Below are 230,885 nucleotides of genomic sequence, written 5' to 3'. Positions count from 1 at the left end.
TGTCTTTTTCAGTTTCTTGGCTATTTGCACCAACCTGATGACCGGTTCTGTTGCTTTGAAGCAGAACACTAATCATTGATGTAAGTAGCAAAGGTAGCATGGAGCCTGGGGACCTGTCTGCCTGGAAGGGGAGAGGAGCCATGCTCTGTGGCTGCAGAGCAGGCTGCCCAGGCAGTGCTCCCACTTGTTTGATGGACAGGTTAATTTGAGTGTGTCTTTGTTAATTTTGAGTTATTGTTTTTGAGATTTAACTTCCAAAGTGTGTAACAGTCAGGTTCCCATAATGAACTACACTTTTAGCAACAGAGAAAAGAGAATATAATTGTACTTCCCTTGTGGTTTGTGGTTTTTTTTTTTCTTTTTGCAAGGTTGTAACAGGGAGAAGTAATATCTCTTTTATTAGACCCGCAAAATAGGTGAGCAAGAAACAAGCCTTTGGGGACACAATCCCTGTGTTAGATGTGAAACAGAAGCAGCAAATTTTCAGCTAAATACAGGTTGAGGTGTTCAGAATTCAACTCCATGATAGGAATCAATTGCACACTTTGAGGGAAAAGGGAAGCTGGCACATAGGAAGCAAGTTGGATGTTTGCAAGGGGAGGGTTATAAATTTTGGGAGGGAAGAGAGTGCTGTTATTCCCGTTGAAGTCAGCAGGGAGGAGGGTATAAAAGGAAAGTGGTAACATGTAATGGAATATTTTCTTGGCCTTACCTAGCCTTAGCCCGGCTATGGCTACGATAACACTACTTCTTCCAGCTAAGATGAATATAATGATCTGAAAGCAGAAGAGAGATTGTGTGTGTATGTAAATATACATTACTGCAGGCTAATGAAGGGTGGTGTGGGATGTGTCTGCAACGCTGATTCAGCAATGAATTGGGGTCAGGACAAGCAGCTTTCGGTGCGTTGTGAAGTGGCACTGAAGCATGAGGTACGTCAGCCTCCTGCTTATGTGGAGAGTTGTCCAGCTGCCAGAGTTGTGCAAGGGAGGCAAACTGGCATCGTTCCTGTCCTGTGACACGCTTTCACTGCAAATTCTGGTGGAGCACAGGCCCTGCCTAGCTCTGGGTGAGGCTAATTGCTTGCGGATCAGCGGTGGCATGGTATCCACCACTGGATATCCCCAAGATGCACTGCATGCTGCATTTACAACGCAAAGCCCAGTGTGAGTGTATCCAACCCTGAGAGCTGCTATTCCTTTTCTTTTTTTTTTTTTTTTTTTTCCCACTTTCCCCATGGGCTCAGAAACATTAGCCAAACCTGAGTCTTGAGACTCAGTGACATTTATCCTGTATGGGGCCTCCGTGTTGTCCTGCATCGCATCAAAGAGAGTTGCTTCTTGTTTCATCGACCCTGCAAATTTGAAGACGTAGAATGTGCCTCCTGAGGCTGTAGAAAGCTGCCTTCCTGTCCCACTGCTGTAGTACACCCTTTTTTATTTTTTAATTGGGAAGAGAAATGTCACATTTTGCTCTGCGAGTTCATGCAGCTTCCTTTGCAATTTCCACCACCTCCTCCCCAGCTGCCAAAAAAGCAGACAGACCACTTCTGTCTCTTTTAGGTGGATTGCTGCCAATGACTTCGGCACGTCGCTGCTGAACATCCACAGTGTAGTTTTGCAGTTCAAATTGGTTTTGTGTGGCAGCCGTCTCAGCAATGCTTTAACTCCTGTGACAGTAATGCCTGCAGACCTTGAGCAGCACCAGCTTCGTATAGTGTTAGATGTTACCCAGACACATGAGGTGTTCTTGTCCCGCAGCCCTTGTCCTCTAAATGCACACTAAAGATGAAAGGGAGCAGGTGGGAAAGCTGTAGGAAGCAAGCAGTGACTCTGTGTAGCTTGTTAGTGCTGTGGCTTTAAATCTGAGGTGAGCTCAGGGCTAACTATTATTTGAACCAGCAACTCTTCCTCAGTGCTTTCACTTTTACTGTGTAATGGTAGGTTGAATTTTTGGTTATTTGCTTGATGTTTTCTTACAGTAACCCTACCCTCTTTGTGGGCATCTTGTTTCAGTTCAAGTCTTTTTCTGTTTTTATTAGACTTGTCTAGTCTTTGTTAGTATTGTACCCTTATTTTTCTAATCCAGAAGTCACAAATGATAGATACCCATTTGCCATTTGTGCCTCTAACAACTAATAGGAGTGGGAGATTTTTCAGGGTCTCTTAGACATACACCACCTTTGTTTGGAGCAACGTTTATTTCTGCTGCTGCGTTGACAGCTGGACATGGACTATGCCAGCTGCTGCAGATGGAGCGGCTGGCACTGAGCTCCTGGAATATGGAAAAAGATGAAATGGAACATCTTGATGCCTTTCTCTGAAAAAGGAAATAACCTTCCCCTGATACTGCTGTTCATTGTCCAACCAAGCTATGACAGTGGCTTCTTCTGCAGCCCCGTTACTATAAAAGGGATGTGCTGTGAATGGTCATTCCTTCCCGATGCGGTCAGCTATTTCACAGCTATTTCTGCTCCCCCCTCCCCGAGAACGTGCCCCTCCTGTCCCACGGTGGGCGATGGGGCTGCAGTCTGCAGGGCAGACCCCAGGAGCCCGTTCCACGGAGACAAGTGGTGTACAAACCACAGAGTGGAGCTGGATCATGGGTGGGAGGGTGCTCTGTAAAGCACGGGCTGTGCTGGAGCCTGTAATTAATGCACAGAAGGCATCGACTCTGCAGGGGCCTCATTAAGAGAGCGTAAATGAGCTGCAAGGCAGCCTTACTACAAATAAACAAACTCCAAATGGGTTAATCAATAGGAGGAAAAATCCATATACACAGACTGCTGCTTTGGATGTGTTGGTCCTGCCTCCGTGGGTCTGTTCCAGCTTGCTCGGAGGGCTTCGTGTTTTCATGAGGAAGGAGCCGCTGTCGGGGCGCAGCAGAAATGGGTCACGCAGCTGCAGCCTGACCGGTGAGGTGCCAGGTCTGCGCCTTGCCCGCTTCCAGCAGAGCTGAGCTGGTGCTCCAGCAGCACTCGGACCCCCCAAGCTGAGGAGGACACGGCTTTGAGACAAAAAGGCTGCGCTCACGCTCGGCGTGGCGTGGTTGCAAGCTGAGGCAGCCCCTGCCAGGTCCCACCTTTGGGCAGGCAAGAAGCGAGGGGGTTAACTCCTCATCTTGAGGGGGTTAACTCCTCATCTCGTTGGCTGCATCAGTGGCCTGGCTGGCAGGAGGTAACTCCTGTGTCCTGCGTGGGACCGAACGGGATGCCTAGATGAGGTGCGGAGGAGTTCCCCAGACTTCACATCCCTGAAGTTGTGACACTTGGATGTTTTCCCCCTCTGTGAGGGAATTCGCAGCTCAGTCGCTATCTCGCCGACGCCATGCAAGGCTGGCCTGGGGAGAGGAAGTGCTCCTGCAGTGCCCCTTGGCAATTTACTGACCATCTCTTTGCCTGTTAAAATTGTGTCTCTTCCCACCATAATCGTTAAATCATTCAGGAAATCAGCTGGTATTTGGAAAGGAAGAGCAGTGGAAAATGCAGGCGTGAGCGGAAGGGCGAGCGGCTCCTGGCTGCGCTAGCCCCCAGAGCTGCTCAAAGCCCCAGGGTTGGGCTGGTGGCCGGGGGCCAGTGTTTGCCTGGGGCATGTGCAGGACTCACCAAAAGGGGAGTTAGTTCTGTCCTGTGCTGCAGGTTTCAGCACTTTTTTTTTTTTTCCCCTCCCAAAGGCAGGTTTAGACACATTTATTTTGGAAGAAGTTGATTTTTAAAGGCAAAAGTTGCTTCTCCTCCCCAGCTCTGCCTGAATTCATTAGGATGAGAGAGCAGCACAAAGGTAATTAAATTTACTTAATGTACAAAAATCATAGTAAACTGTAATACAGATGGCAAGTTTCAAGTTTAAAGGTATTTCTAAAAAAAAAAAAAAAGGGAAGTGGTCATTGTTTTGTATTCAAAAATCCCTGATTTCTCCCGCAGCTGGGGAGCAGCTGGAAGAAGTGTGAGGAGGAGCAGGTGGCATCTGGGAAGGCTTAACCAGGTGGAGCTGTGAGCTCACAGGAGGCTGCTGAGGTTTAGAAATGAGGGACATCAGGGATGATATTACTGAAAAAGCCTGGTGTGGAAAAGACGTTCCCTCTCAGTGTTGAAGTGGGCACAGTTTTGTCGTCGCTTTGGAGGTATCAGATGTTGCATGAAACAAGAGCTGCTTCTTTTGTCTGGACAGAATTTGGAATTCTTTTTGCACTTGAGCAAGAAAAGAGACAGCCATGTCTGTTGGGAGGGGATCTCCATAAATTTCCTTGAGAATCTGACCTGTTTCATCCTGTGGGTGGGTTGGTTGGTTTGTTTGTTTGTTTTTAAATGAAGCTATAATTGTTTAAATAGTGGGAGATCCTGCTAATTGTTTTTCAGTAGCCTATGTTGGATACTCCAAGCTAATTCTGTAGCTGGAAGATTAGCGGTGGCACAAGTTACCTGTGGGACTCTCCCCTTGCTGTGAAAGTTGCTCGTAACTTTACTGAACTGGTAAGAAGTTTCTGAGTTAATGTTGCAGGAGCAGTCCTTTAAAAACTCACATCATTAACAGCTTCCCCCAAAAAATATCTTTACTTGTGCTCTGGGAGGCAGGGGCCACTTGCTCTGCCTTTTCCGTGAAGGTTTCTGTGAGGAGAGCATGACTGGCAGGAGCACGGCCTTCCTCCTGGGTTTTAAAACAAACGTTACCGTTAAAATTTGTCTGGATCAAGAAAGCTGCTCCTTTCCAGAGAAGGGGTTGTCAGTGAAGGAGAAGGACCTCTGGGTGGCTCCATCTTCACAGGTTTGGCATTGCATAGTGTTCATGTAGTACGTATGCAGAAATTACAACTTGATTTTCCTGATCCAGCCTTATGTTTTAAGTAGTCGGCAGCAGAGCATGTTCATGCCTGGCCAATGCAGCTAGCTGGAGACAGTCGAACTCCAGTCAGGCCAAAGAATCGTTTATAGCAGGCAGTTATCCATCCCTGGGAGCGCTGCCTCATCACTGGACACTGGTGACGTATCCTGAGTCCATACTGGACATCCCGGCTGGGAAAGCGATGCTTCACACGCGTGCTGGGGCCCTGCAGCCACGCGTTGGTCTGGAAAGGGGCTGGCGGGGCCTGGCGGGGATGGTGAGGGGCCTGGAGCATCTATCGTATGAGGAAAGGCTGAGAGAGCTGGGGCTGGTTAGTCTGGAGGAGAGAAGCCTGAGAGGGGATCTGATCAACGCTTATCAATATCTAAAGGGTGGGTGTCTAGAGGAAGGGGCCAGACTCTTCTCAGTGGTGCCCAGTGACAGGACAAGGGGCAACGGGCACAAACTGGAACACGGGAAGTTCCATCTGAACACGAGGAAAAACTTCTTCCCTCTGAGGGTGACCGAGCCCTGGGACAGGCTGCCCAGAGAGGTTGTGGAGTCTCCTTCTCTGGAGAGATTCCAAACCCGCCTGGACACGATCCTGTGCGACCTGCTCTGGGTGATCCTGCTTTGGCAGGGGGCTGGACTAGATGGTCTCCAGAGGTCCCTTCCAACCATGACCAATCTGGGATTCTGCAGCTGCTCCAGCACCCAGTATTGCCTGCTCCACAGAGCAACAGAACAGGCTTCGCACCATGCGGTTCTGCAATAACCTGCATTTCAGGGACAGCTGTTCCCTCCAAGCAGAGGTCAACTGTTCCCGGTAACAGGAAGGCAAATTTTTCTTTTAATAAGATTTGCTAGAGGACTGTATGTAGCTGCGTTAGTATTCGCTCAATGGTGCTTGTTCCTTCTCTGTGTAAGTTCTTGTGCCCTTCAAACTGCTGTGAGCTGGTGAACCAGGTTAAATGGCAGGTGAGCTGAACCCACGTGTGCAGCAAGGGGACCCTGAGTTGGCCCCTCTGCTAGGGGGGTTGCTCTCTCCAGGGAGCCCTGCGGTCAGCAGGTCCAGAGCAGGGCAGGATCGCGGGGTACAGCCTAGCTCCTGCCGCCTGTTCACACCATGCACGCCTGACTGCATCTGAGAGATTCACAAGTCTTGCTGAAGTGAATTCTGGCATCTGGGCAGGAGGTGATGGAGCAGGGATGAGCTGGAAAGACCTCGCAGCAACCGGGGAGAGGAGACAATTCAGGCAGCAGAAGTTCTGGGTGGCCTGTGGGCTCAATTCTTCCATCGGTGCTAAGCATGGCCTCTTGCCTGGTGGTATTTTTGTTTTGTTTTTCAAAGAGCCACTTCAGGATGCAAAAGAAGCATCGCTTGAGAGTCTGCTGATTGCTGGTGTGAGCTTTACAGGCTTCTGAGGGACGTTCCATGTGCAATCCAGCAGGGACCTGTTAAACACATCACCCAGCTGTGGTGTGTGGTCACGCAGGTCCTCTAATGGCTTTATTTCATTAGCAAGAGTTCACTGGGGAGGCCTGTGCACGTTCATCGTTGCTGGAAGTTCACACTGCCCAAGTGTGTTCATTTAATGGACTGACTTTCTTAACAAGACAGATAACCAGTGTGATCTAATGTTCCTTCTGGGGCTCCCATTCACTTTATTCCTCAGCAGAAGCAGGCAGGTCAAGAGCTCTCCTGCATTAGCAAGAAGATGTTCCACCTTCCTTATTATCCACCATTCCCTGCAAAGATTCTTTTAAACTCCCAAAGAAAATGTTACCTTTGATTTTAATTTTTTTTCTCCCTCTTTCTTTGCTTCTTCAGTTACAAAACATTTATTGTTGCTTCAAAAGGCCAGACAACTCTTGTCATGTCAGGGGTCCTAGTCCAATTCTAAGTGACTTAACTCCACCAGCCTTCCCATGCTTCAGTACTGAAAGGAAACAGCAGGTTTTGTTTTGTGGCAGCAGTAAACCAATTTTTTTTATTTTTTTTCCATGTTCCTCTCAGGTCACCACTCAGTAAAAACATCTTTCACCTGGTTTTACCAGTGCCACCAGGTAGGGTCCCTCAGAGCTGGCTGACCAGTATGGGAAGTTGTAGGTGGAAGCTGAGCTACCACCACGTGCATCACGTGGCTGAAGTTACCGAGCAGCTGGGTGGGTTTGGACCCTCGAGTAACAGCCCTGGTTACTGCCAGTGCCTCTCAGAACCTCCTCTCTCCCACTTGGCGCATGGTGGGTGATGGGGGGGCTTGAGCCCATGTTTCTGCTCATGCAGTGCAGCACAGGAGGTGCTGGAGAGAGACAAGCCCAGGAAGGGTCCTCTGAAAGCACACCAAACGTGCCGAGCGTGCACTGGTGCAAAGCAGGTGTAAAGTGCTCCGTGGAGTAAGGAGCAAGTGAGACTGTGGATGTCTTGGTAATCAAAGCGCTGTTGCAAGGCAACGTATTCGGTTTTCTTGGCATGGGAGCAGAGGGTCGCTGCATCCAACCTGGCTGCTGGGACAGGACCTGTGGTGCCCTTGTCAAAGGCTTGTGTCCGTGAAATTAAGCCAACAGCATCTGTGCTTGTTCTGCAGTTAGTGGAGGTGAGGGAGCAGCTGGGGAACAGGATCTCTGCTCAGCTGCTGCCTGCCAACTGCTGTTCACCAACAGACGTGTGTGTGCGCCCTGGGTTTCAAAGCTGTTTCTCCTCACCACCCCACTGATTTTTCCCCTTTGCTATTTATCCTGGCCTCTCCTGATTCTACTGCGAATTGATGGGAAAATGCAGTGGAGGAGAGCTCTGCATGCCTTCCCTGCCTCCCTGACCTGGTTGCTTCCCGGAGGGAATGGGGATGAGTAGGCGGATGAGTGCCCAAGGCACTCGCCCTTGACCATGGCTGCCTGCACCAGCAGCAGGGCAGCCCTTCCTCTGGCTGTGAGCTGGCTCCTGCTTGATGTGGTGGCTGTCCAGACCTGTAACATGCGATTTGACAGAAACCAGTCCTATATGACTGGACATCAGGTGTGTAGGCAAAGTGCCCAGGATGGTGGGGCTGGTCCTACAATGACACAGCGTATGGTGGAAGAGCTCTTTGCCTGAAGAACCAGCAGGGTGAAAGGCAGGAATGGAAACTGTGCTGGAGCTGTTTTGCTAGTGATGAGGGCACCAATTAGATCTGGCAAGACATGGGTCAATGGAGGTGTGAAAAGGTGTGCAGATGCTGAGCAGGCTGCTGGTCAAGCGAGGTGTGTGGGGCTGAGGACTGGAGGGACCACGGGCTGGGCTGAGATGAGATGGTGCTGGAAGTATCACGCTCCCTCCCAGCTTTGGAGTCCCTGTGGCACCAGCAGCCCTGTTGGGTCCAAGAAAAACACGGTGGGATCTCCATGAGAGCTCTGTGTTGGTTGAATCCCTGCAGATTTAGGGAGGGGAGCAGTGGTTTTCTCTGAAGACCTTCCCTTGTGTGGATGGTAGCCTGTGTCATCAGGAGATGAGTCAGCATCACAGAATCCCAGACTGGTTTGGGTGGGAAGGGACCTCACAGCCCATCCAGTCCCACCCCCTGCCATGGGCAGGGACACCCTCCACCAGCCCAGCTTGCCCAAAGCCCCATCCAACCTGGCCTTGAACACTGCCAGGGAGCCAGCGGCAGCCACAGCTTCTCTGGGCAACCTGTGCCAGGGCCTCACCACCCACTAAAACCCAGTAGTGGGTTTTAGGAGATGGAAATGTGAATGCTTGCTTGGATTTGGCAGGAAGACACGTTAGGAACAGTTTTGGGAGACATTTGAATAGGATGAGGGGTGCTGCAGGTAGGATGGCTAGCTGACCGCGTGATTTGGGGGAAGTGAAACAGATTGTGTCTGGTATGATAAGGACAGCAAAATCTGATGGTTGGGGACACGGGACAGAGGAAGAACACCTCTGCCTCCCCCCGCACAGCTCTTCCTCCCTGTGATGTGCTGGGCCAGGGATTCAGGCAGCGAAGAGCTCAGCCCCAGGGCTGCATGCGTGGCGGTGCAGGCAGGCTGCCGAGCAGTGCAGGCAGATGGCAGCACACCCCTCCGGCGGGCAGCATCCCTGGGAGCTGGGGGCTGCAGGACTTCCCCGGGGGACCTCAGTGGTGTCCAGCCTCAGGGAGTGGATGGTCTCTGCAGCTCACGGCAGGGATGGTGCCCATGGGAGGTCCCAGTTCTACAGCAAGTGACCCAACCATCATCTGGCAGTCACTACTTGACATGGGTTGGGAAGGCCACTTGGAGTAGCAGGATTTCCCCCGAAGGACAGCAGGATGAGGGGTGGCTGGGAACCCGTGCTGCTGTGTGTGCAGCCCTGCCTAGAGCTGGGGCAGAGCTGCAGGGACATCCCTCTTCCAGCCCCTGCAGCTTGATGTGCTCCTGAGCTGCCTGGCTGGAGACTAACACGTGCGTAAAGGAGTGACCTGCCCGAGGGGCAGCACCCGGTTCCTCAGCATTGTCCTGAACTCCATTATATACCATGGAGGAGATGGAAGCAAAAGCAAGAACCCCCCATCTGTCCTGCAGGCTGGTGGCTGTGCTGGGTCTGAGGCGTGCAGTCTTCCATGGGATAAGCACCTCCTGGTAGCATATGGGGGGCATCCATGCTTCCCTATGCCCTTCTGTCAGTTGAATCACCCTTTGCTGGGTAGCAAAGTCCCCCCGGGCAGCGCCCAGCCCATCAGCTCCCCACACAGCTGACGTGCGCTATGAAGGCTTCAGGAAATAATCCTTCTCCCTGTGTCCTTGCAAGCAAGGAGACAGAGTGTGGAGGACAACAGGAGGAGCTTTTCCTTGAGGTCACCTTTCCTGGAACAGTTCTGCTTTCCTTCTGATCCTGCCTGGCCAACATCTGTCAGATTTTCTGTTCTCTCGCAGCAGAGATGCTCGCTGGAGGAGAGCCGCACTCCCTTGTTGTGATGCTGATTGAAGCCAGCTCTAATATTTTAGGCCAGTGTTAAGGCACAACGTGAGCTGGGTGCTGTCCTCAGCCTGGTCCCCTTCCCAAAGGACAGCACAGCTTGTGAGCAGCGCCGCTTCCAACAGCCCTTTCAGCAAGCGCCTTCACAGCGTGTTCCTTTATCTGTGCCTGAACGCCGGTACCAGGCAAGGCAGCACCGAGTTGGGACAACGCTGGTACCCGGCTGTCTGCCGCAGCCGGCGTGGCAGTTGATAGAGCTGAGATGCGCAGCACAGGCAGGTGAGAGCACCCATGTACACTCAGGACTGTGGTGGCATTTGGGGTGTGGATGGGAGCGGCTTGTGGCCGAGGGGTGAGGCTGGGTGGTCAAGCCCTGGCCCCTCAGTGTCCCGTCGGTCCCAGGAGGAGCTCCTGGCCCTGGCTGCATGTTGTGCTGCCGTCCGTGCCTGCCTAGCACGGCGGGAGGAAGGGTGAGTGTCCCCTTCCCACGCGTAGCAGCCCCAGGTGCGGAGGAGTTGAGGAGCAGCTAATTGCTGTGCTCCATAAGAAGAAATAAATAAAAAGGACTTCTGCAAATAATATAATCTCCTGGGGAAGAAATTGCTGCTCTGCTCCACCCACACCGTGCATGAGTGGCCTTCCTGCACTGACTCATCCCTTTTCCCAGCGGCCGTGGGCAGGGCTGCCTGAGCCTGCTGCCGGGGTGCTCCGCTGGCCTTTCCCCATGTGCCCCACGGGGCCAGGGCGCTCTGCCTCTCTTAGCCCTGTGCCGGGCTGCCAGGGCCGAGCAGCTGGGCCAGCTGTCCTCCATGGGGCCTCCAAGGGACCTCGGTGCTCGGAGGATTTCAGCTCTGCATGACTGTGGTCCTCCAGGAGCTCTTGTGACCGCACCTGGCCATGCATCTCACACGGCCCTGCCAACGCTTCCCCCTCACTCCGTGCTGTCGGTCTACCTGTCTCCTCAGCCAGCACGTCCTTGTGATCCCGCGGGACCCAATGGGTGTAGTGTCCGTGTACCCGCTCTGCAGTGATGGGGCTGCGGGTGGTGATGGGATGGTGTTTGGGGATGGTGGGGGGGTGCCTGTGTCTCAGGTACAACAGCCACTGCCTGAACACCCTCTCTGAGAAACCAGAGAAGTGTGGAGGAGTGGTGGGACCTGGGGCAGCTTCCACAGAGCTGCTGGGAAGTGCCTGATGGCCTTGAAAGCGTCCTTCCACCCAGCACCCGATTTGCTTGTGAAGCGGTGTCTCAGAGGGTGTGTAACGGCAGGGTGGCCCCATGTGGTCAGGGGGTCGGTTTGACACCCCCACGGTGTTTTGCTCTCCATACAGCATGTCCTAGTTCTGGTCCTTTGCAGGTGCCCCTCTGATACGCAACCACAGCCGTGATGGGAAGGGGAAGGGGAAGGAGAAGGAGCGGGGTTCCCGCTGCTGCTCCCAGTTGCTCGGCAAGCTCAGCGGCACAGCCCTGGTAGCTGGGCTGAGGCTCTGCAGTGGGGTGTGAGGAGCAGCCCCAGCAGCTCTCCCAGAGCTCTGAACTGCAGCAAATCTGTGTTTGTGGCTGGAGAGCGAAGGCCCGAAGTGGCCAGTCCAGCCACCCGTCTGCACGCGTGCGCGGTGCTGTGCAGGGTGTTGGAAGGGACGTGGCAAATGACAGACAAGAATTAGTGTTGCTTTGCTCATTGCAACACAATTTGTCTGGCTTGTACCGAACGAAGCGCTGAGCTGCAAGGAGCTACCTCTTGATGAGGACACAGTGTACCAGAAAATCAGGTGCACAGCTCGATAATGATATGGAGATACAATTTGGGCTCGTACAAGCAGTAACGAGAGACACGAGCAGAATTCAAGGAGCCGAGTATGGCGTGAGAAAAGAACTAGAGAGAGTGAGTTGTGGGAAGGAGATAGGGAAGGCCAGATCTAGGCTGTGATAGGATTGTTGCCTCTAGCTTGGAGCTATGGATCTGTCCATCCTGGGGAGAGTATGGGTGAGCAGAAGATGGCCCTTTCCTTTACCCTCCACCTGGTAGAGGGATCCTACCTTTGGCTACTCTGTCTTATGTGCAGGAAGGTGATGATGTTGGGTTGCCCCTCTCGTCTGCCGTCCACTCTCTGCAGGCAGGAAGGGGCCAGCTCCCCATGCCAGACGGTTTGCATTTTTGCTTTGAGTTTTGTTTTCTTAATAGAAAACAACATTTCGACATGCAGCCACCAATTCTGTGAGCAGGCTGCGGGTGCTCAGGGGAAGCTGGCTAACAATGCAGGAAGCATCACTGGGGGATGCTTCATGCTAATGCATAATATGCATAATTTACTGAGACATTAATATTAATGATCAACCTAGCCTAACCCCTTGTAAAAACAATCAGCAACAAAACTGCTCCTGCAGCTGTGTGGAGGTCTCGTTTTTCCACCCGCAGCAATGGGGTTTTCTTCCTGCTTCCGTCTGCCGCCCGCTCGGTTCCCAGCTCCTCCCTCAGCGCTGGGTGAGGTGATACAGGCAGCTTGGAACAGCCCCTCGCTGCCCTCCAGGGCCATGCAGGAGCTTGTCCTGCACCTCTGAAGCCCTGTGCAGCCTCGGGACTCCTTGCCCTGCCTTTTCTTCCAGACACAGGGTAGATTTTCACAGAAGTGGCTTTGTGACTAAGTTGGTTTCTTCCCCCTCTCTGTCCATCTCGGGCCCGGCCTCTTTTCCACCCTGCTGCTGTGTGACAGCAGTATATACCTTTATAGTCACCGTTCACATTGTCTCTGCTGGCACAATACAGTGTACGAGTCAATGCTGTGGCACTAAGAGCAGGTTGATGTCTTCTGCAATGAACCTCCATTCCCATGTTCAGCTCCATTCAGACCTTCATGGGTTGCTGCCCTGAGTCCATCCCAAAGGAGCTGGTTCCAAGGAAGTGGAGCCCAGGTCTGAGCCGAGAGCCAGTGGCTGTGCCACCAAGGAGGCAGTACTCTTGGAAGTTGCTTCAAATTGTGGCCACTTCTGGAGGCAAAAGCATCTGAGAACTTCTCTGAGAACATCTGTAGGGACCCTGGTCCACTGAATAGCCACAGCCTCGTGGGCCAACCTCCCTGCCTGTGCCTGTTGTTTTGGGAACATTCCCCCAGCTCTGGCTCCCTCATCCCCGGTGACGTGGGCTCCCAGCAGCCTGGGAGAAGATGTCTCGAGTTGTGGTACCATCAAAGTTTAGGAGAGGTTGGCAGTGTGGAGGGAGGGATTGAGGGAAGGATAATGCTCCAGCTTTTTCCAGCTTCACACCAAGAAGGCAGGAGGCCAGTACACACTGATGCTGAGATGCCTCTTCCAATGTATTTACGTACCTGCACAGCGGCTGGTAGGAAGGCACAGAGAGGGCTCTGCAGTGCATGAGGTTGGGTGTTAGCAGGTCCCTGTGCACAGAGCAACGTTTTCCCTCCGTCAGAGGGATTAAAGGCGAAGCAATCCTGTTCCGTCGGCACTCATGCTCTGACCTTCCCCGTCCTTTCCTCTCTGCAGACACCTTGGCCTTTCTTTCTAGAAACTCTGGAATTGTTTAAACCTGAATAAGCCTTCCAGTTTGGGGGTTGGAATGCAGGAACTGCCGCCTTCTTTAATGGCTGCACTTGAGCAATCTTTCCTCCCAGAAAATGGGAGACTGAATGGAGAGCATCAACCCATAATGCAGCATCCTTTCTTCTCCTAATGCTCGGCTGCCAGTGAGGAGGGAAGCTCTCAGCTCCTGCCAACCAAGTGATGCAATATCATTAAAGCTCTGAAGCAGCAAAATGCTTAAGAGTATCTTTGAAGTGCTTTCCAGAGCCTGGAGTGAAGTCTCACAGCTGCAGCCCAAGGCTGACCCCCACCAGATGCTTGGAGGAGCTCTCCTTCCCTGCTAGCAGATGGGACATCCAGGACTCCTCCTCTCCCGGCCCCGGACAGCCACAGCCAAAGTCCAGCCCCTTCCCTGGGGCTCGCAGGGACAGGAGATGTCCCTGGAGGACCCTTGGGAAGTGAGTGGGGAGGTGACTGTTGCAGTCAGGTTTGTGTTTCCCTGGCAGAGCTGACCACGCGCTTGGGTTTCTCTGTTCATCTCCTGACGTTTTGAACTAGGGTGGGGGATGCATTTGGACTGTGCTTGTCTAACTCGGTGATCTTGCAGAGAAATTCTTACCTTTCGTTGAGAAAATAAGGACTGCCGCATGCAGGCTGTGCATGGGATGTGCTGGGGTCCTGCTTCACACTTCTGCTGGTGTTTGAAACTCCCTAGGTGTCCGAGACATGGCGCAGGGCTGGCAGACTGGCACAGGACCTGCGGGAGCTGTGGCTGCCAGCAGCCTGGCGGGACGTGCCGGAGTGCCGGGGGGCTGCACTGAGCCCTGGCTCGAGCACCTCAGGGACCGTTTGCAACCCAGAGCCGTGGGTCTCTGCACAAACCCCCCCTGCTCTGCCCCTTTGGGCACAGCCCTGCTGCCCTTCTCCCTGCACCCCACAGCTCCCGTTCCCCACACATCCTTTGCTGTCACGGGGCAGGGCAGGAGGGGGAGCAGAGATGGGGTGAGCAGGGCACCCCCTTTCTAGTCACGGCTCTGCCGGGGAGGGGGGAGAGGGTTGCTGAGCGCGGAGGCATCGCCTCTGCCTCGCGGCCGCATTGCATTGCTCGTCTCTCCTCCTCCCTGCTGCTGCCCTCATTTGGCTGCTTTTTGTAGATGAAAAGTGGCCTTTAAAATATAGGACAAGGTCACCCTTCCCTCCCCACGCAGCAAGCGCAGCCCCGTGCGGCTGTGCCGTGGCGCTTGGTGACAGTGGCTTTGCAGAGGCACTGCCTGCAGGTGCTGAGGGCTGTCCCATGGGGACGCAGCGCCTGCGATGACTTGTGTGCCCCCTGGATGGGCTAAGTGGCGGTAAGGGGGCAAGTTGGTGCCCTGCTCCAGTGCCACCTCCGTGCCCAGGCAGGGCAGCACTGGATTCATGGCCAGAGGTCTGGAGCCGGCATCCAGCCATGCCACCACAGCTCTGGAGCAGGCTTCTTTGTGTTGCGTGTCTCCTACACCCTTTCCTTCGGCCATACCGCGGCTGTCCCTTCATGCCCTGCTGAAGTCCTGCTGCTCACCTTGCAGGAGAGATGCCCAGCCCTGCCTGGGTGTCTCCAGAGCAATGGGATGGTTGGGTTTGCAGTCACTCCTGGCCCAGCGTGAGCCACTGCAGGTGGAAGTTTGTTTCCACAGGAGCAGGAAATTTTCCTCTTGCTTGCTCCTGTCTCCTGGCACTGCCAGGGCTACTGAGAGCTTTATTCCACTGTGGGGTGAACTGGAGGGGGAACCGACATGCCAGCCGCCCAGTGGGTGTTTGTAGAGTTGATGCCTTGCAGACCAGTGTCAGGTGGGCATGCTCGAGTGTTCTTGCAAGGTACCAGTGTGGGACGCAGGAGGAGGTCTGGAAGGGGTCATCCACGTCAGGATGGCCTGTGTCCATTTTATTGCACCATTCTGCTCCTTTCATTGCCACTAGACATTGTCCTCTGAGCGCCTAAGCCCTCTGCAGTCCGGACTGTCACTGCTCCAGCCTGACCGAGCCAAGGAGAAGTGTGCAAATGAACTTCCCTGGGAGTCCTCTGCCCTCCTTCCAAGCATAAAGATATTGAATATAAACAGGCTTGTTATTTCAAGGGGAATCAGGGGTCTAAGGCAAAGCCTCCCAGAAGCAAATGCTGAGCAGCAGCAGCCCTTCTTGATGAGAAGTTTCCTCATGCCTGTCCCTGATGGCTTTCCAGGTGGATGCCAGCACTCCCATAGTGCTTTTAGTTAATGGAGAAAGATAATCCTGATGTCCTGGCCAGCACCGTGTCGGTGCAGCGCCCAAGGCTGTCCAAACTGCTGATGACTGTTCTGTTTCTTTGCACTGCTGTGTGCTGCCAGGATCTAGCTCACTGGCTGGAGTTCCTGGTGCCCCCAGGAGAGGACAAGCTGCTGCCCCAGGCCTGGGGACCATCCTGTCCTCAGGGGTGCTGCAGCGTGCAGGTGGGGCTGAGCCAGATGTGGAGGGGTGGGAGGCCAACGGCAGCACTGGCCTGGGCACCGAGCGTACTCCTCCACCGAGGTGTTGGCTGGGTGCCGTCTGTCTGCAGCCCTCCCCTTGCAATGTCTTGGCAAAGAGATGCTGTTACTGAAGAGAGGAGGCAGGTGGTCAACCCAAAATAACCAGATGGTGCTGTGCCTCTGAATGTAGGGCAGGGTGGACCTGTAGCTCCCAGTGGTCTTGAACAGTGTCTGAAGGTCTCCGTTCAGATCTCTGAATAGAAATGCAAGGCTCGGACGGATGCTGCCAGCTCTTGCCCCAGGAGAGGATCCAAAGGACCGCAGGAGCCACGTGCGTCCGCAGTCAGGCCTGCGGGTGCCATGCTGGGGGTATGCTGGTGCTGCCGCAAGGCTGAACTTGGCCCCTGCAGTCAAGGAGCTATTCCTGTCACAGCAGCACAGCAGACAATGGTTTTGCTCTCTGGGCTGAGATTATTTCCGACCTGATTTCTGAGAGATGGAGTTAGCGGTGCAGCAGACCCTAGTGCCCTGCCTGCACATCCCAGAGCTCAGGGAGGAGGGGGAGGTGGGATCCAGCAGTGCTGCTGCTGTGCAAGCAGCGCGTGTGTGCTGATGGCAGTGCACACCTGTGGACAGGGTCCTTCTGCCCATGCTGTAACAAAAGCACTGGCTCTGCACACCCAGCGTGGATGTCCCTATCATGCACCTGGGCCTCCGAGTGGTACCAGGCGCAGTTCTTCAGCAGGAACCTCCTCTGTCTGTCTCTGGCTGAGACTGGGAGATACACCCTTTGAGAAGAGTCTGTCTGGGAGATAATGGAAATGTCCTAGGGGTGACGGCCCTTGAGCAAGAGGTGTCTAGCTGGTTCTTTGCCTTGTGCATTTCTCAAGGATGCCTTTTGGTCCTGCGGCCCAGAGGAACTCACTATTTCATAACTTTCAAAGCCAAGAACTCTGGATTCAAGATTTATAACTCCATTAGGATATTTTGGTTATTCATTTACTATATGACACTGAGATGTGACAGGCATCCTTCCACCTTTCCTCTGAGCAGATAAGCCCATTATTAACTGCTAGTCTGTTCACTCCCTTGATAGTGCCTAAGCTGACTCCTACTCCTTTGCATCCTGATGGGTACTGACAAGAAAGGCAGTGGTCCTGGGTTTGTCCCCCAGTTTGGGCTGTGATTCTAGCTGTGGAAAGGAAATGATTGCTTTGACCCTTCCCCACCCTCCTGCTATCTGGCTTGATCCATCTGAACTTGAAAATAACAAGCTTGGTGTCATACCAGAGCTCTGGGTGGTATTTGTTATCCCAGTGGCTTCCAATCTCCTGAACGTGCAAGGTCTGAGGTCCCATTTCACTCTCAGATCTCAGACTGGTGGCTCTCAGATCTCAAACTTGTGGTGCCCGGAAAGGCTTGTCTCCTTAGATCCTATCAAACTGTGAGTCTTCCGTGCATTAGTCAAAAGCCCTTCGGACTGGGTTTGGGGTAGTCTCCGAAAGCATTATGGATATGCTAGGAACAACCTTCGGGTGCTTATAGAGTGTTACGTATGGGTAGTCTGACACAGAGTTGATGTGAACTGGCTCTCTCAAAGGCTTAAGCCCCTCTTAAAGACTTAAGCAGCTTGTTGATGTGTTCGGCTCCAGGCTGGAGCACAAAACTGCAGGCAAGGTGCAGACTGGGGTCCTGCCATCACTGTGCTGGAAGGTCTACTCAGGCAGTCCCAAGGGTGCTGAACAAATCTGTAATGGAGGTGCAATTGTTTGGTCTCTCAGGCGTGCACTGACAGAGGCTGTTGCAAGATCACACTGGGTCTGTGTCCTCTCCAGTAATATTGGCCTTACCCATATCTGCTTGGACCAGCCGCCTTCAGGTGTCTTCTCTGATAATAAGAGCATTTTGCTGGCTGAACTCTCTAACCCAGACTATCTTGGTTCAGCATAAAACCCAATGGTATTTGGTTTTAATACCTAGAAAGTGTATATTGACTATGCTGACTCATGTACACAAAATATCCACAACTGCATAATGTTTTCTCTGCTGTCTCATAAGCACATGGCTCACAATAGCTTGTTCTTCATGCTGATGAGTCAAGTGAAGAAGACACAGTGGGGACGAGCTCTTCCATACTCCCTCCACCAGGGAGTCTGCGAAAGAACTCCGCTGTGAAGTTCAGGCACCATCAGCCTTTATTAAACAGAACTAAACTTGTCCCAGCAGACTGGCAACATGAAAATTTCATGTGGCTTTTAGTAAGGCTGGGCGGAGCTTTTTAAACATCTACATCTTGAGGAAGATGTAGGAAGAAATCTGTGCCAGGCTAAGGCAATCGGGAAGACGTACACTGGAACTACTCCAGTATGATTTCAGGATGGGAGGTGACCTGTAGTGGACCTCTGATGACTCTGTCAAAACCACCCTTATTTTTTAAGCATCTACTTGATTTTGGGGCAGAGATTATAGGAGGTAGCTGCTTGTTGCAGAAGATCTTAGAAACTCTGACCCAAGATCACACTTTTGTTCCTGTACCTTTGAGGGTGGGGGATGAATGGAAAGAGTTTAAAGGAGACTTGATGTCCTGGTCCCACTGCTGCTCACAACAGCAGTTGGAAATAGGAACAAGCCCATGGCAGATGTTTGGTTACTGTGGGCAGCATCAAAGAAACTGGTCCCTCTGCATCGGTCTGTTGATAACTGTCAGTTCAGTGAGACTGGAAAGACCAAAATTTGCAGCAGAACAGTTTTTGTTACACAGGCCAACCATGGTCTGTAAGACTTGCTTCTGTAAGGTCAAGAGCTGAGAGGGTGCAGGATTTCCCAAACTCCACTTCTGGTTCCATAGCACTGCCAACCCTACACTCTGTCTTGGAGAAACAGCCAAAAGCTGCCATCCCTCACAAGCATTAGCCTCGTGCAAAATGCCTGAATACAGGGATGTTCTCAGTGCTCCTTGGGTAGGAAGGGTTTACATCCAGAAAGTCTGGCCCACGGTCAGTGATGCAATGTCGTATGGCAACAGGACCGTCATGGTACAAGTGGGAACACAGTGAACTAAACCCAATAGTCATGGTGGAGCCGGATGGGCTTAACTACAGCCTGAGAGGAGGGTGGACCTGCATGGTGTGGACACAGGCAGGGAAACCTGGCACAGGCTGTGTCTAGGACCACCTTGGTCCTGGCAGCCTGGATGAAGGCAGTTCTGCAGCTGCCCCATCTCACCACCACCTCCTGCTCTCCATGGCCTCCCTAATTTTGGGAGGGCGTGCTGGGCTGGCATTTGCCACGGTCGTGCTGATCCTGAGGCCCAGGTCTGTGGGGTTAGTTCCCCCACACCATTGGCACCATGCTTTTTGGCCTTGTGTCCTACCAGAGCTGTGTTGTACCAGGGTCCCTCCCAGGACTTGGTGGGGATGGGACAGAGGCACCTGGAGAAGAGAAGCTGTCTGGCCCCAGTGGCCTGCGGCAAATGGCCCAAGTGTCAGGTGCCCCAGGCAGGGGGGCTGCTCTCAGTCCTGCTCCAGGGGCTGCTTTGTGCTGGTGCTGCCAGACCCCCGCACAGCTGGGGACACTGTCCATGCTGCCCATACGTTCCCAACGGAACGTGAAGGCTTTGGGAAGTTCCCAGAAGCAGGAGCCAACTCAAGTGTGAGTTTTGCCAAGTGACAGACCTGGAGGTTGAACTGCAACCCAGCAATAATTAATGTAGCACTTATTTTAATGACTGTCACTAATTGCAAAAGCAGACAACTCAGCACCTGTGTGTCACTGCAACCCTGCAGGTGATCCATGACTCCTCATTTCAAGAAGCGAGGACGGCTGTTTTCTCCTGCTCCCAAGGTGACACAGGGTCATGCTCCCCTGTAACAGCGAGGTTTTATACAAAGGACCCCCCTGCAGATTACTCCCCCTGCAATGGAGGGGCAGCAGGACTTCCCTGCAGTCCAGCTCTTCAGATGCCACGGGAAGGTCATTCCACATTGTGGGCAGTTGCGCTTGTGGAAGGCAGCCCAGTGGCAATGTCTCCAATGTGACCTGGACCCTCCGAGCTTGCACCATCCCTTACCCACAGCCAGTCCCCGGCCCTGACACCATTTCAAGTCTCCCACCCCACCGGGCTGCCCCCTGCTTGGAGCACCAGGCCAAAATCATGGGCTGTGAAACAAATGTTCTCACGGGGAGGGGGACTCAGAGGGATTTAGCATTTCCCATGCAGAGACGAGCTCTCCTTTAGAGCACACAAAGCAAGGGGTGAGACCTGCTGAGCACAGCATGGTCACCAAGGCCTGAGGTAGGAGCCTTGAAGCTGGAGAAACACGGAAGAGCCTGGGAAGTGGGGAGGAGATCTCTTGCAGCTGGTCCTTCCTTTCACTCCCTCTGACCTCCGTCTCTCCTTGTCTGTGGGAAGCTCCCCAGAAGGCAAAATCACCATTATTTTGTTTTCCCAACCTGAGCTTTAAGTAAAAAATAGCTAACTAAATATTCCTGATGCAGCAGTGGTTTTCAGCAAAGGCAGCAACATGACTGTCTAGGTCTTGCCATGGGGTGGGATGGGGATGCATGGAGGGCAAGAAGCCATCCTGGAGCCCTCCCAGGATCCTTGCATGCAGGATTCATGTCTAACCAGCCCAGGCTGCCAGCCTTGCCACCCGAACTAGGCTTGCAAACCCAGGCGTGCTTAGGGCGTCAGGCATGCCGAAGGCTTGTGCATGCTGAGCCGTGGGTCCCCGTGTGCTGGGAAACCTGGCTAGCTCTGTTGTTGCTGGGGAGGGGAACAGGGCTTGCATTTGTTAATGATCTTGGCTTTTGCTTTGTGTAAATCCAACCAGTACTTGCTGAGGCTCATGGGCTTGGATGGGATGCTAGAGCAGCGAGTGTGATACAGGTCTGCACTCCTACCAAACCCTGCTGCTGTCTCTTGCTCTCAGACTGAACCCAGCCTCTTATGGCAGAACAAGGCCGGCTTGCTTGCCTGAGCTGGCTACAGTCCTGGGAGTTCGAATCACTCTTTCTCGTAGGGCTAAAACTGGACATTGCTGTAAACTGTCATTTGCCTAACCCAGACCTTGGTCTGCTTTGTGTGACCCATCCTGCAGCGATCCTTCAGCAAACCTGTTCCTCTCTCGCTGGCACTGATGCGATGGGCAGCATTGTCTCAAGGAGGCTGGTGGAGAGCCCCTGGGGTAATCTGGTGGTGGGCACAGCAGCTCTGACTGAATTGCAGGCTGGCAGTTTGGTTCGTTGGGTGAGAGGGAAAGCAGGGATGCTCCAAGCGAGGCGAGTAGGGGGTGAGGGCTGCGCTCCCCCACCTCTCTGTGGTAGCACCCCTTGCTGTGTGGGTCAGGTTGACAGGAGAGGCTGCGCGTTCCTTCCTGCCCGTGTCGGAGCCACACCTGCCTGTCCGCATGCCTTCTGAGGGGCTGCACCCCACAGCCCTTACTCCAGTTTCCATGCAAGTGGCCATCTCCTTTTGCAAGCCCCTTTCTCAAAATCCTGGCTTGAATGTGGGGGCCTTTGCCAGCGCCCACTGCTGCTGCCTCCTCCCGCTCCCTCCTGGCATAGCTTTTTCATATCGTAGGGCAGAGATGTTGCAATAAACACCCTCTCAGGTGGATGCGGGAAGAGGACAGAGAGGGAATTGCATAGCCCCTAGTCATCAGGCTCCTCAGCTGAGGACAGAAAGGGTGGGAGAGGAAAGCCATTCCCCCAGTCCTTCTGCCGTGGCTGGTGCCAGTCTGAGCCCTGGTGCCATGGATGGGGCTCCTGTTCCCCTCTGCATCACCTCCTCCTCTGCTGCTGGCGCTGTGGTGGTGGACGCAGGTTGCTCCTCGCTGAGCCGGCGCTCTGCTGCCTGTCCGCCTGCCCCCCTGCACGGGAGCCCACCGCCCTCCCTAGCCCCAGGGACAAGCGCTGGGTTTCTGAGCCCTTTAGAGACTTTGCACAAGTACGGCTGGGGGTGTGTGCGGGGGATTTATTTATAACCTCCCCGGTTTCACCTGTCTGCTCAGTCATAACAGTCCCAGACACGCTGCCTTTCCTCCCCCGTTTTCCATATGCTAATGCTTTCCTCTCACCTGCCAGGGGCTGCTAATAGACTTGTTCGTGTCAGCCTGATAGACAGCCCTTTAATTTTCTCCTCCCGCAAACCGTGTGGCTGCAGGAGAAGGAGGCCACCTGCCAGGGGAAGCATCGTGGTCCGGCGGGTTTCCGAACTGCTGGGGTCCCTGGGAGGTGGGTGTCTGGATCCAAGCTCTGGGCGGTTTGGGACAAGTGGCTTCTGCCCCAAGCTGCTGTGCCCAGTCTGGCCCTAGTGAGAGCCTGGGACCTCTCGCCAGCTGGTGGCAGGGAAGGCCAGGTGGAGACCGCAGCAAGCTCGGCAAGGTCCTTCACCTCCCCAGCACGCTGGTCCCTGCGGGACCTTTTCCCATCCTCTTGCCAGCCTGGCAGAGGGCTGAACCCGTCCCCAAAGGAGCAGAGCGCTGCCTGCCTGTCCTGCTTGCCCAGCACACACACGGCGAGACGCGAGGACAGAGGGAACCGGTCCCTCAGGTCAGGTCCCCTGCAGGGACCCTCGGAGGTGACAGCGGAGCCTGGCTCACCACCGGTGAAGGGAGGTGGAAACCTTGCCCATGCCTGAGAGCTGGGTGCCCGGCTGGGCGGCTGGTGTCTGCTCTCTGGCAGCCTTTGGGCAGGTTGCTCTGCCAGCTCCCTACCTCAGTTTCCCCAGGGCAGGGCCACAGCCCGTTTTGCCTCGGTGCCTTTGTTCCCACTGATCTCTAAGCCAAGGCAGTTGTGCTGTCCCTGGCTTTGCTTTAGGGGCCTGCAACAACCTGCATCTTTCCAAAACTGGGAGCAGATGTGGCACGAGCCTCCGTTCCTCACCTCAGTTTCCTGCAAGCTCTCCAGTTCTTTGCTCCCGTGGCAAACCCAAATGCTTCCCCCTCCTCACCCTTCTCCCAGCTGCCAAAAGAGCCCAGTGCCCTGATCCAGGACCTGCAGCAGGCTGGAGATGTGCCGGGCATCAGCACATCGCGGTGCTGGGGCTGGTGCTGTGCTGGCCCTGCAACTCCTCAAGCGGGTGGTGGGGCTGAGGACTTGGCAGCCTCCCCTGCCTGCCTGCCCTGCCTGGGCCTCCCCTAATGTGAGGTTATTTTTCTCACTACATATTACTTGTGTTGAGCACCTCCCTCTATTCTTGGACCTTTTGAGCATCTTTCGTTTCCCAGGCATTCTCCCCCCCCCCCCTTTTATTTTTAAATTAAAAAGAAAAAAAGAGATGTTTCCATAGGAACTTGGTGAGAGGCTGATCCTGACCTCATTATTTGCTCAGTGAAAGGAACTTTATTTTCGTCTGTTTGTGTACATTGTCAGATTTTGGCTAAACCTACTTTCCTGACTTTGTACAGTGCGTTCTTTTAATCTTCATTTCAAATGCATTCATCCCGTGGCTTAATTTATCCCGTATTGTGATCAAATTTAGCTGAAAGCGATCTGCTTTGCCAATTCTGAATATTCATCAGCTGCCTCATTCATTCACTGAAGCAAGCCCTGCTCAGAGCGGGCGGCCGCGGCCGGAGCAGCCTCCGCCGGGTGCTGCCGACCGGGGCGTTTGCTCAGGGTGCTGCCTCTCTGCATGCCCTTACCTGCCGCAGAGGTGCTGCCTGCACCCGCTGCCCGCGCCCGCTGCCCGTGCCCGCTGCCCATGCCTGCTGCGAGGCAGCGCCACGTGCTCAGCGGGCTGGCAGTGCTGGCAGCCTCGCACCATGCTGGCTGACTCACCGGCAACAGCCGGCCCTGCAGCCAGTGGGAACGGGCTCCCCGGCACTGTCATCTTTGGACCTGTCTGAAGAGAGAGGAAAGGAGGCTGCCGTGTCTGCGGGGAATCACGGGCGATTAAGGGGTGGATGTCTTTGCCAGGATCACCTGAGGGACTTGGAGATGGTTGAGGACATCTCCACCTCCCTGCCCTCCGTACCTGTTTGGGACTCGTGCACACACAGGACCTTTCTGATCTCTCCTTGTGACCCAGTTGGCCCCTTCTTTGTCCAGAACCAGCTCATTTCAGCCTCCATCCTCCTGGAAGTGGATGAATGCAATGAGGGGAACAGGAGGAGAAACACCCAGAGCCCAGAGGAAAATTCACGAGACCTTTGGGGAAACACTGCCAGCACGGGGTATAGTCTGTGTTTCCCAGTAGTCCCCAGCTGGAAGCGGAGCACGAGCTGGGAAGGTGCTGCCACCATTCCCCCTGTTCTCAGCCTGTCTTGCCTGTGACTCGATGTCTGCACAAAGCACAGAACAAGGGTCCCTGGTCTCAGCCAGGTATTACAGTAGCAAAGGTGATTGGTCGTGGTGTGAGAAGTTACACATCCTCTTTCCCAAAAATGCGGTGACTTGTTCTTTTTAGGGAGACATTGCACCCATTTCAGCAAGTAAGTGCGGCCGTGAGAGGCAGCGCTGGGGTGAGTGACCCCCCCTCTGCGGCTCGGGGGCTCAAGCCGGGTGCTGCTCCGTGAGGATGCAGTGTGCAGGAGGGGGGACAGGAATCCCGCAGGCTCCACGATCCAAGCCGCTGTTCTGTGGGAAGGATTTTGGTTTTGCTTTTTTTTTCAGACAAGTAAATGTGACAAAGTGGGAAGAAAGTGACTTGACTTTGGTGCCGATGTTGAGGTTTTCGAAGGAGTTTTGGCAGAGAATGAATTGAAAAGATGTGGGATTGCCCCATTCCTTGCTTTACCTTTGTCTCTATGATTCAGGAGTGTCTTAAAGAGGTGAAAAAGTTTGCTTGAAAACTGCAATGAAACAGCACTGTTCACTAAATATTTGTGGAAAAAAAATTAAATAAAGTTGAGAGGTGGATTGTTTTGATGAGTGAGTGCCTCTTCCCTCTCCCCCAGGTCAGCCTCACGGGTCCCAAGGGCTGAGGAGCAGCCAGCAAGGCAGCGCCTTTGTAAGTCTGCGCCTTACAAAGCCACGTTCCCACCATCCCCACTGTGGTGACCCTGTTGCTGGTTTGCAGATCGAGGGGTGAACACGTGTGGGGAAGTGGTGCACCCTCAGCCCTACAGCAAAGCAGTGTTAGGTTCAGGGCACGATGCTGTTACATGGTGCTGTTCCACCAGACCATGGCGTGTCCTGGATAAAATATACCTTCAGCCTCCGTTTCTTCATCCATAAGAGGCAAAGTCTGACAAGATTTGGATAATGGATCAAACTGGTCCTCTTGGTATATTCAGCTGGAAGATGGGGGTACCTGAGGTGCCAGGTCAGGGGCCAGTCTGAAGGCTGGATGGTGGGCTTCTCTAAGGCAGTGCTCAGTGCCTTCGGTCAGACAGTGCAGTGCTTCCTATGTCCTGTTCTCCTCCTGGGGGAAATGAAATTAGTTAATTCATAGATAAATGAGGTTTGAGAAGTGGTTCATAAGTCAGATGGGAAGCTGTGGGAGTCCTGTGGCTGAAGAGCCAGCTGCGTGAGGGACAGAGCAATTGAGCTTGCTTTTCAGCGTGACAGAAAGTTTGGGCTGAGTTTGCTCTATAGGCTTGGGAAGGGGGAGAGAGGATATGTTTGCAAGGTCTCAGGAATCTCCCTCAGGGCTCTCCCTGATTTCCCTTATCGCCTTGTTGTGCAGAGCAAGAACCCCTCAGCTGCAGAGCTGCATCCAGGCTTGGGCACCAGGGATGTGAACAGCCCCAAGCAAACATCATGGCCAAAGGGACTCCGCAAAGTCAGAGGCAGCGTTTGTAAAAGGGATCGAGCACTTTGTGCATCACCTTTCCCTGCAGAAGGGCAGTGTGAGATGCCCGGAGTGAGACAAAGCAGAAATTAATGCAGAATACTACCTCCAAACCTGCCGTTTAATCCATCCCTCTGTATTAATGTCACTTTACAGCTCTTGCACTAGCGTTGTGCTGCCCCTAGAGACTAGAGAGATTACTGGGAAGGAAACATGCTGGTGCTTTGTCATGGGCTCCCACAGCACTGTGCCACCTTACGCTGGCTGAGCATCTGCCCCTAATCTGGTTTAGCCGCATACAGCTCAACAAAACCACTAAGTGGATTGTCTTATCTCTCCTCCACTAACCCAATCTGCGAATTAGATCTGGCTGGGTTTTGCACGGTGTACAAGTCTGTCCCTGAATCATTCAGGAAATCTGTACAGACGGGCTGCCTCGGAGGCTCAGCGCCATCCCCGGACTGGCTGGCTCCAGCCACCCGATGATGTCCCCTGCCAAGCCGTTGGGAGCACGCCATGGTGTGCCACAGCCCCACAGCCCTGGGCTGCTGGGCACGGCAAAACGCACGTTACCCCACCTCCCGTGTGTCCTTTGCAGAGCCACATCACCTCCCATCTCCCTTCGGCTGCTGGACAAGGGGAGCAGCCCCTGGGCTGATTCATTCCCTTCTCTGCAGTCTTGTCCAGACTGACGAGACTTCAAAGGTGGGGAGCGCTGCAGGGACAACTATTACTGCGCTCTGGCACACTCAGTGGGACAGGGGAAGAGGAAGGGATGAGCAGGGGCATGGCCATTGGAAGGTGGCTGGAGACACTGGTCTCATATATCTGTCCTTCCTTTGACTTCAGTGAGCCTCTCAAACCCTTCAGGCCACTGGGCTGGCCGTGCAGCACACAGGGTTGTGTGTAGCACAACCACTAATGCTCACAGTCCATGTGCAACGTTCTGCCCCGCTTGCACCACAGATAGCAGCTCCCAGTCCTGGAGCATGAACATCCAGCCCTGCTGGGACACCACACTGCTTGCCTGCCTCTCCCAGGTCAAGAGCGCTGGGATGAAGGGCAGGTGAGCAAGGGCTCCATTTGGGCCAGGGATCTCAGGCTGAGCCCCCTCCAGAGGCATCAGCAGATCATAGCATGATGCAATCAGGAGCCATCAGCTCACATCTGCACCGCCCTGGGGAAGAGTGGCGGTGTGACCACAGAGCAACCCTGCCAGCACAGCTCCAGGTACACTGTCCCAAAGCCAAGACTGAGACAAAATATCCTGGGCAAAACCCCCCTGTGTATGTAAAAAGGTACGTGCCGCTCAAAACATCTTCTTCCGAAGGAAAATGGGGACGGAGGGCAGTCTAGCCCCTGAAGTGCCATCTTACCCCATCATCGTTTGGTCAGGGAGCAAGAGGGTGCCTTGGTAGAAATGAGCAGATTAATTTTCTGCCTGCTGCTTGCCAAGGACAGGCTGTGTCTGCGACCAGCAGCACTGCAAGATGCACAGTCCTGGCTGGAGCCACGTTACACCAGAGACACACTTGGCCTCCTGCAACCAGCTTGGTGGCTCCCCGGCCTTTCTGATTATTGGGCTTGTTCCTATCAATTCTTGTCCACGGCTGGTGCTGGCTTTTTAATTTCCCAAGCTGCTTGCTAGGCAAGAGCAAATTGCCTGCTGGAATCAAGTGAGATTGGATATGTGTTCTACCGGGACAGCCACTTTCTTGGGGTTTTTTAAAAGAAAAAGAAAATCCCCAAAGCTTTCAGAGACAGGTTAAAGGTTGCTGAACTTCTCAAGGCTCCAATTTAGATCAAGATCAGCTTTTTCCCATTGTGAAGGTAAGGGACAGAAGGGGAATAATAATCCAGACTCAGCTGCAAGCGTAGCACCTCGTGCTCAGCTGATCCTCAGCATCAGTTGCAAAAAGGGATGCAGCAGAGGTGAGCGTTAGACTTGCTTTTATTTCCAGGCTTTGTGAGGCTAAAACACATTGAGAGAGTGGCTGCTCTGAGGGTTTATGCTTTGAGCTGGGCATTCAAGTCTAACCCTGCTCCCCCTCTGAGACCACCACTCCCCTCTACTCCACCTGCAAAATGGTGATGATCCTTCTGCCAGTGGTGCTCGTCTCTCTCCAGTGAAGCCTGAAAATGGGACTGACAGAACTGGGACCCGCAATTCTCTTCTTTAGCAATCAAGGTACGGAAAAGCAGCAGAGCTCCAAAACCCCAGGCCACCTGGGACCTTTACACCTCTTACAGGGCGCCGTGCTTTCCCTCGTCTCTTGCTTCCTTTGTGCGGACGCACATGCAGTGCCCTGTGCAGCAAGCTCTGCTCTCGTGTGTCGTCCTGCCGCACCAGGATTCAGCACTAATAACAGCTAATCGCTGGGCTGACTTGATTTTTAATGGCAGAATGAGGCAAGTGCTGTGCCTTGGCAGGACCTCACCTTCCTTCCTCAGCAGGGCTGAGAGGAGGAGGAGGAGGCAGAGGAGGAGGAGAAGGAAGTGGAGGAGGAGGAGGAGGAGGAGGTATGCTCCAGGCTGTGCATCATCCCTTGCTCTTCTGGGGGCAAGGAAGAGTGGAAGGGAGCTTGTGGGATGCTGGTAGTAACACTTGGGCATTTGATGCATCATGGGACAACCAATCTGAACAATTCACAATATTTAGAGATTTTTTAGTGACTTTTATGACCTTGCATAAGCAAAAGGTGGGGCATAGCTCTGGCATACCTAGGGAGGATTCGGGATTCTCTGTGTACAAGCCGTGGGCAGAGGAGGGTTGCCGGGTTCAGCCTTATCTGTGGTAGCTTGGAGTTGGCGCCAGCTCTCGTGCTGTGATGCCCTCGCTATGGGTAGGACTGGGGAAGCCAGTGCCAGGCAAGGCTGTAGGTCTGCAGTGGCTGCAGCGATGGTGGCTCTGAGTGCTCCTACACCTGTCCATCGTTAGTCACAGCACAACGACTGCTGTGCGTCCTGTCCAGCCTGCTGTGGCCCCCTCTCACCAGGGCACCAGGTGACAATGTGAGATGGTGACACATCTCCTCACCGCAGGTCTCAGATCACCTCCAGTCACACGTCGTGCAATGTCTCCGTACCACTCTCTGCCTCAGCTGGCTCTGAGGGGACTAGCATCTCTAAGTCTCCGTGCTCTGGGCTGGTGGAGGATATGAAGGCTTTGGGACAGACGTCATCAATCCCAAGAGCAAGGTGATCACCTCAGCACCTCAGTAATTTGAGTCCTGTGGTATGGGACATTCGTGTCATTATTCTGTCCACAGAATAATGGTCCTGGTCCTCAGAGCGCCCCATGACCACACAAGCTGAGGTGATTGGCTGTTTTGAGGGAGACAGATGATGGAGGAGGCTCAGAGCAGCCCCTGACTAAGGCTGCAAGTGATGGTCCCAGCCATGCTGCCATTTATGCCTGGTGTAAAGGCTTTGCTGGTCTGTGCCCTCCATCCTGTGGGGCCATTGCCTGGCTGGCAAGAAGGGATTCAGGTATATGGGGTGAGTCTTCAGAGGCTCTGGAAAGGCATCTTTCTGGTGCACCATGCCCCAGGTTGCCTTCCCTCAGCCCATCCTAAACCCTGCTGCACGTGGTACCTGCACGGCACCACCACTCCTGCCGCGGGCAGACCTCCAGGGCACGGGGCCCCTAATCATGGGGCTGCCCCATATGACCAAAACAGAGGGGGGGGGTGACACCATCTCTAGGCAAAGGATGAAGCATCCCTTCGCCTCTGCTGGGCAAGATGAAGACTTCATGGGTCCTCACAGGAGACAGACTGCTCTTTGGTGACCAAGCATGGTGTTAGGAGGTGATCTCAGGTAACCACAGGCTGGAGAGAACCTGAAGGCAAGCACTAAAAGCCCTGTGCAAGGTACAGCTTCTTGGGAAGGTGGCAGGGTGGGAGGGATAGCTTAGATGGTGCTTTCCAATTTCTCTGCAAATAGTGGGTGAACTGGAGAGGGAAGACTGTGAGAAGGCAGCTTCATTTCTTACAATAGCCTGCTCTGAAGCACATGATGTTTTTAATACTTTCAATTAAGTCAGGCAGAGGAAGCTAACTATCACAGGGTATTACGGAAAATTGAGGAGTTCCGCCCTCTGCACAAAACCTGAGCAGCTGAGCAGTGCCTTTGAATGAAGTGCAGAAATCAACGGCGAGCACAGAAGAGTTTGTGGCTCTTGTAAATCTAAAGAGGCAATATTGCCAGGGCTAATGGATCCCTGATATGAGATGAGATCTTTTAGCAATTCAGAGATGGGGAAAAAAGCTCAGAAAGCCACCAGAAGGACACAGAATTAACCCCAAACCAATTAGGATTCACTCACCAAAGGAAGACGTGCAAGCTGGCTTGTGGAGCATGAGTTGCCTTGACATTCTTGACCTGATAGAGGATCTGCTCGTTACGGGAGAGGACACTAGCTCAGAGTTTGCAAACAGCAGTGCACAGGTCTGCAGGCGCTCGAGTCCAAGTGATGGGTGGGAAATGGCTGTGAAGGGTCCCAGGTGACCTGCATGGAGTTGCCCAGGGTGGGGAGGAAGGAGCTGGTTCAGCCTTCGCTTGCAGGAGGTTCACTTGCAGGAAGAGTGCTCTCGAGGGGCGACGTGCACCGCAGCAGCAGCAGGGAAGTGTGAGAAGCATTTTTGCAAACAGAGGGATGAGATAAAGCCAGTCTCCCTTCCCTGGTCACTGCTGAGGTCAAGGAGAGCTGAAGGAATACTGTCACTTTGTCTGCAAGAAAGCATGTTCTGCTGCCTCTGCCAGCTCCCTCCCCGCAAATAAATCCCTGCCCCAGTTGTATCTGCGGTGCCCGGGAGATGCCCTTAGGGAAAGCAAGCACATATTTTTGAGGATTCAGAACCTCCAGCAAGAGGTGATTTCTTCAGTGCCCACTGACATTGTCTTCAGCTCTGAGGTGCTTCACAGAAAATGGTCCATTCAGGAGAATATGGCAGGGCCCAGGTTCTCCACTGATGACCTTTTGATCTAAAAGAAACCATCAAAAACTGCAACTGGCCTGTAAGAAGTTTTGGGAAGAGTCAGGACTGATGAGCTACAGTAATGAAAAGGATGTTCTCGGTAAATAACATGTCTGGGACAGCGATGGACAGAGGTGCCAGACTTGGCTCTGAGCGATCACTGGAAAACACCAATTATACCAGCGGGAGGAAGATCTGGCTCAATTAGCAGCTGTGGGAAATTGCCTAATGTCATCCAGACCATCAGGAACCCCAAATCGTGCTGAGCAGTGGGGCTGTGCTCTCTGTTGCTGCTGCTGAAGGGTCTCCTGTGGCTCTGGGGAGCGGGGCAGCCTTACCCCAGGGCTGCGAGGCTGGGGGACCTGGCCGAGGAAGCTGTGTTTCCTGGACCTCTCCTGGCTGGTGCTCGACTAAGGGCTGAATTCAGTGGCAGCAAAGGAGTCAGAGAGGTCAGGATGGAGCCGGAGCCACCAATCCTAGGCCCTGCGCATTGCCAACATGTGACACCCACTGCCTGAGGTGCTGGTCTGTATCACGAGGCATCCTTCCAAACACCCTTTTGGGGTTCCAGAGCTGAGATTAACCCCTGTGGTTACCAAGGGGCTGTCGGTTTGCTGAGGCGGTTTCAGATAAAGTGTCTGTCAGCTTCCAAGGCAGCCTGGCAGCAGGGTGGCCATGTGCTCTGCCAGAAGCTGCTGCTATCAGAAAGGGGAGAATGGGAAATGCAACTGCCTCAAAACCAGCAGACAAACCCACCAATTTTGCTTCTTCTCATGCTCTGAGAAAGACCAGGGTCCCATCCTGGAAGAGTCAGAGTCTCCTCAGGCTCATGCATGGCATTCTTGTAACACAGAGAGGTGAGAATCAGTTGGGGAGAGGGGGGCGTAGGAGTAACGGCACGGACATCCTACCCCAAGGGACAGTGTTGGATGGACTTTGAGGACTCAGAGGATCCCAACCTCAACCCGGCTCTGGCATTTGGGAGATGAGCCGCAACTTGTGCTGCAGCCAACCTGGTCCAGCTGCCTCCCACTCTGCTGCGAGTGCTCCTTCCACGTGTTCCTCTGGTTTTGCTTTTATCACCAACATGCTTCCTGGGCAACAGTTATTTGGAAGCAAAACAATTATTAGCTAACAAACATTGGGGCAATATTTGTCTTCTGTAGGAGTTAAACATTCCATGCGCCTCATCCTTACGTTGCTGCTGGCTGCTAAGCCTGGGTGGGCTGCAGAGTCCCATCCCTGCCTGGTAAGAGTCCAAAAGAGCCTTGAACTGGCAGGATGGGGGTGAGAAGGGGGATGTCCCCTCTGCCTTAGCAGGCTCTCCTGATGGACCCTTGTTACATGTCAGACACTGGGAGTTACCTGTGTGGACCAGAGTCACATTCCTTGGTGTCCCACATGAGGACAGCCAGGCTCCTTGGAGGAGTAGTTCTTGATTTGTGTACCTGCGTTGATGCATGGGGGTGGGCAGCTTCGCCCCATCCCACCGAGGCTGCCCAAGGCAGTTGTCTGACCCCTAAGCAGAGGGACATTGCTTTCTGGGTGCTTGTCACACGCAGCTGGCAGTGCCAGTGCCATCTCCTCTGCCAGGCTCGTGGGCTGTGTTTTGCCATCCCAGCATCCGCTCTGGCGAGCCCGGAGAGCGTGCCCCCGCGGGGAGGCTTGGCTGGCAAGACCCAAGGGTGGCCCCCGTCTTTTGGGGCCCTTTGACGGCACGGTCCCTGAGGGTGCTCAGAGGCTCGGCGAGGGCTGACCCCGGCCCCTTTGCGGCCATGCCCACACCCAGCAGGGCCCCGCTGCCCTGGGCCCCGACCCAAGGACTGACTCTGTGGCTCAAGCCCTGACCTGCTTCGCTGCCATGGGTCTGCTGGGTGGTCGCTGCGCTGTGTCTGACCCCGGTTACCATCGCCACACCTGATCCTCACCCCTGCTGACTCGCCTTCCCGGCTTGGCCTTGGACCTGTCACCATACCAGCGACTTGCCTGGTGATCGTGACTCTTGGCTGACCCACGCCTGCCCTGCTCGGGAGCCGTGGCGCAGACCCCCGCTATGAAGCCCCTGCCCCGCCAGCCACGTCACCCTGCCCTTGCTGTGCCCTGGCAGGCACTGCCGTATAGCGCAACACAGAAAGGATTTTCCTTTGACCTGTGATGCAAAATGAATGTAGAAATGAGCCAAAAACTTGCTTTACAGAATATACCAGGTGAATAAAATACAGCTTTGTGCATCTGACTAGGAATTCCTGCTCTGCTTCTGGCTGTGTTTTGCAGCCGGGGGGAGGCACGCTTGGGCAAGCGTGGCTTTCTCTTGCAGCTCGCTATCAAAGATTGGGGATAGGGAGTCACACGGTGACCTCTTGCATGCATTGCACAATACCCAGTCCCTTCCTAGACCATAGGCTAGGCGCTAGGCACTGTACATTTAGAATCATAGAATGCCGCGTGGAGCTCCATCCCCTGCCTCCACTGAGAAGGCAGGCTGAAGGACCTCGCTGGCACACCATCCCTCAAACACTGGCGTGCCATCCCCGGGCTTCTCTCTAGTGAGCCTGGTTTTATCCCTTTCCCCCTTCAAATCCAGTTTAAAGCTCTTTCAGTGAGCCCTGCTAACTACGCTAACATAACGTATTGCTATGAAAAGATCAGTTACCACTCCGAGGGGTGGAGGTAAGAATACCTGTGTTAGAGGTATTGAGGAAAGGAACTTAAAAGCTCAAGGCTTTGCTGCCAGAAGAGTCTGAGGCTTGTGGAGGATTCTCCGGGAGAAGTGTGAGAAACATGACAAGCCCCAACCGCCTTCTCCAGCTGCCTCACTGAGGTGTCGCCACTTGTTCAGAGACTTCTGAGATTGTGTGCAGACCATCATCTCAGATGTTGGACTTATCCCATCTTGAATCCCTTTATTCTCTTTGCCAACATGATGCCCAGTGGCAAGGAGGTCTACAATTTCCTCGCACATTTGTATGAACAGATCATTCCCTTTGCATGTTTTAAACCTTCTGTGTGACAGCGTCTTTGCTGGCTTAGCTCCTGCGCTGCGAGGCAGAGTGAATAACTATTGCTGACTTGTGTTCCCGTCCTCCTTGTCTCCCCATCTGTGCCCAAGGACCCTGCAGGAGCAGGTCCCAGCCACCAAAAGAAAGCATTTCACTTTTCTGATGACACAGTTCCTATCAAACTTTTTTTTTCCCCCAGTCCTGAACTGTGAAGATAAACAAGAGCGCAGGACGGTCTGCAGTCTGGTTAATGTGCACACCAGGCAAGCTGCACGCCAGCTTTCCACGGAAGGCCGGGGGCTGTGGCAGAGCTGATGCCAGGAGGTGTCCTGCCCTTCCCTGCCCATCGCCCTGTGCTGGCCGACCCCTTCTCCCCGGTCTGCCCCCACGCTGGCTCCAGGAAGTCCAGCCCGGCATTGTATGGTGGCTCGCTAGACAAAACCATTCTGAACTGGCTGGGATGAGCAGCTGTTTCGAAGAGCAGGCTGTGGGTGAGACAAGGAGCCTGGACTGAGCATGAAATGGCTCCGTCCCTCCCCAGCAGCTAATTTCTAGATTGTCAGAGCCACTTACAGATGCCTTCCCGCTGCAGTCTTCTTGTCCTGCAATATGATAGTAGCCAAAAAAATGACAAATAATAATAAAATTGTTTTAATCCATTAACTCTGTCTCTCAGACACATGCTCACACACCGAGTACAACAATCTCACGGTACTTGGTAGTCAAGAGGCTGCAGCACCAGCAGATCTCCGGGTACGTTGACAGGAAGGTGAATCACTAGCTAGACGGATTCAGGCAGAGAACTGCCAGGCGAGCACATGGCTGGATAAACAGGTACAGGAGCTGATCAGTAGGTGGAAGAGCATTAAAGATCCTTTCACGGTTCATCTGTAGTGCAATAAATAAAGACTCTCACCAAGAGCAGAGAGCACATCTCTCCGCAGTCTGCAGGAGTGTGAGTGATGTACCTTTGGCATGATCTATGTGGAGGGACGATACGGTCCCTGATTAATAAAGCCAAAGACTTCTGTCTCCTGTGCTTCCAAAGCAGGTCATACTGAACTGTGAGCTGAGATGTGCAGAAAAAGGGAGGATCTCAGCTCTGCAGAGCCAAAATGTCTGGTACACTGCTACACTGTTTTTCCACTTCTGAGATTTTTGTTCTTAAAATCGAGCCTTTTCTCTGAGAGTCACAAAATGGATATTTTCATGCTAAGAACAATCCACATACAACATTTTTTAATTTTTCTTTTTATACTTTCCCCAGTGATTAGAGAAACGGGCCATTTTTCATGAAAATATTTGCAACATGTTGCAAATCTGTTGTGAAAACAGGACAATTCTTGCATTCATAGTGAAGAGCGAGGAGACTGACAGAGACCATTTCCCTGTTTCATTGCGTGTATTAGTCACTCTCTGAGTGGGAAAGAGAGACATACACAGATGTAAAGGCAAGCAGAGAAATAATTCTATAGGAAAAGAGCACTTTGTGAGTGGACAGTTGAGGGACAGAAAAGGGGAGAAATAGGGTGGAATTTGGGCAAAGTGTGTGTAAAAACAGTGGTGAACCCGGATAGAAAAATGCACGGAGGGGTGGCAAACTGAGCACAGGACCAGTGCTATCCATTGAACATCTTCCTTGCACCTGAGCACTTCGTCTGGTCCCTTCCAGGGCAGATCATGGTTTGCCTGCAGCGCCCGACTGCCCCAACGCCGGGCATCTCTGCGAGGAGCAGCGGGTTATAGATTGCAGGATTTACTCCACAGAGAGCGAGGAGTACGTGCTGTCCTGCGCGGGGCATCGGCCGCCCCAGCAGAGCTGACCACGATCATCAGACATGGCAGCAGCTGCTCTAGAGTTGATACAACGGTCTTGGGCAGGGTGCAGGGCTGAAGGACCTGAAGGCCACCACATCATTCGTCTGAAGGGTCTTGCAGGGTGCGAGGAGAGCCCAGCCACTTGTCCCAGTGCGCTGGGGCTGCACGAGCACTTCACCTGAAATGCTCTTAATCCGAGTTCAGAGATGGATAGGAGACAGGTTGAGTCCTGACACCTTTTTCATTTTTCAAAATTCCACTTGGGAAACAACAATTCCACTCAAAGTTAATTTTAATTTCAAGACTCTAATTTTCAGGTTTGCGTCGCTGTTATTATTATTTTGATATAGTCGTCCAGTGTACACATCATATCAAAAGACACATCGCGGTGTGTACAACCACCGCTGACATATCCTAATAGAATTGTTTAGTAGTGAAATGTTTTGACACTTTGAACAAGATAGGAAGAAAAGCACACAGCGTACTAATTAGAGGACCAGCAGTTTTCAATATATTAAATAATGATTTTAAGCTAACACAAAGCTATTGTGTCAAAGTGTTTTCATTAAAACACAAAGAAACACTTTGATCTAGAAAATAAGATGTTTCAATCAATGCTAACTAAAAGCTATTCAGAATGATGTAAAACAAATACAGTAATGTGAATAAAATAATGGAAGAGCTGGAATCCTCTGCCCCAGTGTGTGCCTGATGCATGTTACACAGTACTGCTGCTGCCACATCTTGAGTGACAGAAATGTAAAGAAATACAATTTGTATCCCTGGGAAAATGATGAAATGAATATTTTTCTTTTAAATTTTGTGTATTTTATTTTAAAACAGTATTTGCACTTTTGTTTTCCAAACTATATTTGTTCCAGCATTGCTCATTTTATAGGACAGTTTTTTCTCTGAGTTAGAATTAATGCGGGTTTCAAGATGTGGCAGTTTCCTACTCAATGCAGTTTCCAAGTTTCAGCCGCTGGTGGGTACGGCTTGTTGCTGCCTGTCTGGCTGTCCCTCGCCTGCCCGTGGCTGGGTGAGGCAGGGACAGACCTTCCTGCCTGCACCGGTGTCACACCATGAGCTGTGATGCTGGCATGGCACTTCCCCCTTGGGCTCGCAAAGCCCGGCATCTGTGCCCGGGCTGCCACCACCTCGCCCTCAGCTGTTGCAGAGGGGCCAGAACTCGGTGCCTCCTCCTCTCCCTTGAAGCTGATGCTCTTTGCAAGGACGGCAGACCCACGGAGCCGGAGCAGATGCTGCCGTCATCCCTCCCCAGGCTCCTGTCCCGGTGTGGGAGCAGGTTCCCACAGCCAGAGGCTGCTGGGAGTGCTGGGATCCCCCCCGGACTGATGGCGTCGTTAGAGGAAACAGCATCTCAGGGAGCCACAATCAGCCTCTGGCTTTCCCTTTGGGCCCCAGTTCTGCTCCGCATTCACAGGTGCCAAGCCCAGCTCCGTCGGGAGGCTGCGGTGTTATCCCGATGCCCCCTGAGCTCCCTGGGAGCAGAGCTGAACTGTGCGGTCCGTCACGCCGTGCAGCAGCTCCGTTACTCTTCCCATCCTGAGCAATGCTGTGGCCGCTGACTCTCATCCAAACAGCTGCAGCACCATCGGGACAGAAGTCTCGCTGGTGGGCTTTGCACCAAGGTGTCCCCAGTGAGCTCCCCATGGCGGACGGGCTATCCTGCTGCTCAGCATCTCTGGCCAGGAGGCAAGCCTGGCATTTTCTGTTCCACTGGGTTTTTCATATATATGCTAAGCAGGTAACCCTGGCTGGTAGACACAACCCATTCATCTTAACGTGGCTGGGGATCCATCCGTTTCTCTCTCCTGTTTTGCAGGGTTGTGCCAGAACTTGCTGGCGGTACCTGGAGTTGGAAAAGTGCCGAGATGCTACAAATCTGTCAGGGGGACAGCACCAATGGTCCCGACTATGCACACAGGTAGGCAGCGCTGCATTTCTTGGACACACGCCCAGCCAGCCTCTTTCACCTCTCAGGCACTCTGGCCTTGGTAGGGTGGACGGACCAGTTGACTGCACCACCTCTGCCCCTCCTCTCTCCCACGGACACCCACCAGGCAGTTGCACCCAGCAAACCGACCCCGCAGAGATGTCAGACCAGAGCACCCAGCCTCCACAACCCATCTCCACCCGGCACAAGACAGGGAGCTCCCGAAGAGGCAGATGAGTGCAGCGGTACAAAGTGCATGCTCTGCACAGCCACTTCTGATCGCTGCATTTGAAATAGTGCTAAAATAATGTTTTCCATCCTGGCGAGAGTTTCTGCAGGATCCACTGTCATGGTGTGCAGACACTTGCCCCCATGAAGGGCAGGAGCAATTTCTGTGCCCATGAAACGATGCCTGCAGGATCGTTTCTGACTCCATCTGCAGCAGCGCAGGAGGGCTGCAGCAGGCAAGCTCCAGCTACACAGTCCAGTTAGAGCGACTGCATCCCAGCTCGGTGGTCGCACAGAGAAGTCCCATGTAGTCACCTTGGTGCCCTTGGAGGACCGAGAAGACTGCGGGCTGTGCCTGAAGCACCAAGGATGGTGCCTCCTTGGGTGCCTCAGTGCCAAGTGCTGTTTGGCTCAGCCAGTCCCCAAGTCACTCCTGCCTTGCTGCTCACCTAGGGGCCACCCAATGGCACCTCTGCGAGTTTGCATGGGCTTTAGACCAGGTGCTGCTTCTCCATAAGAGGCTCAGGAGGGATGCTGGGCTCTGCTGGAGCTGCTACCTCTAATGCACCCAATCCTGCACAGGTAGCAGCAGCCATCAGGAAATGTATAGATTGTCAGTAAATGAGAATCATCAAATCCCAGACTGGTTTGGGTGGGAAGGGACCCCACAGCCCATCCAGTTCCACCCCCTGCCATGGGCAGGGACACCCTCCACTAGCCCAGGTTGCCCAAAGCCCCATCCAACCTGGCCTTGAACACTGCCAGGGAGCCAGGGGCAGCCACAGCTTCTCTGGGCAACCTGTGCCAGGGCCTCAGCACCCTCACCGGGAAGAATTCCTTCCTCAGATCTCATCTAAATCTCCCCTCCTTCACCTTAAGGCTATTACCCCTCATCTTATCTCTAGGTTGTTCAGCCTGGAGAAGAGAAGGCTCCGGGGAGACCTTAGAGCACCTTCAAGTCCCTGAAGGGGCTCCAGGAAAGCTGGAGAGGGGCTGGTGACAAGGGCAGGGAGTGACAGGACAAGGGGTAAATGCTTTTGATGCAGCCCAGGACACAGGTGGCTTTCTGGGCTGCAAGCGCACATTGCCAGCTCATGTTGAGCTTCTGGTCCACCAACATCCCCAAGTCCTTCTCCTCAGGGCTGCTCTCAATCAAAAAAAAATGGCTGTCAGTGAAAAAAATGTATATGTCACTAAAAATGGCAAGATAATTTAGCAAAATCTGCTTTTTTTCCCTTGGCTTTACTCTCTCGTCGGTGTCAATGCCTGGAACGAAGAATGTGGAATTAAGGGTTTCTGTGTTTTCTGAAGATCCAAAATGATGGATTTGGTATAAAGAGGAGCACAGCTCTCACGGTGCATGCCTGGACTGGTCTGTCACTGCCATGAGTCTGTCCCACACCTCCCTGGTCACAGGCAGGGCTGTCCCTCTGCATTTCAGGACAAGGCGATGTCCCTGGACTACCCCGGTGGTGGCCCAGGCAGGACTGGGAGCTGCCCGAATTGCTCCTACGCAACTGCTCTCTGCTGACCATGCAGGTTCCCACCTGCCAAGTGTGCTGGAGACTCTCTAACTTCTCCTCTCCAAACTGCACCAGGGAGTCAGCCGTCAGACCTGTGGTTCATGGTTCAGTGTTTTCAGCTCAGGGACTTCACAAGCCAGATCTGGTTTCTGGATATTTAATTTATTTCCATTTATTTATTTTTCATACTTGTTATTGTTGAACCCTCATGAATTTCTTTTCCAAGCAGTTTTCTGTGATAAGGAGCACCATGGCTCTGCCTCCACTTCATCGCAGCACTTTGGGTTGGTTTGAACCTCGTTGCTCTCAGCTTCATCTGGAGTAAGATGTCACGAGCTCTTTCCAGGTCTAATTCCTGTGTACACAGAGAGGAACAGAACAGCAGTCGGTGTTCACTTTGCACGGTGGCTCTGCTGTCTCCTTTCTTCTGCTTGTGTTGCAGGGTCCTGGCTGCGTTGCTGGGAAGGACACAGCTTCCCGGCTGCATGGCCACCTCGGGCTTCACTCTGCGCCGGGGGTGAGACCAAGCTGCATCACAGCCGTTGGGAGCACTTAAAGCTAAACCCAGCTCCAGGCCCTTGACCTGCAGGAGCTCCAGGGCGTGAACACCCACAGCTGCTGCACTGCCCAGGATGCTGAAGTCAGAAGGGCAGCAGTGAGCTGCGCACCCGGGCCGTGTGTCATCTGGAGGGGCTGGGAGGCCTCCGGCTCCCGAGACATCACAGCCTTCCCTGCCTTTTACAATGGCCTTTCTATTTCATCTCTAAAATGTGCCTTGTGTGCTTTCTGTGTCTGAAAAATAATAAAAAAATAAATACGTGGTATCTCCACACTGCGGGGAGATAATTAAGACTAATAATGATCCATGTTGTAAGTGATTTTAAAAACAAAGCACAGCTATTTCTATTTCTATTAGGCTTTTATAAAGCTTTTATAGGCTTTTATGAAGCTTATAGTTGGCTTTTTTAGATAATTAACTGTAGGCCCTGGCCTACAGGATGCTGATGTTGCACCTTCAAACCAACCACACTCTCCCACCCTGCACCAAGCTCCTCTGGTCAGGGGACACCTCTCCAGCCATTTAACAAAATACCTCGTAACGTTTCTAGATTTTCCTCCACATTGGTGTTAAGTTAAACGCTCTGTGATGCTCAGTGATCCCACATGTTGTGTTTTATCCTTCTCAGTCCCTGAAAACCCTACTTTTCTTGAGGGAACTCAAGCCTGACACTTACCTGGAAGCTGCATTTCTCTTGCCTCCAGCTCAAAACTGGTTCTTTCCCCAGCTGCAGTTTCCCAAAGAAGTACCCTGCAAAAGGGGAAAGAAAACCTGATTTATTTATTTATTTGTCTTTGCTTTGCCCAGGAATGGTATCTGGAGGTGGGATCTGATGGGATCTGGGGATTTTAGAAAGGCCAAAAGATGCTGAACGATGAGAGCGGAGCACGCCCAGGACATGCCACACGAGCTTGCTGGGGGCATGGAGCAGCAGCACGTTGCCGGCTCAGAGCGCAGCCCAGCAGCCACGGCACCGCCTGCCCAGCGCGGCACGGTGCCGGCAGCGTCAGCACGTCTTACTGGCTTGGGGCTGCACTGTGCCACTGCTGCTGGTGGCAGGGATTTGCGTTAGCAGCTTAGCTTGGAGGAGCACACATCTCCTGGTGACGACCACTTGCCATGCCTTCACCTGTTGGGCCACCACTTGTTAACGAGATGGAGCCAATGAAAGAGATTTCTGCTGATATGCATCCGATATATATTTATAAAGCAGTCGTGTATTTGAACCAGGAAAAGGGGATTTTAATTATTCTGTAGTAACTAATTAGGTTTGACCATTATGCACATGAGAGAAAAAAGGGTCCCACTGTTAACCATTGAGCATTTTTGCCTCATTAGTTAAAGGATGATTTTATGTCATCCATGATGTAAGACCCTTCATCCTCTCAGGAAAACAAAAGAAATGTGATTCTCGATGTATCTATGATAAGAAACATCTCACATCCCATCTCAGGGTTGCATGCTCCATCTGGGGAAGGTATCAATGTCCTTTTTATAAGACTGTCTTTTACAAGGTAGCTGGAAAAGTTACAAGAAAATGTGTTAGGTATGACCCGCCAATCAAACGTCTTCTGAGATCAGCTGAATATAGCATGAAGGGAGGCAGGCAACATGATGGAAAAGATTAGCCTAGTATCGAGGCCTCTTTGCCCTGGTAAACCATCACCCCATGATGAAACATGCCCCAGGGTGCGTGCCGAGGCCGGTGTCTCAGCGGGGCAGCCCCTGGCTGGGCAGGCTGAGCGGGGTGGGCTGCGGCTGGGCTGCCTGCCGGCCAGCGGCCACCTCTGCGAGGGTTTCTGCAGTCCGAACTGGGCAAATAGAACCCCGCAGCCATAAACCGGGTCTGTAGATGCCTGCCCACCTCTGCTTTTCTCCGCAGATGACAGTTGCATCATTTCTAAGCGTTTTGGGTTGAATTCAGTCAGGTTGTAAAAATATTCATTTTATCCCTAGCTCAGATGTTGAAATTGAATGTCAGTTAGAAGCAGAAACCCAGAATTATTCTGTGAGAAAATGCTAAAAAGAGGTTCTTCAAACTTTTGTCCAAAAATAAAATAAATTTTCCAGTGAGGCGGCTTGCTCCTGCAAGCACCGCTACTCTCCGCAGCCCGGCGGCGGGGCCGGCTCTGCCCATGGCGGGTTCTGGTGCCGCTGCCCACCCAGCAGCACGTCAGCTCAGGATTTCACTGGGCATTTCACGGTATCTGCAAATATTTATAACCTCCAGGTTATATTTGTAACCTGCCAGGAGCTGCACTGCCCGGGGAGTCTCCACACCTTTCCCCTCCTTTCCTCTCTCCATGCCCTTAGCATTATTCTCATGTAGCGGGAGCTTAGAAATACAAACTCTAAAGGTTTATATACCAGAAAGCAAATACAACTGCCAACAATTATTATTTTTAACCTCTCCAAATCTGTAATCCAATGACATGGATTTAAAAAAATAGTAATTTATCTTGTTCTACTTTTCAATAAGGCTGATTTTTTTTTTTTTATGCTTAGACTTCACCATGGAGTTACCTCCTGCTTCAGCCAGGGGATCTGGGGGTCTGGGTTTATCGTGTCTCCTGCTCAAGCAGAGCCAGTGGGTGAGAGCCACACTACCTCAGACATATCAGCTCACCCTTAGACGATTAGACTGGTGTTGCAAACACCAGTTCTGATAAGGAAACCCCGTTTTCAGCAAGCACTGATCAGTCACCGGCGCAGGATCCTGGCCTCGGGAGAAGACACGGGTACCCAGGGGAGATGGGTGCTGCCTGGCTGGCACCGGGTGCAGACGCTGCCCTGGCAGAGCGAGGCTGTCCGCTCCTCTGTGCAGCCTGTCCCCAGGTCCAGGCCCCAGCATTTTATCTCACATGGGAAAGTAACGTTACGCTGCCATCATTTTGGGGGTTAGCACGCTGGCTTTGCTGTGCCCGTTGTGTGCTCCAGTGAAGCCTTCCTCATTTCTATTTCTGGGTCACATCCTCAATCTCCCTTCTTATCAGGTTGCATCTATTTCTTTAATTGAACGCACTTCTGCTTTGCTGGTGCGTATCTCTCACCTGCATCCTCCTCCCTGGCAGAAACATGGCTTGTTCCTGGATATTCGCATGCTGAGAGCTATCACCATGCCCACTGCAGCTGAGAGCAGTGTATAAAAATACTGGGTTTTGGGGAGGGTGTGTAGATTTTGGGTGCATGGTTTTAATTAGAAATTGACATTTCTAAGCCTTTGGCTGCCAAGCAACAAGCATCTAGAAAATTATCTCAGTTGTGATATGTAGGTACCCAGTGTCCATGCTCACTGCTGCATTTAAAGCCTCAGAAAGGGCCACCACCCCGTTCGTGGCACAGGCACTCGTCGGTGGTTAAGTCAGCAGTTAAGCTAGATGGAAACCAAGGCAGAGTGGCTGACCTAGGATCCCATCATCCCCCAGCACTGCTGGAGGAGAAGAGACTGAATGTAAAATGATGTAGGAATGAAATTTGGTATCAGAGTCAGTAGGATGCTCTGAAACTGCAGTCTGATCCCTGGCTGAATGCAGCCCTGGCTACTCTCTGTGGGTCAGACCCAGGACTTCCCACAGCCTGAGGACTTGGCCCCTTGTTCAGTGGGCAAAGGGGAGCGTGCAGTCGCAGCCCAGAGCCCGTGCAAACAAAATGCAGCAGGAGGCAGGGAGCAGACAGACGCTTGCGCGGCTCTGCAGGCGCTGCCATACACCCTCCCTGGCCTCATCCTTACAGAACAAGCAGCTTCCTCCTTATCTTTCCTTTCTGGAAGAGATTCTTGCCTCGAATTAGCCGACTGACTCACTGCACTCTTCGCAAAACAGTGTTTTGTCCTTTCTTGCTTGCAGCACCTCCCCTAGAGCTCTTCAGCCAGGCTGGCAGCAGAGGAGAGCAGCAAGAGACAGTCTCTAGGTGCAAAACCCTGCAAAGCTTTGGCACCTCTGGGCCATCCTGCAGGTTGGAGGTGCTGAAGGATACAGCACGCTCCCCCCTGCACAGGTACAAGCCTCTGGTCTGGCAGGAGAAGCGGCTGTAGCTGCAGTTGCTCAGCAGCCGCCGGGTGAAGCTGCTCCCCTGCTCAGCAGATGCAGAACTGCCCGTCGGCTGTGGTCAGAGTGTGGCAGCAAGATCAGCTCCTGAGTAATGGGAGGAAGGGTGAAGCTGCCTTTATTCATTTCCCTCTTCCTTTCCTGGTACAGACTCATTTCTCATAGAATATTACCCAGAGCTTTGCAGGTACTAAACATACCAGTATCTCTCAAGGAGCAGCTGGACAGAATCGTAAGCTGTTTCCTAGTGCCCGAGCCATGGTCTCCCGCAGTAAAAACATGCAGACGGTCACACTGGAGCAGACGGATGGCCTGGCTGGTCTAACACTGTACGTCCAACAGTGGCTCATGGCAAACGCTCCCAAGGAAGTCATTATACACTTAATGCAGCTAACTGTGCAGCCCTGGCCAGCAGCTCTTGGTCTGTAGCGGGAGGTCTGCTGTCCCTTGCCTGCTTCCCTGTCTGGTCTCTTCTCCATAAGTGCCTAAGCTTCTTTCTGAATCTTACTAAGCTCTTCCCTTCAGTTTTATCCCATTACTCCTCAGCCTTCCTCCTGGCATCCCTTCAGATAACTAGATATGGCCTTACACTCTCGGCCCTACTGTGCTCATTACGGGGCTCATCATGTATTGAATTGAATTTGGTGCATTGTAAATAAGAGAGTGAGAGTCTGACTGAGGTTAGTCCGCTTAGTTCACCCTTCTGGGTATTCAGTTCTTGGTGTGCCCTCTTTTGCATGCTCTCTGATGTCGGGCACGGGATATTTTTTATTTCAAGATATCATCAACTATAGGTCATACTTCTTGTCTATGTGGAACATGTCTCTCCCCAGATGTGCTGATGGTCTCCAGCTTGTTCTGGCAGGGTAAGGAGGAATTTTATGACAAAGGACAGCAGGACCATTCCTCCTTGGTGAAACAGGCTTTGTAAGAGCTGCCACCCAAGACTGAGGCAGGGGCAGAGGGAGACATTTTCTGTGAGCAGGGCACAGGGAGCAAGGGAAGACTGGGGCCAAGGTTTTGAGCATGTGGCTAAGTTAACAGGCTGTTACTCACCAGTGTTTGATATCAGCAAGGAGCAGCAAGAAGAGTTGACTTCTGAGTGATTCATTGATAGAAGATCAAAGCAAACCAGGCCTGCCCTCTGCCTGCTGGGAGGTGCTGAGGTCTGAACGGCACTGTGCACACACCTCTCATCTTTTACAGCCCACTGCAGATTTTCTGGCCTTTCACCCCTCAGTGGTCTCCAGAGGTATCTGCAGCACCCCGAATGTGCAGGGGCGTGTAGGATCTCACTGGAAGAGCCACATCAGCTCAGAGCTTTGTGAGCTTGGGGGATGCCAATCCATCCTGTGTTCAGTCCCTCCATGTGTCTGACGGCACTGGGGTCTGGACCCTGCATATGAACGGCTGCTTCCCTGCAAAGCCCTCACCTGGGTTCACTGCGTCTCCTCCTTATTCCTCCATCTCCTAAGTCAGTCATGGTTGTTTGTCTCAGGGTCCTATAGACTCAACAGCCCCAACATTGCTTTGTGCATGCTTAGCACTGCATCCATCACTCTACACTGCCACCTCACTTACTGCTTCTCCTCTGACCTCCCTCTCCATAGCTTGTCCTCCGGTCCCTCCCCAGCTTTGCTTGCTCCCTGTGCAGAGCCAAGTTGGGTCATTTCTCCTGTTGGCAGTAAATGTTTGGTCCAGTATGACTGAAATGTTCAGTGGCGTCTTTGACAAATTATGTCACCTGTGGAGACTGAAGCAATCCAGTGCCAGAGGAATTGTTTCTGCTTAACAGCGGAGAGTTCCAAACTACGTTCAGAGATTGTCCTGTGGGCTGCAAAGCCATTCACTAGCTAAACTTCCAGGCAGATAAAATTTGAAATAGAAGGGCCTTTGTGTGACCAGGGTGACTTTTGTTCTCACACACTCCAAGTGGCCATCGCTCACACAGTGCCACAGTGCAAGTCCCAAATTCAAGACAACTCCTCGACTCAAAACAGTTCCTTTTGGATTTGGTTCTGCTCTTTTCTCCCTAAATGACTCTGTTCCTCTCAGGGAATTGAGCTCCCACACAGTATCCTGCCACTGTCTTCATGAGGGATGTAAGAGATCCTGACTTGTCAACCCTCATCCTCTTTCTGCTGCTCTGTAGAGACAAATCTCCCCTGCCACCTCAGTGGGACTCTTCTGGATCCTTCTGTTTCTCCTGGAAACCTCATCCCCTCCCTCCCACGGGGACAGACCCCTGACATCCTCCCTCTGCTCTGCTCTGCTCTCTCCCGAACCTGTGCTATGGCCCCTCAAGTTTGCAGCACAAGTATCTCTAAGCCTGGAGAAATCCCCTCAGATTGCTGCCCCATCTCCCCCAGCCCTTCCCCTCCTCCACCTCCACACTCACACTGCCTCTGCCTTCTGTCCCACTTGCTTAGCACAGAGCCTGTGTCCAGGTTTCTCATGATGGTTTCAAAGCTATGCTCAATCTTCATCTTTGATCTTTCTCCTGGTCTCCACGCAGTCAGCCACACTGGTTTAGAAAGCTGGTCCTTTTGAGCTTCTCTGATGTCCTTCCCTGGTTTTCCGCCTGCCTTTCTCATCTCTGCTTCTCTGCCTCTTCCGTATGCCCACGTCCCTCTTCTGCTGGATGCCCACAGCATCCTGTCCTTCAGCCCTTTCTGTTCTCCTTTCACACATTATCTCTGGGTAATCTCCACCACCCACTAACTCCAACCGCTATCTCTATGGTGACTCTCAGATCCACCGTGCTGTGCCAGACTTGTCTCTTTCTTTCCAAAAAAAATCATCCAGCCTGGCTGACATTTCCTGGTGGGGGTCTAGCTCATCAGCCCAATCTCAACACAGTGAGAGCAGAGTTCATCATCTCTCACCAAAGCCTTTCCCCATCTCTCCCAAGCAGACAAGACCTCTGTGCTCCACTGCTTTGCACCCTCGTCCCAGCTACGCCTGCATCCCACACGTTCTCTCCATACACTGCTTCCACATGAAGCCTTTCATATTAATTCCTCCAGCTAACGTACTTGTTTGGGCTTGAGTATGTTGCCATTTGGCTACTGCTACTCTCTTTTCTCTGGCCTGACAACAGCAGCCATGTTAGCTCATCACACTGGTCCCCGGAAGGATTATTTCCTCTTTACCTTGACTATCTCACCTCTTCCTATGCCCCCTTGATGTTCCCTCCTTTATCACCAGGAATGGGAGCCATTTGTCTTCACTTGGAAAAGCCTCTATGGCTGCCTGCGGCTTTTCTGCTAGTGTCCAAGTCCCCTCTTGACTCCTGTACACCTGAGAAATATTTGGGCTGTTTTGCAGATAAACCTCCCCAGTTGCCCTTCATTCCCGATATCCCTCCTTATCCCACCATCTTATTCCTCCACATGAATTTTGCTGGGTTGCTAACTAAAAACACAACAGGGGAGCGTGCCAGCCTGCCGGGGCTGCTCTCCATCCCCCTGGGCACTGCACCTGGCTGTAGACTTCTTAGGACACCGAGTTGCTTTTCTAAGGAGCACGCATACACCTTGGTAAAATCAGCACTAAATATAATTTTTTATGCCTTCATCTTCACTTCCTCTCAGACAGTTGGGGCTGACATAAGGCTCGGGAGGGCTGCAGAATAGGCAGGATGATGGAAAAGGCATTGCCCCTCAAAGCCAAAGGATTCAAGACTGACTGGTCCTGCCACTGGGATCTGGAAGCCTTCTTGCCTTTGACAGATGAAATGCAGCGGCGTGGTGCCTTTCCAAGTAAGCCATTCACTCAGCTTCTGCTCTCTTTTGTCCCCACGCCTCCGGGCCCTAGTCTCCATCATTGACAAATAAACTGCCCGGTTTCAATTTGAGAAGGAAACCCATTTTGAAGCTGATAAGCATTTAGAGAGGGATTTTGGCAGCGTGCGGGTAGCCTTCATTGCCTTGCAAAGGAAGCCAAGGCACCCTTGAAACTTGGGAGAGGAAAATGCCTGGGTTGAGAAAGAGTATAGAGGGTGCAGAGAGCACTGTGGGGCTCGTTGTTCCTCTCTACTTGGTCATTTCCCCTTAGGGATGAACTGAATGGTCAATTCGGTATTCAAGGCTGTGAAGGCAGCTGCACTTTTGCTGAATCTGCTACAGGAAGGAAAAAAAAATCTGTATATTTCCATTTTCCTTAGAGAATGAAGCCTCTTCCCCAGAAAGCCAAGCCATCCATTTGCAAAAGCACTAGGGCAAAGTGATGAGAAAATAACCATGATAGCTGCTCATAGCATCTTGTACTCATCCCTCAGACTGACTCTGAAGCCTTGAGGTAGGGAAACGGCAGTGCACAGTGGCTGTGGCATTAGTTTTTAGAAATGACCACTGCTTGGCTCTCTGAACACCTCACTTTCTCATGGGGCAACCCTGGTCAAGCCTCCCAAAGCAGCAAGGTCTGTGAATTAGCAATGAACCACCTCTGAAACCTCAGATACCTGAATTGCCTGAGGCTGGGCCGTGAATCCATGGCAGGTGGAAGTCCAAGAGCTCTTGCTCATCATCCTGCATGGACCCATCTGCTCGATATACTTAAAAGCTCTTGCTTGTCCTGTGCACACCTCGAAGGGGCATGTGAAGAGAGGGGCTGTTCTCCTAGACAGGTTCTTCAGCTCTCCCCAGGAGAGGATGACGGGGGTCAGGGAGGCTGGGCAGGGGCAATACCTTCCACCCAATTAGGAGCAAAGCTTCCTAAGAAGATCAGAGAAGGGTGAGGAGCAAGCATACTCCAACCCATGGCAAGCTGGTGCCTAGGAAGGGATCCATGCAACAGAGTGGCTAAAATCCACAGGCAAAAGAGGAGAAGTGAACAGTTGAGCCTAATTTGCACAAGGTTGTAAATGAAAATCACTGTGGCAGATGGTCAGTGGATTATTTTCCAAAGGGTTAAGCAAGACCCAGATTAGGAAAAGCTGAGAAACTTTGATGTCGTGTGCAGGACATTATCCTGGGGCTCCGGACACGTGGACCCCAGTGCCTTTTGAGGGGGTCCTGGCTGTGCTGGGCGGGGGGGGGGGGGTGGAGGAAACCCGTCTGAGGATGGCAAAGCGGGTGGGCTGCAAGGGCAGGTGTGGGGCCAAGCGCACAGGCTTTGCACGCTGGGCCGGCATCACGGGCAAAAGGTGTCCCCCGAGCTTTACATGTCTTTAAAGCCAAGCTCCTGGCTAGGGTGGCTGGTGACCCCCCCGGCTGGTGTCAGCCCTGACTCAGCGGAGGAGGACATTTCGGTTTTGCAGGGGCGCCCTGACACCTCTCTGGCCCTGCGCGGGGCTGTGCCCACCGCCCGCACCCCCCCGGCTTTTGCTTGCCCTCGCCGCCCTCGCAGCATCCCCGGGTGCCCTGCTGGGTGCTGTGCCGGGCTGGATGGAGGGTGCCGTGCCGGCCCCGCTCCGCTCCCTGCCCTGATTTACTTGTGGCAATCCCAGAGTCTTCTCCAGATCCAGCTCTGGTTTTGGGGGCAGCCATCTCCCTCTCCCTCTCTCTCTCTTTCCTCTTCCCTCCTTCTGCTCTCCTTCCTCCTCCTCTCCCTCCCTCCTCTCCGCACTGTACTCTCCGGGGGCTCTGGGTACCGCTGCAGCATCACTAGCCACCTCCATCCAGGAGGCTGGGAGCGCGGGGCGGAAGGGGAGGGCTGCGGGGGACAAGCTGAATGAATGGGCATCGCCTCGGTGCTGCTGGAGCCTCCGCATAGGGGCGAGGCGGCCGGACCGCGCCGCGGGCAGGGGGGCAGCGGCGGCCGGCCAGCGGCGGGGGCCGAGGCCGGGGCTGGGCCGGGCCGGGGCGAGCCGAGCCGGGCCCCCCGCCGAGCCCGCCGCCGCCGGGGCGCTGCGAGGAGCGGGCGCTGCCCCGCCGCGGGACCGCCGCGGATCGAGGTGAGCGGGCGGGCCGGGGGGGGCGCGGGGGGGCTGCGGCGGGGCCGGCCCGACGGGGCGGGCTGCGGGGCTGCGGGGCTGGGGAGGGGGGGACGCCGCGGCGGCCGGGCCGACGCAGAGGGGAGAAACGGGAGCGGGGCGGGGGGCGCAGCCCCGGGGGGCGAAGGGGGGGGAGCGGTGTGGAGCCGGGCCGGGCCGGACGGTGCGGGGCTGGGCTGGACAGTGCGGGGGAACGGCTCCGTGGTGTTGGGGCCGGGCTCGGGGACGCTGGGGCCGGGCTGGACGGCGCGGAGCTGGGCTGGATGGTGCGGGGCTGGGCTGGATGGTGCTAGGGCCGGGCACCGAGGAGTTAAGTGGCTGCGGAGCAATCTCGTGTGTTGTGTGTGTGTGTGTGTGATCAGCACCCACGGGGGGGCGTGGCCCGTCACACCCCACGGGTGTTTGTGCGCAGGGCGAGCACAGGGCCGTGGGAGGCCGAGGTGTGCAGGTGCTGGGTGCAGCGTGCCGAGGCTCCATGGCTGCGCAGGCTGGGTGCGAGAGCCACAGCACAGCCCGTCCCCACCGCTGTCTCTCTGGGAGCCCACTGCGCTGATGTGCGTGTGCAAGAACCCTGGGCTCAGTGTTTGTGCGTGTGTGTGTGGGATCCTCTGCGGAGCCGGTGTGTGCGTTGCTGCCTGGGTGTGAGATCCACAACACGCCTGTCCGTGTTAGGGATGCGGAGCTGAGCGTGTCCCCGTTTCCGTGTGCGTGCCAACCGCATTGAGCCTGTGTGTGGGAGCAACCCCAGCCTGAGCGTGCATGTGTGTGCATCCTGCTGCATGCGTGTGCGCTGCTCCGGGTGTGCGTGGCGCGTGCACGCGTGTGTATCGGCAGGTGATGTGTGCCTACGTGTGTGCCATCTGCGGGGGGGGTGTTTGTGTGTGTGTGTTGGGGGCTGTGGGTGTGTGCCAGGGAACACACAAGTGTGATGGAGGGAGCAGGCACGTGTGGGGGAAGTGGGGAGGTGCATGGCGACTGTAAGCACCCGCGTGCCAGGGCAGGGGGATGGTGTCCCATGGGAGCACCTGGCCCCAGCCTGGCTCCTGGCACCTCTGAGGGCGAGGGGCTGCCGGCTGCCCCGGCCCGCTGCCGAGCGTCACCCCCGGTCTCAGCAGGCAGCCCCGGCCGTGTGCGTCCCGTGGAGGGGGAAGGCAGAGCTCAGCCCTCCCTTCCCTTGGGCCCTGACTGTCCCCCTCTCCTTTCCCGGGGACATGTGCAGTGCCATGCCGTGCCCGCTGGCAGAGCTGGCAGCCTGAACCTCACCCCCTGCTGCCCACTGGGTTTTGGCGGTGTAAAGGTGCTCCTGCTTTGCACCGGCTCACACAAAGCCAGAGGGCAATGGAGCCGCCTGGCAGCGTGCGGCAGCGCCTGGCTGCGCCCTCCGTTCCCATCGATGCGGCTGGTGGGCAGGGGCAGTGTGTCCCTCCAGCTGTAGCAATGGCGTGGATCAGCCCCGAGGCGGTGGTTGGGTCATTACGCTCATCTTAGACTTTTGGAGGGGCCGACAAGTGTCCCCCACATGCTAGTCCGCCCCCAGAAGAGAGATGCCATAGAACAAACTCTCCTACAGGCCTTTGCCGTGACGCAGTTAGGAAGCCCCGGTCCAGGATGAGGCCCAGGCAGGAGCAGGATTTAGAGCCTCCTCACCATCATTTCGATCGGAGTGTGGCATCAACGTGCCTTTGAGGATCCGAGCATTGGTGACCTTCTTGACACTGTGCCACCACCCTGGTGTAGGGCTGGCACCTGCTGCAGCGTGAGCAGAGGTGTCCGTGCAGATGCGCGGGGGCTGGCAGCCCACAGGACCTGGGCATCTTGGAGCGCTTCCTGCAAAATGGACTCTCGGAGCCTCGCGAATCCGCCTCCAACTGCTTCTCCTCTGAGGAAGCACAAAGCAGAGCCAGCCCAGAGGCCTCCTGCAGGAAGCTAACGCCTGGTCGGAGCTGCCACTCCTGCTCCTGAGACATGGGGCTGCTTCTCACACCAGTGGGAAAATGGGGCTTTTCCAAATCTGGGCTCGGCAGCTGGTGTGTGCAAGGCCAGTTCTGATCTCCGCAGCAGCTCAGCTGCCTCGCTCCTCTCGGTGTACATGACGTACCGGTACAGTTTGAAGCACGGCTGCAAGTGGTGAAGGAATAGAGCAGCTCGAGGGAAATGTGCCACTCCGCAGCAGGAGACTTTTGCACCTTCTTACACCCTCACGCCAGTCCAATGGTGCCGGGCTGAATTTTACCCTGGGAACATAAATATCTGGCAAGCCAGAAAAAAATGTAAATCAAATAAACATCAGTAGTAATTGGAGACCCGTTTTGAAATTGGTTTGATACCTGCATGCCTCCCAGGCAAGCTTTTCTCATGTTAACCATTGTGCATCTTTGCATAAAAAATGAGGCTTTATTTTCAGTCTGGGTAATAGCAGCGCAGCATGGAGAGAGATGAACACGCTGCGTCCCCTCTATAATCTGTCCACAATCAGGCTTCTCCCAAGCACTGAGCCGCTGCTGCCGTCGTCAGAGATGAATAGTCCTGGATCCAGATGGCAGCCTGCTTTCCTCGGTGCCCACATCATCCCTTCGCCATCCGCAGAGGAGGGGAGCGACCCGCCAAAAAGTGTCCCTGGGAGGACACCCGTGTCACAGCAGCCACTTGCGTCCCCGGTTTTGCTTCCCGTGGCTCGGGCCGAAGTCGTCAGCTTGTGCTTAGCGGCGTCAGCCACAGGCGAGGCAGCACCTGGTTGCCAGAAGCTGCGCTGACTTCCGATTTGCTTTTGGACAGGGTTCAAGGTGCTGATTTTGAGCTCGGAGCTCAGCATGCTTTTTCTTCTCACCGTCTTCCAGCCTGGATCCGTGGCAGCTGGCCGAGCGCTCTGGCCAGCCGTGCCTGGGGCTGGAGGCAACGGGCAGCCCCTTGCTGCAGCTCTGCAGCCCTGGGCAGCTTCTTTGTCCTCCTGGACCGTGGTGAGGTGTGCTGAGTCACCCTGGGTCGGGCTGAGACACCACCCACCCTCCGCACGAGCAGGCTGTGGTTGAGGAGAGGACTCTGGTCCTGCTTACAGAAAGCAACAGGGCTGCAGGCAGATCAAAGGCTGTAGCTGGGATGACCAGAGGGGGTTGTCTTGAGCAAGGAGTCTGCTTGATTATTCTTCATTTGGGGGGTGTTTTTAGGTGTATGCAGAATAAATGGAAGCGAAGATTCAGCTCCTCTGCTAGGGGATGTGCAGGAAGCCCTTGGCACCAGCCGTTGTTTGAGGTGCCGTGTCTTGCCGACAGCTGGCTACGTGATGGCAAAGCTTTGTTGAAATGACACTGCTGGAGATTTGCACCAACCTCTCGCAGCTTGGACTCGGTGTGTCCTGCTGTCTATGGCATAAAAATGGTGGAGCTTTGCACAAGATATCTGTATTTCACACTTCGTATCTGCTTGCACGTCTTGTTTGGGAGCCTAGCTCGGTTCCTCTGTGGGTAGTGTCTTTGGCTACAAGAACCATGCAGCTATTAGCAGAGTTTCCAGTGGGCTCCTTGTGTGACCTCGTATTACTGTTTTGTGTGTGCAAGAGAAAGGGAGTCCTGAGCCCCTTCTTGCTTGCAGAGACATTGCAGAGGGAAAGTTCCCCTGAGGCTGCACCCCAACATGCCAGCTCTGGTTCTGCTCAGGCAGGCTCTCACGGATGTCAGCCTTTCCCAGTTGGCTGGTGGGTTTGGACCATGGGCTGTCAGGAAAACTACCTTTCCTGAGAGCTTTCCCTGAACGAGGCCTGGCTCGCTGCAGCTCTTTGCAAAGCTTTCCAGCTGCCTGAAGGAAGTGCTGTACAACTTCTAGGAGCTTTTACAGCCATCTTGGTGGTTTTATGCCCCCTGGGGATGGGCAGCAGGGTTGTGACAAGCAGCCACAAACCTACGCTCTGCTGGCTGCAGGATGGTTTAGATGTCCCCTGGGGCTCCTGCATTCTCCGGGGAGCGTGGGACCCTTCTGCACATCCCTTGGGTGACTCTCACACTGAGGGACCCTGTTCCCTCAGGCCTCCAGCAGCTGCCTTTGGGTTTGGTGTCCCCATCTATCTCCTGTGCTGCCCATAGACCTGTTGGGGAGGATTTGGAGGAGCTCTCTCTGCAGGAGGGACCCAGGAGCTTTGAAGAACAGTGTTGACACTTGTAGGTGGGCAGAGGTCCGGCCCGCGAGCAGGGAAGGTGGGTGTCAGCTCGGTGCGTGCATAGAATATGTACAAGGCAGGAGCATTAAAACTACTCAGCACTGGCTTAACTCTGTGCTCAGGAGGAGCCGTATGAGACCCATGACAAGTGTCATGAAAGTCCCCTTACATCAAGTATTTAATATCCAAATCCCTCAGCCATTTGTCTCAATGTATCTTCGCAGGACAGGGGCCACCCACACAATTTCCCTTGCAAGATGACAAATGCGTGACAGCACTGCGGCTCCAGCCATTCCCCTCGCTGCGTAGTGCTGCAATGGTGGCTGGCCGGTGCGACTGCGGGGCTGGAACCCTCTCCCCACCTCTTCGCCTCCATTTGCTGTCCCTCTCAGATGTGGCAGAGTATTTTCTTCATCCGCATTATCTCAGGGCCTTGGTAGAGGAGCGTGCACTGGAGGTGGGTCATTGATTTCTCACGTTTGGTGCCCAGGATGGCCCAGCTGATGGCCAGGGCTTCGCAGGGAGCAGCTTCCCTCTGTGCCATGTGGGCTGGGAAGAACGTGCGGTGAATGTCCCCGGGATGTTTCAGGGCATTGGCTTGTGCCCTGAGGAGCCTCAGTTGCTACCTCCTCTCGTGTGAGACCCCCCTCTGCTCCATGAGGACAGAGACGGGCTGATTGTGCGTCAGGCTGGTTTGAGTCCAAAGTCCTCGGCTGCAGCCACAGGGAGACTCACAGTTTGCTTTGGAAACGTCCTCGGGGTGCTAACGCTTTCCACCATCCTCTTACGTCTGTCCTCCCCCTGGCCCAGCTCTGTCCCCTCTGGTGTCTCCAGGGCTCACACAGCTCTTGCCCCATTCCCATTGACCATTATTGTCTCCCAGCCCCCAGCTCTCCTCTGGGGCTGCCCTGGGACAGCCCTGCCCTAACGTGTCCGTACGTCCTTCACCTCAGGGCAGGGCCTGGCAGGTGTCCGTACGTCCTTCACCCCAGGGCAGGGCCTGGCAGGTGTCCGTACGTCCTTCACCTCAGGGCAGGGCCCGGCAGGTGTCTGTACGTCCTTCACCCCAGGGCAGGGCCAGGCAGGTGTCTGTACGTCCTTCACCCCAGGGCAGGGCCTGGCAGGTGTCCCTACGTCCTTCACCCCAGGGCAGGGCCCGGCAGCTGCCGGCTCCAGTGATGGTGATGGCAGTACCTTCCCCAGGAGGCTGCCAGGGCCAGCACCAGCGTGGGCACGGGCCACGTCCTACTGCTCCATCAGCAGAGCAGCACCCCATGAGGTATTTATAGGCTCCGTAATGCAATTCCCCTGCCAAACTATTACTGAAATAGGCTCAGTGTGTGTCATAGGAGAGAGGATTTTAATGGCACAGTTTCTTCGCTGCGGGAATGAAGTTGACACTCCCTCACCGGTTCCCTTGTCCGATTAATCCTTCCCATGGTGGAGAGGCAGGAGAAGATGGCTGCTCTGGCAGCTCGGCTGGGGGTTCATGGACTTGGACAAGTCCTTGAGATGGGCACCTCAGCCAGGCATTCATGGCCCGTGCCCGCTGGGACCTGCCACCTTGCACCCGTGCTCAGCTGGACCTAACCTGCAGGGTTAGGCTCCTGACGAGACCCCGGGCAGCACCGAGCCTGGCGGGAGCAGCGGGGACCCCAAGGACCCTCCTCTTGGGGCAGACCTGTGGAGGCACCCAGGACTAGGGGCTGGCATTGGGACCAAGCAGACACAGTTTAAGGGACAAGGTCCCTTTTCCAGCAATTTTCGTGCTCTGAATAGTAAGGTAATTTTCCAAATGATCAGAAAGGGTCAGTTTGGCATTTTCTAAATAACCCACCCTCCTTTTGTCTCAGCTGGACACTGCTGCTGGTTTGGGAAGAGGTTGAAGTCCAGTGAATCCTCTTAGCAATGTCTCGGGGAGGCGTTTCAGCTGACTGAAAGGAAAGGGTCTCTCAGCCTGTCAGTTCATGAACACTGGTGTCACTCCCTGTCTGGCCCCTGCTTGCTGGGGGTGAAAGTCTCTGGGGTGGGAAAACCATTTCCATGCCAGGCGTAGGTTTGGGTTGTGCTTTCCAGGCAGCATGCTGGGTGTCCTGGAGGTGCACGGATGGACAGACCCACCACAGCCTGATGGCTGGTGTCCTCTCCTCCAGCTCAGCATGAGAGGGTGGTGCTCGGTGAAGGTGTGTGTGCCCTCCACGATGGGATGTGGGGCAGCAGGGCTGGGCAGGAATTTGGACACCGAAGTTCCTGATGAGCTCCTAGTCATTTCCTGGGTGTGGGAGTCCTGGCCCCAGCAGGTCGGATGGGTCTGCCTGTGGGATTTGAGGCCTGAAGGACATAAGCAGAGGAGAGCAGCCCTCCCGCTGCCCTGCACAAGAGCAGTGGAGGCCAAGGTCATGGGCTCTGAGCCACAGGGAGCCGTCTCCTATGTGACATGGGGATGGGAGGCTGCTGCAGACCAGGGCTCCCTAGGTTTGGAAACAGTTGCTGCTGGGGACCCCAGGAATGATGTGAGGCTTCGGAGCCGGAGGAGCAGCTGTCATGGAGCTGCTGAGTGTGCAGCCCCTGCCCCTGCCACCCTGATGTCGCCACTCCTCGGCTTGGAGCTGCGAGCTGGGGAGGGAAGCCTTCCCCCTGCCATTGCTCCCTGGCAGCCTCCGGCGCTCCCCACATCCGAAGCAGACAGACCCGCTCCTGGGGCCTCCATGTCCTCTGCCCCAGGGTGAGCCGGCCAGGGGCTGGTGGCCAGGGGCCAGTGGCCAGGAGGAGCCCAGCGCCTGCTCCCCCCAGTTTCCCTGCAGTGCTCCCCACAAGTGCAGCAGCCAGGCCCTTCCAGAGACAGCTTGGAAACTGGGAACCAACGTGCTAAAGAAAAATATCCTTCCCACACAGTCCAGCCTGTCCTCCTCCCTCCGCCAGTGCTGCTGCTGCTGGTGAGCTGCAGGCTTACTGCCGCACCAGGGCACTGGGAGCCGGCAAAATGGTGGTACCTCACAGGATGGAGAGACCTGAGGTCCAGGGCAGGGAGTGCAGATGGAGCAGACAGCCTTGGGAAGGCTTCTCCTGTCATGCCATGGGTATCTCTCAGCACCCAGCCGTCCTGCCCATGGCTCTGCAGGCCTCCCTTTGCCTCCTGCCAGCTCAGCGCTCCCTTTTGGTGGAGGTCGCTGTGGATGGGGTGCTGGTGGTGTCTGTGTGGCTCTGGAGGCAGCATCCCTGCCCTGTTCTCCTCCTGCCCACACCTCTTTGTCTTCCATCGTTGCTGGCAGCCCCCTCGGGCAGGCTGCCCAGCCAGCTGGACCCCTTGTCCTTTCCAGCCCCAGTTATTTTCCGGACAGTCGTTCGTGTCCCTCTGGTAGCTGCGTATCCCGAGATCAATGCTGAGTGCTCTCCTCCTCCTCCTTGCTGTACTGTCCCTTAGGACAGACCATTCAGCTTGCTCCTCCTCCTCCTTTTCCACTTCATTAATGAGTCTCTTTGCACTAAGAAGTCGTGATAGCTGCCGGGGGACCTGGGAGGACTGTGCAGAGCAGTGGGGAGGCCACTAGCCCAGCTCCTGGGGTTTGGGATGCTGGGCGCTGGGTTTGGGATGCTGCTGTGGTTGTCTCGGTGCCGGCTGAGCCCTGGCATGGGGTGTGTGGGGCGGGAGGGACGTGACAGGCAGTGGGTGTTTTGCACTTGCTCCCCTGCAGTGGCAGGAGGTGGAGAAGTCAGTTTTGGGCACTTCCCAGCTTTGTCCCCTTTCTGCCACGCGTGGTGCTCCTTACCCTGCTGCAGAGCTTCTCCTTCCGAGCAGTCGTGGGCAGAGGGTGGGCAGCCCCCGGGGTGGCCTCCCAGCTCCATCCCCACAGCAAAGCTCCATGTGGCCACTGAAGCTCCCACAAAGGCCTGCGCATCTCACAGATTTCCACTGGCACTGGTGGGCTTCAGATCCGGTGGGCTGTGTGTGGGAGGGGATGCGGGTCCCGGGCAGCCTCCAGCCCCTCGCCCAGCAGCTGGCCCCCCCCGGCTCAGCGCGTGCCGGTTGGCAGCAGAGGCGTCTGTCCGGCAGCTACGTGTGGTTCAGAGCCTTACTAATGAAAACTGGACTTTCTGAACACATTTTGTGGGCAGTGCTTTAATCTCCCAGTGTCTCAACACTCTCCAAAACCTGAGAAACTGAGATGGTTTCTTCTCGGCGGGGAGGGAAGCTCCTGTTGCCGCTCTCTCACATATGCATGTATGCACACACATACAGAGGCTCTTCTTTCTCTCCCTTCCCACTTTCCTTCTCCAAAAGACTTCAAACGCTTTATGAAAATGTTATTTTCTCCCAAACTGTTGCCTTTCTGCCTTGCTCTCCCTAAGCAGCCTGCTAGCTTTCCCTGGGCTCTGCTCCTGAAGCGCGTGGTCGCAGCCGCTCTGCGTGTGCAACGTTAGCGACATCCCTGTGGCGGGTGCAGCCGAGCCTGCGGAAGGGGGAAGGTGCTTGGGTGGCTGCGCTGAGGGTGCTGGGCTGTCCTGGGGGGACAAACTTCCCTTTGCTTTTCATGGGGCTCATCTGGTCCCTCAAAGTTGTTCTAGATGCAGTAAAGCAAAACCCTCCAGCGAGGTGGTGCAGTGAGGACACAGCTGCCCAGCTGTACTTTCCAGGATGCCACGGAGGTCCTGTTCCCCAGAAACACGGTGGAAGATGCCCACACCCCTGTGGCACCTGCCTCTGGCAGCTGCCCTGCCCCGGGGTGCTGGGCTGTGGTGCCGGGCAGGATCCCCGCTCCCCCTGTGCAGCGGCAGGCTCTGCTGTCTGAGTGTCCTCCAGGCATGGACGGACCCGGGGACAGGTTGGAGGTGGGCTGGAGTTGAAAAACCCTTTGTTGTCTTGTACGAAGGGGACTGACTCACTGCTCTCCCGTGCTGTCATAAGCAGATGGATGATTTAATCACCTAGCAACCAAAATAACGTCAGGTGAGGAGCGCTTCCCGAGCTGCTCTCGGCCCACAGCCCCTCCAACAGTCTGGTGGCAGGGGCCAGGCAACCCCCAGCCATTCCCCAGCCCTTGGGCTGAGCCCTCTCCTGCCAGCCCCACCAGAGCGGGGTGCAGGGCTGTGCTGTCCATCACGCCTGCCACCAGCAGCCCAACAGAAGGGCTCCCAGAGCCATGGCTGAGGTGAAGCGCACAGGAGTGAGGGGTTCCCCCGAGGCCAGGGAAAGTCAAAGGGGCATCTCCAAACATGCACAGAGGGGCTGAGTCCCTAGCACCACTTGGGCAGGTTGCTGGCTAGCTGGAGCGTCCAGAGGTCACACAGGAGGAGAGGGAGGCTGTGCCCAGGACCTCCAGAGCACAGTGAAGTTTCTGGGAGGTGAACCCAGAGGACTTTGCATGGGATCCACCAACCCCTTGGCACCCCCTCCCCGTATGCACTGCTACGGCACCAGCTCTGAGTGCCCTTGGCTCCTGCCCAGTCCCCTTGCCTGGCACCCTCACAGCGGGACAATAACCACGGCACTGGTGTGTTGGTTCCAGTTCTCCCATCATGGGCAGGGAAGGTGTTTGCCTGCCCTGCCCGTGCTCATAGCGTAGCCCTGATGCTTTCAATCCTGTGTTGCCTGAGATGGCAATTCCTCCCAATGGCTCCAGCCACCCCAAAGGCTCTCGGCACGGGGCTACTACAGCCCTGCAGGATGGGTTCACTACAACCCACCCCACAGGTGATGAGACCTCCTGGAGTAGGGTCTGAGCTGAGAAGGAAAGCGAGTGCTGGCCAGGGAGAGGGCTGCCCCGGGCTGGCCGGAAGGACATGGAGGTGTGAGGATGCTGTCAGTCTTGGGGTGTCCATGCCAGCCATTCGGTGCTAGCTGGAGTCCCTTTGCTGCAGACCCCTTCATGACTGCTGGCATGGGGATGTGTGCGAGGTGGTGTGGTGAGGACAGATCTTCCCAGGCCAGAAGCTCCAGCACCCTTGTGGGACTGCACTGCTGGGCTGCCCAGGGCAGGCTTCTTCCCCAGGAGTGCCTGATCTGATGCTCAGCCCTCAGGGCAGCCCAGTATTCACCAGTCCAGGGGCTGGAGGGTGGGATGGACAGAGGCCACTGGTCCATCAGACACTGACCCAGACCCATGCAACCATCTTTTTCCTCCCGAGAAGCAAACATCCAGCCAGGCAGCAGTTGCACCCAGCAAGCCTCGCCAGGTGTGGAGGTGCAGGCAGTGGGGAGCTGGTGCTCTCCTCCTCCAGCTGATTAGGCTGAAGGACACGGGGCCATCGCAGCACCCAGGCAAGGAGCATGCTGGCACCAGTGCTGTGGCTGCGGGGACCAGAGGAGGGCGTGTAAATAGGGCACCCCATCTCCCAGCTCCGCTTTGTGGGACAGAGCTGATATAATTAGACGATACGCCCTGTTCTGTGCAGCGCGCCAGGGAAGTCTCTGTGCTGCCATGGCCCCAGGGAGCCCGGCAGCCCTACTTTGGTGTCACCGCTCGTCCCAGTGAAGGTGAGCCACTTGCAGGCCATGAGCCCTGACTGGTTTTCTCCCTCCTTCCATTTGCTACTCCAAAAAGCACTGCCAGATCTCCTTGCTAGATGACCATGTCTCCTCTCCTCTGCTGTGGGGTTTGGTAGCTTTGGTGGACCCTGCTGACCTATAAGAGAGGGGTCAGTGAGGAGATGCTGGCAGGAGCTGAGCACAGACTCTGCACACCTGTGGGACAAAGTGACGAAATTCACTGCGTGGCACAGTAGGACAAGCTGCAGGACACGAGGCTGGCCTCTGTGAGCCAAAGCCCCACGGGCAAACTGGGGGTGGAGAGGTCCCTCCAAGTCAGGCTGGCAACAGGGTGACCAGAGCCGGGGTGGGAGCAGGGCTGGATGCTGCTGGTGGCTCCCATGGTAGATGGCATCTCCTGCCCTTGGCAATGCTGCTGGAGGATAGGTTGGGCTGGAGGGAAAGGCATTTTTAGTTGGAAAGCCAAAATGGTGGGAGACCAAGCCATTGCTGTAGCTGGCGAGGACTCGCCTCTGCTCTGAACCCAGCCCGGGCGCCCCTTAAAGGGGGTCCCCCTGCTCCACAGCACAGGCTGTTGCTGTGTGAAGGCCAGCCAGGGAGACCCCCAGGTCCACCCCTCCCCTACCTCTCCCCAATGCTCAGAGCAGCTGCTGGCCCAGCACAAAAGCCCTCCGAGACCCAGCCTGCCTCGCCCCGGGGGGGAAAGACTGTCACTTTCCTTGACACGTTTTAATTTCCAGTGCTGTTCCTGCTCTTTCCTCTCTCTGCAGATGTGACAGGATGTCTTTCTGGTCAGCTTGACGTTTTTGTGCAGGGTGGCTCTGTTTGTCCTTTCCTCCAGGCAAGGAGGACCAGCCTGTGCAAGGCACTGCTCCCCTGGGAGCCCCTGTGTCCTCTGGCACCTGGACCTCAGCTCGTGTTGCTCAGAAAGGGGAATTTCACAGGATTCACAAGGAGGAGGGAGGAGAAAGCCCAAACCTGTGGATTTGAGGAGGTCATCCCAGGTCTGAAGCAGGCTCTGACTCTCCTGCTTTCCCCAGCCATGGGAAAGGCCAAGCCTGGGAAGAAGCCAGTGAATCAAACCCAGGCCACCCACACCCTGCTCCACAAGTAACTGGAGGCATCAGGAAAATGAACCTCTGCTGGGCAAAGCAGGCAAGGGTCTGCTGGAGGCTGGGGACGGGCTCCAGCGTGGCTCCTTCTGCAAGAGCCTGGCCAGCAGGCTGGCCTTTCCACTCAAGATGGGAACAGGGGGAGGACAGGGAGACCCCGGCAGCCCTGGGTGCTCTAATGCTTGTCATCATGTCCATGAGCTCTTTGTTCTGCATGCACCATCTTCTCCCCAGTGGAGAAAAGATAATGCATATTTTTCCATTGAAATTCACAGTTTTTTCTAACTTTTATCACAATGAGAGCATGAAATCTTGCCTCCCCTAGAAGTTCATGCAACTCGAGCAAGAGGTTGCTCCACATTTAACCAGCACGGTGCAGGGAGCTGCGGTTTGGACAGTGGGTGCTTTTCTCCCAGCTGTTGTGTTGTCATCGCTGTTAAATAGGTGTCTACAAAAAATATGCTGAAATGGTGTAAAAATGTGGCTGAAAGCGCTGTTCTCTCTCAGATCATATGTTTATGGGCATAAAGAGCTTTTATAGGTAGATTAACTTAATTAAAATTGAAAGCACTCATTAATACCACTGCAACTGAATCTAATAATACCTTAAGCGGGCCAGGTTCATCTCTGTGATGAAGCTGCTCCTCTGTGGGGCCTGTGTCCCTGAGGTTTCCTGTCTCCTCCCTCTGCCTTCACATCGTGTTTGCATTTCTGTGTTGGATGATGTTGTGCTCACTCAGCACCAAGGGTCGGCGGGGAGCACCCAGGGCCAGGCGGGGTGGGAGACCATCCAGGGTGGGTCTTGCAGATGTTGAGTCCCAGCAGGGTCATACCAGGGGTGGAGGGTATGTCTGCCTTTGTGCCCTGAAGATGTGGCTCATGCTTTCAATCTCTGGCTCTTTGCTCTCTCTCTCCTATGGAAAGCCTTTGCATGCAGCATGGAGCACTTCTGGAGGTAGCTGAGCTGCTTGGGCTTGTGTCGGTGGGTTGGGGAATGGGGGTCAGCACTAGGATGACTTTTCATAGAATCATAGAGTTCCAGACTGGTTTGGGTGGGAAGGGACCTCACAGCCCATCCAGTCCCACCCCCTGCCATGGACAGGGACACCCTCCAGCAGCCCAGCTTGCCCAAAGCCCCATCCAACCTGGCCTTGAACACTGCCAGGGAGCCAGGGGCAGCCACAGCTTCTCTGGGCACCCTGTGCCAGGGCCTCAGCACCCTCACAGGGAAGAATTTCTTTCTAACATCTAATCGAAATCTACTCTTTTGGGAAGGGCCAAAGCTGTAGAGCAGTTCCTGAGATGGTCTTAGACCCGCCTGATCTCCTGTTTGATCTGGAGCAAATTTCTCACCCAGGAGAGAGGAGCCCAGTCCTGTAAGGAGCTACATGGGAAACAGGGGCCCTGCTAGAGACAGCACGGGTTCAGAAGGGGCCGAGGCCAGCTCTGCTGCCCTCCTGGGCTGGGAGCAGTGTCTTGTCTCTGGGCACTGTCTGGAGGAGGTGTTCAGACCAGTCTCCACACACTTGCGGAGACTTGTGGATATGGGCGTCATCCAAAACGCACAGGCATGGGGCTGCCTCCATCCTGCCCTGTGGGTGGCCGCGGGGCTGGGATGGTCCTCTCAGAGGTACGGCCATGCCTGTCTGCACATGCAGGGACCGTGGCGCCCGTGGCGCTCAACGAGTCCCATCACAGCACGGGGCTTTCCTCTTGGAGTCCTTCCCCAGCCAGAGCAGCTCTGCCACGAGGGGAAGGAGACAAGGGGGGGGCCCATGAGTAGTCGGGGTGCTTGCTGTGCTGCTGCCTGCCGATGCCCAGTCCTCCGGCGTGACTTGCCAGTGGGCGGGCGGGAGGGAGGGTCCGTGTCCCCCTGGAGATAGCGCAGGTGGCCTCCAGCCCGGCGCCAGGCTGCCCTTCCCTGGCAGCAGCATGAAGATCCGATTTGTCTCCCCTGCCTTCAATTGGCCCCACTAAGCAGGTTTTAATTTTGTTAAATAAATATGAAGTAATGGCAGTGGGGCTAGGAGCCAAATGGCCTGGGGACATCCTTGAGAGCCAGATGAGCTCTGCAGAAGGGCAAGACTCGCTGCAGGAGCCGTGCGAGCTGGGGATGGCGTCGGGCAGAGCCTCCCAGGGCGAGAGGGAGCTGCTGGCAGCGGGGCCGGCGGGGTGGTCCTGGGCTTGCTGGCGTGGAGCAGATGCGGCTCCACGCTGCGGTGTGCTCACAGAGCCTCGCTGCCTTCAGAGCAATCTCTAAATGGCTGCTAAACATTACTGTCAGAAGCACACTCATCTTCCCTTCCTAATTAGTGGATCAGACAGTAATTTGTAATCCTTTTGAATAGGAAGATCTTAGTGTCTAGCCCTGGAGCCTGGGCAGGACACAGGGAATGGCAGCACGGAGCAGAGCTTGCCCGGCCGACAAGGTGTTCGGGCAGGGAAAAGGCAGAAGATCTTTCTGCAGGGTCCTCTCAATCTCTGCAAGAATTGCTCTCCCCTGTCTCTTTGGTCCAACGCACCTTCCTCTTCCTTCTCCAGAGTTTTGGCATTTTCTTTTCTCTCTGATATACCAAGTGTAAAATAATCAGCATGGCAGCCCCAGCAGCAGGCTGGCTCACAAGTCAGCTCCTGCCTGTCTACAGGGTGGTGGAGGTGGCAGGGTGGCAGAGCTGGCAGGAGCCCCAGCCCTTTGCGCCGCTGGCGAGCTGGCTGGGCACGGGCATGCTGGAGTTGGGATGGGCTGGGGTTGGCGAATCCCCCCCAGAGCAAACCCATCCTCGTGTGAGTCTGGTCTTAGGTGCACTGGTAAGCGTTTACATTTTCAAGGCTAAGGATAAAATGAGACCTGGGAGTAGAGGGGGAAAAAAAAGCCAAGCAGCTGAAAAATAAGATGCAAGGGAAGCAGGAATGAGGGCGAGAGGTGCACAGAGGGTGAGGCGGTGAGCAGAGCAAGCAGGAGCGGACCCAGGTTAGATGGACAGGGGGAGGAGGACGATGGGCTGGACTAGTGTCCATCAAGAGCAACATGTGAAGCAGAAGTTTGGTGTGATGGCCACAGCCTATCCCAAGCGTCAGCATTTCCGTGTGGCCCTCGGACAGACCAAGCCGTGCTCTAGGGAGCAAGGCAGAGGTTGGGGATGGAGGCAAGGCTCACAGAGGGGTCATAGCAGCTTCCCTGCACATGCAGGAGCAGTGGAGGGGAGAGTGGTTGTGGGGTGGGCTGAGCCAGAAGGGCAGCAGGCAGACCTGCAGGCATAGGGTGCCGATGGGTGTTGAGGCTCATAGGAAGCTCTGGGTTTTTTAACACTGGTAACAGGCAGGAGTGGTGCTTTGGGCAGACTGAGGGGACCAAGGAGCAGTAGCATGCTGGGACAGGGTCATGCAGCCCTCACCGCGTTACGTATGGCACTGAGCAACTCCTTGCTGCTGGTGTCTTTAGCATCAATTAATCTGGGAAAAGCATATCTGTCCTGCATGCATTAACCTTTATAAATGGCTTAATATGAGGTGCAGCCGCAAAGCATGGGAAGGGTTGTGGGAGTGGTGCAGACGCGGCTCATGTTGTCACTCCGGGCATGAAGAGCCTGGCCCCAGGGCATGCAGCCTTGGGGGGCAGGTGCCCATGGGGCAGGCAGGGGGACGGAGCCGACCCAGGTCGCAGAACAGAGATCTTGATGGAAGGAAACAGCTACAACCAGTGACTTCAAGGAACACCACTTTCCTACTGCGTTTCTACAGTCTTTAGAAGAAAGTGTTTATAATAGCATCGGTGACTCACTGAGCACGCTTTACTCACCAGTTAATGACTGAGCAGAGTTCCAGGGCTCTTAGCGATTCTGGCTTAGATAAACTCAACCTTTTGCCCAGATTCCCATTAATAGGGGAGAGTGGTCTGGGGCAAGTGAGCAGCACAGGCAAGTACAGCATCTTCTTACCCCAGCCCCAGCCCCCCCCAGCTCCCCGGATGCTGAGAGTCTGCATCAGAGCCAGGAAGAAAGGTGAAAGTAAGCGACTTCACAGGAAGGCTGGAGAGTCACACATGTAGAGGCTTCAGAAGCCACATGCTCCATTTTTGGAGCAAACCCCCACACAGCTGCACCCCGAGAAGCTGCCCACACGTCCATGGAAAGGGTGGTGAGAGCCACCGAGCTCCTGGAGGAGCAGGAGGAGGTGTCAGTGGGATGGAAGGGGCACCATGGATGGAGCAGGGAGCTGGGGAGCCTCAGGAGCTGCACTTGCTGTGGTCCCTGGTCTTACATAAAGTTATGAGTCTGCAGGGGAGAGGCTGCTTTGGGGGGGAACAAGAGGTTCCTGGAAGACAAGCTTCAAGCCAGGCCTGGCTACGAGTGGCTTGCAAGGAACAAAGCACGGGAACGGGGCCACCGTGCAGTGCAGGACCTTTGTGCACTCTTAGAGCCTGCATCCGGAGAGGGACAGGCTCTAGCTTTCTGGAAGAGAGCGCGTCCCACCAACATGCCCAAGCTTGCTGCCCTGGTCATGCTCCAAGTGAAACACGCCATTTGGTGCGTGCTGACCATGGGAAGTCCCAGCCTGGCCATGGCTGGAGCTGTTGACACCAGGTCGGCGGAGCGCGCGGGAGCCCATCTGCTGCATCCTGGTCCTCTTGCTAAGGATGAACTTCCCCTGGCTCTCGCCCCGGTGGGCCGCACTGTGCTACCCAAGCAGTGAATCATGCAGCCAGGGTGAGTGGGTGCTTGCAGGTCATCACCAGCCTGTCATCACTGCCATGGGCTTTGCCCTCCAACCTGCCACGCTTGTCATGCTCTCTGGGGAGGTTTTGGTGGCCCCAGGCACTCGCCGGCTGGTTTGGGCAAACCAGAGGCCAACCCTCCACAGGTCCTCCCCTCCTGGAGCGGCTCTGGATCAAGCCACTCCACATGAAGTATGAGCCTTGACACCAGCATTGGCACTGGTTTAAATAAACTGTGGGATCGGTGAGATCAAAACTCCTTCCTTTTGTGTGCTGGGAGCACACACAGGTCTGGCTTGTGTGCGGGGATCCTGTGATGGCTGTGAAGGCTCCTCTCCTTGGCCAGGCACATGCCGGGTCGGTTGTGAAGCTATTGCAGAAGCAGGATGTGAAGACAAAAATTAAAATGATGCTTGAGTGTGTGGGGTGGGGAGGGGACCCGCAGGAAAGGAAGTTGAGCTCTGCCGGCTTTACTGTCCGTGCTGCCTGCACCACCCTGCTGCAGCCCGTGGCCGTGCACAGGGGGGCTGGAGGCTGCTGGGCTTCCTTGGCCAAGGTGGGATGGACCCCTGGGGCCTTCCCCGGCAGGCAGGCAGGCTCTGTTCAGCCCGGCATGTTCAGACCAACGTGTCCCTGCTGGCACCAAGGCCAAGAGCCACGGAAAGACCCATGTGTCTGAGAATACACTTTCTTGTGCCTGTCTATCATGTTTGGATGCTGGCTGCGTCCAAACTGCCTCCTGGGATGGTTCCTGCCTGCGCTGGTCCCAAACCACTCCCTGAGCCCAGCCAAGGGCTGTGCCGAGACTGGAGGGGTCGGGGCTTGGTGCCTGGGCTGGGGAGGTTTCCTGGAGGCTGGACCCAGGGCTGCCCACCGCAGAGGTAGCCGGAGGGGGTGATGCCTCCCACATTGCAGAGCAGGGAAGGGGCTCATGCTCCATCCTAACCAGGCATGTCCTGGTTCACGTGGACCAAAGAAACCCCTCCTTGGTCAGAGGGACTGGGAAGAGGAACAGTGAGAGGTTTCGGGGGGCTTCACCGGCTCCTGTACGCCTGGAGCAGGGGCCTGAGCAGCACCTGGGCAGCAGCTCAAGAGGGGCTGCTGGCAGCAGCCCCAGCCCAACGCGGATGTGGGGTGCCCGGGGAGCCACGCTCAGGCCCTGGCGCCTGCACTGCCGGTGGACAAGGCGTTCCGGCAAATCCATCTTCCAAACTGCTTTTGACAAAACCATGGGGTTTGAGCTACTTGTTTTGCTGTAACGGGGTAGTTCATGGCTGCCCCATAATCTTGCCAGGCTGCGAGGTGTCGTCTCCTCTGGGCACAGAGACCTGCCAGGGCTGGCCCCGGTGCCCAGCGGGGCGAGGGGACGTGTGGGCCTCCTGGACATTTGGGGGTTCCAGGTCCCCAGGGAGGGCAGGCCGCCCAGAGGCAGCTCTGTGTGCGTGGGATGGACGGGGAGATCATCCCAAACATTTGCACCGGGAAGACAGCAACAGAAATATTTACAGGAGAAGGAAGGGGATTGAAGAAATAATTTTAAGATTTTTTTTTCCCTAGCTTTTCCTTTTTCTCCCTAAATTACCAAATCTGGGACAGAGAGCTGGCTGTTTGCATTTGTCACACATACACACAATGTTATATCTATGCATTATCTTGACATCAAAGGGAAAGTGTGACGTTTCTCTGGCTGTGCAGGCAAGAAAGGACACTGCCTGCTTTTGGGAGAGAAGAGGTTATTATCAAAGGGTTACAGACAGCTCCTGGAAAGGAGAATGAGAAATAAGGACGGAGAGCACAGAACTGGGAGCGACAGTGAGGCAATGCAAAAGCAAATCTTCTCCTGGTCTTTTCATCCTCCCTCTTTATTAAAGCAGGGCAAGACCGAGCCTCTCACGGCATGGACTTAGTTATTATTTTAAGGAAAAAGAATCTGCCAATGTGATGGCTGGAGGGAGTTGGGGGATTTTGTTTGGGGAGGAGACTAAAGGAAACCTATCCACGACAAAGCTTTACCGCAGCGAGGCTCAAGGTTAAGCCAACACAGCCACCTTACCACAGCCGGGTGGGTGCTGAGCTCCTCGGGGCGGGGATGCTTGTGCCACCATCTCAGCTCCCTGAGGAGTTCAGCACCTCACCCCCGTGGAGCCCAAGCGCCCGAGCACTTGGAGGGGCATTTCCCACCGTGCCATGTGAGCTCGGGAAGCTGCTGAGCACCCGGGTCAAACCAAGCTTGGGCCAAGGGAAGGTGTGAGAGGCGGCGTGTGGAAACGGACCTGGCTGGGCGCTGGCCTGGCCCTGCCCCGGCTCCTGGGGACGGGCAGGCCCACGGGAGCCCCCATCCCCCCCGAGTCCTTCAGTGCATCCAGCCGTGGACCCACAGCCCTGCCTCCTGCCCTCCTGCCTGCCCTCCCTGCAGGCAGGGCAGGGTGGCAAGCTGCCGGGGGCCTTCCCCACATCCCCCTCCTCTGCGCACGGGAGTGGATGACCAGCTTGTCCCCGTGCACGTCCCGGCAGTGCCCGCGACTGGCAGCTGAGCCCTCTCCTTGCATGGAGTTGTCCTCAGTGGGGCCAGCTGGGCAGCCCGGCCGAGCCAGCTGAGCTGCTGCCAGGCAGCTGGGCAGCCAGGAGGAGCATGCCCTGCTTCCAGCCTCCCAGCTGCTGCCCGGGCAGCCCCCAGAATTTGCCAGATGACAGCTCGCCTTCCACCCCAAGAGGTCTCCCAGCAACGGGGTTCCTGGGGCTTTCCATCGGTGCAAGGTCAGATGCTCCCAAGGGCTGCCATCCCCGCTGTGGAGAGCTGCAGACAGTGTCTTCTGCTGAGCTACCTCCTTTCTGCTCCATCTCTCTCCTTGCACCAGGGAAGAAGCCCAGAGGGACAGTGGCAGCGATGTCCCCCAGCCAGACTGCTTCCTAAATGCCCCACATCCAGCCCTTGCTCTCCCCTGAAGCTCCTCACACCAAAGCAGCGCGGCTGAGCTCCCCTCTCCACCGCACACACCACAGGAATGCAAACAAACCCATCTCAGGGCTTTTCTGCAGTGGAACTGGGTATGAAAAACAGGAGGGAGAAAAACTGCCAAGCCTGAGACTGGTGGTAAATCCTGCTGGGGAGCTCCTGCAGGGACTCGGTGCTGGAGGGTCCTCGTGGAGGTGACTCGTTCCAGTGCAGGGAGCTGCAGGCTTGGTGCTTCCAGCCATGCTCCGGAGCTGGCGGAGCTGGTGCAGATGAGCTCACAACCGGAGAGCAGCAAACCGCAGGGGCTGGATGTGCACGTCGTCCCTCCTGCTGAAGGTTTCTTGTCTGTCTCGGGGGAAGCCTGGAAGGCGAAAAGGCTCCTGCTGTCCTCTGAGCGGCCAAGGTCATTTCTGGGAGTCGGTGCAGATGCTGGCTGCCACGTGGCTCATGCCCGCAGCACCGTGGGGTAATTAGCTGGAAAGACGGCCAAGCGGTACGGGAAATGGGCAGGGAGAGGAAGGAAACAGCAGAGCCATGCCCAGATTGGGGCCTGAGGAGGATGCTCTTCTCTCCAGAGGTGCCTCCCCATGCTCAGGGCTTCAGCCCCTGGAGCAGTGGGGAGACTTGTGTGGGCATGTGTGGGGCAAGGGGTGCGAGTTCGGGCTGTGCCGGCTATCAAAACTGTCTCAGTTCCGCATCAGGGTACTGCAGGCTGCCCATGGTGCCTCTGCAGTGCCCCCAGCCATCCTTCCCCGGCCCTCCACGGACAGATTGTGTTTGTTTCAGCTCAGCGCGCTCATTAGATTAAAGTGGAAGAGTTGATCTGATCAAACTTGGAAACACAAAAATAAACGTGCTGGGTTCAGCAGATGGAAGGAACAGCCTGGCAAGTCGGGCGAGCGATGGCAGCGCCCCACAGCAAGCGCTCGCAGCAGCTGCTTCGCAGCAGCCCTCGGACACACCTTCCCCGTGCCACGGTGCGTGGTGCTCCTGCCCCACGGAGCAGTGCGGTGGGGATGCCGGTGGGGATGCCGACTGTGGCGGTGAGCCCGGTATCTGCTCCCGTTGCCTCCAGGCAGCCTACGATGGGGGTCCCACTCTCACTAGCGTTCACCGGGGCCGAGGATTTGCTGGGTGCTTCTGTCATAAAACTCAGCAGCGCGAACAGTTATTCCTCATCTTGAAGGAGAGCACTGAGAACGGAGGTGAATGAACCCGTGCACGACAGTACAGCTGCCAGATGAACGTTTTATGGGGTATTTACTTTGCTGTGATGCTGAAGTACCTCTGGAGTTCAAGCACTGCTGAAATACATCTCCCCTGTCCTTTCCAGCTCATTAACACCCGAATGCAGCCTGGCCGGCACGGGGAGCAGCAGTGCCTCTCTGGGGATCCTACGCCCTCTGCTCTAGCAGAGAAAGCCCCCTCCGGCTTTCTGAGGATAGCCTTCCCTCAAGCCCTGCCCTAGTCCTTCCCTGGAGGGGGCCTGAGTCCTCCAGGTTGGTGGCTCTGAGACCCCTCCCCGAAGTTTCCTAACCACCATCCATCCCCGCCAGCACTGAGGGAGGGACTCTGCAGTCGAGGTGTCGGCCAGCAGAAGGGGAGCTGCTTCTCCTGCTGGAGACTACTCCGATCTGTCTCTGCCGGGGGATTCTGTACGTTGCTGTCTGCTCCTCCAGTTTCGTAGTCATTTTGCCCCTTAGGTTTGGAGCTGCCTGACCCCCAGGTCTCCTCCCAGCCCAGCGAAGGCTGGTTGTACCTTGAACCTTCTCCTTAGTTAAATTTCTAATGGGATTTCTAATGAGTTTCTGATGGGTCCCTGGTCTGGGGGGGCTCCCACTGCCCTGTGGCTGGGGGTGATGGTTATAGCTCCTGCTGAGCTCAATGGGAGATCTGCCCAGGAGGGAAGGAGCTGGTTGCTCAGACCCCAGAACCAGTGTCCCCGAGCACAGGTCCTGCTGTTTTTGTGCACTAGGGGACTGGACTCCAGCACTAATATTCCAGCATGGATTTTAAGTTCTTTGTGGGTGGTTTGAGTGATCCTGGCCATAGTGATCCCAGCAGCTCTCCTCAATGGCTGGATTGTGCCTTGGTGGTTCTCTGTTGTGTGCATCTTGCTGCCCAGAGTGTGCTGCTGATGAACCAGTGTTTCTTCAGGGAATGATGTCACACAGACCAAGTACTGTCTTACCCAGAGTCCCCATCCCTCTGAGATGGATGCTGTTGGGGCTGCTCTGGCTCCTAGTCTGCTTGTGTGTTGGGTGAAGAGGCCAAGATTCTCGGCTTTGGGAGATACAAGCTCTGTCCCTGGGTCTTCTCTTGGCTCCCTGTGATCTCTTTGGCAAGTCACTACCCCTCTGTGCCTCATGATACCTAGTTGCAAGACAGATTTAGGGCTCATCAGATGTACTGGGGAAGGTCTTTCTACTGGTGTCATGCAGCCATAGGATCTGCAGTGGTGGAGCAATTACAACCCCTCTCTGTAGTGTGTGGGGACAACCTTGGGCCAGCATCATGCCACTGTCCTCAGCCCACTGGGAAATGATGGGGCTGGGATGAATCTTTCTGCTTGCGTTTCTCAGTCTGGGAAACCTCCTCCTACTGGTGAATGCTTCTGGGTTGGCTTCAGGGTCTTGTGAATACGTGGGGGTTGTCCGAGACACTGAAGCAAACTGTTTTTTAAAGAAAACCAAGCAGGGCAGTCCTATGCTTTGCTTTGTAGCAGGTGACCTGCTTGGGATCAGGCAGTCATTTCTGCTCTCTCAGTCCCAGCAGGGTTTTAGAGCCAGCAGTGAATGATTTGGGAGGCACCTGGGATGGGAAGGGTCTGGTTAGCATTTGGGAGTGAGGGAACAACAATTGATACCAGTTGGAGATTGCCTTGGTAGTGAAGAACAAGGAAATGGAATGTGGGGACGCTGGTCCCCAGGCTGTGCCAGGAGGGTGTGGAGGTGGCCTGATGCCAGATGGGGAAGGTGGTACAGCAGTTTGCGCTTTCCGATGGGCCCAGGGTCAGATAACTGCAGTGAGGATGAAAGGATGCAGAAAGTCACAGGGGAGGGATGTTGGGGGTGATGGGGCTGTGACCAACTGTCCTTACCACGGTGGGGAGAGGAAGCTGCTCTGTGGTTGACAAGCCTGACCACTTCTCAGTGATCAGTCCTTGGGCAGCAGCTCACCTTGGGTCCTCCACTCTCCCTGCCCCATGGATGGGACTTAGCCCGAGCTCTCAACCAGTCTGCCTGGCAGTCACAACCCCTGTCTTTGCTTGGCACCTGGTGCAAAGAGAGGAGTTTTGAACTCTTCTGTCTTATGAACTCGATTTTTTTTTCCTACCCAAATGTCTTTTTCCCCCCTTGCCAAGAAAGCTGTCTGATCAGCAGCAATTAACAAAGCAAACTGCAGTAATGACCTTTATAGTGTATTCTGTGTGGTGTCTCTGAATGTCCTCAAGAAGAACGTGCCAGATGTTTGGGGATTTCTGCTCTGCAGAGATAGGGCCAGGACATGACAAAGTGCGGTGGGAGATACACAGGAGGGGCTGTGCTGGACAGGCAGTAACGGTCACTCTGCTGAACTTCACCTGGAGCTGACATCCATGTGCATAGCCTCTGCAAGCAGTGGTCCTAATGCTGGTCAGCAGACCAGGCGTGGGCTGCGGGACCAGCACCAGGGTCTCCCGCCAAGGCTGGGAAACTTGGAGCTCAGCAGCTGACTGTGCCTCTTCAACTGCAATAGGTCCTGCAAGCCCTCGTGGCTGCCCAAGTTCTTCCGATGGTTTGATCTCAGCTATTCTTGTCTTGCTGCTGTTCAACAGCATTTCCAGGAAAACGCTGGACTCGGGTACTGCTTTCACATCCATCATCAATGATTCTCTTTTCATTTGCTTTTTGGGCTTCACCTTTTTAATCCAGCTGTCTTCTGCCTTACAAATGTTCTTTCCTCAATTACTTACGCCAAGCTGCAAGATTGTCTCCATTCATCTCAGGAGCACGATGAAGCTGTGCACTCAGCCAGGGCTTCGCCAGCTGAGTTCACAAGAGCTTGCACCAGGAGCTGCCCCCTGCATTGGCAGTCCCCACTTATGCCAAACAGATTGCACTGGGGTGAGGAGTGGCTCCACCCTGTGCTTTCACCACTGACCACATCCCAGGTGGCTTCAGCCCATCTGACTCATGGGTCCTCCAGGTGCAAATGGTGCGGGAGCAAATTTCCCTCCTCAGCCTTTATCAGAGGATGCACAGTGACACTTCTTATTCCCCCCCTCTCCTCTGGTGCTGGTGTGGGGATTATCTCTCAAGGGACATGAGGAAGGAAAGATGCCTGGCTTTCTTGGAGGAGCAAGTTGGAGAGCAAGCAGTTTGTGTCCACTTTGCTGCAGCAGCTGTCAAGCTCCTGTCCCATCCATGGGGCATGGGTTGGGGTTGGAGATCACCCAGGTGGTGATGGCTCTTGGTGAATGCCTCTGAAGGAGGAGCAGAGCTCTGCAGAGTGCATGTTGCCTCTGGCCCCACATTCAGGAGGCAGAAGAAGGACTTCCCAGAGAAGGGGATCCAGCATCAGCTTGGAGCTGATGTGAAGTCAGAGCTGGGAGGTGCCAGATCCCCTTACTGGAAAGAGGGACTGTTGGGAGAGATCCCACTCTAACATCTTCTGATGAGGACTGTGCTGTCCTTGTTCCCACTTGGGATTTCAGGCTCCTGATATGAACTATGAGCATTTGGAGCGATCCTCTGTGTCCTGTGCCCTGTCCTTCTTAGAGCTGCCCCATCTCCTGAAATGAGGGGGCCGTGGGTAGGGAAAGACAGGTCATGTTTGAAGGGATGTGCTGAGCTGCTCTCAGGTGCCAGGGCAGGCCACAGCCAGCTCTGCTGTGCTGCTTCCCAGACTAGGGACCAGCTGAGACCATCCCTGCACGAAGGCTGCTTTATCCCCACTTCTTAATGCTCTTATCTTCAAGGCTCCCCTCAGATTAAAGCCCAGGCAGTCAGTCCCCTCCCTGGATTTATTGCAATGCAGTTTTCTTCCTCTAATCCGATCAGGGTGTAAGCTGCTCTTTTCAAAGTGCACGGGGAGGACAGATGTGCATGTCACTGGTGCGGTGAGCCAGGCTGACTGAAAGTGGTGGGAAGGTGCCCTGTGCTTTAACTTGGTGGCACAGCTGACTGTTTTCATGGCTTGAACCCCATTTCTCCCCTGAGCCTCTGAGAGCAGCTGTGTGATGCCCCAAGTACACCAGCAGTCATAAGGTGAAAGGTTTGCTTTGGAACAGGGTGAGTTGCTCACCATTGCTGGAGTCTGTTGACCTTCCTGGACACTGTCATCAGGCTGGAGCCCAGTCTTTGGTCTCTGACAGGCATGGAGAACCTGGAGTCAGGGGAATGGTACTGTCCATTTCACAGGACCCTGGCAGGGGTTCAGGTGACATCTGAGCTTTTGATGTCAGCAGTGTGACTGCCATCCATTCATGGTGGACTGGTTGTTCCTGATGGGCTCATGAGTCCATGGCCATGCTTGGAGCAGGGCTGGAGAAGCCAGGCATGGACTTGCATCCCTGCTTCATAGAATCATAGAATGGTTTGGATGGGAAGGGACCTCAAAGATCATCTAATCCCACCCCCTGCCATAGGGGGGACACCCTCCACTAGCCCAGGTTGCCCAAAGCCCCATCCAACCTGGCCTTGAACACTGCCAGGGAGCCAGGGGCAGCCACAGCTTCTCTGGGCAACCTGTGCCAGGGCTTCACCACCCTCACAAGGAAGAATTTCTGCCTCACATCCCATCTCCATCTCCCCTCCTGCAGCTTCAGGCCATTCCCCTTGGCCTGCCACTCCCTGCCCTTGTCACCAGCCCCTCTCCAGCTTTCCTGGAGCCCCTTCAGGGACTGGAAGGGGCTCTAGGGTCTCCCCAGAGCCTTTTCTTCTCCAGGCTGAACAAGCCCAACTCTCTCAGCCTGTCTCCATAGCAGAGGTGCTCCAGCCCTCAGATCATCTCCATGGCCTCCTCTGGACTCGCTCCAACAGCTCCATGTCCTCCTTGTCCTGGGGACCCCCAAGCTGGATGCAGTACTACAGGGGGGTCTCAGCAGAGCGGAGCAGAGGGGCAGAATCCCCTCCCTTGACCTGCTGGTCACGCTGCTGGGGATGCAGCCCAGGACACGGGTGGCTTTCTGGGCTGCTAGCACACATTGTTGGGTCATGTTGAGGTTCTCATCCACCAACACTCCCAAGTCCTTCTCCTCAGGGCTGCTCTCAATCCATCAGGGCTGCTCTCAATCCACTGAGAGTTCCTTCTTTGTGTCTATCTCTTGCTCTGCTGAGGGACTGAGGAGCTGAGACCACTCCTCTCCGCATGGCTGGGTCCCTGCTAGGGCTCTTCTAGTCCTTCTGATGGGTGCCCTGTGGGTCAGCCGTGCTCAGTGTGTTCCCAGGGAAGGCAGGGGCATATGGGCAGCTGGGGAGGGCTGGTGGAGAGGAGAGCTAGTGGGAGATGCTGGGTACGAGTGTGCTTTGAACCTGACAGGTGGTGATACATCTGGGGTCTGAGTACTCTGGAGCAGGAGCATCTCTGCTGGATCCCTCCCTCACTGGTTGGGCCTGAAGGGACCTGGGTTGGGGGAAGACTGGAGGAGTATGACTCCATGATGAGGAAGGGACTTGGGTTAATCCATGCCTCCCTGGACTTACACTTGTCTTTGCCCTCCTCAGCCCAAGGAGCCTGGTGAGCACGGTCACAGAGCTGCTGCCTTGCTCTGCCCATCCCACAGCCAGTGCATGGACCACCAACGCCCTCCAGCTCGTGAATGACTGCAGCGTCCTGGCAGAAGAGTCACCTTGGAGAGCAGCGTCCGGACTGTGAGTGCTCCGGGCACCACGGGCAGGGCAGGGCATGAGGCAGGACCCCCGTGGGGTCATGGTCCTGCTCCATGGGGTTTCCTTGGGGCGAAAGGCAAGAGGAGCCTGTGGGTGTTGGAAAGCTGTGGGCTTTTCCTCTCTCGGGATGCTGTTGCCCTGCGAGGTGAGAAGAGAGCCTGAGCGCCGGGTGGCAGCGAAGGAGGAGAGGTACTGCTGGCAGAGCAAGGGAGACAGGGGGCTGTCCGGGGTGCACCGGTGAGCTGATGTGAGGTGCTGGCATGGCCCCAGTGGGCTGGGGCAGAGGGTGACTGGAGGACTCTGATACGGGTGGGTCTGGGGACAGGAGAACTGTGATGGTGTCTGCGCTGGGTGATGCCTGTGGTGCTGGGCAGTGGCTGGAGCAATGTCAGAGCATGGGAGCATCCAGGCTCCTGCTGTGACTGTGGGGCAGAGGCTGTGGAGACCAGGCCAGCCATGAGCCAAGTAGCAAGCAGACCCAGGAGGCACCTACACCCACCGGGTGTAGGGCAGTGGGATCTGTGGGGCTGCCCCTCGTCATGGTTTGCTTCCTGCACTCCGCTGTTAGCATGTGACCGTGAGTTCAGCTACACGTGTGGTGGTCCCCAAGGCCCCTGACTCGCTGCGGGCTAGGTGGGCAGGAGGAGGATGCAGATGCTCAACCCCCTCTGGTGAGCTGGAGAAGGAGCCTTCTGCAGGGAATGGCTGCAGCCCTCTCAAGCACATGGAAAGCCTGTATTTCTCCTTCAAGGAGAGAGATGAGCGTGTAGAAAGGGCAGGGCTCTGGATTCCAGCAGTGTTGTCACAGCTGCTAAGGTCCATTGGAAAGGAACTTGTTCTGAAAGCAGCAGACACTTGAGAGGTGGTGAATAGGCAGAGCAAACCTATGGAGGAATAAATCATATGCCTTCCCCGTGTCAGGAACAATCTCCTGCCCTGTCCCAGGATGTGACACCAGCTCCATCAGCAGCTCAGCCAAACCCAAACATTCAGAAGATCGTGATTTGGCCTCCCAAAGGGAGGAGATGGTCATAAAATCCAATAAGCATCAAGAGCATGTCAGGGGATTTTCCTTCCCAGCCCTGGAGCCTTGGTCAATAGCAAGCGGCTGTGGGACCCCAAGGGGTGGGAGACAGTGCAGGGGCTGGTGTGGGTGCCCTGTCCTGGCCCTGATGATACTTAGAAGTAACGACAGCTTCTCCAAAGAGCACAGGCTTCTGGGGAGCTCATGACCCTCACAGCATGTGGTTTTCTCAGTACAGCAGCTACCCTTCTTTGAATTGTTGTCACAGGAAAATCCATGATGTTTTTTAACCAAGTTGATCTTTTTGCCCATCCAGTAAGAGTGTCTTTGTAGCCTTCTGGGGTCACTGAGGAAGAAGAAGCATGTGGTTTTCTGCAGGCTGACACACATGGAGGTTTCTCCTTAACATCGAGGCTCTGGCAAGTGGTGCAGAGACCTCAAGATTTGGGGATGAGGATGGAGGTCGAGCATACATGCATGGAAGGATGGGCTGTGCACCTGAGATGGCTGCTGTGTTGGATTGAAGATTGAGACACAACCGCATTCTCATCCCCTTTTGCACTGCAGAGAAGACCTCCTCCAGGTTTCCTCCTGGACAGCACATGCACAAACAGCAAACCCTACCAACACCAACCAAGCACGTGGTCTGGTGGTGACTGAGACACAACGACGCTCCAGGCAGCTCCCACACACTGTAGTGCCAAGGACAGGGCAAGGGCCAGAAGGAAATTAAATCAGATGGACTTATTTGGGTATTTCCTGAATGTTCCATCCAGGAGGATGGGTGAGACAAAGCTTGGTGTCTGATTTGGGAAGGGACACCCGAGAGCAAATAGTCACAGTCCCCACAGGGCGCAAAGGTAGATGGTTGCACAAAGGAAAGTGATGTCCTCAGGGTAGGAGAAACCACTGGGAACTCCTCTGGGCATTGGGACCTGCATGGCACAGTGAGAGCACCAGCCCCGGTCCTCTGCTGCGAGAGCAGCGGGCAGCAGGAGCAGGGTCCTTGCTGGCTGGCCTTCCCCGCTTCCCCACTCCCTGGCAATCACCCATCTGTCTCTTTCCCTTAATTGCAGTTGCTTGATTTCTCTCTGGGTTCTTTTTTTTGTGTAGGTGACACATGTTTGGTTCGAAGCACTTAATTACCTCTTGGGATGCGTTTCATTTATTCATTAAGATAGAAATTGGAGTTGTCGGGTTTGCCTTATTTTGCTATTTTTTTTTTCCTTCTTTTTTCCATTCTGTATTTTGTAAGAAAACAGTGAGGAAAAAAAAAATCCCCATATATCTCCAGCACGTGTGTGCCCAGCCTCTCTCCTCGGTGCCTCCTGAGCAGAGGAGCGGCGATGGGGAGGAACGGTCCTCCCTGGCAGTCTGTTGGCACGTCACGGCTCTTTGGAAATTGGAAGGTGGATCGCGGTGCCGATGCCAAGCCCAGCTCCCACACTGCTGCCGTGGGAGCTGCTGGAAGGCGAGAGCCGTGTGCCAGGTGCTCTGGCTCGGGGCAGGAGCGCTTGCGATGGAGGGCTTGCAGCCTGACCCCCCCTCCATGCCTCAGGCTGCATGGTGCCCTCGGCCCCTGCCTGGCATGCTGGGGAAGCTGTGTCATGGGGGCAGAGACAGGCCTGGTTCTTCCTCTCTGACCTGAATGTCTTTGCCCTGGGGATGTCTTTGCTCGTGTTGCTGTGAGACCCGAGGCTCGGGGCCAAGGATGTGTGCGCAGGATGTGCTCTTGCCCTGCCCATGTGACTGGGAGATACCCACTGCGCTCGTATGGTGCTGGACTCCACGCTGGCATTTGGGGATGCGGTGGCTGCACAGTGTGTTGGTCTGCAGATGGGGATGCCAGCACGTAGCAGGTGATGTCCCAGGAGGCGGGTGGCAGAGCTCAGGACAGCCAGGGTGGGGGACGCACTGCTGGATTGGCTTCCTGCGCCCTTTGTAGCATGGCCGGGCAGCGGGTGGCATCCAGGGTGCTGATGCAGTGATGCTCAGGAGGGAGGAGCAGTGGGCATCTCCCTGTTGCTAGAGCTGCCCTTCCCACTCTGAAGGACATGTCACGGGAGCAGAACAGAGTGGTGGGATGCATGGTGCTTCATTGGTACAAGCCACCTCCGGGTGCCCCTGCCCTCCTGTGTTGTGGGGCAGGCTGGAAATGAGGGACCAGCCTCTCCCTGCACCTCTTCGCAGCACGAAGGTGCCCCCTCACCACCGGGCCAGGCTGGCAGCCTTGCCTGGGCTTGGCGGTTGGTCATTTTCCCCAGACCTGGAGAGGACACTTGTGCATGGCCAGGCCTGACGTGTGCCCGCTCCCAGCCAAGCTCCGTGAGCAACCCTTGGCATGACACCCCCGTGCAGGTGGAGATGGAGCCATTGGGCAGGACCTGGAGCTGCTCTCCCCCATCTGCTCGCTCTGTTCCAAGGAAGCCAAACCCCTCCTGGCGCCCATCTGAGAGCGGCTGGATGCTTTAGCACCTTCAAGAAGCAGGATTTTGCTCATGGCTGTCTTAAGCAGGGACCTTCTTGCAGTTTCTGCACAGAGCGCTCAGTGAAATGCATCTTCAGAAAGGAGACTTGGGTCCTTATCGCTAGTCAGGACTTCTGCTTTCATAACCCTTCTTGAAAGTACCCGAAAGTGCCGGTGTGACTGTGTGTCTCTTGCCGTATGTCTCATCAGGGCTCCGGTCTCACTCTGCCTTTGTCTCTCTGCCCAGGGAATGTATCGCGGTAAACCTCCTGCTGCCTATCGATTGTGAGAAACCAATAACCCAAATTAATTGAAAGGAGAAAGCAGCCTTGCACTAGAAGCCCCCGTCCCTTTGCCACCTTGCGTCCGTGCACAGAGGCCTCAGGGACAGCTGCTGTCTGTGCTGGGTAATTGCATAAACCTCCCCGTTCTCTGACTTTGGGTCTGGAGGTGAAAAGGAGCCCGGGCTGGGTGAGGTGGGGGAGCAGGGATGTATTTGCTGTGCTCCTGCGAGGATCTGCCTGTGTGGCTGGAGGGAGCTGCAGGAGAGGGCTGGCAGAGCCTTTGTACGTCGTGGGGGAGAATCTGAAATTAAAAACTAAGGAGTGAGACTGATTAAAGATCCCAGAGCTCTGAGAAGAGGCAGCTGAGGACTTCTTACTCCTAATGGCCTCCTTTTGTATGTTGAAGAGAAGGTTACTCTAAGGCTCCGGCGTTGCTTAGTGACATGTGCCGCATGCAGAGCCAGTAAATGGGAGCGGGATTACCCCAGGGCTTGGTTCAAAGTCAGGGTCCAGCCTGTTTGGGAGGGACTAGGGGCCTGCTCCCCTACAAAGTCTTGCTTCCTTGAGCACAGAAGGAGATGGTGGACAAGGGTGGGATGGCGAGTATTTACACTGCTCAGCCCAACACCCGGCCCATACTCTTTAGGTTTCCTCCTGAGAGAGGAATGTATTCCCTGAGCACATCTGTAATGAAGCACGTCTTTCCCAAAGCATTTGGTGTTTCTGGAGGGGTGAGGGTTGGCTGGAGGGTGCTCTGAGCTGATGTTCAGCCTGGAGAACTGCTGGCACAGGACAACATGAATAACATGGAGCCACGAAACCTAGCACCTGACTTGCAGGCTCCAGCTCTTCTTTCAAAGGGAAGAGGTCTGGCCTTGCAGGGTCAGCTTCCACATTTGTACGTGATGAGTTTGTGGGATTGTTTTGGTTTTTACACGCTGAAGGCCACTGGTGGAAATAGCTGTACTCCTTCTGGAAGCTTGCTTGCTTAGAGACTGAATAAAAGCAAAGGACAGACTTTAAGGCTTGGTGTCTGTTGCCCAAGGCCACAGGTTTTCAAAGTAGTGTCAGTGCCCAGACCTCTGCAGATCCATCTTCTGTCTGGCACAAAAGTAGAGTACACCTTCTTCCCTGTAGAGAAACCCACAGGCACATACTGGAGGTAAAAAATGGAGATCCTAATGGTTGCCTGGCTACCTTCCTTGATAAATAGCAATCCAGACAGCCGATGGGTTTGGGTTGTGTGTGGATAAAAGAGAAAAGTATGGAAGGACAGATGAGCAGGTGGACGGACAGATGGATGGATAGATGAATGGTTTGTTCTAAAAAGTTGAGCTGAATAAATTCAGAGGTGAACAGGTGGATGCTGTGGTGGGGAGGATGGGACCGCAGAGGCAGACCTGCAGGGCTAGTTTGGCCAAGGGCAGGTGCATCTCGCACCTCCTGACCCCACACATCCCCATGCTTCTTCTTGTCAGAAGCCTTGGTGCATGCAATCCACCCCAGGTCCCTGCCCCAGCGATGGCTCTCTGCTGCTGGGGATTGCTGTCCCTTGTTTTGAGGGTTTTCTTGGTTTATTCTTTCCTTTCTCCTCCTAAGCTCTCATCAGCATGAACAGTCCCATCAGGAAGAAGCGGCCTGGACCAAGAGCACAGGCATTTTCTGTCCCTTGGTGAGAGCCCTCCTTAGAGCAACCACCTCCCTCCCTCACTCCACCCCCCTCTGCTTGGTTTCCAAGGGCCTAGAGCGAGGATGAGTCATGGCTTTTAGCAGCAACATGCCTTCCTCATGAGAGGCTCCCTGGTCCAAACGGGATCTCTCTATAGAAAGCCCGCTGCACATGTACTGGATCTCAGCTCCACGGTGCTCCTGTCCCCTTTGTCAGCCAGGGGCTGAGCTCCCCTGAAGGCTTGTCACTTGTAAAGGACCCTGTGGACACCGTCCCTGGGCTTCCACGCTCCATCAGTCCCTGAACATCTCTGCTAAGGAGCACAGAACCAACCTCTCTCTCCCTGGACAGTGGTGGCAAACGTTGAGTAAGGTGGATCCCAAAAGCTTGGTGATGGGGGAACTTGTACACCAGCAAACGTGGGGATTGTTTTGCTGCAGATTCCCAAAAGATCTTCCTAGCCCATGGTGCTGCATGTCTGGCAAGAGAACTTGCCATTGGATGTGTGAAGCGGGTCCCGGGTGTTGGAGATATGCACATGTGGAGATGCATCTATAGGGATCAGTAGGAAACTGAACAGCTTGCACCATAAAATCAGTCCTCTGGGAAAGGGGCAGCCCCATTCCTGGGGGCTCAGCGCACGGCCCCCAGTACAGACCAGGCAGAAACGAGCAGCTTGCCCAACACCGTGTGCCAAAAAGGGAACAAATCCCCCCAGTCCAGTTTTCTCCCAGCCCGGGTCCTCCGACTGGTCTGGCAGAGGGGCTGCACAGAAAGCAGAGGGAACACTGCCGCGCACTGCCTGTGCGTCCGCACGGCACGACCACCCTCCCAGCAGCGCCCTGGCACACGCTGCAAGCGGCTGCAGCCACGCGCCGGGAGCACTTCGCTCCCACCATTTCTCACAGCTCTTGTTTTGCTGCCAGCCAGCCTCCGCAGACCTGGAAGCCCTCTTCCCTCTGCCTTCTCCTCCTCTCCTCCCGCTTCCCAGGTTTGAAGAGAGAGCTCAGCCGAGGCTGTCTGTGCCAGAAACAAGCACAGGAAAATGGGAATGGATGGTTCCTGCCCCCAGCCAGGCTGCCTGCTAGGGAAGCTTTAGCTTTGTCTACAGAGCCAGGCTCTCCTGGGGCCACTTCCAGGACCTGCCTTGGGCAGGAGAAGGTGCCGGTGTTTTTCTGGACCCCTCTGCTCTCTCTCCAGAGTGGTTGTTTTCCTTCCAAGCAGCACTGCAGCACTCGAATAAGAAAGGATTTGCAATGCAGAGAAAAACCTCCCACCCGCCACTCAGCAGCGTGTGGGCTGAGAGCAGAGCTGGGAGCAGCTGTGCCACTTTGCTTTAACTGCTTGGGCTCAGCACTCCTCCTGCTCGTGCCCTCTGGGCTCGGCTGCCTCACAGCCTGTTCCGGGTCCGTTCCTGGCTCTGGGACCTGGGCTCTGGACCTGCCAGGTGGGCTTATGACACCCCTCCGGGACCCTCTGAGGTCCTGGGGGGTGGAGCACTGCCCAAGGACCATCACCAAGGATGGTGATGCTCTGATCTCAGCTGGTTTGGGGCTTGCTGCATGCTTTATTTTCTCAGTCCACTGAGCAGGGACAGGGCTGCCGGCTTCACTTGGTGCTTTCCTTTGAGTCCTGGGCGTGAAAAGCGCTACAGAGGGGGTAGAAGCAGATATAAGACGCTGAGATTTCTGTGTCTGCGATCCAGCAGATTGGTGTGTTACTATAGAAAGTGGGTGGATGCTTTGGGAACGGGGCGCCGCAGAGGGCCTGGAGGACTCAGAGGTGCCGCAGGTTAGTCCCCACCAGAAGGGAGGACACTGCTCCTGGTCCCCTCAGGTCTGGGCATAGTTTTCTTTCTTGCTGGGAAAATGAGGATGGCTGGTGGAGGCTGGTTTCAAAGGGGCAATGTGTGCTTGGTCTTCGGTGTCCCCCACAATGGGCTGGCAGAAAATCAAGCAGGTAAGAGGGGGCACCATCCCCAGATCTGGAAACCAGTGCAGACCACATCTGCTCTCCTGGGAAGGCCACCATGCTCTCTGCTCCCTGGGGAAGCTTTAGTGTTACCTACAGAGAGGAAGCAAGCCCCTGTCAGGCACCGAGTAGGTATTTGTGCCCTTCTCAGTCTCTCAGTGCAGCAGGAAAAGTCTGAGTGATCCCAAGCCCATTGGGGCTGTCGTGAGGGACATCACAGTGCTGCTGCTTTGCACTTTGGGCTGCTGACCCTGCGTCCAGCCTGGAAAAAGAGGGCCGTGGTGGCCCACAACTTGGGTGTCCCCCAAACTGAGGGTGCACCTGGGTGTGATCTGCAGGGAAAGCGCTGTAGTGGCTAGGCTCCCGGTGCCCCTGAGCCCGGGTGGGACAGGCATCACTTCTGCAGCGCTGACTAGCGAGCCCCAGAGCACGTCCCCATCTCTCCTCCCACCCTCATTCCCCCGATACCCAGCTGAATGCGGGGCCTGAATCCCATCACTGAGCAGCGGGAGCAGAGGCAGCACGTCTCTCTCCACAGCTGTGACACCGCACTGTCACCTTGGAGGGGCAGAGCATTGCCGGCCAGGGACCCACCGCCAGCAGCTGGGAGTGCTGGAGACCCTGAAGGAAGCCAGCCATACCATGGAAGCCCAGGGGGTTTATCTTCCAGGAGCTAAAGGGGCTTTCACTGCTCCCCTCTTGGTTTGCAAACGGCTGCTGGGTGGCTTTGCCCCTCGGTACTGGGATGTGCTGGGTTTCTGGGTGAGCTGGGAAGAGGGCAGTTCGGGATGCGGTGGCTCGGTGCAGCGGGGTCTGCGTGGCTGCGGTTAGGGGCACGCCGTCCAGGCTCTGCCGGGGAGATGGTTCCTCCTTGAGTTAGGCTCTGTCCTGAACAGGCGGCTGCTGCGCTGGAGATGAGGGGACGGTCTGAGATCATTACTGTTAGCCAGAGTAAAAGGGAGAAGGAAGCTCTGCCCCCTCCACAGGGCAGGGTCTCATGGCGGGAGGAGTTGGTCTGGCTTGCACGTGGAGGCAGGAGACCCCCCAGCCTCCTCAGAGCCAGGACCACCTGGGACCTCACCGGAGGGATGTGTTTTCTCGCTTAGAGCACAACTGTCAATGGAAAAGTCTCGGCACAGACTTCAGTGCTCAGAAACACTGTGGGCTGGGACATTTTGGGGAAGATTTTTAACTGCAGCAAAGAAATTTGGCAGCTTGGAAGCAATCTAATCATCCTCCTCCCATATGCTTGGTTCTATTTAAAAGGGAGCATGTACCCGATTCCTTCCGACCAGCACAGTGACATTTCCAGAGTGCATTTGGAAATAAATTTGGCATCCGCTGTCAAAATCTCAGATTGAGCCCAGTGCGGCTAATTTGGGCTCTGAATGCCTTTGCCTCTGCAGAGCACCTTTCCCTGCTGAGGGATCCTAAAGGCAGCAACGGCAGGGTTTGCTTCCCGCGGCCGGGATGGCGCAGGCACCGGCCGGGCTTCGAGGGCTGAAGGACATGAGCCCTTGGTCACTGGCTGGTGGGTCAAGCCCCTTTTCAACAACTGCTGAAGCTGCGGAGGCCATTCCCTGACGGGTGGTAGCTGCGTGCCAGGCTCTCCCAAGCTGCTCTCTTCCCAGCATGGAGGCAGAAGGAGCTGCGGATGCTTGGGCTCATCCTGCCAGCCTCCCAGGAGAGACAGGGCAGTCTCCTTCCCCTTGCTCACTAACAGAACACCCATCCTCCTCCAAGCTCTCTGCTCTCCAGAAACCTCTCTGAAACAGTCCTGCCTCCTCCCATCCAGCGCCCTGCCCGGTGCGGGGCTGACAGGCTGTGGAGGGACATGTAGGGTCTCACCTTCCCCCCGCCATTGCACACCAGCTGCTGAAGGGCTGAGGTGATGCCCCAGCAGGCTGGGAGCAGCGTCACGCGCGGCAGCACTGCCCCACACTGTGCTGGGTGCTGCGTGCAGGCGTAATGAAGCCCATGTCCAGCTGTCCATAGGTGAAACCTGGCAGGAAAGCGGGGGCCACTTGTACCTCCCCTGTGGGAACAAGCACGGGGTACCCGGGCAGGCTGGCGGGCCTGTCTGCATCCTGCGGGTGCGTCTCTGCTCTCCCCGAGCTAGGTGATGCTGCACACACACGAGGTTCTGTGCCATGTACGCCTGTCTCAGCGTGCCAGGCTGGGGTAGATGGACTGTATCTAGAAATGACACCGGGTGCCACATCTCTGGCCAGGAGCTGTTCCCTCCCCTCACCCAGAATCTCCGTCCAAGCCCTGCCTGGTCCCCCCGGCCCCACCAAGCCCTGCCCTGCCCACGGCTCTGACCCAAACCGCTGCAGGCTGCGGGTGCACAGAGGTGTGAGCGCACACGGCCACCCATCCAAGGGGACAGGCTTCCTCCCTTCTTCTTTCTTCCCGCTGGTTTTGGTCTCCCCTAGTGCTGCGAAAGGGCATTGGGGTGAGGGTGGAAGAGTAAAGCGGGTTGAAAGCATATGGTCGGATTAATGCTTTATCTCTGCCTCCTAGCTATACATGTGTTCCTTCCCTGCCTGTGCCATTAGCTTCGTTAGCACCGCTGGAGTGGTGGATTAAATCCAGTGAGCTGTGCAATGAACCTCATTGCTTGAGTCAGTTTTAAGGATTATGGTGAATTATGTAGATCAGAATCAGACAGCAATCCGGGCATGGCCCGACGTCTCGAGGGGGTGACAGGACTGTAGCTTTGCCATTTAGGAGGTTTGCTGTGATCTAATTAGATGTTCAAACAGACCCTCCTGGCCACAGCTCTGCAAATGCCGGCCCGCATTTACCACTCCCCCCCTGCGCTCGGCTTTGCTCAGTCTGTAAACAGCAAGGTCTGGGCGAGGCTTGGGGACAGAAGGGGCAGGAGATGCTGTGGTTAGCGCCCAGCTGGCCGAGGGTCCCGAGGCCGTGGAGGCAGCGAGGGAAGGAAATAAAGGTAGGGAATGAACAGACCCCTCTTGGCACCAGGTAGGAGGTGGGACCTGATGTCTCCCTCCGCCCAGGCTGAGCAATGGGGGGGTTGCAGGGATGTGCCTGGGTGCAGGCTGCACCTCTGCTCCCCGCTGCGCAGTGCCACGCAGCCGGCCGGGCCGGGGCAAAGCGCTGCTGCAGGCACGCAGCTCTGCACCGCTCCTGCCAGACTGGGAGCAGCACGCCCCGCTCTCGCTGTGAGCTCCCACTGGGGCAGAGGAGGACCCGTCGGTGAAAAAGGCAGGATCCTTCATGGCAGGGGAGAGGTGGAGCTTCTTCCATGGTCCTGATCTAGACCCACCGACTGGCACAGTCCTTCTGGGCCATCCCGGTCCCGTTCAGACATGCCGTCTGCCGTCCGCACCTCTGCAGTGCTCACTTCCCGCTGACCGGGGCAGACAGACGTGGGGTTTTTACCCTGGCTCTCTCCTTGAGCCCGTTTGCTACTCCGTCACTCCGCAGTGATACGAAGCGTGCTGTGCACTGGCGGGAAAAGCCCAGAAGCAGCCCAGCTCCCATCAGTGCCCTGACCGAAGTGCCATGGCCCTGGGGCCCGTGAGCACCCTGTGCTGAGCGTTGGGGGGGGCTCACCGGTGGCCAGCACCCTCTTGCCAGCACCCTGGGTGTGCTCAGTGCAGATTTGTCCCAGAGATGGGCTGAAAGGCTCTTCCCAGGACTGGGGCTGCGGCATGTATCCGGCGCCGCTGAGCCAAGTGCCAGGGTGGGCTGGAAGGGGGACGTTTCTCATCTTGGCCAGTTTTGAGTTTCCCTGGCTGAGGTGAGCATCATTCTGCCTCCTGCCAGGCACACAAAGGGCTTCTGCCTCAGGACAGGCTTGAGGGCTTGAGATCAGGTTAAAACATTCTTCATCCAGCAGAAATCTGGACAGAGCCCTGTCCTGCTCCTCCATACTGATGGTCTGCTGGGGAAGCCTGGGAAGACTGCCCTGGAGAAAGGATATTGTCTGGATACTGTTTAACTGAAGGAGCTAAAATCAAAGTGTGGGAGAAGAAATAAAGGAAAGTAATGTGGCTCTGGATAACGAGGTGGCAAAGCCTTTGTGGGCTACCAAGGGATATGTTGTAGGTCCAGCTTTTGGTTCGGCCTCTGACAATCCCTGGGTGTGGATCAGGCTTCAGAGCGAAAGGTACCTCATTTTCCCATGTCAGCTTACACCCTCAGGAGCAACCTTTGAAAATCCTCCACTCATTCGGTTGAGTCTGTGAGCCTTTAAACAGCCCTCGGAGAAATGTGCTGAATGGGTCCGGTTTTATTTTGGCAGCTTTGTGAGCTTGTGCACTGGCTGGTGCTGCTGCCCGTGGCTCCCGGTGCCCGGAGGAGCTCTGCTCGGGCTGCAGGGCAGTGCGGGGAAACAGCTCCGAATCCCGAAACCGAAGGTGTCTGCGGATGGCCCAGGGAAACGTGCACATGTTCACTGCCCGCTTCATCCACTGCTTTGCTAGAACAGATCCATCAGGATTAAATGAAGAGTGATGCTTGCCCTGGTATCTCTTTGTTGTCACTGTTGTTCTTTTTAGCATCGGGCTATAAATTGTCTGCCTTGCCCAGGCGTTGAGATGCTCTGCCCCTTCCCTGCTGCTGGAAACAGAGCCAGCCTCGGGCTGTTGTTTAGCGGTACGCAGAACACGCTGCCTCAGCAGCACCTCCCATCCCAGGGTTTCAAAGGCCATCAGGGATGGGTGAAGTGAGCTTGACAATCCTCCTGCAAGCCAGTTCAGCAGGGCAAAAGGGAAACCGAGGCACGCCGAGAAAAGTGCGGGTAGCTGAGACTGACAGGGTCACACAGCAAGTGGCATCCACCCACGGGAAGGACGCTGGCCTTCTCTCTGCCAGCCCTGCGTGCTGGACACCAGGCTTCCTCTGCCGTGCTGGGCTGTTGCGCCTAACAGATGTCACGAATTTAACCTCTGTTGTCCCCCTGTGAGAGGTGTGTGGGCAACGCTGCCGGCTCTCAGCCTCCCAGACCTGCTGTCTCTGGGGCTGTAACGGCCCCGCTGGCGCCCAGGGCAGAGGAGTGCTCTGCGAGTGCCCGGAGCACAGAGCCGCAGAAGTCGAACGCCCGCCCATCCTGACTCCTGTCCCAATGGTGAAGCCAGGACAGCCGAGTGCCCAAGCAAGTCTTGTAACTCTGTGGCAGAAAATACGGAAGGTGAATCCGGTGAGGCAGGCCCACAGTAGTGAACAGAGCGTTTCCTGACTTGTTGGGGCTGCCCGAGCTGCGCATCCCTTCAGATCCCTCAAATCCCTCACCTCGGTGAGGATCCTGCCTGATGTCTGCACCGCGGACACAGCACAGCAGAGAAGGAGCTGGTGGTTCATAGTCATTGAGTCTAGGCAGAAGATGCAGGGAGAATCCGTACGGAGACCATCGTGTAAAGTCTCGGATGGGGAAGGGACCAGTCTAGCCCAGAATAACTTTGGTTTCAGCTGTAGCAGCGCTGGGCATGGGTCTGTTCCTGATTAGTGCTGGAAATCCAGAATAGCTGTTGCTGTGCGCCAGGATAACTTCAGCATGGAGCATCTCTGCTCCTGGGCCAGTAGCCATTCCTGCTTCAAGCCCACCAGGGCTGAAGGACCTTCCAGGTCCTCCCCAGCCCGAGGGCAGCAGGGAGGAGGGCTGGCACGGCCAGATCCTGCTGGCTGCCCGGCAGCAGCTCCGGCACCTCCAGTGGGAATCACCCACCTTCCTGGCATAAAAGAAAAGAGGGGAGACCAAAATCTGGGATGGGCACAGACCAAAACAGGAAAGGTCTGGGTAGCCTGGGTTATTTAAAAGGCCTGTGAACAAATGGGTGACAGATGTAGTCTCCATGACAACCCACAGCTGGCTGGGCAGGAATTAAAGGGCACCGTGCTTCAACGGAGTGTCAGCATCTCGGATACATCTACTCCTAATAACTTGGGAAAGTACAGATGCTCTTGAAAATGTGCAGATCCAAACACATTCTTGTTTTAAGCTCTTCGGAGATAAGCGAATATAAGGACAATCATCCAAAAGGCTTTTCTTCTGCTAGAGCTTCCGCCTCCCAGCGGTGTGCCTCCACGGTCGTTCCCCGGGCGTTGAGGGTGGTGGATGTGAGTGGTGGAACCTCGTCTGTTTGTTCTCCAGGCAGCTCGCTGGAGGAGGAGAGCCGCCGGTGCCGGCACACACGACTTTTGTGTTTTGTGCCGTGTTGTTTGGTAAACTGGTGGTTTGCGAAGAATGCTCCGGGCTCCCAGCCAAGCAAATTAGCTGTAATAGGTAGAGAGCAATTAATGGCAGGTTTAACTGAACACCATCTCGCAAAGGCTCTGCCCCACGGCGTGGGCTTCCCTCGCGGTAAGGACCCAAGGCTGAGGGATTCCTTACGTCGGGGAGGTTCGTTACTGCTCAGCTCTAAACGAGGGCAACTGAAAGCAGAATCTGCCCCAGTTAAATTGGTGAAGGGACTTCATCAATGTAAGGAAGAAACAAATGGAGACTGGCCTCTCCTCTGAAAAAATCTTTTGCCTGTTATTACTATAATAAGTCTCCGAGTCATGTGTCTGAAAGGGCTGAAGGGAAAAATCTATTTTTCTCCCTGTTTTTTTAGGCTGCTGCCTGTGTGACAGTCGCTCTGCAGTCACTGCGCTGGGTTCTGCATAGAGGTAGCCAGTTTTTCCTGTTGTTTGTGTGGGTTTTTCACATGGCAACGGCAGAGAGAAAATCTTTTTCTTTTTTTTTTTAAGAAGAAGAAGAAGCAAATGTGATTGTAAAAAGCAACTCAAATTTGCAAGGAAGAGCGGAGAAAGGAGCGGGAACGCAGACATCAGCGTACCTCACTCCTTTCTCCATTTTGGGACCACTGTGATTGTTCTGCTCTTCTCAAACAGCCAGGCCCAGGGATGTCACCTGCATCGTCTGCTCCAAAGACTCCCAAAAAGGGACCCAGCCTGGGGCTGCCTGGGCGGGTTTCCTGATGACCAAGGCAGAAACAGGTCAGCCTGAGGCTGAAGTTTTGTGGGGAAGCTCTGGGCATGCTGTGCTAGAAAGGATTTGGTCCTCGGGCACCTTTTGGAAAGCTGAAATAGTAAAAGGAACGGGAGACGTCTGGCTCTGCCCAGCCACCGAGAGCCGTGCGGGAGCAGGCAAAGCGCCAGCGCTAGTCTTCCCGGTGCTAACACGGCTCCGGTGTGCCAGCTCACCAGCGGCTGTCTGCCGGGGAAGGTGCCACCCCGACCCCCCTGCGGTGCAGCCATGCCCATCCCACGTACGGGCCACGAATGCCTCCCGTGCCGCTTGCACCAGGCTGCTCCTTCCCAATCCTCCCTGCTCCCGCCCCGGCCGCGGCTGGAAACCACGCGCAGGCTCCAGGCACGCTGTTCTGCTCTCTGCCCACCAGGCTGTAACAGCCCAACGTGCTCCCTTGAGAAACTGTTCCCTTCCTCGGTCCATCACATCACTCCCACGACTGGTGCATGCGTCACTTTTTTTCCCCTTCTTCATACAACTGCCCTTTAGATATTTATATAGTGTTATCATGTTCCCCCTCAGGCATCATCTTTCTAGGCTATACAAATTAAATTCCCTTAGTCTCTGCCCATAAGTCATCCTCTCCAGTCCTTGTATCAATTTGGCTGCTGTACTCAGGATGTTTTTTTCCTTTTCTGCATGCGATGTCTCTCTCTCCGTAAAAGCCACACTGGGAATTGTAGGGCACATTTACTACCACAGCGTAAAAATAGGATCAGGACCAGTTTTGTCCAGTGAAGGATCATTCTGGGCTCACACCTGCCTTTCGGCAGGCTGGCAGCTCGGCACTGCATCCCCACCCGGACGCTTCCGACTCTCCGGTCCATGATCGCGCTGTAGCTAGCCGTGCGCTCCCTTCTCCCCGCACTGCCTGTCCTCCTGCCCGGTTGGGAAGGGTCTCGGTGGGAACCCTGGGTGCCAGTCTTGGTGCGCACCCATCGGGAAATCCTGCCTGGGTCTCCCTGGGTGCCCTCTTGCCTCAGGGTGGCTGCCAGATGCTCCTCTGCGCCCCTGGCTCCTGGCAGCCCCTCATCCGAGCACCCACCCCCGTTGTGTGCCTGGGGCCCCCGCTGCCGGCAGCTGGGCAGCGCCCAGCACCCTCTGAACATCCCACCTCGGGCACGGTGGGGGCTTCTCCGTTCTGCCGGACACAGCTGGCCAGGGGGGCAGTTTGGGGAGTGCAGGGGGAGGTGGGACGGTCGGCCCCATGGCTGCAATTTCTGCTCACCAGTTTGCTTGCGAGCACTTGGGGAAGGCGGCTTGCAGGGGACGTGACTGCAAGAGGCCAGCAGAGCGTTGGGTTGTCCTTAGCCTGTCAATGAATCCGCCACTGGAAACGGCCAATTAAATACTTGCGCTCTCTACCTCGGACACCTGCAAGCCCACAGCTACGGTGGCAGCGCTTGGGGCTCTTTCCTTCTGCGGACACTTAGCTGTGGCAGAAGAATGGACAGGGAGGAAAGCACGTTAACATCACCTACCCTCTGCGGTGTGACAGAGGCCACGCCACAGCGGTAACAAGTGCATGACAGAGGATAAACTCATTTCCACAGCAGATACATTCTATTTTATTCATATTTTGCCCCAGAAAATTAGATTTCATCTCCAGCTGTTGCTGCTTTTTGTACATTCGATATAAAGCTGAGTAATGCGTGCTAACGGGGTGCCCCGAAGCAATGCTGGCAAGGTTTTCGTGCCTGCCTAGCAGAGAACCTGGCTCTCCCCACCTCTCCCAGTCTGCCGTGGTGACCGCATGAGGTCACAGAGTGACCTCCTGGGAGAAACTGTTGTAAACTTGGGAGTTCCCATCAGCCAAAAGGGTTTCTGTAATTCCTGCCACCATGTTTGGAGTTTGTCCTTACATTTTGTCAGGCTGTATATTCATTCAGATCTACTTCTGGGGGACAGCTGGCTTGCTGGGGTGCAGTGAGCTGCCTTGGGGCTCAGGGCGCTGTTACAGAGAGAATGGGGACGAGCTGTGCCGTGCCTCTACCTGGTGGATTTGCAGCTGCAATTCGTGTTGCAGTCCTTCCTCCTGAAGGATTTTGTTCTTCTCCCTTGATCTTTTCCTTGTTCTTCTCCTGACCTCTCCCTCTGTATGCCAACTTGGGCTTCTCTCTTGGTCGTTGACAGCAGGATGTCTTCTGGGGTGGTGGTGTCTGAGATCTGAATGAGGGTTGCGGAGGATCGCTCCATCCTTTAATATCCCTCATGCCTCCTTTCACCCATGTTGCTTACCAGTGATTGTAACCTCCTCTCCGAGGGCTGGTGGGTTGTTGATGCAGCGTCAAACGCCTCTGGCTGTGCAAGGCTCACCCTGGCTCTGCACGGATGCTGCAAGCTACAGTCACTCCCCAGGGCAGCAAGGCAAGAGGAGCTCATGGGATCATGGGATCATAGGATCATAGAATGATATGATCATAGAATCAGGTCTTGTGGCTTCAGCAAGAGTAGTGGGAGTCTGAAAGTAGGAGTCTTAGCGTCACAGTGCCAAGCTCTGGTTGGGAGCCCACCCTGCTCCCACGAGGCAGGGAGGCCTCACCCAGCACTCAGCCCCCATCACACGCCCTGGTTCAGTGCCAGAGCTCTGAAAAGGCTCAGAGTGCCCATCTCCAAGCACCCATGGTCCTGCCTGCACCTCCCCTGCTGCAGCCTGGCAGGGACATCTGTGGAGCATCGCCCCAGCCCGGTGGAAGGGGCTGGTTTCCCCTGCCCGAGCGCTGAGCACCCTGCGACGCCCTGGGCTCTCACAGCCGTCCCTCCCCATCACACCGTGCCCCTTCCAGCCTCCCCCAGCCTCCAGTGATCTCAGAGCCATTGAAACGCCACAGTTACAGTCTCTCTTTCATCCCTGGCATCTCCATGTGTTTCATCTTGGAAGGCTTGATATTAAAAAGCATCTCATGAGACGTGATGAGAGGATTATAGAGGTCGAGTTAATAATGCATTTTACTTTGCAGCTTCCCTTTAAGCAAAAACTGGCTGGGGTGAGCTGCCTAAACAGGTGGGGACCCATGAGTGACAACATACAGACCAACTTGTATGGCTTGTAGAGTTTTTCAAGGCATTAAAGTTAATTAAGTACTAATTAACTGAAACACTCTGAAGTATCCCTGTCATAGCAACCTTGTGTATCAGAGCCTGCCTGATTTATATTCATGTAAGTTCACATTTTACATCAAGGCAGTCTGCTTTATGGATTCACTGCAGTTTCGCGTTGCATATCTAACCTGCCTGCAGGCTGATGGATCGGTCAGGAGTGTGGCCACGATTCAGGAAGGGAATCACGTGTGTTTGTAATCGGAGAGTTGTGTTGAGCTGCGTGGAGATGAAGCACGTGCATGGGAGCAGCCACATGTCCACCATGGCCAGTAAAGGGCCCCAGGGAGCCCTGCAGGACCTGCCCCTGCCTGCCTCGGCTCTCCTGCAAGACACAAGCACGTCACGTCTCCCATCGGTGCCTCTTGCATAAGCCAGCGCTGACCCCGGGCCCGGCAGGGACCTGCCGCGTCTGATGGTGAAGCAGCTCTGAGTGCCGCTGGTGGGGAACGTGCCGCCGTCGTGGTCCGGGCAGCGAGCGCCCGTCGGCTGCGCAGTCCTGCCTCGCTCTTGCACGGTGGCATCCTGCATATCCGGGACTGCTTGAACCTTTGTGCTTTCATCCTCTTTTCCCTTGAAGGGGAAAATCTCCGCGGGATTTGTCCTCTTTTGAATCTGCCGCAGCAGCAGCCTGAGTCTTTGCTCTGCCTCAGTGCTTCTCTGACTTCCACTCGCCATCTGGTCACATCAAATTTGACGGGTTCTTTTGATGTCTCTGTTTAATTCAGTCAGGTGATGCCAGAGAGGCTTTCTGCCTGCCGGAAAGCAAAGAGTTACCTCTTTAATGTCTGTGTAAGCCTTTGGGAAGAGTGGAGTTGGGGAGATTAATCCTGAAACGAAAAACCCGCTCTTTGCATTGACGAGGTTGGCTGAAAAAGGAAACCATTAAATTGTTGGAAAGGCAGCCACTCTGGGGAAGGCAGAGAATTGGGGGAGCACGTGTAGGTTTGGAAACCTAAGAGCTGGCGCAGGAGCAGAGGGCAGCAAGGAGGAGATACGATGTGGTTTAAAACTCATCGGGTTTATTCTGATCTCTTGGAAGTAAGGCTGCTGGGTTATTCCTGCCGTGCCAGACCTGAGTCCAGCTCTCTGGATTTCAGGGTTGTGGTTCAACCTCTCTAGATTTCTGTCCCTGGCACTTGTGAGTTTCTGCTCCAGGGATAAGAGCAAAGCGAAATCTTGTTTCCCGAGCTGTTGCAAAGCTGTTGGCATCGACAGGAAAAGTACAGCGTAAGAGCAAGGAGCAGAAGCCTGGCTAGCTCGATTCCTGCCTATGCCGAGTGCTAAAACATACGGGCAGGGCAAACCGAGCCCAGGGTGTCTGCAGTGTACAGCCCGGCAAATGCAACATTGACAAAACTGCTGCCTGAAGGGAAAATCCCTGAGCAGGACAATTGGTCTCCATCCCTTTGAATAGCACAATTTAACCATCCTTTGCTTTTATTCGGACATAAAGCATCACTTTAAAAAGCCAGAGACCAAGAGTGCATATTGCTATGCATGCACGAGAGAGAGAGAACAGATTTTCTGCAAGACTGGCAAAGGATAATTAGCGATTTAGCCATTATAATCTGATATGTTGTGTGTGTGTGTGTGTCCCACAGCTTCTCCCCGGTGCGTACAGTTGCCGTGGGTGCGCCTTGCTCGTCCCCTTGCCACGCAGGCACGCACACCGTCCCGGTGCGCTCTGCTTTGTACTTGTCTGGAGGAAGTTCATCTGTCCTGGGGTGCACATCGGCCCGGGCACCTCGTTCAGGAAGGATGCTGCCAAGGCATCTCCATATTCAGGGTCGGAATGAGTTTCAGTAGATAGTGGGGACTAGGAGAGGGCAGTTTAGTGGCCATCATAAAATGAAGGCTGGAAAGGTCCATGTAAAAAAACTCAGGGAAGTTAGAGATGTCTACCAGGATCAGGCTCCTCCAAAGGCACATTCTGAGCAGCTGTGAGGATCTGCCATCTCGATCAGGTGACGGGACCAGAGCTGGAGATGGGCTCGGCAGCTGGGCCTGAATCCCAGACCTGCTGAAGACAGGCACGACCTTTCAGTGCTGACCAGCTCCGTCTTCTCCCAAGCAGATCCGACCTCTCTGGTGCCCGAGCATATCACAGTTGCCACATTCTCCTAGGACATGGTGAAAGGGCTGTGTCTGCCGGTAGCATTGCCGGATCTAAGGTGGTTGGTGCTGTCAGACCAGGGTGGGTTCCTGGTGGTACAGGGGCACCAGCCCAGGCTGGTCCCTGGGCAACCCTGAGGACGCTGGGAAGGGACAGGTCTCCAAAGGCCAGGCTAGCACTGGTCAGAAAAGCCCTTTTAATTTTCAGAGACAGAAACTGTCCTACACTCATGCCAATTAAATTTTACAGGCATCTAAAAATTTAATCTGAGTTTAATCTCCTTTGCCAAAGCCACGAGTCTCTGATAAATATTTTATTTTCCTCCAAGTAAAAAGGTTTTGGAATAATTATAGCAAATGATGAGTCCTTTACTCCACTGGAGCCCCAGCAGAGACAAGGCCACGCTCGTTCCCCAGCTCTCGCACACCCGGCGTGCCAAGCCACACGGCAGCCAGCGCCGGCCAGCCAGACACTTGCTGCACTCTGCGTGCCTTGTTGAGCAATTTGTGACAGCTGCCTCTGTAGATAATGAGAGAGTTTTGCTGGTTGCAGCAACATTTGAAGAAGGAAGAGAGGAAGGCAGATGAGAAGGTCACTGCTTTCTCTTTGGAGGGTTCATTTTTCCCCTCAATGAACGAAGTTGCCGCTTTTCTGGTCTTTTGGAGATTGTGTTTGCAGTATGATGCCATGCAGTGTTCAGCATGCTTCGTCGACACTTTCTGCTCTCCTCCGAGTGAGAAATTTTAGAAAGTTTTTTTTTTTGAAAACCCATTACAGTTTATGGGAAATGCAGCAGCAATTAGAGATGCCATAGGTGGGACTTCACATAGGGAAAGATCTTCCCACCTTGCTAAGTCAGGGAGGAGTTTTCTGCGGACTCATGGCCACGGTTTCTTACCTGATAAATGAGCAACAGCAGCTGCAGGGAGGTGGATGTGAAGGAATAGGCACGTGCAGTCCATGGTGCCTCAGTTTGGCGGAGCCTGGCCGAGTTATAATGGCTTTGTCACGGAGCAAGCGGCTGCATTGAGCAGAGAAATGATACTGTCATGAAATCTCCATAGAGGGAGTCCATGAAAGTCCACTCAGCGCACGGGGAAGGAAAGCATGTCAGCTAGCATAAATCTGCTCGCCAGCGAGCAGAGCAGGAGGGCTGACAGCGTTTGCGTCGGTAGAGAGCGAGTCAGGAGGGGTCTGGAGGAAACAAACTGGGACGTGAGCACTTCTGCTGCGAAGTCATTCAGCTGGCCTGTGTTTCCGAGGCCCTGGGAGCCTTGTGAGAGCCAGCCCCATCACCCGCTCCGTGGGGGAAACCGTCTCCAGCAGCACCCTCTGTGGCCAGGCAGAGCTGAGCTGGGAAGGCACAGGGACACACGGCTCCTGCCACGGCCGGTGGAGCACATCGGAGGAAAATTGGGCGTCTGCCACTCACGCCATCATCAGGCTGCTTGTCAGAGCAGGCTGTCACGGACGGGTGGACGGCAAGTGGATGGCCCCCCCACTGTCACCTCCCCACGCATCGGCCAAACTCAACGGCGTGGAGAGCAAGCAAGGCAGCTTGGTTGGGAGCCTGCAGGCAAACCAGAAACCCTGCCAGCAGCCCCCAGCATCCGCTGCGATGGTCCTGTCTCCCCACTTGCCCTCTCTCAGCGGCCATGCGGCGATGCCCCCAGAGCTGTCACAGCTCTCAGTTGCCACGGCAGGGCTGGTGACAGACCCCAAAGACTGGCGTCCACTGGCAGGCAGCAAGCTGGGCAGGTAGCGAGGCTGAGCGTAGCGGAGTCGTCACCCCAGCCCATCGGCCGTGCAGAGTCAGGTTACTGCAGCGTCCGCATTCTCCGCCTCCATCCATCGCGGAGGCAGATGGTTGTGCCTTGCTCCCCTCTGCCGTGCCCTGCAGGAAGGAAAACTGGCGGATACGTTAAGCTGTGCGCACTGTTACGGTGGCGGCGGGGGGGGGGGGGTGGTTCTTGCAAGTTTTTATTTTTTTGGCTCTCTAGGATAGCACTTGTAAAAACAGCCATAAAGAAGTTAAAAAGCAATGTGCTGGCTCAGAGGAGTCGTTCAATATCCTTATTAAAGATCCGCAGTACCGGAACCATAATAGTACTTGGCACTCAGAGGGCACCTTTCATCTCACGAGTTCAAGTCACTTTACAAGCACTAATGAATTAAGCTTCATAACAGCCTTGCATGCAGAGCCTCGCAAACGAATTATTCATCTGTTCTCACAATATAGGCATTAAATAATAATAATAAGCTGGTTAATTCTGCCTCTCCGCTGCTCTGAGGATTGTCTCTGAGCTGTTATCAGTTCCTTCCCATTTATCCAGTGCTAATGGTCAATATTTCTAACGCGCAGGATTAGGTGAGCAGGGTTTTGCCGGCGCATTTGACAGTCAGCCTGTGCTGGGTCACAGCAGCTGTATGGTGGGGCTTCTCTTGGCTCGTCTCCGCTCCAGCCAAGCGCTGAGCCTTGGATCCTGCCAAGGGCCGCGCGCTCACCCTGGCCCAGCTGGGCTCTTCACCACCACCTTTCCTTACGTATGCGAGTGGCGCGGTTAAGGGCTGGGGAAACGCACCTTCCAGTGAATTCAGCATCTTCTGTAAGGTGGTTCTGGCTGAGATTGAGTTGTCTGGTGCTTCAGGGGATGAATCCAGAAACAGGCAGTAGGTGCTGTGCTCACAAAGAGATACAGGAGTGGTACTGAATTCGTTCAAATGCTTAAAGTAAGCACATTCAGAAGGATCCTAATCCATTGGGGTTTGGACGAACAGTCCATTCAGATGTTGCCCTTAGAAGGTTGAGGTTGAGGGCCAGGATTTCCTGGGGCGGTCCTGAGAGGCAGAGAGGGAATTGGTTTGGTTTGGATCTAAACAGAAAAAGTTACACTTCTCAACCAAGTGAAAACCAAAAATGCCTCTCTGAAGTGTTTAATCTGGTGGAAACTGAAGACCCTCTTGCCCCTGAGTACTATCTGATCCTCCTTCTTTTAATTTGTGAGATTTCAATGTTAAAACCCAAAACCTTGCAGTTTCAAAACAGTGCGTTTAGTGTTGAAAAGAAAAAAGAACAGCTATTGCGGCACACGTGCCGCAAAAGTAGTCACTTAAAAACAATAAAATGCTTTTCAAATTGAACCTCCCCTCCCCATTTTTGGTCACAGCTCTTCACCTGGTATTTAACAGAAGCAACTAGATTTAGTCTGTCAACACCAGATGCTCTCCCTTGGTCAGGGCATGCTGTAGAAAGACATAGCCTTGCCTTTATCACAGTGGCGGCACCTTCCTGGAGGCACATGCAGAAATATTAGGGGGCTTAGAGAGAGGAGGGCAGCCCGTGGGTCGGGCAGAAGGTCCTTGTCCCAATTACTGAGCTTCAGGAGGGTTGTGTTGGCTCTGGGATGAGGGAGCTGAAGGCTGAACGTGGCGGGGACATGACTGGGCATCTCTTACAAGGAAATCTCCCCATCTCTTACAAAGCAATAATGAACTGTCTTGTCTGAGTTGTTCGGGATGGGGTCACTGGTACAGGCAAGGGTGACGGCAACAACTGGAGAACTGCCCCGGACATGCCGAAGGGAGGTGCCACCTGCCCCATGTCCGTGCCAAGCCAGCAGAGCCCGGGACTGATGGCGCTGGGCACCGAGGCCGCAGCACGTTGGTCCCAGCCCTGAGGGCTGTGGCACAGCGGGAGGTATGGAAGCACTTCCAAATGGTTGGTATCCGCCCAGGCCCCTGTTCCCTGAAGATCATCACCGTTGGTAAATGGGAGCAGTCAAAGTCAAGACTGGGACATGCTAAAACCCCTCTGCCTGTGCTGGGAAGCGGGATGGTTGGACCGCACGGCTGGGGGTGGCTGGGACACTGCTCTTACCTGCCAGCACAGGCTGGCCAAGGAGAAGGGTGGCTACCTGCCCTTGCACAGAGGGGCTCGTGGAGTTGTTCCAGAAAGACCAGAGCAGGACTGGGCAATGAGCCACTGCCACCCGCGAAGTGGCCCGGAGCCACAGCAGACCTCTGGCACGCCCGGCGAGGCTCAGGCTGTTTCCCCCAGCGTCTCACGCAGCCCCTGGGCTGTAGCGATGGATACGCAGGTGCGTAATCTCTGTGCCGCCCGCCTTGTGGTGTCCATGGGGATGTCACGCTGAGGCGTCCCCGCTCCATCCCTTGCGGCAGCACGTCTGTGGGGATGGGGGTCACCCCAAAAGTGGTGATGGTAACTGTGTGGGCACGCTTGCCCTCTCCCAGGAGAGACAGCGGGGTGGCTCGGCCAGCAGTCTGTGGCAACGGGATGGCTCCTTATGGCCAACCAGACCCATGCGGTCCTGCCCTCTGAGGGCACTGGAGGTGGTCCCTCCCACCCCTACCTGGGCATCCCCCCTTTCTCCTGGTTTCCACGGCGTGTATTTGGGCGGTAATTATAAGGATGCTGCTGATGAACTCATTGCAATATTCATTTGTCTGGGTGCTGAGGTCACCGTCTTCACACTGGCAATAATTATAGCAATGAACACACAATAAAATAAATCTCCAATTGAAGCCCAAGTCTGGAGGGAAAAAAAAAAATCCCAGGAGCTGTCTCTTCTGCAAGGATGTGAGATAAAGAAACGCTCGCTGCCAGGGATCTGCCATTTTCTCCCTGTCATCTGGAGAATACAAGTGTCTAATGTGCTCCTGAACGATGTCTGACGACAGGCCCTGCAAAACCCAGCGGACGGGCTGGCAGCTCCGGGTTTGAATTAGCCAGGGGTTCACACTGCCAGAACCAGCGGGGAAGGTGGTCCCAGAGCAGGGGTGCTGTGCCTGCCCCCAGGGTGGGGGTCGGGTGACAGCAGCCTGGCCGGCACCGAAAGCCTTGGCTGTGCCCGAGTACTGCGGGATTGCTGAGTCAGAAAAATAATAGCGCTGAGGAGTCGGAGCGGAGCAGCAGGCGGATATGCTGGAGGGGTTAGCAATTGCTTCCCGCCTCCAGCTCCTAAAGCCTCTTGCTGGGAATCCCGGCTCCCACTAGATCAAACAACTTTGTTGCTCACTACCTGACCTTGGACAAATAATCCTTCCTCTGGTGCCTGCTGCCCCACCTGCATCGGGGACAAGGATGCTCCCCCTGGTTTTAACCCTCATCGAGACCCAGCGACGGAGGCACGCAGGGGTTTGCTCCCCCCATGGGCATGCCGGGGCTGAGCCGGCTGCTCCCTTGGGACGGCCATGGGAGGAAGAGGAGCGCGTCCATGGGCTGGCGTGGGGTCCTGCATGTGGATACCAGCTCGGGCACGTGGAGCATCGCAGCAGCAGTGCGCTGCTGGCCCGGGGCCGCCGCGAGCTGGGGCTGGGGCTGGGGGGCGGGCACCTCTGCTCTGCCCCGCGGGAGCAAAGGGCGATGCTCAAGGAGTGCTGGAGAGCAGAGCCTGTGAATCGCGGCTTGATCTTGCCTGATCATTTCCGTGTCACTGACCGGAAATCAAAAATATTTCTGTGCCATTCTGAGCATTAAAAAAAAATGGTTTGGAACTGGCAGCGGAGTGTCAGCGGAGGGAAATAGCATAAGATTAATTACAGGAGCAACAACTACGATTGTTGATAAATCAGCTCCTGTTAGGCGAGTACCCGTGGTCCTGTAACTATCTACCATTCTCAAGCTGGGATGAATGAACTAGCTAATTGTTTGCTGCGCTGAAAAGCAATCTTCAGGGAGCAGCACATTACATTAAATGAGTCATCTCCGTGCTGGCAGGACTATTATCAAATATTATAATATTTAGCTGGACGATTTCTACCCAAGCTCAGTGTCGACGGAGAAGGGTGTTGTTTTCGTCAATGTATAAAGAAAGAAAGACATCAGATACTGTTTGTTTCCTGATGAGCGGAGATCTGGCAAAAAATGGGATCATTTCACTTGTTAGTGCACTTTTGAAATGAGTCATGTGTGTTTCAGCGCTGCTTCCAGAAACTTAATTGAAAGTTCTGGTGTCTGTTGTTGTAAAGGGAGAACCATATGCTATCGAAAGACATGACTTGTTTTTTATAGTCCAGAAAGATTATAACAGCATCAAATCCCAACTGTTGTGGCAATGCATTCAGAGAGCAGGAATAAATCTAGGAGTTTCTACTGTAAGGAGATCAAAAACTTGATGAGGACAACAACACAAAAGGACAGATCGTTTGTGAAAACACAGCTTCATCGTGCTGTTCGATAGCGTAGATGATCATTGCTGAGTGATTTACTTAGGGCAAATGGCTGCGGGAATGTCTCCCCCTCCAGCGGAGGATAGGATGTGCGATACAGTCAGTTGTTTGCGAAGCGCTTGTGCTGCTGGCAATCCAGACTGCTGGCCCGTCTTTGAAAATCCTGGTTAATCATCCCATGCCATCCCATTCATCCTTTCTTATTATTATTTGCAAAGCTCTCTTGGCTGGAAAATAAAGTCAGTGAATAACATGCCGGGAAACAAACAAGCCTCGTGATGCCGGTCTCCAGCAGCGTCAGGAGCTGAGCCGTGAATCCGCGGAGCGCGGTGGTGAGAACAGTGCTCCCGAGATCCTCGCGTAAAAGCTTCCTTGAGAAGGGCTGGAGTCCCTCCGTGATCATCTCGTCAAAGGCTGCGTGCAATTGCACTACGGAGGGCTCGCTAAGGCAGCCTCTGCAAAACGATTAAGCGAAAGGAAAAAGCCTGAAATGGCAACACTGATGATTTAAGTTGCATTGTCTAAGGAGAGCAATGCGGGCAGTTGGGGGGGGGTTATGCAGTGTCATCCCAGAGAGACCAAGCCCTCTTTCATCCACTGGAGATGTCCACAAGGACACAGCCTGCCAAGCGCAGGTGTCACAAGCCAGAAGCACCTCGATTTATTCGGCTGCGAAGTTGCAGAGTGTTAGCAATTGGGTCGCTGAGGTTCGCTCTTTGAGTTTAGATGGGATTTCTGTTTGGATGGACTGTTCGCAGCTCTGTCACTTACATGGCGATCCCAGCACAGCCCCAGACCTCTCCTGTGCCTCCTCTACCCACTATTTCACATGTAGTACCTTCCTTCCTACTTGTTCCCCAAGCAGGGGTGCTGGACTGCCGCATCCCAGGCAGGAACCGGCTTCTGACTCTGTCTGCACGACGTGGTGAAGGACGGAGTCCGTGCAGCGTCCTGCTGTAGGCGGGACTGCAGCAGATACGGTAAAGAAATGACAACAGCCCCGTCAGAAGTGGTAACCTGCAGGAACTCAGCCTTTCCCCAGTTCTGCATTTCCCTATTTTATACATATGCCATATGCTACAGTAGCGTATGTCAGAAGATAAATTACGTGTGGCAGAATAATATATTATGTATAACTCGAACAGGGGCTTCCTATCACTGATAGATTTCTTCTTTCTTTTTATTTCTTTCTCTTTCTTTTCCTCTTTTTTGCATGTTTATCAGTTCAGAAAACCTCATTTCCCACAACGATGGCCAAGACACTTGCAAGGCTATTCATTGAAAATTTAACCGAGGGTCTATGAAAATGAACACAATTAATGACTAGAATGGGCGAAACTTGGCCGAAGTATTTCAACTCGGTGATAAAAGGTGATAAAATTGAATATAAGTTGCTCCTTTCAGCAGGCAGATAATATCTGCAGGATGTTAACCCAATGAAAAGATAAATGAATGCTCAGCACTTCTTTTATGTCCGGAGGATGTTCTGAGGGCCCCCCAGCCTTGGCACCTGAAGCAAAGGTACTGAGGTCATTTTAGGTACAGTTTCTCGGTCACCTTAAAGGGTTCCTGTGAGATCGTACAGGAACAAAAAGGCTGTTGTTATTTCTAGTGCTGTAATGGGAGACCCAAATAGTAGGGAAAAGAGTTGGGGGTTTTCTACATTATTTTTGTCTCAGGCAGAGGAGTAAAATTTCAGTTCCAAAAGAACGATCCTGCAAGCTGCTGGGTCCCTGCACTCCATGAAGGTGGTGGGGCCTCAGGACCTCCTGGGATGTGCTTAGCAGTCTGAGCGGTGACCAGAGTAGAACAAAGGTTCACAAAACGCTGGTCTGCCCTAAGGGGACGGTGCTGTGGTCCAGCAGGCTGCTCTCAAGTTCAGCTGTCTATTAAACCTGCAAATGAAGCAGCTGCTTTGGAAGCCGCTCGCTCCCCTGCACTGCAGACGGCATGTGAACGTACCCTAGACACAACCCAGAGCAAAGAGACGGGAAGAGAATGTCTGAGAGCACTCACCTCCCGGAGCAGCACTGAGCTACGGAATTTGTTCTCACGTGCTGCAGCGAGCTCCCCACAGGGGTGAATGGCAGGGCAGGGCAGCACAGAGGTGACATTCCAGGTGGCCACATCAGCCGGAGACCCATCTGCGAGGCTGGGAGGGGTGACGAGGCCCATTCTCTCCTAGAGCCGGAGGAGGCAGAGGGCGAGGCAGTGGGGCGGAAGGGGTCCTGCCTGCATTTGGGCATCCGCATCCTCCCTTTCGTCTCATCCAAGTCACTGCCAGCATCCACCCCTGGAAGGGCCCTGGGTACCACGCTGTCCCCCAGGCTGTCAGAGGTTTTCAGAAATCTATCGTTCTTCCTGGAAATCACGCTCTTTCTCCTCCGGTGCTGGCAAAGCAGGGCTGGGAGAATGCTTCAGCTCCCCGCCGCACACGTGAGAGCAGCAGGAGCACCAGCAAACTTGGGGCCATGCAGGAAAAGCAGATTTTTAATGACTTGATGGGTCTTTGATTCCAAATTTATATATATAAATATATATAGCATCATGAGTCATGACAGTGCTCTGGGAGCACAGGAGGACAGTGAAAAGAGTGTCTGACCACTAGCTAATTTGAAGATCTCCCCCTGCGCCAGCTGCTCGCCAGTGCTGAGGCACTGCTGACCTAATGGATCGCAGGGAGTTTGGGGAACTCAGCAGCTCCCAGGAGTCAGCCTGCTCACTGCACTCATCAAACTGCAGCCTGAAAAAGCCCCCAGATGCCCAGTCCGTGCCAGGCACTGAAGACCCCCCTGTTGCCTTTCATTGCAAAGCACCACATTGGTTTTAAACTGCAGATACGAGAAAGAACGTTTCTGAAATGACCAAGCATCTGTTCCCTCCATCTTTTCTCTGTAGAGTGAAACATCCACCTCGCAGGCAGCTCACACACGGGCCGCAGCTCTCTTTCATCTCACATCCACCCCTCTGCGTGGTAGACTTTTGGCAAAACCGCAATGGATGTGGTAACCGTTATCATAGGCACATCCGTTGATATTCCTCCTGCCCCGGTGGCTTGAAAGCCCAAATGACCTGCCCAGCCCAGGAGCGGCTGAACTCTTGCAGAGACAAATTGCAGAGATGTTAAAGTGAGCGGGTGGAAGGCACACCAATCTGTGCTCCGCTGGAAACACGCAGAGAAGTAGGACCTCTTTAGGAGAAAATGCCCGCAGGTGGCTGAATTTTAATTCCCAGGGACTAGGACAGCAAACAGATCATGTTGTAGAGATCCATCTTGTATACAGAAGCAAAGCCGATTGCAAACTGCAAAACTGGCAATGCCAAACGGGCCAGTTTGTGCCTGTGGTCAGCCAGGTGTACAGCTGTGAGGGAGGAGGCAGCCTCAAACCCAAGCTCAGGTTGTTGCCCCTTTGCCTGCCAATTTCGGTCCACATCCGAGCACACTGGTGGGCTCAAATGCTGCAACATCCCATGGGGCAGGCAGGGAGCTTTGCAGGACACGAGCGGTCGGTGCCTTTCTGCGTGCCTCCCCATGTCTCCTTGCGTCTGCCAGCAGCTGCAAAAGCTCTGTAGATATCATCAGCAGAACATTTCTTGCCATGAGGAGAGTTATTTTCACTCCTAATGGAGACCCAGCTGCAGCGGCCACGAGGCTCAGAGCCACCTGGCAGGGCGAAAGGCAGCATGTGGGCAGCCCTGGGGTGCTGGTGCCTCTGGGAGCACCCAGTGAGGAGCAGAAGGCTACTTTGCCCCATTCAAGAGTAAATCAGTGAAGTGGCCAAGCTCAGTTACTCACAAGCTACTGCCAGGCAATGCTCAGCGTGCTTAGACAAACCCGATGGACGTGTTTGCTAGAGAACAACAATGTGCCTGCGTGGCCAGGCCTCTGTCTCTCACTTCTCAGTTAGCACTTGCATTTTACAGCGCCCAAAAAGCAAGAGTGAGCTCAAGTCTGACAAGAAACTGGTGAGGAAAGAGGTCTGGTGAAGGCCATAGGTGATCGTTTCCTTCGCTGTTTACTAGTGGTGTATCTCCCCAGGTGGTTCCAGATGATGTTCTCGTCCTTCATTGTCTTTGGGGTGAAACACTGCGAGAAAGCACAAGCTACAGTGTCTCCTTTCTCCTTATTAATCATTTCCTTTGCTGCAGCTAATGTATCCACAGCCCAGGGCAAAGGTTTAGTGGGCCATTTGCTGAAGGCCAGAAAGATCTCTGGCTCTTGCTGACATGATTGCTAGGTTGATTTGTGTAGGAGACCTGTGGAGACAAAGTCGCTGTGAGAAATCACCTGGAATGAAATTCCTACCCATATACAGCAAGACAAAAGTGGTGCATTGTCTGAGTTGTAGAGGCAGGTGTGTAATATAATGCTATTCAGCAATCTGCCTCAGGGGCACACTCCATTTATTCTAACATGGCAGGGTATTGTCCTAACGGCAAAACCAACAAATGCAGCACACGCTGATGCACCACTGTCAGTGAGGTGCACAGGCTGCAGCGACACCGTGCTGTGACACCCCACACATCTCCGTGCCTGGCCTTCAGCCACCCCGAGGGCTGGGGACTGAGCGCGTCTGGGACCTGGTGCCGGGGGACGAGCTGGCCCCCAACACGGCTGGCCATGCCCTACTGCTGGCATAAGGCTAGGCTCGACAAATGGCGTATGGCTTCATGGGGCTCGTCTGGGGGGCATTGCAAAGAGCCCAAGGACAAGTGCCGTTAGCTGGGGCTCTTCAGAGGAAGGTCAGAGCTCCAGCTTCTCTTACCCCTGAGGCTGGGCAGGAAGGATGGCCATGGTTGAACAGAGGAGGCTAATGTCATTCACAAGCGGGTCTGAGGATACCTGGGTGTCTTGCTAGCTGTTGGTATGAGCATTACCAAATCTTTAACAGCAGCAGCTTGTGGAGATTGAGCCTTGTAGGGGCTCCATGGCATTTCTTCACAAACAAGACAACCCCAGGCAACACTACAGGCTTGAGGAAGAGCGGCTGGAAAGCTGCCCAGAGGAAAAGGACCTGGGGCTGTTGGTCGACAGCCAGCTGAACATGAGCCAGCAGTGTGCCCAGGTGGCCAAGAAGGCCAACAGCATCCTGGCTTGTATCAGACATAGTGTGGCCAGCAGGACCAGGGCAGGGACCGTCCCCCTGTACTGGGCACTGGTGAGGCCGCACCTCGAGTGCTGGGTTCAGTTTTGGGCCCCTCACTCCAAGAAGGACATTGAGGTGCTGGAGCGTGTCCAGAGAAGGGCAACGAAGTGGTGAAGGGTCTGGAGCACAAGTCTGGTGAGGAACGGCTGAGGGAACTGGGGGTGTTTAGCCTGGAGAAGAGGAGGCTGAGGGGAGACCTGATCACTCTCTACAATACCTGAAAGGAGGTTGTAGCCAGGTGGGTGTCGGTCTCTTCTCCCAAGGAACAAGCAATAGGACAAGAGGAAATGGCCTCGAGTTGTGCCAGGGGAGGTTTAGATTGGATATTAGGAAAAATGTCTTCACCAAAAGGGTTATCAAGCATTGGAACAGGCTGTCCAGGGGAGTGGTGGAGTCCTCATGCCTGGAGGTATTTAGAAGACGTGTAGATGTGGTGCTTGGGGACATGGTTTAGTGATGGGCTTGGCAGTGCTGGGTTAACGGTTAGACTTGATGATCTTAAAGGTCTTTTCCAACCTAAATGGTTCTGTGATTCTAAGACAACACAGGGCTTCGGTGAGAGCCTCCAGGCTCAGCTGCTTAATCTTCATTACTGGGTATTTACACCTGTTTGCCATCTCCTCTTCACAGTCACTTTGATTGTGTGAGCAATTAGCGGGTCTGGTGCTAGGAAAAGATGTTGTGAGTGCACTGTGGGACGGGAGCAGGAGTTATTTTTAGGTCTGTAGAGCTGCTGCTGTAGCACCCCTGTGCTGCACCGCTACCCAAGGCAGCGCTCTCCTATCCGGCAGCATAAAGCTCTGCACCCCGGGGCAGAGGGCTGAGCCAGCAACCCCAGCACCACGGAGCTGCTCTGCTCATGCCTGTATCATGCGGCACAGCTGGCACCCGCTGCCACGCTCGCTTCTCCTCATGCTGAAACTGGCAGGGAGGTTGACTCTTAATGGAACAACCAGGGGTATATTTTGGGCCAGCCTGGTAGGTCATTGGAAAAAGACACATTCATAGCCAAGGAGCAAGTTGGTTGGTTGGTCACCACTCTGAACGTGGAAAGACTGCAGTTAGATCAGGGGTTTTTTCTTCCCATTTGTAAAAATAAATAGAAGTCTCTGAGCTCCCTGCTGCAACCTATGCAAATTTAGACCTCGTGCATCTGAGCCCCTGGTTCTGAATGTCAGCAGATGTCCCTGGAGCTGCTCCTGGTACAGGATCAGAGGTTTGCAAGCCTTCGGCACCTCTCGCCCCTGAAGCTGCAGAGTGCATGCCTTCTCAGCTCAATCTGCTCCAAGCACATCTCAAGGTGACTCTGAACACACTTTGACCCACGGAGCTGGCACGAACAATGTGGCATCCTGGGGATGGCTCAGCAGACAGGACCCTCAAGCATGAAGTTGGATGCAGTCCCAACGCAGCCAAGCAGTGAGCTGGAGCTGACAGCTGTCTGCAGGGGCTGGGGAGCCTCAGAGCAGGAGCCCCTTGGCCTTCCAGGGGAACTGTCGTCATCCCTGTTGCTTCAGGAGACTCCCAGAGCAGCTTTCTCACACTGTGGGAATGATTCACCAGTGGTGCCTTGGCCTCCCTTCTGGCTGCTACGTGGGACGTGGCGTGCTGCGTTCTGCCCCGGGGGAGTCCTGACTTTAGCTGGCTTTGCCCTGAGTGCTGAGACTGAGCCATAAAAACATAAACCAGCTGGAGGGTGCTGGAGACCAAGGCCAGCAGTCCCTGCAGGCACAGTGCAAAGCCTTTCCCACTGCCACCGGCCGGAGGTGGCACAGAGAGGCCCAGCGGGGAGCTGGCCCTGCCCCATCCTGCCAACGGAGTGGGCTCCCTTTGCCTGGTCAGGGGACTGACCTTGGGGAGACACAGATCACAACCAGTATTTATTAGAAGACTTTTTATTAATGGAGCTCTTACTATTAGTAGAATCGAGCTGTTCGTAACAGAGCGGTGTCACTAACGCACGTGCAGTTCCCTGGCTGGAGCCCCAGCAGGCACGTTGGCCCTGCAGGGTCATGGTGGTGTGCCAATGGCTTTTAGGCTCAGAAAGTCCTTCAAGGGTCCCTGCTTTGATCAGATGTATCCACAACCGGCACTCTTGGTCCGCAGCAGCACACACGCCGTTGCCCAGGGCAGGCACGTCCTGCCAGCCTCCCAGCACACGTGCTTGGAGAGAAAGGCTGGTCCCCGATCCAGCAGAGCCAGAAGCCCTGCCAGCCTCTGCGCCATGCCTGCTCCTCTCACAGGATTGATGGGGCAGCTAAAAGTGTTTGTAGCAGCCTTGTAGAAAGCGAGCGAGTGTGTCATTGTCTTCTGCATGTCTCACAGTACCTGAGGACCTGACCTTCCAGCAGTCCTTGCTGCAACTCACACAACGTGGGTTTAATTCCTCTTCCCTACGTAGGCCCTTGTGTTGCTACTGCTGTTAGTGGAGTGCTACAGTCCCGGATAAAACTCCGTACAAGGTGTGATGTGACTCACAGTGACAGGGATTCAGGGAGCACATCATGCGTGCCATCTTCAGGCGTATGGACTGTCCCATTCCAGGTTGCTGGAATCTCCACTTTGGTGCGCTATTGCCCTGCGTTCCCACACTGCTCCCAGAGGATCTGAACCCACCCCAGACTTTTTGGCCAAATTCTGCCAAATCCAAGGTAAAGGTCTTTGAGCATGCAGGCAAGCTCACTGAGAGGGGAAAACAAGGTGGCTGGTGGGAGCAGTGGTGTTTGCAGAGCATGCCAGCCCTGCTGCAGGGCCAGCCTTGTGCTCCAGCAGGCAAAGGAGTCGCTCTGTCGCAGGAAGGAGGATGCAGGGTGTAGGAGGCAGAGGTGAAGCAGAAAAGTTGCCTCTTTGGAAGCAGGGCTCCAGGAGTCAGGAGCAGGCCTAGCAGTTCATCTCCTCCACTGTCAACCCAGTTGCATCAAGGAGTCAGACTGTCCTGAAGGACATCTGTCTTGGCATCTGGAGGGTCTTGCCATTATTTACCTACTTAGCCTAGCACCTCCCAACCCAGGTCCCAAGTAGAAGATGTCTAGGAAAGCCATGGACCTCTGTGAGCCTGCCAGCTTGATTTTCTAAGGCTGAAGGTTAAAGCACAGCTCCAGCTTCCAGGAGGTTGGAGACATGATGATCAAGTAGCCAGAGGTGAGCAGGAATAGTCAGGAGAACATGTGAGGAAGGTAAATGAGAACTGGGTATTAAACATCTTGAAGTGAGCCCTTGTTTCTGGTCCACAAAAGGCAGGCCCAACAGAACAGAACCCCACATGGAGCTCGGCACCATTTACTTGGACCCGTTGCGCCCAGTGATGAAGCAAACCAGAGGTTATGTGGAGGGGGTGGTCTCAGGACCAGCTAAGTGGGGCTTTGAAAGGAATCATCAACTCGGGGAAAATTCGTGCTGGTGGCCAAACCCCCAGTGGATCAATCCCCCAGCCTCAGGAGGATGATAGACCTGAGGTGGCTGGAGGGACGTTTCCCATTTGCTTGCTCCATCCATGCCATGCTAAGGTGGTTCAGTACCAGCACCCAGGAGCAGGGCATACAGCGGTGATGGGGTCAGGATTAGGGTTCCTGCAATCTGTGGTGGCACAACAGCAGTAGTGATGTTCATCGCACTGATGCTAATGCTGAGCTGATGGCATGGCGTGCGGCTGGTGATTCCCGTGTGAGGGGCCAGGCTGAGCGCTGCTCCAAGGGAGAGGAGGAGCGTGAAAGGAGCAGGGGTGCAGGATCAGTGCAATGCTCCAGCAATATTGCGAGCACGGGGGAGACCATCCCCGGCACCATCTTGATGGCAGGTCCTGCAAAGCCCAGAGGACGGACTTGGCAGCACAGGGAAAGGGTTCGCAGCCCTTGCAGGGTGGAGGGAGCAGAGGGACCAGGGCTCACAGCTGCAGGGCTGTGACACAGCGGGGTGCCAGCGAGCTGCACGTGCTCTCTCATCGCATCTCTGTGTTCATGAATGATTGCTGAGAGGGACTGAATGAAGACTGCGTGGTCCGTGGAGCTCTGCCCCTCTCCTCTCCCATGCCAAGCAGGCAGAAGAGGCTTTGTGCTGCGCACATCACAGGCCTCTCAGCCGCTAAGTCCCACCTCCCCTGCAGTAGATTAAATGATGGCAGAGGGAAGAAACACCACCTCATCCAGGCAACGCATCTCAGCCAGAGATCTGTCATCTAGGGCCTAACTTTCCTCCTGACTTGCAAGCCAGCCAGAGCTGGAGAGCTGCTGGGAGCTTTCCCCCAGCCGCATCAGCTCAGCCTGGGCACCACACTCCTGTCTGCACCGCTGTCTTCCAGCGGTCGGGCACTTGAACCAGCATCCAGTGACATTTGCTGCCAGAAAAGTATTTTCTACAGGAAGAGGGTTTTTTAAGCAAATTAAGAGTGAGGGGTTATTTAGCACTGGAAATGCCACAAACTTGCTCTGCGCGTTTCTGTACGAAAATTGCACAGACACCAGGAGGCTGCATGGTGCTCGATCTGTGGCTTTCCATCTTCCCCAGCCTTGCCATGCCAGCTGGCCTGCTCCCATCCCACTCCCCCTCCCCATTCCCCAGCAGACCGAGGGATCCCACGTTGTGAAGGTAGAATCAGACTCTGCTGCCATCCCCTCGTGCTGCCTGCACTCTTTAGGGTGCTGGTCCCTTGTTTCTCAGATGAGGCCGAGGGATCACCTGCATCGCTCACCTACCAGCTGGCAGGGTAGGTTCTGCTGGCGGCAGGCTGGAGCCCACCCCATGCCGCAGCAGCGATGGGACCCCAGGAGCAGAACAAGCCCCAGCCTTTCTCCACATGGCCTGTGCCAGCTGCTCTGTTCAGACTGGGCTCACTCAGTCTGCAGTGAGCGGCCAGGGACACCCTGAGCTGGGCCATGTCCCGAGCCCCGGCAGGGTGAAGGGGTGGGTGGGCAGCGTGAAGCTGGCTGGGCACCAGGACGAGGGCCATCGCTGGTGCTGAGGAGGGCTCGTGGCCCCCCTTCGGCCAAGCTCCCTGGCTCACCCACCAAACTGGCCCAGAGGTGCCAGACTTTGTCTGCAGGGAAGCGACATGCCCTGCCTGGTCCATGCTGCCTGCACCAGAGAGGCTGGCGGCAAAGCTGGGGGCTAACGGAGGAACTGGAGCTGACGGAGGAACTGGGGCTGACAGAGGAACTGGGGCTGGCGGCAGGGCTGGGGATGATGGCCGGGCCAGACCGGTGACGGGGACAAGGCTGACAGCAGTGACCACAGAGAACCTCTTCCCCAGGTCCACGTGCCCTTCCGGGGCTGTGAGGGACCCTGTGAGCGCAGCTTCGCGAAGGGGCACGGTGCCGGTGCTGCGCCAGGTCCCTGGGGAGACGGCGGGGAGTGTGTGTGCTGCTTTGATGAAGACAAATGAGCACATTTATGTCAGCTCCAGAAAAGTAACATCTGCATGGGGCCTTAATGAAAAGCCAGGTACCTAGTAATATAATTACCTTCTGGATTGTCAACAGCAAATTAAACCCTGTTTAGGCTGGGTGCTGTCTTTCCTCTGGGGTTATTTTCCGCAGGTAGGAACTCAGCAAAGGTCTTGGTGCTCAGGGCTTTTTTGTTATTTGGGGGGGGTGTGTTTACTCTCATGAACCCAAATTTCTCCTGTCCCTGGAGCATTCAGCCTCGTGCCTCTTCTGTTGCGGCACAGGCCCAGGAGGCAGCTTCACCCTCAATGCCGTGTCCTGCAGAGAGATGCCGCTGCAGGGGCAGTCATGCCTCTATCTTCAAGGGCCAGATTTGCAGATTCAAACCCTGCTCCCAGTCTGGGCAATTGGTCAAACCACAGGAGAGTCCTCAAGGCACATCCTGAGGGATGCTGAGCACCTTCAGCTCCCCATGAAGGCAGAGGCTTTGTAGGCACCAGAGCTCAGAGTCTGGGTGCTTACGCAGAGAGTGACTGGTCTGCTGCCTTGCTGCTGCGCCCTGCAGAGACACCTCAAAGCAAAGGAAGGTTTAATGTACTAACTGGGGTTCCAGTAGCTCCTGGGTCATGGTGACACCAAGCCCAGAGGGAGCGAAGTTCACCTGGGTGCCACCAGCTTGCTAAGTTAAAGCGGGCACCAGCGTGTCTCTGGAGTAGAGAGGAGCCTGAGCAGGGGCCGTAGAGGCTCCCAGCCAGCGCTGAGCCCCATGGCAGGACCACACCAGCTTGTGGAGCTGGGCTCACAGAGGGATGCCGTGTTCCCTGTCCAGGAAAGATGCTCATGGGCTTCCACTGGGTTCAGCCTCCCTGGCCCTGTCACTTCACTGTCTCCACTTCCAACATCAGCATCCTCACAAAACCCTTCAGCTGATGGGGGATCTCAGTGGCCTCCAGCGGAGACCCTCAAAGCTGGGAGGACTTGCTGCGGCTGCAAGGCAGGAGGAGGCAAATGGGCAGCGAGCAACAGTGCGTCTTTGCCCCTTGCACTCTTCCACACTCCTCCTTGTGCTTCCAACTCCCTTTTTGGCCATGCATGACATTAACAGCTGTTCTTAGGTAATCACAGATGGAAAGGGAAGCCGAGGCAACTTGACAGGGCAAACATCACGCGTCTGCCCAGCACTTGTCCTTCCCCTGCCTGGTTCTGCTCTTCATCCCTCTCTGAGGTGGAGGAGACCAGGGAGCTGTGATGGGCACATGACCTCCCTGCCAAGAAATTATTTTATCCTCTTGGCAGCAAAAAAATGCTTCCAAACATGCTTTCCAGTGGGTCAAGCAATGTCTTTAGAGTGGGATGCAGTCATGGGGTGAATGAAGGGGCGTGGCACAGCCGTGTCCTGGAGATAGAGCACGCATGTCCCCGAATGGTATGAGTAGGGTGGCTCTGGTGCTCGCTCATTGTGCAGTGTGGTTTTGCTGATCAATCTCTGCTGACCACGTTTCCCCGGAGGAGCTACATTAATGAAGTGCCACAGCCAACATAAGTGCCTTTGCCTGCATCTCCCACCAGCCTTAGTCCCCAAGTGAAGTGTGAGAGTTTTCAGCGGGAGCCCAGGCTGCAGCAGGTCTGGAAAGAGCAAATCATAATGTCTTGGTGACCCTTCTGACGGGCTCAGAACCACTTTGAGATCTGTGGATCAAAAGGGCTCTTGAGGAAAGACCAGTCCGGACTGCTACTGCAGAGCGGGTGAGGGCTGAAGCAATCACCTGCAACGTGCAATGTCCTTTCACCTTCCCTCTGTTCCGTCATACCTGGGAAAAGCCCCTCTCCCGACCCTCTCAGCACAAGCGCTGGCTGGCTGCGCCAGCTCCAGCCCAGGGCAGCGGGCTCTGCAGGGAGCTCGGGCAGGCACTGTCCGTCCATGAGAGCCCTGCGCCAGGGCACAGCGCCGGCAGCATGACCTCCTTGTCTCGTCATAGCCTGTGCAGAAGTGCTCTGGGATCTCGTGCCGTACACACTAACAGCTGGTCGGAGGTCGGCTGTAGATCGTGCTCTCTGAGCAGCTGGCGGATGCAAGCATACAGCTCAGTGCGGAGCAATGCTGCCAGCTTCCATCCTCCCAGCCCCTCCAGCCACCAGCTGGACACTGACCCTGGGACAGAGCAGCCCCACAGGCTGGATGAGGGGCTGGACTTGGGTTTGGGCATGACTTTGCCGTCTCAAGTCCATCGCATGCTTCTCACAGAATCTTGAGTGAGCCACTTACTGCTAAACCTGGGTAAAGCAAGGGTGGAGCATCCCTGCCCCAGGGAAGAGCTGAGAAAGAAAAATCTTTCAAGGGTTATGAGCTACTCGAATGCGGTGGGATGGCCATGTCAGATCCTACAGGGACAGCGCTGTGTGCAGAAGTGCAAGCAGAGATGCTCGGGAGCCATTTTAGGCTGGTGCTCCATGGCATCCTGATGTTGTCTTGTCTCTGGAGGTGTTTCTGACGATAAGTCAGCTCATCCTGCCTGGCAGTACATTACACTTACAGCCAGCAGCACAAGATGCCCTGATGATACATAGTTTCAAAGACAGATCTAGGTAGGACTCAATATATGATCATCTTGCAATTAATACATAGCTTCAGGTGCCAAAAAGCAGCTTTCCTGGCATGCCTTCAGGGCTGTTATGCCAGACCTGCATCCCAGCTGCAACTTTGACAATGACGCTCTTGAGCTGTACTTATTCAGGTGCAGCAAGCAAACAAACCACAGAGCAACCAAGCAATTAATAGGATTCTCAGACTGTCCTGTCCCAGATGTTATTTCTAAGCATGTCCTTGGCCAGGACTGTTGAGGGTAGTTCAGTCCTGTGAACTGAAGGTCCCAGGGATCTGGTCGAGATAAAGAACTGCTTCCTAGCACTGCTGCCAGGTCCTGCCAGCAGCAAGGCTGAGCCAGACCCCACTGGGCACGCACGCTGCGGGCACAGCCGAGCGCAGGCAGAGCAGCGTGGGCAGGAGGGCAGTGCCCGTGTGGGGGATATACAGGTCAGCACGAACAGCCCCATCCTCCTCCTGAGGCTCACCGCTCAGGGAAAAAACCTTTCATCAGTCTCCTCGGTATCCTCGTCCCAGAGCCTCCGTCTCTCCGGGATCTGACTCCAGCACTGCCTGTTGTACCCACTGGCTTGTCTGGATTGACGTTCACTGGCAGATCTGGATCACACGCACACACAAGGACGCACCACACTGGAAAATAAGAAGGCAGAACAGACCGCATGCTTGTTCCTCCCTCTTCTACCTGGATCCTTCCCTTTCCCCACCTTTGACCCTTCTCCAAACCATCCTATTGTGCAATCCCAAAATTCCCTGGTTCAATCCCAAAACTTCCCCCTGGAAGCCCTGGGCACTTTGTGCGGCAGCTCCCTTAGCGTGCACACCTTTCCGGAGAGTTTCTGCTGCTGAATCCCTGCGGGGGGATTGCCGCAGCGGCAAAGGCATGATTGCTCAGCCATGATGGTTTAGGGGTGTCTGAGGCTTAGCTGAGGTCAGCACCGCCTCATTTCCTCTGGTCACTCTCTGTTTATTTGCATCGTCCTTACACAGCCATCCTTGAGGGACAGGCACGGGGATGCAGCAGGGAAGGTGCAAAAGAAGGATGTTCATCACAGCTTTAGGTGAGCATAACTCTCATTTGAGGTGTTGTGCTTCTGTACAGCGTAAATACGTGTGAGCACACAAGCACCATAGCAGCCCTGTCTTTGAAGGTTATTTGTGACCTGTCCTGACCCCTTAGCAAAGAGTCTGTTGTCAAATAACAGGACGAGATAAATTGGTGTCCGTGAACGCCCGAGCTGAGACCACCATGCTCATTACATGGGAGTGCAATTGGGAATGACACGGCAGCCTTGGGAGCACGTGTTGTGTCATCCCCACTACACTCCCATCTCTGAGCCCAGGAACAAGTACCTGCGGCATCGTGTTTCTCCTCGCTAGACACAGCACAAATGATCACATTAGTGCCTAACGAGCCCAGGGCCCCACTGTGCGAGCCAGACACAAATTCACATTCAGAGACTTTTCCAGTCCCAAATGGCTTAGGAGCTATCCTGGTAAGACAGACAGAGGAAATATCATAAGCCTGGCTTTACAGATGGGGAACTGAGGCACCAAAAGGCTTAAGTGACTTAACAGGGATTCGGAGGGGAGGATCTCTGCAGCCCGAGCGTGGAAACATCTCTGGAAGAAGGCCTGACCTTTCAGCATCCACATCATCAAAAATACCAGGAGGCACAAACCAAGAGGTATCAGGACCTACGGATGACCATCTGTGCTGCCCGCCCAGCTCCTCCTGGCTGCATCAGGCTGGTGGGGTGCCAGCAGCCCCTGGGCACGGTGCCTGGGCAGAACCCTGTGCCCCTGCTGCCCCGCTCTGGTGGGGAGGGACTGTCCCTTCCCCTGGGCAGGGTGCACAGAGGCCACACGGAACAGCACACAGGACACCGGCGATGCTGGCGCAAGGCTGGTGCCAAGGTCAGAAAAGCAGCTAACCTACCGACCTGGGTGAGGTTCACGAAAGCAGCCCACATCACCACACACCAGCCTCCAGAGGCCGTTGGCGGGTGTGAGGAGAGTGCTGGAGATGGAGAAGGACTTAGAAGATCCCAGGGAGCTCTTCCTTCAGGGGCTCTGCAATCCTGTTTGTCCCCAGCATGCTGCTGTCACCTGAGCACTCCTGGGGTCTTCTCAATGGATTTGTTTCCCTCATACAGATTCACAGATTCACAGATTGGTCAAGGTTGGAAGGGACCTCTGGAGACCATCTAGTCCAGCCCCCTGCCAAAGCAGGATCACCCAGAGCAGGTCGCACAGGATCGTGTCCAGGCAGGTTTGGAATCTCTCCAGAGAAGGAGACTCCACAACCTCTCTGGGCAGCCTGTCCCAGGGCTCGGTCACCCTCAGACGGAAGAAGTTTTTCCTCGTGTTCAGATGGAACTTCCCGTGTTCCAGTTTGTGCCCGTTGCCCCTTGTCCTGTCACTGGGCACCACTGAGAAGGGTCTGGCCCCTTCCTCTAGACACCCACCCTTTAGATATTGATAAGCGTTGATCAGATCCCCTCTCAGGCTTCTCTTCTCCAGGCTAACCAGCCCCAGCTCTCTCAGCCTTTCCTCATACGAGAGATGCTCCAGGCCCCTCACCATCCTTGCAGCCCTCTGATGGACTCTGTCCATTAGTTCCCTGTCTGTCTTGAACTGGGGAGCCCAGCACTGGACACACAACTCCAGATGTGGCCTCACCAGGGCAGGGCAGAGGGCGAGGAGAACCTCCCTCGACCTGCTGGCCACGCTCTTCTCAATGCACCCCAGGACACCATTGGCCGCCTTGGCCACGAGGGCACACTGCTGGTCATGGAGAGCTTGGTGTCCACCAGGACTGCCAGGTCCTTCTCTGCAGCGCTGCTTCCCAGCAGGTCACCCCCACCCTGTACTGGTGCCTGGGGTTATTCCTCCCTGGGTGCAGGACCCTACACTTGCCCTTGTTGAACTTCATTTGGTTCCTCTCTGCCCAGCTCTCCAGCCTGTCCAAGTCTCTCTTCTTTGCTCTTGCTTCTCTCGGGTCCTTTCAGCGCCTCTGGCTTGTCGTGTCACAGCCTGGGGAATCACGTCAGCACCTGCACACGTGGATGTGTGTGTGTTGGCACATGTGTGTGTGCACGTGCATGCTTGGAAGGGGAGACGCAATCCCGTAACCCAGATAACCTAGCATAATGTCTTACCAACGCTACTCGAGAGTGACTGGGCTTTGGGAGAGGCTACAGTAGCGTATGTCAGAAGATAAATTATGTGTGGCAGAATAATATATTATGTATAACTCGAACAGGGGCTTCCTATCACTGAAGAGGAGGCTGAGGGGAGACCTGATCACTCTCTACAACTACCTGAAAGGAGGTTATAGCCAGGTGGGGGTCGGTCTCTTCTCCCAAGGAACAAGCAATAGGACAAGAGGAAATGGCCTCGAGTTGCACCAGGGGAGGTTTAGATTGGATATTAGGAAGAATTTCTTCCCCGAAAGAGTGGTCAAGCATTGCAACAGGCTGCCCAGAGAGGTGGTGGAGTCGCCATCCCTGGAGGTGTTCAAAAAACATGTAGCCGTGGCACTGCGGGACATGGTTTAGTAGGCATGGTGGTGCTGGGTTGACGGTTGGACTTGATGATCTTGGAAGTCTTTTCCAACCTTAATCATTCTATGATTCTATGACAGGAGTGTCTGGGGTGCATATGAGAGGGGGAGCTGAAGGAGGGGTGCCGATGGCAACTGCTGCCCATGCTCACAGCTGGCCAGGGTGAAGATCACCCAGTAGGATCCATCCCTGAGGACACTCAGGTCAGGGCTGACCCACCTAACTTGCCCGTAGCTCCCTCCATTTTCTCAGTAGCAAGAAGCACACTTGAAAGGGTGTGGGGGCCTGAGCCCCCCCAGCACACCTAGGAGCCTGTGTCCCCCAGGGATCAGTCACACAGGCACCCTTGTTAGCCCTGGCTTCCTCCATCCTCACTGACACAGATCAGCCCGTGGCCGCAGGTTTCCTGCGCTCCGTAAGGCTTCAGGAGGAGGTCTGCAGAGAGGTACTGAAGTGGTTTTAGAAACACCTCGTGTTTCCACACATGGGAGACCAGGACAATCAGTGTTGGATGCTCAGATGTCACGTTTGGCTTTCTAGAAAGCCGGAGATTGAAGATTTTGAAAACACCACATGCTGAGATTTATTTGCTTGATTTTTCAAGCTATTTGGCATGCCGTCGTACCGCTGCAATCAGGAGGCCGGAGCTTTGCTAGTTAAAATCCAGGAAAGCAAGCTGGGTTTTCACGTAAGCCTGTGGCTCCTGGAGCTGCAGCATGTGAAGCCCACACCAGATACTGCGAGCTGAGAAGTTCACATGAGTTGGCCAGGTGCTGTGTGTGATTGTGAACGAATAAATTGGCTGCTGAACTCTGAGCTGGGGGAAAAGCTTTGGCAATTTCCTGCTGAAGTGTGAAGTGGCACTGCAGCACGCGCGGCCGTGGCTGGCCGAGAGGCTCCTGGCTTCCTTCAGAGCTGGGGGAAGCTGTGCAGCCCGCGGGGACCCCGAGGGGCTCCTGCAGGCTCAGGTGTGAATTGGTGTGCGGCAAAACGGCCCCACACCTGCTGCACACCCTCCCCGGGTGGGATGGGAGCCTGCCCAGGCTGAACCAGCCTCAAGGCTGCGGGCCAGTCACCCCATCACCCGGCGGCAGCAGCAGGCTTGGCTTTGCAAACCAATATTTGCAAGCAAAAAAGGTATTTGCTGCTGGCTTTTTGTTGGGTTGGTTTTTTTCTTTTCATTTTTCTGAAGGAAAGAGGTGAGGTGCTTTAGCGATAGTGGTGGAAGGAGGACTTGAGGATTTGCTTCTGAGAGCAGGTGTGCGGCAGTGGAAATTGTGGCTGTGAATGCCGGTTCTGCAGGCAAGTGTTGGGGGGGGATTTGAGATGCATCTGCTATAAATTTTGGGTAAAAGGGCTTTGGTGGTTTATAGTCTCCTTCTCCTGTGAGGAGTTTGTGTCTCAAGTTTGTCTCGGCGAGTGTGTCTTGTCCCTGCCCTGTTTGCAGGAAGCCCCGGGCTGCTTCCAATAATCCCTTTCTGTCTTGGTCTCTGCGTTTCTTTGGGACTGAGCGAGTGCTTGTCTCTGCGGCTCTCCATTAATATTACATTCTGTGAGCTTTTGAAGCCATTCTGTGGTTTGGCTGAGGGCCTCGCTTAATACCTGGCTGATCTCCTGGCTCAGAAAGATCAATGCCAGGTTTGTAGGCATGCGGTTCATGCTAGCATTGTGCTCAGGAGCAGATGTCCTGCATCCAAGAAATGGGATTTCAGAAGTGCTCTGCAGTGGGGGAAAGTCTGAGCCCCCAGACACTGGGGGCAGATTTGCCTGCGTGGAAGAGATAGCTCCACAATGAGCTCCTGAGGACTTGATGCCCTGGGAGCTTGGGATGGGCACGGGATGCTGAAAGCCAGAGGTGGCAGAGCCCTGGGTAGCAGCACTGCCAGCGAGCCCTTCTGCCACGATCCCGAGAGCATGAACCAGAGCCACGGTCCAGCGTTCACGAGAGCTGCTCTGCTGAGACTGTGCCCAGGCACCCAAAGAGGGATCATCTCACTGAACTCCTGAGACAGGCTGGGTGGGAGGGCTCACATACATCTCCCATGATTTACACAGCGACGGTGTCCTCGCTCTGGGCTGCGGCAGGGAGTTGTTCCTGGGGCTGCGGTCATCAGCGCTGCAGGGCTTGGGGACGGACTGCCCCGTACGGCGCTGTGTGCACGGCAGGACAGCCGCAGTCCCTCCTGCATCCCACACCCCTGCTCTCCGAGCTGCAGCGCAGCCAGGTCTCCTTCACCCAGCGGGGAAGAAAAGTCCTTGTGAACTGTTTTCGGGGTGCTGGGTCCCTGCGGTGGCTGTGGGGTGGTGTCAGCCTGCCCTGGCTCCCCGCGGGCTGCTGACTTGTCGGCTCTTGCAGGGCGTTAACCCCTGGGGAGGTGGTACAGGGAGACGTGATGTTCATGCGGGGAGTCAGCTGGTGGTGGCTGCACTGGCCCTGTTCACAGATGTCTGCGGGGCACACAAGCCCAGGGCAGCTGCCCACCTGTCCTGTCCAGTTTTATGTCTCAGAAACAAGGAAATAAATGACCCAGAATGAGATTTTTAAAGCTGAAGGGCAACCGTGTCAGATGTGGTCCTTTTCGAGGCATTCGGGACATCTGCAGCCCGGAGTGATGGCCTTCCTGCTGGAGCTGCTCCAGCTGTACCTGGTGGGTGGCTGTACCCCGATCTCCAAACCAGAGCAGCGTGCGGGGCTGGGGCCACCTGAGCATCCCACAGCTGGAGAGCGTGGGGCTGCCATGCCGGGGCTGGGGACCGGTGCTCGTCCCAGAGTGTGGTGTTCCCAAAGCACGAAGGGTTCCACAGTCTGCAGAGGTCTGCCGGTAGCCTCTCTCCAGGTTGTTCTTCTGGTGTGGGTAGCACTCGGATCCTTTCCTGTTGCAGAACCTGGGCTTTCCTCAGCCTCCCGGATCTGCTCTCGTCTCTGCTCCATCGTGAAGTGCGGACCTGCGTGGCTCTGCAGGGCCTGCTGGGGAGCCAGCAAGGGGCTCACAGACCTCATGGTGGTGGACGCCACAACAGCGTGTTAGGATCGGCATTCTGGTAGACTTGCTTTTTTCTGTTTCTTGCCGTACAACAGACTGAAGCGGTTTTCTGGCTTTCTGGGGCAACAGTTGAATTACTCAACCAGACAGGGGCGGTGGGAGAGCTGCAAAGTCGGACACCTAGTTGCAGCCCTGTCTGGGTGTGCTGCTGGGCCTCAGTTTCCCCCTCTGTGAAGAGGAGATGGTTGTTGTGAGCTGTTTGCGTGAGGCACTGCTGCCAGACAGGCACCCAGAGCAGGGTGCTGAGCTGCGCAGAGTAAACGGGTGACTTTAACCACCCAAAGTCCTTGATGGAGACCCCTGAACCACAGGCCACTCTGGGAAAGGCTCTCATTTTCCCGTGTCCCCTTCCAGATGGAACACAGCTGGCGTGAGAGCAGAGGGGAGCTGCTGCAGAGCCCCTTCCCGTGGCTGTGCCTTGCACCAGGGCACACAGGGGGGTCACAGTGGGCCTGCGGGTCTGGCTGGCGGCTGGGGACCGTGGCTGCAGCACACCCCGCTCACCATTGGAGATGCGTGTGCTTCGTATCAGGAAATGGCAAGGATGGGATCAAGCTGCCAAAAAGTGACCTGTTAGAGGGAAAGGTCCCTCGAAAGGACCTTGGGTGTCTGGAGCCTGTTTGCTTGCAGTCAGTGTTAGATGTCCTTTCTGCTTGGATTTTTCTTTAGTTGGGATTTTAGGTTTCATCACACTCTGTTTTGGTAAGGAACTTGTTGGGCTGCCAGAAGATTAGGGCACGGCGTTCATCACCTGGTAGCTAGCTGCCTGTGGAAAGGGCTGTCCAGCCACCCCTGCTCATTTTTAGCCTTCTCTTTCCCCTCTTAGTACCCGCTGGGGCACTCCCGTGCTGCACCAGACCAGAGAGGTAAGATCTAACCTCATGGGGAAAAAAAAAAAGCACTTTCTGGTAATCTGGGTCCCAAATCAGCTCCTTGGGGGATCCAGCAGGATCAGGTTATCTTCTCTCTCCTTGGGCTCCCCCTGTTACTTGTACTGGGGCTTTTCCCAGGGCCATCCAGCAAGGGCAAAGCAAGAGGACAGCCCCGTTTCCAGGGGCGCAGCGGTGCAGCCCAGAAGGGGCTCTGGTCAGAACAAGGAGCGTGCTTTCCCGGAGAGGGGCTGCACGGCAGCTCCGGCATCACTTAAGACAGAGGTCTGGCGGGATGCCAAAGCCTTTGCAAAAGGCAGCCTTGCAAGGCTGCTGCTCTGAGACCCGGGCTGCTTTAGGCAAGGAAGGTGTCACGCAGCTGCATGCGTGACCATCGCCAAGTTGGGCAGAGTGTTTTCCTGACCTCCGATGCTACAGGGTGGGGGGGGTTGGCGAGCCCTGGGCATCGCGCCGGCCCTGCGGCAGGTCGCTTCCATCTCCATCTCCCTCTGGGTGTTGCCGGCGTGTGTTCGCACGCTCTGCGTGGGGCGGCACTCACCGCTGCCGGCTCCTGCCAGACCGGCCGGTGCTGCTGTGCTCGCCTGATGCCTGTGAGCCGGCTGCCACCGGGGCAGCACGGGGGTGGCCGCCAGCCCCATCCCTGCTGCCGCCGGCCAGTGGGGCTGGGCGGGATGCCCGCCGCAGGGATCCAGTGGATCCAGCGCCTCATCTCCTGGCAACGGTCCTTCCGTAGCAACCACCGAGCTGCCGAGGGGAGCGGGAGGGCTGCGGCCGGTGAGGAGGAAGAGCGGGAGGCCTTGGTGGACCCCCCAGGTACGTGTGGCTCTGGCCGGGTGGTGTCTGTTGCCGGACGCTGGGACAGGTCCTGCCGGCATCCTCTGTCTGGCCCCAGGGGCGCTGGGGGTCAATGCAGCCGCTGGGCTGGGTGGCAGCTCACCCCATGGGCGCGTGGGGCAGCTGGGAGTGGGGAGCAGCGTGCACGGGGGCTGCTGTCTGCCAGCCATCGCTTGGGCAGCGGAGGGTGGGTGGCGGGGGCGGTGGGGACTCCGGCTGGCATCCCCCAGGCGTGGCCATGGCCTGGGCAGCCTGCCCCACGGAGCAGGCACCGGGCTGGTGGAGCTTCCTGGGAGGACATCCTTCCCTCGTCCTGCCCTCAGCTTTGTTAAGGCCAAATTGCCTGCTGTACTGATGGAGGCGGCAGTGCCTGGCCCCTGCGGGGTCTTCTCCAGCTGCCCCTGGGTAAGGGGAGCCAGCGCCCGCAGAGCAGCTCTCCCAGCAGCCAGTCAAGCACGAGCCCCAGTGCACAGGAGCTGCCCACCTGGTGCTCACCAAGGCATGTTCCTCCAGGGCTGGTCCCCCTCGGCCCTTGGCCCGTCTTGTTTTTTCAGTTGAGCGTGAGTCACAGAGCGAATGTCTCTCTGACTTGCCTCTGCCCTTGTTATTCCTTTTTTTTTACTGCCGGCCTATTTTAAGCTGCTCTGCTTTGCACTCCTGGCTGCCTTCCCTTTGTCTTAGCAGTGTCTGCACCTGTTGAATGCAGACCGGTGAACTCCACTGCTGTAGTTTAAGCTCAGCCTTTTGGTGTTCCCTCTCCAAAAGCCTCCCCGCGCGCATCCCCTCTGCACCATGCCTACGGGTGGGCGCATCTCTTGAGCTGAGGCCGTTCCCCTCCCTGGGAGCAGGAGGCTGGGCACAGACGTCTGACTCAAGTTGAGGGCTGGGTTGTAGCGTGGGGATGGTGGGGACGTGGCCGGGTAAACCATGGGGAACTTTGTGCCCCTCTGCAGAGCATGAGGCTCGCCCGCAGGACAGAGCGCCGTGCTCCTGCTTGCACTGAGGCATACTATTGCCCTATAGCATCCCCCTAAATGATTTGCTACAGAAGGTGCCTCTGCATTAGGTCCGTGGTTCCCACCCTTTCTGCCGCTGCCACTCTCCTTTCTCCATCCCAGACAGCACTGCTGTGCCCGCGGGGCGCAGGCGTGTTCCCCGTGGGGCTGCAGGCTTGGGCTGCCCCATCTCACACCACAGCCGGCTGAACATGCACAGAGAGCTGGAGGGAGAGCTGCCGGTGTGCCTCTGAGGCTGACAGCGTGCAGGCCCCTGCGGTAGTCGTCATGGCCCGAAACGCTGCTTTGTCTTCTGTAACCACAAACGGCACTCACTTGAATGCAGTGTGCAAATCGGGCACGTAGAGAATCACAGCCAGAGGGTGCAGGTGCCAGAGGACATGGGGAAAAAGCATGGCTGGGGGCAACCCACCTGCGGGCGGGCGGGCGGTGGGGAAGGAGTTGGGATGCAGCAGGTTCCCGCAGGCACGAGGCAGCTCTGGGCTCTGGTGGGAGAGCAGGCAGAGTCAGCTCACCCCCCCTTCTCCCACACCCGTGCCTCTACCTCCTTACAAGAAAAGCCCCTGGAAGCCAAGGTGGACTGGTGGAGGGATGAAGGGTGTAAACAGGCGGTAAGCAATGTCTAGCCATCACTCGGTGCTGCTCTGGGGCCGTTGTATATCTGGCCAGCATTTCTTCCAGGAGTGCCCCTGCACTGACTGCTGATGCTTTCTGGGACTTGCCTTTCCCTGGGCTCTGCAGATGCTCATATGTGGGACATTCACCAGACACAGCAAGCCCCCAGAGACCCAATACCTGAGCCCAGGTACCCTGAAAATGGGGAGTTTCTTGTCAGGGGTTCTGGTGTCATCCCCAAATGACATGTTTGGTCCAACTGTCCAATCTGGACATCCCCATGTGGAGATTTCCAACCCCAAAAGTGACTTCCAGGACCCCTCGGATTTCTTCAAGCTCCCAGCCCAACCCAGGTGAACAGAGTCCTTGTGGCCCATCACTTTGGTTTTGAACTTTGGGTCAGTTCTGCCCGGAGCAGGGAGAGCATTCAGCTCAGCTTGCAGAATGCAGTCTCACCCATAAATTCAGTGACTTCCCTCCCTTTCTCATCCTCTGGCATCTCTGAGTTGGAGTGGCAAGGAGCTGATCTCTGTCACTGGCTCAGCAGAGGCAAAGGCAAGACGAGGCGTTGAGGTCCTATGCCCACGGGTCTTCTCTCCATAGCTGAATGTCTGCATGGTTCCCTGGTGCGGCAAAGCTCTCCAGGCAGGGAGAGCTGGAGGCAATCAGATCCCAGGCTGTTGCAGGAAAGGCAGCAGAAGAAATAGCGAGGTATCTCTGAGCTAGTGGCAGCTGACCTGAAACCTTCAATTAGCGCTTGATTGGTGCGGGGCCCCTTGGAGGAACAGGAACTAATTATACTGGAATCTGTCTCTGTATGCAGAGGGACCAGAGAAAAACATGTTCTTCTACCAAGTGCATCTGTGTCTGTGTGAGGTGGGGCCAGGTCTACCCCAAAAACACAGCCAGCTCCGTGGCAGGTTTTTTCTCCAGCCTTATTGAACTGAGCCCCCCAGAACTAGACATAGCCATCCCCAGCTAAACTCCTTGAAGAGGCTGTAAGATTCTCATGCAGATGGACTGTGTCTTTCCAGACCTGTGGGCAGACGAGTGGGAAGAGCCTCTGATCTGTTTTTGGCCTTCATATGCTGCTGTGTTTAAAAATTTAGCAGCTATAATTTCAGACACAGCAGGCGAGTCTCTCCATGATGCAATTGGACTGGCCCAATTGAACTCAACTCCTGAGAAAACAGCAGGACCTTGGCTTGACTTTGGAGATCCCAGACCACTGGTGATCCCCTGAAATAGTTAGGTTGGAGAAGCCCAGGAGGTGAGACGCAGAGAACAGGGAGCAACACTGGCTGCGGGCAGGTGGCCCGGTCCCCCGCCAGCCCCAGTGGCAAACACGGCGCAGTTCCACAGATGGATCTGCATCGCTTGGCACGGAGGTTTCATTGCAGCCGATGTCCTTTCTAACAGCCGTCTGCAAGGAGCACTGAGTGCAGGTCACACTTTACAGGACCAGGGAGTGGGATCCTGGCATGCAGTGAGCTCAAAAAGGATTTAAGGATGAAGGTAGAGGAAACATTAAATTCAAGATCCCAGCAAGGCCAGCCCTAAGGGAGCAGAGTCAACCTGTAAATCCCAAGGATGCCAGGCTTGTTTGGACTGTGGAAAGGAAGGGGATACAACAGCTGTCTATCGATGCATTACTGGGTAAACACTGGAGAAGACAGAGTTCAACTAAAGGACACAAGAAATGGTGCAATGTTTGGAGATGTTCAAGCTGGAAATTCAGACAAAAGTAGGAATCAGCACTGTGGGGAGATGCTGCAGGGAGAGCAGGGCTGCTGTGCCTGGGCAGTCCTTACATCTCTCCCCTGCAATGTGTAACAGGAATGGAGAGATGGCTCCCTGCCCATACCAGCCCTCTCAAAATCACTGCTAAAGCAGCTGCATTTCTTTCTGGGTTCCGTGTTTCAGATGGGACACTAGGAAACTGCAGACAGAAATTGCCTTCCAGAGGGAGAATTAAGATGCTCGATCTATTTATTATGTTCCAGGCAGGATCAAGGGTGTCATGGTCAGAAATTACAAGAACCTGAGCACACAGCCAAGGTGTTTGGTCCACATGGTTTAGGAGGTGAGGCTAAACACGGCCACAGCTAGGGGTATGATGGTTTCTGCGTATAACATCCCGGCCCAACCCAGGCTGCAGGCTTGTTGCAGGTGCAGATGGGTGGCATCCTCCAGCCCAGGTCCCCCAGGACCAGGTGTGGAAGCAGAAATGGTCCCTCTGCTCCCACTAGGTCTTCAGACCTTGGGCACAGAGGCCACGTTGTGTTATTGCTTCATGAATTCGTAGTGCCAGGATGATCGTGCTCCAGCAATAATAAATTGCAGCAATAAGGAGAGATAATTGCAATTAGAACTACTGTGCTGTAATTAGGTGGTTTGATACAAAATGGCAGAAGAGGCAGTGCTGACAGCACGGCTGGGTTCGCTCTTGAAGCCACATGTGACAGAAGGGACTAGAAGGACCAGGAGGTTCTCCTCAGCATTCATCAGCCATGGAGAAGCCTTGAGGACTTGGCAGGTTCTCCAAACACCAGTCTGCCTTAGATGTTGGAGAAGCCTGGCCCATGCTTCCCTGTCCTGTCACCTGCTGGTGACTCTCTCCTCTCCCAACCCTTGCTGCTGCCCTCAGGGAGCGATGCTGCATCTCTGAGCCCAAAGAGCTAACACCAGCCTGTCTGCCCACAAGGGCTGTGGACACCTGGGTGACCTGGACCAGCCATCAGCAGATCCTGCAGCGTTTGCTCACCAGCCCTGCCATGCCGCATGTTCAAGAGCTGCCTGCCTATCCCCAGCCTGCAGCGCCCGTGGGCAGCGGAGCATGGGAATGGGCTCCCCTCGCCTGGGTGCCAGCTCCGGGCAGCTCCTCTAACCCTGTCACCCATCTCTTCGCTCTTCGGGGGGGGTCTCACCCCTGCGGGGGGTGGTGGAGGGTGCCTGGGCTTCAGGCAGCCCTCGCTGTCACCGTACCATTCAGGCAGGGGCTAAAGGATGCCCCTGTGTTGCACCAGGCAGGAGAGCTGTGAGAAGTGGAATTTTTCAGCCAAAATCTTTTTTTTTAAAATGGGAAAAAAAAAAAAAAGAAGCAGCTTTAGATTTTTTTTTAGCTCTTCTGGGGATCTCACCTGCCAAACTGAGCAGGTCAAAATCTTTAGGTTTTTTTTTTTTTACGTTAAAATGCTTTATCTCAATACTTTCCTCCAGGATGCCTCAGCAGTGGTGTCAGAGTTTCCTTCCATTTTAGTCTAATTTTATGATATTTATAAAATTTCATCAAAGCTGGAATGGAAAGCTCTTGCTTGGGCCCAAATAAAATTGTTTTGACTTTTCAGGTTGCTTTAAAAAAAAATTCATTTTAGTGCTGCTCAGCTCACAGTTATTTTTTCCTGGTTCCTGGCTGTGCACCTGCCCCCTTGACCTCTCCCACTGCAGGAAGAGCTGCTGGGGGTGCCAGACGCCCCCAGGGTGAGCTCCCCGGGTGAACAGCCAAAAGAGACCCTGCGTGCACTGCTGTGCAGTGCCATCCTGGTCTGCTTCAGCGAACACCAGCGTCTGTCTGCAATGGTGGTGCATTTTTCCAGGGGAGAAGGGAAGTCGCTGGAGACGGATAGCTCTGAAGGTCAGGCAGTGCAGATGGGAGGGAGGGTCTTTTGGTGACAGAGCATCAACCTTGGCTTCCACCTTGCTCCTCTGCAGGGCAGCTCTCGGGGATGTCCCTTGCATGTGCTGCTGCAGGTCCCCTGCTCACCTGCCTCTTCTTCCAGGGGAGCCGCTGAGCTCCATCCTGCAGCGTTTGCCTTCACAGCAGGCTGGCTGGCTGTGCAGACAACAGGGCTCATCTTCTTCCTCCCTTTCTGCTCCAGTTTTACACTCTCATGTATTTCTGCAACACTCCCTGTTCTGCCCTCTGCTCCACCTCCTCCGCTTCTGTCCACCCTCCAACTCGTCAGTACACCGGCTAATTGCCTGGGACACATCCCCTGACTCACAGACCCTGCAATATTCAACAGGAAGAGCGGAGTAACTGGCACGACCTGCCCGTTTTGCCTGTCTGGTATCTCCTGGCCCATCTATCCTTTGTGTTTATCAGGCATCTAAAATAAGAGTCATGTTAATATGTCTCTTCCTCCCAGGAGTGTTGGGAGGATTAATTAGTTAATGTTTGTACAGTGCTTTGAAGATAAGTGCCAAGCGGGATGATGATAGGAGTAGAAATGGATTCTTTCATCTCGCCTCCTTCCTTTTTTCACTTGGGCTAATGCTAACAGCCGACGTGCTCTTCCTTCGCTGGGTCACCTGGTGGGGATAGCGGTACCTCTCTTTGCAAACCAGGGTGAGGAGATAGCGTGTGAGCAGAAACCAGCAAGGGGGAGTAAATAAAAAAGCAGAGAGAAGGTGGCCAGCTGAAGAAAGCAGCAGGGTTCAGCTCCGGTGGGGACCGGGCACGCAGCTGCATGTCATAGCCCTGTGGGATTGCCACCGGCTTAGGCTAGCTCACTGGGTGTGAGCTGTGCCCAGGACCTCTCCAGCTGGGGTGAGAAGGGGGACTGCAGCACTGTCCACTGATACGGAGCCTCGTTCACTGCCTGCCAGCAAATTTGCTACCAACCAGTTCAGTGGAGACATCTACCCTTTGGATACAGGAGGGGAGGCGACCCCTCCCCAGGTGACTTGGGTCAGAAGGGCATTTGACATTCCTCAGGCAGCCAAGGGGTCCATGCCTTACTGTAGACAGGCTGGTGCAAGGCCCCAAGTGGTTCTCATTCTCCCCAAACCAAGGGAACCTCCCGCTGTCCTTCCCATCAGGGAACAGGCCACTCTTGTCCCACCATGAATCCAAGATGTCTCTCTGCCATTGTGGGTCTTCCCACCAGCCGGGATGGGTTTCCACATCCCAGCCTCCCCGCTCTACTGTCAGTCTGGTCTCCTGACTCCTTTCCTTGGCTCTCCAGCTCAAGAGGTTTGGTTTTGCTTTCAGCCTACCTTTCTCATAAAACCCACCAAGCAGAGACAAGAACAAGGCGCTGAGTGGGAGACGTGACCCCATACTTTTTGACTGGAACGTTGGGAGAGCTGGTCCAAGGTATTTCTGCCAAGTGAGCCCCTTCCCGGGAGCTAGAGATAAGACATGCCCAAAATGTAGGACAACGCTGTTGTCTGGGCTCCCACTCCTAAGGGGTGGTTTGGGTCTGATACGGTGGCAAGGAGGGCTGGAATAAGAGTGGAGGGCACTGCTGGGACAGACATTTCCTGAGCACAGGAGGACAGCGTGAAGCTTATACTCCCTTCACAGTGTGACCTGCTCCAGAAACTGCTGGGCAGCGCTGCGGCTGAGCCCCACTGCGCATGGGTTGCTGGGGCTCCCACCCCCGCCTCCTCCTTCCCCCACCTCGGCTGCACCCAGACCCTAAACCAGCCTGGGGACAGGACGCGTGCAGGAACAGCACTTGATTTTCTGCACACCACGTAGGTGCACGTGCTGAGGAGAGGGAGTCTCCTGACTCTGTGCTCAGAGTGGCTTGGGCTGCCCAGGCTGCCGCCCCTGCGAGCCCGGCGCTGGTGCTGGGCAGCCCGGGTCTGCGCTGGGCAGCCGGGAGCTGCCCCAAATCTGGACGACTGGGACGGCACCTCCACCGCATTGGCACCAGCGGACTGTGGCACTCGGACCCCAGCACCCACATGCTGCAGCCCTGCTTCGCTGGCCAATACTCATCGGGCGGTGGGGCTTTGGTAGCTGCGATTTGGTGGCTGGGTCTTGGTAAAACTGCTTTGGGACACAGTGGCCATTTTCCATGACAGTTCCAGGATGCTTATTGTCATTTTTACCAAAATCTCTCTCTGGAATAGCCAACACTCTTCATTTACCAAAACCACACTTTCTTATGGAAAACTGAGCATAATTTCCTCATGGAAAGAATGATATTTTCTTGTGCAGAGTGGTAGCATAGGAAAGTGTTTCACCCACAGGGCCCTCTTTTCTTCTTTATTCCAAATTACGCAAAAGGGAAACAAACTCCAGTTGTTTCACCAAATTTCTTTCGGTCATCCATGCCAACCATCCCCAAAAGCAGCCAGCTCTGGGAAAGATCACAGCAGCTACCCTACCCCCGTCCCAGAGCAATACAAAGGAAGCTGAGGCAGCGCTTCCCTGCCTGAGCAGGACAAGTCCAGCATGTTGGGCAGCAGGACTGAAATTTCAGGCTAGAGAATTCCCACCAGCCGTGCCGCAGCCCTGGCTCTGTCTCACTGTACATCAATAGTGGATGAGCTCCGGCTTTGTCCGGGCTGGGGAATACATGTTGTAGCTAGTGATGTTAATTAAGCGGTAACTAGACTGATGGAGATTTATTTTCAGGCTGCCTGCTAGAAACTGGTTATACACATCTGGGAAATTGAAAATTGACCTCCTGCTCATTTCCTGTTGCTTCTCCAAAGCAACAGGTAATTATTGCGGTAGCCTGCAGAAGCTATGGGGTAGGCTCCTCCATGCAGTGCTCCCGCGGGGTGGCCCGGACAGGCCTGGCAGGATGCATCCCTTTAGCCTGGCTCTGGAGCCTGGTCCTCTTCTCCCTCCATCCCAGATCCTGATCCAGGCAATCAGCCCTGAAGCGGGCTGGGGGTGGCCTGGGGTGGTCTCCCAGTGCCCCTTCCTTGCCTTCCTCCAACTCCCAGCCTGTGCAGCCCCGGGGAGAGGGAGGCTGCTCATGGGTGTGGAAATCTTTAAGCCTGGAAGAGGGGGCATGTGGTCAGCACAGGGGGCAACACTACATCCCTGGGAGCTCTTTCACAGTGGGGACCACAGGAGCTGGCACTAGGCAGAGTTCAAAAGACTGAAGGTCTCTCCCTGTCTCCATGATTGACCTTCCCTACCTATGCCTCAGTTTCCCCTGAGTGATGGTCATGGCTGGAGTGAGGGTGATGGTTTTTGCACTTAATAGGATTCTGCAGAAGAGGCAGCAGCACTCACTCCAGAACCAGTGGCTCCAGTTGGCACAGGATGCTCTGGTTTTCCACACCTGTGCAACATGAACTACTCCTTGACATGTTTCCCTCCATCTGGCTTTGCACACCGTCTTAGTGTCCAACCATGCATTGTGCAGCAGGCTGGAGCGTGGAGCCACTGGACTCTTGAGTCGTGCTCACCTGCATGGGGCTAACTGGGCTCTGCTGGGCCACCCTGGGGAGTTCCCTGTCTCCTGGGCTGGGCAGACTGAGTCCCTGGGGTGGGACCAGCCCCACGCCCCACACCACTCCTTGTTTGCAAGAAGACAGATGATGCCAAAGGTGTCCAGGCTTGGGGAGAAGCAGCAGCTGCCTGGAAAAGCACCCAAGGGCTTTACAGCCTGTGTGGCTCAGCGCTGGGGCTACAGGCTCCATCTGCTCCCCGTCTGAGCCAGCAGCCTTGGCCAGCAGCAGAGGGGAGGTCTGCATGGGCAGGGGGAGAACAAGCCGCACTTCACTTTTAGATTTGTCTTAACCCCTGAGTTTCAGGTGACCTGCAAACAAAGCCCACAGCCCACGCACAATCTCGTGGTTAGTGCCAAAAACCAGCACAGCAGTTGCCCCATAATGCTTTTATAATCTGCTTTCTTTAACATGACTGTTCCCACAAGAAAGGGAGGGGGAGGCATGATTAATTTTCATTAGCCTTGTAAATAATAAGCTTGTTTCCGCTAGTCTTGCCCTGTAATTAGGGCTCTGGTTCCAGGGCCCTGCAGAAGGAAGCTGAGATTTGCTGGTGACTCACGGGAAGCTGGGCCAGCCTGGACATCCCACCCCAGGCCAGGAAAAGGAAAGTGGCTGGGGCCCCCTCAGGGAGACAGAGCTTCCCCTTGCTGGGGAGGGGAGCAAGGGACACGGTCCTCCGAGGGAGAGGGAAAAGCTCACCCGAAGGACGTGTAGGCTGAGGTTTGCACATCTTCATTACTCAAATGAAAATGAAAGCAAAACTTCTGGTTCAGGGCTGGCAGCGTCTGCCCCAATAGCTGGTTGTTGAATATGGATGTTGGATGATCTCAGGAGGAGTTCAATGACATGGAGAGGACGTGGGGAGGGAGCACCTGGATATTAGCATTGAATCTGGGGCTGAATGATCTACAGCCTCCAAGTGCCCAAGCACACAGCTTGTGTGTTACTGCTTCCAGCTTGGGGGTCCCCAGGACAAGGAGGACATGGAGCTGTTGGAGCGAGTCCAGAGGAGGCCACGGAGATGATCCGAGGGCTGGAGCACCTCTGCCATGGAGACAGGCTGAGAGAGTTGGGCTTGTTCAGCCTGGAGAAGAGAAGGCTGCAGGGAGACCCTAGAGCCCCTTCCAGTCCCTGCAGGGGCTCCAGGAAAGCTGGAGAGGGGCTGGTGACAAGAGCGGGGAGTGACAGGCCAAGGGGAATGGCCTGAAGCTGCAGGAGGGGAGATGGAGATGAGATGTGAGGCAGAAATTCTTCCCTGTGAGGGTGCTGAGGCCCTGGCACAGGTTGCCCAGAGAAGCTGTGGCTGCCCCTGGCTCCCTGGCAGTGTTCAAGGCCAGGTTGGATGGGGCTTTGGGCAACCTGGGCTGGTGGAGGGTGTCCCTGCCCATGGCTAGATGGGCTGTGAGGTCCCTTCCCACCCAAACCAGTCTGGGATTCTGGGATTGTGTCCAAAGCACCGCGGAAATACCTGCTCTTAAACCGTGGAGTGGACAAGCCTCTACAGCTGAGGACACCACTGTGTCTCTGTGAGAGGGACCACACAATCTTTGGGGTAGATATGTGCTTGGGGGGGGCTCAAAACCTCAGGTGAACAAGAGGGGAATTTTTGGAGCCTCCATTTCTATTTTGGTCCCTGCTAAGCAAAAACATTTCAATTTTTAATCTGAAAATGCTGTTTTGATATGTTTTAAAGAAAGAATGATATTTTACAAAAAAAGTTTAAAAAACCCAAACCAACCAAAAAAAGTATTTTATTATAGACCCCAAAAAAATGGTCATGCTGATCCCAGAACATTTCCACCGAGTCTTTGGGAAAAACCAAACAAAAAATTTAATTGCAGGAAGGCCTGAAACCAATCCTTTCCTAAGTTTAGCCAGAAACTGAAAAATTTGTGTGTGTGCAGCTCCCCCACGCTGGTCTCTGAGAGCTGTACCCTCTGCAGTGTGACCTTCCCTTCTCAAAGCTCCTGTGGACGAGGTGGCACTCAGCAGAGAAGGGAAGGACCTGTCCCACGTGCTCCTCCAAAGAGGCTGTATGCGAGGTGGACCTCGAACCCAACTCAGCTGTGCCCAAGCTATGAAGACCAGGGCTGGAGCCTCATCCCACGCCTGGCACAGGCATGTGGAGTCCACGGCACAGAGGTTTGCGCCAAGTGCCTGGTTGTGCCACATCGCACCACTTGTGCAGGATCACAGCAGAGCCGCCAGGAAACAGAGAAAACAGCCTCATCCAGAGCAGTTTTCTCTTCCGCTGGCCGCTGCCCGGTCCCTAAGCTGCCTGATCCATGCCCCCACCCCAGGCACCCAGGGCACGGCAAAGGAGCATGGCCTGGGACATGAGATGTCCTTCATCACTATGTCCCCAACTCAACACCTTCTTTTTGACAGGACAAGACTTGGCCCTACCCTACCATAAACCCTATGCCAAGTGTCGCGTAAAAGGGTGAGAGCCTGACATGTGGCCGAGGGAGGCCCTCCCGTAGAGTCCCGAGGTTCAGAAAGCACCCCCTTGCTCTCTAAACTCCTTCTCAGAGAGGAGCCTAGGTGCGGCTGGGTCTAGTCTTAGTCCCAGACTTGGTCAACAGTTTACGTCTAAAGGGTTATATATAGCCACATATCAGAGTCAATGTTTGCCTGTCAGAGCCCCCAAAGGACTTTGACTGAGACAGTTTTGCGAAGTTGAAACAGATAGGCAATTTATTAAGGTAAAGGATATAAAAAGTTCAGAATCGCCATTGATAAATACACTCACTGCAGTAGCGCTAATATATGATGATAGTGCTAGCAAATATTATCCTGGGTATTCTCACCAAAAAGTTGAAGGTGCAATTGCTTACCAAGAAGGCAACGCTATCTTGGGTGGAAGAGAAGGAGCACAGCCCGTCGGCTGCCTCCTCGGGGTCTGCAATCTCTGCTCTCCCCTGGGGGTATTTTCCTCAATGTCTTTTATACCCCAACCTCGGCTGTTCCCCTCCCTGGGATGATGTTTCACATGATTTGGGTGGAGAGTCAAGTACTATAGTCGTATATGTTTAGCATGTACTTCTTTAAGCTCATTATCATATTCAAGGGTGTTAACTTTAATATTCATTTCATGGATAATTACATAAAAGGTCTCACTCTGGGCATTGTGGCCTTCAAGATTCTGTGTAGAAACTGTTTATCTGCTCATTCCGCATTCTTTAGCCAAAACAGGATCGTCCTGCCGCCATAAGACTCCCTCCTGCTGCTGCTTCTCCTGCCGACCTTGCGGATCTCCATCCGCAACGTTTGCACAAGAGATAGGCGGGCACTGCTGGTTTTAACCTCTTATGTCTAATTCTCACACCAAGCAGTGGTACCACACTGACCACAAACTCATGTGTTCTCCCCATCCAGGGAACATATATCTCACTGCCACTCCAATTTTTTTTTTTCTGTACCTTTACCTAGGTTGCATTATACCCTCTCTTGCTGCAGGCTGGATCCTACACCTCTGTGTTCCTCAAAATGCCTACCCGCCAGGACGTGTTGGGACACAGGGTTTTGGCGTAGCCTGAGATGGAGGTGGCAAGTGAATGGCTCTCCCACAGCATTTGGCAGTGCACGAGTCATTCCCTTCACTCAGCACATTGATAGTGCTTGGAACCAGACCTCGTATCTGAGCACCGTCTTTCCCGGTTCCATAGCTCCCCCAGGGGCAGAGGTTGCAGGATATTAGGCCAGAGCAGAGGTGACACAGCCACCTTAATAGATGTGTGCAGGGAACTGTAGCTGGAGAATTTAGTGACTTCCAGGAGAGCAGCACTGGTTTTATTGCAAGGGGCTGATGGACGATCACTTCCCGCCGTGCAGCAGCATTCAGAGAGCGTGTAGGTGGCAGAGGGGGTATCGGTGCTCGAGGCAGGAGTGCAGCTGGTCCTGCCCCACAGTGTGGGAGGGTGCTCAGCCCATCTCGCCCAGGGCAGCTGCACAGGCCCATGGCTGAGCAGCAGCATTTTGTCCTGGCCCAAAAAATTCACATGGGAAGAAATAAAGAGGGACTCATGGGGCTGAGATCAGGGAACTGCTGCTTTGGTTACTCTTCTCCCTAACACAAGGACAATGCATCACAGAAAGTGATCAAGGTGGGATCCTTTTTCCACAAGCAAAATTCATCTGTGGAACTCGCTGCCATGAGATACCAGAAGCACAAAGCTAAGGAAGTTTCAAAAGAGGGCAAACAAAAAAAAAAAAAAGGCTGAAAGGGATGTGGATAAGGAGTCTGTCTCTGCCTACAAGAGGGGAAAGCCAGTCTTTGGGTCCTCTGGAAAATGCAATGTCCAGGCTACCACCAGCATGTGTCATCTCCAGGAATGCCTCCATCCCAGCAGCAGGCACATAATCCCTCCTTGCGCTTGTGATCTTCTCCATTACCTCTGCATGCTGCTCAGAGCCATGTGAAAGTCATACTGTCCAGCTCAGGCAGCCTGGGAAGTGACCTACAAAGCCAGGCAGGAGCCACCGATGAAGGGGAAATCTCCAATTTCAGTGTTCAAGAACATGCACAGCTTCAGCAAGGCAACAGCCAGTTGTGGCTGAACACTACTGGAGTCAGGAAAACAGTCATCCTGGGTTGGGGTGACCACCTATTTTACAGCCACCCAAAAGTCTGAGAGCAGCAAGTGGTTTCCCTGCTGGGTGGTCATCACTGGTGTGGGCCAGGGATGAGCAGGACCCATGCCATGCCCCACACATGAGCCCAGTCCTACAGCCTCCATGGGAGGAACCTCCTGGCGAAGCACTAAGACACAGTCCTTTCTGGGAACAGTGTTTTCCCAACCTAGCAGATGCAGCAAAAACCCTTCTTGAAAGAGCCGTTTGCTAAGGAAAAAACAATTGGCACACTAATTAAAAGTGACTGATTAAAGGACTGAAAGGGAATTACTCATCTTGTTAAAGGGAGGCACCTGCAGAGCTCTTCTTGCTATCAGAGCAACAGCATCCTCCATACCACAGAGAGGACACTGCTGCTCAGCAGTGGCGGGCGCGTGAAGCAGCCCTGATCGGCGTAGCACATCCTGTCCTCCAGCACAAACCCACAGCCACCAGCCCAGCGCATCCCGACGAGCTGCAGCAAATTGATCCGCTGCGAGGCGGTGCCGGTCAGAGGCTGCCGGTATGACAGCAGGCAGCGCAGCGCAGCACACCGCAAAACAGCCGGCGCTGCGGGCCAGGCTGGCCAAACACAGCACGACCCCCTCCCAGCCGCGCGACCCGAGCAGCACCATAGGCAGAGGGGTGTACGCACACGCGCTTGCCCCCTCTCATTTACCACCAGCGTGGTCTGCCCTTACTTGGGTTTGCCACAGACAGCTTCTCAATGTGCTTCATCTTTTCCATCCCTTGCAAAGATGCAGCCGGTGGCCACGTCAGAGCAGGGCTCAGGTAAGAAGCTCAGAGCAGAGACCTGCCCCAGGAAGGTCCAAGTGTTTCTGCCTACGTGGCACCCAGTTAGGTGATGCAGATCATCCCAGATGTCATGCCAGAGCTTTGCTGGAGTACTCAATCGCACAGTGGGTCACCAGAGCTGGTGAAGGGACACGGCTAAGGGCTCCTCAGTGGGAGCTATGCCAAGCGTGGGGCTTTCTGACACGAGTGGTTGTGTGGCAGACCTGGTTTAGGAATTTTTTTGCTGAGATTGTGAGTGGCCGTATCAGGTGGTGTTCAGCCCCAGACAGAGATGCTGCTCTTTATCTCGTTAGCCTGTGCAGACACGCAGTGTCCCAGGGAGGGAGCAAGGAGCAGTGGCAAGGACAGATCGTTCAGGTCTTCTCTGCCATGGGAAAGTAGGTCTTCTTCCCATGGATGTCAGTGAGTGTGGTCAGCACATGGGCACTTTGCAGCAGGAAACCCCTTCAGCCCCCACCTGGGAAGAGGCCCCTGGGTTCCCTGGGTGAGGAGAGCGGTGAGAACAGACACTGCGGAGCCACAGCTGGGAACTGGCTGGGCAGCAGAGGAGGTGGCTACAAGCCAGCTGCTCTGGCCTCCTCTTTAGTCTGTAGCCACATTTCAGCTCTGGCTGGCTATCCCACCTGTGCAATCAAACCCCGTGTCCTCCGGCTCTACATGATCAGCCGAAGGTTAAAGTAAGAGCCAGCAGAGACCGTGAGCGTGCGCCAATCCATGTCTAAGTGCAGCTGTAGGCACAGGGGAATCTGCTCGTCTTTGGCTTTGGGTCAATGTGCCTCCGTCCTTTTTCAGTCATGCATAACCTTCTTGGAAAACCTCTTCCAGCTGCACAGACACCACTGCAGCCCATGTCCTGCCTAGGCTTGGGCTGTAGCCAACAAGCCTGTGGTGCCCTAAGCCCCCAGACGGGTTTCACCTCATCCCCTCTGCCCTGGCACAAGCCTGGTCCTGCTGCACTGGTGAGCAGCCACTGCAGATGCCTGCTCCATCAGCAGGAGGCTGGAGGCAGCTATTAGTTTCCCCTGCACGCCTGGTGTTAGTGCTGGCAGTGTCCACACCTTCCTTCTAGGTCAGTCAGGTGGTACCTTGGAAGGAAGGTGGAGTTTCCTTGGAAGGAAGGTGGAGTTTCCTTGGAAGAGGTGATGTCCAGGTGCCAGAGCATCACCAGTAATGATGGCAGAGCAGGGGAGTTCCCCACTGCCTTACCTGGCCCAATAGGGTCTGGCATTTGCCCCCTCCTGTCCATGGGATGGCAGTACCGGGATGACTCGTCCATCTGGTGCTGTTCTGTGTCTGTGGTACTCCCAGTGCTATTTTTAAGGAGAAAAATGCCATAGATCTGGTCTGTCCCCTGGAAGATGTAAGCATGAAATCAGGGTGCCCTGAACATGTGCAAGCGTCCCATTTATCACAGTGCTCCAAACCAGAAGTACAGTCACTTTTGGAAAGGTAATAGCAACCAAGGAAGAAATCCCTGAATTTGTTTATCCTTCAGGTCTCAGAACTGTGTTAGAACTAAACATCTTGGGAAAAGCCTCCCAGGTAACCTGAACTTTTGGCCATGATGGAGAATGCACTGCTACGCTCAGCGGAGCATAGTCCTTTTAATGGCCGATTGCTCTTGTTTGTTAAAAATAAAACCTTTCTTCGCTTGTGGTCGAGACTGAACTATCTTCAGCTGCCTGCCCCTGGATGCACACGGGGTCCTGGCTGCAGCACTGAAGAGCCCTCTGCTGCCAGCCTGTTAAGGACTGGTGGTCTGCAGTTAAGTTCCTTGTGTTCCCAGTGTGTCTTGGTGTGAGCCACATCATGCAGTCCTTGTGGCTTTTCTCCAAACCATCTCCGGTTTATCAACACCCTCCCAGATATCAAGCTGCCAGAGTAGGACCCTCTTTTCTAGTAAGATATTGTCCATGCCACACACAGACCCTGCTTCTACTGCAGTGCCCTTCACTGAGAGGCAGAGTCTTATTTTGATCATCATTTTGTACAGATGTCTTGTGTCCAGCTGTTTATCCATGTATCCCTCAAGTCCATCTTGGGGTTGTACTAGGATACAGTTCTCAGCACAAGTCTCTCCAGTTAAGTTTCTCATAACAAGGCCATCCCTTTTCCATGCATATCACAAAGATGCTTGCAGAGCAGGCTGTCAGGCTCACCAGGATGAGCTGGGGGGTTGTGGAAGGCCCCATACGTTCTCCATCTTCTGCTTCCTCTGCTAGGACACAGATCTTTAAGCTTTACAGGTAGATATTACTCAAGAAGCTGACCTTGCCCACTGTGACATTCAATGTTCCTTTTTGCGCCCTCATTCCTCCCTAAAGGTGTTGATTTTAACATTTGCTGATTTTAACACTCCAATTACGTGACGCTCCTAGCCAGATTTCGGGAGCACAACTAGGTCAAATTCGTGTCCATACGTGAGCAGAGTGTATTATCCAGGCTCCCTGGCATTGTTGTGAAGGCAATTAAAGAATTTCTTCTCTTCAAGTCCCTTGCTGTCTGGACCAATTTTATTCTCAACATCATGATGTCACACTAATGAAGGGTCCTCAGTCCCTCCTACTTGCCCTTCTCTACTTGATCCGGACAGACTAGAGAATTGGGCGGAGAGGAACCAAATGAAGTTCAACAAGGGCAAGTGTAGGGTCCTGCACCCAGGGAGGAATAACCCCAGGCACCAGTACAGGGTGGGGGTGACCTGCTGGGAAGCAGCGCTGCAGAGAAGGACCTGGCAGTCCTGGTGGACAAGCAGCTCTCCATGACCAGCAGTGTGCCCTCATGGCCAAGAAGGCCAATGGTGTCCTGGGGTGCATTGAGAAGAGCGTGGCCAGCAGGTCGAAGGAGGTTCTCCTCCCTCTCTGCCCTGCCCTGGTGAGGCCACATCTGGAGTTGTGTGTCCAGTGCTGGGCTCCCCAGTTCAAGACAGACAGGGAACTACTGGAGAGAGTCCATCGGAGAGCTGCAAGGATGGTGAGGGGCCTGGAGCATCTCTTGTGTGAGGAAAGGCTGAGAGAGCTGGGGCTGGTTAGCCTGGAGAAGAGAAGCCTGAGAGGGGATCTGATCAACGCTTATCAATATCTAAAGGGTGGGTGTCTAGAGGAAGGGGCCAGACCCTTCTCAGTGGTGCCCAGTGACAGGACAAGGGGCAACGGGCACAAACTGGAACACGGGAAGTTCCATCTGAACATGAGGAAAAACTTCTTCCCTCTGAGGGTGACCAAGCACTGGGACAGGCTGCCCAGAGAGGTTGTGGAGTCTCCTTCTCTGGAGGGATTCCAAACCTGCCTGGACATGATCCTGTGCGACCTGCTCTGGGTGATCCTGCTTTGGCAGGGGGCTGGACTAGATGATCTCCAGAGGTCCCTTCCAACCTTGACCAGTCTGGGCTTCTCCTTCAGTGTTTCATATTCTACTGGGTCTGTCCCACACCCTCCTTGCTCCCCGTGCCCTCAGAGGAAGGTCTTCCATCATGAATAGCATCTCCTGGACCACTGCACCACACCAGACCCTGCCAGCTCACACCCTCACACTGCCAGCTGGGCACTGCTGTAGGACCCTTCCTGCAGAGGCACGCAGATGCTCCAGCATGCCCTGCCCCACCACTGCACTCTGCACGCCCAGCAGCTCTTGCCTGTGAGGTGCATCGTTAGTGTGGATTAACGAATCCCTCCTCAGCGATTACAGGCTAACCAGCCTCGTGAACACCCGGTGTATCTGGGCCCTGGAGAGGGAACGTGCCACCCCACTGGTCAGCGGGATCCCTGAGTAAGAGCATCCATCTTCCCTGCTGGGTGTCACTGTGGGTGTGATTATCTCACTGCCTGGACCAGAGAGGCTCAGTTCTGCTCCACCCAGCTCTGTCTCCCATTCCTCCACTGGAACCTCAGAGATGCTGTTCCCGTGCTAAGAATTGGTAACCTCCACCCGCAAGGAATTATGTCCCCTCCTCTTCTCTCCAGTGCTGCTGGCCTGGCCATGCTTCAATCTCTAGTCAGGTAGAGCAGACCCTAGTTGTGTGTGTGTTTATTTAGTAAATTAATGAAACAACATTTCTCCTTCATATACTCACAAGCTCCAAGGCTTATGTCCAGGAGGTCTTGCCAGGTTCACCTGTGTACAAAATTAAAGAAAAGGAGCGCTGCTGTCAGATCCCCACTCTATGTCTGAAGTTCCTCTTAAGTGACAATGATGTGGGTTCGGGATTGGTCTTTTACACCATCTAGGAGTCAATGGTCACGATGGGTGGATCGTTTGCCTCAGCCTCTTGCTTATTTCGACTTCCATAAATCTTAGGCAAGATTAGTGTGTGTTGTCTTTGTGTTCGGGGTGCCTACCTGTTGGGAGAGCAGGAAGAGGAACAGCACATGCAATGTGCTGTAACCTTGTTTCCCTCCTCCCATGACCCGAACTCTTCTGCTGACAAGTCATCTCTGCGGGGACCTTTGCAGAGCACCAGCCTTCTGAGCTCAGAGAGAGGAACACGTTCCTCAAGGTTCAGACAGATTTTGCCATTCTTCCCACTTTGCTCGATTGTTTCCTCTGGTGCTTTCACACACGTATTTTTCCACTCATACCTCCTTCAGAAGAATCTTAATACAAATCTCTTCACTTAGGAACAGCCGTATCTCATCTGTGCTCTCCACTCTCTCCACAGCATCCTTTTTTCCTTTCTTGAATGTGAGGCAATGATAGCACTCAAATCAGGCCCCAAGCATGCTTCATATGAAATTTAATTCTTTCTGGGAGACCCAAAGGAGCTCAATGTATTTGTTTTATCCAGAGAAATGGTTATGGGATTAGAGGTACAAGACCACACATATATTTATTTTCATTATTTCTGTTGCTGGATTTGCACAGAATTATGCTATGGCCTATTTCACAAAGGAGAGCAGGCCAGAGGTTTGTAATGACTGTACCTGAACTTACAGTCTCTAAATCTAAGTATTAGAAGGAACTCAAGTTAGGGATGAGAGGAGGAGGAGGGGAGCACTGCATTTTCAATAGCGCTTGCCATCCCCGGGAGCCTGCGTGCCTGGCCGTGCTCCTCACCCATTTCTTACTGCCCCTGTGCTGGACCTGCTCATCCCCTCCATCCCTGCAGACATCCCTGCTGTGCTCGCAGGATCTTCACTCGGGCTCACAGCCTTTCTCCCGTATTCCGGATGTGACATGGGGCCGGCTGTGAAATAGAGAAGCACAGGCAGGTCACCTTGCTGGTTCCCTGACATGAGGTCTTCATTTCTTCTCAGGTTTAACAAGAAGCAGACACAGGCAGTTTGCTGAGGCTCTTTCAAGTTTGGAAGAGAAGCAGAAAGTCCCTGCAGCGGGAGGTGAGGCACCGGCCAGGAAGGGACCTCCCTTTCTCACACAGACCCAGCCCAAAATGCTGCTTTTTAAGCCTGTAACATTTCATGGTATTTTCCCTAAAATTAAATCCCAGCACCATCTGCACCTTCCCAGGAGCACCTACCACGAGTGCTTTGCTTGTCTTGCACTGCCTAGGTTATGGCCACACCAGTGTGGCCCCAGGAGTGGCTGGCTGGAAGGGAAAGACCATCCTGCCATTCCTTTCGTGCTGCCGTGCAAGCCCGTTGTGCTTTCCACTGTCAGCCATGACTGAGACCCTCATCAACTTCATCCAGAGACCCCAGCAGGCGATAGGATCCTTTACTCAGAGTTGCCTCTTCCTGTCATTTAGCTGCAGTCATCTCTGAGGTGGCAATACCAGGGATCATGAACGCCAGATCAGTTTCTTCAAGGTCTTCTCCAGCCACACTTCAAGTCCAACAGAACCACATGGGTTACAGAAGAGCAGGTTGTGACCCTCCTCTCCTAGACAAAAGCTCAGAGGAACAATAATCATGAGCTGATTCTCCAGGGGGGTTTGGCTGCAGAACATCTGAGGCCCTAGGTCACAAAAAAGTGTCTTGAATCACACAGGGAATGGACATCAGTTCATCAGCAGGACAGCCCTGAGCAAACAACAGCATGGGAGCATGCAGACCACCCTGGAAGGACCATTAGCAGCTTCCTCCAGCATCCTGTGCCTTCATTGCCTGGAAGCTCAGAGACCCCAGCTTGCCCCCGGCACCCCACCGTTCCCCTTGGACTGCAATCCACTAGCCTGAGGTTACACCACCTCTCATGGCAGTGTGTGTCCTTCCACACGTCATCTCCAATCCCACCTCTTCCACGCAGCAGCAGCCATGACGTGAGAGAGCTGCTCCTGAGAATGGGAGAAAGAGGGGGATGATGGAGGTGGATTGCTGGTAGTTAACGTAATGTAATTGTGCTGGTGGCACAATTGTTCATTTGCATTTCCTTGGGGCGTTGATGCTGATATTAATTAAAGGTAATTATAGTGCTGCTTTCTCAGTGCAACAGTAACATGGAAAGACAAAAGCAGTATTATAGACAAAAATGTTTCTTCCTCCAGAGCTTCAATGGCATTTTTTATTTTGAGAAATCTGCTGGGCGAGTGGAGGCCTGGAGCCCAGGCACTGCTCCTCCCACCCATCGGAGTCACTCTGTGCCCAGGGGTCCCAGGGTGGGCACCGTTCCTAGATATCCTCTCTGGGATACCATGAGAGCGCTGGTGACAGACCCAGACATGATGGGTGATGGCAGTACGGAATAGGTACTTCCAGCGCAGGTAGCTGCTGGTGGTCAGAGAGGTGCTGGGCACAAGTGGTGGATACTTGTGCACCCAGGAGGGGTGCTGAGAGCATTGCTAGCAGATGCTGATGGCTTTCACAATGGACCTTAGTGGCTGTAGTGACAGATAGTGTTATCCCTCATGACAGCACTGGTTGCATTAGAGCAGGAGAGCGATAGCTTTGCTGCTGGATACTGGGCAGATGGATGCCGATGCTGTGGATGGCTGTAGGTAGCACTGGCCATAGATACTGGCTGTGCTAGTGGCTACTGCAGACTCTACATGTCTGGATTACTGGCTCAAACCTAACTCAACTCACTAGTAGCTGTAATTCACTTTTCACATGGAGAGAGCTGTGAAGGGGTTGGATGGTGTCAATGCAATTGCTGCTGCATGGCCATCTGCAGCACCCAGACTCACCATACCTAGTCTCGTCACGTTCACATGGTGTTATATTTAGTGCTGGGAGCAGTGGCATATTGGCAGCAACCTGCAACCTCATTGACATCTCTGAGCTCAGGAATGTCTGAGTTTGGGATGTGGAATTGTCCCTTGTCTTCAAGAGCTGACGCCTCCGAAACAGAGGCCTCCTTGGTTAGGTGGAAGCATGAACCTGCTGGATAGAGCGCTGTCTCTGGTTTTCATAGCTGAGTACTCAGCAGCAGCAAGAAACTCAAAAAACAAGTGTTTTGGTGTAGAAGACAGGTGAGCTCTCAGGCATATGTGACTGCCCTGTCTAAACAGCAATTGCCTCCTGCTTGGCTTGCCCAGGGCGTGAGCCTTTCCTTTAACCATTTCCTCCGCATGGTCGGGGTTCGAGTGGTACAGAGCTAGTGGGAACGTGAAGAGGGTTTGTACTGGATTTAGGAGGGCAGGCTTCTGATCTTTCCAGGCTTTCTATTCTTCTGTCTGTTGGGATATCCATCATGAGAGTCTCTGAATGCCTCTTGAACACCAAGTCCTCTTATTCTCTACCTGCACTGTATCTGTCCATCTATCTAGTCTTTGCTTGCTTGGGACAGATGATAAAGAGGGCTGTTGAGCATGTTTGGCAGGAAACATGGTGCCTCTGTCATAACCCAGGCATATGTTGTACCTGGGAGGTCTGTAAAGACCCTCTCAGGCATCAGTTAACCTGGGGAGAAAACCCCTCTTGCTGGGTGGTGGCAGGGTGAGAGAGCAGGATCTCATGGGCCCTGCAGTGCCCATCTCTCCTTTCTGGGGACAAAGAGCTGCTGTCTTATCACTGGCACTAGGGCACCGGTTTGGTCTTCCTCTGCTTCACCAGAGAGGGAATCAAACCCCCCACTCAGATCCAGCTTTCCTAGAAAAATTTTTTATATCCTTGTCCCAGTTTTCCATACATCCTCCCAGTCAAGAAACTGTTGTTTGCCTCTTTTAAAGCCCCCTTGAGCTCTAGGCAGGTCTTCTCAAGACCCAAAAGGGAATGAAAAAAAAAATACTGTCATAGGAAGGCTGAGTCCTCGCTTTGAGCTACCATGCCATTGCTATCCCTTGCTTCTCAGCAGCAAAGGCTGAACTCCCCAGATTGTCCCAGCACCGTGCCTGCATCTCCTCACTGCAGAAGAGAAAACACACACACATGCACACAAGTCTAAGAAATTAATTGACGTAAACCCCAAATAATACTTAATCTCACTGATAAAATAATTCAGGCTGTGTTCTCTGTTGTGATGCGTAGGTTTTTGAGGACATTAAGAAACACCGGGGTTTTTTTCCCTGTATTTATTTACTTTTCATACAGGAAGCATTTTTCTCAGTTGTTTGCAGTGTAGCTGACGGTGAATGACAGTGAAGAAAGGAGCACAACATGTTAGCTGCAGTACAGTAGCACCTACTGACCAGGCAGAAGAGATTTACAGTGTGAGCTGCTCAAGCAAAAGTTTAATGAGCGGCGTTGGTAGGTGAGAGTAAGAGGCAGATTTTGGCAGGTGTATAGCTAGGACACACCGAGGGTAACTGGCTGCCATCTGCCACCCCAGTCAGGGGGTTTATCCCCAGGATTGTCCTCCTGCCTTACCAGACCCTGTTCTCCCAGGGCTCAGAGCAAAGCCAGCAGCCCAGAAGATGAGGCACAGAGGGTCGCAGAACCACCCCTGCTCAGTACGGTGTGCTCCCGGCATGGCCAAGAAACAAAGATACAGCCATGGGCAGCAAGGGGGTTCCTTGAGGGATTATTTCATGACAAAGAAACAGGGGAAGGAAAGACAAAGAGCACTTTCCCATAATGGGGCTCACCCCAGCCCTGCGTCCCCAGGCAAGGAGCCTGGGCATGTTGCTTGTTCTCCTCCCCCCCAGCTGATTTCCAGTCCGTCCTTTCAGTCTATGTGCAACCCAGAGGGACATGGGACCCACCTCCCCATCTTCTCTCCTCCCATGGGTATCACCTCTGCCTCTAAGTGGGATGCTTTCTCACATTCGCCTTACGCCTTTGCTAGGACTTAATGAGACAACCTGGGTGTCAGTCAGAGTTGTTGTGTCATTACTGCGTCAGGGTTATGGCCTGGGACGTTTGGCAGGAAGACACCACTCTGCTCTTTGTGACCTGAGGACATTTTCTCTTTTCTCTCTGTCTGGCAGGTCTTCATGAGGGACAGCACTGGAGCCCAGAGGGACGCAAGGTGCACAGGATGCTGAATCTGCCCTAGTCCCCAAGCCCAGCAAGCTGTGAGAGGTACAGTATGGCCCAGGAATGACTCTGGGGCTCTTCAGAAGGTGGGGGGGCTGGATGGACAGACGTAGCTGTGTGCTCACGGTATGAGGGGCAGCAGAGCAGGACGGAGAGGGAGGCTGGGGAAGGGGACCTGGGGAGGGTATTTCAATGACAACCCTCCCTCCAGCTAGTAGTGAATCCTGCAACACACCCATCACTAAAATAAAGTTATGAAATCTAAAACCAATTGCTATAGTAACGTCACGCCTCCGCGCTGACCTAGTTTGAGACAAAGGAAGTGCTCCTGCAGCTTGGAGCACACAGGAGGCTGCAGACGAGTCTCAGTCTGTTCTCTGGGAAGAATGGCAGAGGGAGCTGCTGGTTCTTCCCCACCTGCTTCCCCTTGCCCCAGGAACCCCACTGCCAGAGAGCATCTCCATCCCGCATCCCAAATGCAGGCAGGACCCCACCTACCTTCATCTGGACATTTAGGCAACAGGAATGTCTGCCCTGGAGCAAAGCAACATCCTTGCAAAGCTGCAGAGACCTGGTGGTGCAGCAGCAACAGCCATCACCATTCGGAGCACCCTGCCTCAAACACACAGGGCGAGGATCGTGTCCCTGCCCTCAGCTATCCCCAGCTGCTAGTTCTTGGTCCCCCGTGCGGGGGCTGCTGCTTGCTCCGGTAGCACTGTGAGACAGGAGGTTTGGGGCAGGGTAGTGGCACAGAAGGCCAAGCAGAGTGGCCTGCCTTCTGTGTCACAAGTTTTCAGTGCAAATGTGGACAACCTCCATCCCTGGGATGTCGCAGCATAAGTAAGGTCAAGGACAGCCGGGTTAAGTGCTTTTCATCCCCTGCTTGCTCCATGGAGGGCTTTGCAAATGCACACACAACCCTGCAGCTCTCTTGAACAGCACTGACCAGAACAAATCCGTTTTGGTCCCCAGTGGTCTCATTAGCTGGTCTTCCAGACAAGCTGGAACATGCACCATGTTGTTACCAGCATGTGCCCCGAGTGCCCTGTAAGAGAACAGAGACTGCAGGTAGGTTTCAAAAGACAGTGACTCTTGCTTACTGTCCTGGTCCTTCCACTCCATCTCATCAGCTCTCCTGCTTTCTTCCTGAAAACTCTCCCTTTCTTATCTTGCCTTCATTTGTCTCATTTAACCTACTTAATGCTTTGCATTTCCTTCTTCAGAGCAGATCCCATCTTCTGGAGAACTTTGAGAAACTTCTATTTAGGGACAGACAAATAGGTTGTAAAGTTTCTGGGGTTTTGTTCCCTTGAGAGTTGATTATATTACCAGTGACATTTACACAAAAACAAGTTCTCTGTCTCTCTCAAGAGTTCATCTGCTCCTCCAGCTTAGTTGATACCTGAAGTCAAAAATATTTGTCATATTGCAGCCATTGATTTTCACAGCATTTGGTTGTGCTGCTACTAAAAAGAAAAAAAAAAAGTAGTAGTATCTAGAGCATATAAGGAAGAAAAATTATTCTTTGTCTTTTTTTGGATGGCTCCAGTCTGACCGTCCCCGTCACTCCAGTGGGCATCAGCTGGCAGTCCCAGCAGAGATGTCCCTTTGCCTGGAGAACAAGCAGGAGACCACAGGCATGCACCAAGGCTCCCAGGGCTGCCGGGCGCTATTCAGCTATCATGAGGTCTCAGGAACTGTATGCAGATTCCTCATTAAAAAGGCACAAACCACTTATTCAGACGTGAAGTGAAATGTGAGGAGATCCTTCCACTGGTGTCATGGGACTCAGCATCAAGAAATCAGTGCTGCGCACTTCCTTGAGCTCATACGCCAACGCAGCCCGTGCTGGGATTTGCTTCATCTAGCGTTAGCTGCCTGGAAGTTGGATTTGTAGATGGGCTGGGCAAGTCCGTTGGGACACCTTCAGGCAACGGGCAGGCTGGCCCCCGTAAAGCAGTTTGGAGGTAGATGAGGCACACTCCTGGAAGCCCCTGTCTCCCATCCATCGCTGTGTGGAGAGTGAGGGGCAAAGGGCAGGTGTGCCTCGGTTCTCCTAGTGATGCTGCCACACATCTCGGTGGGAAAGTCCAGATGACATTAACCCCACGGGTGCTCCTCAGGAGACCCTGGCTTAAGCTCTTGTCAGCAGCCCAGGACAGGCAGCATTGCCTGCTGCTCAGACCTCAGTCCCCACTCTGCCCCGGGGACGAAGCTGCCCAGCAGCAGTGGGAAACTTCCCAGGGAGAAGCGAGCAGCAGAAGGAGGCTGGAGGAAAGTCTGTTGTATAATGAATTGTTCTAAGTAGAAGCTGGCTATTTTTATCCCCTGCGATTAGATTCTGAACTCTTTGAATCATCATTAATGCAACGCCCTGGAAGCCGGCGGCCCCCCTCGCTGAATGCCACATGAAGTGTTCCTGCTAATTCGGGGAACATTTGAATTCATGCGTGTAGGCAGACCGACGTCACCTACACCACAGTATACAATTTTTTAAGCTTCTTGCGGCAGGGTGAAGGGAGTCATTTTTCTTCTGCAGGTTGCGAATCATTTATTCCTTATCTAGCTAGTTATTAGCATGCTGCTAGGTTTCTATATATAAAAGCCACCCATGTGTTTGCAGCCAGCTTGGATGGCTGGGCTGAGGTTTACGTGGGAGATTATGGTACGTGGAACCCTGGCAGAGCTGATCAGCACAGGGCAGGACTAGTTGACTCCAAAGGGTGCCTGCAGCCCCATCAGGACAGGGGGTTCTTCCTTCTGGGGAACTTGTGCCCTCAGCAGTCCCATTTGACAGGCTGCTGCTTCTCCTGATGCTTCTACCTGCCTCTCCTGAGCCGCACCAGAATGGCCCCATGGCCCTTCATGGCCAGCCCTGCCTCCGTAGTACATGTCCCTCCCCAACCAGTTCTGTTCAGGCTAACCCTGCTTCGAAGGTTATGATCTCAAGAGATGCCTTCCAACCCAAACAAGCCCATGACTGTTGTATAAATGCCAGCCAAGAAGCCTGGCAAGAGGGTCTCCGGCTTCTTGCTGGCACCACCTGGACCAAGGTCTGGCTGCGTCTCTGGTGCCTGGTGTTTTGCACTGGTGCAGTAGTTTCATGGTGCATTATGTTCTCTAGGTGGGACATGACAGAGGTTAGGAGCTCTCCCGGGAGGTGGGAGGTTCCTCCCTCCACTTAGCAAGGATGAAGGCCCCTGGGCTGGCACGTAACGTGGGGCAGCAGCTTTCGTGTTTCCACAAGGAGCAAACTTAGAAGCCGCTGGAAAGCTGATGGGAATAGCAGGAAAACTATGGCTAAGCTGTGAGGGGGAGTCAGAGAGGAGAAGGTCGCAAGGGAAGGGAGAAATTATGCTTTCGGCTGCGATTTTGGGGAGAAGAGCTCTTCAAGTGCCCATTTCTGTATCCAGGCACCGCTCAGTCAGGGTCTGTGTTTGCACAGGAGGGCAGCCAGGGAGAGAGAGCTCATGGACCTCTTGCATGGAAGATGTGTGCCAGGGGCATGGAAAAGGGAGGGAGGCAGCACAGAGCCTGCACCCGCTGCCGGCCGTGGGAGGTGGAACGCAGCCACCAGGCCAGTGCTTGCAGCTCCCCGGTTTCTGCAGAAGCACCCACATGCAGACTGCAGTCCCTCGCACCAGGAAAGCTGCAGAGGTAGGGCTGACCTTCCTCTTGGCCATGTCCAGCACCTGGCCGGGCAAGCCTGATCCCCCACACCAGGGTCTCCACCATGCCCAGCACTGGCAACAGCACACAAACACACACGCAATCCACAGCCACAGAGACTCGTTTGCCCTCATGCTACAGTCCCAACACGCACGCACAAGCAGCAGAAGTCCAGGTGAACATCGGAGTGTTCTCAGAGCTCCCTGTGCCCTCCCAGTCTTGGTGAGAAGGAGCAAGCCCTGCCCAGTGACACCCAGCACTGGCTGCCTCCGCCGTGCATCAGGCTGGAAAACAGCAGCTAATTGCCAGGTGAAATCCTGGAAACGGAGCAGCGGGGTGAGGCTGGCAGGGGAAGGTACTGCATTTCTTCCTCGTGTCCCCTCCTCGCTGAGAGAGGGCAGAAGGTTTGCATTGTCCTCTGCCCTGGCTTCTCCACGTCCTCAGTATAAGCTGTTTTAAGGTGGGTTTGCAGAATTTAAATTGGGAATTTGGCCTGCAGGAACCCAAATTGATGAGAAAAAGGGTAGTTTCTCAGGGAAACTCACCTCCTCCCCAAAAGTTAAAATGGAGGCATGGTGGGCAGTGGCAGCTGGTTTGCCCAAGTTCCTTGTGGTGCAGAGCCCCAGCACAGAAACTGATCAAAGCCAGTGGTCCCTCACATGGTTGGCTTGTAGGAGGTGCTCTGCCCTCTCACAAGCACAGGGGCCTCCCAGGCTTCGTTGATTTGTGTCTTGGGGCTCAAGCCTGTTCAGAACAGGCAAGGAGCAGCCCCTGTGGAGCAGTGGTCCTCTGGCTGCTGCCCTCGCCATGTCCCTGTGGAGAGATGGGGACAAACCCGTGGCCAGTGTCTCCTGGGCAGCCATCCTCTCGAGGACACAGTGCATAGCCTGGTGAAGCACCTCCAAGGGCACATGGAGCTAGTCTCCAAGGGTGGAAAGGAGGAAGGAGATCTGTTCTCCACGTGCAGGGTGGACAGGACAAGACATCACAGACTGGAGCTGCCACCAGAGAGATCCTGGATGGATAGTAGAAACTTCAGAGCTTTATAGGATTGCAAAGACAGACAGACATCTCCAGCAGAGCTCAGCACCCTGGTGCTGCCCTGGGTGACATTTTGACAGACTTCTCACTCACACTCTCTACCAGGAGTTACAAACCATAATTTCAAGGACTCACCAAACACTGCCTGGCTGGGTGGCTGGATGGATGGACAGCCATGAGCTGGGCAGGCACATGAGAGTGAGGACAGGACAGAATGCTAGAAAATCATTGCTTTGCTAGTATCTACACTGCATTGCAGCTGTCTCCTCCATCCAGTTCCTTTCCATTACCTCTTGCTCTGCCCAGAGTTCAGGCCAGCCTAATCCCTTTGCTGTTATAAAGGGAAAGGCAGGCAAATACTTGCACTCATTGAAGTATCTCTTACAAGGGAGGCTTTTCAGCTCACAATGAAGATGTGACTCAGTCTTCCTGGAGTGAACCATCTCCCACCAGCTTTGGCAGCCCCTGGACCAGCCCCATCTCCCACTCACAGTAGACAAGCGCGGCAGCTGTGGGTCCTACAGGAGGGAAACATTGGCAGCGCTCAGCCAGGGGAGGAGAGGAGTCCCTGCTGAGCAGGAAGCTTCTTCAGGCAAGGCCATCATCTCCTGCATGATTTGAGATTTCATACCCTGCTCGGTGTCTGGAGCTGCAGACATATTTTGCAGGAGGTGCTGCTGTACGTGAGTTCTGTGCAGCTGGTCTGAGCCCGCAAACGGGCAGCTCCAGTGCTGCTGTTGTAAATCGTGCCTGAGAGGAAGCTGGCTCCAGCTGGGGCTCAGAGTGGTTTGAGACACACAAAACTGCCATAAATCAGGTCAGGTCATCCGCTGCACCTCAGAGACCTCCGAGCATCAGCAAAGCCATTGGGAAGAGGAAGGGCAACCCCGAAAAAGCACAAGCTGAGGGGAAGGAAGGTAATGGGGCCATGCAGCAAAATCAGCCCCTTCCCCTGGGCTCAGGGATGCATTCTTTCCACGCCCTGGCAGCCCCTGCTATGACCATCTGCTAACCAGAGTCTTCTCCTGCCGACCCCTCTGGGTGCCCTCCCTGCGGTCGGGGGCCATCCACCTCCTTGCCGCAGTGCCCGACTCGAGGCAGGGGGGCACAGCAGGGGCAGCAGGCAGCTGTCCTGGGAGACAGCCCTTGCCCAGTTTGTGAGCTGCAGGATCATGGATTTGGGAGATTTAAGTTCAAGCTTTTTCATCCTTCCAAATTAAAAAGATGGCAGGGAAGAGGCTTGTTGGGTTTTTCCGTTCCCTGACCCCATGTATCAAGAAAGTGCCAAGGATTGCAGAGAGTAATTGAAATGCAATGAAAACAGTTTAATCCATCTTAAAGGGAAACCAGCTCCCAGAGGATGCAGCAGACACAGCATGGTGGGCACCAGGGGCTGGGGGAGTCCTGACTGCCCCACCAGCCCTGGCCCCACACATGCCCAGCAGCAAGGCTGGCTCCCCACGCTGCGGATGGCCATCAAGCAAAGGGATGCCCAGGGCAAGCAGGACGGGCAGGAGGATCAGGACCCGTTGGCAGCCCTGCAGGAGCCCGCAGGAGGAAAAGGGAGCAATAAACTACCTGCCGTATCGAAGCGAGCAGCCGCCCTTGCAAGAGCACACCAGCCTGGGAGAGAGGGAGCTCTCTGCCCTCCCCTGCTCCCTGTCTTCCCATCCCTTCTGCTCACACCCCTCTAGCCCCCCCCAACTTCACTTTTCCTCCCTTCCCGCTTGTCCCCTCAGTCGCTGCTCCCGGCCCCTCTGCTGCTTGAGCCATCCTGAGCCCGTCCGGCCCCCAGCCCCACTCTCCCCTTGCAAGCCAGGTTTTCATAGCATTTCATATTTTTTTTCCATTTCATTTATTTAACTTCATTTCCCTATTTATTTTGAGTCCTAAGGCAGTTTTACTTTATTCTGGAGCCCAGTGAACACAAAAGCAGAGATGCTGATGTGCTTCATGGCGAAGCAGTCACAGGGCTGAAATCTCTCTCAGGAGCGCCTGGGAGTTTTCTGCTTCAAATATTGATTGCCCTTTGTAGGAAAAGACGTATTTACTATCAATATCCAGAGACATCGCATTATAATCAAATCAGGGCTGTGTTGTCTCCTTAGGGACTGTCTGACTCCTGTAGCATAATGTGACAGGAGGAGCACAGCGTCCATCAGAGCCAGGATGGCCTCAGGCCGCCGAGCCTGAGCAAAGGACCTTGCTGGGAGCCCTGAGCTGGGGCACGGAAGGAAGGGAGAAAGAGGCCATGGCAGGCAGAGCTAAGCCTGGGCAGATCAGGGTGGCATTCAGGGAGGATTTGGGCTCCCCGCTACCTGCAGGGCTTCCCCTCCAAGTCGGGCAGGGTTGAGCTTCCCCATTCATGGCCATCTGGAATTTAAAGGACCAGACGGATGGCTCAGTGCGGAGCCTCATCCTTCTCTTCTGTCCAGAGGATCTCCCTTGAGAACATCTCCTGGGGCTTTTTGTCACTGGTCTTTAACCACTGCACTGATGCCAGCTTGCACAAAGCAGGAGCAGTGCTCCCTGGCACATCCATGAGTCTCTCTGCTGTAGCACTTCTCCAGCCAGCACCCACTGCTGCTCCACTAGCTCACGTGGGTGCTGTCCCATGAGCAAGGGACTGCGGAGAGGCTGGTGCACCTAGCTGCTGAAGAGCACAACTGGAAAAGGATGGCAACTGCAGGGACCACAAGCAGCTGAACACCAGCCAAGGCTAATGTCGCGTTGGCTGTTTTGGGAAGAAGGGCAGGTTTGGTATCAAAGTTCCCCCAGCTCAGGCCGAGATAACAGCCATGTCCTCATCCCCAAAACTCATGGGCACTGTCCGTGTGGTGGAGAAGCCTGAGGGCCAAATCATCTCTCCCACACCACCAAAGCCCAGGCCATGTGGCAGGGCACCAAGTTATAGGCGAAGGCAGCTGGACCAGCCGCAGGGCCCAGGTCAGCAGTGCTTCAAGAGGACCCACCCCATGGGGCCATACAGCTTCTCCAGGTGGGTTTCAGGAGAGTTGGCCAGGACAGAGCTGTCCCTTTGTGGGGCCACAGGACCCCCTGGGGACAAGAGCCGTGCAGGTTCACGTGAGTGCTGGGGGGCAGCTGGCAATGCCTGGAAGTGCCCATGGTTGAGTTCACGGCAGGGTGGCTGGCAGGACCCCCCTGGAGCGGGATTCACAGGACGGGGAGTGGGAGTCTCCATGTCGGAGCTGGGTAGGGACCTGCTGTCTGCAAACCACTGCTTTAAAAAGGCCGTCTTTGCTTTGCCAACCCACTGGGCGCGACAGAGTTAGATGGAGACTTTTTAAAACCCATCAAGCTATGGAATACATTGCACTTCTTTCTTCTGTGCTTCCAAACAATTATTTAAAACCCCAGCTGCTTTTCATTATTAATACATTTTTCCCTGTGTGAGGAAGGAAAGTGAGGCTGTCAATCCTTGTCACCCTTCAGCGATTGCTGACTCCGCTCCCTGCACCGGGTCGGTCCTAGCTGCTGTTGCTGACCAGACTGCATGCAGGACAGGCTCCTCGGGGAGACCGCAGTCAGATTTGTGGCTGAACAGTGAGAACCCAGGAGCCCAGACTACCAGCTCTGCTTCTCACAGGGACACACCATTATCCTACTTGTTCTCTAGGAACAAGCAAATGATGTTTTTCTTTCTCACAAACTCACTGGAGGCTCTGAGGGTCCAGGCACTATTTGCCCTTCCAGGTGCACGTTGGGGAACATTGGATCATCTCAGTGTTGGAAGATGGCTCTTCTGCACAGATCCTTGTCATCCCAACTCCCAGAGCAGCCCCTTCATCTTACCAAGGAGCAGACGTTCAATGATTTGTGCATGTTTTGGGGTCCTGGATTTTGAAAAGGTAGTCTAGGATCTCAGTCTCCAGATTTTTTACACCTGTAGGATGCTTCAGTGTTTGCTAATTGCCTTAAGCCACATTCAAACTAAAACAAAAATGAAGTAAGAAACTAAACTAAAAGATAAAAGGAAATAAGAATTAATTTATACACTACATAATTTCAAATAGGCTTTAAGTATGGAAAATGAACTCATCGACTGACAACTCATCTATATGTTCACTGATTTTCTTCAAGCAGCCCCAGAAAGTCTGTCTTTTTTTTTTTTTTCTTTTCCCCTGTATAACCCAGCGCAGATGAGGATCCCTCCGAGCTGAGCAGGACAGGGTAAGTGCACCAGAGAAACCTTCAGTGAGGAGCTCCCCTGCCCTAAGGGGACCCTCCGTGTCCAGCCCCCCCGCCCTCCACCACCCCGCAGGGATGCTTGTACCTGCCAAAAGGGCCACAGATGAGCAGCCTCAGCCCCTTGCTGTGGCAGAGGAGGACCATGGCAAGGGACAGACGGCCAGGCTCGGAGGGTGACACAGCTCCCCCAGGAGTGATGCAGCAAGGCAGGAGAGATAACTGAGCAGCAAACAGCTTCTCAGGTCAGGCTCTGAGTGTTCAGGAACACCTCTGCTCTCATCGTAGCTACTGAAACAATTTCCTCCGGGGTGAAACATGCCATAAACCGGGGCGCTTGTTGGAGAGGAGACGTTTGACATCATATCGCATTAGCGCATCGGCATGCAACACACAGAGCAGGGCTGCCAGCCCCCTTCTGAGATCCAGTAACCACAGAAACACAAAGCGTGATGCAGAAGACACGATGCTCAGCTCCAGACTTCCCTTGGCTCAGGCAAGGCCCATGCGCAGTGTTTGACAGCAGGTTTTTCTCCAGCCCCCTGAACAAATGGGACAGAGGCAGTGATTTGCTGGCAGCACCCCTGCTAGCCTTTGTTACGCTGGCTGGGGAAGGGACTCTATTAAATAAACATGTGCAGAGACCAGAAAAATTGCAGCAGCATTATTTAAGCAGCCTGTGGTTGAGCACTGAGACACACAAGCACTTAAACTGCAGCTAGAAAGAATGAATCCTTCCTCTCCTCCTCTCCTGTACCCTGTTCTCTCCCCTGGTCTCATGCCCCTTCTCTTCCCCTCCTGCCATGTCATCTCTCTCCCATCCTGCTTCTCTCCTTCATCCCTTAACCTTGGTGGCATTTACTTTTAGAGCTGGGACAGCCCTCATGAGGATGCCCCGGTGAGGAGTGGGCTGCCAAAGATGTTCTCGGCAGGCTCTGAGCATCTCTCCTCTTCCTCCAGGTGCAGGGAAGTCTACAGGGGAGCAGGGTCAGCGCTCCTGCAAGGGCTCTGCCACACCATCCCTGAGCGATGCTCTAGGAAACATTGGGACCATGAAGGGCTTAGGAGATAACAGAAGTCGCCACCTCTCCGATAACCTCGACTCCCCTCAAGACTCTCTTTATGCCCCACAGGACAGGAACCCTTATCTCCTCAGCCCCACCGACTCCTTCACCATGGACCCCCGATTCCCAGCCCAGAATACCCTCCACGGCGACTGTCTCCTTCCACTCAACAACCAGATCTCCAACAGCAGCACTTTCCCCCGCATCCATTACAATTCCCACTTCGAGGTCCCAGATGACAACCCTTTTCCGAGCCATGCCCAAGCCACTAAAATCAACCGCCTGCCTGCAAACCTCCTTGACCAGTTTGAGAAGCAGCTGCCCATCCACAGAGATGGCTTCAGCACCCTCCAGTTTCAGAGGAGTGATGCAAAGCACCGGAGCGAGAGCCCTGGGCGCATCCGGCACCTTGTCCACTCTGTCCAGAAGCTATTCGCCAAGTCCCAGTCTCTGGAGGGCCCCACCAAAGGCAACGTGAACGGCAAGAAGGGGGCGGATGACCCCAAGCAAAATCGGAGAAGCAAGAGCAAAGACCGAGCGAAGACCTCTGAGCCCAAGCGCAGGACCAGATCCAACATATCAGGCTGGTGGAGCTCAGATGACAACTTAGACAGCGATACCTGCAGTTACCGCAACCCAATGGGCCTCATGACACTGGGCCGGCAGCCAGACCACAGCCAGCCGAAGTATTTCATGCACGCTTACAATACCATCAGCGAGCACATGCTGAAATCCTCCAAGAGCAATAACGACCTCAAGGTCACCCCTTGCACCAATATCCCCATCAACAATGACTCCAACTACATTAAGAGGGGCTCCTGGTCCACACTGACACTCAGCCATGCCCGGGAAGTGTGCCAGAAGGCTTCTGCCACGATCGATAAAGCCTTGCTGAAATCCAAGTCCTGCCATCAAGACTTGGCCTACCACTACCTGCAGGTGGGTGCAGCAGGGGGGGTTATGGCTTGCTCCATGAAGGTAGAGTGCAGGAAGACAGGGGACACCCTCTCGATAGGCGCCATATTGCCCGGTAGACCTTATCAAACAGCTCCAGATGTTCAGCTGCCACCTCAAGTCACATTGCCAGAAGAGGGCTTGGGGGGTTAAATTCGCCAAGGCCCTGGGGACAGACCGCCACACCTCCTGTGGGGACACTGGTGCTGATGGAGTCCAGCTCCCCCAGCCGCAGCACTGCCCCAGGACCCCCCAGCCCCTGTGCTGGACCATGGCAGCATGGGCGGGAGGTGATGTGCCCGCACCGCAGCCTCAGCACCCTCTGCTGTGATCCCCATTTGCTGTAGGACCCCCACATGCCCCCAGTGCCCACCCAGACCCTGCAGATGCTGTGGTGGGGTGGACTCTTGGGCAGCCAGGACACGTAGCTGCCCACATGTAGCTGTGTCCACTTGGTGCCCAGGCAGCTGGACATGCCGACAGGCTGCGACTCGTATCCCACCTGGACACAGCTCCCTGACCTCCGGCCAAGCACTGCCACCATCACGGTCTGAAGGTCACCAGTAATAACTAATGCTTAACCCCTTATATCCACGCATCACAAGGACGTGCCGGCGTGCCCAGTAAGCCCTGCTCTACAGAGCTTCCCCGGAGCACTGGTAGGACCTGCAGCTCTGCGAGGCATGGCTGCCTTTGCTGCTCACCCGCCCGCAGGGCAGGGCTGTGGGGCAGGAGGGCAGTGCTGGCCGCTCCATTTGCATGGCAGAAGCCTGCATGGCTAATGCTGGTTTGAACCCCCCCTGTCACCAAGAGCACCAGGTCACTGTGGCAGTTTCAAAAACTGGCACTTGAAGAACATAAACCTGGTTATGCCCCAGAGAGAGGAATGAAGATAAATAAGCCAGGCCTGGATGGGGGGAGGAGGGGACTAGTCTATGTATGCAAATCTCCAGCATCCTTTTTAATGCAAAGGTGTCATGGGCTCCCCTGGCTGCGGCCAGCGGGCTTAGAGGCTTTAAAGAGCAATGAATTATTGAAGCACGCTCTGCTTCCAATACCTTGCTGGCCACAGCTGCAAATCAAATTTCAGAGGGACTTACTGCATCAGGAACGTCATCGGAAAAATGTTCTCGGCCTGGTTTCTTTTTCTTTGCCCCCTCCTTTCAGTTAAGCATTAGGAGGTTAAAGAGCTGCAGACAAAATATCCGCCGGCACTGTTCCCTCTCTGGGCGCTGCGGCAGAGCCCGGCGCAGGCAGCCCCAGGCGCTGAATGCGACCCCCACAGCCCCTCACCTCCCGGGGTTTGGCCACGGCCAGGGGTACGAGACTGCCCTGCTCATTATTCCCCACCCATGTAATGAGCCTCCGTTTCTCGACAGCCTGACGGAGGGCTGTGGGCACAGCTGGGTGGCGTGAGCCCGGCCAGCAGCTGGGCAGCCCCACCGCTCGGCTGGGAGGACACGGGTGCCGCCCCGCTGCAGCCGAGCGAGCCCCCGCGGAGGTGGGACCAGCCCCTCAGCCCCGGGCCGACCGACGCAGGCAGCGGCCAGGTAGGGATCTTGTTTTGAGGGGAAGCTTTTGCCCAGCTCCCTCCCCGCCCTGACCCTCCTGGGACCATCGGACAGGGTCAGCAGCCTGCACCACCAGACATGGAGCGTAGGGAGCAGCTGGCCGCCGCTGTTGGCGTGGCTGGAGGGGCGCTGGGGGACACCAGGGTGTGAAGAGTGTCCTGAGCGCCTGGGGCAGCCCCCGCAGTCGGCAGCATCTCACCAGCAAAGCCAAGACCCCGGGCTCCCAGTCCAGACAACGTGAAGGTCGTTGCCCCCTCAAGCCGACAGGTCACAGATGCTGGGGCCAACCTTGCCCCCAGACACGTGGTGTGAGCCCCAGCGGGCAGGGCACAGGCTCAGGGCCCTTGGGCTAGGATGGGGTGATTGTATCTAGACCCTCCTCAGCATGGGAAGGGGACTAAGCTGGTGATGGAGAAGTCACCTCTGGAGCCCGGTGTGTGGGAAACGTCCTTTGCAAGGCCACGTGTCTCCTGCCACCCACTCTTCCCTGCAGCAGGACGAGGCCGTTCCCTGCTTGTGCCATGGTAAGGGACCACGTGCATCTGCCTGCAGAGCCTGTGCTTGGGGAGCACAGGGGCCTGCCCTGCTGCGGACAGGGCTGCTGCACGGCAGAAATGCCCAGTGGGCCCCAGAGGTGAAGTGCTCCTCTGACGTGAGGGGGGGCAGGAGGAGCGGGATGGGGACTATTCACCTCCCCTGCCCCATTTGCAGGCTCTGGCTAGGCTTGGGGCTCATCGGGGACTACCAGGGGTCCACGTGATGTTTCCAGGCCCATCCCCAGACCCAGACGTTGGAGCTGAAAGTCCAGCCCTGCCCCGTCAGGGTGGGGGGTTTCTCGGGAGCAGTCCCTGAGGCAACACAGCACAGTCCCTGGGGAGGGAGGCTGTGCTCCCCGTCCCCTGTTCTCCGCTCCCCATGGGCACCGCATGGTCTGTGGATACCGAGACCACATCAAAGGGACAGGCAGTGTTGGGGCTCCCAGGGAACAGAGTCATACCACAGGTACCATTAGCCAGATTAGCCTCCACAGCCCCACTTGCAGTCAGGCCACACTGAAGCTTCCTTAGCCCCTAGCAGCCCCAAAAATAAATTTGGAATCCAGAGTGGGTGGCCTGGTCAGTGCCAGCCTCTCTGCTGATGCTGGTTGCCCTCACGCCAGCCCCACAGAGCTCCCACAGGGCAGGAGACCCGGCCCAGGCCCTCCCAGAAGATGCCCTGCCAAAAGGACAGATGGGGCCCGTAGGGAGCCTGGGCTCCAGCTTTCTTTCTTGAGGACATGCGTGAGACCACACATAGCCCTCAGGACACCACGAGGGATCCGGCCCTGGAGGGAGCGGCGGTGTACCTGCATCGGGCGCAGTCTTTGCATTGGAGTCTGGCTGCATGGCACGTGCATCCCTGCGTCCGGCACCACGGGTGCCTCGGCAGGGACGTTCATGTATGGTGCATGTCTGTGTCTGTGGGGGCTGGGCTGCATGTCAGAGCTGGCACAAGTGCAAATGGAAACCCTGTTTGCTCTGCAAGTCTCTCTTTCCCCAGACCTCGCCAAAGTGATGGGAGCAGTGCAGATCTTTCGCCCCTGCCCAGCACCGGAGTTTTCCCCTTCCCTCCTCTGTCCCCTCTGTTAATGCTCCAGGTGACTGGGGAATGCCCCATGCAGAATTAAGGTGGAGGGAACCCCTGTGTGGCCCCTTCTTTCCTTTTCCCTCCATGCTTAGCTCATGACATGGAGAGCAGAAGAGCCAGAAGGCACTGCTTCTTTGCAACGTGTAGGACTGTGGCAGGATGGTGTCAGTGGAGCCCAGCTCCCAGGGATGGACATGTGCCAGGATCCCACATGCCTGCACCACGGGGCACCGCGTGGACCAAGCCCAGGCAGAAAGGAGGTTCTGCATCCTGAAGCCCGGCAGAGCGTCTCTGCTGCCCACTCCTCCCCTCCTGTGCCACCACTGGGCAGGTTGGATCCCCAAGCCCTCTGTGCCAGCAGCCACCTACAAGGGCTCTCGACCTGGGCATCCTCTTGCTCCCACCCCTTTCACACCAACCAAAGCACCACAGGCAGAACCAAGCCTACACCTGGGAGAGCAGCATGAAGAGCAGCAAGGCTCCCACAGCCTGTGAGGAGCCTCCTGAGCTTCTCTGTGCCAGGCCTAGGTACAACCATCATTTCCACTTTCTGGAATATACAGGCTGTGATCAGAGCCCAGGTCTCAGCTGCCAGGAAAGTTGCTGCCATCGAGGGGCTGCACTGGCTGCCATCAGGGCCTGTCCCTTGACAACAGGAGGTGCTCTGGGCTCTTCACCCCCATCACAGAGCTTCAGAGACTGTGGGACAGGGTCCTCAGGTGCCTAAAGGTGCAGAGAAGCGCCCCGGAAGATCCTGAACAGCACCTCAAGTACCTGCACTGCTTTCAAAGATTCCCAAGGGCACCTACTTGTCTTCTTAGGTGTGGCACTTTTGAAACACTTGTCCTGCGCTCTGTCTCATGGAGCAAGAGCTGTGGGAGTCCCAGTGCACTCTGTGTGCAGACAGAGGTAGGACACGCTCCAAACTGGGGCACCAAAATCAAAGGGTGTCCTGCTGAGCATCTTCCTTCCCCTTGTCACTGCTAAACTGGAATGTGGAGCACCTTGAGAGCAGCTTTGTTTCTTGCTGCCTTGCCAAGGTTCAACATAGAGGTGAGGCCAGGGAAAGGAAAAATAAGCAGCTCAGTTAGGAGCAGCGGGCTGTCGCAATGCAACGGGGAAGCTGGTGGAGGCTGTCCCTAGGAGAGGGACAGTGTCCGTGCAGGGCAGGCTGTGCTGTGGGATGCTTGGCTCACACTGCTGACAAGCTGCACCAGCAGAGACATACTGAAAACACTGTCTTTGTGTCGCTTTGCCTAAAGCCAGGAGTGCCCAAGGCCAGGAGGCAGATGCACAAGCCTGGGTGGAGCTGAGCAACCCACAGACCCTGCCCTCAAGCAGCAGCATCCGAGCGCCACAAGAGTCTTAATGCTCCCGCTGTCCTTGGGCTCACTGGGCTGAGCCCAGCACCTCTCACTGCCCCACAAAACACAGCATTTGCCTCTGCACAGGGGATGTCTGGCCCCTGCTTGGCATGCCTGGCTGCTGGGAAGATCTCACCTCTGTAGCCAGGGGCTGCAGACACCAGCCCTGCCTGCCCCCTCGCCCCAGCCCCTTGCTGGCCCAGGACCCTTGCAGGCAGGAGGCTGCGGCTCATCCTGAGGAGAAGGCAGGCAGCAAAATGCAGTCTCAAGTCAGACCTGGTGCCAAGGCAATGGGTACAGAAGTGCTTCTCAGGGCTCCTGTCTCCGTTAGGGAAGGTCAGAGGCAGGCACCTCAGTGCCCTGTGGGATCTCTCCCATGGCAGGACTCAGGGTCCCTCCTAGCTGACCTCAGGGCCACCCAGTGCAGGCAGCCGGGCTGGGGCAGCCGGAGCGCTTACACCCAGGAGAGAAAAGTCTCTCTGCTCTTACTTTTGTAGGAACCTGCCGGATAACACCCAGTAGCTCCTGAGCTGGGCGGTCTTGCAAGTAGCCAGCCCAGAAGCCATTGCCAAGCACGAAGCTTGCAGGAGGCAGAGTGGAAAGAGCTGGGAAAATCTGCAGCAGCAGCAGCAGGGCCAGGGAGGCCTGGCCAGGTTTATGTCTCACATGTGAAACTCACTCCATGTCGGTCACCCACCTGGATCTCTCACCCAGCCAACACAATGTCTCTGGGTCTCTGTTCCATGCCCCCGATAATACGAGTCCTGGCTCACGGGCACACATCATGGTGGGAGCCCCATCACCAAAGCGGTCCCATGGGCTGTTTGGGTTCTGCTCTGCATAGTGCTGGGGTCACCCTTGCCTTCTCCCGAACACACACAATAAGCAGCAGGCTGGCAGGACGGGGGCTGAACCCCTGGCTCCTTTGGGCAAAAGAAAGCCCTTGGAGTGAGCTAAGCTGTTGTGTGTGGATTGAGCCTGCATCTGGCACACCCCAGGCCCTCTCAGGAGAATGAGAAGCCACTACCTGCAGATCTGAAGATGTTGCACCCCAGCAGCAGCAGACGGCACCCTCAAGCCGGCTCTGGCTTCCACAGCACATGCCTGCTGTGAACAAGGAGGGGAACAGGAACCGTGCAGAGCTTAATGACTCTGGCTCATCACAGTTAGCTGCAGCACAGCTCTGTGCATCCCCAAAGCACTATATAAACACTGGCTGATTAATCCTGGAGCTCCCTGGGGAGCTGGGCAAATCCAACAGCTCCCTCCAGCAGAGTCAACATGAACACTCTCAGCACCACGAGCTGTGCTCAGCACAAGACCCTTTGCTGCTCCGCACGGCACTCCCCAGCCAGCCCGCTTCCCACAGCAGGTTGGGCGCCTCGGGCTGTCCCAGTGTCTGCATGGTTTGCACATTGCTGCATTCCTCACATCTTCCTTTGTTTCTCCTTGATCACATCTCTTCAGCTCAAGGGCAGGTCAAAGGCTACAAACAAAGTTAGCTGCAAAACCAAGGCTGCTCCTGGCAACTCAGGTTGCCCCATCTTTCTCCTGGCCTGTCCCACACTGCCTGTGGCTCTTATCCTGATCAGTCCTGGGCTGACACCTGGCTCTGCTGCTGGCCGAGCACCTTGGCTGTGCTGCCGATCACCTACACAAACCCTTCCCGGGACGGGCTGGCAGTGGTGTTGGTTACTTCAGTTGCTCAGTGCTTCAGGCCTCTAGTGGAAACATCAGCTCGCCCGTCTCTCATGAGGGAGTAAGACACCGTGTCTGCCTTAAATTAACTGCAGAATTGTCATCTCAGTGAAGTTAGAAGTGCTTTTCTTGCACAAGGTACTACTCATCTCTGTGCAGAGAGGCCAGCACAAGGTCTATGTGCCCAAGCTGCTCTAGAGGGATTTATGAGGGCCTGGCTTGGCTTCAGAAATTAATTTCAGCCACTAAGAGTCGCATTCAACTCAGAAACCTTAAAGGGTGTTGGACCTAGTGAACATCTAGGCTCTGATCCACAGGTCTACAACAGCTCTTGATTGCCTTGACCTGAGCTAGTATGTGCACTTTACATTAAATGAGCGTGGGCTTTGCGTTGTACCAGCGTATGCCACTCCTGTCCCATTGCCCAGTGCAAATCTGATGAAACTCTTCCTTCCCCATTATGTCTGGCCTTGTGCAGCTTGTATCAACTGTGTAAGCATGGTCCAGTGTGAAGGTGGTTTGCAGTGGTGGGGGGGTGGATGGCTGCGCATAGATGTGCTAAAACAGAGGCAATCGAACGTAAGGCTGCCTGGCATGAACTGGTAAGGGAGGGTTGGAAAGGAATTGCATTGCCCATTCCCACTACACTCCAGCTGATGGTCCAACAGTTGTCCTTGCCACCAATCCCCCCAAATCACCATGATCGTGCTGTTCCCAGAGGTGCCATCCTTCACGTGTGCTCATGCTCCCCTTATTCTTGCAGGTGCCTCAGGGGGAGTGGAACAACACGCTGTCTCGGGACAAAGACAGCGAGATCCCGTGCCGACGCATGCGGAGCGGGAGTTACATCAAAGCCATGGGGGATGATGATAGCGAAGACTCAGAAGCCAGCCCCAAACCATCCCCGAAAACTGCAGCTCGGAGGCAGAGTTACCTCAAGGCCACCCAACAGTCCCTGAGTGAGCAGAGCACCACCCAAAGGTAATGCTGGAGCTCCTCCAGGAGCTCTGCACAGGTCTCCAGGGGCCACCCCAGGAGCAGCCCATGGAGAGCCCATGTGGGGATCAGAGCCCAGCAGGGCTCCTGCACACCAGCTCAGACTGCCCATGGGGCAGGCAGTTGAGGAGACAAGCAGGACAGGAGAAGATGTGGCAAAGAAATGGAGAGAGCTTTCCATCCTGGTGACTCCAAATAGAAGTTAGAAGCCTGCTCCAGGTCCCTGTCCCCTCAGTGATGGGGAGGGCACTCCTTTGATGGAGCTGTGTGGATTTCCTCTCTAAGCATCCGTTCCTCCGAGGGAGTGCAGAGATCCCAACCCCATGATGCTATTTAGACACAGAAGATGCTCAGCCAGCTTGGCTGAGGACACTTGGCACGCAGCCCACAGGCTGCTGGGACTGTGCCATCTGCTTTGCTCCACAGGTGTCCCAGGGGCTCTGGGACCAGCCAGAAAGTGCACTGTGGCACACGAGGCTGGGTTATGCCCTGAGGCCAGGAGAGATGAGCTAAGAGGTCTGGGACCAGGTCTTGAGGGAGGAAGACCCACAGTGGCTTGAGCCAGGCAGACAGCAGAGCAAGGAGAACACAGCAACAGCTTGCTGGGCAAGAGGCTGCTCCTTGCAGGACAGGGTCTGCGTGGACAACCCGACCAGAGGTGATGCTGTGGAGTGTCCCCATCAGCTGCTCCACTTCCCGGGACAAGGCACCCAGGGGCTGTAACGGGCTGTCAGTGTTTCAGATGCTGTGGCTTGGGAGGATGTGAAGCAGCACAGAGGGCAGGAGGAGGCAGGAGCCACCACGGATGAACTGCTGATGTCAGCAGACAGAGCCAGAAGGAAGTGAGGGTGCAGCAGGCAGTGTGGAGACCCCTCATGGTGGCTGCAGATTGCAGACCAGATGCTGCTTTCTGCTGCGAGATGGTGACAAAATGAACTGCGGGGAGCCCTGGAAATGCCTGCTCTGCATGCATCCCTGTTTCCTGCCTTCACAGCCACTTCAGGGGCAGCACAGCTGGGTCCAGGGGTCTCTGATGCAAAATACTCATGTTGAGAGAGTGAAGTTCTTTCTATCTTGGGCTTATTGTCCATTCAGGACATGTCCATCAGGGTATGACCTCACCTGGGTTGCTGGGGTCCAGCCGGAGCCCACAGACGGGCAGCTTTGAGGAAGGGGGCTAAGTCAGGGCAGGGTGTTTGAGCAGGAGCGGCAGAGCTGACCGAGCTGTGGATGCAGCTACGTGGGAGAGGAGGGGTCCAGGTAGGGCTGGGCTGGACACGGCCATTGCTGCAAGTGCTTGGTCCCCAGCAGGAGATTTGCTGGAGTGAAGGATCCTGCCCAGGCCTTGGGGCTGCGCTGCAGTGAGGGACATCGCATCCTGGTCTGCCCTAGGCTGTGCCTAGGCTTGGCAGAGGACAGGCCCGAGCACCAGCTGAGCCGGCGCCGGAGCATGAGCATGGCTGCCATCTGCCGACCACCCCCTCACCAAGAAGCTTTTTGGATGCTGTGGCCACTTTGGTTGCTGCAGGACCTCCCTGGGGTCCCCCGCCGGCCTGGCACACCCTTGGGACAGCAGCGGGGCGCCATGTCCTGGCACAGCCCCATGCCAGCCCTCACCAAGATCCTCAGTCTCCTTGGCCAGAGCTGCTGGGGCCATCTCTGGGCTCCACCAGCCCGGGGACACTGGACCTGTGGTTTGGGACAGGAAGGGCTGCAGGGAGAAGGAGACCTGCAGCCTTAGCCAGGATGAGACACAGAGCAGTGAGACAGGATCTGTCCCTGTGAGAGGATCACGGACAAAACCCTCTCAGGCCAAGGGAAACAAGGCAATAAATGGAGAGCCCAGGGCTTGGGGCACCACGTTGCCCTTGGCTGCTCAGCAGTGGGACCCTGGGGTCTGGGTGTCTCCTCCATCACCCCTGGCAGAAGACACTACTCCCTGCTCTCATCACGCCCTGGGATGGACACTCAGGAGGTGCCACAGTCCTTCTGGGAGGTCCACACGCTGCACAGGGCTCCTGCCCAGCTGGGCCGCACCTTGCCCTCAGCTTCACTGTCCCCCAGGCTGGTGACGGTCAGAACTCTGCACCCACGGCCCTGCCGGACACGGGGGAAGCAGCACCCCAATGGTCCTCTGTAGGAACCATGTGTGATTCAAGAGGGAGAGTCCCCACAGTTCTTCCAGGCTGCCGTGGCTAACCGTGTCCTCCACCATGCCCCACCTGGTCTGTGACAAGGACTCCTTCACGTAGGGTCTCATGATGGAACAGAAGAACAAGGGATCCCCACTCTTTCTACATCCCTCCTCTTCCTTCCACATTCCTCCCATCCTTCCACATCCCTCCCAGCCCCTGTGTGCCTGGGTCTCAGCAGAGACTGGAGCTATGGTCTTGCCTGTGTCTGGTTCAGTGACAGCCCTGCTCTCCTCCTGCTGCAGAGGCTGCTGCCGAGCCCCAGGACATGGGGACAGAGCTTCTCCCAGAGCCTGCAGCAAAAGCTCCTCTGGAAATACTGACTCCCCCCTGCTCCTGCAGCACTGTCATTCAGGCTTGGCTCCCCTTGAACTTCTTCCAGATAATCTTCTGGGTTCCTCTATACAAATTTAAAAAATAAAATCCCACAGAAGTTTCCAATTGCACAAAATACCATTTAAAAGTCATTTCTCATCCCCCCTCTCACCCCCTTCCCACCAGTCCAGGCAGTAAAGAGCTGGCTTCCCTGACCCCAGCCCCCAGCACCACTGGTCTGTCCCAGGGCTGTGACTGGCAGCTGGCACGGATCCCGTGTGCTCCCTGGGCTTCAGCTGGACTAACCTGTCATGTGCAGTGCGTTCCTGGGGGCAGTGGGACCCAAGGTCTTGTCCCCACCCCACAAACCTTCACCCATGTGCCAGACTCAATAGCTCAAGCCAGGGGCCAGCAAGGTGAGAAAGTGCCTCCTCCTACTCCAGGAGCTGCAACAGGGGCTGAGCAGTGGACTCAGCACCCAGCACCGTCTCCGTGCTGCCACACGTGCCTGTGCCTGGCAGGGGGTGCCACGGGCAGGAGTGGTCTGGGTCTCCTGGCAGGGCGGCAGCCCCCACCGTGGGGACACCCCTCACACCCTCTTTCTCTCTGCTGGCAGGAGCCTGGACCGCCTGGACTCTGTTGAGATCCTCCTACCTCCAAAGTTCCCAACCTGGGAGGAAGAATACAACCAGATCTCTGACAGCGTCAACGAGTCCAGTTGCATCAACCAGGTGAGATGCTGGAGTGCTGAGCCTGCTGCACCAGCACACCCCAGTGAGAAAGGAGGCCAGCTGAGGGGAGAGAGGAACATCTTCCCTCTTCAAAATAAGGCACTGGCTGTGCTCCAGGAATTGCACGTGCTGGCAGCTTGACCAAAGTAGCAAGGCCAGCTCCTTAATTATGATTCATATTAGCCCCCCCTTCCTCTAGCTTTGCCTCCTCTCAGTACTGCTGGTGCAGCTGAAGTCACTCTGCCATGGCCACTGGTATGGTAGCCCGGAGCGATGCTTCACAGCGATGGGTGCAGCTCAGGACTGCTCTGAGCGCAGGGTCCCAACATGTCCACGCCCAGAAGCCACCTGCAAGGCTGCTCGCTCCTGCTATAAGCTCCTCTGGGTGGGTACAGAGCCCAGGCCAACTCACCCATGCAAATGGTGGCATCCAGCCTGGGACCCTGCAGCGGGTCACCGGGGACAGTAACCCTGCTTAGCTCTGAGGACCTCGTCCCTCATGCAGCAGACTGGACCCAGGAACAAGGTGCCCGTAATTTGGGAGATTGCCCTGCCAGCTAGCTGGGCACGTTTCCCTTGGATATGCCTGGTCCCCATGGGAAGGGCAAAGCCAAGGATGCCAATGAGGCGCTGATGGTGGGTGGCAAACCCCTTGCCACGGGGTGGGCTCATGTCCTGACCATGACGTCTGGGATGCAAACTGGGTTTAACTCCTTGTCCCACACTATGCCTCCCCTTGGGATTACTCTGGAGCAGCTCGGGGCATAAGTGGCTATAATCCAGCTGCCTCACAGGCCAGGACATACCCCACGCCAGGATGAAGCCTTTGCAGAGGTCCCGTGTGCTTGTCTCAGCCCTGGGGGGCTCATCCTTTTGGTACGCAGGTGGAGGTCCCCAGGGCAGCAAAGGCTCCACAAGCCTCGCCCAGCCGTTTCGCTGTCGCCCTGGGCCTCTGTCATGTCCCGTCTCTGTTCACGCGTGTCTGCATGGGAACACGTGCACACACACATGTCCCTTCTGTGCTGCTCCGCTCTCTCTGTGTGCAACAATCCAGGGTGGCAGCGCAAGGCAGGGGTTAAAGCAGCAGGATGGGCATCACGAACCAGAGCATGGAGGAGGGTGAGTGGTGTGTGCCGGTGTTCCCCCCAAGGTGTGTGGGGCTCTGAGCCCTCCTCTGTCCCAGCCAGCCTCTCCGGCCCCACAGCTGGTTTCTCCTGCTGTCACAGAGCGGTTGGAGCCCTTGGTGGAGAGCTTTGGGGAAGGGCACGGGGCATTGCTCGTGGGAGTACGTGTTCCTTGTGGTCAGTCTCGTTCCTTGTACATCAGCAGCAATGTGCTGGGTGTCTCATTGCACAGAGAAGGGGTCAGGACCATCGCATTCCTGTCCTTTGCGTGTAAATCCATGTCTGAAGCCAGGTCTCTGCGTGGAGACAACCAGTGGGTTGAGTCAGTGGTCTCTCCCCATCTAAAGCTGCCAATTAGCAGCTGAGTGCAGCACCCCCATGAAGACATCAGAAGGGTCTTGGAGCCAGAGGGTCTGAGGAGCCCACGATGTGCCAGGAGCTGCCCAGGCAAACGCCCCAGATGGGTAGCACTGTGACGCCAGGGGATGCCGACTGCCACAGCACCCGCTCAAGCGTGGGGCTGCCGTCATCGCGTGCAGTCTGCCTGCTTTCTTCCAAATCAGAGTGTCCATTTCCAGCTGCGTTGGGATTTAGAGGCCTCCCACGACTTGCATCTCTGTTGATCCAGGATGGAGCTGGTACAGCCACCAGTCTGATCCTCTGGTGGGTCTGACCTGCCCCTTCATCCAGTGCTAGAGGCAGTTCTTCCCCTGCCCTCACTTTTGTGTGACCTCCAGCACCTTCCTTTTGTGTCCTGCAAGACCCTAGTGTGCTCCCACACAGAGGCATCCCCAGCTCTGAAAGACAAGTCCGCTCCCCTTGGTTTTGTCCCAGCTGATGTCCACCCTGCAAACCTCTGAAAGTCCAGGGTTCACCAGGTGTGCATGTCACCTGTCACACCAAGGGGACCAGTGGCCGGAGAGAGCCAGCTGGTGACCCCCAGCACTGCTTATCCACGCTTTGAGCTGTGCCCTGTGTAGAAGGGCCAGACCCAGCCCCCAGAGCCAAGCCTCTTCCCTCGGGCACATTTTGAACCTGGATTCTTCCCAAGATGGGTCATCTTGGGCAGCTCACTCAGGGCAGAGCTCATAGGGTGGATGTGCTCTGCAGACCAGGGTTGGAGAGGAGAAGGCGGCATTTGTCCCCACAGGCAGTGTGGTGTCTGTCAGGCGTCTGTCCTTATGCCGAATGTGTGCAGTGGTTTTGCTACGAAGAGAAGGCAGTATTGCTTCCGTGTGGCTTCTTCCTGGCACAACAACAGAGGAGACAGCAGCGAGGTGGCCAGCCCAGCCCCATCAGGGTGAAGCACAGTTTCCCCGACGTGGAGCACTCAGACTGCCCATCCACCCTGGCTCTGCGGGCTGCTGGGGCCCATCGCTGCTCCTGGCCACATTGCAAGGTGCTGGCCAATGCTGGGGGCTTCACAGAGGTGCTGGCTGGGAGCCACACCAGCCCTTGTCCAGCAGCCGCAGGCAACCCATGTGTGCCAAGGGGTGTCCCAGCATTGTGTGTCCCGAGTGTGCCCTGTATGTATATATATATAGATATAGATATATGGTGCATACAACAGGTTGAATGCATCAGCAGCTTCTCTCCGTCTGGGAGGTGTCCCGTGGAGCTTTGCCGTGCCATGTTTGTGCCGCTGTCTGAGGGGCCTGTGCGGCATCTTGCTTGGCATCTTATGAGCTCTGAAGTTTGTACTGAAGTGTCAGCAGCAGTGGCCCCAGGGGACGGGCCATCCGCTCCCCTTGTTCTCGGTCCCTGTGCAATGGCTGTCTGTGTGAGGGACTCCCCCGTTCTTGGCCTTTAACCTTCTCCAACTCTTTCTTCCAGATCTTTGGACCCCCCTCACTTATCCCTCAGATATTTACCCATGGAGAGCAGGTACCGTCCCATTGGCGTTTCCCTCTTCCTTCCTCACGGAGCTTTCTCAGGTCAGCCTGGACGCCCACGGCAGGGTGCGAGGCAGGCTGTGGGGTCACCCTGCACCCGGGGCCAGCGGCAGGAGCAGGAGCAGGAGGAGGTGGAGAAGAAGGAGACAGTGCTCCCGAGCTGGGCACGGCAGGGCGGTGGGAGAGCTTGCTTCCCCTGGCCCTGGAAGGGGGTCAGGGACCATCAGTTTTAGGGGGAAAGTAGATGAACTTTTTGAGCCAAACCTTGTGGAGCTCAGATGCCAATGCTGGGCAGAAATACTGTCCTTGAGGCCAAAGAAAGGGCCAGGAGAGATGGAAACGGGCAACAAGGCCAATCTCAGCATCTCTGATCTGTATTTCAGAACACTTTGCTTTAGGCTGGCTCTGGTTTAACCCGGGTGAGCCTCTCCTGAGTCCACTTTAAGCAGCGGCTGCTACCGGAGAGTAGAGCAGGGCTGGAGGCATGGGTGGAGGGAGATGGTGGCAGCAGGAGAAGCAGGGAGCGAAGCTGCCCCTGCTCGGCTCACACCTCACCGCACCCTGCTGGCGAGCCCTCCCCTGGTGCCCCACCACGGATGGGGCTAGCATGGGTTCCTGGTGGTGCCGGCCAGAACCAGTCCAGGAAGCCCGTGCCCCCAGCCCACACCGTCCCACCTTCTCAGCTGCACCCCGTTCTAGGGTGGGCCATCTCCCCCCACCGAGGAGCACGCCTGCCTGGCGGGGTCTCGCAGCTGAGGCTGGGGTCTCCCAGCTGTGCTGGGGGGCAGGGGGACGTGTCAGAGGCTGGACAGGGATTCTAGCCTCACGCACTCTCAGCCATCAGAGACCGGGGGGTGTTTCGCAGGCACTGTGGTGGTAAGTCTCTCCTACTCCACAAGCAGGGACCCTCTGGCCTCCAAGGAGGGTCCCGTCTTCCCTCTCTCTCGGCAGAGAGCCTGGCCATCCTGCACCCCACCGGCACTGAGGACTGCACCTCCCAGTCTCGTCAGCCGTAAGCGGGACCACACAGGAGCCGCAGCAGGGCGGCTGCAGGGAGAGGAGCAGGAGGGAAGGGAAAGGGCTGCCTGCAGGCCGGGGGTGACTGGCTCTGTCCCTCTTCCCGTGCAGGCGCCGGAGCCGGAGCTGGGGGAGCAGTACGAGGCGGTCTGCGACTCTACCTACAGCGAGGCCGAGTCAGCCGCCGCGGAGGTGCTGGACCTGCCTCTGCCCAGCTACTTCCGCTCCCGGAGCCACAGCTACCTCCGAGCCATCCAGGCGGGCTGCTCCCAGGAAGAGGACACGGGCTCCGTCCGCTCCATCTCTCCCCCGCCAGCGGGCAGCCTCAGCGGCAGCAGGACTCTGCCCACCAACAGCAGTGAGTGCCAGCGGTGTGCGGCGGGGAGGCGGAGGGGAAGGGGCGCGAGGCCAACGGGGACGGGGGGTACTGCTGCCCACCACCTAGGAGGTGTCGAGCATCTGAGGCGCTGGGACTAGATACCTGTATCTCCAGCCATGGTTGTGCAAGACTTTTGTTGGCTTATGGGGACTTGCTCTGTGCCGGAGAGGGAGGCCAGCAGCCAGGTGTGCCGCTGGGATGGCTGGGGCTGGATCTCCGGATGTGGGTGCTGACATGGCAGACAGGCGCTGGTTGCTGGGATCTGGCCGGCACGGCTGATGTGGCCTGCAGAGGTCCGGGAGAGCTCAGAGTCTTCACCCAGTCAAGCCAAACCCAGGCCCGAGTGCAGTGGTGGGGAGCCCCACGGGATGCCCACCTTGCCCAGGAGCACTGGCTGCCCTCTCTGCCTGAAGTCCTGTGGGGCTGCGGTTGTGGCAGGAGCCTGCAGCACAGGCAAGCAGCCCTGCTGCCCTACACTATCAATAGCTTCCATCTTCTTCCTCCTCCTCTCCACTATGCATCTCTTATTACCCCAATGCAGGCTACAGTTGACAGGTTTGACCTCTCCGTGAAACTCTCAGGAACAAAAATGTCTATCAGGGACTCTGCACCAGTTTCCCCGGGGTCTGAGCATATCCTGATCTCTGCAGCCCCTTCAGCCAGAGACAGAAATTGGGGCTGGTGGGAGGAGGGAGAGCAGAAGGCATCTGCCTCCGTCCCTCAGCGATGCAGGTGTGACAAGGCTTTGGGGCTCACCGTGAACTTCTTCACAGGTTCCCGCACAGGGCAGAACTTCTGGAAATAGGTCTGGGGGATCAGATCTGGGGGACAAGGCAAATGGCGTGAATTTGCCCCCTCCAGATCCACAGGGTTTGTGATTTTGCCCAGCAGAGTCACAGGCAGGTCTGACCCTGCCCAGCGAGGGGCCCGAGCCACAGCCAGCGAGGGCAGGACCCCGGCCAGCCCGGACCTGAGCAGCGCAGCCCAGGCAGCGGCACGCTGAACGTGGGGCTTGCCGGTGTGGCTCCCTTGCTGTCCAGGCAACAGCTCAGCTCCATGCAGAGGCAGAGCGGTGCTGCATGTGGGGCTCACAGTGCTTGAACCCCAGTACCTTCCCCTGCAGGCAGGGCAGAAGAGGTAACGGGCAGACGGCGTCACCCTGGTGTGCCCAGCCCTCAGGCTGCTGCCTAGAGACCAGTCTTCAAAATCTCCTGGCAGTGAAGTGCTGGGAGTTCATCCTGCGGCTGGACTGGCTCCAACTGCCTTCTCTCCCAGAGGCAGAGCTGCAGCAGCCACGTAGGTGTCTAACGCATCGAGTCCTATTTGCCCCTCTCCATCAGGTGTACGTAGACTAGAGACCCCAGCATCCCTGGGGTGGGGTAAAAGCAGGTCTTGCTCCGAGTTCCAAGGCACTAATGAGTCTTCTCAAGCCCCAGAGCCCAGCACCCTGCAGCCTCTGTGCACTGAGCGATCCGCAGCTTTATACCCAGCTCCAGACGCCCCGTCTGGCACTGGATGTGGGCATTATTCATTCCAGGCCCTTCTCTTTTGATTAGTAATTACTGTACTGGACAAGAGCCTGGCCTCTCCCTCCTATGTGACTCAGGACTGACTCCATCCCCCGGAGTAGGGGTGAGGCCGCAGGCAGCCCCGTTCAGCTGGTGTTTCTCACCAGCCGGGCCGTCTCTCCCAGGAGGCAGCTCCCAGCATCGCGGCAGAGTGGGTCTCTTCACCAAACGTCTGGCCGGAGCTGGCTCTCCTGCATGCCAAGCCCTCCCTTCCCCAATGGCCGGAGCACCCAGCACCCCTGGGATGAGTCAGGGCTGCCCACGCTCCCCGGCAGGACTGCCGTGCCCACCCAAGGAGGCTCCTGTGAATGTCCCACACCTTCAGCACCCCAGTGGGAAGCGAGGAAGGCAAGCGCTTTGCCCCAGGATGTAATTACGCTAGGATGCCGGGGTCACTGGCGCAAGGCAGCAAGGAACAGCAAGGGCTGCTCAGAACTCAGAGCACTGGGAAAGCCCAGGAGGAAAGAGGTGCAAGAGCTGGTCTTATCCAAAAATGAGCTGATGCAGAGACCAGCACCGCCCTGGCCCAGGGACATGTTTGGTGCAGCCAGGCTCCACCTGCAGCTGCCTTTCCCGAAGCACGACCTGCAGCAGCGGCTTTGCTCCCCACTGCTCTGTGCCTGTCCTGGAAAAGGCATGGAGGGCTGTGGGCGGCAGGGAGGAGCATCGCTCTGGAGGTGCTGCTTCTGCAAATGGCTCCCGAAGGCCTGAGCAGAGCCAACAGGTTCAGCTGTGCGAAGCCGCAGGGTGAGGAGCAGCTCTGCTCTCACTGCAGCATTTCGGCTGGTGCAAGGCCCTCCTGGGGCGCTGGGGCTTGGGAGCAGGCTCTGGAGAGTTGGCAGGCTCTTGCCAGAAGAGAAACCTGTTACCTTTCCATGATGTTTCAAGTCACTTGATCTGCATCGCTTTTGCATCATTTTCTTCAAGGCAGCCTGTGTCCCTCTTGGCTCCGACAGCCCCAGTGCTCCGGGAGAGGCTTGGCCGTAAGGATCCCATCCCAGGAACAGTTTTGGGAACTGGTTAGAAAAGGTGATGCCTTGGTGCTCCTGGACATCATGCCAGGCAGACACCAGAGCGGGCAGGAGGAGTTTGGCACGTCCCCAGGGTCATACAGTGCTGCTGGCAGCGTGGAGGCAGACAGCAAGCCCTGTCACCCCTGGGGGTGCCGGGGTCAGGTCCAGTGGGGCAGGCTGCTCTTGGCATGAGTTCTGGCACCGAGTCACAGAGCTATGGCGGAGTTTCAGAGCAGCCTCAGCCATGGGTGAAGCTGCCGGAGCGCAGGAGCGCGCTGTTGGTGGGAGGCAGCAGTGGGCAGAGGGGGGAGCGGGAGGGGGAGCACCGGCAGCCTTCATGGCCAGCTCCAGACCTTCCCACCCAGAGACATGCCTGTGCCCTCCCATCTGCCCTTCAGCGGCCTGCGCTCCAGGGTCATCACAGTGAAAGTCCACAGGACGAGGCGAGGACTGGAAGAGATCCCTGGGGGGGACGGGCTGCTTGCTCAGCCCTGTCCCTCTTTCCCACCACCCTCTCTGCTCTGCTTCTGTCCCACACTCTTCCCACCCTGGCTCACCCCGCTCCCCACAAACCCACCCCCGCTCCTCGCTGGCAGTACGGCTGATGCTGAGCTCAGCGCTGCTGCAAATCCAGGCTAGCACCGGGAAGCAACAGCAGGCATAGCACAGAAGGAGCTTTCAAAATGACTGGTTGCCACCTCTCTCTGATGTGACCCAGCAGAGATCTGCTGATTTCCAGAACATCCTCCAGCCCTGTGCATTGGCAGCTGGGGCTTGGGGAGGGAAACGTTTTTGATGGAGAGGGCGGGGAGCAGAGAGGAGCAGCTGTGTGTGTGTGCGTGTGCATGATGGGGAAGGCAGGAGGCATATCTGGATGGCAGTCACACCTTTAATCAACCACCCGGGCTCAGTCCCCCTTGCAAATGTGCATCACTGAGGCTTTAATTGGTTGGTGTTGTACAAGAGGGGCCTCCCGAGCAGCAGATCGGTACCTCTCAGCTTGACGGCATCAGTCTAGACCAGTAGAGAGAAGTGGGTGCACCATCGTCTGCAGGTCTGATGGTCGCTCATGGCCTCTGCTCCACGCAGGGCTCTGGGTGGAACAACTGAGAGCCCTCACCCGTTCCCTTCCCATGGACACCCTCCTGCACCAGCATCCATGTGCCAGCCCAGAGGAACCGTTCCCATCATGTGCCTGGTCCCTGAGAGAGGAACTGGGTTTCTTCTCCGTAGGGACATGTCCTAAAGAGGCACCAGCAGCAGCAATGCTGTGGCTGACACAGGCTTGTCATTCTTTGAGCACAGCACGGGGGTTGAATCATAAAGCAGAGGGATTCAGCCACCAGCTGAGGGCATGAGGAGGTGCAGCGAGCTCCATGTCACGGAGGACTGCCAGTCCCGGGGTGCGTGTGGGGAGCACGGCCGGGTGGGAGAGCCTTGACAGCTGTCACACCTCTGCCAAGCCAGTTCCTCCCACAAACCCCTGTGTCACTCCCGCATTACGAGGCAATTAGCTCCCATTTGACAGCCAGCAAGACAGATGACGAGCTGCCCTTGATCAACCTTAAACAAAGCTTTGTGCCTTGCAGAAGCCGGAGACTCAAAAGCCCCAGTGAAACCTATTCATCTAATTGCCAGGCGTTCAGCCGCCAGCCACGCCGGCTCCTGAGCATTACAAAGGGCTCCCCAGCCCCAGCTCCTTCTTATTAGAGGCAGCACTGGGAATTGCTTGCTTAATAGACTGCTTGCAATACAGAGCTGAATATTTGATGTCCAGGGGAAACAGGAAAGCGGAGGTGAGGAAAGAACAGCAAAAGGAGGTGAGAATCCCCAGTGCGGAGACCCCAGCCCAGCCTCCACCCAAAGCACCAGTGACAGCAGGGAAAGCTCACACCAAACCAGTTCCTGCTCGAGCTCTTCCCAGTCCTCCCTGTGCCATCTGGTAACATCACCCTTGCTCAGAGCATCCTGCCCTGGGAATCAGCAGCCTGTTCCCAGAAAGCCCAGGTGCCCGGCTCCTTATCCTGCCCCCAGATCTCTTCCAGGGAGGCCAGGGAATCCAGCTCTGCCTCCTCCTCCAGGACTGGGCTGTCTCTGTTGACCTGCCTTACCGATGGGTAAGATGTCCCTGAGAGTGGGAGCTCTGGAGAGCAGCGACCTCCCAGTTCTCCCTTTCTGCTGACCCCGTGATGGCAGCTCTGGCCGCAGGCCACAGCACCTGGAGCAGAAGGAGCTCGAGAAAGTCTAGTCCCTCAGGCCAGCCCAACCTTGACCCCAACCAGAGCCGGGCACAAGCATCGTCCTTGAGAGCCACCAGCACTCCCATAAACAACTGCCAGGGCTGCACACACCTTGTGCCCATCCGTGTGTCAGACCTTTGCCGAACCCGGGCTGGGCATGAGCCCGCTACCTGGGAGAGATACTCCCGAGAGTCATGACAGAGTAGCCATCCTGCCTCCAACCTGCTTTCTGTCGTCTTTGTATTGCTTTTTTTTTTTTTTTCTTTTCATCACTAAATTAGGGCGATGGCTCGCAGGATTGTTGCTGTGCTGGGAACCCTGCCGTGCCCTGGGAGAAGGCAGATCCCAGCCGGGTCCCCTGGCACTGCTGCTCTTGCAGGGGGAGCGTGGTTGTGCTTAGTGGAGGAAAGACAAAGCACCTGCACACCTCCGTGCGGTGTCACAGCACAAAGCAGCATCGTGCTGACCAAATCCCCAAGGGCTGGTTCACTGTGGGACGAGTTTCCACAGCTTCTGGGAAAGTCACGTAGCACTGGCTTGTGAGGGATAGGCAGAGACACCCTTCCTGCTCCTCCTCCTCCTCCTCCTCCGTGCACGGTGATTATCTGGTCTCCAGGTAGGAAGGCAAGTTCTGCTCCTCTCCTCTCTTGACTGTCATGGCCTTCTCTTCTTCGTGGGAAAAAAGTAGTGGTGTGAAGGCAAAGGAAAAACCAAACCAGGCCAGGACACATTGTTCAGCCTGTGCATGAGCGGCCACAGCTGAGTAAAGCACCACTGCGGCCCCTTTGCTAATCGTATGAGCCAGAGCTGACCCCGTATGGCCTTTGAGGAGAGAGACTGTTATCATTCCCTTCAGATTTTCTCCTTCTTTTTGACCTAGATTTCATGTTCCAGAAATAGCTTTCTCTGACATACCAGCAGGAAAGGGATTAGCGAGAGAGTGCGCGCGTGTGTGTGTGCGTGCGCACGCCAAAGATTTCTGTTGCATGCTCCATCAGTGTTTGTAAGGGGAAAAAGGGTACACATACGTGTTCCATGATCTATTTGTATGTCTGTAAGACACAAAGAAATCTATGACAACTGTTTCTCTCCACACTTACCTGTTCATTTTTCACCTCTCATCTTTTCCTTGTTATTATGGAAACTCCACTACCAAGCCCCGCGCCCAGACAGCACTCCCTTTTCCCCAGGAAGCCTCTACCGTGGCTACAACCCTGCCCTACCAACCCCACCACCGAACCCAAAATATCTCTGTCCTGCCTCAGCAAAGCTGCACTTGATGCTCTTTGCCGCCAGGTCTCAGCTCTACTCCAGGCAGCACCCAGCGCAGCAAGCTCTCCTTTTGCTGCCTGCTGTGCACGTCTCTCTGGCACCCAGGAACGGCTGCAACAGGTTTGAGCCCCACGGAAATGTCGCTTGCCCAGATCCCCAGGAAAAGGGGGAGCTGCAGCCCACACAGACGCACGGGAGGTGGAAGCGGCCACCCGTAGACCTAACGCTGGGAACTGAGCGCGGCTCCAAGGTCCTGGCCAAGCTTGCCTTCTCCCAGCAGGGGCCATCTGCAAAGGAGCAGAAAGGCAGGCAGCTGCCAGCATTCTCTTTTGGTAATATGGTCAGAAAGCCAAGCCCTTCTTGTTGCTTGCTTTTATCAGCCTTGATGGCAGGAAAGAGTCAATAGTGCTGTCCTCATGGGAGAGAAGGAGAAACCGAAGCACCGAGGGGTGCCTCAGCTTGCTCAGAGTCTCTGGGAGAGCAGCAGCAGGGAGCCCACGCGTGGTGCGGTGCTGCGCCCGTGAGGCCACGCTGGTTGGAGAGCAACGTGCCAGGCACAGCAGCCACCCAAGTTCTCTTCTTAGGCTGAGGGGCCTGGTAGCATCCCGGCGCGCTGGTCCTGCTGCCATCCATGTGAACCAGCTGAGCACAGAGCTGCCCTGGCACCAAGCAATCACAGATGCTGCTCTGCATCCCTGCTGTGGGCGATGCTCAGCACCTCTCTGCATCTCCCGTCATGGCCACGATGCTTGTGCCATCACTGGAGCAGCCCAGCAGCGACCAATGACGGTCTTAGCTAAGACACACGCACGTGCCAGGACAGCGGGACTGGATGAGGTTTAGTAAGGCTGTGCACCCAGGCCTCAGCATTTGCAGGATTTCAGCCAGCGCAGGCAAATGAGGATTTCTTCGTGCGCATTTCTCTTGTTCTGGGTTGCTTTTCCTCTCCTTCTTGCTTTTCCATAACTTTTCCCATCTGCTGAGCCATGACACGGGTATTCCTGAGGATTCAGGAAGAAATCGGCTCAGAGCTTCACAGAGCCACTCGCAGCCCGTGTGGATGAGGGGCTCAGTCCAGAGCTGCTCACCACTCAGAGCCTGGAAGCAGCTGAACTGGAAACCAGTTTCTTTGTTTTCCTTGGTAAGCAGCGGAGGGGAGAGGCCCTGGGCTGCAGGTCCCAAGTCTCAGGACTCTCTGGCAAGATCCTCCTTCGGCCCCACTCTGCTGCTCTGTTTCCGAGAGCAGAAGCAGCACATCCACAGCGATTCCGTTGCTGAACGCCGAGGGCGGCGGTGGCTCAGCCCTGCCTGCTGGAGCCGGCAAGCTCAGCGCGGTGTTTCCCCAGGGCGCTTTGATCTCTCCTTGCTGCAGACCAGCCCTTCTCCACTGAGCACTGTGAACCCAGCGAATCATAAATAAATCAGAGCATCCAAGGACTGATGGTGACAGTGAGGAGTCGGGGCGGCACACGTGCTCCTGGCGGGAGCCACGCAGCAACACCGCTACCCGCAAAGCCACGAGCCCGGCCTGAGGCCGAGCACTCCGCAGGCAGCACGGTCAGGCAACGTCCACACCACGCAGGGCTTGCAGGCACCCGCTGCCCCGTCTCATGTCACAGCGCCGTGCAACATGGCTCTGGCCTCACAGAGGTCCCTGCCCCGCGCTCTGGGCGAGCCTCACGCTCAGCTCCAGGTGTCTCAACGCGGGATCGGAGGGATGGAGCCGGACGGTGCTCCAGCACCCTGCGCGTCTGTGCCCAGGGTGCCAAACCCAGCGTGGCTCCACCCGGGCGGGCTCTCTCTGCAGCCCGCAAGCTGTACCAGCCTTGCTCCCCTCCGCACGTCCATCCTCCATCATTGCTGCTCGGGCAGCCTAACGGGGAGACACAAAACACAGGCACCACACGCAGCAGCAGCACCCAGTGAAGCGAGGCTCAGTTCCCTCTCCCCGTACCCATCAGGATGGAGCTCGGCTGGCAAATCTGTAACCAGCGGGAAGCACCCACCCAGGGGAACATCCACTTCCCCGCTGTTTTCTTTTCCATGTTATTTGTCTCCGCACTGGAGACTTTCCTCCTGCTAACTCTGCTCGGGCTGGAGCAATCCTGCAGCAGCGTCGGGGCCCACGGGAGCATCGCCTGCAGCACTCACACCCCACCGCGCAGCTCGGGGTCCCACCGGCACACGGTGCCGGGGGCAGGAGCGTGGGAGGGAGGGGAGGTCTTTCAGCCAACCCCACTATTGTCTGTGGGTGAGAGACAGGGCGTGCTGGGGAAAATGCCACGGTGGCTCCCGCGGCCATGACAAGGAGACAAAGCTCCCGCGCGGAGGCGGGAGAGGCGCCCGCTTTGTTCAGCAGCGTTTGGCTCCCCCGCTCCTGCCACGCACGGGGCTGCCACTCGCGGCGGTTCCGGTGCGGGAACGGCAGCCGCCGCCTCTGTCCCCGTCCCTCCCCGCGCCTGCAGCGGGCGGGACGCGGCGTGCCCGTTACCGCGTTCCCGGCGAGCGAGCGGTGGCACCGCGGGAGGCGCGGGACCGGCCGGGAGGGACACGCGTGACCGCGCCCGGCCGTGGGAGCGCCCCGGGGCGGGGGTGGGCGGGGCGGGGCCGCGCCTGCGCGGGGCGGGGCGGTGACGCGCGGGGCGGGGCGGGGGTTTAAGGCGCGGCCCCGCCCGCAGGGCGCAGCCGGAGCGGCGGGCGGGCGCGGTGAGTGCGGTGGTGGCTCCGCGCGTCTCCTCCCTCCTCCCGCCCGCGGCCGCAGGAGCAGCCGGCGCGGCCCCAGCCCGCGGCCCGTCCTCCTCCCGCCGGGCACGGCCCGTCCTCCCTTCCGCGGAACCCAGGCCGGCCCGAGCGCCCCCGCCCCGCGGGCCCCCCCTTTCCCGTCTCTCCGGTCCCCTCCGCCCCTCCTTTGTGTCTCCCATGGCTTTGTGTCTGGAGCTCCTCAAGCAATGTGAGTGACTGCCCGGGGCGCGGCGGGCGGGCGGGGGGGCCGGGCCGGGCCCTGCATGGCTCCGCGGCGGGGGTGCCGCGCCCTGCCTGCCTGCCTGCTGCTGCCGCCGCTTGCCGGGCCCGCCGCCCCGCCGGGATCGCAGGTGGCGCTTCCGCTTCCCACGCGCGTCTCGACCCTCCGTGGAGGGAGCTGCGTGGCCGCGGCGGAGGGCTCCCGCTGCCTTCGTGCTCGTCTCCGGGGCGGGCGGGTGGGTGGGTAGCTAGGGGGGCTGCCCCATCCGCCCACGCATGCCGCCTTCGCTGCGTGGGGGTCCCCGCGGGAAAGCCGGGCCGTGCGTGGCGGGGTGGCCGGGGGGAGGGCGGAGGTGAGCTTTGCCTCGGGGCAGGCGGCTGTGCGGCACCGCTCGGTTCCAGCCCCGGCAGCGCTGGGCCCCGCTGTCCCCGTCCCCCCCGAAACCGGGGTCGTGGCGGGTCAGGCTGGGTGCCCGGGCCGGTGCTTAAAGGCCTTTAAGGAGTCCCTAGGTGCCGGAGGAGATGAAGAGGTGCTTCACTAAATGTGTCGTCCCCCAGGGAACACACCGACCCTTTTTTTATTAAAGGTGGTGGTTGGATTCTTCCTCCCCTCGAGAAGAAAAGGGTATTGTCTGGGTGAGGCACGGAGCTTCAGTTGCTGCTGAAGGCTGACATTTAGCAGCGCAGCAAACTGGCACCTCCTGGGCAGAGCAGGCTTTGAAAAGTCTCTTTTTTTAGCCTGGGAGAACAGGTCGTGGCTGAGGCCACCTGGTCCTGCACCCTGATGTTGAGCCGTCAGGTTTAGGCTGAATGCCCCTGAGTTTAACGGCAGGTGTAGCTCAGGTATCAGCGTGCCGTGTTGGAGGGTGGGGATGTTACGGTTGGTTCTGAGCAGCAAGTAAACGTAGCTCTTAATTTCTACCCCTGTCTTTGTTAAGAGGTTCAAAAAGGAGGGCTATTTCCAGAAAGGATGCTGTTTGATAGGACTAACAGTACTTATTCTGCAAAGGTACAGACCTTGACCCCAGGTTGTGCAGGAAGTGTGCGTTTGGGACAGGAATGGAATTAGGATCTCTAACTCCTAGGCTGTAACTTGCCACTTGGGGGAGGAAAAGAAGAGAAGGGGAAAAAAAAAACCAACCCTAAACCCACAGCATGTGGCATTGGATCCTAAAATAAATTCCAATCATGTGGGATGTTAACAAACCAGATTGCCAACTCGTGTAAGTTGGCAGACTTGACTCCAGAGGGTCCAAATTACTTAGCTGGTAATTGCTCTTCCAACAGGAATTTGGTGCTATGAAGTTACACGTTCTTGAACATGTGGAGAAAAGTAAGCCGAACTAGTGATCGAATCTAGCCAGCTTGTCTTTCAGAGTGAGATAACTTAGGTGTGCGCACTCTGCAGGGGTACCCAGATATTCGGAAGATCTTGCGGAATTTGGCTGACATGTTACAGTCATGGAAAACCTAAAAGCTCATCTTTAAGGTGCAAGTGCTAAACTGCTATAAGATATTCTTGTGTCTATAGCTTGCTACTTCTATTCACTTCTGTAGTGGCAATGTAAGAGGTTTTGGTGTAGCTGAAGGCCCCAGAATCTGTAAGTTGGCCCTTGAAGTGCTGGGCTGTAACTACTATGCAGTGTGGCAGTTTTGAAAGGAGGAGAAGACCCTGTGCAGCCCCTGCCAGATCCTTGTCGGCAAAGGTGATAACGGAAGAACTTGATTTCTGTTACGTGTGTATTGATTATCTGGAGAATACTGTGAGAATACAACAGGGTTTGGTAAACCACGGAGCACTGCGAGGCCAACAGGTATCCTCGTGGAACTTGATCAGCCGTAGCTGGTGTCCCAGCCCTCCAGCTGAAGGGGCAAACATTGTCAGCTGCTGGGGAGAGCTTGCATTTCGCTTCGCAGCTGTGTCTGAGTCAGTAGTCAGATACTCGGTTGCTTAATCTGTGCATGCAGTTTAGATTTGTGGACGCTTCTGACTACTTAGCTCAAGGTTATTCATCTGCTGCTCCAGCCTCGTGTGTAATGCATGGAAGACCTGCTTTTCTGTGAGTTCATTCTTAGCTGTGCATGCTGCCAGAGCAATATAATTTGAAAAGCTTTAAATGGATAACTAATAACTGCCAGGCACTCACAAATAACTATGTCAGGTTTTGTCTCCCATATAGATTTTCCTGTTGTTTGAGTCCAGCCTCAAATAGTTTGGAGTGAACTATTCACTGGACCCTGTAAAAGTCACTCTGTGACAATGAATTTTCCTAATAATGCACTACATGCCTGCCTGCAGAAGTAAGGCTGCAAAGCCATGCTGCAGCAGGGCTTGTTTTTGTCTCCTCGGCTGATACTTTTGCTCTGTGCAACCTGCACAACAACCTCAAATATTCTTTAATGGATTGAGGAGGCATAATTGGATTCAGTGCAGTGCAAGTTACAGTAACATATGTGAGCTGGAAGGATTAAGGCTGTTCAGGCGGGTGGCCTTGTTCAAGAAAAATCCACTTTAATTTCTGCAGTGAAAAGTTGTCAGTGTGTTTTCTATCAGAGCAGACTTTAGAAGGGAGGGGAGAAATACTAATTATGATTGCTGTTTGCTTCGAAAGGCGATTACAGTTCAGGCTGTGGGATAAAGTCCTGTGAAGGTGGTAGTTGGGGCTTGGGGATGAGAACGGTGAGCTCGTGTCCCTCCGGAGGAGCTCATGGAAGAATGAGTTTATCCTTCCCTGCTCTCCTGGTCTCCATGCCAGCCTGCTGCTGGAGAGAGGGTGAAGGGCAGGACAGACTGACACCAGGGTGTTTGACATAAGCTGCCTTTAAACAAGTGGAAGTTAAACTGTTTGCAGATGGGCCAGTTAATGAGGAGAGTGGAAATTCTATCTGCTTCAATTTGTTTTGCAAAATTAATGAATTGCTGGCCCTCTGGTGCAGATGAGTGCACTAAGTCAACCTTCTGTCCCCTGGAGAAGCAGCAGGCAAGGGGAATAACAGCCTATGGTTAAAGTCCTGACCTGGGCCTTAGCCCTGTGCTTCACTTCTCTGCTCTGCCAGGGCCTGGCTTGTAAGGCACTGTTTCAAAAACATTTTCAATTTCCACTGAAACCAGTGAGGTAACTGCTCGGATACATCTGCCCATGTGAGTCTGGTCTTTAGTCTTATGGGCAGCATAAGGTAGGGCAGTACTGGTGTCTACATACCGCAGTGTGGGCTGCTAGTCTGGGTAGGTGACAAGCTGTTCTGGGGGAAGTAACGGTCCCCCAGGACCAGAGGCTCTGATTTCTATAGAGGACGGGGCTGTGGGTTATGTGCTGCCAGGCCTCTTCCCAAATTTCCTCATGGCATTTAAATACTGCGAAGGACGACAGCCAAGTTCTGATTTTGTTCTACTCCCCCCTGGGGTTCTTGGTTGTGGGCTTGGTCTTACACTGTGAAATTGCCAGTAAAGGTACCAAGGGGCACGTGCACATACTGGGATGCAAGAAGGATGTCTGCTGCCTACATGAGTACCACAGCCTGCCTGCAGCTGCTTCGTCTTAGGAGACGGTGCATGCAGGAGCTTGGTTACTGCTGTATGGGGCTCCGGGGATTGAGTTTGTCTGCTCTTCTGGCAACACCGAGGAAATGAAAGCAGTCCCTTGAAAGGGACTCACCTGAGACAGGCCGTAGCTTGCTGCATCAAACAGCAGTGCTCAAAATGGGAACGGTGTAAGGATGCATACATTTTAAACACTGGCACTAGTATTTACATTAAGGACACGTTGACTATCAGTCTTGTGTATCTTATTTAGTACTCTTCATTAAGACATCCAGGTTTCGCTGCAATTATCTTCTCTTCTGAACCCAGTTTGAGGAGATCAAAGCTTAAACTACTGTGTTGTCTCTCCAGTTTGAAGCTGACCAAGAAACTTGAGTGGTGAATGTTTCAAAGGTAAATTCTTACTTGTGGTGCAAGTCTGTCAGAGCTGGAATTAAAGCAAAGATTAGAAGTTGCATCTGCCTTTCTACGGATGTGCTGTCATAGTGCAAGGTGATAGGTGATGAAAGCTGAAAGGTATTTAAGAGTTGATAAAAGGGAATTTTTAGTGCAAGTTGTTGTCATAAGGTTAGTCAAACTTGTAAGAGAATTATTTGTCTTGGTTTTATATTCTGGGAGTGGTTGAGGATCTAATTGGAACAGAGCCGCAGCAGGGCATTTGCTGTGCTTGAGGGATCTCCAAGCCTAAAACTTCCCACCAGGGTGGGCATATCTGCAGCTGCACTGAACTGAAAGCTAGAATTGGAAGTTAAAGCGTGGATATTACATCCCTCTTAGGCCTTATACATAAGACAACTGTCGGTGTCTGGAGCTAGAGAAAGTGTCCCAAAGGCTACTGTGGAGTTGTCCCCAGGGGGGTTCCTGGACCCTCTTCTGCAGGCCCTTGTTGGGAACTGTGCTGCTGCCCACTCGGATTAGTCAGTGCTGCTCTTGTCAGGGCAGCTCGTGAGCCAGCATGCTATTGTAGAGTGGGTCTCCCTTGCCTCTTGTAAGGTCACCTGAGTAACTGTGTTGTTGGGAAGCCTTCTCCTTCTTTGAACCCTGAGACTTTTCTCAGTCTCTCAGCTTGGCCCAAACACGGGGTCCTGAGCCATGACACTTCTGTCCAGGAACTCTTCCAGGTTTTGGTGCTCTCTATGGAATGGCCACCAGTGCTTTCTTGCCTGACCTGCCACTCCAGCAGCAGTCCCAGGCTGGGAATTTTGGCCACTTAGTGCTGCTACTCTGAGCAAAGCAAGCTCCCTGGCAGTGTGGGGTTGGTGTAATGCCCAGCCTTGTACAGCGTGGAGTGGGACTTTCCAGGAGAGAAGGTGGATTTGGGGAGATGAGTACTAGTAGGATAGAGCTGGAGAACTTTTCCCAGTGCCTGAACAGCTGCTTATTCTTATCCCTTGGAAGAAAAAGGGTGTTGGCCGGTGCTTGCACCTCCTGAGCTCTGGTCCTGGACAAAGTAGCTACTTTGATTTGAAAGCATTGAGTTTCAGTGACCCTCAAGTTTGCAGTGTGCCAAGAGCAAAGGCCTTGAGCAGGGAAATCCTGGATGCTGGGAAGCAGAGGGCTGCTCACCAGCAGCCTGTTGCCTTGGCCACGGTGCTGCAGCTGTTAGCCTTTGTACTTGGCACCAGGCACCAGCGTCTGCATCTCACTGTCACCCTGCAATCTTCTAGGGCGTTCTGGAGGTTGCCGCTGCTAATAGTGGTATTATGCCGCACATTAGCTTTTATCGCTGCTCTGTTAACGTGCTTACTGGAGATGAGTGCTGCAGAATGCTCTGGGTTGCTAAGGGGAGGTTGCCAAAGCAGGCTCTTACAGCCCTGCTCTCTCACAGGAGTCGTTCTTGCTCAAGTCAAAGACTGAATCGGGCTGATTGGGGGAAATCGGCTCTTTGGGGGAAAGGAAAGAAAAAGCTTGTACGGCTACCTGTCTTCAGCCCTCTTGCCTGGGTAACTGTTGGCGTAAACGCTGGTCCCTGTTGGCTGTGCAAATTGTGCACACGGTTGTGTGTGTGCTTTCAGTGGCCATACCTGTGATGGGCCTGCGTTTCACCCGACCCGCTTGGTCACTCTGCGGGCAGTGGCAGGGAGGTATCGCCGATTTTCAGCTGTTCATCTGTGTGATGCTTTAATTCCTTTTTGTAGCGCTTCGGGAGGGGCAATGTCAATGTGGCATCAGGACTGAAGAAATCTGCAAGCTTAAGAAATAAAAAGGGAGGCAGCGCATTTGAGTAGGAACTTGCTCAGAGCTGGGGGGTCAATGGCAGTGGCGAACAGGAGCCCTGCGTGCTCCCGAGCAACCGTGGGCTGAAGCTGTGAGCAGCCCAGAGCTTGCATGAGGTGCTCGGAGTGGGTTTCTCAGGGTCATCCCGGTCCTGCGGTCCCTGCGGGGAAGCCTCTGGGGGGTCGGCGGTGGCGCTGGGATGCTGCGTGGCTCCAGCGCCGCTGGCTCTGCCCGGGTTGGGGGACTGCCCTGACCCGGGCAGTGCGGGGCAGCGGGCTCTGGAGGGCGGGCGGGGCCTCTCCTCCTCCGCCGCGGGGCTGCCGGGCCGGCCGGGAGGGCGTCCGCAGCCCCCCAGGCCCCGGCCCGCGCCGCTCCCCTCGCGCCGCCCGCGCTTTCCGGCCGCCGCTCTTTGCAGCAGGCCGTAGGGCGAGGTAAGCGGCCGGGCCGGGCGGCGCCGCGCTCCCCCGTCAGCGGGCCCGGGGCGGCGGGGCCGGGGCCTGCTCCAGGGTGGCCGCTGCCGCCGCGGGGCCGTGCTCGGGGGCGGCAGGGAGCGCTGATCCAGAGGCACCCCGGCCTGTGCCGCCCGCACAAGCGCCAGCCCCGCGCTGCGCGTTGAGCCGCTGGGACGGTAGCGGGCCGTGGAGCCTGCGGAGGAAGCTCCCCAGGCTGGCCCCTTGGGTGCTCACTAACAGCAAGCCGTCAAAGGAGGGATGAAAGTGCCTGTCTGTCTCTTTCCCTCTTTAAAGTGCTGTGCTCAGGCCTGTCCGACGGCAGAGCGACAGCCCTCGTCGCTCGTTATTTCCCCCAGCGCACGCATGGCGCGGCTCCGGTGGGGCCGGGGACGATCCGTGAGCTTGCTGTGGCAGAGCAAAGCAGAGCTCAGGCTAATGAGGCCTTCTCGAATGAAAGGACAGAACTGGGCCAGCCATTTAGGCTGCTGGTGTTGACAGCAGTAAACTCTGAAGCACTGTCTGCTTTCTTCTGGCGCTGCTATTTGTGCGCTTACCTTTGATTTTATTTTTTTTCAAGATCTCTGATTATTTTGGCTGCTGGGGGAGGCAGCTCTAAAAATAATGTTAGAAGCTGGTTATTTCTAAAGTAATTATTTCTGCTTCTCTCCCTTCTGTAGCTCGTGTCTTTTTCCAGTGCTGCAAAGCCTGGTTCATGCTTAATCACGTTTCCTACTCTCTTCTAGTTCTTGCTGTGTTAGCAAACATGCTTTGGCCATGGGGGTGGTATGTGTTCAGAGAGCAGGGGGATGTGATTGGGTCCTGGGTGAATGAGTTCACATACCAGGAACACTGAATGAACTAAAACCCTTTTTGAAGGGTAGAAGTATACCTTGTGAAAACCGGAACTGCTCAGGTGCTGTCCTGCAGAAGAAAACGTGCAGGAATGTCTGCATCTGCTGTTTGATCCGTGTTCATAGGTGACAGTGGCTCAAGGAAGCCCCATTGTTCCATTTCTCAGAAGCGTGCCATAGGATGGCTTGTTTTTAAAGGCTGGGTGAATCCTAGCAGGAACCCTCATCACCGTAAACACCTTAACTCAAGCCCTGCTTTGCAGGTGAAATAACTTTTCCAGACTGAGGTAGGAGCCAGTAAAAGTTGTGTACAAAGACTCTGTCTTGGATGAATTACGACTTGAGTACTGCTTCTGCTGCAGTTGTTGTTGAGGGTACCTGTTAAATCTATTTCATGCCAGTTCTTATGATGTGATGCTTTTCAGCATCACTTTTTTAAGCTGGCTCAATTAGAGTTTTAGCCAGCTGTGTCCCTTATCACAAAACTGCTGCTAACCCCATCGCTGCCCACCCTCCACATGCCATGAGCTTGACTGTACTAGGGACCTGTGTGCTCCATGTCCCCTGCCAAGGGTGACATGCCTCTCCTTCCCATCGAATTGCAGGAGAGGAATGGAATAGGTCTGGCTGCAGCACTGGGAAGCAGCGTTACCATCAAAGATTTAACTGCCAGCCACGAGCATGTTCAATATTCTGTGCTCCAGCTGCTGTGCTGGGTGCTGCTCTCCTCACTCTGGGTGGCCTGGCTTCATGCTGCAGCTTACACCTTCAAGCTTGCTTTCTTGGAAAGTATACCCTAAGCTTATTCATGGACTGCTGCAGCGTTTAGGCTTGCTTGAGAAAAGAAAAATGCTGTAAATGTACTCCTGAATGTAGCTAGTATTTAATGGGCTGAATCAGTAGAGAGAGTAGAGGTGCCCAAGGCTTAAAGGTATTGTACCAAGGGTGGTGGTACAGCTGCTCTGCCCTGGGAACTTCCTGCTAGCATTGTGTTGCTCCTGACGCTCTGGAGCAATACAGCAGTGCCTTGTCTCTGGGGCTGCAGCAAGTGCCTCCTGATAAACATCCATGTAGGATGGAGAGTGGGGATCAGTCAGGGAGTCAGATTTGGCTTAATGTGCCCCAACAGCACCATAACAATTTAACTTGCGCTAGCACAGATTGCTCCTGTATGTCTCTTACTGATTTGGAGGTTGAAGACAACACGATGTAGATACCTAGAGGGTCCAGATCTTGTTCATATCATGTATTTCAAATCCTGAGTGTGCTTCGTCCTTGAAGGTGGAGTCTTAGCTGGCATGAGTCACTATGGATTGGTCGCCTTGGGTTGGTTTCTTTTGTGTGTTCCCCCGCACACGTGCATGCATGCTAATTGTAGCAAGTTGAAAGGCTTTGCTTGAGCGTGATGGGCTGCGAAGACTCGTGAGCATGTGGGCAGGCTACAGTGGAAAGGAGACCTTGACGTGAGGGGAGGGGAAAAATGATCTCTCTGATCCAGGCTGCTCTCAGTGTTCTTTAGAGCTGGGAAAAAAGCTGATGATATCATGGGTTTTCCAGTCTAGAAGGGCTTTTTTATACTTAGCCATGGTAGGGGGTTTTAGGTTCACCTGACAAACTAAAAGCAAGGATTTTATTGTTGGAATGATGTACTTTCTATAACAGCTTCTCTTGTTTCTGTCAATTACTATGATTCCAACCACAAAAGAGCTTTCTTGTTCTAATTGGCCTCCTCCTGTTCAGATTCAGTTGTGTTGCTGTATCACCATGGAGACAATCATGATGTCACAAGCTGTGGCATCACTGAAAAGTGGCTGGGAGGCAGTTTTAATATTCCCCCTCACCCCATCCACCCCAGTAATCAATAGCTGGGAGGAGAAAGCAGAGCAGCTCAATAGATTTCAGGGAAGATACTGAGTTTTTAAATGAGCCTGAATTACAGCTGTGATTTTAAGGCTGTTGCTTCAGTAGTGATGTGGGATGAAGTATAATGTAACCACTTTCTCAAAAGTGTTTTCATTGCTGTGTCTGTTGTTGAGCTCACTTACTTAAAATAAATAAATAAATGGCAGGAAGCCCAAAATCTCCAGCTATTGCTGTGCTGCTTCACTTGAGCCCTATTAACAAGCATTTGTGATGCTAAAAACCCCAAGTATCCACTAGACTGCATTCCGGTCACAGTGTGACGGGCTTGGTGCTGCTTGTGGCTGGATAACGGGGAGACTGAGCTTGCCTAGCTAGCTCTGACATCATTCAGAAAAGCTGATGTATCACCAGGGTGGCAGTTTGAGGAACTTTTTGGGGTCTCTTGCCTTTCCAATGCTTCTGAGACAGCTGTTTCCACTGTGGGAATACTTAAGCACATAATGGGGTAGCTGGGCTGCTGAGAGCTATGTGATGAGATCATGAAAGCCAACAGGATTTGACTTGTATGCCCTCACGTATGAGGTCAGTGGAGACAGTAACGTAGCAGAGAACTAGGCTTCTTTCATGGCTTAAGTCTGCTCTTTGCCAAAATGCTGGGCACTTTTATTTCCTGAAATGCCATGACTTGTCACCACAAAGATTGTGTGTGATGATGCGTTCCACTCTGTGCAATCTCTTCCGTGCGTTTGTCCTCAGCTTTATCCATTCTCTTGAGGGGTCTGGTTGAGAGCGTGGCACGGTGTACTTGATACTGTGTCTTGAGCTGTAACAGCCTACTCAAATATTAACTAATCTCCTCCTGATTAAGGAGATGGTCTTCAGTGCCTGACCTGGCAAGCAGGTAGCTAATGCTTTCCAATTATTTGTCATTTTTTGATAAAGGGACTTTGTCATAGCTATCATAGAAAGAAGTGTGTTATCTGTAACTTTTCTGTTTGTATTAGTCTGATATTAGGGAGGGGGCGTGCAGATTTTCCCTGAATGTGGGGTGTATCTGGAGCTCTGGGGTGAGATTGGGGTGCTCTCATACTGCTGGGTGCTGGCCCCTCTGCTCAGCAGGGACCCTGTGCGCCGCACCTGCACAGTTTGGCTTGGGCTGCTCCGAGTTGTTATCTATTGGGGCTGGCACTTGCTTGGAAGCACAGTAGTACATCTTCTCCCTTGTGCTTTGCTTGTTTTAAGCAGCCTTATATTCAGACAAAAGGGATAACATTTCATGTAAGATAGAAGCTGAAACAAGTTGACTTTTTTGGTGTGAGAGAAATTTCTGGCCTTTTTCCTGAAAGGATCAAAACTGTTTTCCAGCAGTTCTGTTGACAGCCGCCTCTTCTTTTTCTAATTTGTCTTCTGAATTGCTGGGGTTTTAAGATGAAAGGCTAGAGCAGCTCATAGCATGAAGACAGAAGTGTTTTTCACCTTGTCCTTTCCCTTGGAACCCCTGATAAGTGTCCCGTTTGGGGGGAAAATGTGACTGAAAGGCCAATTGCATTTGAATCATGTTAATTTGTAGTGCTGTTGATCTTAAAATAGCTAGCTGTCTGGCCAAAGATGCTAAAACCTGGGGGTTTTTTAACCAACATTGGTTAAAAACTGCAGAGGGTAGGAAATGTTTTAGTTCTCTCCTGACACCAGTCACATCTGTCCCGATTGCTACAAGGGCTGTGGAGCAACCCACGCCAAGGCTACTTGACTCTAAGATTTCTAGCGCTATAGTTAACTATAGAGGAGCAAACGAACGCATAAAGGTCTAAGACTGAAATTGTTCAGGACTACAGTTTGCAGACAGATGTCACTCGGGAAAAGAGTTAAAAGCTCATCTACAAATTATGGGTGGTTTGTAAGTTTAGCTGTATTTTTAGCATTGTCGTGGTTTAGGCCCAGCCGGTAGCTGGGTGCCACGCGGCCGCTCACTCACCCCTCCCCCAGCGGGATGGGAGAGGAGAAGTCTAACGAAAGGCTTGGGTCGAGATAAGGACAGGGAGAGATCACTCACTAATTACCGTCACGAGCAAAACAGACTGAATGTAGAGAGGAGATTCATCTAATTTATTACTAGGCAAAACAGAGTAGAGCAATGAGAAAATACAATCAACTCTTAAAACACCTCCCCCCACCCCTCCCATCTTCTTGGACTCAACTTCACTCCTGGCTTCAACCTTCCCCCCCCTCAGCGGCACAAGGGGGCAGGGAATGGGGGTTGCGGTCAGTTCAGCACACGGTGTTTCTGCTGCTGCTTTGTCCTCAGGGGGAGGACTCCTCTCAACATTCCCCTGCTCCAACATGGAGTCTCTCCCACGGGCTACAGTCCTTCACAAACCGCTCCAGCGTGGGGTCTCTCCCACAGGGTGCAGACCTTCAGGAGCAGACTGCTCCAGCGTGGGGTCTCTCCCACAGGGTCACAAGTCCTGCCAGCAAACCTGCCCTGGCGTGGGCTCCCCTCTTCATGGGTCTACCGGTCCGGCCCGGACTTGCTCCAGTGTGGGCTTACCACGGGCCACAGCCTCCTTCAGGTGCCTCCACCTGCTCCAGCGTGGGGTCCTCCACGGGCTGCAGGTGGAATCTCTACACCCCCTCATCCTTCCTCCATGGGCTGCAGGGGACAGCCTGCCTCACCATGGTCTTCACCACGGGCTGCAGGGGGATCTTTGCTCTGGTGTCTGGAGCACCTCCTCCCCCTCCATCTGCACTGACCTTGGTGTCTGCAGAGTTTCTTACATCTTCTCACTCCTCTCTCCGGTTGCAAAAGTTTTTTTTAACTCTTTTGTTTTCCTTCTTAAATATGTTATCACAGAGGCGCTGATTGGCTTGGCCTTGGCCAGCGGCGGGTCCATCTTGGAGCCGGCTGGCATTGGCTCTATCAGACACAGGGGGAGCTTCTAGCAGCTTCTCACAGAAGCCACCCCTGTAGCCCCTCCCGCTACCAAAACCTTGCCACACAAAACCCAACACAAGCATGCTTTCAATTTTCAGTGTGTGTAGAAAACTATCTCATCTATGGGAAGAGTAAGATGAAGTTTCCCTTGATACAGCAAAACAGTTAATTCCAAAGTATTTGAAGATTTCCATTAAAGGCTATGAATAGATTGCTTCCTAGAAGGAAGCTAGTCCTTCTGTCCTTACTCATGGGTTTGTCTAAACACAGTTCACCCCAACAAATTCCTTTACTGTATGAGCAAGTTGCTGTGAAATTGTTTTTTCTTTCAGAATAAGACTCTGCATGGAGTTCTGTAGCCCCCAAACTTGTTTGTGCCCTAGGAGGTTAACTGGGGATAATTCTGTGGATGAGTTCATGGTCTGATATTCTCAGTTGCTCTGTTCTTATGCCAGTGATGAGTTTTGGCAGACTCGAATGCCAAGTATACATCAGATAATCTGACCGCCACATAATCTCTGCTGCTAGGTTCTGAATAATCCATTATATACAGTGAGTTTGTAATATGAAGAACCTGACTGAATTAATGGTCCTCTGTGGGGGAGCCTGGAAGCTCTTCTCCTTTCCCTGTTGCTTCTAGTAGGTAACTCTTGCTGGCGAGGAATGGGGTCATCCAGCTCTGGAATGGGCTGAACAGGAGCAGCTCATGAGTGACAAATCTCTGGGCGTTCCTTGTTTTCTGCTTTGTTCTTCCACGGCTGCTGCTACAAAGCCAAAGGAGAACTAGGCCAGGATTGTGTTGCTTTGGGGAACAAGAGGTCGGCAGGAGAGGCAGCTTCCTCTGTCGCAGCTATGCAAGTGTCAGTGCACCAGGTTTCCTTGCTCCTGGTCTGCAGCCTCCTACCTGCTTCCACCAGCAGGGCTGCATTGACCACCCTGGACCTCCGTGCAGATGCTTTACCTTTGCAATTGCATTGTGTGGTATCCTCTTCCCCCGTGCCAAACCCTTCCCCTTGGTACTCACAGGTTTCTTGAATCCCTCAGACTGATGTGGCTGGCATCTGTAATGATGCACTTGCAGAAGGGAAAGCTGAGGTGCTAGCCAAGGTAGGCTGAGTCCCTGAAGATGGGAACAGAAACATAAAACCTAATATCCTGCAAATTAATGTGTTCTTCTACTGGAGTCTCTGAAATTTAGACGTAAGGGTGCATACCTATAATTCAAATAAGTTTTAAAAGATATCCTTGCAGAAGATGGTCGCCTACAGGATGGTGAGCAGTATCCAAACTTAAAAGATAAGAGTGAGTGGGCACTGACAATTTTTGCAGAATAACTCTGCAAAATATATCTGAGATATTAAGGGAAATGGCATTCCTGCCTGAAAGATAAGGTAGTGAAAAATGCTACAAGTCTGTCTGGGCATTTTTCCAGCACTGAAGTTTTGGGCATTCTTTCAGCAGCAGTTGGTTAAGGGTTGTGACACCAAGAGCTTGTTCAGATCGTAAGTCAACAGATTGCATGCTGCAAGCCACGACCTGGAGATGAAAATCAAGTTGTCTTGTGTGATCTCTGATAAAGACTTCGAAACTAGAGCTGCCTGATCCTGCAGCAGCAATGGCCATGTATACTTGTTCAAAGACAAACAGAGCTCCTGCAAACATCACCCAGAGATGGAGGTTAACAAGATACGGATTTGTGCTCAGAGCAAACTGTTTCAGAAAAAAGCAGATGATGGCAGGTGCTCTGAAGTAGATGACTAGAAGTGAAGTTACTTAAGAATGTCTGGAAGCCTCAGGTACCCATCTATCTAAGCTGCCGTGCATCAGGATGATGGAGTGGGACTTTTTCCTTGGTGTCTCTTCACCTCTTAGTAACTGCTGGTCGGTGAGTGGCAAAAGATAAGAGTCCTTCCCTTTGTTTTAAAGAAAAATGCATTTGCTCTTTAAGTCCTGTCCATTCTTCTCTAACCTCTCAGCAGAAGGAAAATACCATAGTGAACCGAGGTCAGTGCTTGCCTGGGCTCTTTCTGCTCATGTTGAGCAGTGCTTACTGATGTGGTGTCATACACAGAGCAAACACAAAGTGGACAAGGGTGGCGCTTGGCTGCTTTCAGTCTTAAAGATCTCCTTGTCTAGCCAGTAGTGACACACTTTGAGGATGTGAATCACTTCTGTGTCATATTTGCATATTTTAGGCAGACTTGCTGCACTGTGGTTTGTGCAATGCTGAGAAACTTTAAGGATAGAAGGGAAGCATAGCTGGATAACGCTGTCAGATACATTTCTTGATCTGAACTCCTGGTGCTGAAAGCTGAACTGTCAGTTTAACTTCAGCAGTATTAAGACTGGCTGGTGCTTAATCCTTTTTGCAGGATTGCAAGAAGCTTGTGAATAGCCAGGAAGTTTGCAAACCTGCACAGTTGGCCACAGAGGCCACGTAACCTCCTGCACTAAATGTCCCCAGAAGCCATAATTTGTGCTTAAGCCCTTGCCCAGGTTTTCCAAGTCCTTTGATGTTTTCATGGAGAGTGAGTGTACACAGGAGGAAGCTGGTCTGTGCTGGTTTGGGAAATATCTGTGCATGCTGTGCCTTGACGTGGGCAGACCTATGGTTGTGTATTCGGTCTGCTCTCTCCACGCAGTTGCCTTCCAAGTTACTAACAGGCTTTGCTGTTCGAAGGGGCAGTGAATGCTGTTCAGTTGGCCTCTCGTACCAAGGTTCTCCAAGCCTGTTCATCCGTACCACAGCTGATTCATGCCAAACTCAGCACTGCTCTTGATTAAGTGGGGATGCTTATGGCTGCATTGACTTGGAGTTTGTCTTGTGTAATGCGTCGAGGTCCAGTGAACAGGGTCGGAAGGATGCCAGTGGAGTTTCTCTTGCTGGGAAGCGCTGACTGCCATTCGCAGCTCTGTGCGCTGATCCTTTGGTTGCTCTTTTCCTGCATCTCTAAGTGGTGAAGATCAGAGCTTGGGTTTTCACGTAGCTACAATCACAAATGTCAGAAGGAAATGGTACAGCAGTATCTGCTGAAGGGGGAACTTTGCATGTTCTGCAGTGGAACTTGTGCATGTGGGAACTCTGGTCTCTCTGCACAGTTTCTGCATGTTCCAGTATCTAAAAACTAAAGATCAAGAGATCCTTTTTCCTCTTATGAGTGAGATTTATGAATAAACTTTTTAGCTGGCTTTATGGTGAAGTCTCATTTATAAAGCAAGCGAATGAATTTTCTTAGTAGGGAATCTCTGATTAGGAGATTTTTCTAGTATTCATATATACTTACAGAAAGCAGCATGCTTAACATATCTGAATTGGCACTTGGTAGCCTGTTAGGTACCAGGGCGTGAAAATCTGGGCCACTGTTCTCAAAGGTACTGGAAATTACTATGTTCAAGTGCTGTGATTTCAGCTCTGCAGGTGCTCCTTAGAGTGCAGTTGCTGAACTGTTTGTGTGTTGTATTTCTTGGCTTGAGAGGCAGCAAGTCTTGTTGCTCACCTTGTTAGGCTGCACAAAGTTGTCCACAGCACTTGCTAGAACTAAGTGGAACAGGGATGGGACATCTGGGTCATCCCAGGTGTAGGGAAACTATGTGTAGTTGTGGCTTTGGGTTTTTTTAAAGTATGATCTCCAACCAGAGTTTCAGATTGTGCCTTCTGTTTTGCTCTTGGCTTCAGTTTGTTGTCCTGTTCCCTGGCACCTTCAGAGAGCCAAGAGCTCAGCCTCCCTCTGTCAGGGGGCTCCGAATGACAGTGGGACATCACAGGATGGAGTCTGACTCGCCACCTACCGCAACCAGACCTATAGCTTTAAAACTGCAGAAGCAATTATTCCATGCCATTGCTCTCTGCGCTGTATTGCTCTCACACACACACACCTAATAGAAACTAATGACTATTCTGATACAAATGCACAGAGGATATACGGTGTATATGTCAAATCTAAAGGAAGTGTCAAATAACTTTAATGTTTTGAAGCTTCTTGCATCTAATGTGCAAGAACCAAAGCCTAAGGCAAATTTGTTCCTTCTGGCAGGGGCTGCTGAATTAAACCATAAAGCAGTTCTCTCCTTAGTTGGATTCCTGAGAGTATTCTCTGATAACATCCTGGGCTTGGGAACTGCGAGATCATTTGCTTACCAGAACCCATCTCCAGCTTTAAATGCTCTTCTCTCTGTTCAGATTGCTACATATAGTAATCAGTAGGGCTACTACTGCAGTCCGGCTGGACAGACAAAGGACAGAACATCTTAGAATGTAACTTCCTGATGAAACAAGTAGCAGTCTTGTAACGAGGTGTGCAGTGATTGTGTGAATTCATACCATGTTAAAATTTCCCTTCTATCATGCTCATACTTCAAGATCACTGCAGAAGCAAGCAAAAAGATCAGGTCGGAGTCCTTAAGCCAATAAATTGAAGTGTTGGTGGACTTTGGATGATGGTATGCAACTTCCAGTGCATTCTTGACTACTTCCTGAAATTGTGTGTGTGCAAGCACATCTAAAAGTCTGCAGACCTTGGGTGTAGTGATGCTTTTGGGCAAAATTTACCAGTTCAAAGCATCTGAAATGGCTGTATCTGTTTCCTTCTGCACTGCCATAGCATATGAGCTCTCTCCCTTTATTTTGAACAGGGAGCGCTTCTAAAACTGTCACTCCAACTGAATTTCCTGGGGGAGAGACTGTGCTGTCCCAGACACGTGTCTTCTCGGACAGCAGTTTTGGAGGGTGTGCTGTATTTCAGTTAGATGTGATCCTGGCTCTTGGGAAAGGTGGTACTTAATTTAACAGAATACTAATATTTGTACTGCAAATTGCCAGGTGCTTGGTTTCCTGACCTAGAGAAACCACAAATTACGTGGATCTTCTGCCCTCTACTTCATTAGCTGGATGTTAATAAACCTCAGATCCCGCAGCTGTAAACCTCAGCCCACCAGCTCCCTGCACCCTGTGCTGCTGCGGCGTGGCCATGTGTGACCGGCTGGCCTGTGGTCATGGGCGATAATGGGAGCTGCAGGCTGTTCGGCACTGGGCGCAATGGGGAACCGGGAACTGCTGCAAGGTGAAGGTGGGAGGAAAAGGGCTTTGGCTCCCTGGCCTGCTGCTGTAGCCCTGCTGTTTCTGTTCCCAGCTCTGAGCTCTGCTGCTGTCCCTTGGCTCTGTTGCTGTGGTGGGGAGCATGACCACAGTTTCCCTGAGTTAATACTCTCTATTGTGCTGTGCTTCTATATTCAGTGTTTCCCTTGATCTCACAGGTGTCAGTCATGGTCTTCTGTCCATGGATCTCATACACACTTGCTGTGTTAACTTGCGCAGAAGACCCTACCTTTTAATGTTGCTCAAATTCCTTGTTTTCATGTCTTGCTTTTTGGTGCCCAATTGAGCTGCATGCAGCTTTTTAAAGCACTCAAAGTAATGAGTATGAGTAAAGGTATGAAGCCTGCCAGGGTAGACGGTACTAAAATTGGTAGACTGTCCTGGCATAAACTGTGTCAAAGCAGTGGCCTTCTGTGTGTGGAAGGTTACTCGCTTCTGTTGTTGCACCCTTTCCCCAGGGACAAGACATCCCTGCTATGGAGAGTAGGAGGCCCAGCTTGCACCAGGCTCTACAGCAGTTGAGTCAGTCTCTTGTCAATTAATGTAATTCAAGTTAGCTGTAGAAACACCTCCTCTAACTGTCCTCATGGTTGTGTCTGTTAGTGGCTAGAGTAGGAGGGGATGCTCCCGTGGTACCCAAGGGAGATGGCACTTTGCAAATTCTTCCAGGTGTCTTGCAGCACAAGCTGCTGACATTGCAGACTCATGGAAATTTGCTGATGGAGATGATGCAAGCTGCTCAAAGCTTGCAGTTAAATCACCCCGCGAATGCTCCGCTGCTCCCTCTCAGAGCCTACTCCTATTAATGTTCCCATGGTTAGATAACTGGCCATGCATCTGTTTACAAAACAATATCCAAAATAACTTGTTACTGTTTTGTTTCCTCAGCTGTGCATCTTGGTTACAGCTAGAAAAATAGAAGAACTGAATTTGTGGCTGAAAGAGGGTTGGACTTTTTTCCTATCACTGCTTTAATGCAAAGTTGTTTTCACCATCTCTTTGGCTTGTTGGTATGAAGCTTGTCTGCTGTCATCTCATGGGCAGCCTGTGTCTTCTGGATGTCTGGAACAGTAATAGAAACAGAGCAGCTTTGCATCCCTGTCTGAAGATTGGATTCATTCTTGGTCTGGTGATCGTGCTGAAGATGCTAGCCCGGGCATGCGGGGAATGGTTGCTCATGTAGGAAGGGCTGTCCTAGCTGTCCCTCTTTGCTTGCCTCCCTGGAAGTCAGCAAGAGGATAATACTTGTGCAGCTGGCCTGCTCTGCCGGCAGTGTGGTGGGAGCGGGCCCTGAGGCAGCCCTGCGGGTGGGTTCAGAGATTCACGGATTCAGAGACTGGTTGGGGTTGGAAGGGACCTCTGGAGACCATCTAGTCCAGCCCCCTGCCAAAGCAGGATCACCCAGAGCAGGTCGCACAGGATCATGTCCAGGCGGGTTTGGAATCCCTCCAGAGAAGGAGACTCCACAACCTCTCTGGGCAGCCTGTCCCAGGGCTCGGTCACCCTCAGACGGAAGAAGTTTTTCCTCATGTTCAGATGGAACTTCCCGTGTTCCAGTTTGTGCCCGTTGCCCCTTGTCCTGTCACTGGGCACCACTGAGAAGAGTCTGGCCCCTTCCTCTAGACACCCACCCTTTAGATATTGATAAGCATTGATCAGATCCCTTCTCAGGCTTCTCTTCTCCAGACTAAACAGCCCCAGCTCTCTCAGCCTTTCCTGATAGGAGAGATGCTCCAGCCCCTTCACCATCTTCGTAGCCAAGGCAGCAGCCATTTGGGCCCCACTTGTTTCTGGGAATGTACCAGCCGCCTCTGCCTGGGGGTTAATGCACAGTCAGAGCTGGGCAAGGAGAGCTTCCAGCTCTTCATCAGGTTTGTGTGATTGAAAGACAATAGAAATCAGACACTTGAAAATTAAAGGCACTTATTTGGAGTTGTCCCACCTCTTCACTTGCCACAGGACCATTAATTTCTCTTCAGAAGCACTTCTGGTTAGTTTGGGCCTTTGAAAGGCTGTTAGGGGATAAAGGAGATTTTTCTCTTGCTGCTGTGGAGTGACAGAGCTGAGAACATAGTCATTTCTTTAGGTGTATTGAGGAGGAAAATTAATTTCTGCAGCGTGCACTCTAGGTCTCCATTAACCTGTGCTGTAATGGGAGCAGTGTCAGCACTCCCTTTTTTCACCTTTTTGACAGCACTTCTCCCTGCTGTATCATTCTCTTGCTGACAGCAGATTCACAGCGTTTCTCCTGCCTGGCTGCCAGAAGCTGTACAGAGATGACCTCTGCTAGAGTCATCCTGTTCCACTGACCTTCATCTAAACCCTGGCTGAGACTTCAGAGCAGCTTTCTTCTCCTGAGGGATGGACCTTTGTGGTGTTTAGTTGCTTACTACGATTATGAAGTATCTCCAATCAGTATCTAGTATGCTTGTCTTAGCTCTTCTGGCATGGCCTAGATCCAAGAAACTTGACTGGGTATCTCTTCCTCTGAAAGTGTGACTCTACATAAACAACCTGAACATTTTATTGAAAGTGTTTTCTAGGAAAATGTAGAAGGGATTGGCTTGATCTGCTTCCCAGTCTGATACTGCAGACATCAGGAGTGACCCCCGAGCTGCTCAAGTGCACTGTCCCCTTCCAGGTGATGCTGGGACCACTGCGGCCATGTGTGCTGAGGGTCTGTGCTTGGGTTCTGCAGTTCAGACTGAAGTGACAAGGGCAGAGCAGTCTCTCTCCTGGCTGCGTCCCTCTTGGAGGCACTGTTTCCTAGTGTATCTTGCCGTACTCTTCCTCTAACGTGTTCTTCTGGGTAATGAACCCCTGGAGCAGATAGCTGGAGACCTGCTGCTGCATAAGTTCTCCCTCACCCCAAACTTACTGCACCCCACAAATTAAATGCTGCTCTAGGTTTGTGTCTACATGATCACAGTTTGGTTATTTTCGTCTGGTGGTTCTTGTTCTGCAAGGCCACTTAAGGTGAAAGCACTTGCTGAACTAACACCCAGGCAGCTGACACGATGTCAATCTGTACTGGGTAGCCATTGTAGCTATGTTCCCAGCAATCCCTTTGAGCTAAACACGCAAAGGCAGAGTTGGTGACTGCCCTGGAAAGCACTGCATTGAAAGATTGGCATTTCATTTTGAAGGCTAGGCTGCTGTTACTATGAATTGCATCCTGCAGCCGGTCTTGGTGTTGGACAACTGGTATGACAAGGAGTGGCTGCTTGAATGCAGTAATTCATTCCAAACCTAAAATCGTTCCCTGGCCAAGTGTGGGGAGATGGCCAAGTGGAGAAGTAACTCCAGCCTTGGGCAGTCTTCAAAGTGTCTGGTTTGGCTGGGATTGTCAGAGAAACGTAGAGGTGGGATTTTTCACTAAGAGCTGATGACAGCGTACTCGCCTCGGTGTATGTGTGGGAGCGAGGTCAGGCCACCTCCACACACTGCTGCGAGGTCAGCTCTTTGGAAAGTCTGAACTGGTTCTTTCCAAAACAGTTTTGTACTTGGTTGTGTGAGGAAGTGTCTGCAAGGAACAGTTTGTTTAGCTTGTTTGCTCCATCCTACCCTTGCAGGAAGAACTTCTTGGCCCGTATGCTTTAGACTTGTCTTTACCTCCATGCTGTAACAGCTGCCTGAATGCTCGGGCTTTGGGCAGGGGTGGGGGGAAGAGGGAAGGGATGGGTATGGACGTGGTTAGCAACAGTCCCAACTCCTGCTTGCTGAAGCCTCTGATCGTGTTCTCAAAGGACTGGTAACACGACTGTCTGGTAGGATTGTGACAATGAAGAGCTCTAGCAAAAAGCCCCATAATTTCCTTTCCAGAACTTGGTAAGCTCCTGATAGGAGAAGCAGGGCCATTCCCACTGTAGCTGTAACATTAGTTTTGCTACTTGACTGATGTTTTCTGTCAAACTAAGAATCCAGCATTTTTTCATGGCACTGCTTTAGTTACTGTTTAGGTTACTCTATAACTGACAAAAGGCTTCTGTGCTTGTTCGGAGCAGGGGCTTTGCAATCAAAAAAAAAACCCAAACCCCGCTGATCTTTGTGCTGCCTGCTACAAGTGCAGATGTCTGAGACGGTCCTGTGAAACTGTTGTACGTGCTAGGAGGGAAAGCTGAAGATGAACGGGAAAATGCAGCATTGTGGATGGGCTTCTTTCGAGGCTGTTCTCCACTGCTAAACAAGCCACCATGGAAAACCGGCTGATAACACATTTACAACTCTTTGGACTGAAGAGTAGCTGGGGTGGTGTGTCTTTCAGCGGTCTGTCTTGGAGGCTCATCACCTGTTTTTCAGGAAGGTCAGATAGCTGTGCTTCAGCAAGGAGTGGCTGCTTCCAGAAACACCTCTGGTAAACTGGCTATTGCTGGAATAACTTCCAAACAGTCTGACTCAAGATCATTCTCATCACCTTCCTCAAGTCACTCTAAATCGGTGGTCGTTAGCTCCTTCCCACCCTGTCAGACTAACCTCTTCCATTTAGTGTCGTGCAACAGATGGGGAAAAGCAAAAATGCCAGTGCTGAAAGCTTTGCTTCATCTGCTTGTTGGTATTTAGTGCTTGCAGGTGGAGTCCTGGGAGGAAGCTTATTGGAATATCCTGCAGAACAACCCTAGGATTTCTGCGTTTGATTTGGATGGTGTTTATTTTGTAGCTGGAGCTATACAAATGGTAAGTTGAAAGGAGCAGAGGGAGAGGAGATCGCTCAATTTGGAAACAGGAATAAATATAAGCAAGGTGGGAAATTAAGCCAAGAAGTCTTCTGGCACATGGCTTTCAAGGCAGGAAAATAGTCTGTTCTGCAGTTGAGCAGGTTCCTGAAGGCAGCAGGGGATGCTCCGGTGACACTTAATATTTTAGCTGGAGACTGGGTTTTACTGTTAACCCTCCTTGGAAGGCCAGGGAGTCATTGTGTCGAATATTGAATTCAAGACAGCAGGACAGAAGGGAGTATGTCCTGAGAGCGCCATGGCAGACAAAATGGCATGAGAACAGCATAACTAAGACAGAGCCTTCAGTCTTGTTGCCTAGAAACTGAATCTGTTAAATGGATGTGGTAGGCTCTTCACCAGCCTCTCCCTTGTGTCCCTGGTCTAGTTAATAGTCTTAGATCTTCAAAGTACCTTTATGGCAGGTTCTGCAAGCTGGAGGACCAGATGAACGTGGGTGTGGGCAAACAGGTCCTGCACACGTGAATCCAGACCTTCTGCTACCCATGTTTGTGGCTGAAAAGTGGTGGTCTGGGCTCTTGAAAGATGACAGAAACTCTTCAGGACTCTGACACAGGAACTTGGTGTTTTGGAGCCTCCAGTAAAAGCAGACTGGACTGTAAAGATGAAGACTTGTTGGTGGCATGAAGCTATTTAGGTCACAGGTATTAGAGCCTCAGATGTGCTTGGAGAAGACTCTCAGTTCACACTTGGGATTTGTTGTGCTCTTTCATGTCAGAGCTGGAGCCTGCACAGTGGCTCCTTTGTCAAATGGCCTGCTCCATTCCCGAAATGAAGCACTCCAGAAAGTGCTGGGTTTACTCTGGACGCCCCCTCCCTGGGGAGGAGGGGAGAAGGGACCATTGTTCTGGAAGTGCTTGTGATATTTGGAATTCTTCAGAAATCAAAGCTGGGGACTTGGCCTCTGGGAGAACAGCACAAGCAGCATCGCTGGGGATGTATGCTGATGTTTCTCTACGTACCTCTGTGCTTAGCTTAGAAGAAAGTCAGCTCAGCTTTGCAGTATACATGGGTTAGTTCATATGGGAGCATTCAGAAATCCAAGCAATGATAACAGCTATGCTTTCGAAAGCTTTCTAGTACCCTACCCAAAAGGATTAAAAGGTTGGAATATTTGCTTAATTGCCTGCTCTAACTCGAAGGACTTACCATGCCTCTTCAGATGAGAGGTTTGCAGCGTTGCCTGTTCTAGTTGGTGCAACAGCTACCTGCTGTCAAATTAATGCTAATGAAGGGGAGCAACTTGCTATAGCCTCTTCTGTGTTTGTTCATGTGATATTTTTTAATCTTATAATCACTGCCATGTTAAACTGTGAATTAGAATATGGAATAGCTTTCTCTAATATGCAAAGCTTGTCCTGTGCCTCAGCGAACAGAAGTTTCCCAGCAATTTTGACTTTGATTCTTCGGTATTAGCATAATGTTGCCACATCTTGGTTTGTACATACTTAAGGGAGGAAATAGCTTCAATTGAATCTAACTGTTAAAACCTCTTGATGATTGTAGCTTTGAAGATGTAAATCTTGGGTGCTGGCTGCTTGACAGCAAATGTCCGAGTGGAAAGACAGCCTTGACTAAGGGTTAGATTTTTTTTTTATAGGCTGGGTAAGCGCAGGGAGATGTATGTTCAGCATGATGCTGTCCCCGTCCCCCGTGCACAGAGGCTGCGTTGCATTGTTGTCTCCTCATCTGCTGACACATGTGCTTTCTCTGGCCCTATGGGTACAGGGTGTGGTTTGTTTTTAGTGCACAAAGAATTTCTAGTCATCTGGGTGTGGGGAGGGTTTTTCATAATGTTCTGGCAAAACCCACCTCTGCTGCTCCTGGTGGAGTTGCTGAATGCTTGCCCTTGCCTAAAACAGCTGGAATCTTGTCCTGTGAGCAAGAATAGCAGATGCCAGCAATTCCCTGTCTGGATCAGGTAAAATTTGGGATACAGTAACCGAAAACTGTGGTGAAAATCTTCATGCTGAGTAAAGTGATGGAGAAATTAATTCTTCTCTTGCCCTGAGGTTTTCTGCCAGCAATGATGGCAATTTCTAGATCTTCCAGGTAGGCTAGAGAATTGCTGGCTGCTTCTGTTCTTGGGGATGAAGCAATCCCCTAGGAGCCCCACTTATACCAGAGGGAACTCGGCTATTGCTGCCACCAGTGCAGCCCTGTTCCTGTTATCACAGTCTGTGTTGACAAGCTGCTGGCTGCCGTCAGTGTTTTCAGCACCCTCTTGGCCAAGCTCTTCTGTGAACAATGTTTAAATGGTGCTCTTAAAATGATGGTAACCCATCCACACTGCTTCCATGACTCTCTGGTGGTGGGAATATGCCAATATTGCCTCGGCAACCGTGCTGTTTTTGCAAAACCTGCTGTTCCCCGAGCACTGTGGACCAAAGTAGTGTCAGTGGGCTTGGTTGCCCAAAAGCTTTAGGTGTGATTCTGCTATACTGGAGCTCTTCGTGTTTCTGCAACCGTAAAAAGATCCTGGACAAAAAGCGAGGTGGGTTACTGGTGGGCTTAGAGGATGGTCACTGAGCTGAAAGGGAGGTTTGTGGGGAAGTACTGCAGAATAACTGTGCTGTTTGTACCATGCCGGACAGACAAATTCCCCTTTCTGAAAGGGCAAGAATTTGAGTGGTTGCACTTATTTTTGTGCTCAAGATGCAGCTTACTGCCAGTACATCAAAAGCTTGCAACGTGTCTGCTTTGACATGTGAGCAAATGCTTGGGAATGACTTGATTTTGTTACTTTAGCAGTCAGCACACTCTAAAATAGTAAGTTTGAGCTGTTGAGCTTTGACATAGACAAGAACAGACTTGGTTTACCAAGCGGTGCTACGTGGTTTCTAGCCATATGGATTTTTTGACTGGGTGCGACTTTGAGGAGGTGTGTTAAGATTCCCTGGACTTCTGCAGTGGCAGAGAAGCGAGTTAAAAGCATCTGCATCTGCCATCCTCTGAGTGATGTGGCATTGCATAAAGTGAAGTGATGGCAAATGGAAAGGATATTTCATTCAGTGCATAATTAGCTGGTGGAACTTACTTCTGCAGGATATTCTAGAAACTGCTAGCTTGGAGAAAAACTAATAAGACCTGCCTAATTAAACTAGCTTTCCTAAACACTTTGAAGATTAATGCTAATACCCTCAGTGCACTTAGGAGTGGCTATAGTAGTGGATAAACGGAGGATTCTCAGTCATTCCTTATATTAGTGTCTCCTCTAAACACCTAACCCTGGTCTGTGCAGCTTGCTGCTTTGCAGAGCAGCAGCAGGTTAACAGCCGCGGGTGGGCGAGGGAGAGGGGAAGCAGCGTGCAACCTAGTGGCACTGGCTAATTCATGTCTAGTTCACATTTATGTCCTAAATACATGTGCGTGCTGCCATAATCCTAAGCAAAACTTGCAGAAAGAATGGCATTAAACAGGGAGAGGAGTACAGAGACCGGTCACTATTGTGTGACAGTAATACTGCAGCAGCCAGTTCAGACCAGTGCTCCCTTTGCTGCCTCTCTGCGTGTTATCCGTGGTCTTGGAAGAGCAGTTCTTGCTCTTCACAAGGCCTTTCTAATACAGACACTTGGGGCTGCAGAGCCAAAACCGGCCTGGACAAAAAGCTTCAGTGTGCAGTTGGCAGTAATGGGCTCCCCAGCCCCTTAGTGAAGGAATCGTTATTTCGAGACTGCCGCAGTATGCATTTAAAAGCAAGGAGGAATGTGGCCTGCAATAAGTGCTATTCCTGAAAATACTCTCTGGAATGCAAATCTCTAGATAGCTTCAGTAGCTTTTTGTCTCTCCTGTTCTGCTAGCAGATCAGTCTTGTCTCTCTAATCTCCTGGCTGATGATGATGGAGATACCCTGAGCGCTGTGTTTGCGCTGCCGCACTAACAACCACCGTGTGGTCAAAGTCCAGTAAATCCCTTGTGCTGGGACGGCTGCTGCCGCCAGGTGAGCTTTACTTGCCACACCTCGGTGAGACTGCTGCAGACATGGCTCTCTGGATCGGGAGGATGAAGTGGATGATGCTTCGGTGAATCAGCAGAAAGGCTTGTTGCTCTCCTGTTGTGACCGCATCTTTCAGTGCAGCTTATCTCACTGTCTTGAGGGGCTTTTGGCTGATACCTGGTCACTGAGCTGTGGTCCCCATACTACTGAAGTGGTGGTTGTGTCTCCTGGAGCCCTGTGAGCGGTGGTGTGCTGAGCTGTGGACCAGCTCCGCTGTGCTGGAGGGAGAGGCTGTGCCCTGGGCAGGCTCTGTGAGGTGGCGTGTGTTCCAGTCTGCAGAGTCTCACTTTCTCTTATCAGATGTGAGATCTGGCAGTGGTTGCAGGGAAGTCCGCGTGGCCTGTCCTGATGCAGGGTCTGTTGGAAAAGTCTGCTGTCTAGAAATCCTCTGCAGCACGGATGGTTCAGAGCTCAGCCCCTTCCTGATGACCCTCTGGAGAGGATGCGTGGCCCAGATGTGCTGGCAGGGTATTGGCAAGGGCAGGAAGAACAGCAGCGTAGGTTCCCTGCCACTTGCTGTATGCACAGAAAGCCTTCGGGCTCCTCCCAGCCATCCCCCTCCCGGGGAGCCTTGCTCTGCTGCAGCCAGGGACTTGCTTCCCCCCCCGGCCCGTGCCCGCCATGACTCACGCCGGGGTTGGAGCCAGCGTGGTGCTGTGTGAATGAAAGAATCCAGAGGCGAGGAGGGGGCTCGGGGGGAGCTGTCTGTGCAGCCATGTAGTAAACAGGCTGCAGTTGGCCTGGTACAGGGGCTCCTTGGCACCGTTGATACCCCCACTTGGGTTTGCTCGCCTGCTAGTTCTGCATCCCCTGGATAGAGGCAAACAGGAAGAAATGGCATGTCTGAGTGTGGCTTTAAAGGCAAGCTGGACTCCTGGCACTGAGAGCTTTCCACATTTGTAAAAACCTGCCATGGGGTTACGATTATGCTGGCACTTTTCTGCTAGCCTCTGCTTGCTGTTCTGTGCCGCAGGGGCACTGCATGGCCAGGAGTTTGGCTGGGGAATGGTTGCGCATGGTCACGGGGAGAAGGCAGCTCTGTCTTCCAGCCGGCCTGCGTAGGCTCATGGAAGCGGATTTGGCTGGTTTGGCAGCTCTGCAGCCCTGCGTGTGCTGGTGTAGCCGTGTCAATGGGGTTGGGGCCAAGGTAAGATCCGGTGGCAGAAGGAATCGGTTGGTGCCTGTTGCTATCCAACTAGAGTAAGACAAGCTGGCAGGATGGGTGCTGGTAGTCCGTGTGCTGCTGCCCAGGGTGTGCTGGGGACTCTGCTGCTGCGATGGTTCAATTCCTGGAGCAGGGCCCTGGCCACAGAGTCTGGTCTTGGTGGAGACTGTGGGAACGTGGATGATGAACAGAGATCCCAGGGACCTGTGGGCTTGGGTTCCCTTTAGCTGTGCTGCTTCACATCTCTTGGTGTTTTAAGATTATTAGCCCTCATTAGTGAGGGTGTTGGGGATAAGCACAACACGACTCCTAGTACAGCGCAAAGGCACACTGAACTATTCCCTTCACTTCATCCCCTTTGTGGAAAAATGTGTGTGCCACCACAAAGTGGGCAGCAAGGTGAGGCAAGGGGCCCTGTCCCTGGGTATCAGGCACCCCCACCCCATCAGAGCTGCAGTTCTGCTTCTCCTGGGACCGTGCTCATGGCTTTGCTTTTCCCAGTGACTTTTTGAGGCAGGACAGTTGGGTTTGGGGATCTTGGTTCTTGTTAATGAATTAACATCTTGGGCAGGGAGGGGAAGGGAATGCTCCCTGAAGCTGCTGCCCTGTGCTAGCTGGATTGGAGACCTGCCCGAGTCCCCCAGGACAGACAGACAGTTTGCTGTGAAGCAGGGTGGAGTTGCCTGTCGCTGCTCCAGCTTGCTTTAAAACCTGTGCTGAAAATTACTTTGGGGAGGGTGAGGAGAAATTACAACGTCTTTTCTAATACAAATAGAAGCCCCAGTAATAGTTGCTGCAGATGGGTTTGGGAGTGTCTGTGGCTGGCGTTCTCTGTAGCATCTGTTGTGTCCTTCCTGTAAGGCTGACTCTGCTGTAGCAGTCTGTGCTGAAAGGGGGGGATGACCAAATCGGTCAGAAGGCCAGCAGTGCAAGATACTGTATTTTTAAACCCCAGCATTCTTCAGTGGTGTCATCTGATGCTTCATGCCTCTTAAATTTGTGACCTTCTACGAGCGGCTTTAAAAAAAAAAAAAAAAAAGGCAAGCTGCCTTGCCTTCCCAGTGTAATAGTTTTCAGTGAATAAGTGCTTATTAAAATTTCTCCACTCAAATGCTGCTACGAATTGCAAATCAGAGCATCTCCAAGCAGCTCAAACTTCTGGTACATTGAAAAATCCAAAGTCCCTTGTGTAAAGAGATCACAACCCTTTTAGCCTTTCCTTCACTGGTTAAACATTTCAGCTCTCTGCCCCCCAACGCACAGAGACCAGGTCTCTAATCAGAAGCAGCTGCTATATCTCATGCAGTCCGGAGCGGCTGTGCTGCCACTCTTGCCCTCTTGCCTGCCCTGCGCAGTCCCCAGTCCACCCAGCGTAGTTACTCAATGCTGTTAACTAATGGCACAGTTCACCCTAAAGGCATCTCAGTCACGGGTGACCAGAGAACACAAATGGTTGTAAGGAGTATTTTGTGGTGTATTTCTGGCTGAAAGCTGTACTGTTAGTCTAAAAACACACAGCTGATACTCAGAGAGAGAGCCCTTTGCTTCTGTATTTGCATTGGGGGTGGCTCTTTGTAACATTTGAGATGCTCCCTTGAGTTGGAGGTCCTTTTCCTGCAGGTACGTCCAGTTCTTTTGCTTCAATAATATGCGGGAACTTACTGTACTTGGCAGTGGTCAAGCAGGTGCAGGGCAGTCCCTTGTTTCCTTATAACAGGTAGCAGATGAATACATAGGTGCTAAATACTGTCCTGCCAGCATAGCCTTAGAGACCCGCAAGAGCGCTGTGATCAAAGTGGGTGCTGAACTTGAACAGGAGCAAGAGGTGACAAATCTTTAACTTGACCAGCACTTGCAAGTGGTTTCCCAGCTGGGAAGCAAAGATGTATTTGCACAGGTCTTCGTTTAATACCGTAGCCCTTGCAAACATGGAAGCGCTTCCTCAGTGGTGAGGAGGCGGCAGCTGTATTAACTTCTCTGGCTGGATTGTGGTGGGGCTTTAGGGAAGTAGTTGTTTCTTTTAATGCTAAGAAGTTATTTCTTTTCTTCTTTCTGCAACAAAATGCCAGGTAGCCAAAATGAGGTCTACAAACCTGGCACAGGCTGTACCAACAGGGAGCTGGAGTACGGGTCAAGCATGTCTGTAGGTTGGACGGTGGGTGCTCCCAGAGGAAGCCAGTATGCCTGTGTGGGAAGAATGGTACTCCTTAGTAAGGGCATCTCCCCTCTGTGTGCTTATCTCACAGGTGAGTTGATGCTGTTCACTTCAAGTGGAAATAGCCACTTCCCATAGCTGTTTGGGTCAGGAAAAGTGACTTGGATACAACTCCAAGTGAGGTCTAGTCATCTTCCATAGCTGCTGGTAGGAATAGCTGCAGCTTGGTGGGGTTACAGGGTATGACCTCAAGCTGCTTCGGTGGGAGAGATGAGCCTACTGCCCCTCATGTCTCTGTGGTCTCTGCTGCAGAGCCACCTTCTCTGTGTGACCTCTTTGGCGTGCTCCCTGATGTTGCTGTCACAGAATGATAGAATGGTTTGGGTTGGAAGTGACCTCAAAGATCAGCTAGTTCTAAGTCAGGCTCTTGTTTCTGGCTGGGAGTCCAGAGGGGTCGGTGTGTGAGGGTGCTCCACTGCCTGTGGGCAGGGCTGGGGGCAGAGACCCCAAGGTCCTGTTGTCTGTCCTGGAAACAACTGTCTGTCTTCAGGCATTTGTCACCACAGGCAGCAGTGTGGCAGTGGTCCTCTTGTCCCAGCTGTCACTCCAGCCATGCCTGAGCTGCTCTACCTATGGAGCTGTGCCGGGGCCAAAAGCTGAGGATGAGCGGAGCAATAACAAGGGGAATGTAAGCTTGAATGTCTGCACCGACGTCCTTCAGAAATACTCGAGGTGATCTGGCTGGCTGGGGCAGGACTGTGACTGTGGTGTGGCTGGGTTTAAGCAGGGCTGTGATGCAGAGGTGGTGGGGCTCTTCCCCTGGTGCTGCTGCTCCAGAGGAGTACCTGGAGCACGGTCTGTTGTCTGACTCACAAGCACAGCTTGGCTTCTCTATCAGCTCTCTGATCGTAAGGAAATGGGACAGGTACAGTAAGCAAAGCTGAGGGCTGTGGGGAGCTAGTGAGGTGCTGACAATGTTCCTCTTGATTATCTGAGAGCTTCGGAAGGGTTTGCTGGGATGGCCACTCTGTAGGTCTCTATGGGCGTGTTCAGCCTCCATGGAGGTGGTGCACAGCTTGGACTGTACGGTGGGCGAGCTGCTTGCTGCGGGATGCTGCTGCTGGGGTTAGACTGCAGCTTGGTGGAGCGAAGGCTGTGGCAGCAGAGTCCGCAGCCCATCCCTAACCCCCAGCCTAGTCATGGTCAGCAACACATTTCCCTGCTGGGCGCCTGTTTTCCTCTATGTAGTATTGAGGTGAGATTTTCTTTCTTTTTTCAGAGACCAGCACTACTAAGATTTATGAAGGGAAAACACTGAGGGAGTAGGAATTTATAGCATTTCCATAAACAGTCTGTAAACGAATGCAGTCACTTAACTTTGCTTTCCAGGAGTGTGGTTTTGTTTAACCGGTGTAAGACTTCTTTTAAAACTTCTCTAGCGCTCTAAAGACAGTCATTCATTCAGGGCAAGAGGTGGCATCTTCACACGGATTCCCCCCCCCCGTCTTGCATACACGGAAATATTTTCCTGTTGACTAATAAGATTTGGCTACCTTCCTCATCTGTGCCTCTAACCAATGCAGGTACCTTGACCTGCAATCTGCAGAATGTTCAAACAGCTTCTATATAGGCCAAATACAGATTCGAGTAGGTCTGTGGGCTGTGGCCATGGCTGTAAAGGCTAGAAACATTTTGTTTTAGCAGAGAAAAAGTCTGAAGTGATTGCTGTGAACCATGAAATCAATAAAGATCTGTATTGTCTTCAGTAGCAATTGTAACTGGGGATTGTTTTTACTTGGACTCTCTACAAATAAAACATCCTGCAGTTCATTATAGTTTCAACCTTGAAGTGTTCTGCTGTGAGCTGATGAAAATCAGAGGTCATGCCGCTTGGAATGCGGCTGTTCCAGTTCCCTTTGCTATTGAAAACTGCCTCTAGATGCAGCTCCCTCCATCTGTGAGACCCTGTGGCAAACACAAGCCCAAAGACAGGCAACCAAAATATCTGAGGGGATAATGCAACTGATTTCTCATTTGCTACAAGATTATTGGGTTGTTTCATTTAGAAGACAAATGAGTTTGTCTTGAAGTAGGAGAAATCATTTCAGAGCATGTTGCATTATGCACGAGGAAATGAGGTCACTTCTTCAGATCTTCAGGTCCTTGAAGTCACTGGAATGATTAGAAATATCACCAGGCTGTATTGAATCAGCAATAGCAATGAAGTAACTGGGCACTTCATGCTAGATGCACACTTCAAGGCAATTATGATATTTAAATCCAAACCCCTTGGCTATGATTGTGGTGGCGCTGCCAGGTACCGAGCAGGTAAGCGCAGCCCGGTGGTGTTTGAACAGGGGCCTCTTAAGGCAGTGCTGGATTTAATATTCTTTTATGACTCTTATGTTTAGTCTTTTAAGAAGTAAACACCTGGCTCTCTGGAAGGAGAGGGAGAGAATCACAGCCTGCCCGAGTGGTTTGGGGGTCAGGAGGACTCTCCAGCCTCAGGCTCTCAGAACGCAGCTCCTCTGCCTGCAGCTACATCAGTGGGTATTGCCCAAGCCCCTGAGAGCAGCAGGTAATGTCATGTGGAAGATGCTAATTTGGAAACATGCTGCTTTCTAAAAATAATTACGCAAGGAAGACTATAAACAGACAGCCCTCCCCACAAAAATCAATCATCCACAGCACAGTTGTGAATTCTAAACAGCTTGCTTAAATAAGCCTGAGAAGATCCTATGAACAGGAAGAGTCTAGTACTGCAAAGCTGGAAGCTTAAGCAAAACTTTCACATTTTCTTGTTCTCCTGCACCTTTCTGAAGTGTGGCTGATGTTCACAAGCAAACTTAGTTTAGTTGATGATGCTGCAGAATGCATACCTGCTCCAGTGCCCATGTGGATTGTAGTTCCACATTATAGCACGAGCTGATTTTAAAATATAATAGGCTATGACCTGCAGCAGCTCAAGAGCAGCTTCATAACCTGTTGAGCTGTAGCCCTTTGGAGGGGGTAAGTCAGCAACTGGAACACGTCTAACTGGTGGGATGACATCTCAGCTGTGAGGGCATGCTGCCTGCTCGGTTGGTCTAGCAACATCTCTTTCCTACAGAAATATCGGCATGTTTTTGGCTTCCTCAATAGCTGGTGTCTTCCCACAGATGCAAGAAACGCTGAAACTTAGTTCAGAGTTATATTGAGGGAGAAGGGCAGACTGTTCTAGATGGGCTTACTCTGACTTTTGCTTTTGAAACCTATTTTAGGTAAGGTGTGGTTTCTGGGTTTGCTGCAGAATCAAAAGTCCCGGTTTTATGGTTGCAGAGGACTTCAGTGGTGTTAATTTGCAATTGCAGTCATCAAAGCCTGATCTTTTGGGGTTTCTTTAATTTGCAGTGTTTCTTAGAGCCATAAACTTGTTTTTGTAGCTCACATAATCAACCCTTTGACCACATGAACATTAACAGTGGCATTTTTTGTTGGTACTATGTAATACCCTTCTACCAAAATCTGTGGTGCTCTTCAGCTGAGATGGATGGCATAAAGGGGTCCCCAGGAACAAGACAAGGGGGTGCTGCAGTTTCCCCCTGTATATAGGGCAGCACAAACAGTATTCATGCTGTCTGTTGGTAGGCAGAAGGATGAATTTGGATCTAGTTTACTGAACCTGAAAACCACTGATCTTCCCCAGGAAACTCTACTGCCTTCCTGTGCTGATGTGCTGCCCTCCCCTTGTTGTGCCTGGCTGCCGTGTTCGATATCAGATAGCAATTGATTTACTTTCCCCAATTAGATTACAGCCCTGTGGGTGTAAACAGCAGCTGGGAAACTCGAGCTGTGCTCTGGTAAACGCGCCAGCAGAACCACCGCACCCCTCCCATCGGTTCTGTTCCCAGCCGGACGGTGTCACGGAGACTCACTGTTAGGTGACAGGGGACCCCAGGCAGCTGGCGTGCCAGGGCTGGGCACTCTCCCTGGGGACGAACAGAGGCCAGAGACGAGGTATTTAATTGGAGGGCCATACGGACAGGTTTTCTCCACTGCCAGTTTGGGAGGCTCTTCCTTGCCCTAGATAATAGATAGCTGCCGCAGCCCACTGGTGCGGTAACACAAGGCAGCGTGAGCATCCTGTGTTTTGGTGGTGTAGCCACAGCTTATCGAGGGGTGTTTCTGCCAGTGCTCTGTTCAGGCTGCTCCTACACCGCTCTGTTGGGATGTGCTATACAAGACTGGGCATAAGACTTGGCCTAGAAACTGCCGTAGCTGTTTAAGATGGTGTTCTCTGGTCAGACAGCCCTGGCAGAGCGGGGGTGCTCCTCACCCGCGGGGTGCTCAGTGCCTGTCCTCTCTGCAGCTGGCAGGGCTCTGGCTGCCTGCACCTCTGCCAGCGTGTGCTCAGCATCTTTGCTGAGCAGCCGAAAGCCTGGGCTGCTCTCTAGTGTGCGTCTACAGTTGAACTTTTCAGTCTTCAGCGGTGGGGTCCTGCATGAGCAGGTGTCGGTGGCAGATGAACTACTTCAGCGTGCACCCAAGAGGCCCTTCGGCTGTACAACCAGGGGAGTTTTCTGTGGTGGGGCAAAGCTCTTGTAGCTGTGCTCACATGAGGAGGGCTTTACCTGTGCAGAGTGCTGTGCTCTGTGTCAGGCAGGTGTAGTCAAGATTGCTGCTGTAAGGGCAGAGCAGGTGCACATCTGTAACAAGGCAAGTTTTAACTTGATCAGATCCACAGTACACCTAAGGAGGCTTTTGGGGGTGTCCAGCAGAGAACATGGGTGAAGAGAGGGGAGCGATCATGCAGTGACTGTTGCTTTAGCACCTCCATGCCTTGTGCTGTGCTGGCAGTTTGTATGTTTGCACAGTGAACCAGATCATGTAAAGCAGCACCCCTGGGCAAAAGTCAGCTCTGGGGTACAGTTCAGCCTGTGCTTGCGCGAGTGGTGCCGTCTAATCTGGTACCTCTGAAAGAAGCACCCCAGTGGCAGGCTTGACTTGTTTGGAGATGCTAAATGCTTCTGAGCTGGTGCTGCTCGAGCATCTGCAGCAGGTCCTGCTACTCTCCTCAGTGGAGAAGCTCCCACTGTGCATGGGAAAGGTGATGAAGCGGGACTGCCGGGTAGGACGTGAATGCTGGTCATCTGTTAGCGATGAACTTGCAGTGCAGTTGCATGCTATTTACATGACCCAATACCGAATAAATATTGGCTAAAGGATGTGTGTAGCTGCGTTTTGGCATGTAAATTTGAGAAGTTGAAGCACTGGGATCTGACCTTTTGGATTATTGTAGGTGGGTTTTAAAGTGCATAATAAGTTCCTGTCCTGGCTGGAGACATGGCAGCTGCGGGCTCAGGCTGCCCAAAGTGGTTTACGTGGCATGTGCCAGCGCTGGGGACTGATCAAGCTGAAAAATAACCCAGTTCCCAGACACAGTAGCCTGTCCTGGTTATTTTTCAGCTCTGTGGTTCCCTACTGCAAGTCCCTCTTGCAGCTGTGCGGGCCATGTGTCACGAGGTGGTGTAAGAGCTGGGCTGAGCAGTCAGGATAGTTCCCATTCTTGCAGCCATCAGGACTCTCTGCTCAATTCGTGCTGGACTTGATGTACTGGGAGAGCTGGTATGGGTTTTGTGCCTTCCTGAGTTCCTGCCCAGACTGACACTGAAAGGCAGCTTGGTTGGCAACCCTGTTGTAGGTTCCTCTGTTCTCCTGTAGCAGTAGCACTGTTACGGTGCTTCTTGGCATCTTTGGGCATATAAATGCTTTCGGACACATAGATCTTCTCTGTAACCCCCTCCCTTTTAGTTCCTTCTTTGGAGTGGAACTTGGGCTGTTAATGTGGTAAATATTGGGATGTGTAAATACAGGCATGTGTAAATACTGTCAATGAGGCATATGGTGTAGCTGTGCGATTTCCCCGCAGGGAGTACAGCTGGGCTCCCAGGGATGCTCGGGGCCAGCTCTGACCCCACTGGAGACTGAGGCAGCTGGGACACCCTCCTGGGTGCCCTGCGAGTGTGGTCAACCTCCTTCCCTTGGGAGGAACCTGGCAGCAGCACTAAGTTTCCAACTCCAGGAATGTGGCCCTCCCAGGAGGAGAAAAGGGTGTCTGGGCAGTGCTGTGCAAGGAGAGAGGATGGTGTGAGCCTCTCTCTTTATGCCTTGGAGCAGGGCAGTGTTATATGTGATAAAGTTCCTCTGCACACCCTTGAAGGGGCTCAGAGATGATAGCAGGAGGGGAAGCCCAAATCATACCCTGCTGGGCTACTCCCAGGTCCATCACAGGCCCATCTGCACAAGCTCAGAGCAGGGACACACAACGGCAGGTGGGACCCCAAGCCAAGGAGCACTGAACACCTTGTCCAGGTGCCTCCCTCCTGAGGTTGTCCCAGCAGAGCCTCAGCCCTGGTGTCCAGGCATGACACCCATCACCATGAGCCATGGGGACCAGCTCTCCAGATCACCTTTCAGACTAAGGAGGTTGCTGCCAAGGGCTGGGACATGTTATGGGGTGCAGGGGAGAAGCAGTTTGGGATAGTACTGGACTTAATGGGATGTTTAGGGGAGGAACCAAAGGTGCAACAAGAAAGGGGTTTTGGTGATGTGGGGGATACAGGGGTAAGGGATAAAGGGGTCAGTTGTGTGTAGGTAGGTGGCTGGTCAGTGCGCATGTCTGGCCATGCCCTGCCTCGCACAGTCTGTCCTGTCTGGACAGCAACTGAAATAGAACTTTGGCCTCAGGGGCTTGTACGTCCAGGGGCCAGGAACTGGGCAGACTGAGTGTGTAACACAGCTGCTGCAGGATCCACCTTGTACAGATATTTTCATTAATGGACTTCCATCCTGTCGAGCCAGAGACAGGATAAGGCCATTGCTGCTATCTGTCTTCACGTGGGTGCTCTTCTGTGATCTGTGTGGCTGGTCACGTGTATATATATGTACACGTAGTGGATACGTGTGCTCTGTGTGTGCCTGCTGGGAATGCATCTTCAGCCTTGCTACTGGTTGGATCTGGGGACATGGAGCAACAACAGCCTTGCCACTCTTGGGCTGTTGCATCCAGATGATGTATTCCTCTAACGCATAGCAGCTAGGTTTTCAAGGTACTTCACAAACGTTTGTTCCTACTATCAGCATCTAACAAACTTTATGGCTTCTTTCCGTTTTTATAGGAAAAAACACCACCCTGGTCCAGACACTGAAACTTGTCAACTGATGGGACAAAGAGCTGAGACACTTGGCTGTACTAGGACACTAAAACATAGGGTTTAGCCAAAGAAAATTTCCCCACCGTGGAGGCTTACACCTGCCAAACCCTGTAGCATTCTTGGGAGGCTTTTCTATACCTCTTCTCCATTTCCAGCCTTTCACACATCATGGTATTCCTTTTGACTTCTTTTGCAAGCTAGCTCTGGCTCTGCCTTCCGCTTCCCCTTATGCTTTGGTTTGGGTTACCCAGTGTGAGCTGCTGGCTGTAGGCTGTTCCTGCATTTCTGCCTCCGGCTTCTGCTTGGAGGCTCCTCTCGGATGTTGTGACTGACCTGCTTTTTCTTTCTCTTTTACTGTATCTCTTTCTCTCCCCAATCTGTCTCTTGCGTTCTCCATTCTTCCCACCTCCATTACTGCAGGTTCATCATGCCTAGTGGCATATAAAAAGACTCCACCTCCTGTCCCACCTCGGACCACATCAAAGCCGTTCATCTCTGTCACTGTGCAGAGCAGCACTGAATCGGCGCAGGACACCTACCTGGACAGTCAGGACCACAAGAGCGAGGTGACCAGCCAGTCAGGACTCAGCAATTCTTCGGACAGCTTGGACAGCACCAGGACACCCAGCGTGACTAGGGGAAGTGTCGTGACTCCAGCAAGAGAGACTCCAGAGTTACCCCAGAAAAATGCAACTTTGAAAAGCGACAAAGGGACTCTGACTAGTGAAGAGCCTAAAGTGGAGAATATCCCCAAAAGAAAGCTGTCGTCTATAGGAATACAAGTATGGAATAGTTTGTTCTCCTTTGTCCTAAGGAATGTCCTTAACCCATCCATTTAGCGTGTGCATTTTGTGTGACCAGGTGTGCATCTGAACTCACTTAGAATAGCGAGAGAAACTGCCTTGTCAAACTAAATTCCTGTGTTCCCAGGGGTGAAATACAGCAGAAGCTTTCCATAACAGACCAGAAAGGACTAAGTTCTTTTAGTATAAAACATTTCATAAAGCAGTAGGACCATGTTAACTGGGTGAGTCCCTCTAAGGAGGCCTTTTGCTGCTGGTATGCCTGTGCTCTGGACTATGTATTACTTAACATCAGTCTGCTCCTTGTCCGTCACGGTTCTAGGGACAACTTTCTTCTGAGAGGTGGGCTCTTCTTGACATCCACATAGTATGGGCTGCTGCAGTGCAAAATGGTCCCAGGGCTGTAGGCAGGAGGGAGCAATTCCTGGCTGTCCACTGTTCCCAGCAGGTTGCTGCTTCTCTTGCTGGAAGCATTTAACTCTGTGGAAATCAATGGAAATGAGCTGTTGATTATATGGTCAAATGAGAACCCACTGAGTAGTGTAAATCCATGCTTTATTCAGCAAACTTAAGTCATCTGCAATTGTATGCTCTTCTTGTGGACAGATTTCCCAGTTACAGATGGCTAGCTGCTGCGAGCGCTTGTTCTGTCCCAAAGTGCTAGTTTAGTGCTGCAGATAGGAACTTGAGCACTTGGACAAGTCCAAATGCAGGATCTGGGCTTTGAGCCACGACGTGTGTATGTGCTGAAGTTCCCCTTTGGCTTTACAGTAAGGCTAGCTGGCCAGTTAGGTGCGTGTGATAGTGAAGACTTTTCTGCAGGGCTAGTGGGGCAAAACACATGCTGAAAGGGCAGCAAGGCAAGAGGAACTCACACTGGAGAGGCTGACTGCCTTCCTCTCCTCTTCCTTTCTGAGCTGGTTCCCAAGCCACCTGCCCCACGGCCTGGATTTCCTTCCTAAAACCTTCTAACCCTCTTATCCAGAGCTATGGAGGGTGTCAATCCCTGGGAGAGAGGAAGCTGGGCTTTGCTGTCAGTCTTAATCAGATCACTGCCATCTCTTGGCCTTTGCCTGTGTCAGATGCCACACGTGCAGCTGCTCCCTCGGGGGATGCAGCCCTTCTGCAGTGTGCCACAGCCATGCAAGCAGTGGCAGATGGCAGAGCCGAGTGCTCTTAGAGCAGGTACCTGACAGCAGCCCGGCAGGATGCGGTCCTGATGCTCAGCGGAGGCAGACCTGAGCAGTAGCCTTGTGCCTCTCCTCAGACAGCCCTCCAGTTGGCGTGTGGTGTCAGCATGCTGTGTGTGTGTGCAGCACTCCTGGTCTACTAATGTGAATTCCAGCAGCAAGTTCTTGTGTCTGTTTTTGTCTGTATTTTTTCTGTTTAATAAGGTTGACTGCCTTCAGCCAGTGGCAAAAGAGGAGCCTCCTCCACCAGCCACCAAATTCCAGTCCATCGGGGTACAGGTAGAGGACGAGTGGCGGTAAGTGAAAGACGCAAACTTTTGTAGTTTCCTTTCTTTTAAATTGCGCTTCCCCCACTTTTGCTTAGACCTTCTCCCCTTCTTTGTTCCAATATGAGTGGTGTTGAACGGGGGCCCATGGAGAGCTCTTCCTCCACAGCACACACCTGCTACAAAAAGCACTTGTTCTGTAAACAGCCAAATCAATGGGAGTTTGAAATTAAAAAAAAAAGTACAAGATGTAATTATAGATGTGCGTCAGTCCTCTCGTCTGAACAGCCTATTGCAGTAAGCAGGCAACCTTATAATTTTGTTTGTCTGAATGTGGTGTGTGTTTGTGTGTGAGGAGGGGCAGGGTGGGCAGGGTGAGGCTCAGCTGCAGGCATAATAAACAAATGCATTTCACTGTTGGTGTGTGAGGCCAGCCAGGTTGAGTTCTGCTATTTAATGTTTGCTTTTGATCTCTCTAGAAACAGCCACTCTCGCAGCATGTCCTCCAAACAGGACACAGACTCTGACACGCAGGAACCTAATAACTCTAGCTGTAAATCATCTGAGAGAAGCCTCGCTGAGTGCCCCCAACACAACAACTCCGTTGGTGTTGATGCTGCCACCAGGCAACCAGCCAAGCCCTCACAGATTAAGAGAAACCTCTCCTATGGAGAAAACAATGACCCAGCCCTGGAGCCTTCCTCTCTCCCTCCTCCTGACCCCTGGCTTGAGATGTCCTCCACCTCGCCATCAGAACCCACACAGCCAGGAGCCTGCCGGCGGGATGGGTACTGGTTTCTGAAGCTGCTGCAGGCAGAAACAGAGCGGTTAGAAGGCTGGTGTCGCCAGATGGACCAGGAGACCAAAGAGAACAATCTCTCTGAAGAAGGTAAGGCGTTGTCAGCCTCTGGACACCAGACTGGAGCAGCCTAGCAGCTCCTCCCTTGAGAAAGAGTTGTAACTGAGTAGTGGATCAGCTTTCTGCAGTGAAATTGCTGATAGCCCACAGGGTGAGGGTAGAATGTGGAGATGAGTATGAGACAAGGAACACTTTTTCTTTGGAAAGGATAAAGGTAACTTCCTCTAGCAAGTGGGGTAAGAAATAATACTGTGATGCAGCATGGAAGACTTTCAGGGGGATGGTGCAACTTCTGACCAAAACTGTTAAAAGATTAAATGGCTTGTTTTCAGGGAGGCACTGGGATCTTTCTCCCTGCCTAACCCATTGTATTCAAGCAGACAGGTGAGTTTAGTTGGCAGTGGGGCAGAATGAATGTGACTTCTGAGCTTGTTTGATCTGTTGAATCTGTGGCCTTGTCTTCAAAGAGGAGGTTTCTTCATATGGGAAAGCTTCACTGAATTTGTGCTAAATACACCAAAAGCACATGCACAGGGAACACAAGGCCACATGGTTTTATTGGGTTCAGTCCCAATTGGGCTTGGTTCCTTATTTTCAAATTAGTTGGCAAAACCTGTGCTTTTTGCAGTGAAAGTCATGTCTGTGGTGCGTGACAGAAGCAGGTGACTAGGCTGCAGAGGGCAGGATCTTTGAGTCTGACTTTTTTTTTTTTGATACCTGAGAGGGGTGAAATAACGGTGAGACTCGGTTATAGCTCACTGTCACTGCTAAGGCTTGGGGGAGCTAATCTCTAATCCTGTTGCACTAAGAAGCTGCACTGGCTGCCAAGCTGGACAGGCAGTGCCAGGGCTGTCCCCGCCTCAGGGGTTGCCCTTGTTTTGCCTGTAGCAAGAGTGCTGTGGCAAGAAAAAACATTGAGACCAGTGTGACGTTGCATCTGTGACCTCTAAGAGCAATCTCCCAGTAGATTCTGTAACCAAGAACTTGGTGGGTATGGAGAGAGCCCAGCTGACACTTGTCCCACTAAGATCTATAAATGTTCAGAACTGATGCAAGTAGGTGCAGCAGCAAACCAGGGAGAACAAAGGGAATCAGTTCATCCCTGGTCATGGTGCAGTTGCATGCCTTTGGAAGGGCAAAGCCCATACAGTGTGTTTCCATTAGTGAGCAGAGGAATGTTGCTGTACCCAGAAGCTTCTTGGAAAACCCAGTAAGAGCAGCATAAAGTCCTGGCTATTAAAAGCCCTAGCCTGCCAGTATTTTAATCCCTTCTGGTAAATGGTGGTTGGAGACAGGTCTCCTGCCCCTTGCCACCTTCACCTCCTGCATGAGTGGAAGAGCAGGCTGTGATCTGCAAGCAGGTGCCAGCAGATTTGCTCACTGAGGCTGTGCTGGTGGCTTGTCCCATGGGCTGAAGGCACTTTTAAGGCACTCTCTGCAAACTCTGATCTAATGTTCTCAGTCCAGCCTGCTTTTGACCTGCTCTAGAAGGAGCAATAATAGATGGCAAAGACAGATGGAGATTATAGTTTCAATACATCTTCTTTCCCTAAGAGCAGTTACTTACTTGGGGGGTCTCAAACTCAAGAGTGTTTCTTTGCTCCAGAAACACTTGGGTTCGTTGCTGCATTTAAGAGTCTGTTCAACTGAGGTCTCTTTCTTTTTTTTGTCCCCCATAGTCTTAGGAAAAGTCCTGAGTGCAGTGGGCAGTGCACAGTTATTAATGTCACAGAAGTTCCAGCAATTCCATGGCCTCTGTGAACAAAACTTGGTGAGTCTGGATCTATTTCTCCTGGGTTTTGGGAGGGTATGTATCTGTTTCAACAGTGCTAGAGGAACATGACAGGCTACTGTCACTGTAAAAGCAAAGACAGCACAGCTGTAGCCTACAACCTGATCACCATGCAATGATGGATGAATGCTGATTTAAAACAGGAGCTGAGCAGTGGGAGGCTGCTCGTCTCGACCTCTCTTCAAAATAGGCAGTTCTTGGGCTGGGCTGTGCTCAGGGATGAGTGTTTGCAATTCCTTTTGGTGCTTATGTGAGCACAGGGGAATTTTCTTGAGCTTCTGATCAGGGCATGCTGAATACACTGAGTCTCTGGGTCTGAATTGTCAACCAGCTGTACTGCTGCGTGTCCTGGAAACTACCTCTTTCCTGTTACTTCTGAAGGGCTTTTTGAGGTGAACCACCGAGGTTTTACCAAATGGGGGGGGAAGGTTTGAAAAGTCTACTGTTCTTCTCCAGACATGCTTGCTTTGCATGTAGGTTATGTGGATGGTAAAACTGTCCCAACAGGACTGTCCCTCGCTGGTCACTAAGCACTGTTTGAATCCGATCCCTTCAAATGTAATGCAAGGGTTTGTGTTTGCTGAGAGCTGAACAGGGACGGGTGAGAGTCTGTTTTGGTTCTCCCCTCAAGTTTTATCATGGTATGGATTTCGCAAACTTCCTCAGAGGTGAATTCCCCTTTACTTGCAAAAAAAACCTGTAGAGAAACTCAGGGAGGAAGAGGAGGGGGTGAAGTGCTGAGCATCTGCTTGCTGATCTCTGGCTGATCATGGCTGAGAGATTAGCAGCACTACCACTAACTGCCAGGCTTTCAACAGAGCTTGGTGCTGAGGTCTCCCTTTGATGCTTTGTGCCGAGCTGCTCAGATCTGATCCCATGCTTTCCTCAGACAATCCAGGCCTAAGATGACAGTTCAGATGTCTCAGAACTGAGAAAATTCTGTTCCTGGGAGAAATTTAAACTACTTAAAACTTTTCAACTTAGCCTGAGAAATACCGATACTTTCAGATTGTTTGGGGGGGGACAGGGGGAAGTAGCAAAGTAATTTTGCTCATGAAGGCTGCATTGGCTGCTTTGGATTGCTGTACACTGGCATGCGAGTTCTCAAAGTGTCAGCTGTGCTTTGCATCGCATTGTGTCCATTTCCATTGTTACCCACCCTGAAATCAGGATCTCTGTGTAAGCAACCAGTGTTCTAGCTCTGAATCACATGCTGGGGACCTTCAGTTGGAGGTTAGTGCTGTGGGATTAGCGCTAGCTGGGGAAGCTTTGGGGAGAATGGAGCTATTGCTTTCTGCTACAGAGTGTCTTCTTCAGGCTCCTAGAGGAGAAATCCAGTTAGGATCTCTGCTTCCTGATCTTTGCAGAAATAGGTTTGACTGTAAATGATGGCATTAAGTGTCTGCATATTTAGGTTAGGTGTCTGCAGGGGGTTCTTGACGTTTCAGTTGTCAGACAGGTATACTTCCAAGGGGTGAATGTGTAAGCTGTGCAGACTGCTGTGCTTGTCAGGAGGGCATATTCTTTCTGAAAGGCTTTTTTTTTTTTTTATGCTTTCCATTCTAGAACCCTAATGCCAATCCCAGACCCACAGCCCAGGACCTAGCTGGGTTTTGGGATCTCCTGCAGTTGTCCATCGAAGACATCAGCATGAAGTTTGATGAGCTGTACCACCTGAAAGCTAATAGCTGGCAATTGGCAGAGACACCGGAGAGAAAGGTGAGTGTGAGGCAGTTGAGAGTGGCCAGAGCACCTCGTAGACATTTTGGATATCTGAAGTCTATTCCTGTCTGCAAATGGAAGATCTCTAGGGCTTTTACCATGTTGTCCTTGTGCAGTGTAATCTCACAGCCTTGCAATGCGCTGAGACCATTCCTCTTGAGTAATAGTGGAAACAATTTTCTACAAGGGGAAGAAGTGTTAGGATGGAGAGAGTCCAGAGCAATGAGTAGTGTATGCTTAAAGCAGTGATACAGAGGCCTCTAGTGTTACAAGCACTGTATGAATAGGTTTTAACTGTTCTGAGTAGTATAAAAAGCACCTACCGGAACCTTTTGAAAGTGCAGGCTGTGTCCCAGGGCCAGGCTTCCTGACTAGACATGAGGGTAGGAAGGACTATGGCTCTGGGCAGGGTGGCATACTAAAATTTTGCAGTTCCAAATCCAGTTGAGTCTTGTTACAGCCTGTGCTGCGCTCTGGCCTACAGCTAGGCCAGATGTAGTCTGCAAACTCTAGTCCACTTCACAGAAGGCCTCTGTACTGAGAAAGGCAAAATAGCACTTTTCTAGAAATTGGGGAAGCTGATTTTGAGCATCTTGCTCGAGAACTCCTGCTTCTTTCACCTGACACTTAATCTTGTTGCTTAGTCCTTCATGCCGTAAGAGTCCCCACCATATCAGAGAGCAAGCTTCTGTATGTGCATTTTTATTTTATATTTGGGTTTTTCCTTACTGTCTCCCTAAAGGAAGAGAAGAAACCACCCCCTCCAGTGCCAAAGAAGCCAGCCAAGTCCAAATCCCAACTGAACCGGGACAAAGCCTCTGATTCAGACAAGCAGCGCCAGGAAGCTCGCAAGCGTCTTATGGCAGCCAAGCGGGCTGCCTCTGTCCGGCAGAATTCGGCCACGGAGAGCGCAGATAGCATCGAGATCTACGTACCTGAGGCACAGACCCGCCTTTGAGCGAAGGGGCAGAGGAAGGAACCGTGTGGTTTTTATAAGTCATTAAAAAGGAAAAAAAAAAAGGTTCTCTCTAAACTAGTGTGATTTATTCAGTCTAGAGACAATGAGCCATCCTTGAAAAGGGCTCCTGAGTTGGCTTTTTTCTCTCAGCTTTAAGTAATGAAGATTTTAAAAAAACAAACAAAAAAAGAAAAAAATACCCCTCGTTTTCTCACTGGCTGTGGTGTTGCTGAATGGACTGAACAGACTCCTGGAAACTCCAGCCCCTCGACTCGGAACTTCAGTCTTTTTACTTGTTCTATCTAATGAGAATTATTAGCTTGTTTACAAGAAGAGGACAAGAAAACATGAAGCCTTGAGCACCTGCCATGCTGTGTTCTTCCTCCTCCTCAGTTCTGTTCTTCCTTCACATCCTTTATTTTTTCCTCCTTCTGCTCCCTTTATCTCACCTTTTGCATGGCTTCGTTTACCGTGTTAGAAATAACCTCTCTTCCACTGAGCTCCTGAAGAGAACACCCGTTCAGTGTGTACTACTGTTGCACTCTGCTAGCAAGCAGCCTTTCTTGGGGTTTTTTGTTTTGTTTTTGTTTTCCTTTTGATGGGGATATTGGGGTGGGGGAGGATGGGTGGGCAGGGGCAGGGCAGTGGGTCTATATTCCTCTGTTTTATTGAAGTGAGAGGATGACAGGGTCTGTGGAATGTAATGCAGTTGTTGAAATGCAGCCCAGAAGCAAATGTGCAATAAGCTGGCAAAGGGGGAAAGGACAGCGCTTGGCTGGCTGATCCTGAGCGAGAGCAGTACAGGCGGGGAGCTGAAGGACCACAGAGCAACTACAGGGCACGATCCACACATGCTTTACTCTTTTTTTTTTCTTTTTTTTTTTCCTCCTCTTCCCTTCACAAAATTATTTTCCTTGAATTGCTTGTTGAGAAAGAAGCTGCTACACTGGGGGACCTGTTTCAAAGTGGGCTGGGGAAGGGGAGGGCTGGGGAGAGTGTGACTGTTTCAGGATGGGAGGACTGGGTTTTGTACAAAGAGGAAGGCACAGGTAGCTGGTGGTAGGCTGCCTGCCTGTATGTATGTGTACATATGCACATATACACTTAGTAGTACCTGTACATTTAATTCATACACACGTATACATGCCCATACGCACAAGGCAGATGGTGTACTAAAAGCACCTTGGTGAGAATGGGCATATGTATAGCATATATTTTTACATGTACTATATCTAGATGTGTGTAAAAGTGTGTGTAAAAATATATACCCTGTGTGTAATCAGATGACTATTTTTTCCTTATCGCCCTGCTCTCTGGGTAGAGAAAGGATTGCTAAATATTTTTTAGCCCATTTTCCCCTTTGTAGGTCTCTTTTTTTTTTTTTTTTTTTTTTTTTCCAGTCTGGCTTCTTGAAGCCAGAACTGCTACCACTGAGTTCTTTGCCACCCCTTCAAAATAAGCATTTGGTCCCATCCAGAGTGATATTACTGGGGATGGTTGGTTTGGTTTTTTTTCCTTCACTTGTTTGAATGATTTGGGAGATTGTGTGCTACTTTCATGGGGGTGGGGGTAGAATCCCAAAGAAGTCTCAGCAAGGGTGTTGGTGATCCAGAAGGCAAAAAAATAAATAAAAGTAAAATCCTGACTGATGTCTGAGTGACCATTGTATACTGTCCACTGTTGTCCATGCACTCTCAAATATGGAATTAGATTCCCATCAAAGCTTGGCCATAATGTAACTCAAATTTGGCATTGTGAGTAGAGGCACTGACTTGTTGTGTTGTGCCAACAGTTTTTGGGGAGGATTGCAAAGATGCAGCTTTAGAAATCTCTAGCATTGAAATTGGGAACACCAGGGAAAGGTGATGATTTTTTTTGTTTGTTCTGTTCTGGTTTTTTTTTACTCTTCCAAATGTCACTGAGGCTGCTGCTGGGGAGCTGGCCTGGAAAGCTCCTTTTCCTGGGCTGGTAGTCTGGGGGCAGCAGCCTGTCTTGCAGAGTTGTCAAATGATCTTCTTCACCCTCTGGGCTGAGATGACTCTTGGTCCTGTCGGTCGTACCGGGCCCTTGTGCGCTGTGGGCCATGGCCAGGACAGGAGCAAGGTGTCCATGCTGGCTGTTCTGTGTGTGAGTCTCTGGGGTGAGGCCAGGTAGCGGAGGCGAGCGTTGTGTGCCTGCCTGACTCTCATTTTGTTCCCTGCCACCTTGGAGGAGAAGAACTTACAGCAGCAAGGACAGCTGGCTGACTTACCATAAAAAAAAAAAATAAATAAACAAATGCAGTCTGAATTTATAGCTGCCTGCAGTCTCTCTCCCTCTTTATTCTCAGCAGTGGTATCCATGACTGGTTGCAACGGTGTTGAGCTTTAACTGCTGGCACCTCCAGCAAGATGGCTGATGGGTGGGAGGGCTGTGGGGTGGGTGATGCAATGCAGGGATAGGTGTGTCTGGTGGAAGTCCCACCCCCTCCTGCAGCCTCAGAGGCCACTTGCCCAGGAAGTCATGCCCTCTTCCAGTCATGTGGTCTGTGGTGATTGGCTGGCAGGATCCCCACCCCCAGTGGTTTACCAGAGGGCCCTTCTCCTACTTCTTACCTGGTTTATACCTGTGGTTATATGGCTATATGGAGTTATTCTCTACAGCTTTATAAATGTGCTTATATATATAAATATATACGCATGTATGCAAATATAGAAGTATATATCTGAAAAATATGTATTTCTGCATATTTCTATACACATTTAAGTAATTCTATATATACATACATTGCATATAACGGTATGTATTTTTATATCTGAGCACTTCTGGGCCCAGAGGGAGCGGACAGCCAATCACAGGGCTGCCTGAGAACACATGGGTATGACAGTGTCAAGAAATGGCTGTCAGCCAATCACAGAGCTCTGATGTTTAACAAAATGGCTGCCCCTGCCATAAAATGGTGGGTGAAACAAAATGGCTGCCCCCTGTGTATAGAGGGGGTGGGCCTTCTGTGTCAAATGTACTTCCGGGTAAACCAGTAGGCGGGGTGGCTGGTCCTGCCAGCCAATCACAACAGACCATGTGACTTTCTGGGACAAATGGCCGCTGAGGTTGCTGGGAGGAGGTGGGCCTTCTGGTGGCAGCAGTAGGCGGGGCACCTGTCAGTCACTGGCGGTGTGAGGGCGGGGTGGCAGGGCTGGGCCCTGCCCGCTGCAGGGAACCAGGCGGCTGTGGTGCCGGGGCCATGGGCACAGCTGGGCCCGGGGAGCTGCCCCTGCCCACCCTGGGCCCGGGAGGGGGGGGAGCAGTGCCCAGGCCGAGCTTCTCCTCAGCACCAGCCTGTGCTGGGACGGATGGGGCCACCCACCCATGCCTCTCACCTCCGGCCCCAGCACTTCTCCTCAGGCAGTAGTGGCGGACACGACGGGCTGAGCCTGCCCCATGGCCTGGGCATCATCAGGACAGGCCCTGGCTGGGCAGGAACCCCTGGGACCCTGGTCTTTGTGTGAGGTTTGTGTCCTGGCCTGCAGCAGGTGGGGTCTCCCCAGCTGAATGAAGCCGTTGCCGTGCCAGCTGTGCTCCCCCCGGGCTTCCTCCTCGGCCTAGAGAGACTAGATGATCTCCAGAGGTCCCTTCCAACCCCTACCGTTCTGGGATTCTCCGGGAACAGCTGCCTGCTCTGCGACAATGATTTTCCTGTGACTACCATGTGTGCCGGCTGACTGTCTGCAGGACTCCCATGACACCAGCTCAGCACCCTTTGCTCAAGCCCAGCATCCCAGGCAGCACTGAAACCAGGGGACTGTGGTGCCTGGCTGGTGCATGCCCTGAGAGGCAGGGCCAGGGGAGCATCTCCCTGCCTCGGCAAGGTAAGAGGAGCACAGCAGGAGGGGGATGGTTTGTGCTGACCAAACGTCCCTGGGGGCTCAGAGACCCTTGCAATGCAGAACTCTGCCTTCCGGTTGCACTGTTTTGGGGCACAGCGTGACATGCCCTCCCCGCCTCCTTGCCACGGTGATGGGGGATGCAGCTGCCAGGGAGGGTGTCCTGAAGCTTTACGCCAACCTGGGTATTTTTGGGGCAGTGTTGGCTGTGGCATGGGAAGTATGAAAGCATCATGTTAACAAGACTCTTCTGCGCTTAATGCAATATCTGAGCATGCCCAAGCCAGAGAGTGGGCTGGGACAGGGCTGGTGGTGGCCAGGAGCCCTTCTGGGAGCACAAGTCCCAGCTGCTGCCCTGGGAGGCCGGGGAGGCGGGGGGGGGGAACATGGGACACGGACAGAACCAAGCCTTCCCCCCCCCCGCCCCGGTTAATGACACTCAGTGCTGTGCTGCAGGGTGAGGAGCCACCCCCACCCCAAACCCCACCCCACCCCCCCACCCGGCGCTCTCCTCCTGTCTGCAGAAACCTCTGCCCATTGCCCTGTGGCGGGGGGGGGGGGGGGGGGGGTGGGGGGGTGCCTGAGCGCTGCTGGGGGCCAGTGGCCCTTCCCCATGGAGGCAAATGCAGGTTCCTGAGGCTCTGCCCAGCCTGCCTGAGGATCTGCAGGGCCTGGCCAGGGCAGAGGCACCTCTGTGCAGCCCAGGAACACTGAGCTGCTACTTGAGGCCGCAGGAGGTGCAGGCGGAGCTGGGGGCACTGGCTGTTTTATCCAGCCATGACTTCCTGCTGCTGCACAGACGGTCACCCCCGAGTTGGGCTGGCAGTCCCCTGCCCGAGTCCAGGCACCCCAACCCCACCCTGGGTACCCCAGCCCCCCCCCCCCCCCGCCCTCCCCCCAGGTGCCCCTGCCCACATTCCTCACCCTGAGCACAAAGCACCAGCAGCACACTCAGGGTGGGGGATGCCCCATTGCTTTCTGTCCCCAGAGCTGCCCAGGGGTTTCCCTGGAGCTGCATGAGTTTGGCCTAGCTTCCACAGCCCCTGCCCCATGCCGGGGGGGGGGGGGGGCAGGGGTACAGAACCCCTGGGGTCACCCTATGCCACAGGAAGCCAGGGGTGAGGGGGCTGCAAAGGGTGCTAGCCCCCACTCCAGCCCCTGCTGTGGGAGAGCAGGTATCTACCTCAAGGGAGGCAGGGCATCAAGCTGGCACAGGCTGCTGATGAAGATGATGTGTGTGGAAGACACTAGCAGATGAAGTATCGGCGTGCAAGAGGCTGGCTGAGCCCCCAGGACAGTGCAAGAGCGCATGCAGCAGCCCACAGCCCAGCACCCTGCCTTGCTACAGTGCCAGTCCTGCCAGCAGTGCAGCAGCCTTTGGGTCCATGCCCCTGCCTGGCAGAGCAAGGCTGGCCAGGGCTGCTGCTCTGGGAGCAGCTCTGCAGCACCCCTGCCCCCCCTCACAAGGGTCTTCACCCAGGACGCTGTGTGCAGCAGAGCCCCACCACAATTGCTGCTTTTGTGCTTTGCCAAGGACGCTGTCTCACTTTTCCGCTGCTGGCCAGGAGGAGGGAAGACACAAATGCATCAGCCCTCTCCTGCTGCCAAACGCTTTCTGGCTCCCAGACACCGGGATCAAATGCTG

General features: G+C 54.1%; 1 protein-coding gene across 16 annotated transcripts; it reads left to right on the top strand.

The window, feature by feature from the left end:
* The first annotated feature begins 49,133 nt into the window (after positions 1-49,133).
* DLGAP4 (DLG associated protein 4) lies at positions 49,134-227,668 on the top strand. 16 transcript variants are annotated; one of them, XM_054845795.1, is made up of 16 exons: positions 49,134-49,515; positions 75,681-75,827; positions 146,652-146,745; positions 155,566-155,601; positions 156,577-157,619; positions 159,014-159,184; positions 164,657-164,874; positions 168,013-168,127; positions 171,085-171,135; positions 172,272-172,518; positions 218,208-218,569; positions 219,985-220,076; positions 220,526-220,935; positions 222,585-222,676; positions 224,264-224,416; positions 225,162-227,668. In XM_054845795.1, the coding sequence occupies exons 5-16, from the start codon at positions 156,669-156,671 to the stop codon at positions 225,375-225,377; spliced, it is 3,078 nt and encodes a 1,025-aa protein (XP_054701770.1). In that variant the 5' UTR covers positions 49,134-49,515; positions 75,681-75,827; positions 146,652-146,745; positions 155,566-155,601; positions 156,577-156,668; the 3' UTR covers positions 225,378-227,668. The 16 variants fall into 16 exon arrangements, with proteins under 16 accessions (XP_054701770.1, XP_054701769.1, XP_054701777.1 ...); XM_054845794.1 differs by lacking the exon at positions 155,566-155,601; XM_054845802.1 differs by lacking the exon at positions 155,566-155,601 and having other exon boundaries at positions 49,135-49,515; positions 156,750-157,619.
* Positions 227,669-230,885: the final 3,217 nt, after the last annotated feature.

The sequence above is a fragment of the Grus americana genome, chromosome 17 (assembly GCF_028858705.1).
Source record: "Grus americana isolate bGruAme1 chromosome 17, bGruAme1.mat, whole genome shotgun sequence".
Classification (NCBI taxonomy): Eukaryota; Metazoa; Chordata; class Aves; order Gruiformes; family Gruidae; genus Grus; species Grus americana.
The sequence above is the reverse complement of the archived record's forward strand: the minus strand, read 5'-3'. Positions and strand labels throughout refer to the sequence as shown.

Excerpts from the sequence above, each read along its gene's own strand:
- DLGAP4 (XM_054845794.1), top strand. The coding sequence starts at position 156,669 with ATGAAGGGCTTAGGAGATAACAGAAGTCGCCACCTCTCCGATAACCTC. Across the intron at positions 157,620-159,013 it reads TGGCCTACCACTACCTGCAG|CCTGACGGAGGGCTGTGGGC; the intron begins GTGGGTGCAGCA and ends GTTTCTCGACAG. Across the intron at positions 172,519-218,207 it reads GACTCTGCCCACCAACAGCA|GTTCATCATGCCTAGTGGCA; the intron begins GTGAGTGCCAGC and ends CCATTACTGCAG.